Source organism: Lathamus discolor, chromosome 1 (assembly GCF_037157495.1).
Source record: "Lathamus discolor isolate bLatDis1 chromosome 1, bLatDis1.hap1, whole genome shotgun sequence".
NCBI classification, from domain to species: Eukaryota; Metazoa; Chordata; class Aves; order Psittaciformes; family Psittacidae; genus Lathamus; species Lathamus discolor.
In genome coordinates this window covers 28,507,638-28,780,558 of record NC_088884.1, presented here as the reverse complement: position 1 = coordinate 28,780,558, position 272,921 = coordinate 28,507,638, and the positions used below count along the sequence as shown (strand labels likewise).

Genomic DNA, 272,921 nt, shown 5'->3' with positions numbered 1-272,921 from the left:
TAAAAAATGAACATGAAGTCATTAGGAAATAGTAGCAAATAATAAGGTGATCAAAAGGATCTAGAAGACTGATGCAGATTTTAAGCTAACAAAAAAACCCACAATGACCACCAACAGCAACAAAAAGCCAAAGCTGAAAAAGGAAAGGAAGAGCCTGCCTTCTAGGTGAAGAGTTAGTGTTCCAGGGGAAGGGGATGTATGTGGAATAGCATCCTGAGATCATGAGTAGAGTCAGCAACATCACAATTCAGAAACTCAATGTTTCTGATTTCACAAAGACCTGCCTCTGTATAATGGACCTGTTCTGAGTCTGGTTTTGCGTTCTTCCTCCTCATCCCCAAGTAATTTTCTTTTCAAATTCTGGTAAGCGCATTGTTTTTACACAGATGGAGCTTTTGTCTTGGAACCTCTTGTCTTCAAACAGGCATATTTGTGCCTTTCCAATAGCCGTGCTCCTACCCAGTTCTCATCTGTACACTCTTTGCTGCTGAGCCTGTGGCATCCCATCACCTGAGAGGCTGAACCTTGCAGTTCCATTCAGGCAGACATACGCTGCAGGAAATGAATTTGCAAGGAGTGCAATTTACAGTCTCAATTCAGATTCTTCTGACTGTAGCCTTCCTGTGTTAATTCCATGATCAGTATTACTTTTCTTTCTTTTTGGTATCATCCAGTTCTCTTCTAAAATCCTAGTTACATGAATAAGAAGAAAGGTGTAGTTTTGTGGGATTTTTTCATAGCAAATAATATGTAATACACATCCAGTCCTGAAAATTGCCTTCAGTTTGTAAATCTCTGTTAGAATCATAGAATAGAATCATAGAATCATAGAGTAGTTAGGACTGGAAAGGACCTTAAGATCATCGAGTTCCAACCCCCGCTGCCATGGGCAGGGACACCTCACACTAAACCATCCCACACAAGGCTTCATCCAACCTGGCCTTGAACACTGCCAGGGGTGGAGCACTCACAACCTCCCTGGGCGATCCATTCCAGTGCCTCACCACCCTAACAGGAAAGAACTTCCTCCTTATATCCAATCTAAACTTCCCCTGTTTAAGTTTTAACCCGTTACCCCTTGTCCTGTCACTACAGTCCCTCACAAAGAGTCCCTCCCCAGCATCCCTATATGGTCCCGAGATGGGTTCCTGCAAATGTTTTTGCTATTATTCTTTGCCTTAATGATTAACCTAGAAGTCATCATACCTTCTGGAGTGATTTGTCTTTTCATTAATTTTAGAACCTAAGAAGATGTTATCACAACAGCTTTTCCAAGATAGTTTTTGAAACTACAATTCGTGCTACTCCTTTTTTATCAGGAGAGGATTCTAACTTAACCAGTCATTCAGTTTGAATGCCAGCTCAGTTTTCTGTATGTGCTTTAGTACACATCTAACTGAATTAAGCTACTTTTCTGTCTTCCAACATTAGTTCCATTTCCCCATGGCATTACCTGCTAGCAAAAAAATCTGAGAACCTTCCCACTCCGCACTGTGGAGTGAGTAACCATAAGACCACTTCCCTTGAAACACAAAGTCCTACCACTAGACATTAGCTTTCAACTTTTACTCACTCCAGTGCTGTGCTTACGAGCTTCTACAGAACTTCAGGACTCAGTTCAGGTAGCTGGCTGATTTGCTGCCGGATACTGCTCAGATCAAAGCATTTCAGCAGTTTACTCAGCCAGTTTTTACAGCACACTGGCAGGGGAAGCCTGCTCAGAGTTAGAAAACCTAGACTATGTTTCAGCAAGAAGCTCCTTTACAGTTTAGCGATGTTGGCTCCAACTTGCCTGAAGTCGACTATGCTAAGACACTTTGAAACCAAGGCCATTGAGAACATCCACACCTGAGTAGTTCATTGAAGAAGCATTGCTTGATGCAGTACCCTCTCAGTGTGTGCCCTCAGCACCTATTTGGTGTAAGCTGAAACACTGGCACTGATTTTGATTTCAAGAAGTCTCCAGGGTGAGGAGGACACATGCTTTGCTTCAGCCCTGCAAGACCTTTGCGAGGTTGTCCTCCACATGTACCATGGAAGAACTGCAATGTAGGCAGCAGCACACAGCACGCAGGATTAACTTTTTCAGCCCCAGCCCTATCCCTAACCCTCAACTACAGCAGCGCTGCCAAGGAGTTCATTCCCTCCAACCCCCCTTGTGCAAACTAGAAGCTGCACCCCAGCCACCTCCTGTCATTTCAGGTGTGACTCCAAGAGCACGAGGAGTCTGGAGCGCTTCTCCTTCCCGCTGGGGCAGCGGGGTGAGCCCAGGGACTGTTCGCAGAGCAGGTGTGGTTTATGAGGCACTTGTGTCTCTGCATGGAGCCGATTCCCAAAGCTCGGATCATGGGACGCAGCGGCAGGGCTTTGGAAACTGGAGGGAGGCTTCCGTGTGGGCCCAGCGCTGCGTGCGGCGGCTGCTCCGACCCCGTGCCCCCGGGCTCGTCAGAACACCGGTTGCCTTCGCAGGCCGCCGCCGTCGGGCACACGGTGGAGGGGGACGAGCCCGTCCGCCCGCCGCGGGGTCCGCGTGCGTGCGGGGTGCCCCGCTGCTCGCGCCGGGGGGCAATTCCCCCGACAACGACCCGCATCCCGCGCTGCCCCGGGCGGCGGCTTTGAAGTGCAGCCCCCGCCCCGAGGGGACGGGAGGGGACGGGGGGAAGGGCCCGGCGGCCCCCGCGGGGCAGGGAGGGTCTCTCCGGCGAGCGCCGGCCCGGGGCAGGGCTTGCGAGGGGCCGCCGGGGCTGGAAGGGGAGGGCGGACGGAGGCGTCGCCCGGTCCAGCCCGGAGCCGGGTCTCTGTGTTTCCCCGTAAATAAAGCGCCCGGCCGCGGCCGCCCTTATAAATGCCGCTGCGGCGGGTCCGGCTCGCCCTATCCCGCGCCGGAGAGCGGGCGCGGGCGCCGGTAGAGCCGTCGGTGGGCGCCGCCGGTTCAGGACGCGGACAGCGCTGCGCCGCGGGGTCGGGCCGCGCCCCGGCTGAGGGCCGGCGGGCGGCCGGGGGAGCCGGCGGCGCGGGCGGGCCGCCAGGGGGTGCCGGCGCGGGCGCCGCTCGCTGCCCTCCGCCTCAGGCGGGGCCATGGCAGCGGGCGAGCGGGCGGCGGAGCCGCTGGCGGAGCTCAGCCGGTACGTGGTGGCGCGGCCCATCTACAGCGAGGAGGGCTTCCGGGACGAGAACGAGCGGCGCCCGCCGCTGCCGCCGACGCTCCGCGAGCGGGCGCAGGCCGCCTGCAGGTGGGTCCGTCAGGCGAGGGGCTGGCGGCGGGGGGTGCGGGACGCGCGGTGAGGGGGCCAGTCCGCCGATAGACCCATCTCCGCTTCCCCTCAAGCCAAGGCGGACGCGGCTTCCTCCGGCAGACAGCGCTTCTGACCCCGACACTGCCCCATCCCTGCCTGGGAGACGGCACCGTGCCTGGCATCGCCGCTTTAAACGAGCATCGCCCCGGCTCGCAGTCAGCTTGGGGCTGTCGGGGGCTTCCCAGTGCAGCCCCGTGGGGTGTGTTCATCACTTGTTTCCTCGCAGATGTTCGAGAAAAAGGGCCTTTCAGATTACCAAGTCCTTCCTGCCCATCCTGGAGTGGCTGCCCAACTATCGGGTGAAGGAGTGGCTCATCAGCGACATCATCTCGGGGGTCAGCACCGGCCTCGTCGCCACCTTGCAAGGTAAAGCGCGGCACGTCGGGCCCCTGCGAGGGAGCTGGCTGAACACAGGGGTGTTATGCAGGTGGAATTACAAATCTGAGACTTGTTATTTAATACTAGATATTAGGTACTATTTTGCAATAAATAATTGATGGTTTTAATTTATTCCTGTTTTCTCTTTGCTTGGCTGGAAGATTTAAATTTCCTTTGATGTGGTCTCAAGACGTCCTTAACTTTTCTTCCAAGGCTTTTACTCAAAGACTATTCATTTTGATATTTAAATTTTTAATTACTTTGTGATAAATCAGATGGGTAATGTGGTGTTATTTCTCTTTCTTGGTTATCTCAGCCTATAGCTCTCCTTCAGCTGCCCACAGAAATCTACTTTTTGGCCCAGCCTTGATATCCACTCTCCTTTAAAATCTGGCCTATAAGGTTGCTCAGGTATCTGCAGAAAACAGCCCTCGAGGAGGTGGTATTCACACTAAAAAAATGTATAATCTTGATGGATAGTTACAGCACATGTCTTGTAATAATAAGTTTTCCTTATTTCCTTATTCCTTTTATTAGGAAAGAATTTGGTGGATGAACAAACAGAAAAGTGGCAGAAATAAAATAAGTTAGTTAAGGAAGACCTAAAAGGGCAGAACCATTTTGTCTGGGGCAGCTGCTAAGGTCCAATGTCAAAGACAAGACTAGCTATAACCCTGACGTGATCCAGCACATTCATTTCTTTCATCCCTGTAGTGTTCTTACACTATTTTCATCATTTCTCAGGACTGGGGGAGGTTAAGCTGGGTTGTCAACCCCACATTTTCCCTCAATGGAAATCAAGTGTTTGCACAAGGGCACAAAGCTTCATATGGGGAACAAGGAAAGGTTACTCATTCCCAATTGGCCACAAGTATTCCCTACTGTCTGTTCCCTTGGAGCATGCTAGGAAGGCACAGACTGGAAGAGTAAAAAACCTTTACAGACATCTGTTCCAGGCAGAGGGTGACCTGAGGGATAAGCAAGTGATTTGTTCAGACCTGTAGAGAGTCTGTGTCAGACATGGAATATCTCTGCTGAAGGCAGTGCCTCAGTTGCAGGAGTCCTGTGCATTTTTAAAGTGGTCTGGACTACACTGGCTTTTCATATGGCTTGTAACAGCTGTTATGCTCTTACTGTAGCCCCCTCATTTGTTTTTTTTTACACTGGGCCCGATTGTCTCACAATTAGATTCCACTTACAAAACTGATTGCTGAAATAAATGCACTGTTTGGTCTCCCACCTATGTATTAATAATAACTAAAAAAACAAATTAGTACAAATCTGAATCTAGTTGTATTACATAAAAATATCTGCAATTCCAAACGGTGCAATAAGGGGAAAATTGGTCAAAGTGTTTGCCAAAATAAGAGGCTTCTGGCATTTTGAGGTCCCTGAAGTCCCTAACTCCCAGCAACTGTGTGTTGCTTGTAGTCATCCCAACAGTCACAGTAGTATGACCAGGACTTAAATTGTTTTGAACTCTGATGGCTTTTGCAGTATATCTTTGGGACAGAACACTACTCTGCAGTGGGAGCTGACCAGGATATGATACTGAAAGCAACTTGTTTTTTCATTGTTTGTTGGATTTGACAGCTTGCACAGGTATACAAAGGAAGACTAAGATAATGATCAAAACTGTCAAATTTGTGTGATTTACTTTTGTTATTTAGGTTTATAAGCTGATACTGAGAAAAAAAGAGCAGCCTGATTTTCAGAAGGCCTGAACATGCTGAAGCATATTTGTAGTGCAATAATTCAGAGTCTGTGCTTGAAATTTCTGTTTATAACTAGGACACTTCACATATCCCTCTTTTCTCTCTAGGGGCTGATCATTCACTCTTGCTACACTTTCACCCACTTAAACTTCATACCTGAGCCTATGTTTTGAGCTACCTATACAGGAACGTCTTTCAGTAATTACTCATTCAACTATCAGTGTGGGATATGTAATCACGTACCGTCACATATTGATAATCACATATGTGCCTGCAACTGATTTACAGACAAAACACATTCTAAATTGTATCTGGACAAAAGGAGTAAACCTTTCTGAAAGTCTATTCTAGACAAGGTAGTAGTTTGTTGAGAGATTTTAAGTCTGACATTCTGATGGTCTGTCATTTCAGGTTTGGCATATGCTTTGCTGGTTGCAGTTCCTGTTGGATATGGCCTCTATTCTGCCTTTTTTCCCATCCTGACATACTTTTTCCTGGGAACATCAAGGCACATCTCAGTTGGTAACTGCATGTGTTCAAGTTACAGTGAATTATCTATTACAAAATGTTAATCCTGACTGTGAACATTCATATTTCATGCAAGTTAACTACTTTCTGAACTGAAGTGGCTGTGATGAATATTAATATTGGTGTGTTTGGGGTACTTAAGGCTTATTTCTTCTCTGTCCAGGCAATCATGCATAATAGCTAACTTCAGTTGTGCCCCTGCATGCTTTTTTGCTTGCATTTATGCTGAAGTTAAAATCTTGTCTTTGGCTATACTCTTTGCAAGAAATTACAAGATCAAGGCCTCAGTAGGCAGTGTGAACAGACATTTTGTCTATCAGCTAAAGCTCAAGATGGCTAAAACAGCTCCTTTAGTCTTCTCTACAAGCCTTCCTTGCTGCATCCTTTTTTGATCACTGTGGACAATGTCATCTTCCTGCCTGTCGCGAAGACCCAGAACCTGTGTGTCCACTCCAGCCTCGCTCTAGATCCTCACATCAAGGCTATGGGTAAACCTTGTTGATTCTTCCTGAATACTTTCTGTAAAAGATGGGGTTTGTTTCCTGTCAGTTCTCACATTTAAAATTCATGCTACAGCTTGATCACTGAAGTTTCTTTTTCTTCATTTTAGTAAAATAGAGTCTTTCCTTGTTCATATCCACTAAGAATAGATTGTTTTCCTCTCCCAAAGCTTTGGCATGATATTATGGTTTTCATCAACTTTCTTCTCTTCTGCATCAAATATTTCTGTATGCTTTCCCCACTTTCTTAGACTCTTCCTACCCTACCTATCAGCTCACATTTTCTATCCAGGTCTGAGCTGTCACATCCACTTATGTTGACATTACTACTTTCTAGATTATCAAATGCTCATCTATGCTTTTTTCAATACTCTTATTCATGAAGTGTCCCCTAAGGTATCTGTAACATTAATTTCTCCTTCTTTAAGACATCTCATGACATTTTCTGTGTAATGTTAGTAAATAACTAAAACAAATAAGATTACTTTTAGATTGCGTGTTGCCAACACAGTGATCACTTACTCTCTCTGTATCTTGCCCTAAGTATAGTTTCAGTCATCTTTAGCCAATGTAATACCACACTACTGCCAAAAGATGTGGTCCTACCCCTTGCTGCATGTTCCTGCCACCAACATGACCATGTAGCTGTGTGGCAACCTGGACCAGCTGAAAACTAACCATGATAAAAAAAAAAAAAACAACCCAAAGACAAAAAAAGAAAGAAAGAAAAATTAAGTAACTGTTGCTTGTAGCTGGATCACCGATCTGTTTTGTCTGGTTGTGGTGCTGATACAAGGGAGATGGTTGGAACATGTTGCCCCTTTTGGCCTTGGTACAGACCTAAGCTGGCTTAAACAAAGCATGAAACTGCACCTGTGTGAATAATGTAAGTTATTTAAGGAAGGAATTGCATCCTTCTGTCATGTTTGCAGTGCCTGTGGCTCCCTAATACTACTAATGTACCCCATTTAAAATATTATATGGATTTTCTGATTTAGAGTTTACTTGTCTAGTCTGATAAATGCTTCTTTTTATTGTATATTAAACTTCAGTGTGTTCTGTTTGTCATTACAGGTCCATTCCCTGTAGTCAGTTTGATGGTGGGATCTGTTGTATTAAGCATGGCCCCTGATGATAATTTTCTCATAGATAGCAGTAATGCTACAGGGACTAATGTTACTGGGACACTGATAGACACTGAATCCCGAGATGCACAGAGAGTGCTGATTGCTAGTACACTCACATTTCTGGTTGGAATTTTACAGGTAAAATAGTTGGCTTGAAGACACAAGGTTGATACAGCTTTAATTTTAATGGGATAACACAGCATGGAAATAAGTACTAGGGCAGTAAGACATTTTCCTGTAGTAAAACACACAAATGAAGAAAAGTAATCTCAAACTCTGAAGAGCTTTTGGGGGATTATTCTTCTTATCCTGGGCAGAGTCTGTGGCAGCAGATTGAAGACCAAGAGGCCTGAATGAAACTAAGTGCAAATGGTGCCTGTCCTGGAGCAGCCACTCACATGTTTCTCCAGGTCTCCTTTATTTCCTCAGATGACACAATATTAAGCTACACTAGGTGGCAATGGGGGAGTATGGTCCTAAGACTCTGTATCAACAAAAACAAAAGAACAAAACATAAGAAGTCACCAAATAAAAGTGTCCGCTTTTGTTGTTTAGCGAGCTGTTATTCTTCATGATTTTTCCAGGTAATATTTGGAGTCCTTCAGATTGGTTTCATTGTGAGGTACCTTGCAGATCCACTTGTTGGGGGATTCACAACTGCAGCTGCTTTTCAAGTGTTTGTGTCACAATTGAAAATAGTCCTAAATGTTTCAACAAAAAACTATAATGGTGTCCTTTCCATAATATATGTAAGTATGTCTTATTAATCTGTTTTTGTTTTGTGCCAGAATTTTTATGTGATTATCTTCTGCATCCATTTCATACAGGAATGGTCCATGTATATGGCAGTAAGTACAGGGCATTCCCTTAGTTCTGACTGTCATGAAGATCTGCTGCTGTTCATTGATAGCTGTGCAGGTCTAAGTAGCTGCTTCTGGTATTTCCCAGACAGAAAGTCAATTGTCATCTTGAAGTCTTTTTCAGACAGAGCAAGTTTTCACATAAAGTTTAAATGTAATTATCCAGCAAAACAGTTCTTCTTTGCTTCTGGAGACTACTTTCTGTCCCACCCCTCCTTTCTGCCTTATTGTGGAGGATATTCCATCATTTCTTAACCCTGTCAGGTCATCTCCCAAAGCTGATTGGTCCCAAGCCTCTTTACTCTTAAACCAGCAGGTCATTCTGGTAAAGGGCATCCTTTGCCATTCCACACTGTAGCCATACTTGTGAATACCTAAAGAAGGATGTGGATTCCCACCCTGAGGCCAGGTACCTACTGGTTAGTTAAGGTGAGGCTAAATGCTTTCACAACTCCATTTGTTGATCTTAGAGAAAACGATCAAATGGAGAAACGTCTTGGCTGGATTACAGAACTACTGAATTCCTGGAGGTCTCCTATTAGGGAATAGTTTCCTTCCCCAGAAAAATTAGAGAGTTTTGTCACTGACTTCAGCATGAAACTATCCAGGTTCACGGTATTTTAGATCTTCCATAGCACTTCATATCAGAATTACAGATTTCTGAAAGAGGTTGTTCTAGATGAAAAAATGTGTTTACAGATTTTACGTGCCCTTTCAGGCAACCAGACTGGCAAAAAATACATTAGACATCTAGATTAACAATAATAGAATGAATAGAACTGCAAACAGCAGAGCAAAGTTTAGGGAAAAATGGTTGATTATTTGGGTGGGGGGAAGTATTATGTTATTGGCCTTTTCAGAATTAATGAAAACCTTTTCCTTCAAAACAAGGAAAATAAAATGAGACAAAGTACTAACAGACTTTACAGCAGACCTGTCAGGGTGATGGACTTGTTAATCCAGCAGGTTTTTCTATCTCTATTTTTTATATTTATTGAAGGGTGATACATTTAGTAGAAAGTATTTTTGAAAAGGAATTACATGGTTCTTCCAGCTCCTGCAAGCCTGAGTGGAATGCTGACTTTTTAGGTTAAAGCTCAAAGCTTCTGAGTTCTTACAGGTAAGCCATCAATGTGTTTGCAGAAGTGTGTAGAGCAAAGAAATTGTGATTTCTGGTGTGCTCAACCAGTGACTTGCTGCACCAGCTTCAGCCAGTTTTGGACTTGCTTCAGAAGTGGTGTTTAACAAACTGCAACACTAAGCATCCAACAGTAGCAGAATCCACAACCCCAAGTGAGGAAATTACTGTTCCCCTGTGAACAGAAGCAGCGCAAATGATGGTCAGTGAGAATGGGATTCATGGTAAGCAGTACAACGGGCAAGAAGTGGCTTCAGTCACACGATGAAAGGCATCTGATTCAGTGTTTCAGGGAGGCTTCTTCTTTAGCTTAGAAAACATAGCTGATTAAGCACTTACTTAGATGTTTTATTCCAACACCAAAGAATGGTAGTAGTGGTACTGCTGCTGCAATCCTCCCCTTGCTTTTAAACTGACAGCTCAGTATTTGGGGAGCTAACCAGGATGCAAGAAATCTATTTCTAACCCATTTTCTGACAGATCGTTCTGTTAAAGCTGTTCCACTATGCATGGAATGATTACATTTTCTTGGAGATTGGGCAAGTGAGAATGACACTGATGCTTAGGAGAATGACAGAGGAGCATTTGTAGTTTTTCTGTAATGATCACTTCATGTTTTCTCTGTACACTTACTTGCAATAAACAATAGGACCAAGCAAGGGCATAGCAAGGGTACAGAAGGGAGCTGCCTATAGCAGCCCAGTTGTGGGAGTCAAGTCCTCCAGCATGGGACTGAACTCTGCTTATCCTCTAAGGTGAGGATTAGTGACTGCTTTTCTCAAGTGTGGGATTCTCCACAGCCTGGCAGGACCCACATATTCATGCTCATTCTCTGTATGTCAGCAGTGGAAATAGGAAACATGTAATCCACAGACCGTATGAACTAGGTATGCAGTGAACTAGAGTTTTGCCCATGCATCTGCTAGCTGTCTTTTGAATAGAGAAATAAAGATCTCCCTTGCTCCCTTGGACAAAGTGAAGAAGCTATAGATCTTCCCTTCCTTGCTCCAAGAAAGGGTAGAGGTAATAAATCACAGGCGGGACTTAACTCTTCTTACTTAGCATTGGTTTCCTAAGAATCAGAAAGCAGAAGCCCCCTGCGTGGATATTTCTTGCACTTGAGCTTTTTCAGTTAAATTCACCATTAAATCCATTCACTGATTCTGTAGCACCTTGACAGTATGTCAAGACAGGATACCTCAGCCTATCCTTCAGGAGAGAGTTACTCTCCTGAATGAACAAGTAACTCGGCCTCCTCCAAACCCCCATGCATCTTGGATCTTTTAATGAGTATTTTCACATCCTTAAAGGGGACATGGGCAAGTTTTATATTGTCATTTTTATCTTTCAGACTCTTATTGAAACATTTGAAAAAATCGGGACCACCAACATTGCAGATCTTGTTGCTGGACTCCTCACCATTGTTATCTGCATGGTAGTTAAAGAAATAAATGATCGGTTCAAACACAAGATACCTATACCTATACCAATAGAAGTTATTGTGGTAAGCAAAAGAGCGTAACAAAACCTGATAACAGGTAAAATAGATGGGGCTAGCTACAGGAACACAAGAACCCTTTTTAAGTTTCAAAACTGTTGTTTTATTTTATTACAGACAATAGTAGCCACTGGCATTTCATATGCTGCTGACTTCGAGAAAAAATACAATGCAGGCATTGTTAAGAGCATTCCAAGAGGGTAAGTGCCTTTGTTTTCTCGGAAATAGGTAATATTTTAATTGACTAAAAATGACAGTGGTAAGAGAAAAGATGTAAAAGAGAAATTGAGAGCTGCAACCTGAGTTTAGAACTCAGAGCTGGAGATTTCCTGAGTTTTGCTTCTGGCTCTGTCAAGTATGCCACCCAAATATGTTGCCTAGCTTTCCTTCATCTGTAAAATTGGCTTAGGAATGTCTACCAGATTCATGAAGTTCATCTGAGAATTAATTGCTTCATAAAGTGAATGTATGACTATGGGAAAGTGTAAAAAAAAAAAAAAACAAAACCAAGAAAAAGAAAAACCCAGGATTTTTACTAATGGAATTCTGCATAGATTTAGTTTCTGTAGACCCAAGTTATCCCTCCCACTGTGGTTCATATTCATGCTGCTAATATTATCCCAATCAATCTTGTTACTTCCGTAGTCATAAGAGCAAGGATGTTGAGGATTGCACTGGTAGAGACTTTCACTTGAAAGATTCAGAGCACTTCACAGTAGTAACCTTCACATTCCATTTGGTATTCAGGGCTTCATTAATTAAAATTTGAGGAAACACAGTAGGAGATAAAATGTTTTTGAGATCTTCTGAAGAAATATGTTAACAATAGTATGAAGTGTTATTAACATATTTATGTAATTCATCATACTATTCAATACATCCTTTATTCAATGCTTCAAAAAATGTACTTTTTCACTTTGCTATCATAAGGCCAAATCTCAGTCATGCTGAGAACAATGAGAGCTTTGTTGCTGATTAATAGCATCAGGATTTGGGAGAGCTAGATAAGCGTGTTCTGTATGTCAATGGGCTGTTTCCACCTTTTTATTAACTTGAAACATTACACTTCATATTATAAGCAACCTGTATGCCTCTGCCTCAAACTCCTTGACAATTCTAGTAAGAGCAGAATTTGATCAAAGATTATAACACTAATATATTTTCTAAATGCTAGATTTTTGCCTCCTGAACCTCCAGATGTCAGCCTGTTTTCCCAGATGATAGCAGCCTCCTTTTCTATAGCTATTGTTGCTTATGCTATTGCCGTATCTGTGGGGAAAGTATATGCAACCAAGTATGACTATGCTATTGATGGAAACCAGGTATGTATAACCAAAAGAGTTTATAGACATAGTGAATGTAAGTTCTGTTTCATGTAGCCAAATGAAAGAAACATCATCCACACACATTTCCCAGGCTAAAGCTGAACTGACAGAAGAAATTCTTTCAACTATTGAGAAAAATAAAAGCTGAAATGGCCATATATTACCTGACAAATTTACCACATAGAGATGAGCCAGATGTGCTCTATCTTAAGTATGTGCTTTTAATGAAATTAATTCCTTTTGTATTGCTTTAGTGACTCAAGTAGCTCTGAAAATGTAGCTAAAGCTAAGCACTGCATAGGGGATTTTCTGGTGATGTCAAGTTGACATGGCCAGCTTTAGCAACCTGCTTTCCATTTCCACTTGTAAGGCATATTTTGAGGTGTGCTCTGGGGATGAGGGACAATGTTAAGAAGTTCCTCTGGACAGCTTTATTTAGGCTTAGGCTCTGCGAAGGTTTTGTACCAGTTGAACTTTTCAGTTAGGGCATGATTTTATCCCAACAGAAAAAAGTTGTTGTGCTTCTCAGCATGACACGTTACATCAATATAAATGTACTTTACCTGTATACCTAAGTCCTGCAGCTTCACAGAAGTAAATGCTTACCGGCATATCAACATCCTTCAATAACTGTCTGCACCAAATGGCTGAATTGCTTTAATCATTGGTTTCTAAAGGCTAGAATGCCACTAGCTGTGCATTCATAAACTCTTAGAGCATTCCTGCAGTTGTTCAGTGTCTTCACCAGGGGTTATGTGACTTGCCCATGGGTGTGTGAGTGAAAATGTGAGAAAGCTTCCTTGTCCTGCATTTATGATAATTTTTATCATTTGAACAGATGAGAAAATGCACTCACTACAATAAGTAGATAAGCTGAGTACTTTGTTTAATGTGTCCTTTATTTTAGTACTAATGGATTACATAAAGATTGATTTTGGAAACACTTTTGCAGTATGTAACAAAACATACTTCTGAACACGATGGTCACTTTACAATACACGAAGCTTATATCTGGCAACACTTTGATTTATTGCCTCAAATCCATTGACTTTCAGTTTAATAAATCTGAAAGAGTAACACATGTTGCTGGAACTGCTGTTTACGCTGTTCTTTTGAGGAATATGCTGTTCTGCCAGCACTGATGTGCTTCGAAGATATTAATCAAATACTGTAGTAGTAGAATTACTGTCTATAAAAGCAAAGTGCCTTCCTTTCAATACTGTACTATTAATTTTACACTTAACAAAAGTTAAATGCAGACATGAATGATGGACAAATAGTTTACTTGAATAGGAGAAGTCAAAATAACATCATAGCAGCAGGTAGTGAAATAATTTTGAAGGACAGGTCAATACTATTGTCTGCCAGTGTTTATTTTGTCTTCATATATGCGTAGACCATTAAGGTCTAAGAATACTAAGAACAATACTTACAACATTTTCTTGCAGAGCACAGCTATTCACACAGGAATAGGTCCTTCTGTTAAAGAATATAACTTCAAAATCCTGCTCTTGTATTTGGAGCTTAATGAAAAGCTCACAGGAAATTTCATTTTGGAGAAAAGAAGGAAGAAAGCAAAAACCAAATCTTAAATTGTATGTTTAAAAATTTACAGTGAGTGAAAAGCTCTTGTGACTCTGTTGGCTTGGTGAAAACAATGTTTCTGTCAATTACATGGGGTTGCAGGCAGCTCCCAAATGCCTCATTTCCCAGCAGAAAAATGGCCCAGATCCCAGGACATAAAGGCCCCAGGGTCCTTGTCACTTGTGCAGAACAACCAGCATCAGTAGATGCCAGCATCTGTGACCCTGGGGCAAATCTATGAGAACACTGCCTGGGACTCAGCATGAGTTCATTGGGATGATCAGAGTGAAAAACTTCTGGCTCAATAACCTAGATGTTTTCAGTGAAACTGTTTTATTGCAAAGTTCCTGATTAGTTCTACTAATAATACAATACTTTGCATTAATGAAAGGCTTGTCTAAACTCAGACTTCTGCACTGATTAAAATTACTTGTTTAGCTGATGATGCTTGGGAGTTAAATTTATACAATTCCCATTTCTTGATGCAGTTATACCAGTGTAATTGTTAGAAATGTTAGGTTTGATGACATTGATGGAAATAAACTTTAAACATCTTTATATCACGATGAGTATGTGCATGCCAGGGAGGGTCTAACAATCAACTTCATTGTATTGGTTCCCAAACACAGGTGGTTACACTGGTACAAGAGGAATTTGTGTAAACATTTAACAGCTGTCACTAATCCATACTCTTCTCAATATTATTGTGCTACCTACTTTATAAACTACTGTAGAAAATACTGTCATTCTCCATTGCGGAATTGTCTTCAGGCATCTGTATTTACAGCATCATCCAATTATCTTTCAGGAATTTATTGCTTTTGGGATCAGCAACATTTTTTCAGGTGCCTTTTCTTGTTTTGTTGCAACTACTGCTCTTTCACGGACTGCAGTCCAGGAAAGCACAGGTGGAAAGACTCAGGTAATGACCTCTTCTTACTGGTACTGTGCACAGGTAGATTTAAACTTGTATAAGGCACAGCTTTCATATTGGGTTGAAAGTAGTCCTAAATTGATTGTATTTCTGGCACGGCGGAAGCCACAGGTATCTTAGCTAGCTGCTTGTGCTCTGGTAATGAATAATTTTTGTAGCCCTGCCGGAAGAGGGCAATCAAGTTTTACATGGCATGAATTTACATTAGGGGTCAGAAATGCTTCAAGCTTAATTCCCCAGAATTTCATTCCCAATTAAGGGACTGAATTGTCACAGTAGGAATTCAGGATGAGGGAAGAAGTCCTCTCACAGCTGCCTATGATGTATTTAAGCTCCCACGTGCTGGCCTGAGCAGCCCTACTATTTTGCCATTCATCATGTGCCCACGTGCTGTCTTTCTCATGTTGAGTAAGCTATGCTGGTTTACAGTACTACAGCTTTGCATTCTTTAACAGAGGAGAGCAACACCTTATCCAGCAGGCCCCTTTCTGGCTGACACACAGACTCTGCTCCTTTCATTTGTCTCTGCAGTGCAACCCTTCCAAGAGCTACTACCTTGCGTGCAGTTGTTTATTCTACCTGCTTAATTGAGTTCTGTGTTAGCTGAAGTGTATAATGATGGCCCACGTGTGCCTAAGCACAATGACAGTTTGGCAGGTCTCCTTGTTCCTAAAGAAATGTAACGTGAAACTACTTGTGCATTTTCCTGTGTAATCCTAGAAACAGAAGATAGAGTCTTAATAAGTTCATTTCCTATAAACACTCTGTTCCTCGCAGGTTGCTGGTATAATCTCAGCTGGGATTGTTCTGATTGCCATTGTTGCCCTGGGGAAATTGCTAGAGCCCTTACAAAAGGTACCGTAATTATCCTTTGCAGTACAGTCACCAGCACCAATCAGGCACCCAAATGCTCAACTTTGATGGGCAGGATTAATAGCTCTGTTTAAACTATGGTGACTGATACCAGACAAGGCTCTGGTTTACAGTGTTGAGCGCTATCTATCTTAATATGCATCTCTGCTTCTGAATAACACTTTTTCATCATTTTTTCCTCACAGTCTGTGTTGGCAGCTGTAGTCATAGCTAACTTGAAAGGAATGTTCATGCAGGTGTTTGACGTTCCTCGTCTGTGGAGACAGAATAAAGTGGATGCTGTAAGTAACCTATTTTTTTCTTTTTTCCTGAATTTTGTCTAGTTTTCTTTTTGCCTTTTAACACCATCCAAAATTCTCTTTACTACCACATGCACAGAATTTTTGTAGGGTTCACATCAATTAAAAATTCCCCAGTTTAGAGTTTTACCTAGTATTCTACTTATCTTTTTTATTCCATATACCTCACAGTAAGGGTTCCAATCAGGGTATTACTGTGCAGTGATGATTACTTCATAGCAATTACCATAGTTCACAGCACTCTTGTGTTGACATGGTTTGGAAATCACAATAAAGATGGCCTGTTGCCACCTTTACCATTCTGCTTTTATCTCTTGCACAGTTTAAATGGGTCAGAAAAGCTGACCTTTTCTTAATTCATGGACATATATTTATGTTGTTACCACACTAGCATCCCATTTCCCTGGATAATCTCAGCTAGTTCTCAGAAAATATGATTTCTTGTTGTAGCAAGACTAACCCAAGCTAGAATGTGGATTCATTTGGCATGCTAAGGGATATATAAACAGGCTTTTCTTACAATCCATTATACTTGCTCACATCCAACTGTTTTCTGTGGAATAGACTTTGAGTGTGGCTGTTACGGCAGGAAAAGATTGCATGGAAAGTAATTCCTCCATGCAGCCCTTACTCTGCTTAGTTTTACAGTCATTCAGCAGTACCTGTCTCAGGTATATTTGAACAGTTTTAGTCAATCATTTAGTAGTTTTCTCCATAGGCAAAAGATCCCACTGACTGCAGTGAGAAGTGCAGGCACTCGGCTTTCTGAAAGATTGGGTCCACTGGGTGTTCTGCCTGGGCAGTGACGCAGGAAGGAACTGAGGAGCCCACTTCAGCTGTTCTGCCTGAATATTCAGTAGAGACCTTAGAGAGTGCCGTCAACCTGTTAATATGAAATACCCCTTTTTGCAACAGTTCTGATTATCAGATACCATTGAGGAGCTCCCATCCCTCTCTATGTGTCTGCAGATGGGCACCTTACAGTATTTTACATTTTGGGAAAGTAAATTTTTTCCCATTTCTAATGAAAGATGAACAAAGACTGCCACCATTAAAAAAGGAAAATACATTGGTTACCTGCACCTCCTTTAATTTCACTGAAGTAACTGGGTCCTTGAGAACTGTTGGGAATTCTTTTGTATGGAAGTCAGCTAGTTGCCAGTGTGCTATGATCATCTCCATAGTTACATTTTTCTGCTACTCATATTGTCTGGTCTAGTGATTCTTCAGTGTGGCCAGGAGTTATAATTAAGAGACTTTACATTTGTCATTTCCTCTCCAGGTGATCTGGGTTTTCACATGTGTAGCATCCATCATTCTGGGACTTGATTTGGGATTACTTGCTGGCCTTTTATTTGGATTGCTGACAGTTGTGCTGAGAGTTCAGTTGTAAGTAACACAGGATCAGAAATAATCGTTGTTGTTATACCATGATAAAGGAAGACAATATACTAAAAAGCAAGATGATACGTGGCACAAAATCTGCTTGGGCTTACAGAAATTGTGAAATGGATAAAATCTGTTCTTTAGAATAAAACACTGTCTGTGTGCTGTCATTTAATTACACTGATAAAAGAGAAGCTACGTTATTTTACCATTATTTATTCTGTATCATGGTGGGTACTTTGGTGGTACTTAGCCATACGTTATTTATGCACCCACATAATTGAGTTCTAGAAAGGATAGGAATATTCCAGATCAAATATACAAAGATGTATGAAGGGCTTCTGTAATTAATTGATCATGATAGTAACTCTTAATATGTAATACTAGAACAGCATGTTGCATATACCAATAACTTTTTCACTTATTGCTTATACAATACTGAGTGTATGCCTGTGAAAGGAGGAGAAATCATGAGAATATGAGAAAAAATTGTTCTTGTGGCTGATGTGTTGCTGCTCAAAGAACACATGGTAGTGGAATGGTGAGAAAAGATGGCTTTGCAGAATCATGTTTGGCCATCATGTTACTTCTCATTGATCTTATCACTGAAAACGCAATATAACTCCTTTCCTTCAGTCCACAGAGTATGGTTACTGGCAATGCCAAAGGACAGTTGCACTGTCAGCAAATGCATAAAAATAAAGCCTTGAAAGTGTTGCCACATGATAGTAGATTATAAAAAATGGAATTTGAAGAGCCTCAAACCCCCCAAAATTCCCAAATTCAACACAGATATGTGAAACTAACATTAAAAGGAAGGTGAGGCTTTACAAACTTCAAAACAATTTGCTTCAGCTGTTAAAAATATGTACAGAGACTGCAAAATATTTTGATTTGTTATCGATAGAAGTAAAAATTAAAAGGGCTGGACAAAAAATTGTAAGTAATCTGAAAAGAATGTAAATGTATTGTTTCAGTTTATTTGAAAAAGAAAAAGGGATCATTTTTTTCAGAGCAAAAAAAAAAAAAGTCTTTTTCATTCAAACCAAACTAATCTGCTTTTAAAACATTTTTCTGGTTTGGGAAACAAATGGAACAAGTTCTTCATTCAGCTCTACATAAAAATGGTGCAGCAAGTAGGCTGAGACCACGGTACCTTGTCTTTGAAAAGGACCATTCACTACAAATCAGAAAAAGACACAGTGGCACAAAGCAGATACAACACTTTTGCAATGAGACTTAGTTTGACAGAAGGCAGCAGACTACAAGAGTCTAAGACGGTTTGTATGCAGCAATCCGTTCAATCCTGTGAATGCCTAAGCATGATGTTTACCTTCACCGTCTTTTCTTTTTGTTTCTGTTAGTCCTTCATGGGGTAGCTTTGGAAATATTCCTGGCACAGACATCTACAAGAAGGTCAAGGACTACAAAAATGTAAGTCATTGCTGAGTTGTTTCCATGCAGTCTACAAGCCACTGTAAGACAGAGTTGTGCATATTGTGGACAACTTGAATTTGGAAGTGGAGTGGTCAAAGAGAACAAGTTTCAGGACTGAATTCTGGATCCAGATGGTTGGTCCATATTGCATGCTGGGGCTGTAAGCTTCTGAAAACTACATTACCTCAATTATCAGCAAAGATATGCCATTATTTTGTGAACTAGATACGTAGCTGAATTTTTGAAACAGTTGAACTGCTTCTTATTAGCCAAACTATGGTTGTTGTTGCTTAACCTTATATTCTTCGGCATCAGGTTATAGAACCAGAAGGTGTGAAGATTCTCAAGTTCTCAAGTCCAATTTTTTATGCTAACATTGATGGACTGAAAAGCAGCCTTAAATCCACAGTAAGTGATAATGCGATGGATTTGGATGCTTCTTAAATGTCTTCAGAATTTTATCTAGGTAAAGTTAAATAATTCTGATACTTTTTCTGTAGGTGGGATTTGATGCAGTCAAGGTATATAATAAGAGACTCAAAGCACTGAGGAAGATACAAAAGCTAATCAAGAAGGGAAAATTAAAGGCTACTAAGGTAAGCTGGATTTTTTTAGTTTCTATTATTTCTCAAAGGATTACTGTTAGAGCTTATTACTTGAGCCTTAATTATGAGTTCCTCTGTACTCATCTCTAAAATAAAGATGGAAAAGTGTGACTTACTACTATGGTAGGAAGTCTAGGACTGCAGAAGACTTAGCAGAGCAGGACACCTATTGCCAAAGACCCCACAGATCCAGGCAGCTCTGACAGTCATAGTGTTAACAGGAGCGGAAGCAAGAGATTCCCTGATGTTACCTCTACCCCTCACCACCTCAGATTGTCTTTGTGCAGTAAAAATGCTGTCTTTTTCATGGGTACATGCTCCTGTTATCCAGCTTTTGATGCACATGTAAGCTGTATCAGTTGGCTGGTAGACATAGCTTTCCACATCCTCCTTAAAAGCAGCAGCCACTGCGGTATCACAGGTTTCACTCTCCAGCAGCAGTTCTTATCTGAATTCCCCACCTGGGACTTGAAACTGCTTTATTTTATAGAGAGTTCTCTGTGCACTGTTATGCTTCCCTGTTCTTTGATGGGGTCACCAACACCTGGTCTGCTGGGTGCTTGGGACCTTCAAGGCTGGAAAGAGAGTCCTTTCAGCATTGGTGGCCAGCAATCTTGAGGCTGGTAGGAAGCAAAAGGAGAAATCTGTTTGGTTTGTTTACTTGGTTCACAGGACCTTCATGGTCTGAAAATGAGGGGAAGGATGAATACGTGACTTGCTTAGTCACAGGGAATGGCTGCTTGCCTTATGAAGTGGTGATAGTTATGCTAACCACATTACCAGGGGTCGGAAGCAGGGGGTACTGGTCATAAATATCCATCTTGTTCATTCCTGAAATGGAAGGTATCCGAGGGAAGTTCTTCCTGTAAGTCCAAAACTTTTTCCATGGTTAAATACTATATTCCATATATTGTCTGTGCATTAGAATGGCATCATCAGTGAGCCTGGTGTTAATAATGAAGCTTTTGAGACTGATGAGGAACCCGAAGACAACCAAGATCTTCAAGTTCCCACCAAAGAAGTAGAGATCCAGGTGGACTGGAATTCAGAACTCCCAGTCAAAGTAAACATCCCCAAGGTGCCCATCCACAGTCTCATTCTTGATTTTGGAGCAGTAACCTTCTTGGATATCGTGGCTGTGAGATCAATAAAAACGGTAAGGGCAATATTTTTTCTGGGGTTCCATGAAAATGAAACTGGTCATTAGTATGTAAATCAAGAGCTGAAGTTAATTTCTGGGTTTTTAGAGGTCTGTTGTTGAAAAATACCTTCAAAACTCTACAGCAAGATGCAGAATATTGGTGTGTGCCTATTTTACATGGGAAAAAAATTAAAATGCATTACAAGAACAATATGAAGGTTGCATAGTCAAGTAATCTAAAATTAGAACTGCAACATGTGGTCCCCTTGTATGTATATGTTATGAAATACTTTAGTGATGTATTTTCTTTCCACATGCCTCCTGCTTTAAGCTGGGCACAGGATGATGCTCACTCGACACAGAGGTAGTAAAAATTTCATCCTACCATCACTTTTTAGTCTTTAACCACAAGATTTATTTATTCATTCAATATTATTTAAATTGTGAAGGAAGAATGATTCATTTCTTTATAGGGTTTTCTGTAGCTAATATCAGAGCACTTCATCAACATTCATTAATTCATCTTCAAGCATCACACTGTGTAAGAAGATAATGTTCTTAGTTTAGGGAAGGGTAAATGAAGTGAAGAGATCAAGGCCAAGTATTTCCAGTATTTTTTGGTGTCCTGTTGCAAGTATGTAGGACCAGATTGTTCAGTCTTTAGTCTTTTGTGATACTTTCTATGTTCAGATTGGATGCTTTCACTAACTTCATTTTGTAATTGGGACTGATTAACTTATCTATAGACCAGATCTTAGATTACCAAGACTCTAGTTTATCAATGAACAAAAGGGGATGGAATAAGCAATCAGCTCTGAAAACACTGTTCTAAGGACTGGCCTGGCACCAAGGAGCCAGGGGTAGAATCCAGTGTCCCACCTTTTAACTACCTGAAATACAAGAATGCTGTGTGCCTTGCTTCAGCTTTCTGCCTAGTCTTGGTTCAGTTCCAGCTTTTGAGTCAAACAAGATATGGGGTCCACAGACATGACTCTTTCCATACACATCTTTTTCATCCAAGAACAGGTCTATCTGGCGCATCGCACAAGGGAAAAATCTGTGTAGACAAATATGCATGTGCCAATGAAAGATTGTATCGTATCACACATACAGGGGGGAAATAAAGCTTGCTCAGGCCCACATGGTTCTTACATGATTATGCATATTATGAAAATAGAATGAGAACCTTAATAGGCAGTAATGTATGTATGTGTAAAATGGATAGTTCCACTTACACAGTTAAAAATAGGAAACTTCAGCAACGTAACTACTGATCTTTAAGCAAAGTATAGCAGTTCCTTATTTACCATGAATAGACAAAACATACAATTTGGAATGAAGACACTCAGAAACAAATGAAGTATGTATTTGTGTGCCTGTATAGTACTTATATAGATGCATATATATGTACGTATTTTCTCCTTACAGACTTTGCTGCAAACTTTTTCCTTTTTGTTTTTTTAGATAATTCGGGAGTTTGAGAGAATTGATGTGAGGGTGTACTTTGCTTCATATCAAGGTAAACATCCAAGTATTTCTACTACCATTCATGCAGAGAATAAAATATGGATGAGAAGGAGTGAGACAGGATCTTTACATGTGTCTGTGGGAGTATTTGTTTAATAAAAATGTGGATTATGACACTGATAAACATGTCAGGCTGTGGTGGCACACAAAGAATGGTAGGGTTTAAAGGAAATATGAAAAGTAAAAGTCAAGACAAAGCTATGATTGATTTATTTTGCTGTACTTTTGATTTCTGATAGCTGCAACCATGTATTTTGACATTTATTTCTTAAATTAGTTCAAACCGTATTAATCTGTTATGATTTTCTTTTATTCAGATAACCTTATATCTCAGCTGGAACGGAGTGCCTTCTTTGATGACACTGTCAAGAAAGACATATTCTTCTTGACTGTCCATGATGCTGTGCTCTATATAAGGAACCAAATGACATACAGTGAAAACCAGGATCCTATATTTGAAAAGGTATCCAGTAGTACATTTCCCTTCCTTCTGTCATTCATTCTTGCAATTTCCATTATAGCATGGCATGACTGAAAATTAGCCATAAAGCTGTAGTAAAAAACAAGTGGGAGTCTAGTAAACTGGACAGCTTCTGTAGTACATGAATATTTTGCTAGATCAAAGGAAGGGTCTATCGGTTGACAGGACCTTGTTAGTGGAAAGAACATGAGAAACAGGACATATGGAGAACACTTCATCCTAAGGCACATTTTCTAGTTTCTGAACACTGGCAGCTTAAGAACTGCCTTAGCTGGAGGTTTGAGCCATTATATTTAATTGACACAGATAGAGTTTTCATCAATGTGTCTGTCATACCCCTTCTGGAATCCCTTTACATGTTTTAGCTTGACACTATCCTGTAGAGATGGGTTCTGTAATTTTAAATGTGTTATATGACAAATATTTCCTGTTTGTTTTAAGCCTGTTGGATTTCTGGATTGTTAGCTGCAATGAATAATCATTCCCCGCTCTCTTTCCCACACTATTAATAATTTCATATACCTCTGATCTAAGCTGAAGAGTCCCATTCTGCTTGGTGTGTGTATGGAAGCTGTTCCACACTAGCGTTCATGCCTACTGCCCTTCTCTGTGCATTTCCTAGTTGCATTCTGTGTTTTAAGATACTTAACAGTAATAATCAGTTTCAATGATATAGGCAACACATAACTCATCATGTTTCTTAATTTCTTTCTGTCAAGATTTCACTCATGCAGGAGTCTAAACAGCCCATAGAATTCACAGAAACAAGCCGACCTGATGATGAACTTGATGTTCAGGAAGAGGTATGCACTTTAGAACTGAATGTGTCTATTACTGATATAATACTGCTGGCTTCATCCCTTTGTAGCACTGAGTCATGCTGTGAGACTATGACAGATGAACAGAGCCCTCAACAGTTTTTATCTCCATAAATATATAACCTCTCTGGGTACGTGAATGTCAGCACTTAGTGGAAGAAATCTTGAGATATAGTAGGTTATATGTACACAAGCATCTCCACTGTCATTTTAGGACTACTTCTGCCTTACCCAGGCTTACACATAGATAAGCATGAGTTAAGTGCCTAAAAGAAGACTTGCTAAGGCTTGAGGCTTCTGAGTCCAAAACTATGGTCAACTTCTCTCCTTCATTCCTCTTTTTAACACAATAGACACTTTCTCGCACAATCTGAACATTTTACAGGAAGCTGCAGCAAAGCAGTGTACTGAACACAACTACCATGCAACAACATGCAACAATACCATTAAAGCAATATTTTGTATTTACAGGTTGCTGCCAGAAAAGAAAGTAGCACTTACTGCTAAAATAACAGCCAATAAAATAGCACAAGCCACTTACTCAGAAAAGGGAGATTGAGCTAAATGCCCTTTTATAGCCTGAGGTGATGCATCAATACCTCAGAGCATTCCATGATTACTATCTGTCCCTCCTATACTGCTACTGTGATACTAGTCAGAACACCATTCTTAATTCCTGATCTAAAATGGGGTAGCACCCTGTGCTTGGCCTCTCTAATCCAGCAGCAGAAATGTTGTGATCCTTCTCTTGGTGATGCTCCATCAAAATGCTGCAGCAAGGTTGCTGTATGTGGGGGATGTAGAGGTTCCTGGAGGGAAGATGGTAAGAGGAGGTTGTGACTGAGTAGAGGTTCTCAGCATCACCCTGCATTGTAGTTTCTACTACAGCATGAAGTTCCATAGGAAATGTAGTCTTGGAAAGCAGATTGGTAAGAGGAGAAACAGACCCTAAGCAAAAGTCTTTCAAACTTCATCAGGGCTTGGTCACTTGATTGGGATACTTAGTATCCCTGATTCACCCCCTCCTCTTTTGTTTGGTATGAATATTGCAAGAGATGCAAATATTACTCTTTATCACTAACATCACTTGTGAGACGTCACCTGGAGTATTGTGTACAGTTCTGGTGTCCTCAACATAAAAAGGACATGGAACTGTTGGAACAAGTCCAGAGGAGGGCCATGAGGATGATCAGGGGACTGGAGCACCTCCCGTATGAAGACAGGCTGAGGAAGTTGGGCTGTTCAGCCTGCAGAAGAGAAAGCTGCGTGGAGACCTCAGAGCAGCCTTCCAGTGTCTGAAGGGGGCCTATAGGGGTGCTGGGGATGGACTCTTGATCAGGGACTGTAGTGACAGGACAAGGGGTAAAGGGTTCAAACTTAAAGAGGGGAAGTTTAGATTGGATATAAGAAGAAATTCTTTCCTGTTAGGGTGGTGAGGCACTGGAATAGGTTGCCCAGGGAGGTTGACTGCTCCATCCCTGGCAGTGTTCAAGGCTAGGTTGGATGAAGCCATGGGTGGGATGGTTTAGTGTAAGGTGTCCCTGCCCATGGCAGGGGGGTTGGAACTGAATGATCTTAAGGTCCTTTCCAACCCTAACTATTCTATGAACATAGGGAGAAGCACTTTCCACTCCTCTGTAAGTCACAGTACAGAAAAGAATGAAGGGCTAGAAAAACACCATGATTCTGAACAGAAGCATTTGAGAATGGAATGCCAAAGAGACTTCAATTCTGATTTCTATTAATGGGATTCATTACATGCTCATATTATTGTCATTAAATAAGAAACCAGGCAAAAAACTTCCAATCCAAGGCCAAAGAGTGTTTTGAGAGGTTTCTGTCCTCCACCTTTATAGCCACATTTTGAAGGTGAGAGGTAGTAACCTTCAGACCTGCAGCTCCCTGGCTGAGCTGTCCAGAACAGACACAAGTCAGAGAGCACCTGCCCCAGAATAGTTACTTTCTCTGAACTTTCTCTGAGGGCACATTGAACTTGGTAGTTTGTAGTTGACACATACATACACAAGCATTTCATTTTCCAAGTGGTGTGTACTCAGCACTAACCATAGCCTGTTTCTTTCCACCTTTTCAAAACCATTTCACTAGGCTATGCGGAGACTTGCTTCATGAAGATGGCCTGCTGGTATTGTCCTACCTGTGAACTCACAGCAGTATTTATCCAACGGTACTATATAAGCATTTTCTGCAATGAAACCAATCTTTGCACTTCAAGAAAAATCTGATTGTTTGTGTGAATGATACAGATCTCTAGAAAACTCTGAATTTTAGCTCATGTTATCCTGGAAATATTCTGGACCTTGATTCAGCAAGCACTTTCCCATATGATGTATTGACGAAAAAAATCATAAGACTTTTACAAAAGATGTACTCAGTTTTGGGACTAGTCAGACAGAAGGTGCATTACACTGTTTATCAGTGTGTACAGGATGAAAAACTGCTTTGTGGTCTGCCCAGGAGAACTGGAGAGACCAAAATCTTTGCATGGCAAGCCTTCTGTTCTGTATTTGTACCACACCTAATGAGAAGGCAGGAATTCTAGCTGGTCAAGGCTTTGGATTCTCGAACATTAGTGTGAGCATACCTGCTGACAAGTCTTGATGACCTTTTCCAAGCAATTCCTTAAGTTGCTGCAGGCTGTTTGATAACTGAAATGGGCGACAGGTGAAACAGTCCCAAAAACAGAAAACGACAATGAACTACTATAAAACTTTAAGTAGGATTAAGTAACCTTTGAATACAGGTTCACTAGTTCTATATTAGTCCCATTACAGTAAATTACGCACTACTATTAATGATCATCCCTAAAACAAAGTATACACAGAAGATTATTTTGGTTAGGTTATGTATTTTTCATCATGAGGCAGACCATGACATAAACTAAATTAAGGAAAACCTTAGTCCCCAAGTACTTAATGGAATCTGTAGAACAGGCTGCTACTGAGTGCAAGTGAGAAAGTCAGAACATGACCGAGTATAGAAGTTTGTGGGTTTATTTTTAAATGGAATTGAGGATTTTATTTAGTTAATAGTTTTATTTTTATATAGCATACTTTTAATCGTCTACATTAAACTGCTGCTGTTCTTTTACATTTCACAGTCCATAATGCACAAGTGCAATAATTTACAAAAGATAAACGATTTGACCTGCAAAACTTTAATCCTTACTTTAGGGCTACATAAAAAATACATGTAGGAAATCAATGTTCTTACTTTTAATAAAGAAATGTTTTTTGATGGAAAACAGACTGCTACCTTTAATTTCTTTAGCACTATATAATCTTCTAAATGCAGAAACCCTTGCATGGTGAGGGGACAGTAACAAAAGCACAAGAAACATCCAGGTATAAAATCCCTTTTAAGTTTCACAATGTGGGCTGACTGGTTTCAATATGTTCACATATTTAAATCTCCTTATGTGATTACATCAGCAAAATTTTCCTATATCCTGCTGCACAGAGAAGATTTTTGCTGCACGTAATGTTAGCAGAGACTCTGGGGTGAAAAGCTAAGCACTACATAAATGATTCCGTCCTAAGGACCTAAGTGAACTCCATCAAAATCAGTGAAAAAAAGAAAATCCAATAAACTGTCAGTTGGACAGCATCTTAGAGAGCAGGTAACAGCACCAGACTGACATCTGTACTCTTGAATTGAGGCAAAAATTTCAGCCTTCATGACAGACAGTGAAGTTTCTCATTTCAAATGCAATACAGGATTGAATTGAGGTGATACTGATGTTCCAGTCTAAGCCTGCAAGATGCAGGTCTGCATTCACAGACATGCCATCTGCATGTCTGCAGGCACCTCCACAAGGTAAGAATGTGGCAAACCAGGCTGACGTGCACCTCCTCAGATGGAAGCATTAATTTCTCTTTACACTAATGCTTAGGCTCAGCTGTTCTTATTTGACAGGTCACACTTTTAGCACTGCCTGTCCTCATTCTCTCCCTTTCCATTCGTCAGCCTAATGCAGAAGGTTGGCACTTCTGCCCACGTTAGTGACAAAACTTCCCTGACAGGCCATGGCCCCAGCTAAAATTAACCTGAACATAAGGTTCTGCTCCCAGTGCCCAAGGCCAGAAACAGCAGGACAAAGCCAGCCACGTTTGTCAGAGCCTGTATTGCTTTTCTAAAGTGGATGCACATTCCACGTAAAAAATAAAATATTCTGTCTGGGACTGATAGAGTGAGCTTTCAGCTCATTTTTGTGCAGAACACACACTGTGGAAAAGATGCAAGTGGAATTGTTTTCTCCTTAAGGGAATATCTGCACTGTGAAGTTCAAGTGTAGATCCTTACTTGACAGAGAATGTGGGCTTACACTATTTTTTGAACCTTCTCCAGTTCTTGTCCATATAGGTATTTATAAAAAGCAATTAAATATTCAACTGTCTTCCAGTTTCCTTTCCAAATGCAACACTTCAGCTGGAATTAATTATGATAAAATACTATCCAGTGCACTTATTCTTGGCCCCCATATTTCTTCCAGGCATGGTTGTATTTGTTGTCACAAAAACAGCATTTCACACAAAGCCTAGTTACACAGAATGGTACAAGGTGACATGCAGAAGGCATTAAAATGTCTTTCACAGTGCCTTGGCGGTATGTGCTTCTTGATTTTCTATGTATCGCTCAAAATGAAGGATACCAAAATAACGGATTTTGCAATGAAGCTAAAATTCTCCACAATGTTGTACTAACATCTGTGAGTAATGCAACTATATGTGCTCATCTTGTTCCAGCAGAATGAAGAAGTGATACTTTCGTATGCATTTTGAGTATTCCCTGCATGCCAGGTATTAAATTTGCACATGTATTTTAAGTTTTTTTACCAAAAAACCCTTTTAATAATAATTGTATCCATTAACTAGAAAATAAAGCTGTACATACTGAAAACACGCTCCATGCATCTGCATATTTGTTTTTTTAAGACTCTTCTCTTTGTGAATGCTTATTATGGAGAAATAAACCGTATTATTGGGGGGGGTGTGTGTGTGTGTGTGGAAGCGGGAATCAGTGTCAGCTTCCCTTGGGTCTGCCTTTTTAGGAACAGCAAAGACAAAAGAGAAAACCTGTTCTATCTGCCTTGAAGGGATAAGACAAACAATAGGCTTAAATGGCAGCTTTCAAATCTCAAGGCTATAAAGATAATGAGAGACTCCCTCTGTTAGGACACAAGGTCCCAGTCCTGGAGACCTTCAGTGAACCAGTCACCAAACCCTGTAACCTATGTTTTAATTGTATTTATATTTTTCTCCAGTGATAGACAGTATCCCGCTTAATTACACAGCATTTACAAACTGCCAAGTTTTCAGAAGTAACACAAAGTAGTCTCTTGAGATAATGAGCTCTACTGCTGCTGGCCAAGCTGGATAGGGCTTTGAGCAACCTGGTCTAGTGGAAGGCATCCCTACCCATGGCAGGGGGATGGCATTTGATAACCTTTAAGGTTCCTTCCAACCCACACCATCCCATTAGGATTCTGTGACGCTTCCAGGTGCCCTGGATGTTCACTGTTCCATCAAGTCAACGACGTTCCTACAGCCCCAGCTGTCGGGAACATGCCGTTTCCGTGGTAAAACTTTAGGCCGGCCAGCAGCAATTCAGCGAGCCCGTGTTCTTTTAGATCTGTCCCATGTCTTGGAATCCCGCACCACACAGCCGTCCCGCTGGGCCCGCGGGCAGCGCCGGTGCGGCTCCCCAGCAGAAAGACCACTCTTAATTCTGCCCTTCCCCAAGAAACACGGGGTCACGCTTCCTGTTTCTAACGAGCCTCTCCCTGCCGCGGCCCAAGGCCACCCAGCCGAATTCCACCGGGAGCCCGCTCCGGAGGGGCGGGAGCCCCCGGAGCCGAGGCAGGCCCCGATGACGACTCACAGCAGACCCGCCCGCGCCTGACCGGAGCGCGGATCCTGCCCGCCGCCAGGCAAAGCCCTTTTCCCCGCAGCTCCCCGCAGGGCGGCACCCGGCCCGGCCGCCATCTCCGCGGCCCGCCGGGCTCCCCTCGCAGCTCACAGAACTGTACCCCAGAGAAGCGGCCCGACCGCCTCCCTCCCGGCAGCCACCGCGGGGCAGCCGCGCACTCCTCCCCGGCCTCATCGCGGGGCCCGCTGCGCCGGTGGCCCAGTCAGCAGCGCTCCGCCATGCGCGCACCGTCCCGCGGCGGCACGGCCGCTCCGCAGACGCGCAACAACCACGTCCCCGCAAACGCTTCCCGACCGCGCACGTTTCCACGCTCCCCCACCCGTCTCCCAGCCGCTTCTGCTTCCGGCCGCGCCCTTCCGCTCCCACAGTGCCCCGCGCCGAGCCATGGACCACAATGGTGAGGAGGGGAGAGGCTGGGAGACCCGTTTATACCCGCTCGCACCTGCGCCCGTTCCGCGCTGCCGGGCGGGGAGAGGCCGCCCGCGGGGCTGCCGAGCGGGGGGCGGTGCCAGGGTGGCGGCGGGATGCGGCCTGGCGACCGGTAACGTCGGCGGGACCCGGGTTTGCCGCGGTTCCCCGCGGCCCGCGCGGCGCGGCCTAGTCCGTCCCCGCAGCGCTGGGCTCGCGTCCCTCGCTCCCCCTGGGGAGGCGCGGCCTCCCCGCCTCCGCCCCCCTCCGTCCCCCCCCCCCAGCTGACGGGCCGCCAGCGCCCGGAGTGGCCCTCACCCGCGCCGGGGTGCGCTGCGGAGTGCGGCGGCGGTGGGCGCGGCGTCCGGCGCGGTCGGTGGCGGCTGCGCGAAGCGGGGCGGTGTGTTTGCAGCGCCCGCGCCTGTGGCTGCTCGGGGGTGGCGGCGGGGCCGGTGTGTGACCGGTGTGTGACCGGTGTGTTTGCCGAGATCCGTGCTTGTGCTCTGGAGAGGAAACGGGCATAAATACTTAAATTTGGCTTTGTTGCTTTGCCGGTTGGTGTGCTGGCGTCATCCGACAGATAGATGAGTGGGCATGGGGCTTTTGATAGGGTGTTTTGTGCTTTTTCTTTGTTCTCCGCAGCAAAGATTGCGTTATAAATTTACGAAGTGTAGTATTTGAGCTATATTGGCGATTAAGAAATACCTGGAACACGCAGGTAAAAGTTAAGAAAGGTTGCTGAGCGTAGCTGTTCAGGAGGCTGTTTCACCTCTAATTAGAGCATCTCTGAGTAGTCTTAGCAATTTTGGGATGGTTTTATTTTGCTGGGTTTTGGTTTGGTTTTGTTTTATTTTTTTCCTGAACTTAGTTCTGGTAGTTCTGCTCGCACAGACTGGAATTTATTATCCTTTCATGAAACATGAATGACTAATAAACTTGCTAGTTTGGATTAGTTGATCTGCTAACTCATGTAAATACCCGTGGCTTGCAAAGGCATATGGAACAAAGGCATCAGAACTTAATTGTTTCCTATTGACAGTTTAATGGACTAAATAATACACAAGTTTGGTTGTTTTTTTGGTGTTTTTTTGTGTGTGTGTGGGGGGGGTGTTTTTTGGTTTTGGGGTGGTTTTTTTTTTTTTAGATTTGTTTTAGTTATTCCAACTTGCAAATGGATTAAGGCTCTGCAGAGACTTTTTCTGGTCTGTGGTGGTGTGGTTTTGTGTATTCTGGTAGAAACTAGCATTTCCTAACAAGTGGAAAATACACAGCTTTAGCATCATTAACTCTGACATTCTAGTCCAGCAACCTCTGTGGAAGGCTGGTGGGAGAGCTGTCTTGGCTGGGTCACCTCTTTACCCAGCAGGACAGACTAAGCCAAGGCAACAGATGAACAGAAGTAAAACCGGGCTTCATTGCTTTTACCTTTTTGCATGTTGCCTTTTAGCATGAAACGTGTAAACCACAGTGCTGAGAGGAATAAATACATTTGATCGTCAGGGGGAATTGAGGTCTCTTGATTTTATGGTAAAGTGACTGTCAGGTCACAGTTCCAGTTTGAAACCTTGTTGCAGTTCCTAGTTCCCCAGGGTAGCTACTTAAGGCAATCCCTTTTCCCCTTTTTCTTGTTTCTCCTCCTACTTGTATTGTGTGGGATGGTTATAGGCTTTGGGGGACAGTAGTTTGTGAGGCATTGTGCAGAGTTACACTAATGGGGCCCTAATTTTAGTGTCCAGATGTTACAGTACTGTAATCCCCTGGGGCCTTGATCATTCCAGTGCTGTGTCAAGTGGAGCGCAGGGCTCATGATGTTACAGCTTGTGGTACATCCGTTCAAGGCTGAGCTTTGAAACAGCTGCCAGAATGGCATTTTCCATTTAAGTAACAGTGAGCTGGGTAGATTTGTGAAGGACAACTTTGTTTTTGCGTGGATGAGATGCTATGCAGTGGTTGAAGGTGGACTCACTGGAAGCTGAGGGAGTTGTACTGCCTTCATTGGTATTGCTTATTGCAATACCCCCCTTTCGATTATCTCTCAGAGCATTGTATCTACTGATGCATGTGTCAGGCTACTTTTTGCTTCCTTTGCCTGGTATTCAGACTTAAGTCTGGTTAAAGAGAGTTCTGTGTATAGTGGAGAACAATAATGTTCAGTTTAGCAATGGTACTCATATGTATTCTTAAGTATTGATATTTTTGTGATGCTTTATGCTAAACTTGTAAGTGATATGTCAAGATGGTGAGTTAATAAAGAAACTAGTTTCCTTCCAGTTTTAATAAAGAATTTACATAAGTTGTAAAAATTACCTTTTCTCATAAGAAATTCTGTGTTGTCAAGGTTGTACAAAGAATTGACTCTTCAGTACTATTTATGCTGTGACAGAAGCTATACAATTAATGTTTGGGGTTATTTCATTTTGTGGAGGAATGACAGGCTTGCTAACTTTTTAAAATAGCTTTATTTTTATAACTAGATTTCCTAAAATCTAGTTTTCCCCAATGCAGGTTTTTTTGTCTTCTAGAAGAAATTGTGTGTGAAGATACTTATTTTGTAGTGGTTAAACTTTGATATGCTGTATGAGTCTTAAACAAGCTTTAAAAGTTATTTTTCTTAAAACCCTTCTGGAAACTATTAGATAACTAAAAAAATACATAACTTTTTTTTCCCCCTTTCATAGACAATGATTTGCAAGGAACAAATAGTTCAGGATCATTGGGTGGTCTTGATGTTCGTAGAAGAATCCCTATAAAGCTTATCTCAAAACAGACCAATAAAACCAAACCTGCACCTCGAACTCCAAGAAATATGAACAGGATGCCTTCGAAGACACAAGCTGGTGATGAAGGTAAATTGATATAAATACTAGCCCTGTAGGGGAGCATATTGTTCTGCAGCATTGTTCAAGACCGTATTCAGTCCTGAAGACTTGGAGTCCAAGGTTCTAAGTGCAAACAAATTTAAAATTCCTGGGTGCTGTTGTGCTATAAGGATTACATGGTGCACACTCCCAAAACAGTCTGTTGTAGTGTTTTGACTGTACCTTTCTGTAGAATGGGCCCTGCAGACTGGAAGTGCATTTCTTGATGGTTTCAGTATAGAATGATACATGCTTTTAGTAGCAGCTGGTGTCAGTTAGGAAAGCATGGCGGTTGGCTCGTGTCTTTCTTTTCTTTCTTCTTTTCACAGAAGAATTTGAATATAACAAAGAGGAGCGATACGAATGCAAAGGCGGTGAAATGTTTGGCAGTCAAAGGAGATTCCCTGGACCCATCTTTTGGGACTATAAGGTAAAGTCATGGGTGGGAAGTCATGAATCTTTGTGAATCATTCCAAGCTGTAGATAGTTCTGGTAGATACCTTCTTAAGTAAAAGTGCTTCCCTTATTTTTGACTGACTGATTAAAAATACGTACTCTGCTTTCTCACATTTCTTGCTTCCTTCTCAACTAATTCAGAAATAGTGAGTGTGTTGATGATAATTGAAATGAGAAACTTTGAGTGATGTTGGTTTTTTGTTTTCCCACTCCCTTCTCTATCCTATCAGATAAACTTGCTGGGGGAAAAGGATGATACACCTGTCCATTTTTGTGATAAGTGTGGATTGCCCATCAAAATGTATGGACGCATGGTGAGTGAAACTTATAAGTGCAAGATGCAGTCATGGCTTCCCTTTAGGTAAAATTAGTTTTTACTGTGTTTCTGTGAAGCCTTTAGAAGTTACTGTTTATTCAGACACCTGCTGAAATCAGCAGAATATCAGGATGGAAGCGGTGGCCTTCGTTGCTGACGTGTTTAGGTTTTTTTCCATTTGGCTGATATCACTTCACCCCCTGATGTAATAAAGTAAGATTGAAAATGTTAATCAAAAAAATCAGAACATCAACAAAAAACCCCTTCAAATTCATTGGGTTTTGACCTTACACCACTTAGCTTTAAAAGGAAGCTGTTTAAGAGTCACAGTGATGTTAGAAAACAGTTTGCTTATATGTCCCTTTTAAGTTAGTGTGTCAGAATCCCTGAGATTAAATTAGATTTCTAAGTGTGATGTAACAGGCTTCAGGATCTGGCTTAATGACAGTTAATGCTTTTAAAACTTTTCTTCCTTGCCAGCAAGAGAAATGTAATTAGATTTCATATGCAGCTTCTGTGAATGTTCTTGCTGGTATTATTGCAAAACCTAAATTTTTGCCTGTATTTTTTTGCCAACATTAAAAAACCCAAACAAACCTACCCCAAAAAAACCCGAACTCAACACAAACTGTTTTAGAGAGCTTCTATGCAAAGATGGTGTAAACTGCCAACTGTGTGTTCATGGGCTGCGCTTGTTCACCTTATAGGGAACTTAGTTACTTTTATTATTAGCTACCTTTATTGTTGTTATTATTATTTTGTACCATAGGAAGGAACTGTATTCTGCAGAATGACACAGATATTTATATACAGATAAAAAACAGGAAAAAAAAAACAGAGCTGTTTCTTTGTCTCTAGATACCTTGCAAGCATGTTTTCTGCTATGACTGTGCTATACTACATGAGAAAAAGGGAGACAAGATGTGTCCAGGGTAAGTTATCTCTAGACTTGTTATTAAAGGAAATGTAGGAAAGTAACTTAAATACCTTATTTTAGATACTGTGTTAGCAGTTATTTATGCAATTATTTGTGTAGTTTTTTAGCAGAGGCAGAAGAATACTCTCTACTACATCAGTTGATTATAGTTTCATATCTTATATTTTGAGATTTCAAGAGATCAGCATTTACTGTTTAAGTATCTGGGTAGATAACTTGTTATAACTCTAATTTGAAAAGGAATGAACAGCAGTTTAATTTACTTAGTGAGAGTGACTCTAGGTAAGTCTTAATGCACAGAGGGAATTTGAGAGAGTGAAGTTATCTATAAGTTTCCACCTCATGAAATTTTAATGGTCTTTCATAGTTGTGTTTGGAAGCTTAAAACCAAGATGAACTTCAAAATCAATGAAATGTTTCTTTCTTTGCTATGGTGGGGAAGAAGTTGTCTGTTCTGATTTGCATAATTAGGGTAAACTAGTTGACTTAACAAAAAAATACTGCAGATAGAGCTCTCTATGATGATTCTAAACGAATATTCTCTTACGATTTAGCTGTAATGAACCAGTGCAGCGAATCGAGCAGTGTGTACGAGGGTCTCTCTTCATGTGTAGCATTGTTCAAGGGTGCAAGAGAACTTACCTGTCACAGAGGGACTTACAAGCTCACATCAACCACCGCCATATGAGAGCTGGGAAGCCTGTTAGTCGGCCTCCAATTGAACCTGTACATCCTCCTATTGCCCCACCGCCTGCCGAAATTCCTGAGCGGTTCATAATGCCACCTGAGAAACATCATATGAGCCACATTCCGCCAAAGCAGCACATCATGATGCCACCACCTCCTTTACAGCATGTGCCACATGAGCATTACAACCAGCCACATGAAGACATTCGTGCACCTCCTGCAGAGATGGCAATGGCTCCACCACCACCTCGCCCAGTCAGTCAGGACACCTTCCGCATCTCCACGAGAAAACACAGCAACTTAATCACTGTCCCTATTCAGGATGATTCCAGTTCAGGTGCTCGAGAACCACCTCCACCAGCCCCTGCACCTGCTCATCATCATCCTGAGTACCAGGGTCAACCAGTGGTATCTCACCCTCATCATATTATGCCTCCACAGCAGCATTATGCACCACCCCCACCACCACCTCCACCAATAAGCCATCCACTGCAGCACCCTCCCCAGGCAGCAGGGACTCCTCACATGGTGTATAGCCAAGCTCCTCCACCACCAATGACCTCTGCTCCTCCTCCTATTACCCCACCACCTGGACATATAATTGCCCAGATGCCACCATATATGAATCATCCTCCTCCAGGACCTCCCCCTCCTCAGCATGGAGGCCCACCCGTAAATGTAAATGCACCCCCTCCCCATCACTATAATCCAAACTCTTTGCCGCAGTTCAGTGAAGATCAAGGAACTCTTAGTCCCCCTTTCACACAGCCTGGGGGAATGAGTCCAGGGATATGGCCAGCTCCAAGGGGGCCACCTCCACCTCCAAGGATGCAAGGGCCTCCTGCTCAGGCCCCGCTTCCTGGACCACACCACCCTGATCAAGCCAGATATAGACCCTATTACCAATGATACAAGCAACTATATGAATAGAGAGTGCTATGAAGAGGATAAAATTATATACAACAGCCTTTTAATTGTTTTGGGGTTATTTTGTTGTGTGTTTTTTTTAAATACTGTCATTTTGACTGTAGGACATTTTGGGGTTTGAATCTTAAACGAATTTTAAGCCTTGGCTGTAGGACTCTGACTTCAAATACTCTGTAGTACTAAAATAAGTGGCTTAGTAAACCACGGTTGCATTTTAACAGAACTTCTGTCTCTAGTGTGGCTAAATTGTCCTAAGATGAACACTTGTAATATTATTTCCTGGAGAAAATGAACATGTGTTGTACCATTCTGAATATTGTTTTTGTTAAATCCAGTGTTTAGTTTCACTTGTGATACATTTTTGTTAACCTGTGTACAATAATTAAATTGAAACATGATTGTAAAAGTGGTGGGTTTTTATATGAAATTAACACAGACATAGTTCTGGGCCACCATTTCAGCACTAATACTTTCCAAATGGGCAGTGTAATGAAATACTAAGGGAACTTAAATATTTCTCCTACTAACAGTTACCATTACTTGCAACAAATTTAGGCTATAACCAGGCATGCAGAATACCGCATTTCAGTTTTTTTCTTTCGTCTTTTTTTTTTTTTCTTTAAATTCATGCAGCAAGATAAGTTGTTCAGAGATACAACTTTGGGGATGACATAAAGCCATGTGGGGCTTATTGTGGGGTTTAGTGGGGATTTTTAATTTGGGTTTTGGCTTTATGGAGTTCTTGTTTTAAAGCTAGTTTCGATTTGAAAGGTTCTGTTTACATGTATGCTGTTCACTAGCGTTGAATTCAAACTTGTGTTTGCCTATGGCTATGTTTGTGCAGAAGTGGCTGTGAATTGGCTTGCCATGTCTGTGAGAAACAGATTATTTTAGGTAGGGAAGTGGTGTTTGCCTCTGTCACTTTATATAATATGTACAGCAGGAAAACTTCCCATTTGGATAACCTGGAAGAAGTGGTCTAAAAACCCATATGTAGATACAAAGAAATAAAAAGCTACACATCCTTCATCTGTTTCGATTTTGTGATAAAGATTTAACTGAACAGACAAGAGTTAGGTGTCTGGGTTTTCTTTTGTCAAAAAGTAGCAGTGTGAACAGGCCCTCGGGTCTCCTTTGGCCCAAAATTCATGTTTTATAGAGAGAAATGCAATAAATGACAATGCTCTTTTTTTTTTTTAGTGCAGCTGATAGGAGAACCAGCCTGTAAGATGCCAGCACAGTCTGTCATTTGGAGAGCTTATCTTTGCATTTTTAATCCATGTTAGTGCTGAACCTTTGTCTTTTCAAAACGCTGCATTTCTAGCAGTGGTGCTTTTAGGTGGAGAAATCTGTTGGGTTTCAGGGTGGGGTTTTTTTTTTTGCACAGGTTTGTAATTCCCTGCTGTTCTTGAGTAATCTGAACCATCTTAAAGCCTCAGTGTTACCATTTATTTTGTAAACGTCTTTCCCTGCCTTATAAGTGGTAAATTTATGAAGCTTGGCAGTGCAACACGCCAAATGTTGTGATTTTATGTATAAACTGCCTGGTTTTAGTTACCAGAGCAAGGGCTCTTCAAATTTGCTCTGTTGTTGATTGCCATGGATTTCCTTGTGACCAAGGGACAATCTTTTAGTCTACCTTTCAAATAAACACTTCTTTAGAGATGGGCAAATAAATTCTGGGATATACAAATAAATTCTGGGACATACAAATGGCTGGGAATTGTCACCTGATGAGAAGCCTGCTTAGCTGTAATACGCTTCTTCGAAGGAAGAGTTGTTTGGTTTGCTTTCTCTGAAAACTAAGTTATTTGTTTAAAAAATAAAGCACACTGGTAAAGAAAAAGGCTGGCTGTGGTAGTGTGCTGTGCTACTGGCTTGGCTGAAAATCTATTTCAGTATGTATGAAGGTGAAAAAGACTGTGGGTGTTATTTTGTTTCGGTAACTTAAGAATAAGCACATGAGGAACTTTAAAGGGGACCCCCTTCTGTCACTGTTAAATTGCTCGGCAGGACGTAGGCACGTTTATATTACACCATATAACTTCATGGGGGAAGAAATACACGTGTGAATAATATTCTTTGACTGCAAAGGCAGACTTAGGTCTGACATACCTGATTTAAGCAGCCTTACTGATGGTTCCAGGCTTTGTTGTGTTCAGGCTGAGAAGGTAACACATGGGGGTTTATGCGGGTACGATGTGGCAGGCTTTTGTGCAGGGAGTTACATCGACCTGCGCAGGGCACTCTGTGTTGGGATGTAAGACATTCTGCAGTGGGCTATTACCTGTTCAGTTGCAGGTGATGAGGAAATACTGTCATGCTTGTCTTTTAGAAATCAGATTGAACGCTTGTGTTACGTATCCAGTCAGTTGTGAAGGTTTCAAACAGAATTCTGGGTCCAAAGCTATTCTTGAAGTTCTTGATAAAGAGCTTATCTGAAAATGCTGAGGCAGTTGAATTAATTGAGGGAAAACAGCAGCTTTGCTCTTATCAAAAAGCACAGAACAAAATATATCACTGTAGAGAATGTACGAGAGTTTTTTTTCTCTTTATATTTGAGGCAAAGGTATGTTATACTGACTGTGATGTACTGTGCAAAAAATCAGTGGGATCCCTTGAATTGTTTAGTGATAACTTTGTGATAGAGGGCTTGGTGAAAAGTCATCTCAGGTAGTCAGGATTGGATCAAGTTTGTGTGTCCTGCTTTTGTAGGAAGACCTAAATCCTTTTTTTCTTTCATTTATTAAGTCTGAAGCATCCAGGGGTAATGAAGGGGACTGTTGATGCTTTCATAGTTCCGAAGTCAAAAAATGTTCATGTCGCTTGAAACCTTATGTTAACATTTAATTTATGGGGCTTGGGGTGTGTTTTGGTTTATGATTTGTCGTTGCTTTTGACTTGAAGGCTTTTTTACCTCAGTCAGTTAGTTGGGGTTTTTTTGCAAAATACCTGATTTTGGTGTGAAGTTCAGAAATTCATATATTGTATTTAACTGTGTGATTGACAGTCTTAGAAATGGAGAGATGTACTTGCAAGTTCTTTGGATTCCTACTTACATCTTCCTGTAAAGACAAACATTTGAATTGATTTCTGTTTATTGTAAATGAATACCCCTGTCTGTGGCAATGGTCTCCCTCCCAAGGCATAGCTGAGGAGATCTCAAGTTTTAAAGTTAACTCCTGACTGTATTTAGATATGTCAGCCACTGTAGGTTCCTCCAGTAATGTCACATAAAGGAATGAAAAGGAGTTTGATGTCCACCGTGTCATGAATGAAAGGGCACCGGGAGATAGCTTGAAAACATCTATGATTTAGATGCTTCTCTCATTATCTTCAATTCTGTCTGTAACGTTGCTTAAAGGATGGCCTGAAACCATGCGTGCTTTACCACAAGCAGGCTAATTGTGTGAACATGCATTTTATTTTTGTTCGGTTGGTTTTTAATGTGGTTGACATGAAGATTGGTGACACAGATGTGGTAAGTGATATTTTCTTGTGCCTCTTCACAAAGGAAAATGAAGGATGTGAATTATTTTTTCAAAATCTGATCCAAGGAATGAGACAGCCGTACTGCCTGGAGTTCCCACTCCTTTTCACCCACTGCTCTCAAAGGAGTGACAAATGCTGTTTCTTAAAAACTAAAGTGGGAGTAACTCGTATTCATTCCATGTCGGAGTCTGCACACACGGCAAGGGAGAAAAACTGCCTAACTACCTCCTGTCTTATGGGAGACAAATGTTCCTGAAAGCACACTTGTGGATATGCTTTCTCTGTAGGTGGACTCCGAACAGACCTCTCTGTTCTTAAACTGTTTTCTGCTCTGTAAAACTGGTGTCTGATTGCGAGTTATTTCTCTCTGCCTGCATTGATGTGTTGCTGACAGAAGGTGCTGCCAAGCTTGAGAACCTGGAGGAGCAGTGGATTGCAGCTGCAACCTAATACTGAATGTGAGGGAAGTAAGTTTGAACTTTTCCTGTTTGTATATATGACGCTACAGAGTGCAGTGCAGCAGAAAAATGCGCAAGGTTTATGTATTTTCACCCTGACTACATTTAAAAGAAATGTCAGTGTTGTAGAAGTTGTATTCCTTTTTTTATTTCATGTAGCAACTGTTAAATCATCTTTATGTAGTAATGCTGCCTTCCTAACTGTGAGGTTCTTCACTGTGTTCAGGTATGTTATATTTACACTGATGTTTTGTACTGACCAGTTTGTGAACTGAGCTAGCTGCCTTAGTTTGGACAATGTGAGTGGGAAGGATGAATATTAAAGTTCCTTTTGGTCCTGCCTTAGCCATAAGACAGGTTTTAGCAACTTTTCCTGCTCTGAATTGTATCCCCTTGTTCTCTTTCAATATGGTGCATCAATTTGTTCGTTTTTTTTAATTGTTTTCAGTTTTGACACAGTTCATGAGTACAAGAGTTTAAAAGATTTAAAAATCCAACATACATTGGGAAATTTGTGGATGGAATAGCAGCCGGAAGCTGGTAAATCTTGAACCTTTAGTAATTCATTTTGATAATACAATGCAAGTGATTCTGGAGTGCTGGTAGGAGCGGTTGTAATGCAATTCTGTTAATGGAAAGAGTGATAATACGTGCAAACAGGCAGGAGTGTTCTCATTTTTATGTAGTAATGTTTCACAAAAGAGCTTCATCTTAACTGCTTACAAACACAATGATGTCAAATAGCTGTGAGTGTGTGTCACTCGACACATGATGAGTTTTCTTCATTTTACTTGTGAAAGCCAATGCTGGAGTGTAGCTCCAAGATAATTTCTGGATCAGGTGAACTTTCAGGCATTTTCTTAGCAAGCAGAAGGGATCACAAGTGTAGAGTGAGAAAGAAAGCTGTCCACCCTCAGCACAGGAGTGAGGAGTAGAGAACTGTGAGCGACATTTCAGTGAAGTACTTAAAGATACATTTTCTTTAATAGAAGCTTAGTTTAAAATTGAAAAACCAGGTTTGCATGTCACAATCCTCACTCCATTGGGCCCAAGACCTTGAACAGCTGAATCGCTTCGAATTTATTTTTCTCTATCACACAGGCAATCTCTTCTGCACCGCCAAATGAAAGCCAGGTTTGAGAGTAGGCTTGACCATGGGCTTCTGTGTTGTCCATCCCTCTTGCTGGCTGTAAAATGCCTGTTACTTAGTTACCAAGCATCTGTGCAGTGCTGAGGAGAGATAGGCTCAGGATATGTGATGATGTATTAACACCATACCCATCTGCCCTCCAAAAAGAAAATGGGTATGAAATTTGCCTTTTAGCTTATTTTTGAGTAAAACATTTGAAAAGTGGTAATGGTATTGCTCTAACTAAGCAGCAACAGTGCCCAGTGAAGGACGAGTAAGTATCTAGGTTTCCAAATGTCCCTGTCTCAAGAGTAAGCTAGTAAATCTGCATCACCATGATATCCCACAGCAGAACAAGATGCATGTGCTACAATCTGTATCAGGGTGAAATGCCCAGAGGAACTTTAGTATTGAAGTAACAGAGAGTTGAATGAAGAAATAACCAGTACCCGGAGGGGCAAATTACATAAAGCATCAGAAATACAACACTGATGCTGTCAACACTGAAAAATAAGGAACGGGGTGATTTAAGAGGATGGTAAGTAGCCGGCAGGGACATGTGACATGGCTCTCTGGTTAAGGCTGTCCAGGTATCTTGTCCATTTAAGAAATGGTGAATATTTTTGGAAGGGGGATTTATGCTCTGGCCCACTGTGCTGTCAGAAGAGTCATTAGTATTGAAATTATTTGGTTTGAATGCAATTTAGAAAGAATATCTTTTCTTAACTTGGAGCTTGCCAGCAAATCCAATGTGGTTTTGAAATGCAGTATGTGTTGTTCCACCAGACTGACTTGCTTTTGCTAGGGATGTGTGTCTCAATCTGTATAGATGCACTTGAGTACAGGACTGGAAAGAACAGCCTTGAGTCAGAAAGTCCAGGTTTCACTGATGTGATGTGGTATCATGACTTTCATAAATACGTTAAGCCTCTTCTCAAAAGTAATTCAGGTTTTTTTGCTCCTCTAATTCTAACTGGAAGGAATGTTCCAGAATCTCACCATTGTAACAATTATAAAACATCTTCTAATATTGATATAGCTTATGTTTATGTTTGGCCATGTCGAGCTGCTTGTCAGCCAGCACCCCTGAGTCCTCCTCAGAGCTGCTCTCAATCCATTCTCCATCCAGCCTGTATTTGTGCTTGGGATTGCCCCTACCCAGGTGCAGGACCTTACGCTTGGCCTTGTTGAACTTCATAAGGTTCTTGTTAGCCCACCCTTCCAGCCTACCCGGGTGATCCTGTTCCTGGGGGACATGTGCCAGGTCTCATTGGTTATGAGCATCCTCGATGGTATATTGACAAACACAGCAAACAATGCAGAATTACCAAAATCCTTATTTAATAGTTCACTATAAATATATACTCTCTTGTGCACTTTATACCAGCCCAAACCAAATCAGTGAATCATGTTTGGATCTGAAAATGCTGTGTCTTTCCTGAACAATCCTCATGTTTGACGGGAGATACATTAGTCACTATGTACATTGTGCTCATGGCAGTGAGCTGAAAACAAGTTTAATATCTCAGTCTACTAGGTATCTTACAAACTATCAAGAAAAATATACAAGTTATATGCAAGCTGAAGATAAAATATTGTTCCCAACTATTAGTCTGTTATAAATTACAAGATTTCAAATATTCATATGTTCTCCAGTAACTGTACAGGTTGCCTACAAACTATCAGAATAATATATATACAAGTATATGAAAATAGGGTTAACATTACCTGCTTCTTCAACTCTGTGCTAAGCTGTCAACAAGGTATGGAATATCTGTGTGATTTTAGCCTCCATGTATGTACATAAATACATTTCTATATATACAGAGACACATAAAGACTAACAAGCACATTCCAAAACTTGGAACATAACCATATGTAGTAAATCCTTCTTAAGGTATTTAAAGGTATCCTTCTGTCTTCATGCTCATCACTGCATTTGCATTCAGCTTCTCTAAGTGATGTTGTGTTGCTGGAGGATATTATATTTAGAAAATCTAAAATTTTGTTTCTATTGGAATCTGTAGGAAATAAAAAGAAATAAATGTCACCCTCTGTAGGGAATAGCCCAGGTAGGTGCCTTCTGGCACTAAACTCTTCTGTAAGAGTTTATCCCTCTAAAGCGTTTGTGTGGAAAGACTGTGGTCTGACATTTTCTTCTTATGGGGTTGCTGTGTGCTGAATACTGCCCGTCTCTTCTAGTCATTATGAAAGGCTGTATGTGTCCCTTTTTTATCCCTGTCTGCAGACTCCCCTTCTGCCCAGAGCATTTACATAAATGGGACAAATGCTGGTGTTTCTGCCACTTGGACATTCTACCAATGAGCTCATCACAGGGGACCTGTGGTGGACAGGTGAGAAGACCAGGCGAGAGCCTGCTGATGTATCATTTGCCCACCTTTCCTCTGATGACTCTCAGTGCACAAGGCTTGTGAGCTGAGCCCTGTGCCTCTTACTCCTTTAAGGCTTTGCCTCAAGTCAAATCCCATCAATAAGCTGTTTGGCTGCTTTCTGCCCTGGCCTGACACAGGAGCTCAGGGATGAAGATGCTTTTGTTACCCGGCCTAGCAATTCCCATGTCAGCTTTTGGGGCTGTGTTTCTTGCGGTCGGAGTGCCACTAGTAGGGATGGGAATCTTACCATGCACTCCCGGCTGCGCAGTCCGTTGCTGGGGATGATGACATAGTTGTTGCTGTTACCCTTCCCCTGCAATGAACACAAATGGTGGGTTAGGAAATGGATTGCTGCTTTTTTTCCTTTTTCACATTCTTGCTTTTTTAATCTCTGGAACGAACTTGGAAAGTTGACCTGGAAGGAAGGAAGCTCTCACTTGTCAGCCCTTTACACCCCTACCAGGTCTTGTGTCAGTGTGGAAGAGCTGGGCCAGTTCAGCTAAGTGGGATTAGACAGTTTCCAGGTCAGTAGCATTCTGAGTTTGGTACTTTTAAACAGATTTAACATGTGGGATCCTTTCCTGCTCATGATGGAAGAACACTCCCAGAAAAGCCATCACCAAATTTGGATGTACTGATGTATGTGCACTCCTTTAGCACTCCTTTTGAAGGTAGACAGTTGTGGAAAGCCCACATGCAAGCAGCATGAAGTCTGCCTTGCTAGAGCCACTGCAGTGCATGCAGCAGTCCTTGTTGATAGATGACCACAGAGGATGGATGGGCTGGGATTTCATCCCACACTGTGCTCTTCCCAAGGAGGTGGCTTCAAGTGAAGTCAACAGCCAGGCCAGTCTTCAGTGGGAATTATTCACTCTTTTCACTACCGGTTTGCCAGGTATCTGGGCCAGGAGCCACTCTTACTCTCCAAACGTATTGGAGACCTGCTGAGTTGCAATCATTAGCCTTCTGGATATAGAGAAGGTGTAGGGCACATGGCTGGCTATGCAGGGCACTGCTGGATGCCTGTCAGGAATGTAAAGGCACTAACATAGCGAAAGGTGAAAGCTGTAGTGTTACCTCAGGGAGCTTTAATTCAGAGGAGCTGTCTATGTCCTTCTTCAGCAAAATGTGTAAAACTGCATCATGAATTGTGAGGAAAAACATGGATGGCTTGATCTCCTCATCAAAAAATGCACATCTCTCCAGTTTCTCCAAGAGGCCTTCTGCAGGGGAACAAAATCAAAACACAAAGTGGCCTGTGGGCCTTGAAAATGAAGAAGTGCATCCTGAGCTTGTCCACTGAGGAAGCATGGGAACTGCCAGTATACTGCACTGTTTTATTAAAGCAGATGGGTTCCTATTTAGTGACGGGGAGAGGATGGAACATAAATGACCAATCAATACCTTCTCTGCTCGATGCCAGGCAGAAGGAAATTTGAGCCCTATTCCTTATATAATGCCTAACGTGGGCTGCCCTATAGTGGGTCTCGCAGCCCAGAGCTGAACAACGCAGAGGTGGCTGTAGGTAAAACCAGCCTGCTGGAGACAGCACGGGAAGGATGAGATGTCCGCTCAGATGGATCTGTTTGCTGTCCAAGACTGGAAGGTAAAGTTGGGTCATCCTCTGCAGCCAAGCTCGTTGGTGGACAGGGAAGACAGTGGAACAAGGAATCTGTGGTGATGCTGATGGAAAGGCAAGTACTCACCATGTGCTGCTGCAATGTAAATGTCGATGTTGATCCGGACAAATTCTCTCAAAGTCTGTTAAACCAGAAAGAGGCACCATTTAGATACTGCTGGTTTTGCTGATAACAGCTATTATGGTGATTAGCCATTGCATTGTCCCACTCCTCAAGCCTATCTGTCAGGGTACCAACCCTTCCCTCCAGTATATCCCTCACGTAACTGCATTCATATGTTTTTCTTTCATATGATCACTGTTCATTTTGTGAATTACTGTTACCTTCTGGAGGACTCTCATGGCAGAAAAATCGAGGAAGGACACTGATGAGAAATCCAGAATGATGCTGTGGATGTCAACCCGAGGCACAGTTATGCTGGGAGGGAGATCAGCACCCCAGTTGATCTGAATGGGCAAGTCTGTCATGTTGGTGGGCTGGTCCAGCTCCTCTATCTTGTTGTTGTCTAATTCTTCGTCTGACTCATGTGTATGGTTTGCCATGCAAATCAAGCCTTTCTGTGTTCACAGAGAAAAGTATTATAACTAATACTTCTTTGTAAGACCCAGCCATGGTAGTAGTGCAGCTTACACAAGGGTGAGAGTGGTGACAATGCAAAGCTGAGGTACTCATGAGATGGAGCAGGACCCATCTGCACTTTACGCTAGGAAAAGTTCTGTCTCTGCCCTGGCTGAAGGAGTCTGGGTATGTTGGCTTTTCTCTCACCAATCATTTAATCAGAATTATAATAAGTTACTTATGGCTTTTTATTGCTCTCTGAAGTCAATTGTCATATTTTTTACTGTGGGGGTGGTGAGGCACTGAAACAGGCTGCCCAAGGAAGCTGTGGCAGTGTTCAAGGCCAGGTTGGATGGAGCCTTGAGCAACCTGGTCTAGCAGAAGGTGTTCCTACCTGTGGCAGGAGGATTGGAGCTAGATGACCTTGAGGTCCTTTCCAACCCAAACCGTTCTAGAATTCTATGATTCTACATGCTTTAATTCAATAATTTTGGAACAAATCAACAAAGAGCTTGCAGGATTTGGGGTGGGAGAAAACTGGCTTTATCCTACCACTAATGCACCATGGACATTGCCTCTGTGGGAGATGACCCTGCCATTTAATGCTAAACAAAACGCCAGTCAACACATACAAGTTCTGCCCATAGTAGAGCTGTAGGCTTCTAACTGTGAGAGGCATTTAAATCTTGTTTTTGAAATGTGTTTGTCATGAAGTGGCAGCCTGGGTATAGCAGATCTAAGCGGGACAGGGGACTGTAGGCACTTCTCTGCTGTGCCAAGCCAGGGAGCTGGGCGCTTATCCCCACCCCCTGTTAACCTCCCTCCCAGGTGCAGTTGCCTTACGTACAGGCGTCACTTGCAGCTCTCCTTTCTTCAGCATCTTTCTGACCTTCCTCAGAGCCTTATTGCGTTTCCTCAGGATTCTCTGTGGGTTGAAGCCAACCTGCAGAAACAGCACTTTGCATAATTAAAAAACCCAGTGATACCAGGGGGAGGACACAGCATCTCACATGGCTTTTCTTTACAGTCACAATGAGCATAATTTGGGCTTGATGTTGCCTAACATTTTTCATCAATTCAATTTTTCTTGGTTGGAAAGATGTGTACAGGCATGACTACAAACCAGGCAGGCCCAGGATTGCAGTCTCATAATGAAGAGGAGCAGAACATGCTCTGGGCTAGCCAGCACTGTACTAGCCTGAGATACCAACCAGTATCTGCTCTGTGCCCCGACTGCAGCATGGTTTGTATACACATTGTTTTGTTTTCTTGAAGAAGAAAATCCAACTTGAAAGTGCTGGCTGTGTATGTCTCTTGGACCTCTTAACCGGTTTTAGGAAAATTAGATGGCAAGAAAATTGGGCTAATAAGGGTTATAAAAATACCAAATTCCTACAAGTCTTTTGCCATCTATCAAGTGGTGGAGGAGAGAGATGTTAGAAGTACCCATATTTGTAAAGGGAGAGAGTGCTGTGAGCAACTGCACCCACAGAAAAAAAACCTTCAGGCTCTTCTGAGGTGAAAGCCAAGCACATGGAGACCCAAACATGCTGGATTCCCCAGTTCCTTTGCAGTTTCAGTCCCTCATGTGAAGAATGAGCTGCTCATTACCAGTGCTCAGGGTAGGCACTGCTTATCAACTCCCCCCTAAAAGCACATGAAGGGGAGGGTGTGGGTGCAAGGTTGGTCCAGTCTGGGGATGGTAGCCTCTCTGGCATGGTGAGGGCTCAGGGGTCCTGGCTCTCTGTGCTGGTTATGGAAAGAACAGCTGCCTTCACCCAGTTTGTCATGGGAAACATTAAGACCACTTTGATAGTGTGATTTCATTCAGCTGTTCTTCTGACTGGTGTGGTTACATACTTTGGGGGAAGTTGAGTAAACTAACATCTATTAGGTGTAAATAATATAATAAAATAAAGTAACGTCTACGCACTACTTTCCTCTAAAGGACTTAAAACACATACATACATTTTTATGGTATAAACTGTACATGAGGTGGGCTGCTTTTTCTCAGGGGTGTAGGATTACATTAGTGGCAACAATATTTGAATAAGTCATAGAATAGTTAGCGATAATCTTCTGAACTGTGGACTGACTGCATATATAGTAATGATTGGGAAATTGTATTCACCTTAATGCATCATGCAATTCATATGTTCAGAACAACAGCCCCAGGCACTTACAGCAGTGATGAGCTTCTCTCTGAAGAATTCAGTATTAGCAAAGAAGATAGGAGATGCGCATTTGAAAATCTTCACTCCCTCTGGTTCATAGATCTACAATGAAGCAAAGTGTCAGTAACAACATCTGCTACAGAGACACAAATGCTGCAGATAATAAAATAAACAAGACATTTCTTACGTCTTTGTAATCCTTCCTGTTTCTGTAGATGTTACTTCTTCCAACATTAGCCAGAACGGTGCAGCTTGGGCTGTGAACAAACACACACATGCAGTTATTTGTACCCTGTACCAAAACCTGGCAGAAGGAGTGATCAGAGAAAGCAACCTCAGCTGTGGTGGTAGGCTGGAGCGGGACCCCACATCCAAGGGTTTATGCCTGTGATTTGTTTTTCCATACCTGGTTGCAGGACTGAACAAAGCATTGGGCTATTGGCCTTCTCTGTGCAGGGAGAGTTAATTTATAACAGGAGATTCTAAGATATCATAGCATCCAACAAGTACTCACATCTGGGAGCGGATCACCACAGTCAGCAGCTGGAATGCCACAGCGGTTGCTAGTCCAATATCCAGACCAAGAAAAATGGCAGCCAAGAAAGTCACCACCCATATAACCTGTAAGGAGCAGGTTATGAGTGTGTCAAGAAGCTGGGTTGTGAGCTCAGGGTAAGAGCAGCAACAGATCTTAGATCTGGTCCAGGCTGTCCATCTGCCTTTGGTAAGGGGGTTTATATTTCCTAGGAGTTTTTTCTTGTAAAACGGGATCAGACTCATCAGCTAGCACTAGGGAGTGTTTCTAGGGATGATAATTTCTACAGAATAAAGGCTTAGAATAATGGAGTTGTGTATCTTTGGTAGGTGGTTCGCTAAATGCTCAATAAAAATCCAGCAGAAAGGCAAGGTTAAGCCCAAATTAGCATCCTGGTAAAGCTGAGAGTTGTAGGTGCTGCGAATGTACACAACTGGTAAGCACAAATTACAAGACGATAATGAGTATGTTTTAGCCACAGATCTCAAAGCATTTTCCTGTGGTAAATAACTGATCGGAACTGCCTGGAACTATCTGGCAAGACAAGGAGCTGGCCCATGAGAAGGGCAAAAGCCTAAATTTTCTGAGTGCTAGAGGTAAGCAGTCCTTCTCTCCAGCCATGAGCAAAAACGCTCATTTGGAGTAAACCCTTCAAGCCATGGCTGTCACTTGTTTTCTTACTGTGTAACTTCCATGTAACACGCTGCATGTGTGTGAGAAAGTGTCCCTGGATACATAGCCAATGCAGTAGGTACTTAGACATTTTCTGCAACTGCCTTTTGTATTTGACTTTATATAATGAACTGTGTTTAAAAAGATTTTGATTAAATGGATGAAAATGAAGTTAGGAGAGATAATCAACTCACAATGGGTGAAACAAAATGAAAGACACAAAGAAGGGGTACATGAGGAAAAAAGGCTTGCCATTACTGTACTTTCTGTTTAGAGAATTAAGGTGGGTATATATATACATACTTACATATATATGTAAAAAACAAAAGATAGCCTGTAAGTGAATTTGCATAATAGATTAGTTTTCCAGAGTGCTTCTTTCCTGAATGCCTGTGGGACTCAACTTACACAGTCATACTTGTCCTTTCTCCACAGGATGCCTACTTCTTTGAACTGCATGAGCATTCCTTTCAAGTTGCCAAGAGCCAGAGACGCAAGGACTGACTGTCAAAAAGACCAAAATACATGTTGAATTTTCAAGAAGCAAAGCAAATGTGGTACATTAAGACTTAAATTATTGTATAAATAGGGACAAAGTTCAGCTTAAAGGCCAGGAAGCATCTCCAGATGTATTGCTGCTGGAACCTCCCTAGCCATGGTGCAGTGCAGGTGTCTGACTTGAAGTTGCGAGTCCCACTTATTTTTGGGACCTAAAAGCTGGTGCTGTGGTGTTTGGGCACTTGTGCTCCCTTTGAGGGACCAGATGTAGTGGTCCTCTCTGTCATGATCTGAGAAGAAGAACCAAGCTTTGCAAAACCCTGTTTGGCTCCCACTGAAGCCTACAAACACTCCCAGTGACTCCTAGAGCAGCCTTGTCTTTGTCAAGCAGGAGGAGCTGCTTGGTGAAACCAGTGAATACCTTCTGTAATGGTGCCAGGAGAAACCCAATGGCCAAGATCACAATCAAGACGATGGCAGCTGAGATAATACCAGCAATCTGCATGAAAGAACAATTCCACCATGAATAAGCATCCACAGGCATTATGGTCAGCTACGAAAAAAAGAAAGCTTTCGAGCATTAAATACCATCATGATCTGTTGTTTTCTGTACCTGTGTTTTGCCTCCTGTGCTCTCCTGCACACCTGATCTCGACAGAGCAGTGCTGGAAGCAAATCCTTTGAATGATCCGCCAACTATGTTACCCAGCCCAAAAGCAATTAGTTCCTGAAATGAAATCAGAAAAGATTGTTCTTAAAAGCTAGTTCAGGACAGTTATTCACAAGGCAAAGTATTCTTAAAATTACTTATTTCCCATTGAGAAATGCACTGCCTTGATTTCTGTGTTATTTGCCTACCTGGTTGCTGTCTAATGAGTAGTCATACTTGATGGAATACACTTTAGCCACAGAGAAGGCTACAGCAAACCCAACAATTGCAATGGAAATGCTGTCACCAATGCATTTTTGGAGGATGCCTACATCAGGTGCAACAGGCACTTGAAATCTGAAAGACAAACAAATACTCATTGAGGATATGCCTCAGGAAACAAGTTGTCAAGCAAGTGAGCAAGGCAGTGATAAAGCTCATACTGAGAACTCTGGGGAGATGTGACACAGAACTGCAGGTCTGAACCCTATAACACTGTGGAGAATCCTTAACTGGGACAGCGACTCTGCTTATCTGCACTTGGCTCGGTTTGTGTCCCAGCAGATTCTCATTTACTTGGTCAGGACCAGCCACGGCTCATTTTGTCTGAGGTGCATGCAGAGTTCTGCCTTTTCGTTATGCATGGATGTAAGATGTGGTAAGGAGCTGAGGCCCTTGCACAGGCAATTTGTGCACAGCAGGATTTCATTTAACTATGACAAAAAGAAAAATCTCTGTGTGATTCATCCCTGTGTGAAGCACTTTAGTCAGCTAAATAAATATGTGTTCAGTCAGGTAATGCTGACTAGTCTCAGGCTATATATCTGCTGGGTGCTCTAGCTTTACCATTTCCTGCTCCTTTGATCAGGGTCTTTTGCACATTCTAGGGAGAATTCCTCTCTGGACTTCTATTTGTTTTTCTGTTTCTTTCTGTTTTTTTCAATGAACTGAAACCTGAAGAATGGAGACTCTTGAGCAGAAATAGCTGTTCCTCTGCAAACTTCATCCACTAAAACCCCCGGGCCTCCAAGAGGCAACCAAGAGCACCTGGGTGAGTAAATGGGTGCAGTCTGCTGTCCTAGTAGTGCTGTCCTGTCTTCCTCTTTTTAACTTAATGTGTGCCCGTTAATTCTTTATGCCAAAATTCTGGCATAGCTGGATGTACTGTATATATTCCACATGTGGATATACACTGTCTATATGAACATGTGCCTGGAGGAACAAATGTTGGGGCCTCTGGAGGATAATGGTCCCTGGGGAGATGCTGGCAACTGGTCACAGGACCAGCAGTGTCCTGGTGCTTTCCCAAAGCTGGTGGTGGCTGCCGAACCATGTGTGTGCTCAAAGGGAAACAGAGGGGTTCAGGAGTGAGTAGCTCAGTAAAAAGAACAAATATGAACCTTCTGCTCAACAGCTGTCTTAGAAAATGAGGCCTGTGATTATTTCACGTTCCCGTATATTCTTTGTCGAGTAGTACATGTGCTCTAGTGAGTAACTTTTACATATTAGAAGTGTGTCCTCCTATTGTCAAGAGCAAAATGTTTATGTACCTACTGAAAGATGATGAAGCAGATTAGTTTAATCAAACATAGCTGAACTGATTCAACACTGACAAACTAGAGAGAACATTTTGCTCCACCGGAGAAATTTAAGTAAATCACTTACCCTTCCTCTAGTTTTCCAACAACAGCTACATTGTATTTTTCTTCAAAGTTAATGAAATAGGAAATCAGTGCTGCTAAGACTGTCTGAAAGATAATAAACCCCACCTCCATTAGACACATTCAAGCAAGAGTGTAAAGAAACCATTAAGAATCATTATATTCCCTTTCCCACATGCCCTCCAGTCTTATCACTAGTGTCAGAATTATGCCATAGGTGTGCACATCCCTTTGCTGTTCAGATTCATTCTTGAACCGCAGTACAGGTATGCATTTATGTTCATAAATCACACAGAGCGTATATCAGAATGTCTCACTGACAGTGGAGAACATCCTACCCAATAAACCAGGTGTTTTCTAACAGGGTGCTGTACTAACTCTGAGGGAAAACAAGCACTACTTGTGTTTATAGCAACATCCTCCTGGACTGTAGGAGCTTGCTGCCTGTGTGAGGCTTTCTCCACTCCACTGCTGCTTGGGGTAGGCGAAAACCTCCACTGCTGGAGGGCCAAAGTACTTTGTGCTTGGCCACAGATGGCCAGGACTTCGGTGGCTGCTTGCAAGAGGAGTGCAGAGGGGCCCTAGCTGTGGGCCTGCAGCTGGTTGGTGTCAGAGCCAATTTCATCCAAGCAAAACAAATATAATTTATAGCATCTTACTTCCTACAGATATATTCAGTGAAGGACAGCTAAGTAGAGGTGAAACATCTAGGAGAGGTAAAACAACTCACAGTATCTCATGACTAAAATGATAACCCATCGTTTAATGCAGGACAAAAGAAGAAATAGTTTAAACTCTGCTCCCCATGTCACTATAGTGATGGAGCAATTGCAAAATCAGAGAGAAGTGACCCTTACCACAAGGAGTTCAATGGGGATGGGAGTTGGTAACTTTGCTTTGTATCGATCATTCATTTCTTTCACCACGAACACGATAAGCAAGACAATAAGGGATGTGACAAGGTCAGCAATGTTTGTGTCTGTGATCTGGCTAAAAACACTCTCCAGAGTCTGCAAAATCAAGAAGAAACAAGCAGTGCTTTGTCAATAATAGTGCTCTCGCACAGTAGCGCTATTCCTTCTGGAAGAGCCTGCATCTGAATTGCCGTAAGCAGGTGGGATTTATTCCCTGGGGCATGATGAGGATGGCAAGTTCCAATGAATATGCATGTACATCACCCAAATGATAAAAGTGTCCATGAAAGATCTGGCCCTTGAGCCTCTCCTTCTGGCTTCTCCCTGAGGGAGCATCCGAGCAACACGTACATATGTGATAGGAAATGTGAGCAATGGAATTACGGAGCCAGAGCATCTCTCTGCTCCTCCCTTCCTGTCCTTCTCCATCCTCCTTTCTCATCCAGCAGCCCTCACAGCCATATCCAAATTAAATATATATAATATCAATCCATTAAAAATGACTAATTACATGCTAGAGGCAAAGTTGAACACTTAATTCAAATATGCCAACACACAATATTATCTAATTAGCCCGGTGGGTGTAACTTGGTATTTGGTTATAAATTTGAAGATGGGCAATATGGTAATAACACATCTCTTATATTTTTCTCTTGTGCTTCCTGCTGCTTGGCTCTTGTTATGCTAAGTTCTGTCATTGCAGCTTTGTGACACACAGTCAGATACACATCACAGGTTTCAATAGCATTAGCTGATAATGAATACTTAGTACTTACATAGATGATGCCCAGTGGTTTATTATATCCAGGGACAGATAGCTGAAGCATGAATTTCAGCTGAGATACCACAACATGGACAGCGGCAGCCGTCGTGAAACCGCTGATTAATGATTGTGACAGATAAATAACAATGAACCCAAACTGGAGAATTCCCAGAAGCAGCTGGAATGCAAAATGACCATACGTCAGTGGGATTCATTTGTGCTTTTAAGCAATCTCTGCAACAAAGAGAACCATGTTTACTAGAAACAAAGATTTTCTCCTCATCCCATACATCCAGGGATTAAGGATTATACTGTCAGCAGACTTGCTATAAGAAAATGACACTTGGCAACAAGGGGCATAAAACATAAAGGAGCATAAGAGTAATTGCTAGAGCAGTTAAAACCTTTTCTTTTTATTTTATGGCTAAAATAGACCTCCTTAGTCTTAGGGTTTTCAGTACCTGTATTTTCACATGGTACCAGCGTTTCATGAAGCACAAACATATTATGATGTTAGGAAGGAAGGAACTGTTAAGAATTCTATATTAGGAAGTAAAGAGGAATTTTTGGGTTTCTTTCACAAGACAAATCCAAATATTTTATTATGAGACAGAGCTTTTATTTCTCTTGGTGTGTCTGTGTCATTCTCACAACTACTTTTTCCCTATCCAGCAGATTGGGTTTTGCTTTAGGTGGGGTGCAGCTGTGTGGGCTGTAAGCTCAGGTCTGGGCAAACCCAGGGTTTTCACAGCATGGATCAGTGCCTGGTCACTGGAAGGGCCCAGGTGTCTCCTAATCAATGAGACAAGGTCAGTTACGTGGGAAGGGGAAGAGAATTGCTTTGGTGACTACACCAGCAGAAACCAAAGAGGAAGGTCAGTTCACCATCCTTCTGTTCTCACACGTGCATATAGACACGTGTGGGCACACGCACATAAGTTTACCAACCTGAAAAACCCCAGAAAGGAAGGTTACAGATGCAGCCACCATCACCCTCTCTTCATTTATTGCTGAGATATTCGTGGAAGTGCCATTTCCAGTACTGTCATCAGGGACTAGCCTGACAACGGCTCCTCCCACCATCAGGCTCAGGACAGGGAAGGGACCTGAGCAGCACAAGGCATTTGTTAGTGACCCGCAGGGACAGCACATACTTCTTCACCACTGAGGAGGGTGGCTGGTGTGCCTCAACATACCCACTGAAATATGTCTGGATGTGCCGAAGATAAAATAGACCAGGACAGGGAAAAATGCCGCATAGAGTCCATAACCAGGGGGCACATTCACCAGCAAAGCAAAGGCAAGACCTGTAGGGACAGAGGCATAGAGAAGGTGATGTGTGTGTTACAGGCTGCAGACAGCAGTCCCTTTGTGCCTGATAAACAGGCTGTTCCCAGAGGTACCTTGCAGGACAGCCACAAGCCCCGTGTTAATGCCGGAGACGATGTCACTCAGGATCCATTCCCTGAAGCGGTACGCTGGCAGCCATGAGGCAACGGGAAACAAACCCAAGGCAACTTTTTTGACCCTTTGCGGGGAGCAGCTGTAAAAACACAAGAGGACAGAGCTCTGCTACTGAGCAGCTCGGCTGACTTGCAGCCTGTCTTTGGAGCAGAATTGAAGGGGAAGGATTCACGTTCAGGTTGCCAGAGGTCAAAATCTCACCCAGACACAGATCAACCTGCTCTGCCATCTATGCTTCAAGCAGCACCCAGTGGCCTCCAGGTCCTTTCCAATCAAAATACTCATGTCATCATAGAATCATTTGGGTTAGAAGGGACCTTTAAAGGTCACCTAGTCCAGCTCCTTGCAGTGAACAGGGCCATCTTCAACTAGATCAGGTTGCTCAGAGCCCTGTTCAACCTGATGTTGAATGTTTCCAGGAATGGGGCATTTGCAACCTCCCTGGAAAAAACTGTTCCAGTGTTTCACCACCCTTATAATGAAAACAATGTCTTCCTTATATCTAGTCTGAATCTCCCCTCTTTTAGTTTAAAACCATTACCCCTTGTCCTATCACAACAGGCCCTGATAAAAAGTCTGATCACATCTTTCTTATTAGCCCCCTTTAAGTATTGAAAGGCCACAATAAGGTCTACCCAGAGCCTCAGCTGCCAAGTATTGTGGAAAAAGAGAAGCTGTTTGGGGTAAAACTGTAGGAGGACTTTAATGGTAATAGCAGATAAAATTATTTAGAAAAATATAGCAGTGCATTTAGCGAATGAGTTTTCCTTTTCTTTCTTGGAATCTGAGATGGGAGTTGTCAGGATGGAGTTCATGTTGTCCAAGAGTGGCAGTTTGGGCTGTTTCTCAGATCCATAATTTTACAAAACCCAAGCAAATCTCCTTACCGAAAATATAGTTTCAGGTGATCCCCAAAGGTTTTATGGTATCTGTGCAATTTCTCATGCTCTTCATCGAATAAATGCTCTGAGTACACAGGTCTGGCTACAACATAGTGGTTGCCCAGAGGTTCAACCATTTCTCCTGAGATGTCAAGTGAGGATGGCGACTTGTGTGTGATTCTCTCTGGCCTTAGTCACTTAAAAACCTGAAATGGAGAACAGGGTTATGTACCGTGGGGCATGTGGGTGTAGTGCAGATGAGTGAACTCAAACTGAGCATTAACCACCTTTGAAGATCAAAAGAGAGATGGTTGAGACACCCACTTCACTTTGCCAAGATGATCTCTTGCGCTCCTCCTCCTCCCACTGCAGGGCAGTGTTTCACTGGAGCATGAAGTATTGCTTTCTAAAGATGCAGCCAAAAAGTGGACACGATGGCTTTTGAGTGCATTTATCTCTGAGTCAGCCATCTACAACCAAAACCTGCCTTCCTCAAGGGAGGCTAGCTTCTTAAAGAACAAACAAGTGGATCCCAAATGATTTCTCTGTGGCTCCACTGGGAGAGCTGGGAGCCCACTGAAACCCACCAACACATGATTGAAAGGCAGAGCCCAGGCAGGGCTCAGCCATCCTCTCTTGGACTCAGAGGCAGGGCTGCACCTTTGATGCTGGGTCTGTGTGACGAGGCTCAGTAGTAAAGCATGGTACTGCTGCTTGTCATGTTATTTGTGAGATTTATTTCCACAGGTTGTCTAGACTGCTTCTCTGTTTCTTGCTCACAAACAACTGTTGTAACATCTGACCTAAATGCTATTTTCTGCCTTGTCCCAACCCACATTTGCATGTTTGTGCTGAATAGAAAATGTCCTCGGTCATTCCAGAAATGACCCCTGAGGCCCACATTACACATGAGAAGGTTCAAGATTCATTTCAGTCAATACCACTAGGTATTTTACAGCAATTAACTGATGCTGTTAGTATGCTGCCCACTGTTATGTTACATTTCTTTCTATTCTTCATATTCTCCTACATTCAATTCACCAAAATAAATGTACTATCTAAAAACATTTCTCTCTGCTGCATCCATCATTAAAGATGTAATACAGTACTAGTCCTGGACAGGAGTCATGGAACTTGCTCTATGTATCCATAGCTGGACTAGATGAGCATTGTAGGACCCTTCCAACTGGATATTCTATCCTATACTATTTTCTTTGACTCAGAGATGGAAGAAGTTAGTAACAACTCCCTTGTGACGTTGATAGAATCATAGAATAGTTAGGGCTGGGAAGGACCTTAAGATCATCCAGTTCCAACCCCCGCTGCCATGGGCAGGGACACCTCACACTAAACCATCCCACACAAGGCTATGTCCAATCTGGCCTTGAACACCGCCAGGGATGGAGCATTCACAACTTCCCTGGGCAACTCATTCCAGTGCCTCACCACCCTAACAGGAAAGAACTTCTTCCTTATATCCAATCTAAACTTCCCCTATTTAAGTTTAAACCCGTTACCCCTTGTCCTGTCACTACAGTCCCTAATGAATAGTCCATCCCCAGCATCCCTATAGGCCCCCTTCAGATACTGGAAGGCTGCTATGAGGTCCCCACGCAGCCTTCTCTTCTGCAGGCTGAACAGCCCCAACTTCCTCAACCTATCTTCATGCGGGAGGTGCTCCAATCCCCTGATCATCCTCGTGGCCCTCCTCTGGACTTGTTCCAACAGTTCCACGTCCTTTTTATGTTGAGGACACCAGAACTGCACACAGTACTCCAGGTGAGGTCTCACAAGAGCAGAGTAGAGGGGCAGGATCACCTCCTTCGACCTGCTGGTCACACTCCTTTTGATGCAGCCCAGGATACGGTTGGCTTTCTGAGCTGGGAGCGCACACTGAAGCCGGCTCATGTTCGTTTTCTCATCGAGCAACACCCCCAAGTCCTTCTCTGCAGGGCCGCTCTGAATCTCTTCTCTGCCTAACCTGTAGCTGTTCTTGGGATTGCTTCAACCCAGGTGTAGGACCTTGCACTTATCATGGTTGAACTTCATGAGGCTGGCATCAGCCCACCTCACAAGCGTGTCAAGGTCCCTCTGGATGGCATCCCTTCCCTCCAGCATATCAACTGAACCACACAGCTTGGTGTCATCAGCAAACTTGCTGAGGGCGCACTCAATCCCACTGCCCATGTCACCAACAAAGATGTTGAACAAGACTCGTCCCAACACCGATCCCTGAGGGACACCACTTGTTACTGGTCTCCAGCTGGACATTGAGCCATTGACTACAACTCTCTGTGTGCGGCCATCCAGCCAGTTCTTTATCCACCGAGTGGTCCATCCATCAAATTGATGTCTCTCCAATTTAGAGAGAAGGATGTTGTGTGGGACAGTGTTGAACGCTTTGCACAAGTCCAGGTAGATGACATCAACTGCTCTGCCCCTGTCCATCAGTTCTGTGGCCCCATCATAAAAGGCCACCAGATTGGTCAGGCAGGATTTCCCCTTAGTGAAGCCATGCTGGCTGTCACCAAGCACCTTGTTGTTTTTCATGTGCCTTAGCATGCCTTCCAGGAGAGTCTGCTCCAAGATTTTGCCAGGCACAGAGGTGAGACTGACTGGTCTGTAATTCCCCAGGTCTTCCATTTTCCCCTTCTTGAAAATGGGGGTTACATTTCCCTTTTTCCAGTCGTTGGGAACTTCACCTGACTGCCATGATCTTTCAAATATGATGGGCAGTGGCTTAGCAACTTCATTTGCCAGCTCCTTCAGGACCCACAGATGGATTTCATCAGGTCCCATGGACCTATGTATGTTCAGGTTCTTAAGACGGTCTTGAACCAGATCCTCTCCTACAGTGGGCCTGGGGTCTTCATTCTCAGAGTCCCTGCATCTGCCTTCCAAGACTTGGGTGGTGCAGTCAGAGCCTTTGCCAGTGAAGACCGAGACAAAGAAGTCATTCAGAACCTCAGCCTTCTCCAAATCCTGCGTAGCCAGTTCCCCTGATAGCTTTTGGAGGGAGCCTACATTGTCCCCAGTCTGTCTTCTATTCGCTACATACCTATAGAATCCCTTCCTGTTATCTTTAACATCCCTAACCAAGTTTAATTCTAACTGGGCCTTAGCCTTCCTAACCTGGTCCCTGGCTTCCCAGACAACATCCCTGTACTCTACCCAGGCCGCCTGTCCTTGCTTCCATTTTTTATAAGCCTCTTTTTTCCTTTGAATTTTCCTCAGCAGCTCCTTATCCATCCAAGGAGGTCTCCTGGCCCTCCTGCTGCACTTCCTTGTAGTTGGGATGCAGCACTCCTGAGCTTGTAGCAGGTGATCCTTGGATATCAACCAACAGTCTTGGGCCCCCCTGCCCTCCAGGGCTATATCCCATGGAACCTTACTAAGCAGGCTCCTGAAGAGGTCAAAGTCTGCTCTTTTGAAGTCCAGGGCAGTGAACTTGCGGCACGCTCTTCTCACTGTCCTGGGGATCTCAAATTCGACCATCTCGTGATCACTGCATCCAAGGCTGCCCTGGAGTACCACAATCCTGGATTGCTTGTGCTGGGCTGTACCGTCCCTGCAATAGATGTCAGGGTGGTTGAAGTCCCCCATGAGAACAAGGGCCTGCGAGTGTGAGGCTGTTCCTATCTGTCTGTAGAGTGCTTCATCCACAGGTTCTCCTTGATCAGGCAGTCTGTAACAGATCCCCACAGTAATGTCTCCCACGGCTGTTTTCCCTTTAACCCTGACCCACAAACTCTCTGTAAACTGCTCAGCTGCCCCCAGACAGAGTTCCATACTCTCCAGCCTATCCCTAACATAAAGGGCAACTCCCCCTCCCCGCCTGCCAGGCCTGTCTTTTCTAAAGAGCCTGTAACCTTCCATTCCAACACTCCAGTCATAGGAGCCACCCTACCATGCTCCTCCTGGCTCCGCCTGCTGTGAGTCCCTGCTCTCATCAGCTGAGCTGCCGGCTCCTGGGCAGGTCCTGTTGAGGACTTGGGGCTCCCTCGGTGGCTGTTGCTGCTCTGAGTTGCGGCTCCTGGACGCTGATCTCTCCCCCGCTCCGGTGTTGAAGGCGTCCTCTCTCGAGCTGCTCACCTCAGCAATTCATAATAGAGCATTTCTCTTCATTTTCTTTCCCCTAGTGCAAATGTTCCTTGGCATGTGAGTAGTTGCTGATAGTCTTGTGAGAGATACCCAACCAGCACTAGTTCCCAACCCATGTCCGTTGCCTGCGTGCTTTTCTAACTCAGAAGTGTGTACTCAATACTTGGAGATATCACAGGACAGATTTTAAAGTGGCACAAAGCAGTTTGCATAGTTATGAACAGGTGGAAAGCTTTCTACCTGTGACAATTTGACATTAAAATGTGAATCCCATCCTGTTACTTTGCTGCAGCTCAGGTCCCAGTACTGACCCAAAGTTTCCTAATAGTTCATCCTAATTCAGTAATGGATGTGTAGAAGCCCAAATAACATCAGATGAACCTCTTAAACAGGCTGGTTTTGTTGATAAACTATTTTTCCACAAAGGATTCAATATTTTGGCAGTGGGTTAAATATTTTTACAATATGCTTTAACATAAAATACTAGATCTGTAATACTTTCCAAAAACTACTGGCTAATTATTCTAGCAGACTAATACCCAAAATCAAAGCTCATTCAGGACCCTGATCCAAAGCCAGTTAAAATAATATGCCAGTCCTGTAATTGTACACTATTGTCCCTCCCTCTGCTGGGATCAGATCTCTAAACCTGAGGCAGATGAGATTTCAGTGAATAAAATGGTTTATTTAGTTCTTTCTCTGATAAATTTCAATGTACTTAGAGTTTCAGGAAGAAGTTGTATCTACTAAAGATTTTAGAATTGCTCTGTTTCCTAGTCTGTATCTTTTATTCATGTTGCAGAGAGGAATGCTGATGGAATAATAGTTGAATAGTTTTGCTCATTACGTCGTAGGGCACAAGATGTACTATTTGTACCCTTTGAAATGGGTGCAGTGGGTTATTCTTTCAATACGGACTTTCCCAGCTGCACCTTTTGTGAATATTTTAGCTGTCACTCCTGCCTTTGCCCAGCCTTTGGTCTTCCCTCAGGCCATATTTAACTCCTCGATCTCTGGGAGTGTACAATACACCTCTTTACAACTCTCTGAATCTCCTTTTTATTAGTGCTGGTCTTGCTGAAGGTATATTTTACATGTGTGTTTTCCTCCTGATAGGAACCCCAGTTTACTGACTCCCTGGGTTAGCTTTGGGTTAATGGCTTTAGGGCTGAAGAAGGAGACCTGGAGCCTCGCCCTGAAGATCTCATTAAGCTGAACCATGTGAGGATGAGTTGGCTTTAAAGACACGTGGCATGACACAAGTTAAGTTTAACTAAGTTAACTGAGCACCTTGAAGTGCAGTGGAAGGTGCGTTCAACCTGTTTCCAGGCGGGTAAATGAGAACATATGGTGCAGCACCTCGCTGCAGCTAGATGTCCACTACTGCTAGTCACCCTCTAGCTGAGCTTTTCTTATCAACTTCCCTCTTCCATGTGTGCTGTCAGCAGCTATCAACTAGCATGACTTCAGCCAGTATTGCCTTCCTCTCAGTTTCATTTTCTTCCCATACATGTTTTGAAAGATAGGAGCCCTCTGCATTGGGAGGCTTTTTTGGCTGTCAGCACCATTACTTATTTTGGATGTTTTAAAGAAAATGGGGATACTGTGATGAGTACCAATGTGGTGGAAGCCAGCATCCTCAGAAAAGCCCCTGAAAGAGAGGTCTGTGCTCCAGTAACCCAAGCTGTCTTTCCGGAGTGCTCCCATTGGTAATCCCTGAACTTTCTGTGGGACAGGACCAATGAGCACAACTCTTCTGATGATTTCTGCAATATGTCCACCCACATGCAAGGAACAGGAGCCCAGACCAAGCTTACACTGCACAGCTATTGGGTGGTAGCAACTTTCACTCACTACTGACCAAGACTAGGTCTGAACTAAAACATCATGCTGAACTATAACATTCCATTTCAGTTTTATTCCACATAGCCTCTGATTCTGTTTTCATGGCCAGCAGTTAACAGCATTACTATCTCTTACACATAAAAGTCTCCAACTTCACTGCTAATCCCCCATATCTGTGAACCTTTAGTAATGCATATAATGATGTGTGTCATTTTGTTGAGGAAGACTTTTTCCCCTTTATTAATTTATTCTAAATATTGACCAAGAAGTAGACAAAAATCTGATGACTTTACCTGAATAATTAAATATTAACATGCTTCATCCCACCTGTCAATCCGTGTGTGCACACTCGCAAACCCTACTTCTCGTATATTTGAAAAATACAAACTCCACAAGGGAAACTTTTACATTTTGCAAGAAGTACAAAACACGATTAAAAGCATTTCATGTATAAACAACACGTTACTAAAAGCATTTCATTTGTAAACATCACTTTGCATATCTCACATCCAGACTGACAAGTCAGAACTGTACCTGAGATGCCTTCCAGGAAGTTCTTCAGGAGAAATCACACCGAGATTTTATGGAAAGAGATATCCTTGAAATCTTCAGAGGCAGTGCAGGTATCTTGTGCTGTTCTTCATTTCAGAACCTCCCTAAATACTGGCAGCACTTTAATAGCTAACTTCAGTTAACTTTTACAAGAAAAGGAAGATTTCACTGTGGCCTTGACCATTGAGCCTGTCCTCTGGAGGGATGATAAGAGTAATTTCTTAAAGTTCTCTGTGATATTGCTTAACTTTGGCAAACTGCTTCTGATTGGCCTGCAGAGACTAATATGGGAAAAGAGAGATGAATAAGAAGGACTGTCTGTTGCAATCCTGTGCTGTGCATCTGCCAGATTTCTGTTGAACATGGCGGAGAGTGGTGACCAGAGCTCAGCTATGGTACCCTTCATTCCTGAAGGAGCGTGAGCCAGTGGTAAGGATGATGGGGCCACGGGGCATGCCAGCTCGGAGCAAAGTGTGCCTCTATGAACCTTAGAGTCCTAGAATGGCTTGGGTTGGATCATCCTTTTCCAACCTCTTTGCCATGAGCAGGGACACTAAACCAGGTCACTCAAAGCCCTGTCCAGCCTGGTCTTGAACACTTTCAGGGATGGGGCAACCTTCATCTGAAGCACATTTAAGGGACCCTAAATTGTCTTTCCAGAAGCAAGTCCTGAATGCTCAGGTTGTTGCCAGAAATAGCCTTTGCAGGGATTTCCAAAGGCCAGCTGTGACTTGGTGGTGCTGACAGCTGTGTCATCCCATGACAGACAGTGGAGAGGTGCAGAACATTCGTGTGGCCAAGTGTTGGGGCACATATGTGGCGTTGGGCCGGTTGGACTGTCCTGCAGGGTCCTGCTCCCCTCCACTGCATATAGAGGAACCAGAAGAAATCATTTTCTGTAGGCCAAAGGAAACCTTTATAAGCATTTCCCTGGGACACCTGAAACTGCCTGATGAGATGGCTGAAATAGTATTTTGATGCCTCAGGCTGCAACTTCAGTTGCATGTGCACGTGTTCACGTGCCCTGCATTCAGGACAACAGCAAGTCTTCAGTGCTGAGCTGCTGAGGAAACCGTAGTTTCCGTAGAAACCATCAAAGTTCCCTGATGAAAAATGTCCTTACAACCTTTTCCTTAGGTCACGCTGCCATGAACACCTAGAATGCTTCAGCTGTTGGTACCCACAGTATCAGGAAGGCTGTGGGGTGCCAGGCTTCTTAGGACACTCCTCCAGGCTGGAAGCCAGATCTTGCCTTAGTCTTTGGAGGTGAAATCACAGATCCTGTCCCTCAACAGAGTTTTCTTCATCTGGTGAAAGGGCAGGGTTTGAGGGAGAGCACCCTGTGTGCTCTGGAGGGACAGTCACACACATGGGTCTAGGAGAAGAAGAGGCAGAAGGAGCCTGAGGTTCTGCTCTCAGGTGTTTTGCCCATGTTTCAGTCAATGATTAGACCAAGAAATAATGAAGCAAGCAGAGCTCCAATATCCGTCCCCACGAGGTGAGAGCTCTATGAAACCATTCAATCAGGATTTCTTTACTGTGCTTTAGCCCATGGCTCCAAGTTCCCTGAGAGTCTTTATGGAGCTCAGGAGCTTTTGGAATTTGGAGCTACAGTTCTAACCAAGACCATAAGATTCCCTAGAAGATCCCAGTGAAGATCCTAGGTCAGCTCCTAAATTGTCCAAAGTACTTTCTCCGTGACAGCAAACCCCTATTAAGTAACCCCTAACTGCTGTTAGGCTTAAGGGATTTGCTGTAGTTTGTAAAACTGACACAGAAATTACTTTTACCATTAAAATAACAAACATTTAAAAAGATGTAGAACACCTCAAACCAGAAAGCAATTAAACAGAGCTTTGAAGTTCCCTCCTCAAAGTGCAGGCATGAAGTGCTTCAAACCCCTTTGAAGTGTCGAACGTACTCCTAGTTTTTTGTGTTGGGGATACACCATGAGAAGCTGCAATGTAGAAGAGCAGGACAGCTTCTTTAGGACTAGGTTTAAACGCAGGATCTCTAAATGAAGCTCTAATGAAATGTTTTATCTTCATCCACCTGTAAGTGCTTTACTCTTGGATTATTTCCACTAATTCACTGAAGCATTAAGGTGCTACATGGAGTGTTAAAGGGAGTAAAACACTTTGGCCTTTCTGTTTGCAGTGGTAATGTTAAGAACATGATTTTCTCCTGGTAGTGCAGAAGAGGTTTCATGCACAAGGGTCATACAGGAGGCAGGCTGTCTTTATCTCACACTGCAGAACTTCAGCTGTGCAAAGCCCTCATCTCTTTACACCAGGTGCTTAGACACCAGCTAAACAGCATTAGCCAGCTGGGAAAGTGTGGCATTTTCTGCAGAGGCAGGGCGAAGAGGAAGGAATGAGAATTTCTTATTGCTCTCTCTCAGAAAGCCTCTTTCTTTCAGTGCTGTAAAGCAGTCACAGCCTGATCCTTTGCCAAGTCTGAAGTACCCTCAGCTTCCTCTTGCTTTCAAGGGAGCTGAAAACCACCACAGCTCTTGAAAGCCGCTTGGCGAGTTTTGCTCTGAAGGGCTTTATGTGTGCTGCCTCCAGCCCTGGCCAAGATGCAGAGGGAAGAACAAATGACTGGAGGGAGATAAAGCAGTAATAAATTGTCTGAGTGGCTTACAGCTGCAGAAAGAAGCTATTTTTCACAGAGAAAGAAGAAAACAGTTCTGCCAGAGATGCATTTTACTTGTTTTGTGAAGAGCTCCACATCTTTTTTTAGTGTTAAATAAACACCAGTATTGATACTGGGAGATTAGCTGGCTGAGAATGTGGATGACATCATCAGCCTGTGCAGATTTCTAGTGTTTCCCAATGTTTTCCTTCACCACGTGCTGTATAAAGCTTCTGTTGTCATGTAGCTTTCTGGCCATGACCTGTCTTCTGCTGCCCAGCTGGTCACCCTGCTGCCAGGTTCTGCCCAAAACCTTCAAGGAAAATACCATTCACAACACTATCTGCTGTGATGTTTCTAGAGCAAAACACCCCAAACCCAAGTTCTTTCAGCCCTTTCAAACATGACACTCTGCTCTACTTGGGCAGCTCAGTGGGTAAAAGAAGTAAGTTTTGCTCAGCAGCGTGGTAGTTAGTTTGGGCATGCACCACTGGTGGATCTCAGTTCCTTGCTCCCATCTTGGAGACCACAGCCTGTGGATGACATCCTGAGGAAGCCCCTACTGGGGACTTCCAAGAAATAAAAGGAAAACTGGTTGGCCCTGAGAGGTGAAAAAGCAGAGGTGTCCCTTGTGCTCACGGACTTAGGACACTGATGCCTAAGTCTGCATAATGCCTAACATTATGCTAAGAAACATAATGTTGTTTCACTTCCAGCTTCTCATACTCTCTAGTACCTTGGATTTTTTACAGCAAGTTTCTCTTTCTAATACCCTGAATCACAAACCAAATCAGCCATGCTACTAGGTCACATTCAGTGGTGACGCATGAAGTGTGAGTGAGGATGAGTGAGTTTAGTTAAGCAAGTGTGAAGCAGTTAACGTAAGACTGGCGAGGGCAGTGAGGTTGGGCAGGAAGGGAAGGTCAGTGCTATCAACAATCATATTTCTGGATTGCTCATTTTTTTTTGCAGAAAAAGAGGGTCTGAATTTTGCTTAGTGACTCAGGAAGAGAAAACACCCTGCTAGGGTGTGGGTCATTGAAGGTTATCACTCCTTTGTAGAGAGCACACAATAAGCTGGCACACCCAATGCTCTTACAGCACTGTATTGTGCAGAGGAGCTGAAAATTTTGAGTAAAAGGGTTATTGTGCCATGTTCACATCCTTCTCACTTTTTATTCACACTGATTTCATTTCTTCATTTTAATTCCATTTAATTATGGACTTCAGGGTTCTTGTGCCCTGAAAGCCAGCAATTTTGGCCTGGATGATGGGCATTTACATGATGTGCATTATTACACCGTAAAGAGCACAAACACTAAATCCTGCTCATTGCCTTTCAGATGAGGGAGAGTTCTGTCATCCTCCTCTTCCAACATTAAAATCTGGGCTTTGTGCTTCACTGGATAAGAAGTCCAACATTAATGTCATTTTCACTCTTACAAACTTTCCATATTTTGCTGAAGACAGAAGTAGTTCCTTTGTTTTTATTTAAAGCTGCCTGTCTCGTAATGTCATGAAGCAAATGAATTTCTTAAGAGATGTCTCACATTAGAGACAACCGACCAGATTAGACTTGTGGATTCAGCATTTAACTGTATGCTTACACTGTGGCTGAATATAGCAACACACTAATTGAGGCTCAGCCAGGCTAGTAATCACAGTGATGGATGATGCACAATCACAGAGCTTCTCCTGTGGTGATGAGTGAGTCAGGGAATCTCCAGTGTCACAGTCCGATGTGTTCTGTTCTTCAGTACACATACATGTGCACGGAGGTACGTTTAACACAGAGAGTAGTGAATGTTCAGATATCTGAAAACAAAGCAGACGCATAGATAGCCTTGCTTGTGCTGTGCTGGAATGGGACAGCCTTGCCTCTCCACCCTGAACTTCCGGATGGCTCCAAGAACACCTGCCTCAGTTGATACTTGTGGGACACCCATTTGCAAACAGTTTTCAACCATGTGAGGGTGTAAAAGCATCCTACATCCCACCAAGGTTAAAGGAAAGGCGTTGCAGGGCGTCCTGTCCACCTCAGACTTGCATGCAGCAGCTATGTATAACCCTATTCTAGGTATATCGTGTCTCTAGGATGCCATGGTGCCGGCTGCCTGTGGCTTTATACTGCAGCCCTGTCCTGCTGAGATTGTGCAGGTCTGTTGTGTGAATATCATGGAAATGTGATGCTGGCCCCAGGGAAAGCTGTGGTGTCTCCATTGGGTTTCCCTAGAGGGCTTCTGGCAAGTTGGATGGCAGAGGGAGCCATAGTTTATTCCTCTCTTGGAGGGAGCTGGTCAACTGAAGCCCAGGTGCTGTTTCATGTGTTGGATGGGGCCTGATACTAGTGTCTGCATCCAGCTCTTCTGGGCCAGAAAAAGCCCATATTCCCACCCCTCAGCACTGTGGGCCTATTTGCCCATGACTCCATCTCTAGGCCATTACTTTGATCCAGTTTGTACCTCCCCAGAAGTCAGTCAAGATAATGAACCTTGAAGACCACCTGAATTACTAATTACTGAATTACTAAGCCCAACGTATTTCTGTTAATTAGAAACAAGGTCAAACTGGCATGAAAGTGAAATCAAAACCAAACAGTAATTATAAATGGCCAAAGTGCTGCATGGCAGAATACAACAAGCAGCTTCTATGAACAGGTGCTGGTACTGCATTACCTAGTCAAGCCCGGGCCACTGTTCCCAATTTCCTCTTTATCCAGCTGAGCACACTTTGTTTTATCCGTTTTGAAACACCTTTAAGGGTACTGTTAAAAATAACATATATAAATAAATATGCAGCAGATATTTCTATGTAGCTGATGAAACATTTGAATATATTCAAACATTAAAGTCGTAGCCAGCTCCTTGTAATCATTTATGTTTGTGCTCTAGGTCTCGCTGTGTGGTGTACCTTTGCAGATAGCAGTGCAATAAAATACTCCATTATCTCCAGATACTTTAGACTGTGCCATTCCTTAAACTGTGTGAATTATGCCTGGAGTTTCCCTCAGGTTACACTGAAAAATGTATTTCCCAATATTCCAGCCGGTTTCTTGTCAGTTCTTGTGCTCCTATCAGCTTCAGCTTCATTTTGCAAGAATGTGCAAAATTAAATGACATGGGATTTTGCCCATGGAGCCACATTGCTGGGTTCATCTAGCAGAGGGGTTGCCCTAGCTGCAGTTTCTACGGTCCAGCAGATCTGGGATCTATGATCCCCCACATTGTTTCCAAGTGTTCCAGAGCTATTCAAGTGTGTACAACCCTCCTCTTTAGAACCCTTTGAAATCACATCTGGATTTGGGAATTTTAATCTAAACTCACTTTTATTACCAGCCTGCTCTTCTGCTAGATTTTCACAGACCAGCTGGTGCTGGGATATGAAGCATTTTGTCTTTTGTTCTTATATCATGACAGTTTCAGATTATTTAAGAAGCTTCACTTTCTTGAATAGTTTGGTAATTGTTAAGAGAGGGACTCCCAGTTCCTGCAGTGCCATGGATTGTCACTGAAATACTTGGATTTCTTTTTCATTTATCTTTCAATTTACTGCTAACATACTTAACTTTTTCCATTTGTGGGCTCACAAACATTCCCATACAAGTCTCTCAAGTGTACATTTCAATCTAACACAGAAAAGCCTGCTCTTCTTACTTCTAGCAGTAAAGCAGAAGGTTCAAAGACTGCATGCTGAAGATCAGTAGATTACATTAATTTTTGAGATAAACTTTCACTTCTTTAAAGTTTACCTCATACTAAAAAAAAATTAAAGTAACAATAAACAAAATATTGAATATACTTTAAATTTACTGTTATCATAAATATGAGCAGGGCAAATTAAAGGGAAAATTCAAGAGCTGAGTTCAGTTGTAAGCAGAAATTAATTTGTTCTTCCCTCCCGTTCTCATCCACAAATGCTGCCAAAAAGCCCCACAGTACCCTGCGTTGCATTCATACCACTGAATACCTTTCCTATCTGCTTCTTTGTAGACTGACACAGGGAAACCATGACATTTCTTAATGCGGATGAGCCGGTGGCCTGACCTGGCATGCTGTCTGCTCAGGCGAAGGCAGAAGCAGAAAACAGGTAATTGAGGACTATGAGACAACCCCAGCTGTAGCACTCCATACCTGCACTGCTTACTTGATGAGGTTTACAAGAAATGCATCTGAGAAATCCAGCAAAAAAAAAAAAAAAACAACCACAAACGGAGTATTTGAATGAATTTTCGGTTATCACTTGGTGACACAAAGAGCAGGGAACAGTGTCTGTGTTTCTGTGCTCACAGTCCCAGACCCACTAGCTCCAGGACTCCTGTGCTCATCCACGGCATCTCTCAATCAGCCAAGCCCTGACTTCTATTTTTGTTCCTTCCCCAGGCATGATGGTTGTAGCTGATACTTTGGCCTCTGCTTGTACAACAGGAAGCCTTGCAGTTCATGTGGCTTAGCTCAGACTTGCAAACAGCCTGTGGTTTCAGCCTTTTTGGTTTTTATATCTGCTTCAGTAAAAATGAGGGTAATTCGCCCCCTGTGCCAAGCCTGAATAGCTTGGCCACCCAGGGCTGTAATCAGGCCCAGAGTTGATTTTGGATCCCAAAGTGGCCACTATTGTGGCTCCTATCTGCAACATTATTGATAAAAAGAACTGTACTTCCTCCAGCTGGGATAAAAATATGCAAAGCCACAAATCCCAAAGCCACTCGTGCAAGCCCTTTTGCAGCCAGCAGGCATTAACAGCAATGGGAAAACCCTCCAATCTGGGGGTGAAGGGACCTTCTTCTGCAGCAGCTTCTGGGTAACAGACCCTGGCCACAGTACCCGCTGCTGGAACTGGTGCTCTACATCACTCCTTCACAGATTGCTTCAGGTTGTAGTTGTGCCAGATCAAACAAGCTAAATATATTGTGTCTAATCAGTTTAGAATAAAGGCCATCTTGGAAAGATAGTTGCTCCAGGAAACGAGCTTCTTTCTCAATAGCTGGCATCACTTCCACTGAGTCACAGAGGGGGCTTGGGGTGCTGGGCAGAGTCATCAAATGAAAAAGGTCTTTGGGTGAAACTAAAAATGGAATCTCCCCCACATTGAGCTTCATGCAAAAACCACCTAAAAATAAAAGTCAGTAAGGAACTGGTCAGCCTTGAAGGGGCAGCATTGGGATTGGGAAAAACAACTGTAGTCCTTGACACAAGTCCTTTGAGAACAAGCATTTGGGGGATTGGTGAATGCCAGGGGAAAGGGAAGCTGCTCATTTTTACCATCCCGTTATCAAAGTCAAGAAGAAGGTAATTTAGAGCAAACAGAAGGAGGATAAAATAAGAGCAAGATTTCCAGAAGGGCTTTCACTAAAGGGCAAGGAGGCAAATGCTCCTTGGGATGGGGCCAACAGCACCTGGAAGCTCCACAAACACAACCATCTCATTTCCCAGGATGTTTGCAAGAAAAGAAATGGTCACTTAGACAATGTGCTTGGAGTGAGCATATTTGGGTGATCCAGTCTTGTTATCAATTGAAATTAAACGCTTGCTCTTCATAATGCCATAAACCCTTGTATTCCTGGGGCTTAAAGCTCAAACCTGAAACTGTATTACAAAGTGCTGCAGAGTTTGAGGAAATTCTTCACTTGTGTTATATCCCTTGCAAAGACATTAACTATAACCAACTTTTAAGGATTCATCGTTATAAATATAGTAGTACCTTTTCATATCTAGTGTCTTTCATGAAAAATGCATTCAGGTATCTGTATTCTCTTTATTAGCTACCTTTATGATAAAAAATTAATTACTGTTTACGTACTGGCTGCACTTGCATGATGCAATATTTTCCAAGGTCTGTTGGAAAGACTTCATTTGTGACTCAGCACGGGCCTAAAATAAAAACCCCGGAAATGAGCTTCTAAATGAGCTTCATGTTTCTAAGTACATCTGATAAATGTGAGTCAGTTGCAGTCTGATGTCACTATCAGTACAAGCCCTGGTTAAATTTTGTCTGTCCTGTGACATGCCCATGGAAAAACAGCCACACAAACATGTACTACTTCATTTCATTAAACCACTCTGCTTTTCTAGCCTATCCATCCCTTTATATACTGAACTATGTACTCAAAGCCTGGTTTAAGCAGCACTGGGAAGTCAGTTGCAGCTTGGTTTGGATTGGCAGGATTCACCATCAGGCTCCTTCATAGGGCTCAGAAATCAGCCCCTCCAAGGAGGAGGAGCAGGGAGATGTCCTAACCACCCTGCTCCCAGCCCTTCCCCTCCTCCTGTCCACCCATAGGGAAGCAGAAACAGCTGAGCACTCCTTGCAGGCTGAAAACAGACAATTCTGAGCTTGATTTAGCCACATGAGGTAAAAAAGGAATTTATTAAGGACAGCAGATCGTACCTACTTTTGCCAACTCTTGCCTACAGATCATATCTTCTCTTGCCTGCATGTTGGAAAACAAAACATTATTTTGTATACGTAAAGCCATTGAAATCTAAGATTTTTCCAAACTGATGCAACCCAGTTGCAGAATATCATACTCAGCCTTGCCTGCCTGGTGCACTGCAGACTATTTTGTTAATATTTAAACTCTGTCTTTTGACTCCTATCCAAGAAGCCATTGCAAGGCTTCGTGATTTAAACAGGGTTGCATAAGCAAGACAGCATGGGCAGGTCTGAGCTGCTGAATGGCAGAGCTAGCATTCACTCCTGCAGACCAGGAGCTTGATGGTGCATGAACTGGACATCACATTGTATGATCCAGGCTTGCTGCAGGCAGTACTGCTGGTGAAGCTATCACACATGAGAGCTGACCTGCCAGGCGTCCTGGGAGAGTGACTTGAATTGTGCCAGGAAGGAGTCCTGGTGTGCAAACAGGAAACCTATTTGCCTTTGTCCCCGTGATTAGGGAGCAGTGGCAGTAGCAGGGGGAGCCAAAGACCTGGCTGGGGGTTGCAGGTGAAAGCAACTTTGATGGAGTGCTAGGATTATAAATGGTTGTGGAAGACCACCCACAGCTGTCCGATGACCTCATGTGCCCTGTGCTCACAGAAGGCAAGAAAAATATGGGCAGTTTAAATGTGCTGAAGGCAGGATGGAAAAGATGAAAGAGGATTATGTCTGTGGCAGAGGTACGAGGTGCCAGCAAAATGTGTAGAAGGAATAAATGATGTGCAGAGTAGTGGCTCTCTCCTTACGGCATTGACAAATTAGTGTCTAAATCTCAAGCAAGAAAGACTGAGGATGAATATCCCAGGCACCTGCTCCTGGTTAATGCAGATGGAACATCTGTTTTTCTTAAGAATCAATATGTGAAGTTCTCTTCTCACTTCCTAGACATCTACCTGTCTATGCCTGACTGTAGTAGATTCCTTATGTACATTTACGAGCACATGAATACCAATGATTCCACCACAACCATTAATCAATATTAACAACAATGAAACCACAACCATTAGATTGGCTTGATCATACACAAAAATGAGTTCGGGCTCCTGCAGCTACTGTAAACAATTCTTTGTGTATATATTTATATTTTACTATAGTGATCTTGATATTGATATATATATAAAATATTATGCCTTGAAAGTCTAAAAATACAGCATATAAAACACCATTGAACACTTGTATTCATGGTTTGCATTTGAAAACTAATCCAAAATATAATTCTTACTCAAGTATCATTTGTTAACATAAATCTATGTCGATAACGTTTACACTCTCTCTGAAGATAAAGTGTTTGTAAATATACTTCTTATTTAATCACTCCAATTTTTTGGAAGATAACGGTTCAATTAAAGGACCAGAATCTTGATTAGAGGAACAATTAATGCTGGTTTAAGTGTAATTTTTATTACTACTGCCTCATTCTACAGTTAAACATTACCCAGAGTATCTCATTATTAATGCATTAATGATAAAATAGCACTTGCAATTTTTTAGGGCCTTCCACTCAAGATTCTTGAATTGCTTTATAACTGTTAGTGTGACTTTATAACAGCCTTCCATAGTAGATAAACAGATGACATTTGCTTTACTTAAAAGAAAGTCAGGCATGTAGAAATCATTCAGTTCTGTATCAAAGGATTTTTTGTTGCTAGATATTTTGGAGACTTCGTTTGCAAGGGAGCCTTCTCCTGTGAGTGCCCAGGCAGCCCAGTGCAGCCCTTGTTAGAGGCAGAGATTAGCTCATAGCAATTGATATTATTCTTTGTTCTGGAATTAAAATAACTTTGGGAGAAGCCTTCTGAGAGCCTGACCAGGCTTTCAATTGTTTCAAGAGGAAAAACACCACCCTTGTGTTCTCTCATGCTTCGAGTCAGTAGCAGGTCCTTGAGAATATTCTAGATCTTAACATCCCTGGACTGAAAAACTCCGCACTAGAAATCTGCTCCCTCCTGCACAGGGGAGCAGGCTGTGACAAGCAGGATGGAGATCGTGCTGGCAGAGCTGTTGCTCTTGTGTTGCAATCATTGACATGGTTTTCCACCGCCCTTGCTATCAACCAGCTCAGAATCATGACTATGTCCCTCAGGAGTCCGCACTGATTTGCTCCAAGACTGACTAGCTCATACAGGGCAGACAGCCATGTCCTTGTGTGGGTTGCTGTGTCTCAGCTATGTGACCTGGCTGTTCAGGTGCTATTGTTCATGTGCTGCCATCCACAAGGATGTCTTGTCAGGTGTCTTCCTTAATTGTTTCCCAACAATATCTCTTTAATCCATTTTATTGATTAGGCCTCTGGCAAGCATTCTGGAATTGCACTAACTGTGGTTGAGGTTGTTTGGGAGGTCTGGAGGCATTGCAGGTATTTCTTATTAGTCTGTTAGACATTAATATGACTGTACTCAGCAAATACATTAAAAAGGCACATGTACTTCTGTGCAAAGGACACTGAGTGGGAGTTTCTGATCTTCCAAGCCGTCAATATTAGAACAAAAAAGTGTAAATGAAACTAGAGAGAGCCAAATTGAAAGCCCATAAAGGAAAACCTTTTTTTCCAAGTGCCCAATTCATGGTGAAATTCCTGCTATATGATGTCACTGAGGCCAGTAGTCCAAAAGGAATTTTGCAAGCGAACACCGACTGCCCCACTTTGCAGCTGCACTGCTCCGTGTTAAGCTGCAGGTCTTTGCAATAAGCTCCTGTGCATAGAATCTGCTTCAGAATGAATTCTGTGATGGTTTTAGGTTTAGGTATTCCTAAGAATACAACTTAGGAAGAATTCATTCTTTTTCTGTCAGCTTTTATCTTGTGAAATGTTTGCCTCTGCTCATTGACACTCCAACATGCTCCAGGCAGTGGTCCTCAAGGCTACAGATGTGCTGAGAAAGGACAAAACAAAGCCAGGTATCTCGTGGTTTATTGTTATCATTTTTTTTAAAGAGCCTAGAAACAAGCACATTTGTACTGGTGTCCAGTTCAGGATTTGGCAAAGTGGCTGCATTCAAGTGCATGAAGTGCTTTCTAGGACACAAATTAAAGACACAGCACGTGCCTCGTTGGGCTGGAGTGGGGCAAACAAAACCGCCAGAAGGGCACACAGCCCTGCTGCAGGCAGGCAAGTGCGGTACTCCAAAGTGCATTCCTAGGGCCTTCCCCTGCTGTTAGCCCCACTCAGCCACTTGCTTGCTCCTCCATCCAGTGGGATGGAGAAGAGAATCAGAAGGGTAAAAATATGAAAACTTGTGGGTTGGGACAAACAGTTTAATAGATAAATCTAAAGCTGTGCACACAAGCTAAACAAAATGAGGAATTAATTCACTACTTCCCATTGCCAGGCAGGTGTTCAGCTATTCCCAGGAATACAGGGCTTCACCACGTGTCATAGTTACTTGGGAAAACAAGCTCCATCACTCTAAATGTCCCTTTTTTCTCCTTTTTCCCCAGCTTTTATTGCTGATCACAACATCGTATGGTACGGAATATCCCTTTGGTCAGTTGGGGTCAGCTGTCCTGGCTGTGTCCCCTTCCCAGCATCTTGTGCACCCCCAGCCCACTCATTAACAGGGCAGTGTGAAGAGCAGAAAAAGCCTTGGCACTGTTTTCAGAGACCTGGAGAAGGACGGGATGTTGGAGTCTTGCTGAGTGCAAAAGAATTCTCTGTATTTTCAACTGAAGGAGAAAGGAAAGCCAAGGGAACCTAAGACTACCTCAACATTTTTATGTAAATTTTAGTACCCTGAAGGTAATAAAGAGATAAGCAATGATGAACAGACACTTTTCAAGGACAAACTTTATAAAAGTCATAAAATATTCTCTTTGATTCAGTAACCAGACCAGGGTAGATCTAAAGTAGATGTGAAACTTTCTAATGTTAACAATACTAGAGATGAGGAACAGATAGCTATCAGCATTGTAAAATCTTCTTGGAGCTCCTAAAGAGCAGGTTAGATAGCCTTAGGGATAGCTGGGCAGGTGAACAGCACCTGTGATCCAATTTGTGCCCATTGCCTTATCACCTTATTTTTTTGCATTGGGGAGCCAAAATTGGGCACAGATCTTTAGATGTAGTCCCACAAGCATTGAATAAAGGGAAACAATCCCTTCTCCCCACCTGCTGGATATACCTTTGGTCATGCAGCCCAAAAGGCTGTTGGGCTTCATTGCTGCTAGGGCAGTTTGCTGGCTCATGGTTAACTTGGTCCCCACCAGTCCTTCCAGATCCTTTTTTCCCAAGCTGCTTTCCCAACAGCTGGAACAGCATATGCTATAGGGTGGGGTTAGTGCCTCCCAGGTGCACGACCTTGTTGTCATGTACTATATTAAGACACAAGCACACAATATCACAAGCAAACACTTACGTTAATACAACTAATCTATATCAATTAGAGTTCCTCAAGGGCAAACTGCAGATTAGCACCGTGCGCGCACCTTCATTTTCATGTTGTCAGTTGATTCCCTCTGCTAGGTCAGGACATTCTCTCATCCAGATACCATACAGTGCTTACTATGTTAACACTGCAGCAATCTTCAGTATCAGAAATATGGTCTGTTTATCACCCTGCTATCACTGAGAAAGCTCAAAGATGCACAACAACACTATGCTTCAGGGAGAACTTTGACTTTCATGAAGCCAAGATGATCTAATAATGGGAATTTATTGCTTGGAAGATTTTCTGTCTAAATGCAGAAAATGTCCCTGACTCCTGGTACAAAACTTCCTGTTAACCACAAACTCCCCTTGCTCAGGGGATCTGAAGGCCAGATTCTAGATAGGAGAGCAGAGCATGAGAAAACCTATCCCTTGAGTAGAAATGTGCCACTTGCTTGAAGAATACATATCTTCTGAAGGCATCTGTGAGTTAATTGCCTTCTAAATTAGGTTCCATTTTTATTTTAATTACCATGTTTGCCAGAGCTTTTGGAATGGAAGAAAATTAAATACTGAGCAGTGACTGCATTCGTAATGGCCTTGTTTGAGGGAAAAATGTGACATTTTACTTAACAGGACAACTTGTGTGGGAACTTTGCACCTCAGTTTAGAATTACATTTTTTCCAACAATAGAACCAATGGATTTTGTAAGTGTTGAAGAAATATAAAATATTCCTAGTTTGGGGTTTGTTCTTTATTAAGACCTTGAATATTTGACTGGCAGCTTAAAACAAATGAAAGTGCTTATTTTTAATGTGAAAATTAACTGGCACTTCATGATGAGCTCTGGTAGGAATTATTAAGAAGTTTAAATGGGCAATGACAAATTGAGCACAGGAAAAGGAAAACATCAGTAATACATAATCCCATCCTAATTCTCATTGCAAAGACTTTGAATTAGGGACACTGCACAATTTTATCCTGCATTGAATACATTTTTTCTTTCGTGTTACCTACTAGAAATAATGCAGACTTTTTACCCATGTTCAAACCAGGCTTTCTTAGGCCTCATCTGTAATCTCCACTCCAGCTAAGAGGTCACAGATTTTCAGAGCTGACTAATGTTCAGGGAACAGAATTTTACAAGGTACACTGAGTTACTGATATGCAAAACCACTCAGTGCTATTGAGAAATGTTTAATACCCAGGAGGAAGTCAGATGGAAGGAAACTGCAGGGAAGGATGTAAAGCTTCCACTTTCTTTAGGCAGCACAGACTTGATAAAGTGAAGCAAACTGATGACTAGAGGGAGATTCATCTTTGCCTCCTTTGAGGGGCAGTAGTACAGCTGTGTCCCTGGGATACCCAAGGCAGTACCCAGTGGAAATGCCCAGCTAGCACCCAAGTTCTGCATGTCCACAGAGGCACTCCTTCGTCAATGAGGTGTGAGCTTTTTCCCCACTGGCTTTGACTATCTCGAAGTTAGATGTTTAACACAGGTCACAAACAGACAACAATGGTACAGTCAGCCATTGGAGAGCAATCCTTAACGCTTACCTTGGGACTGGATGAATAACCCTCTCAATTTGCCAGCCTTTCTGCATCTCTCATAGGAGCCCTGAAGACAAGCTTTCTATTAGACCTGCTAAACCACGTCAGACCACGACAACTGCAGTGAGGTAGGACAAGTCCTGCCTTAATTGCTCACTTTCTCCATGCAATAAAAGCAAAGGCAGGAATCCCTAAAAGCCCCAAAGAAGGTGTTGCTGGCCTTGTTGCATGCATATATGGTAGGCAGACAAGATCTCCTGGGTGCTTACTTGCAAAGGCACCTGCTGACTATCCAGGGAATTTAAGAACTTGCTTTAGGAGGACGGCTTCACTAGGTTCCTAACATGTAGATGCAAACAAGAGCACTCCCCCAGGTGAGGCAGTTGGATTGCACCTCGCTCACAAGCCACTGCCTGGGGCAGGGTGCAGGGTGTTTAACCCTGATGTATGACAAGGTGTTTGGTATGACATAGCTCAGCTTGGACTATTGCTCTTTTCTCTGATTGCCACATGGTGTGAGAGAACCCAAATGGGTCCTGCCACCAGACCCAGCCGAGGTGTAGGGGCTGAGACTTGTTTCTAACTCCCTTTGGCTTGAAAATGCAGTGCTTCAGACTCCCGTATGTCCTGCTTGCCTACGTGTGCTCCAACACACGTAGAGCTCCAACAAGCAGAGGAATGTCCTGACCACTTAACTTTCCTGCAAGCATTTTGGAGCCACAGATCTTTGTAAAATACTTCCAGAACAGAGAACATACCAGGATTCCTGATATGCTTTTGAAGCACTCGTCCTGCCTCTTCAATGAATCCGAAGTATGCTGCTATTTTGCATCTGGTGCTATCTCACTTGTCTTTCTCCTTCCTCTTTATACCATATTGCCTACATACTGGTACAGAAACTCAAACAGAGGTCATGGACTTGCTGTAGCTTTCTCTCCACTTCTCATCTTGCTTTACTGCTTGAGAGACAGGAAGCTTTTCTAAGCAGAACAGTAAGCTGAGCAGTCTGCATAACAGTATAGTACCCCGCCTTGGCCAAGGATGCAAAGCAAAGTGCCACCCCTGTCTCTTTCTAGAGATACCTTACCCTGCTATGTTGCTCACTCTCACCAAAGAAAGGAGTTTATTAAAGGGTTTACCAAAGATAGGAGGAATAATCTGAAAATGTGTTTTGTTGAATATGGCTTTGCAAAGTACAAGACACTGATGGCCACCATCCAGTCCTTGGATGGAGTGTGGTAGAGTTTTAAGTTCTGTTTCCCCAAATCAGAGCCAGTGTAATAGTCTGTCCAGATTTATAATCTTGATCTGTACAAATAAACGTGTGCATAGGCATATGTGTAAAAATGAAATTTGTAATACAAGAAAATGTTCAGGACTTCGAAGAATTATAATGCTCTACTTCTCTTTGAAACATCCTTGCGGATCTGTTGGGCTGTGCAGTTGTTTTGCCCTCTGTCGACTTCTGTATGTACCTGCAGCTTTCCTCCAGCTCGAAGTCAGAGCTGACTCTTGTTCTCAGGGCAGGTACCAAGGCTTCGTGATGCGGTTTACTTTCCTGACACAGAATCACAGATAATTGAGGTTGGAAGGACCTGCAGGGGTCACCTGGTCCAACCCCTGCTCAAGCGGGGTCACCTAGGGCCAGTTGCCCAGGACAATGTCTGGATGACTTTTGAGTCTCTGCGAGGATGGAGACTTCACAACTTCCGTGAGCACCCTCTGCAAGTGCTTGGTCAGCCTGACAGTGAAAAAGTGTTTACTGACATTCAGAGAGAGCCTCCAGTGTTTCAGTGTGTGCCCATTGCTTCTGGTCCTGTCACTGGGCACCACTGAAAAGGGCCCGGCTCCGTACTCTCTGCACACGCCCTTCACGTATTTCTATGTTTGGTTGATTGACTGACGGCTTGGCTGAGATCCCCCTGAGTCTTCTCTTCTCCAGCCTGAACAGTCCCCACTCTCTCAGCCTTCACTCACAGGAGAGCTGCTCCAGTCGATCGTCTCAGTGGCCATTTGCTGGGTGCTCTCCAATATGTCCACATCTTTCAAGTACTGGGAACACAGAACTGGACCCAGCACTCCAGTGTGTCTCCCCAATGCTGCTCAGAGGGGAAGGATCACCTCCCTCCATTTGCTGGCAACACTCCTCCTCATGTAGCCCCGGATCCTAGGGGCCTGCTTTTCTGCAAGGGGACATTTAAGGTATACTAATGAATTCAATAAAAAGCAGGAGTGTACCCAGGTACCATAACCTCCGTGTTCATGAAAGGGGTGCTGCAACCAAAGAAAGGTGAAATTGAGTCATGCCAGGAGCAACAGAACGAAACAGCACTCAGGCGATCGTGGTTTACAACTATCACAGCCCTGAAGGCAATCCACTAAGGATCTGATCTTCATTGTCTTTATTACTCAGAGATGTAAAACTTCAAGAAAGTATTTTAACAGCCTCCAAATTCCAGCAAAGTCCCCAGGAAGGTTCAGAAAGGTTCAGTCCCAGCCACCATGACCCCAAGTGTAAGGCAGTTAATAGCCAAGGCTGTTCAGAGGTGACTGCCAGGCCTGTGGCAAGTGGAATAGAGAGGTTGCCGCATTCCCCCCATGGCCCTTTGCCTTTCAACTGCCCCCATCCACCAAGACATGCTTTGATGCTTTTTGCAATCCCCCAGGTTCTCTACACCCTGGGTTCTGAAGCAGTCACCGCACAATCCACCTTCCCTTCGGTGGCAGCAATAATCACCAGCGTCTTCTCTAATTTGAGAAAACTAAACATGAACCCATGGCAGAGCACTCTGGCCGGGATACCAGGAGTGCAAAGAGATTTCCCCACGGGGTTTTCCCGCAGCTCCACCGGGGCCTCAGATTCCCTCTTGGAGGGATGCAGTGATGGGCAACCCTGTCCTGCTTCTGCACTTGCTACCCAGACATTGCTCTCTTAGCCAGACATGACATTCCCAAAGTGTGTCCTTCAGAGCCTCGAGTCAATTCTTATTGTCTTGTTCAGTGCTAGCAATAAAACATGCTCATGGCATTCAGATCTATGTCTGAAAAAGATTCAGTTTCCTAGAAATACTCATGTGCTGCTGAGTGCTGCCTGTGCAGAGGGGAGGGCTCTGGTACCCGGCTGTGTACCGGTGGATGGGGAACAGGCCATGGAGAATTAAAACCTGTTGGCTGGGTACTTTCAGTTAGCTACAGCTGGAGGAGTTTTGCTTTTTATTCTCTTTGGTTGGACCATTAGTGAGGATGGGAAGAAATGATGGCGCCATGATAGTTTTCACTGTAAGCCTATTGGACTATCTGATGTTTTCTCATTAGCTAGCCTAAGAGTTAGGGATTTAAATATAAAAATACCAGGCACATCCAGTCTCCAGTGTTGCTCGAGGTGCAATCAGAGAGATCCTTATGTAGAATGAAAGAAGAAGAATTCTGGTCACTGAACATGGCCTTTCATATTGAACCCAGGTGCTTTCAGTGTTAATAAGTACTGGCACGTTCATTAGCTAATGTACTTTCAACAGATCTGACGATATTTTATTAATGGGTGAACTTCTTCTCCCAGGTGGTTCTTCTAAATAATTAAAGCCTGCTTTAACAAAAAAGCCTGACATTATGAATATTATGCATCTCTTCTAATGGGTGTCCAAAATTTGTGCTCACATGATGGAAATCTTGATTGTATGCAAGAAATTAGAAAGTAGGCCTAGAAAACCTGAAAACTCTTTTTCACAGAAAATATTTTCACTTCCCAGCAAGATGAGTGGCCAATATCACGAGCTATGTTGTGTATTACTTAAAGCCACACTGAGCTTTTTTTTAGCATAAATGGAATAGATTATTGCACATGTTCTAAACCAGGTGGAATTCAGGATAGAAGGAAAATGGCCTTGGCCCTTTGCTGTTTCCCCTCAGGCAAAGAAAAATTAAGGTTTTCAAATACTGATGTGCTGAAGTACAAATAACAGAGGACTGCAGGGCATTCACCCTTTCTTCTACAGAACAAACAGACTGGAAGAACATAAATAGCATGAAATTTAACAAAAATGTCTCAGTATTCCAGTTAATCTTTTATCCCGACTAAATAAATTGAAAGAAATTATTCCGAGTCACTTAACATTCTTTCCAAAATGAAATACCTTAGATTTTGTGTTTTTAAATGTTTTAATATTGAATTTATATACATTGAGATGAAAGCGGTTTCATTCTGAAAAGTGAAATATTTTTACTTCCTCTGTCTGTTCCCACGGTTCATTTTTATCCATTTCATGTGTGTTTGGGAGCTGCTGCGATTGACCCAAACCCCCAGTTCAGCGCTCACCGCGCAGTCCCTCCCTAGCAGCGCGCTGCTGCTTTCAGAGGCTTATTTGCATGGCCCCGCCCCTCCGCTCAGGCCCCGCCCCCGAGCGCCGCTGTCCGTGCCGCCCGCCTGCGCTAGGCGGCGCCGCTCTCTCGCTCCCCCAGGCCACTGCGCGTGCGCGAGTCCGCGGAGTCCTTGGAGCGGCGGCGGGTGCAGGCCGGGGTGCGGACATGCAGCGTTGGGGACGCGTATCCTGTGCGCTCGCCCGGGTACGGCGCCCCTGGGGGGCGGCTCTGCCGCGGGGCTGGAGGGCGGCCCGGCGGCTGGCTGAGGCACGGCGCGCTACGCCACGCTTGGGAGCTCTGGCCTCGGCTTTCCTTAGGCCCCCCCACCCCTCGCCGGGAGCGGGCGTGAAGGCGGGCAGAGCCGGAGCGGGCGCTCTGCGGCGGGCGCGGGGCTTGGCTGCGCTTCTGCCCCTTCTCTGCTTTCGCCTCCCTCGCTGGGAAGGGGAGCCGCTGCTCGCCCAGCGCGGCCTCCTCTCTGCTGAGGTGACCCGGCGCCCGCGGCGCCGCTGGGCCCTGGCCCGCGGGAGGCCGCAGCCTCGGGGAGCGGCCGGGCGGAGGTGAGGGCGGTACTGTGGCTCTGCGGGAGCCGCGGGCTGTCCGAGCGCCGCTTCCCGTCTCCTGCGCGGCACCGTGGGCTTCAGGATACCTTAAGGAGCATCCTGCGGTTACAGTGATCAGCCTGAGACATGCGTACAGCCGCTGTGCTGTCCCGTTGCCACCTCTGAGGTGTTCCTACGCACAGGAGGTGGCTGAAGGGAGTGGAACAAGACTTCTAGTGTGACCTCCTGTGGGTGTCTAATTAATGTCGTTAAGTGGTTTGAGAGCTACGTCAAGGATTGAAGGTTTGTGTAGAGGCAGCCTTGGGCGAGGCTGAGGTGAGAGCAGGTGAAGCGATCGGCTCAGGCTGCGCAGCAGGCAGATGGCAGAGTGACTTGTACCTGCCGTACCAGTCAGTGCCCTCTGTGTCTGCCTCAGTCATGTGCTGTTTTAGTTAGCTTGTGGCTGTAACTGGTTTCTGTGTGGCCGAGTGCTTACTTGTCTTCAAAGGTAGACTTCAACTTTTAAAACTGAAGTTTGTTCCCTTTCTAGAGAAGCCATTTTGATCGAATTCATCATGGTCTCCAGCGAGTTGGTGCAGTGTCACAAAGGTCCTATGCTGATCAAGGTAATTAACTGGGAAGAATTTCTTCAGACAAAAAACCCCAACCTAAACCCTCCCAAGTAAACCCCTACAGAAACCAAAACAGTGCTTCCAACTTGGAAATAAGTCTTCAAGGTGACAGTGGAATCAGTGTCAGTGTGGAGATTTAGATGAATAGTGTCTTATTTGCCTTATTTGATAGCAGGCTAAAGCTACAAATAGAAGTTGAGCTTTACATAATGTAGGAATAGTGATGGTAATTAATATTTGAAAGGTAGTTGTGGCTTGAGATATGAACTACATACGAAGTTCATAGTTTCTGCTGCATTCATAATTAGTAGAGGTTCCATAAATAGCTATTTCAGCCATGTTTTCTCCTTTATAAACTACAGATTTTATGGCATTCAGTAAGCATTTATCTTTTGCACTAAATGTCAGTAGAATCTGTGTTAGAAAAATGTTACAATAAACTATCCAGACATCTTGGGTTAAGTTCTTAAAGGACTTTTAGCAAGGGGATGGGTCAGACAGAATTCAGTTCCTTCATTTCTTTTTACATTGTTTTTCCCTGTAAAGTTTGAGACTGGCTATTTTTATTGGATCATATAGGAGCAGTTCGGAAGGGACCTCAAGAATCATGTGGTCCAACCTTCCTTGGCAAACCATGGCTTAGACTATATGTTCCAGCACCCTGTCCTGCCAAATCTTTAGTGTCCAGTACTGGGGAATCTACAGCTTCCCTGGGGAGATTATTCCAATGGCTGATTGTTCTCTTGGGAAAATTTTTCCTCTAGTGTCCAAAGAGAATCTTCCCAGGCGTGAATTCCTCAACACAACCTTTGTGCAGAAGGTTACTTTCAGATGCGAGATGTAATTACCTAACCCAAGTTTATTATTGCATCATTTTAAATAGCTATTTTTCTTTTATCAAAAAATACCTTTTCAAACATGAATTATTTCAGAACTTATAAGCTGATATTCCTGCAGTAAGGTATTAACTGCTGAAACAAAAATAACTCAAATGTTCTCTGTTTCAGTTGATGCTGATGTCACAGTTATTGGCTCTGGTCCTGGAGGGTATGTTGCTGCTATCAAAGCAGCTCAGCTTGGGTTTAAGGTAAGATGAGATCTCACTCAGCAGAATATTCCTTCACATGAACTTGAAAGGTATTTTTGTAATACTGAAAACCTGAAATTCTTCTGTCGCATCATGAGATCAGATGCTGTTTATGTGGCAGTAATCTTTCTTTACCTTGCTTACCCAAATTATACAGAACTTGAAATGGAGATGTGAAGGTAGTATTGTCTGCAGCCCTGCTACTGACATATGTGCTCAGGACAGCTCACTTTTGATTGGAAGTTGTAATTGAGGTGGGCTTTTATTCTTGTGGAAGGTGGGAAAAGAAAGACAGTGACAAAAAGGGCACTAAAAAACTATCCTCAAGAACAGACTGAGGGAACTCAAGAAAGGAAGACCACTATTCAACTGATGTGCTTTTTGAATGTGGGTAGAGGAATTCCATTGACATGTGAGAATTTGAGGTGAAAATTTGTGTGTGGAAATACTGTGTATCTCATTTACACTTATTTATGTTCATTTCTGTTCTGTCGTCTTTGAGTACCTTTTGAGAGAGGCAACTTTATCTGATGTGTACTAATTATATGCATGACTAATTATTAATTGAGTATTGTGAGAGTTACAGGTGCATAATGCATTTCAGATTTTTTAAAGGTGCTCAGTGGTACAGGTTTTGAGATTGAGGTCTTCTGCCATGTAAGTTCATGCTTGTTTATTCTAAAGCTATCTTTTGTGGCTATCTGCCTGCTTTCCGTGGAGCAATGCTGTCCTTTGGTCCTTCATCTGTGATTAACAAAGGGATACCATATACAAGGAGGTTAAGAAGTGCCCCGGATTCTGTTTTCATTGTAGCAATAGTTTCCTTATGCTGCTTCACAGCTAGTCAGTGTGGGCAAATTACATTCATGCTGTCCTTGAATGTAAGGAGATGTTTTTGTAAGACTGTCAAAAAGATGGATTCTATAACTACACCATCCATGGAAGAACCCAAGTATGCTCTACTGGGTTACTGAACTTCAACCTTCAGTTTTAGTGCTGCATCTGCCAGTACAAGCTTTAAGCCTTTATAGTGCTACCACAGCATCCCATGTTATTGCCAGCAATATTTTCTGGCTTTTTAACTGTGCTTGGCCTTTTGGTGTGAAGCAGATAAGGCAGAACCTCCTTATGAGGTAAAGGTAGGAGCAGTTTGGTGTTATTTGATCCGTAGTGCAGCTTTTAAAGCACTTTGATCGTTTTTTTCTTGCATTTGTGTGCTAAGCAAACAGGAGGAAGGGTAGAGGCAGATCAGTGAGTTTCTAGGATTTGTTGTGGGAAATTCTGCTCTTCATGTTGCCATCACCTGTGCTTCAGCACAAAAGCAGCAACTTCAAGAAGTGATGAAAAGCTTTTAACCTGGGCAGTTACTTCTCAGAAATTGGAGTTCTTAAGAGTATAAACCAAGGAACTATTATTTTGAACATATGTGCCTTGCAAAAAAGGAGATGCCAATTCTTTTGCTTCTATAGAAAAGTTTTATGATACTCTTCCCCACCCCCCCCCCGCCCCCCCGAAATCTAGTTTTGTCAGTTGGTTTTGTGTTGGTGTTTTGTTTGGGCTTTTTTCCTTTGCACACTTTGATGTTGACAGGTTGATGAGAAGGAGATGAAATATTTTTCATCCCTATTGTTATTGACCTTATTTTTGCTTGGCTTTGCCTTATTTGATTTCTACTTTTTTCTTCCTAGGTACTGGCAAACTTTGTAGTTATATAAATACATAGTTATAATGGGTCTTGCAGGATAGCATGTTTAGAGGGAAAATTTTGAGGTTTGGGGGTTTTGTTCTGTTTTCTTTAAAGAAAAGGTTACTTCATGCAATTACAATGAGTGCTGGTCCATTTACTTGTTGTTTGCTTGCAATTAGTTGTTTTTAGGAATCTTTCGTGTGATTTACAGTTTTTGATTTATGCAGATGTGGTTTTTTCCTAATTGTCACGGGAACATCTTGCACAGACCGAGTGTTGTATTTAATTGAGGCAATGTATATTTTTGAAGTAGAACACCACCGTTTCAACTTGTATGAAAGTATAAACGGTGCAGTGGAGAATATGGCTCTTTTCTATTAGAGAATTTTGTTGCAAAGAGCCATTTTGTGGTTTTTAAGTTAGGAAAAAAAAATAAGGAAGGGGAAATCTGAGCCTGGAAATCAATCTAGGAATGAAATTAATGAGACACTTGTAAAGGAAGAGTTACCAGCTAAATGCCTGGTCTTTGTCACAAACTCTTAATATGTGATACATCCATTAAGGAAATGGTAGCATGGGATTGCTGAAATAATCTTCCCCCCCTTCTTTTTCCTCAGACTGTCTGTGTAGAGAAAAATGAAACATTAGGTGGAACCTGTTTGAATGTTGGGTGTATTCCATCCAAGGTAAGTGCATGTAGTTTGTTATAATTTTATTCAGAACAACAGGTATTGTATGCATCACTTGGAAAAAGATTAAGAAGGAGTTTCTGAAGTTCGAGGTGCTTTCTGTGAACATTGAAATTGTAATCCAGGTGAGCTGAGGATGCAAATAAATATAAGTAGGATTAAAATTTTACTTGCTTAATAGAAATGTTTTGTTTGCAGACTGCTTTATGGCCAAAATAGATAAATTTTCTCACTTTGAGCTGTTGAGTCTGTGGTGTGACCTGTAATGAGAACTGTTTCAGATGTTTCAGGCTAAAATTTTAACAGGGATTTCAGTACAGGTTTTTCTTATCCAGTTTTTGTGTATCCTCTTTTTGTTGACAGTTTCTTGTCTGAGGTGATAAGGAAATTCTCCTGTGAGTCAGTCAGAACCATCTTTCTTTCCTCTACTTGAAGTCTGTCCCTGTGGGATTCTTTTGGGGAGGGTGGTGTTTAATCCCCGTAGAGTCATTACCAGTTTCTCTGCTGAAATGAGCAAAAGGATAAGTGTGGATTTAGCTATTTTCTATTTTTGTTAAATATGTAACTTTTATAAAACACTGCGTAAGAGCTATACAATTTCTGTGTTTGAAATGCATCTTTAAATACATGGTGGACTTTCATAATACTGAGAGTATTTTGCAAATAACATGAGAATTTTTTTTTCCTGATGATATAATCAATGAAATTATAAATGCATGTCCCAGGTCACATTTTTCTGTGTGTGTTTTAGGCCTTGCTGAACAACTCGCATCTGTATCACTTGGCCCATGGAAAAGATTTTGCTAACAGAGGAATTGAACGTGAGTGTGAAGAGTAACTGGTCAGTGCCCGTTGACATAAGTGGCTTCCACCAGAAAGTAAATTTTATCACTCAAATGTGACTACTATAGTTTTCTGGTCAGGAAACTTTCTAGATTTACAAATAATGCCCTTTATCTGTCAGTTGGAGGGTTAGGGACATGTGTCTGCTCCTTGAATGGATAGATAAGCCAGCAGTATTATGCTTTATTTTTATTTTATTATGCTTTTCAGATATAACGTAGCAGTTGTTGAATGTAACCTTTAGCATTCGTGGGGCCATTCAACAGATTGTACTGTGGCAGAGCTATTACTTGTGTTTAGGTTAGCTCCTTTAAAAACACCACAATGCTTGATTAGAGTTGTTGGGGTTTTTTACTTTAGTTGCAGGAGTCCGTTTGAATCTGGAGAAGATGATGGAACAGAAGAGTGGTGCAGTGAAGGCCTTAACAGGTGGAATTGCTCATTTATTTAAACAAAACAAGGTTAGTTTGGATTATATACTGAGGTATATCCGTGGATTTTTCTCTCATCTGAATTTCTTTTTGCATTTGCGTGGTTTTGCATTGTAATTTGAGTGGATGGACTTGGTATGGGCAGAATTTGAATGCTTCTCTTCTAGGAGATGTTTAAAAGAACAGTTCCTTCATTCTTAAACTACATAAAAGTATAGTTTAAACTTACTTTGTGGTTTGTAGCAGATGGTGATGCGAAGGTATGTGTTAGCAGCTCTTTTAAAACGTTGATGAGATTCAGATTAAATGTATCATAACTTATGTAAGTTATTTGAATTTACTGTGTTCTCATTACTGAAGGTTATACATGTATCTGGGTTTGGAAAAATAACTGGCAAAAACCAAGTCACTGCAACCAAAGAAGATGGCAGCACACAGGTCGTCAATACAAAGAATATTCTGATAGCCACAGGCTCAGAAGTTGCTCCCTTCCCTGGAATTACTGTACGTATTTGAAATCTAAATGATACTATTTTTTAATGTGTTCTATCTACGTAATCCAATGTGTAACAGTTTTTTTGCATCTCCCTGCACTTCACCTTTTGTGTGTTTTATATATAATGTATAAAAGAGATCATAAACCTCCCTTTGTGGATTTGTCATTAGATTGATGAAGATAATATCGTGTCATCCACTGGTGCGCTGTCACTGAAAAAAGTTCCAGAAAAGATGGTTGTCATTGGTGCAGGAGTCATTGGTGTGGAACTGGTGAGAGGAAATTTAAACCACTTGGGTTTTAATTTATAATGGAACAGAGTGTTGCACTTGATTGTGTGGCTGTGATTTAACAGATGTTTGGCTGAGTGAGTTGTAATGAAACTGTTCAGGCGTTATAGCCTGCTGGCTCTTTTTTCTACCAGAAAAGCTGGGATAAGTGTGTGTAGGATCTGTGCTTTTTCAGCTGGTTAGGTACGCAGAGAATTGAGAGTGCAACTTACAGGTGTTGGGGTTTTTGCGGGGGTAAAGGAGGGTAGTGTCTTTCACTGAGGTTTGTACCTGCTTATATATACAGGACTTCCTGTTCTAAGGGAAGTCCATTTTAAGCCAGGACAAAAGCGGTTAATCCCAAGAAATGTTAATGTAATGTGATTGTACACATTCTATCTAACAACTAAAGGAGTGGAGACTTTGTAGTTCGTCTTGGTCTGAGTTCTTACGTCTCACACCTACGTGGCCCAAAAAGAATGTGTATTTGCTGCTCTTGCAACTGCTTGAAAACTTCTACTTAGTAGTTGCTTAGCCTGCTGACTGTTAAGCAGGGGAAGAGTAAGCAATGTGAAATACTGTGTTGGATGGATGTGGGTAACTGCAGGTAAATCGGGTGTGAAGCTGATTGTAGTGGTTATGGTTAAAAATACATGTGCAACCGGCAGTGGCTCCATTTTATTGCATAGTTTCCTTAATGTAGTATTAGAACACCCCAAGCAATTCCCTTTGGGTTTTCTGAGATACATTCGGATTCTTCGATTTGAATTTTTTTCTATACCTATAACCTAAACCGTACCTAATCTGTATTGAATTATTTTGTTAGCTCTAAAGGCTTATTTCTGTGAATTCAGTATTGAAGTTTTGGGTATGCAAACAAGCAGCAATAAATCCATTTTTGTGGGGAAGGCTGGAGAAGGTTGGATTTGTTCTATTCTCCACCGTAACATTTGTAAAAATTGATCAGTTTGCTGTTATGAATTACCCTTCTTTTCAAAAGTTTCTGGTCTGTGGTAAGTATTAAATCTGAAGTTTGCCTATCAAAACCTTTGTCCCTGTGTTGCTGTGACTGCAGGGTTCAGTTTGGCAGCGCCTCGGTGCAGATGTGACAGCTGTTGAGTTCATGGGCCATGTTGGTGGAATGGGAATTGACATGGAGATCTCTAAAAACTTCCAACGGATTCTTCAGAAACAGGGTTTTAAATTTAAACTGAACACCAAAGTCACTGGTGCAACCAAGAAACCAGATGGAAAAATCGATGTGGCGTAAGTGTTTAACAGAAAACTAGCCCAGGGAGGTTGTGAGTGCTCCGTCCCTGGCAGTGTTCAAGGCCAGGTTGGATGAAGCCTTGGGCGGGATGGTTTAGTGTGAGGTGTCCCTGCCCATGACAGGGGGGTTGGAACTAGATGATCTTGAGGTCCTTTCCAACCCTAACTATTCTGTGATTCTATGATTCTATATATATATTTTTCCTCTCAATCCATCAAACAGTCTGACATTAGTTTTTAAATAGGAAAAAGAAAAGTTTTGAATTAAACTTAAATCTTTAATGATTTTTTTTTTTTATCCTGTATTTACAGAGCTCATAATTTTGGGTTTGTTGAGTCCCACATTGCTTACCCAGGAGAGGTTCTATTGACTTGACTTGTACTTTGTGCTAGTACAAAACCAGTGTTGGTGTACTGAGATCAGTAATAAAAATTGTAAATCATGCTTTTCATAGAACATGACTGTAAGAGCAATCATGATATTTATTTTCAAGCCATTAATTCTTGGCTACTTACTGTAGGGGTTATTCTGTCCATACCTCTTCTTGTTTCACAATAAGCGTGGCAGAGATTTGATTGTGTTTGACTAGAAATAGATGAAACTACTCTGGAGTGTCTTTTAATGGCGACACTTGAGCCCATTGAAGACTTGGAGATGAACAGCTAATACAGAAACTTAACAGCAAATCTGTTTTGTGAAAGTCCATATGTATACGCTATTATTGTTCTTTCTCGTTAATGTATTCTCTATGCAGAAACTGAGTTTTAAGGAAATGCTTAATGTTACTTAACAAAAGCAAGTTTAAATGTTTTCTTTTTTACTGCAGTCTTAATATGGTGACTTGTATTTGCTGTATTGCCATAGCTCGGGATAGTCTGTCCTCCACTGAAAAGGTGCTAGATTTGGTCTTCTTTACCATGCTGATGATGGTTGGAGTTTCTTTCTGTTTCAGGAGTATTCTGTTGAAACACACTTCATGCTTATTCTCACTCTGTGCGCTTTGGTTCTTGTGCTCTCAGAGCATGTGAAATAAACTTGTTCCAGGTGCAATTAAGTCCAAAGATGCACTTGAGGAGTGCACCTGCTGCAGGGCAGCTGCTAGCAAATGTTTGGTTCTGTGTGCCAGAAGAAAGCTGGCTGTGATTAAATGGCCCACCGCCAAAATATATATAGTTTGGATGCTGCACCAAGTATTTTGCTGTACGGATTTGATCCTGTCAGGCCATGCCACTTGCTAGTGGAAATATACCCTGAATTTCTGTATTGAAGAGTTGTTAACAAGTGTAGCAAGAGTTACAGTCCCTTCTGCCCCTTGTATTCCTCAACTCTTGCAAGGAAGAAGCGTGGGGCAGGCCGAAGCAAAGTGTTTTGATGACTGATTCAGCCCATAGATCACTGTCTGGATTATCTTACTTAGTAGTGGGGGAAACGCAATGCTGAAAGTTTACAGCTTAACATTTTTGCTACTTGTTTTTTTTTATAGTCTTGAAGCTGCTGCTGGTGGCAAGGCAGAAGTAATAACCTGTGATGTGCTCCTAGTCTGCATCGGGAGACGTCCGTTTACCAAAAATCTAGGGCTTGAGGATCTCGGAATTGAACTTGATAAGAGGGGGAGAATCCCAGTCAATAACAGATTCCAAACCAAAATTCCAAAGTAAGTAAGACTAAGTATTTTCTATTATTTTTAAAAGCTTAACCTACTAAAGCAATTTTTTGCTTGGTTTTAATTGCAGAATGTATCTTTATTTTCTGAAAGGAAACCTCAAGACTTCTGTGTATTTCAGGAATGAAAGACTTTAGTCAACCTCTGAAGCTTTGTAATTTCAAAGTGACTACTTGTATTTCGTGTCTCTGGTACTTGAAGTGTGGTCATTCTGTGGAAACTGCTTTTTTTAATACTTTGTATTTCTCTTGGAATTCAGTATTTTAATCTATTCTGATCAAAGTTTTCAGTAAAATGTTTGAAACTGACTGTTATATAAGGTAGCCTAGGTGTGCTAGGATGTTTTTAAACAGTGTCTTATTCTGTTTCATTGGTCTGATAGCATCTATGCTATTGGTGATGTAGTTGCTGGACCTATGCTGGCCCACAAAGCTGAGGATGAAGGCATTCTTTGTGTAGAAGGGATGGCTGGAGGAGCAGTTCACATTGACTACAACTGCGTACCCTCTGTGATATACACTCACCCTGAGGTGGCCTGGGTTGGTAAATCAGAAGAACAGCTGAAAGAAGAGGTACTGTTTGTTTTCTTCTCAGGCAAAACCTTTTCCACCCTTGGGCATGGGTTCGTTGTCTGGTGGTCTGTCTGGCTACTTTTTCCAGGAGAATTTCTGCATCTCAATTTATTGCTTAGGGTCTGTGACTGAATGATTCCCTCTGATGTGCCGCTGTCCCAGGGATCACCGTTCTCTTTAATGACTTCTATTCTGTGAAGTTAATATTGTTTATTTGCTAATTTTTTTAATAGTCCCTTAACCCTTTGGTGGTTGTTCTTATGGATTGCTCTGTGTGTCATCTTACAGAATCACAGAATGGTTCGGGTTGGAAGGGACCTTAAAGATCATCCAGATCCAATTTCTCCCTACCTTACACTAGACCAGGTTGCTCAGAGCCCCATTCAGCTTGGCCTTGATCACTGCCAGGGATGGGACATTTCACAGATTTTCTGGGCAACCTGTTCAAGTGCCTCATAGCGAAGAATTTCTTCCTGATATATGTCTCTTACTTTTCTGTTGCTTCTGTTGTTGTACTTCCGGAATTGCGTTTATGATTCCATTGTTTTTTAGGGTGTAGAATACAAAGTTGGGAAATTTCCATTTGCGGCAAACAGCAGAGCAAAGACAAACGCTGACACAGATGGAATGGTGAAGATCCTTAGTCACAAATCAACAGACAGGATGCTGGGTGCTCACATTTTAGGCTCAGTAAGTATCATAAGCTGTTCTGCTGTCTTGGCCTTGTAAGGGTCTGCTGTTCAGTGTTACACAGTTGCAGGGTAGTTGTCAACTGAGAAGTGGTGCTTGCAGAAAGAAGGACCATAGTCAGTTTTATTTTCTCTTCTCTTCTGCAGCCCTGCTGCTTTCCCACTTTTCTGTTACTGTGGTGCGAGACCCAGCACTTATTTTTACCCCTAGAACTGGCAGGGTGAATTGGTTTCTCTGACCAGTTTTGGGTCGTATTTTTTTTCTCGGTGGTGGGGTGTTTTTAGTGGGATGTTTGAGTGTGTCGTAAGAATAGTGCCAAATACCTGAGAGAACAGCAGAAGTTGCTGACTCAAGTCCTGGAAGTTGAGGATGCTGAACAGACACGATTGGCTTTTTTATTGGTTTCTTTCCGTGCTCTGAAGTTCAGACTTCGGCAGAGCTGGTAACTTTCTGCTGCAGTCACCAAATGCGGGGTCAGTACCTTAGGGAACTTTGGTTAAAAGTCCTTTGTAAAAATGAGAAATCGGATAATTCTATTTGGGAAAATCATCAGTTTTTGCTGTCCCACACATTCCAAAGTTGGACCCTAATCTGTCTCTAGTTTGCTTATTATACAACTTTCCTTTTGTTTTTTTAGCCAAAGATGCTTATTTACAAGCTGTTACTCATTCAGGAGAACCCAGACAACTGCATAGAGATTTGTGCTAATTCCAAATACTATTAAATTCTAGGGTGCTGGAGAAATGGTTAATGAAGCTGCCCTTGCTATGGAATATGGAGCATCATGTGAAGATGTAGCCAGAGTTTGCCATGCACATCCAGTAAGTTTTTTCCTAAAACGGGCTGTTAGACAGATGTGCTATAGCTATTAATGACTATTAATGACCTATTAATGACTATTAATGACCTATTAATGACTTACACCTTTTTGTGTTTGCTTTCTACAGACAGTGTCAGAAGCCTTCAGGGAAGCAAACCTAGCAGCATCTTTTGGCAAAGCTATCAACTTCTAAAATGAAAGAGCAGATCTTTATATGTGTATAGTGCATCTCTGGACATGGACGGTGGGCCCTTATGCAAGCCTGAGTCGGAGGATTTTAGGACTGAATTAAGTTTAATCTCTTCATTCAAATATTTAAACAAGTAGAGTTTGGAACAAGTGGAATTATCCAGTCTCTGTAAATTAAATACTTAAAATTACACATTTATTTACATGATGAATGTTACAGAAAACAGCCTGACAGAACTCTTCTCTCTTTCAAAACCAAACATTGCGCTGCTGCATGGGATTATCAGGTGTGCTGGCCAAAACTTTGGATGAGTATCCAGCATGCCTGGTGTTTTCTTATTTGAAGTAGTGTATTTGAAGTAGTGATAGGCTAAACCAGTTGAATGCTGGCACTTAAAATGCCACTGTCACTCTCGCACAAAAATGTGTTTCCTTCTGAAAGGATTAACTTTAACCTACTTCTTAAAACAAGTTTTGGTACTTGTATGTGACCTAGTAGTGTTAGGATGCTGGGAGAAGAGGGGCTCGTATACATCAATTAAAACTATGTTGACTTTTGAAACTATGTTGACGTTGCTCTGTGTGCGATTCTCCACACATCATGTTTTCATATTGAAAACTCATCGAGGTAAAAATGAAGTGCTAATGGAGAAATGAAAGATTGAAGAATTGATCTTACTGCACTTTTTTTTGGTTTTAAAGCTTCTTTGTCCGGCTCTTAAACTTGAGACATTAAAACTGGGTAGTGAAGTAGCACTTGCAGTTAAGTGTTATGAAATGGGGGTTATTCTGCACCTTCCACACATGAGGCCTTCAGTGTCAGCTCTCCACAGAATTAAGACGTGCTTTCTTCTTTTGTTTTCTATTTTGTGCTCTCTTTCTGTCTCTTCTGTAATGAGAGAGCTCAATAAATATTTAACGTGGCTGGAGGGTGGTCTTGGGTTTTGTTTGCTCATCAGCCCCATTACTCCTTTTAGTGTTGAATACATGAAGAAACTTGTGAACAAATGGCATCTTTGGAAGATCCCCAACATCTATGTGGAATGTGCCCAATTCCAGTAGCTGATAGGAAGTTCTGTTTCAAAGGGTGCCTTTTACTTTGATTGATAGGCTTATCTGCCTTGAAGAAGACCTTAATACGTGCTGGGATTGTGCATGTCCTTTCTCATTATGCCAATGGAAAAAGAAAAGTACATGCAGAAAATGGTGCAAAAGGTACTTGGTTCTGTGTAGTCAAGGTTATATCCTGCCTTTAGAGCTTCTTACTCAATCTGTTATCAATCCATTATCTGAACTGAGTCATGGAAATACATGTCAATGTACCATTTTATTAAGATAGCAGTTAATCAGCAAGCATCAGTGATGCTGTTCTTCATTTGGGTTTCTTTTAACTCCTGTTTTAAATGGAGATGGGGTTAGACCATGACAGCCTGTCACCAGGATAAGAGATAACCTGATTCACAGTTCTGTTGGGTTAAGTGATGTGGATCTGTTTTCAGGCATTAGGTGGAAGCTGCTGAAGGGAAAAAGCAAAGGTGAGGCAATAGGGAAGAAAAACTTGATTATTCCAATAGATCCTGGCATTTCATAATTAATTCTAGCTGCTGCAGGTAAATGCTAGGAAGTGTTGATCTTGTGTTCTTCCTGGAAGCCCTGAAACAGTTGTGTCCACTCCCTCTGCCTCCCTCAATACTTGGGGCAATCTTATTGCAGCTCATGCTTGGGCTTCATCAAGTTACAAGTTCTCTTATTTTGTTCATGTTAAATGGAGTTGGGGAAGTCAGGGAGGCTAAAATTATACTGGGGGTTATAATTTCCCTGATACTTGAAAATAAAATTCAAGGCCTCAGAACTGTTAACTGCAGTTACTTTTCTTGCTGTCATTCCTGTTCTAGAGAATGTACAAAGAGTGTGTGTAAAGGTAAGATGTGTTACTGAGCCACCTGTCAGTGATGGGATGGCAGTAAAATCTGAATGCTGCAAGTTTGCAAACTCTGTTTTTTAACAGCTGGTACCTATAGTGGCAGTGAAATGGTGTCTGATGCTGGTACAGCGGTAACCAATTCCTGTGTAACCTATGGAGCTTGGGGATGACTACTTGAACATACTGCTCTTCACTTCGCTTAGGTAGTGATACATTGTGCCATAGTTGTCCTGACTGACTTTCACAGACATCAGTCAAGGTTAAGTAAGGTCAGAGTACATACACACATGTATTCCTCAGCTCAGAGTTAGCACTCAGGATATGTAAATGCACACTGCAGTTTTGGATGCTAATTTGTGTAGCTGATTAATCTGTACAACTGTCTGCAGGTGCACTGCTCTATACCTAGCTGAGATGAAGTATGATGAACTGCATGTTGCACTTTGACAAAAGTCTTGTGCTTTGTTAAGTGCAGCCGGTCTTAAGGAGCTCTGTGTGCAGCTCCTTCTCTGTTTCACATCAGCACCCTGTGAACTTCTGTAGTCCCTTTTACAGATGATAGGCTTGGTTTGCCAAGCTTGGTTTATGACATAAATTTGGTGCTTCCAGTGTAAATGACATTCACATCTTCAGTGCTGCCCTTTGTCCACGTAGCAAGTGTTTCATAATCAGTGACATGAAACTAATGTCAAACCTAAATGGGTATCCTGCAGAAGGTAAATAATCCTTTTTGAGTTACCATGACATAAATGCCAGCTAACCACACAAGGATGGTGTTTCTTCATTCCCTTGTAATTTTAGTGAGTGACCATCCACGTTTCATAGTAACTGGAACCCTTATGTAGAAGTACATAGTTGGAGCCAAGATTTTATTAATTAGATCTCTAAGCAGCTTAAAAACAAGACTTGCTAAAGGATTAACCGAGGTACCATTGCAGCTACTGAAAATACGAAGGAACTTAATGATTCATACTAGGTACATACAGTGATACAAAAGTGTTGTTTATTTTCAACATCAAAAAGTTACTTGTCTTTGGTTCTGTGACTTCAAAGTCAATATAAAACCTGTTCACTTTATCAGGTCTCAATCTCATGTCAAAAAGAACAAGTGTAATACTTGTAGACTCCATCCTGAACACAAGCACTTCCTGCTCCCATTTACAAGCAAGTGCTGTAAACGGCCACCTTCTGGCTGATTGTCTGTAAGAGGGAGCGGACTGTCTCCTCCAGCTCCACCAACTGCTTGGCTTTGTCTTCCAGAACTCTTTGATTGTTTTCATATGTATGTTCCAAGTCTGTCAGAAAAGGAAGGGGAAAACCAGCTTAATCAGCAGTGGTTTAATACAGTGAAATGCAAATCATTATGGTTAAGGATAAGTTACTATTCGTTTTTATTGCAGAAGAGAATCTGATTAGGAATTTTAAGAAAAGCAAAGGCTGGAATTTTTTCCTTAACGTTGGAATATAAAGCGACAAGGAAGTAATTGCCCATTAAGTAGAAATCCAAAAGTATACTTTGGTTCATGTTGAAAAGAACTGTCATTCTCTGGCCTGTGGTGGCTTTTACAAACAGTGAAATGTTATGGTTAATTCTATTCAGTGTGCAGGAGCAAATAAATGGAAGAACTGAGTTCCTGGCCTGGCAAAACCAAGGAAAACATAGCCCGTTCCCTGGCAGCTATGGGCAGATTGCTCCCTCCTGGCTTAATCAACTTTAACCAACAATAATGAATGTTAAATTAAGCTGTAACCTGGAACTAATGTATTCTGATCGCCTTTTGTTATAACAGCTTTCCGGGGTGGGGTGGGGAGCACTGTTTGAAGATGGGCATCTTACTTGAATGGGTTAGTCCTTGTCCTAAGCATTGTAGTTATGTTCCTTCCCTGCAGTGGTTCTTGAAGCAGTGATTGGTGTTCATACCAGAAGTTTGTGCCTCACTGGCTAGCTTTCAATTTTTTTAGTCTTTCGAATCAATAATTTCTATGTCCGTAAGAATAAGGAAAGCAGATCAAAGCTCAGTAACAAAGAATTAACTTCCACTCCCTCCCCTGCTGATGAATAGCTGGTATAACAACATTAAGCTGCTTCATATTCTAAGCTGACCACTTGCCCCTCAGACCAGCCTCACCTTTGAGCAGCTGGAGCTTGCTGTTTGCTTGAGCCAACAAGGCTTTAGCTTCATCTTGCAACATGGTGGCTTTCCTCCTAGCGTCAGCCGACTCTTCTGTCTTCTTGGCAATGAGATCTTCCACCGTTTTATACTTGTCGTTCAGCTCGGTGTCGAGGACCTGTTGTTCCAGATTGAAGCACAAGATGGAGCTCGTTCAAAAGACAATACAGCTGGGGTTTGCATTTCCTCTATCCCTGCTAGTGCCAAGTGAGGACAGACTGCAAAATTAGCTCACTTAAAAGCAGAAACAATGCTGGGATAGCTCGTACGGAGTCTCCTACACTGGAGATATTCAAGGCCCGCCTGGACAAGTTCCTGTGTGATGTACTGTAGGTTACCCTGCTCTTGCAGGGGGGTTGGACTAGATGATCTTTTTAGGTCCCTTCCAACCCTTGGGATTCTGTGATTCTGTGATTCTGTACGTAATATTCAAGACTTTAAGAGTTGGGGTGAAGATTTCAGCAGCTGAGCTGCCCTTTTGCAGATATGTGGTTGTTTTATGGCTTTAATACTGACAGTTGGCAAGGATTTACAGGATTCAGTTAGTTCTGTAACTAATAGAAGACATGGCCCCAGTACATCTGGAAAGCTGCACCTGATGAAGTACTGGCACTGCTTCTGGTGGAATGCTTGCACTTGGGGAGAAATAAATACCCTTGTTACCCTTTCAGTAGTGAGAACAGCTGCCTGGATTGTATAGGTGAAGTTGCTGGAGAAGTCATGAAGCTGGTTTCTCAGCTGTGCTTTGTGAGGTTAAGATTAAGAAGTCCTATGACTTCTATAACCGAATTCAACAAAGAAGCGAGCTAAGCTGCAGCAGTGCTGGGAATCTCTTGTGTTTACTGGACAGCCACCTGAAATACTACTTAGTGTTTGCAAATAATTGATTTGATGGGTAATACATCTCTCCTGGCAGAAGATGCCTCTCTGGAGACTGGTGGGCTAACCAGAGACAACAGATGGGAGTGATGAAACTTCCTGTGGCAGATCTGTCAACTGTTTTGTTAATGGGCATTCTTTTGCTATTACAAAGGTACGTAGCTGACATTGTGAGCAGTGCCGTGTGCTCACAGAGCAAACTGTGCATCTCTGGTGGTTAGAAATTACTTTGGGCTTATATTGAGCTAATGTTTTTTCTTTGTTGCTTGATTCTGTATATGCCCAATTCCAGACTGTCCTGAATCTGTCATTGTCATAGAACCATAAATACTCTATACCAGGGGAAGAAGATGAGCAGTTGTCCTGTGGCAGATAGTGAAACTGAGAACAGAAACGAATCTGTGAATGGCTGACAGCATGGCAGCGTGACAGGTTTCCTACAGCTATCTGAGCACCTCAAAACTTTGAGTGCTTTTTTTTTCTCTGTATCTGGTACCAAAGTATAAAGCAGTTATCTTTGGCAAGTGGGTTAAGTGCCTCCTCCACCCTGCCATGTACTTGAACAATAAATGAAATGGATCCTATGTATTCACTCATGTTCCTTTCTCCAAACTGGGGTGAGAGTTTTGTTGGCTTTCCTTTAGCATCTTTCCTGAGCCTCTCACCTGTTTAACTTCTTCAGCATTTTGTTTTGCAGTAACAATTTTTTCTTCTATGTTGTCCACATTCTTTGAATTTGTAACAGCCTTTTGCTTAAGGTCCTCAACACTCCTCTCCAGCTCAAACAGACGTAAGGTAGCATTGTTCAGTGTTTCTTCAGATGCTGCATTTTCAGATGCAATCTAATAGAAAGAGGGATGAGAGTTACATTTCCAAAAGACGCTGAACATTCACTTAACTTTCTAGACAAGCCCTGATCAAATAGTTTGTGTCCATAGGCCCGATACAAAAACCAGCATTTCAGTTTTGCTGCAAATGGCCAAGTGCAGTTAGGGTGAAAGAGCCCACAGTTTGAAGAGAGGGTACACATGGGACTGCATTACATCTGCAAGCGTTGCCTAATCCAGTCAAAACTTCAGACTTCCATCTGAAGTTCCACTTTCCATCATGTAATAATGGACTTGTGAAGCTGTGTATCTTCCAAGCTGGCCAAGCTTCACGGGTGTAGGCACTATAGCCTCATGAGGGCTTTGAGATGAAGTCTGAAAATACAGTATCTGACAAGAATACAGCAATTACTACTTGAATCCAGCATTCATTTTTGTCTCGTGCTGCAGTGGTAGGGGACACTGACGAGTGGCTACATCAATACACTACCAGTGTGGCTGACAGGTAGGGCTTGCCAGGGGTCCTGGCCCACCTGCGTTAGAGGGCTACAGTCCTGCTTGTTTAAAGTCACTAGTGCAGAAAAGCCTTTTTGTTTGGTTTTGGTTTGCTTTTGTTTTTCTTAAGAGCAAAAGGTCCCCTGGCATCTGTCACACTACCTCAAAAAGCTCACCTGAAGGCAGGAATGGTTTACATTCATTTTAAGTGCAGTCTTTGATTTGCAGTGCCTGGGAGCCTTCCCTAGACAGGCTTCCATCACTTTCTAAGTAGCAGAGTTGATATTGTTTCTACATCTTAAATACTCATAAAGAACATACCGAGGTCAGCAGGTCTTGAGTTCCTTTAATATCTTCATCAGCTTGTTTGATGGCTTTTTCAGCTGCATTTTGAGCTTTTTCTGCTTCTTCCAGTGCTGCTTTCACCATGTCCGCAGTGACTTTAACATCTGTTGCACCATTGCTGTGGAGCAAAACCTGTGTTAATGCTAAAAATGCTTTAACTTTGGAACCGGATAAAGAACTAGGCATACACTGCAAAAGGCCATTGTTGCCCCTTAGTGAAGGAATGAGAATCTGCATCAGGGAAAGTTAAACTCTGTGTTTTCTGATACAATGAAATGGAAGTCTGGTTCAAGCTCTTGGGGAGCAGGGTTGCATACCTCGCTTTTTTAGCTTCCTCCAGCAGCATTTCTGCTCTGGCAATGTCTCCAGCACTCTGCTGCAGAATGACCTCAACATCAGAAAGGCTTTCTACACGCTCACGAATATCTTCTGTCAGGGCTCGCAGCTGCTGGGGAGTGCTTGGCATCTCCATGTTCAGCACTTCATTAGCCACTGCCTCGATGCTATCCAGGTCAGCGCTGTCTTCTAGTGGAGGGACACAAAGGACAAAGATGTAAAAGCTTCCCTCTGTCAGGTCTCAGCATCCAAATTCTTGTCCAGCTGCTCCTTTAAGAAGGAAAACTGTAGGAAAACTTGTTCCCCCAGACTTATGGAAAACCAAGGTATGAAAACTGCTTCCTTAGGGTGAAACTTCCCTCTCAGGAGAGGCCCAGCTGGCATAAGCTCTCTTGGAAGCCATTTCAAGATCTCAGTGATTAGCTGCACCATGCTGGGGCTGGGGGGAGGCGTGAGCCCTCAGGAAAGGAAGCCAACAGCTGCACATAAATGTATTTGTGCTTAACAGTATACTCAGCCTTGTGTAAACAGGGAAGGAATGGGTCTGCCATGCTGCCGCTTGCAAGCGAACAAGGCCCTCATTTAACCTTTACCTGCCTTCTTACGGGGAGATAAACTCACAGTTCCTGACTTTCCTCCCCTTTAATAGTACTTTATCTTTCAAGCCAGAACTTACGAACACACTTGGCAAACTGCAGCAGTACAACAGCCTCAGCTGAACCGAGCACAAGAACATGTCACAGTTTGCTCTCACTTTCCTATTGTCTTGGTTTTCTCTCGTTTCCAGATTTCATCATACACGCTAAGGCTGGCTGAAGTGCAAGAGGAGACACAACTATTGCATTACCCCTTAGAGGATGATTCAGAGCTAAAGATAGTTCTTATAAACCCAGAATTAATTTAAATATAAGGTTTTTACGCATAAGGAAGTCTCTAATCTGTTTAATAAGATTTCTCAGATCTTCATTGCTTCTGTCCACTTGCTCTTTTGTAGCATTGGTTTTGAGCAAAACTGCTTGTGCATTCTGCTTTGCTTCGTCAGCTCTCTGTTTTGCTTCAGAAACCTAAAAAGAGAAAAATAGGACTGCATACTTGCTTAAGCTTTAACGCGCGTTTTAAAACAAAACATCAGCTGGAGGCAGAGGTACTAGTAATTAATGAGAAATGCTTTTTCTCATAAAACTCCCAGAACACTTTTAAAAGCTGGCCAAGAGCCATACCACCAATGCTAGTTTAAACAACTCAGGCTAATGCTTAGAGTTATCCATGGGGCTTCACTTGAGCAAGCTCCCTTTCTGAGGATCTTTACAAGCAAGATGAAGTTATGCAACTGAAAAGCAGGATTTTGAGGTAAGCCAGGCACATACTTTGTCAATTAGTGTCGAAACTTGTGTTATGAGTGGTTTTTTTCAATATCTAACAATTGGTTTGGCATGTTACCATTCTGGAGAGTTGCTCAACTTCTGCTAATGCACTGAGGATGTCTCTGTCAAAGTCCATGGCTTTCTGCCAGGCGTTGTGAGCTACAGTCACCAGCCCATCGCAGCCAGGTCCTCCACACTTCTTCTTGCCTTCAGCTGTCCGACAGCTTAAACCACCACACTCGGACTCAGCACAAGAGGCTCCCAGGGGAGTGCCACACGTCTGCAGGGACAAACAAGGGAAATGGTCACTGCTTTATTTCCATAGCTGAGCTGTGAGGGGGAAGAAGCAGGACAGTGCCTTACTGTGACAGAAACATGATGCTGATTCTGCCCCTTGCAGCAGTATCCCAAGTACCACAGGGAAAGAAGCTGAGGTAGAGCTGCAAGCTGGAGGTGGCTCCTGCAGCAGGTTGGTAGGCACCATGGTGGTAGGCACCATGGCTTGAATCTTTCTTCTGTGCCCCCCCCCCCCCCGCACCTTCCTACTTTAACCCAAATAGGTAGCTCTCTGATGCTGAAGCAGCTGGAGGTTTATGAGGGAAGCCTTGCTCTGCCTTTATCATCTACTTGTCCTGTACATCTTATTTCACTGGAGAGTTTTACCTTTAAGCTTTGGTTTCAAGGTGGAAGCTACTACTGTGTGCATGCCTTCTTTTGTTTGCAATCAGTCTTCATGACTGTTCGAAGAAAAACTGGCCATCCCAAGAAGCTATTTTTTAAGGAACAAAGTATTTGGTGCAAAGAAGTGTATTTTCCTTTGCTCTAATGCCCTAGAAGCAAAATAGAAGCTAAAATGCTCCAAGCTGAACAGAAAACTTTTTTCCATCTCCCTTAAAGTGCTGTCCCATTCCTGTCCACCAAATGTTTCCTCTGATTCCATCTTTCCAGAACACCTTCCAATTTGTGAATTACTGTCAAGGACGTGTTCCCATAGAAAATTTTAGGGTAGACCTTTTTTGTTTAAATAAAAAAGCAAAACTATTTCAGTCAGCAATATTGTACTGAGAATTATCCACTCTTGGGTCAATTGCTTGGCAATGAAATCACTCAGGAGTTGGTTTAGCCAAAGACAAAATTGGAAGGTTTCTCATTCTTGTGAGGTTCTCCCCTCCTCATCCCCCTTTGCCAAATGATAGTCACATATTTTGCTGCCAAAAAACCTCTCTGGGAAAACCTAGAGGCTGTGCCAAGCGAGCTGCAGCTGTCTCCCTTGAAGTGTAAATGAGTCCCTCTTACCTGCTTGGCATGCAACCCAGCAGGAACTAGAAAGCAAAACCCATTTCTTTTTTTTTTTTGTGTCCTGGGATTACACCTCGGAGCAACTCCGTGTTTATGGCCCTGATAAACATCTACCCAAGATTTTCAGTCCTCCAGAACAGTCGGGCAGGAATGTAGGGGCAGGGAAGCTAAACAAAAAGATGTCTTTTTTAAACCCTCCAGAGAAGAGGAGAGCTGGGGGAGTCAGGGGGATGACAGTAGTAATAAAGGACATGGGACAATTCAGCATGTGCAGAACTCATCCTCTGACACAGGCCTGGCAGGCCAAGGGGAGTTAATGAGCAGTCCCCTGCTGCCTGCCTTCACCAGGGATTGTTCTCTCAATGCAGCTGGATGACTTCAAAGTAAAGCTGAGGGAACACCCAGCCTCTCCCAAGAAATAGCCACCCTTGATTATGTTTACAGATGAGCAGGCAGCTTCAACAGAGAAAATGCCCTTTTGACTCCAGCTCCCTCTAAGTTCTGCTTTGTCCCAAGCACAAGGATGGGACCATGGCAATGCTGAGGAGGGCAGCCTGTTGGCGCAAGCAGCTGCACTGCCTGAGTGCTGCACAGGCATAATGTGTACCCTGTGGAACTGCAAGAAGGGAGAGAGGAGCCTAGAGGAAGCAAGCACGTGGACTGAGGACAGGCTTGAAGAGATGGCTCTCAGTCCAGCAGACTCACTGTTGTAAAGATGGGTGCTCTGTTGGGGCAGAAGCGTAGGAGAAGACCAGCATGAAGAGCTGAAAGCCAGTAGGTCTCGGAGCCCACCAATTAAACACCCCTGTTCTAGCCCACAAAATACCCCGTCACCCAAGAAACATGCATTTCTCATTAACAGACTGTGCATCTCACCCTCTTGAGCCATAAACACTTCCTTCCTGCCCATCGCTTCTTCACAAACCCAACTTTAGTTTTGCTAGAGGTTTTATAACAGCAATTCTCAGCCATGTACCTTCTCAGCCACTTCAGAGAGATCCAGGCTCTGCAGCTTGCCTGCGAGCTCATCCAGCAGGCGCGACTGCTCCTCTTGTTTAGCCTTGAACTGGGCCTCCTTCTCATTGATTAAGTCTTCCACTTCCTGCCGCGTCCGCGCTGACAGCTCTACGGCACTGTTGGGGTGAACAGTAGAGGCATTGACCCTCTCCTCTGCCTCCAGGGACATCTGGAAATACTTTGTGATACTGTCCAAGGCTCCTGCAGAAATCAAATGGAACTGCTCAGAAATCTTTTAAGTAACCCGAAGTAACTCGCATTATGGTGGTTGGCAGATGACATCAGGGTTAGTGATATGAGTATCAATGTAACTGATATGCCAGCCTCTGTGGCTGCACTCAGTGCTACTGCAAGGATGACAGCATCTGCCCTACTGTGGGGAAAAAAAAGGGAGTTAATTTTCTTTCTTGGTTGGCAGCGTTTGCTGGATTTTGAGGTTAAGCCTTTCTCTGACTCTAGTGACTGAATTCTGCTTACCCTGAGGGCAAAAGGAGATCCAGCCTCTGAGGTTTATAGGGCAACAGTCTGTGTTCTAAGGATTCAGTTATCCCATGAGTTGTTATTGCTTGCCCTGGGATGTCTGGCTTATGGAGTCACTGCTTGGAAGCTGGTCAGAGCTCTCCCAAAAAACAACCGCTTGATGAAAGATGCTGATTTATGGATCTGTTAGTTTTGGATAACTCTTGGAGAGGCCTTGAGTAGGTGTGAGGGATCTCATGGGAGTGGCCACACTCTACACCTTGGGCAGCTTTCCTCTGCAGAGTGCCACAAGCAGGGACTCCCCTGTTCTACATCCTACTTGCCTCTCTCTGTTTCCAGTGAACACGGAATTTAACAATCTCAGACTTCCTGCAAAGCAGGAAATGAAAGAAAAAATAATCCTTCGTGTCAAGCTGGAGTGAAGTCAGCTTTCAAAATTCCAAGGAATTTGGTGACATTCCTCCTTCTCCAGCAAATTTTGATTCTTGGCACATTTCAGTGTGCCAATGGGCACATGAGGCTTGGGTGGCTCCGAAGAGGCCCTTATGGTGTGCTCTTAGCCATAAAGACCCAGGTTTGCTGGTTTCAACCAGAAACAGAATTTAACAGAGGACAGAGAGCAAGGGAGATGTTCAGGTGTATCTTGCAATCTGTTGCACTCTGCTGTTGTGTCTCATCTAAAATATATTAATGAAGAGGCTTTAAGACAATTCTGTACCCCAATAACTTGAGCCCATTTGCAAGGTGCAGAGGGAGAGGGGGTGAGGGGGCAAAATAAAATTCCTGCTGCATCAGCAACTCTGCTAATGCACAGAAAGAAGCCGCGCTCCTAGGAACTGTGCTTTATTACAAGCTAGAAGATTAACCTCGTATTTAAAACCATGCACTAACTACATCTTTAGCAACCCCACTGCTTTCTCCCCCTCCCTGTGACACTTACCCCGAACATCAGAGATCTTGATGAACTCTAGCTGTTCTGCAAGTTCTTTCACAACATGGTCTAGGTTTTTGGCATCTGTTTCCAGTGTGCTCAGGTCAGTGTCTGTGCTGTTGCTCTTCACTGCTAAGGCTGACAGGTTTTCTTCTATGTCAGCTATCTTAACTGTAACATCTGCTGTCAGCTTTCTGTAAAACAGAGGCACAGGACTCAACAGTGGGAGATGGAAGGGTTGTAAGCCTCAGTGTTTCACGTCACTGAAGAGCAGTGGTTAGAGCCATGTGGAGCTTCTCCCACAGCGGGACCTGTCCTGCCTTGGTGGAGCTGTGATTTGTAACAGCACGCCTACCTAGAATACTGTTTTGTTTCCTTTATCATACAAAACTACTTTTTAATTTACAGCAGTTTATAAACTCCAAGCACCAAACTGCTCAGAAAACAGATGCTTTGTGTAAGATTAACTGAAGGCAGATTCCAGAGGGCTGCTGTAATGCTCTCGTATCGTGGCAACTGCATAGGTCAGGGTTGCCTACTATGATCCATACATAATTTTCTTCCCATCCCACACAGCAACAAATGCAGTTTTGATTACTACGAGCTCATGGGACAGATTGGAACTTCAGCAAGCCGGAGGGGGGAAGCCTTAGTTTTAATACAATGGATTCTTTTAACTCATCTATAAAGATCCCTCCTCTTCAGCCGTTTCTCTAGGGCTATGAAGGGAAACCTCCCGCCTTCAGCATTCAGCATGGCCTCAGTGAGCTACAGAGCAGTCTTAGCTAGTGGGATAACCCTAAAAGGAAAAGCAAGTGTATGTTACACATCAGTGCTGCTGCAGAGCACAAGTGGATATAGGAAGCTACTCCCATCCATGGTGATCCCACCAAACCCACTGTCTCCTCATTCTGAAAGAATCAGGCAGTTTTTAAGCTCTGAGATCAATTTACAGCTCTCTTAAAAGCCCAAAATCCTGCTGTTTTCCGAGAGTCCTCTAAAGGCCAGTACTACTTCTATACAGCTAGAGAGGAGCAAGACAGGTACATATATATATGTACATTAAGGAAAAGCAGCTTTTCAGCTGTTCTGACCTCCCTCAGCACACAGAGCCCAAATGCAGCAGCAATCCCCAGCTCTCCAGCTGGAGAGAGGGAGCTGCAGGGCACAAGCTATTCCTAATTGAGACATTTGTGCTTTAATCCTCACCCCTTTGCTTTGTGCAGTCCCCTTTACAATGCACAAGCAAGTTCGAGTGGTTGCACACAGGACTAGAAAGCAACTGTAATCCTGCTTGATGTTAAACTGCCCTATCTCCAAAAGCACAAACTGCCATCTTTTGTATGTCTTGCCCTAAAACAAAATACAAGGCTCCTATCCTGAGAAAAATGGAAACAATTCTTGTTATAAAGCTGGTACTTCCCACACACACACGCTCAGAGTGCAAAAGGAGACCAAGTTTCCAACTCATCAGCTACACTCGGAAATCCAGGAATTTAATCTCTCCCCTCTTCATTCTCTCACATAATAGCAGTGTTTGTCCTTTGCCCCAGGGGAGTGCAAGGCAAGCATGAGTGCCTCAGTGGTAATTAGCTGCCTGGTGCACAGCGGAGCAGGACAACCCCTGCTCAGAGCATGGCAGCCGCACCGCTCCTACCTTCCTGGCCAGGTTTTTGCTCGTAGGACGGGTGCTCACTGCTGGCACAGAGCATGGCAAGGTGCTCCACCAGCACTAGGAGCCACAGCTGGAGGAGCAGAGCTGGGTGTCCTCAGCCCAGCATGGGGCCACCAGTCACTCAAGTAAAACCCAGCTCACTGGCACTCACTCCCACTCTTCCCACACCAGACTTATCCATGTAATTGTGACTGTACTCACTCTGCTTCCTCAAAGAGATTCCCAATGTTTTTCAGGGGCTCAGCAGCTGGATTTTGAGCAATGATGGTTTTAATTTCACTGAGCTTCTCCTCTAGGGTGCTGAGCGTCTGCTGGTATGGGCCAGTGACTCCAGTGATTTTGAGGGCATTAGCCCTGTCCAGGAACTGCTGGGTCCTATTAGACAGCTCGCTGATGATCATGTCCCAGAGGGCGAAGCACTGGTGGCACGGCACGCAGTCAGGGAAGAAGCCCGAGTAGCCCCGGGAGCACTTGTCACAGCGTGGCCCTTCCACCCCTTCATTGCAGATGCACTGCCCAGTGGCACGGTCGCATTGCGGGGTCTGGATGCCACGAGGGTTGCAATCACACGCTGGGAGGAGAAAAAGGCACATGTGAAGGCTGTGGTGAGGGAAAGGACAGGGACAGGGACAGTGGCAGGGAGAAAATAAACTTCATTACAATGAAGTGGTGAAATGAGTATAGAAGGGGTCTGTATTTGGATTATAAAAAGCTAATTATGGATGTGCCTGCTTGGGTATAGGGAAGCAGGACTGAGTGTGAAAGGGGAGACAGATAGGGAAAGAACTCTAGGGGAGACGAGGATTTGCACGTCTCAGAAACAAGCACAGTATGGAGCAAGGATGAACACTTCTTGCAATGTTTGGATATCAACTGGACAGCAACTGAAGACAATATCAATTTCACACCTACAGAGAAGAGTAAGTAGAGCAAGGCTTTCCAGACAGGAAAAGAAATGATAGGCAGACACATAGAACAGGGTTTAAAGAGTAAAACATGAACGAAATGGGAAAAGTGAACATGGAACAACCATTAACAGTCTCCTCCAGCACAGGAGTAGGGGTGAACTGAAGAATACAGCAGATCAAAACCCAACCACCTTCTCAGGCACCTCCACAAACAGCTCAATAAAAGGACATAGTTGATTATGTGGCACTTAGTTAAGAGGCAGAGCTCCCTACTACAAGACACTGTGAGTGCTAAAAGTTGAGGTTGCTTCAAAGAATGTGAAAAGAAGAACACGAGAAATTTATGGCGTAACGGCCCATAAGAGATCTTCTGTGCAGAGGTACAGGGCCTGGCTCAGGATGTGCATCGAGGAGCCTGGCGCTGGGCTGATGTTTTGGGTATGCAGAAAACAAGAACAAAAAAATCAGGCAGTGAAAGGTAGAATAGAACAAAGAATGTGGCCATAGGCAGCCCTGTCTGAGGGAGAAGATGCTAATGACCAAGAGTCCACACACTGTCACCCTCAAGTGGGAATGAAGACAATGAAACAGGTATTTTTATCTGCTTCGCACTTTGAGCACCATCTCAGGAGTTACTATTCACACCTTCCTGAAATGGACGTTCATTCTTACCTTATTTCTGTAACTGTGAGCACCTACCTATCTTTATATATGCTAGTCAGGTAAGACCTTGGGGCTCCAGGTGGTTGCCAAATTGGAGTGATAGGGTTTGGGCACCACCCTTTTTTAACACACTTCTAGGATAAAGATGCACTTCTTTGGCACTAACCCACCAGGAAGGTAAGTTAATTAATTTACTGATGCACAGTCATTTCTAAAAGGACAGACAAAATTTGTACACAACAACGCTATCAGAAGTGTTTCCAAGCAGTGGTGCTATACTTCACCTCTCCTCCGCCTTAATTCCGCAGGCATCAGCGCCGGAGGAAACTACCAACCTGCAAAGCTTTTAATAAAGGAATGGCAGCAAGGAACAAAAAGAGAGGCCTTGAAAATATACAGGTTATCTACCTACAGTCATGGCAGAGTACACCCCAAGCATGCCACGCACACATTCCTTCAACAGGGAGAGGACTGTGATACCTGGTAAAAGCTTTTACTTACACATCCATTTACCAGGCATCCCTGAAGGAGGTTAATGGCTCAAAAAGGCCCATAAATCAATTCACACACCCCAAGCACATGCCCCCTTGAAAAAAGGGCAAAACACAAAGCCGTTTTCAAGATCATGCATTGTTTGCTTCAATGCCAAAACACAGTGGTGGTCTTCAGTTCAAAAATCACACAAAGAGCCTCAGCAGAACAAATCGCTCCTCAACAAAATGACTTTCTTGTACAATGTGAATATGATAGGCAAGAGACAAAAATAACTTCTGCTGCCTGCACAATTGAGCAAAATGGTCCTTTGTTCTTTGAATTATACCCTGACACAAGAGAGTGTTTTTACTTTACATCGAAAGTGCTTAAGTAGTCAACTCACCATGGAATATGTTCCCTGCAGGCAAACTGTTGAATTCCTGTTTGAAGGTCAGTTAACCCTTCTGTCAACTAATAAGGCCCTCAGTATAATGATGAATTGTCCAAATTCCTCTGCACAGAAAGAGGCTAAATGGCATGTGGTTTTTCTCAAAGATTCAGAGATCTGATCAAGTTACATGAATTCTTGCTGCTGGCAAATCAGATCGCTATATTTACTTGAGGATTTACAAAGCTTAAAGGGAAAAAACCCCACCCCAGCATGTTGGTAATTCTACTCCTGAATACCTGCATGTTCAGGAAAGGCAGATGACATGGCTTTAGTAGCATTTACATCGTAATGTGGATTCCAAAATCTCTGAAGCCAGAAAATACTGGGGAAGGGGAGAGGAGAATTTAAGTACTAACTCATGCGCAAAGTGAAAACCCAAACTCCACAGCTGCCTGCTGCGAGATGATAAAGAGCAAAAAAGCCATTTATTCTAAGCACAGCACAACAGTTGGAAGAATCATCAAATTTCTAGAATTCTACAAACCCTACAAATAAGCTTTGTGAGGCCCAAGAGAAAATTATACAAGGCAGCTAGAATGTGCGTTATTTCTCCATTTTAGAATTCTCTGATAAGCCCAGAAGCAGGCAATGCTGGCCCTGCATTACCTCAGTAGTGTGAACCCAACATGTAAAATAGCCTTCAAAAGTGCTGGTTTCACACTTGCTTTTTTCCCCTCATGCTCTTCCCAAGTCATTAACCATGCACAGAGCCACACCAGCTTTCAAACTAAAAACTAGAACAAGACAACTTTATCTTTAAGTAAAATCACATAATTTAAAGGAAAACAATAAACAGCCTCCCTCAGTACTGGGATAAGAAGATTCCAGTCGACTTTATTTTCTTCCCATTTCACAAATTTTGGAGGCATTTCCCTAGGTTGGTGGTATGGTCGCTCTAGCTACAGCTCTTGGACAATTCCTTGTTGTGGCACTTACTGAAACATTTTTTAACTCTCACAAAAGCATCACTGCCCCTCTTACATTTCACATACTGTGAGCAAACCTTTCATCTCACAAGTGACACACACATGCCAGTGTTTGGTTATATGGGATCTTTTCTGAAGTTTAGATGACTGTAGCCAAGCACTTCCACCAGAGATGACTGAAACCATCTCTGTTCCTTGCTAGAGTCAGTCTCTAAGTACTTCTACCAGAAGCTGATACCAAATTTCTGGACACTGCATTAATGACGAAATTAAGCCAGAAACCCACAGAAAATGCCCTTCAAGGTAGCGTGGAATAGGACTTCCAACATCTGCCACACCTCTAGTGGTCAAGTCCCATTTCCTGGGCCCCGGACACCACCACCTCCAGGCTACTTTACATCCCAGCAAGGAGCATGTCCAAGGTCATTGCAGAGACCATCTTCCCTTTATAGCATAGTGGGGATCAAACCTTCCACTGACTTGAGTTGCAGCCAGTTCTCAAGAGGAAGTAAGCAAGCCCAGGCCAAGACCATATAAGGCCTTCTAGGTAGTGAGGAGCTCCTTGAACACTGTAGGCCACTAGGCAAATAGCTCAGTACACAGGCTTCACCTCTCTGCCACCTACAACACTAAGCCAGCCTCAGTCTCTGTGAGATTTCAGTGCGCAACTTTGTCCTGAACTGACAAAACCAGCAACTTTGTCCAAAAGGGACAAAAGCACAGTGACAGTGGCAGGATCCATATGAAAGGAAAGGAGGACCTCCTAGCTGGCACAGGCTGGATAAGGCGAGCACAGGACTGGCAAATAGCTCATGGAAGAGTAACACATCCATCCACCATTCATGTGACATTGGATAGTGGGATGTGAAAATGGGAGATGCCTTGAATCTTATCACCTGGTAGAAAAAAAGTGAACACCATGCCAGCATGACCAGCAAGTCATGCCCAGCACTTGTTTTGGCCAGAGTATCTCAGCACCACTTCTAGCCACAATGGAGTTCTTGCTCCTCTAACACCTTCTCTGCTGACGTCCAACTATTCCTATGGTCACCATGTACGTCAGCTCCTACACAGTCCAGTGCTAATGATGCTGTTATGACTGTTTTGCTCCTGATGTACTCAAACAGGCTAACCCAAACAGAATCTTAAATTATCAGTTGGCTTTGGAGATTCTGGCTCCAACCAGTACACTCCTAAGTCTGATACAGCTACTCAGGTGTTGTATCACAGCTAATTCTAGCATATACCTGGTTAATCCAAATTTTTTCAAGAAACACAGAGAGAGGCGTATCTAAGGATGCAGAAGTGTTTCAGATATTACTCAGTAGCTAGCCAGGACATTATATTCCACTTAACACAGTAAATGTGGTATAGGGAAAGACAAAGTCCTGCATGCCCCTTTTAAATGCCTTGCCTACGCTTACAACACTAGAAACTGGGAAAAGTGGCTCATTTTGCCCTGCAAAATCACAGAGATATTGAGTTCACTGCAAGAGGTTTAGATGCCTTAACCAGTTTGGATTGGAAATGGCCTTCAAGACAAACGGTTGATTCCCTTCATACAGAAGGGTGGAGCAAGGCTGAGGTGAAGGTCTATAAGTTAACCCAGACAGGCTGCTTACTCTGAAGATCAGTGTTAGACAGGGGCCAGATCTGTCGTGGGCAAGCAAAGCAGGACACTGCAGTTCCTCCCATGGAAAATACAGTGAAGGAAAAAAGTATTTTGAAATGGTTGGCTAAAGATTTGAGGGCTTTCAAGGGACCATTTACTAAATTAAACAATAGTTGTCTGGTTTGAAATGTCATTTTGGAACTGGATGCGTTGCTTTCTTTAACCAAGTGTTTAACTCAATCAGACATTCTCCTGCGGCATACTTCGACTTAAGTGAAATAAATCTCTTTTTTGACAGGAAAATTAGCCAAATTCAGTCAGGCTCTGCTGATTATCAGTTTATGAGTATAAAAGATTGTAGCTGCATCTGTTCGTAAATGCATATGCAGTATGTGCGTATACACACAGAGTACCCATGGGTAACTTTTATACCACCTTGATCAATGCGTTTCTCTTTTAGTAATTTTTCCTGATCTTTAAGATACAAGTAACACTCATACGTGTTATTGAATGTAGTCTTAGAGAGACCTAAGGGGGGAAATTCTAAAGTAAATTACTAGCTCATATGGTTTGCTTTAAGCTCATGACTGTCTATGAACCACTTTATCTTTCACTTACTCTGACAGCTCTGTTACCTTTCCCTCTGATTTTAAGTATTTAGAACTGACTTCCATTTAAACGACTGTGATTTAATATGTAGCATATTTGCATATCTCTTCATTTAAACTAAGGTGTGCCCAAGTAGCTGATATGACAGCTGAGATGATAAAATGGATACTGAAAGGGCTGGTTGAAGATCAGTGTCAGTGTTTAATGCCTTATTGCAGGATGCTAGGAACAAGCAAGTGTCCTCCTAGAACAGGAGTCATTTTTGCAGAAATATTTTCTTTACAGCTTGAGATTGGAGATGGAAAGCATCAAATGTTTAACTCCTACGCAGAAAAGAAAACAAAGGGTTTGTTCAGACATGATTTTCTGGCACCGTTTCCCAGTGGTAGCGAGGCACTATGATGAGAAAACCATCCAGCAATTTGTAAGGTGGGAAGTTTTGCAGAGCTAGCAAATTTCTTCAGAATAACCAGCTATTGATTCAGATTACCCCATAAGCATATTGCTGACTCCTCAGTGTTACGATTTGCAGCAGGAGTGTTAAGACCCCAGCCTAGAATTACTAAAGTTGTGCCGCACTGTAACATGTTAGCAGACCTTGCCAAAAGGGCAATGTTGGGGGAACTATCAGTGTAGATTACAGTATTTTAAGACCACAGGTCAATTGAAATACTGAAACGCAAAGTGAAAATCATATTTTCTTTAGTGTAGAATTTGTCCAACTTCCTTTAGACACTTATGACAGAAGGAAAAAAAAATCTGCTAATCCTTCTCTCCAAACCATAAACATCTATAAAAGCAGCCTACATGACTAGCTTAAGACCCAGGTGTTAAATTAAGACTACAAAGCCTATTCTTAAATGGCAATGGGGTAATTTTCACAAAACAGATGTTCTGGCACCAGGTACATCACAAAGACGAAAAACTGAGAAAATCAACTTTCTGCAATGTCTGCAATGAGTATTGGATAAAAACATGACTTTTTTCATTTTAGTTCAGTTAAATTCTGTTTTTTTTTACAACAGGGCTTGATACTCAAGTTCAACACAGAAAAACAGTGATACAGGTATGTTTCTTGAAAAGGGGATATAGCAATACAACCTAACTTTCAATCTCACACCGTACCTTTCACTAACTGTGCTCTGTTCTGTTTGTTCAATTCATTAAAACAGTAATGACAGTAAAACTGCCACCTCCTTTATATTATATGAAACACATATATTGCAGATATCTACTGTACAAGATAGGGTAGATATTCTACTGTCTGAGCTGCATGTAGAACCACACTGTACCTCTGAGGCTTCCTGGGAGCCTGGAGCCTCCTGCCAGAAATGTGCTTTGTGGGCTGAAGCTGGCACAGAGCTGAGCATGCAGAGTCCTGCACTCTGGTTGCCAGGCTTTGGAAAAGCTCCAGCAGAACGCCTGGGAGACTAGAGTTTCACGAAATTTGAAATCCAATTACTACCTTAGCAAGGCTTCTTATACACACACACATGTTCATGTACAGGCTTGTGCAGAGCTGCATATAGCTCGTAACTGAAGCAACAGCCAGAAGGGGCCGGCACTGCTCCCCTGAGCAGGTGATTCTCGCAACATAGCTCCTCTGACTGTAATCCTCCTAGGGACCTGGATGAGGCCAAGAGAGACACGCTTTCCCCTGTCCTCTATGCTTGTTTCACACTTTATGTTAAATTAACTGAGTAAGCCTTGTGCTTTTTTAAAGCACAGGACAAGCAGTCTCTGAAGACCCAGTCCTACAGACTGTGGTGTGTAATTCCCAGTGAACATCTGTGGGTGGTGGGGGCATACCTAGTCCTGTGGGGTTGAGATGCTCCCCAAAGGTAGGCACCCACCTTACCTTGCCCCAACAGTGCGGTCTCAGTGACTCACACAGAGAAGAGTGTGGTGACACTTTCTCTCCACCACAGGGAGCACAGACTGCAAATCAAAGTACCCAGACCAGACACAAAAACCTGCCTCCCCAGGGTTCCGCTTCACCATCTCTGATCTTACGATTTCTAGAACACAAGTCACAGGCAGCAGCAAGCAATAGTCACTGCCACCAACGAGGATGGGATGGCAGGGAAGCATGCCCTGGAGCCTGGTTTCCAGCACAGTGCACTGGGACCCCTGCACCACATCCACAGCTCAGTGTTGCTGGAAGCACCTGGAAACCCAGGGGGCTCCCTAGATGGGCCATTTAGAACATCTCCATACAGCTGTTATTTGCAGGCACTTGTGTTCACATGACCTCATCTTTTCTTTTGTAATTAAAAAATCTGTTAAGGCTGTCACAGCAACATGGGCAGTACAGTCCCCAATTCTCAGCAGAAGCTCATGTCTCTTAGTGCCAACAGCCTGAAGACCTCTTGTGAGGGGATCATCCATTACTGCCTCTTGAGTGATTCACCCTGCAATTTCCAACTCTGAGCAGAAACCATGGGCTCTGGCCAGGGGAAAATCCCACCCTGGAGTCATTGGGACTGACATCCACACCGCCTTATCAGCCTGGTGCTCACAGTGAAGACTCTCCATACTAACCCAGTTCAAAGCTCTTCTACTTCTGACCCAGATCAGTTCGTATTCTCTCCCTGAGCACAGCACAAAACATGGCCGTACTGGCTGCTTGGGCCAGCACAAGCATGCTGCCAAGGGCAGGTAGCAAATGCCATGGCCAGGAGTCCATCTGTCCCCCTGCAACTGGAGCCAACTTCTTTGTGATGAATCTCCATCTCAGTTCTAGCTTCACCTTGGCCACGGGCCACATTTAACCTATATTCCATGGGTATTGCTCTGTAACTCCTTAAATGGAAGTTTTCCAGTTCACCTGCAAACTGCTTACCACTCAGAGTGGCTGCCTGCCCATGCGGTAGCGGCACATCTGCCAACTTGAACATCACCCCTCCGCTCACTGGGACTAAATGAGGGCTGAGAAGTCAGTTGCTTCTCTCCCTGATGAGGAAGGATGAGAGACAAGGCAGGAGGCACTGACTCCACGACACAGCACCATGGGGCTGGATATGTGCCACAAGCAAAAGCATACTTGAAGCCCATCCGAAGCATTGTGCCACAGGGTGCAATGGATCAGCACCAGCTCGGCACAAGCTCTCTCCACCTGCCTCAGATGCAATCCTGAAGGAAAATCTGCACTTCCATCCGAGTGAGTCTCCTGGCAGAAGAAGCGGCAGGTTGGAAGGAAAGTGTAGAGCTTGCATAGTAAAAAACAGGCTCAGAAAAATATACCCTGTCTTTCAGAAACATTAAAAAAGGTTTTCACATGCTCAAAAGCCAGCAGAAATTCCATGAGAGACCAGAAATGCTGGTATGCTGCAGAATCCTGATGATTAGGTATGCAGATGGTCTCCATCAATAAACCCTGATGGAGACAGCTGATACCAAGAGACAATTGCTGCTGCAGAGCCAGCAGGGTCAGCGCCCCTCACCATGCCAGAATACACACAGCCTCCCCGAAAGGCTGCCTCACCCAAAGAAACCCAATATGTACTCAGAAACTGGGACAATTCCCCACTCCTTTCATCTGCTGCATTAACCAAGTAGCTGTGACCTGCCTATCTGGTTAGATAATGGCCTCTAAGGTATCTCTATTGTAAGCGATTTATTAAAGACCACAGCAAGCACATTCCTCCCTGCAGGAAAAAATACCTTAATCTATTGCAAACCCTCCTGGCAAAGGTTCCTATTTGAACAGATCAGAGCTACAAGTTTGCTCTGGTCTGGACAGTGTTTGAAGTTTCTTTTCCAGCTAATAAGCAGACTTGTTTATAATGAAAGGACAGAGAGCATCCAGTTTTCTAAACAAGCGACCTCATGGTGCTCTGCTTTGTGGCACGTAGCTATGGCTAACCCACTGCATGGTCTCTGCTAGCTCCTTTATTTTCTTCTGGAATATAAGGGACACTGGTTTTGGCTGGGGCAGAGTTAATTTTCTTCATAGTAGCTTCATAGCATAGTACGGGGCTATGGTTTGGATTTATGCTGGAAACAGTGCTGATAACCCAGGGGTGTTTTAGCTAATGCCGAACAGTGCTTACACAGAGCCAAGGCCCTTTCTGCTCCTCAAAGCACCCCACCAGCGAGCAGGCTGGGGGTGCACAGGGAGCTGGAGAGTGACACAGCTGGGACAGCTGAGCCCAACTGGCCCCAGGGATATCCCACACCATGTGGAGTCATGCTCAGCGTGTAAAGGTGGGGAAGAAAGAAGGGGGGACATTTCTAGTGATGGTGTTTGTCTGCCCAAGTAACTGTTACATGTGATGGAGCCCTGCTGTCCTGGAGATGGCTGAACACCTGCCTGCCCATGGGAAGTGGTGAATGAATGCCTGGTTTTGCTTTGCTTGTGCAGCTCTTGCTTTACCCGTTAAACTGCCGTTATCTCAGCCCATGAGTTTTCTCACTTTTACCCTTCTGATTCTCTTCCCTATCCCACTGTGGGGAGCAAACAAGAGGCTGTGTGGGGCTGAGTTGCTGGTTGGGGTTAAACCACAATGTAAGGAAAGCCTACTAAACCAAAAACCTTACTTCTTCAGACCCAGTCTCCCTGACAGGATACAAGAGGAGACAGTGGTCTTCCACTACGTACAAACAAAAGGCAAAGGAAACTGGTTTCCAGATCAATTCTCCAACCCGAGCACTCGCAATATGGTTTTCTTACCACAGTGGCTTACCTGACAGGATTGCTACATAACAGTTAAAGAAGAGCTAGTTTCTAAACAGGGGTGTTTGTTTCTACATAATCAGAATAGAATCATAGAACAGTTTGGGTTGGAAGGGACCTTCAAAGGTCATCTAGTCCAATCCCCCACAATGAGCAGGGACATCCTCAACTAGATCGGGTTGCATCAGGATCATGGTGCATCTACCATGTCTCTGGACAACCTGTGCCAATATTTTACCACCCTCGTTGTAAAGAATTTTCTCCTCACATCCAGCCTGAATCTCCCCTCTTTAAGTTTAAAACCATCACCTCTCATCCTCTCACAAGCAGCCCAGCTAAGAAGTCTCTCCTCAGATAAGAGTCCTACAAGAAATAATGTAAACCAGGCAAGCGCTAGGCCAGGCTCCTGCTGATTCCATCCCCAGAGACACCAAAACTGCAGGGACAGACCCCGGCATGCCCTCTCCATCATTCCCAAGGCTTGTGTGGGCACTGGCGGGGGTCACTGGAGGGGCTGCTCCCAGAAGCGTCCCAGCACACAGAGGGTGACCACAGCCCACTGGATCATCTCCAAGGGGAGCAGGCACTGGGGTTGGACTCACCTCGGCACTCCACGCCTGGGTCACCCCAGAAAAGCTCCTGGCACTCGCGGCAGGTCCGACCTCCAAAGCCTGGCATGCACTGGCACTGCCCCGAGAACTGCCAAAGACAATGAAACAGGAGACGTGACCCCTCAGCAGTTCGGCCCGGCACCAGAGCAAAGGCCAAGTGGTCAGCGTGCTCCACGCTCCCCTCACCTCATTGCAGGCAGGCCCGAGGGAGCGCGCAGGGTCGCAGTCGCACTGCTCGCAGCCGGTGCCGCTGGCCAGCCTCCATGTGTGTGGGGCACAGCGGTCGCAGGTCTGCCCCACCACGTTGGGGAGGCACCGGCACTGCCCTGTGGCTGCCTCGCACCGGCAGCTCTCTGAGCCCTCGCAGTCCTCCCGCACGGTGCCCAGGTAGTTGCAGACGCACTCTGTGAGGGAAGAACATGGCAGCTGATGCCGCTGCCTGTCAGTACCAGAATACTCCCGATGTCTCAGGCTGGCCATCTCTATAGCTTCTGCCCAAGCACAAAGCAGGCGAAGAGCCTCTTGTTCAAGCAGCCCAGCCTTTCCCCTCTTCTTTCCTTCTTTGGTATTCAACCAAAGCCTAAGCCTGACCAGATCCCATCAGATCCCATCAGCTGCCTACAGTGGTGGATCCGGTTGGAGCGGCCAACGGCACACCAAGCAGAGCAGGGCTCTGCTCATCCACGCAGCAACCCATCTGCCCTGCCAGGCTGTGTCTGGTGCCAAGGGAGAGGAGGGTCTGCCTCACCACTGCCTGGTTTTGGCTCACACTGTCCAGCCAGATCTGCAGGGATACTGGTGTAGACAAAAGCCAAGCCCTCACCCTGTCAACCCCATCTCTGGAGAAGAGGCAAACAAGAAGGCAAGAAACCCCCCTCTAGCAAAAGCACATGTAAATGCTGTCGCTGCTCTCCCTGTCAAATGTAAAGGACTCCCCTCCCAGCCAGGAGCCCTATTCCAGGGCAGTGGCACACAATGCCACCTGGAGGTAATGAGGTTTCCTCTCCACCCGAAATGTCCCCCAACAGAAGAGTTGAGGCAGCCGCTGAACTGTTCATGGCTGGTGGAGGGGTTGTGGCCGCTGCCTCCCCACTCACTTCTGCAGTCCTGCTGCAGGGCACTCCCGTAATAGCCCTGTCTGCAGAGGTGGCAGTTTTCACCCTCTGTGTGATACAGGCACTTCATGCACATTCCCGTCTTCTTGTCGCAGGCCTCCGGGTCAGTAGTGTCGATGTTGTTGTTGCACTGGCACGGCTGGCAGGCGCCGCCAACCTCGTCGGGGCTCCCAAAGAAGCCAGACGCACATTCATCACATCGACTGCCTGTTTGAACAAACAGGCACAGTGAGAATTACCATCACGGCTCGCTAGCGGCCAGCCCCATAAATGGCAAGACTGAGGCAAGACAAAGGCCATTAATGGGGGGTGGGTGTTAATTGGCTTATGCTCAAAGCAACAGAGGCAGCACTGTCAGCACACACGTCCCCTTGGTTCCACTGCTGTCCTGTCCACCTTTGCCAGCCACCATGGTGACGAGGATGAGGTTCATGCAACCTGCTCTGCCCTGGCACCTTCCAAGTGCTGCCAGCCTCCAGCAGCAACACAGTGATGCTGGATCCCTTCTCATGGGGAGGTTCAACCCAACCAGCCCCCCTTCATGCACCCGCCCAGTACCTATGTATCCCACGCTACAGACACACACGACTTGCAGCGTGACTGGATCCTGGTAACAGCCGCTGGCAAACTGGCGTCCACTCTCAGGGCCATCAGGACAAAGGCAGGGGCGGCAGTGGTCGCCTGATCCCAGGACAGGGTCTCCATAGTAGCCAGCCTGGCACCTGCACAGTGGGGTTCATGGCATGCAAGGGACTGCAGGCAAACAGACTGCAGCCTTGCCTTCACTATGCTCAGATTTTCAATCACTGTGAAGAACCAAAGGGCAGAAACATCCTTATGGTTCCCCCCTGACGCTCACACTCCAAGTAGCTGTGCCCACAAAGGCAAATTTGTCTGGCTGCTGTCAGTGTAAGAGGAGATCCAAGGCAGGCTTGCAATGGAGAAAACCTCTCTGAAGCACTGGGGTTCTGCAACATTCGCTGCTGGGAGGTGCAGGGCCGCAGTCAGGGAGAGGGTGTCCCCGTTCCCATCCTCCAAGACCACCAGCACTGCTCTGGCTTCTGGATCCAGGGACTTCCCCCTGTGGCTTTACACCCGCCTGAGCACCAGTACTGGAGGGGAACAGCTCCTGCACCCATTCTGCTGTGGGGAAGGAGTGGGGCTGGGGAGGGGCAATTGTACCTCTCACAGTTGTGTCCCGCCGTGTGGTCCCGGCAGCTCAGGCACTCCCCGGTGTAGGGGTTACAGTCATCAGCATGGCCATTGCAGTGGCAGGGCTGGCAGCTAGGGAAGCCCCAGAAGCCAGGCAGGCAGCGGTCGCACTGCCGCCCATACACCCCGGGAAAGCAGTGACACTGGCCCGTCTCCGTGTCACAGAAGGCATTGTAAGAGCCTCGGACATGGCACTCGCATGCTGCAAGGAGAGAAAGAGAGGAGCTGCATTTCCACAGCAAGCCCTAAACGCAGGGCCCTGACCAGAGCAGAGCCCAGAGCCAAGGGCTTAACGTACGTCGGCATCCACTTGGCCCAAACCCGAAGGTGCCAGGGGCACATCTGTCGCACTGTCTTCCGACAACGTTGGGACGACACTGGCACTGTCCTCCGCTGGGGTCACATACCGAACTCAGGGAGCCCTGGGGATCACACTGGCATGCTGAGTGGAGAAAAGCATTGTGGGGAGTGAGTACCATGGCACAGGACATGACTCACCTGCCACAGCCCATTCACACGCCTTCACCATGCAAACCACTCTGCCTGCAAGCTCCATCCAGCTTCCAGTCACAGTTTGCCCTCCAACTTCATGGTTACGTACATAGTGCGGTCTCGTGTAATAGTGCAGAAATGCTGAATATGATGTTCTTGCAGACATCTGTCATGGGGGTTTTCACAACACTCCTGCTGTTTTCCAGACACCGGTATCTTTGGAAAGTTTCCCAAGCACTGTTTGTGACCACATCTTCGCCTGAGCCTCCCACTGTGAATATGTCCAGTGATTTGCAGTATGGCATGAGAACAAGCTACAAAACAATTTTACAATGACAAAGTGTCACCATTATAAATGGCCTCCACCAAAACTGTGCAATTTCAGTATTATCCTGCTTTCTATCATCCTTTTTCATCCACAAAGCAAATAGCCAAATAGAATTTGGAAGGGAAGTGATGATATTTCTCTAGTTTTTGGTGGAACAGTTCTGGTATCTACCAAATTCTCACCAAATCTGTATTTTATCCATTCAAAAGAAAAAAGATTGACGTTGACATTCATGATATGCATGGCACACATTAATCCCCTCAGAGAAACTATAGGTCTGGGGAACTAGTTGCAGTCCTGTAAAATACAGCAAAAGCCTCTTAGCAGAACAACCCACATACTTTGAGACTGAAGAAGCCTATGCTGTTTTATATTGTTCAGTTACAGTCTGGCTTCAGCCATAAGCAACAATGCTGTAAAATATTATTTTGGATTTTTGGATGCAAACTTTCTGGCTTTTAAATACACTTTTACCCCAGAGCACCCCTGAAATTATTTCTGCTCACAGAGTCAATCAGTGTGTACGGGCTCTCTGTCTCTGTATCCACCGAGGAGTACTGGGACAGCTCCAGACGGATGGTGTAATTCAGTCCCTTCTCAAAGCAGACAGGCCGTGGAAGAACAACGTATCTGGATTAGGAACAGGAAACAATTCTTACTTCAAACGTCCAGGACCATAAAGCATTTCAGGTGGCCCTATAAAGCAATCGAGATAACGGAAAGCAGCCAAGACCAGGCAGAACAAAAGCTATGATGTGAGAAAGGCAGTCTGAAGCCTTGTGCAAGTCAGAACAGGAAAAGCTTATCGGCAAGGTAAAGGGTCATACCCATGTTCACTCACAGGCTGTGCAAACACTCCCCACTCTTTACACTGAACAAAATACATCAGAAAATGAGAATAAACCTTGAAGTTTTAAGGCTACAGATACAATGCTGAATATGCTTCTATAACCCACTGGAAATGACATTTCATCCATGCTCATGGAGGCCACGGCAAGCTGAAAACGTGATATTGCTGTTTCAATATTTAAAATGTTTTTTTATTCCTTTCAGCCCATCCAGCTTTACTGACCTGGAGCCGGGTGACAGCGAGACAACTTGATTATCATCGTCAGGAACAGTATTGCCACAGCGGCTACCTGTGGGAATCCTGCCCGGGCGCGAGACGCTGATCACAGCTTTTTCCCACTGATCCGGCAACTGGGGGACGAGAAGGCTGATCAGCATCAAGGAATGGCTATCAGCTCCTGGGAGCATCCAGAGCTCAGGCCAGGAAAAACATGCACACAGACAGGGTGGTTGGTGTGCTTCAAGGAGGATGGGGCTGCAGCTCCAGCACCAATGGGGCATCCACAAGCTGAAGGGTTGGCTTAAGACAAGGCAAGCGCCCTTGGCCATCCTCCAACTCGACAGCCTCTCTCCCTCCCTCCCTTTGTTTCCTAGGTGTCGGCCAGCAGCAGTCCCATTGGGCATGGCATCAGCAGGGCTTTAATGACCCCCTCTCCCCCACCTCTGGATACTGCATCTTTCATTGCAGTCAATTGCTGTCAAGCTCTAGGTAAGGAGCTGGGGTTTTTTTCCTCTTTCCCTTCACCCTACAAATTATCCTTAGGCAAAACCAAAACCAAACTGCTTGCAAACTCTTGGCTGCCAGCATTCAACATCTAAGACACACAGTTTGTCTCCTAAGGTACATAACTTAGTTTTTTACCTATTAGAAGGCTGCCTGGCCTGAATGCTAAATTTCTATTCTAACCTGTCCCAATAGGACTTGTCATTTTTTAATTTGCTCATTAAACAGGTGCTGAAACAACATAGTAATAAATGAAATCGTGAAGCAAACAGTATCGGTAATAGTCAACGTCTCCTTGGATTTTCACTCATTTCAGATATTTAACTGAGCATCTACCCTTGCCTTTGAGCCCTGATGACTCCTGGAAGCTCCAGACTCATGTCAGTCATGCACTGGAACAGCCAGCACTTGCTGGGATGCAGTAATGCCCATACTCACAGACCTACCTGCGGCTCATAGCGGACCAGGATATCGTACTCCATGGAGTAGGGGATGTTGTCGACATAGAATTCCAGGTATGCCCCCTCAGGGACTCTTACAAATCCTATGCCTGTCCACGATGGTGTGCGGTCCGGTGTGTACTGACGCTCTATTATGTTTACTCCCTACAGAAACAGGGAAAGGAGATTTAATACAGATACATTAAATTTGTGAGTCCCACAGGAGTATATAAGTGATGAGTTCTGCTGATGGATCACTTCTGGATCGCAGCATCCATTGTTTGCATCCCAGAGAACATGAACTCTCTTTTAAACCCATATATGCGCACACCATTGCCCTTCCACTTAATATACAAAAAGCAAGAAAGATAAAATAAAAGAACACTGCAGTGTTCATCCATTCCTGTTATGGTGGAGAATCAAGTTTAAAAACTTGCTGTGAGTAATACACCAGCTACAACATCTTGTTCACCATAAGACCTTTCATATCATACTTGCAGCAGCAGGATTTACTGCAGTGGCACGTAACTGCTCTGTTAACTGCCCAAGTTGAGTGCCAATTACTTCCTGATTGCAGCAGGCTGCTCCAAACCAAACCACTGCTCAGGATTACATTTGGAAAGCAGATCATGGCCATCACGAGTAGGATGTCACTAAATAACAAGAGATCCTAATCATTGTTAGATATTTAATAGTCAAATCAATACGTGGTCGCTCCTTTCAGTCTGAAGTGCCAGGTTTTTGTGTGCTACAGAAAGTTGTGCAGTGCTTTAACTTTCCATCTAAATGTATCTGCATCCATGCATAGTTCTCTCCATAGAACAACATCCTGTGCATTCCTAAGGAAGTTGCTTCAGTAGAGAGGGATAAAATATAAGGAAATGACTATATATATACACATACATCACCTCAGGATATCCCCTCATGTATTCTCACACTCTTTGAAGAGAGCTTGGCTATAAATTGTTACTCTTTGGCTTTGCACAAAGGGCTTGAGCTCCCTAGATATGGTGGCAGGTGAGATGTGAGTGATGGTATGCAGCTATGGGGAGCATGGAGTCTTGGCACCACCTGAAAATCCCTGCAACTCTGTGCCACTTAATTTTGTCTTGTGCTGAGCCCCTGCCTGGGGATTCAGTTTTCAGTCTGCCACCAGATTTGTGAGGAGGGTCTTCAGTACTGGCATTTAAAATTGTTTGTTCTGAAGCTTTCAGAATGCGAACTAGCCACACATCCCCTCACTTTGCTTGGCAAGGCTGGCTTTCATGCCGGATCCTCCATCCCTGAGCCATGGCAAGGTACTGGGTACCACCTCTCCAGTCAGGGAGGCACAAATGCACCAAATTCCCTGTGCCAGCTCGCATGTCCTCTGCTGCAGCCCAACTTGTGCTCTGCACTGTCTTCACTCTCTGCAGTTACTGAAGAGCAAAAATCTGCCTTGTCTGAAACTGCAAAGTGGCTGCATTTTGCCTTAAAGAAATGAATTAGGACCAGGTGCCCCAGATGCAGGCAGACAGACAGACATCTGCTGCTTTAGAGGAACCATTATCTCATCTCCCTGACTCTTTGCTGGAGGCAGAAATAATTGATGTAATCACCTAGCTGCTATTAATGAATTAAAAGCAAGGCTGTGCAGTGGTGAATAGAAAGAGATGGAGACCCTGATGAACCATGCTGGTGGAAAAACAAGCCAGAGGCAATCTCACCTACCAGTTTTTTGCACAATGCAGTATGGTTTTAGCCATTAATAAAAGAAATGTTACTGATGTACAGAAACTCTAAAAGCTGTGGCAATGTGCTTATGTGTGCTTTGTTCCCTTCCAGTTTCAGTGCCTCCAAAAGGAAGGGCCAGTGTTGGTCTCCCACCGCTCTAGAGATAAGAGGGGAAGGAGAAGTGGGTGTGGTGAGCGCACACGTAGCAGGGGACAAAGAGGGATGCTGACAGGAAACTGACTGCATGGTCATGATCAAAGAAATGGGTTTCGAAAGAAAAATGGCAGTTTCCCCCCTTAAATTACCACACTATCGATACTAAGATTGAAGAGCTACAGCTTGATGGTTTTCTGATACAATTCAGTATTGTTTTCCACACTTTAATTGCAAAACACTCAGGGTATGAAACAGATGCTTCCAACACCCAAATGGTGAAAGAACTGTCCCACAGCTGCTGTCCAGAAACACCAGCCCATTAAAACTGCTACTCACGGGACCCAAGCTGGCTTCCTCTGCCTCATAGATGTAATGATCGAGTGAAATGAAGTAATAGCCAGGCTCCACCTGGTTGCACTGACGTCCAAACATGTGGGGCCGGCATTCACATTGGCCAGATTGACTCGAGCAGCTAAAATGGAAGAGCAATGAATTTACAACACATCTTGGCTGTGCTAAGACAGTGCTAGAGCTATCTTCCGCTTTAACATTTTAGGACAGGAGAAGCCCTTCTGGACACAGCTGTGTCTAGACACAGGATGTTCTCAGGCTTGCAGTTGGATCATCTGCACTGCTAAAATGGTTCAACCGAACTATTATTCTCCCAAACAACTCCTAGGCTCAGGCTGGGAATAAGCATACACAAGGGACCATTTCCAATAGGCAGCTTTCATGTGGTTTCCTCTATTTGAATGAAGAGAGGATTTCATGCTATGGATACAGGCAGTTCCCTGGGGTCAGACAGCAGTCTTAGGAGAGCTTCACTTGTTACCATAGACATAGTCAAGAGGCATGTCTGTCCTGCAAGCCAAGGGCAGCCTTCAGCTCCAGGCTTGCAGGCCAGGCAAGCAGCATATCTCTTTGTCTGGGCTCATGCAAAGCAAGAACATGCATGACCCTGCATGTCCTGGGACGTTGTATGCTCTTGTATGCTGCAAAGCGCATCTTCAGAGGTCACCCACCAGCAGCTATACACAGGGGAAAACCACACCTGACTGCTTTAAAGCAGGGCAAACACAGTCAAAGACTTGGGACAGACAGAGCCATCCCTGGGGCACACAGAACATCTGTCCAGGGTGACATACAGCAGCTCCACTTCTGAGCCATTTCCTTTTCTCAATACAGCTCTACCTCCAAACTGCCTTTTGGTGGTTTTATTGTCCCCAGGGAGTCTGCCCCACATTGTAAAGAACCCTTGGGCACATTGTTTTCATACAAAGGTTTTTTGGTCCACCAAAACATGCCCTTTTCTTTAAATCTGAGTGCAATTTAGGATCACTTTCCAAAGTCAAACCCCTCTCGTGTCTATGGAAAATCTCCAGGCTTCTTAAGCCCCCATGCTAAGAGTAATTTTTAACTAAAACCATTTCTGAAATTACAGAGATTCACTTTCAGATTCCAGAAGTGCCCCAGGTGCCCCAGAAGGGGAGCTGGGGAGCCTCCCCTCTGGGGATGAGGATGGTTACAGCACAGAGAGAGGATGAATCTTGGGCGAGGTGCAGCTGTGCCAAGTGCTGCATCCCACACCCTGAACCAGAGCCAGGAGGCAGCAATTCAGCTGCTGAGAGGAGCCCCGGGTAGTGCAAAGCTCCCCCTTCACAGAATCACAGAATCACAGAATCCCAAGGGTTGGAAGGGACCTAAAAAGATCATCTAGTCCAACCCCCCTGCAAGAGCAGGGTAACCTACAGTACATCACACAGGAACTTGTCCAGGCGGGCCTTGAATATCTCCAGTGTAGGAGACTCCACAACCCCCCTGGGCAACCTGTTCCAGTGCTCTGTCACTCTTACAGTAAAGAAGTTCTTCCTGATGTTAACGTGGAACTTCCTATGCTCCAGTTTACACCCATTGCCCCTTGTCCTATCACTGGATATCACTGAAAAAAGCCTAGCTCCATCATCCTGACACCTACCCTTTACATATTTGTAAACATTGATGAGGTCACCCCTCAGTCTCCTCTTCTCCAAGCTAAAGAGACCCAGCTCCCTCAGCCTCTCCTCATAAGGGAGATGTTCCACTCCCTTAATCATCTTTGTGGCTCTGCGCTGGACTCCTTCAAGCAATTCCCTGTCCTTCTTGAATTGAGGGGCCCAGAACTGGACACAATATTCCAGATGCGGCCTCACCAAGGCTGAGTAGAGGGGGAGGAGAACCTCTCTTGACCTACTAACCACTCCCTTTCTAATGCACCCTAAGATGCCATTTGCCTTCTTGGCCACAAGAGCACATTGCTGGCTCATGGTCATCCTCCTATCCACCAGGACCCCCAGGTCCCTTTCCCCTTCACTACTTTCCAGCAGGTCAACCCCCAACCTGTACTGGTACATGGGGTTGTTCTTCCCCAGATGCAAGACTCTACACTTGCCCTTGTTAAATTTCATCAAGTTTCTCCCCGCCCAACTCTCCAGCCTGTCCAGGTCTCCCATTTAGGTTAGAGAGTGAAGCTGGAGCTGAGCTTCGAGGCTCTCCTGCAGCTGGAGGAAAGCACAGCTGGCCCCTGCCCACGCCAGGACATTGCATGTCCCCATCCCCACGAGGTTTTGCAATCACTGGGCTCAGTGCATGGGAAAGATGCTGCAAAGTCTTGCTGAGCCATGCCCCAAACCTCTGGAGGTGACTGTGCTGGGGCAGCTGTGCAGAGTATGTGGGCAGGGAGCAAGCACGGAGGAGTAACTAATCACCAATAGCCAAGCCACCCCCAAGGAAGGGGTCATAATTCACTGAGGAGCAAGGGGAGAGACAGCCTGCAGGGTGTTCCCACGGCACTCCCTGCTGCAGAAGGGGTGTCCGCAGGAGTTATACTGGGACCAGTCCCAAATTGCCCCGGTGTGGTCTGGTGGGTTTCAGTGGGAAACAGTTCATCTACCCCCTTGGGAAACTTCTGTAGCTTTGGACAAAAGCAGGATGTTTCAAAGGACTTATGAAAGGAATGGCAGGGGGAAAGAGAGTGAAGAAGCACGCTGCTGCTCCTGAAAAACCTGGGGTCAGACATGCACTTAATGCATGCACAGAAAACTGCTGTGGTCAGAGGAGCTGGCTGCCCAGCACCCCTCTGACAAGGCATTTAAGCCAGCACTTTCCATGCTCTTACTGATGGATGCACTTTGAAAACTACACACTTCTCTGAAAAATCTCCACCTTCCCAATGGGCATTTCCCACCCTACACTGCAACCCTAGGGCAATGCAGCAGTACAGTGCTGCCAGTGTGCGGCCCTCAGCACTGCTAGACAAACAGACAGACTTGCCAAAGGGCCAGTTTGAGAGCAAACCAAGAACCAGGCCTATGTCACTGCCTGATTCCTGCTTTGATCCTGAGGGCAAAGCTTTGACATGGACCATACCCTAGCTTATGGCCAAGGCAAAGCTCCACCCATGGCTAGCTCCCTCCCTGACTGACCAAAGGCAAAGCTACATTAAAAAGTTTCACATGTCCATCTGTACTGGTGGCACAAATGGAGGCTGCTCAGCATGGAGAAGAATCAGATGCCTCTGTCACTCCTTGCTGCAATCAAGACCTGCCACTTTCTGGAGCAAAAAGATGGTCCCCGACATCCTCCTCCAGAGCACGTTGAGCCCTGGATGTTGTGGTTGCAAATGAAGTGGAACTCACTGGGGTGAATGATTACATAGAGAGTAACCAGGCTGAGACTCACTTGTTGTTCAGCGCTCCTCCCTGGTCGCAGTCACATGGCCGACATCCATCCATGTCATTGCTCAGGCCCCAGTGCTCAGGCTGCCAGAGGAAACATCACCAGCACTGTAATTGGTGCCAATTTAACCCCATCTACCCCAAAGGCGCATTTTAAAATACTCAGCATAAGCTACGCAAGACTGTCCCCAACCCATGAACCCTGCTCCTATGGTTGTGGTCTACCCCCATAGCCACCAACACAGCTTCCCCACTAGCTCCTCTTCACCTTGTCAACCATCTCAAGGGCTTGAGAAGAAAACCCACATCTTTCCACCTAGCTTTAAAAGCAAGACTCAGGAGGACCCAAGTTCAGAGACCTCACTCCTACTGCATCATTTACACCACTTTGGCCCCTGACCCATGAAGGGCTTGGATAATCACAGCCCAGCACATCACGCCACAGCAAAGACCCGTATGTGGGGCAGTGGGACTTTGTGTAGGCTAATGCCCCTGCAGGGCTGCTACTCTGCAACTTGCTTGTTGGACAGGCAGCCTTGCTCAGCTTTTCCATGTAGTTCACTGTTAGATAAGACAGCCTGCCAGTGTTTATACAAACATTCAATTATCTGACAGTGTGTTTCTACAACACTCCAGCACACATAAACACTAAATGGAAACGTATGCGCATGAAATAACCCCTGCCTCAAATAACGGCCTGTATAGAAAGCGATTTGGTTTTGCTAACACTGCTTCTCTGACCATTTCATCTTTCGCCCCAGAGACGGCTCCGGCAGATCTGCCCCAGATCCTTTGTTTTCACAGAGCAAGCACTACAGGAATTCTAATGTCTCCCTCCTTACAGACCCAGGAATTAATACGGATGCTTTTGTATGCCTTGATGTGCCTCCCAGCTCCCCGTAACACTGCATGTGTCATGGCTCCTGACACTTCAAGGTGCCCGCTCCAGCCTGACTGCCAGATGCCCGCTGACAGGCAGGCAGAGACAGCAGCCAGCACCTTACTCCATGCTTTCCACACGCCAGCCTCCCTCACACCAGCATCTCCTCATCTATTTGATTATAAGCTACTTACCAGGCAGTCACTGCACTGCTTTCCTGTCACCAGGCGCTTACAATAGCAGTTTCCCGTCTCAGAATCACAAGGATTCCCCCCGGGGTGGGTACCCAGAGGATTACATGCACAAGCTAAATTGGGAAATGCAAAGAAGCAGGTCAAAACAGAGGTTTTGAATCACATTTTAGACAGTACCCAACTTAAATATTTACATTAAGGCTTCCCCTGAGTTCCCCAGGACAGAGATTAATTGCACACTTTGCTCACCACCACTAAAACTTCCCTGGCTTAGAGACTTATAACTGAAAACAAATTAGGAGGATTCTCCTATTTCCATCAAATACATTGGAAGGGAACTGAGTTTTAAGGGTGGGTGGAACTCCAAGCTATGGCAAACCTACAGGAATGTTTTCCCCTTAGCAAGAACACGAAACAAAGGAATAAAGAAACCCACCCCACAAACCAGCTTCTCCCAGCTCTAACAGCTCCTTCAAAGAGCTTTTGATCACACATAAAGGAACATATGTTTTTACTTACACTGACAGCCCGCTGGGTCATCAGCACTCAGGCCATAGAAACCTTCTTTGCAGAGGTCACAACGCTCCCCTTCGACAAATAATTTACAGCGGCATTGTCCAGCGATGAGGCCGGTGGAGAAATCAGTGTAGCGGTCGCAGATGCCACCATTCTGGGAGCCAGCTGGGTCACAGTCGCAAGCTAAGAAGGAAGAATCACATGTGTTTTATTAACTGCTTCAAAAGGAAAGGCCAGGTCTCACACCAACTTATTTGAACTCAGCTGTGGTGTAGAGAGTGTATCATTCCTGCAAGTATTAGACATGGCAGGGGTTGAATAAGTAATGATCACATAAACTTCCAGATTCTTGAATAGAAGATAAAACTCAGCCAGGCTTGCTCAAGACCTTCAAGACAACCTTCCCTTAAGGATCTTCGTTCAGCAGCTGAAAGAAGGCCAGCAAATCCTGCATTCTCCAGGGAAAGCCCTGGTGTGGGGGCATGGTCAGGATTCCACGCCATTCCCACTCAAGGAGTGTGACTGCACTTACGCTCACAGACATCGGGGTCCCTCAGATCTCTCTCTGGGTGCTGGAAGTAGAAGGGCTTGCACTGCTCACAGTTGCGTCCTATGGTGTTGTGCTGGCAGTCATCACACACTCCCCCGCTGGTGTTCCCCGTTGTCATGTACACAGCCATGTCAAAGTGGCACTGGCTGGAGTGGCCATTGCAGTTACACTCTGTGACAAAGACAGAAAACAAAGTAAGAGTCTGGTCCTAGGGGAGATGCAAGTCAGCAGAAAAGACACGCCAGTGTCAACCGAAGAACAGGCAGGACTCCATGTATCGTCACCAGTTCCCAAGTAACAGCGTGTAATGCTCACACCAGATCCAGCTCTGCACTTTACTCAAACTCACTTTTGCATGCGTTACTATTGCGGCCTTCCGCGGGTCGCCAGGGTAAGTCATGGTAGAAATCCAAGCACTGTTCACAGTTTAACCCTTTGGTATTGTGTCTGCACATGCAGTGCCCATGGACCTGTCATTGAAACAACAAAAAAAGAATATAAAAAAGTTATAAAACAAGCAGGGAAAAAACCCAACATGCTCCGAGTAATGCAAAATATAGCTAGTACATAAAGGATATACTTTTGGAGACTTTAAGACCTGTCATTGCATGTAGGGAGACATAAAGGTCCACAGAAGTGTCCTTTACCTGCTGAGGTAAGAACGTCCTCATACAAATTTGTCCTTTCCTTACCAGAACTAATGCCTGAATAAATGCTTTCAGACACAAGGAGAGCACAGTTCCACCCCAATAATCACAAAAGCCTCTTGGAACTAAAAGTTAGCTGTTTATTAGCGTTAATTAGCTATTAACATGCATCTAGTTAGCGGTCACTAGCCCAGCACCTTCTTTCCAGCCCTACTTTGGTTCTCAAAGCAAACATAACAGACAGTTTGGATGTATTTTATCCACCAGCCCCAGATTCTGCCTTTGACATGTACAGAACAAGCACTAAGCAGACCAACAGTGATTTTGGACAGCTGCTGCCATAGACAAGAGGGACTACCAACACTGGAGCCATGATTTTAAGGGCAAAGCCAGTTTTGCTGCTGCTCGGGTGGAAGCACCAAAAATGCAGGGCAATTGAGTATACCTGCTCATCGGCATCCTGCAGCCCCTGGGACAGCCCACACAACCTCCCTGTATGCCTCCACATTTTCATCCAGTTAATAACTCACTCATTAACAGGGGTGCTACTACTGCTTGTCAGGCAAAAAACCATAGGGAAAACCAGAACCAGAAGGGATGTGGCACTTGGGCAGCAGTGTACAACTCGGGCAGCAGGATTTTCCTTCAGATCCTGCTGTTAATTAGTGCTACAGCCTCCACTTCTCAGCTGATAACCAACACAAATGCAGGTCGTATGATTCACAAAGGTGTTTTATTCTTTGATGCCTCTAGTCCCTTCAATTTTAGGGTAACCAATTCAACCCACACACTCATCTGGCCCCATACACTCCCTTTCTGCATTCCTGTCTTTTAATTTCATCACGCCTTTAATATAATTAGAAAAGGAATGTTAAAACAATTTTCACCTACTCTGAGCTCTCTGTGCTTGATTAACACCAATAATGACAGAACCTTTGCTGAGGAGGAATAGTTTCAATGTTGGGGAGTGAGGAGAAAGTATAATCTTTAAATTTGGGTTTAAATCAAAAGAGGCACAGACAAGCATAGCTTTCTGCAGAAAAATGTGAGTATTTACCATTCCTTCCACTTCTTCATTAAAGCCATCCACTGGCGCACACTCACTGGCATGTCCATAGCAGAAGCAGTTCCCACGAACCACCATGTCGTAGATGGCATAATAGTACTTCTCTCTGATCTCCATCCTAGAGTCCAAGAGATTATCTCCCAGCGTGTGCAGTTTGGTGAATTTGACTCTCAGATTTGTGATCTTTAATAGATCTGCAGGGGACACACAAAAAAATACAACAAACACGATTTAGAATCATTTACCAGGTACTGCATTGAATGGGAGGAAGTGAGGAGTGACTTCCGAAGCACACTTCCTATGAGATTAGATCAGATGTAATCTCAATACTCACATGCTACACATCACACTCCCAAATTAAAAAAAAACACCAAAAACCACTCAAACATTATTTTACTACAGGTTAATCACTGTATGAGTTGGAGCTTAACTAAATGCTACTCTATTTTATTATACGTAACAGACACAAACATAAATATCAAAGGTACACACACCAAAAACACACTGGTTCTTTGGGGCTTTATATAATGCAAGATGGGCAAAGACCTGATACTAAAGAACTGCTGACAAGTGGACCAGGAGCTTTAAGAATTACAAGCCTTTTGGAAAAAAAAAAATCTTAGTTTGAAACAAGACAGAAATAATTCTTTCTTCTAAGCCCAACTTTCCTAGCAAACATAATTAGTTACATTTTGTTGAAAGAAGCAACACCCCATCACTGGCCAAATACAAAGTAGTTCTCAAGGGATAATCCATAGGAAGACAGTATCATAGTAATTAATTCAGGCTACATGTTCACTTTGATATTATGAATCCTAATTTCTTACAGCCTTGAAACTAGGCTTAAAAAGCACTTCAAGCCCATGAAAGCAGAGTTTCTCCCTTAAAATGTTGGTTAAAAAAACCCCAAACATTCAACTGATACAGCAACTAGCAGACACTATTCTATGGCAGATATTTTCTTCTGCTCCAGTTAGTTTTATGCTGAAGGACATGAACTGAAACTGAGAACACATATTAAATCAGAGGTCGAGTTTAAGGCAAATCACTGCAGTTCTCAAGCCAAATGCCTCAAAGAGGTTTTTTCTCTGAGCAACAGATCCCTCTACCTTTGAACTGGTCCAGCCACACAGTGCTGTGTACTGTAAAATTATGGAATCACGTTCCAAGGTTTCTCTCAGCAACTGCGTATATTTTGGGGAGAAGGTGTCTTTAATGAAAATAAATCCCTGATCAATTAAGAAAAAGACCAACTACAATGATGCATGTAAGAGCAATCACTTGAAATGGCAACACATCATTATTTCACAGCACGTCACCATCGGACGTGAAAGAAGCCACACCACAAATATATTCACATGATTTCAAAATTGTTACCGAGGCTAATACGTGGCTTTATTTGTGGTTTAAGTACAAAAATGCTTTCAAATGAGTCTGGAAGGCAACTGCATACATACTTTGAATCCTTGGACTGTATGGATCTTCAATTCGAAAAGCAGGATCTAAAACACGATATATTACCTGGAGGAAAAATGGTGAAATGAAAGATTCAGCTTTAAAAATAAGGGAATCTAAATTTGTATGGGAAAAGTCTACATAACAATTGTAATAGGGAAAAAACAACCCCAACCCTCTGACCTCTCCCTCTGTTGAAGGTTCAATGTCAGAGTATCGGGAATCACAAATGATATCATCCACTTTCTTCATGGGTCCAGTTGAAATCCCAGGAAATGAGCTCTCACAGTCATATGCAAAATACCTATATACTTGCCACGTTTTTCCAAAATCAGATGATCTTTCTATCAACATTGCAGCAGGACGGAATGTCTAACAGAAAGAAAACCAGAAGAGATTTTATTCAATTAATTATTACTTGCATTTACATGTGTTTCTAAGCATGAGCAAAAGCCACATGCTTGGATTTTAATCTCTCTCCCTGCACTGACTATTTCCAGTTTTTGGAAACACTGGAAATGGTTTTCTGCTAATATCCCACTTTCTGCTCAGAGGCAGATCTTTGAAATAACACATATCAAATCACAGACTACTCATCTTTAAAAAGTTGGCACTCAGTGGCCAAACACTTAAACATGCTTACAATAAGTAAGCAAACTTGTAAGCTTTTTGATTCCAAATCCTTCTCAAAACCTGGGCCTTAGGGATTCAAAAGGACTTTTTCCACTGCTTTTGGAAAGCAACATAGCCTTCTTCCTTGCCTGATCTGCAAAGGACCTAATGGGCCTCCTCTTCTGCCCTGGGGACCAGGAAGCCACTTTCAGTGCTTCCCCCTCCAGCTGACACCCAGAAGCTCTTGCTGAGCAGTTATCTCTGCTGCTCAGAGAAGCCTTCAGGTTGCTCACCTCTCTTTGTCTGACCACACTACCTTTTGCACCCATCTCTGTCATCCATGCCAGACGTCCTCTGTGCTGCATTAGGAAAACCTTCTTCTTTAAAGAATATTGAGAGGTTCAGCTTCATCCACTCTGCTGCATTTGACTCCCCCAATCCCCAGAGACCCTCCTCCAGAGCCCAGCTGGCTGCATTCGATTCACACAGACCACTGTCCTTCTTACCTACATGTATTCAATGGCTGAACAAGGAGCTAATGAGATTTAAAAATTATTCTTAATCTCTCTGACCTAAAAATCTCATGTTTCAACTTCTGCACTGCCTTTCACAGAGCAGATATTAATGTAACACCTGGCTTCCTCTTACCAAGAAATGCAAACAATCTCTTTATTAGTTTTATGTATTCAGAGGAGGCCCTCCGAGAGCCAAGCACAAAAGCATTTCAGTTCACAGCTGGGAAGAAGTTTCTTTCTGCTTCCTGACTGAAAATATCACTCAACTTACAAACGGGCATCTCACCCAACAGATAATGTAGCAACTGAGAGAGAGGTAAAGCAGCTCAAGTGTCTACCACACAGTCAACAAACCCTCATTACAACGACCTTTTTCCTGCAGTCTTCCTCCCGACAGCTGACCAAGCCCAGTGGCACAATGGCCACAGCACCTGCATCAGGTCAGGGGTCTCTCAGGGGCCCTTTGCTGCTGAGGTCCACCAGAAAGGACCCCCTTCCACCTCAGGCACCACCCTGAGGCAAGGGCAGAAACTCAAGTCGATGCCAAAGGAAAGAACCAGCTCTCATAGAAAGCTAATAGGTAAGAATTAAGAGATTAATTTGTCTACATGTGAAGAGCAGGGATTTAGCCCTGCAGTAAGTGCAACCTCTGAAACCTCAGCTGAAGGTTGCCACTAGTACTTGCCTTTGTGAGATTTAGGATATACAGGACATAATCTGCCATTCCAAGACATCTGTTTGTAAAGAAACAAAGACACTTTGTGTACAGATGTTTCTTCTTCCTGAAGACCTTTCCATTTGCCAAATGAAAAATGATACCATGGCCAATTTTTATGTTTTGCTTTTCTTTTTTTAAGAAGAAAAAAATCCTCACTACTATATGATTTAGCTAATGATCTTCTAGAACACAACCCTCAGAGAGAGACACCAACACAAAGCTCAGCTTCAGTATAACTCCTTCTGCATCTCATTGGGGTTCAAACACAACGCAAGCCACAAGTCACAACTCAGTCTTCCTGAGCAACGTCAGCAGGAGCTAATGGTTGGGAGCTCTAAAAATATTAGGCAAACCAGCTCAAAGGCAAAATCCCAATATCAAATAGATGTGAAGGACTATAAGACCTCTCATTTCCTTGTGTCTTAGGGTTCAGGGTAAGCTGCGGCTGCCTTACCTTGAAGGTCATAATGAGATGAGTGAAGTGAAACTCGGCCTCCAGGTTCAGTTGGATTGTCACATTTTCCAGACCTGCAGGGGCAGAGAAAAGAAGCCGTGCAGCATACAAGGACACCCGCCAGCCTCCACCTCTAGATTCTGCCAAAGCTCTTTGCTCCACTGGCTCAGAGACTCTTTATTTTGCCACTTGGGTCTGTTGTCAAAAAGGGTGAGTACGTTACTGAGGTATGAGTGGGGATACCAAGGACCTGCTGAAGAGTATTGCACATGGGATCCTTATGCATCATCTGCTACACTCAAAGCGTGAGCCTGCAATGCTGTTATTTCAGGCTGCATAACACGGCTAACATCACTAGATGGAGGGTAAGGATGGGGACTGTTGTGGGCTAGATCCAGCCACCAAAGCACCCAGCGGCTGTTTCAGCTGGGGATGCCAAGCACGGACCTGTGTGGTGACCCCAGACTATCCTCATACCCTGCAGTCCACCTGGCACCAGCAGAGGCTTGAGCTTCTACAGCCCTAACACTCTAAATATCACTGACAGCTGCTGGGGGCTGTTTTCCCCCTTTCTTCACTTGCTCTGGCCTCTCCTGACCATCCAGATGCAGGAACAGCTCCTTTACAACCTGGTTTGGAAATACTCCTAAAGCAAGTATCACAGCCCTACTTTGCAATCATGAGAGCTAGGAAACTGGTGAGAAGCAAAAGGCTTTCCAGCCTCTGCTGTGTGACTACCTACAGTCAAGGACTCTATGCAGAAAGGAAGAAAAGGTTACAAACATTATTTTGTCATGTGAAAAGGCCTCTCACAACAGCTGGATGCTCATTATGCTGTAGTTAGAAATTCAAAAAGATAAATCAAGATACACAGAGAGAAGAAAGGGTAAGAAATGAAAATAATAAACCCACAAAGCACTTCAATTTTTGACCAGCTGCAACATTATGCGGAGCGTGCAGCAATGCTTCCTTGTGCTCTATGGCTGAATAGAAGAAAACATGAACTGGACAGAAAAGAATCATTTGGTTTTTATTGTTGAAGGACATTTTCATGACCTTATGAGCTAAGAACTTTTCTGTGTGGATGCTGCCAAGCCTGTTGTAAAAAACATGAATTATCTGGAATGCTACAAGAGAGCTGCTGGAAACAAGAGGCTTCTAGGCTCATCCAGCAATGGTCAAGAATGAGTTAGTGAAAACCTTTCTTTACTGGCCTGCAGAGATGTTACAAATATTGCCATTTCTTTTCATATACAGCAAGACAGCTTCTGCCAATGCATTTGCAGAAATCCCATCCCATCCAGCTGGCTTTAAGGCTTCAGGGTAGGACTGCTGTTTGAGAAACCTCAGTGCCTTGTTTTGTGTATGAAGGCATGCCAAAGCATAACCATAAAAGTAAAAAGGGCAGAGGAAGGATTTAAAACAAAGCCACCAAACGAACACGCAATATGTTGGGTTTTGTTCTAACTAGGCTGGCTTGTTTCTGGCGTTCATTTTACTGTCTGGCATATGGACGCAGACATGCAGGGAGCCAGGAGAGAGGCCGTTTGCTGGGTGAGAGATACCCCCGGCTTTGCTCTGCCAGGGTAGGAGGGGAAAAGGGAGGTCCGCAGTCCCAAACCTCCTCCTTCCCTCCACACCCTTGTCCAGCCCAGCGCCGGGGAAGCCCTGTGGTGCTCCCTTGGCAGCGCCGCCACGGGATATTTCTCCTGGAAGGCTGCTCCGCTCCCACTGCCCAAACACGAGGGAGATCTGGAGCCAGTGCGGGAAACTGTTCTCTTTAGGAATTCCTGCGCAGTGGGCTCATTCCAACACTCCCAGAGGGATGAGGGGACTGCGGAGGGGGCTTCATTATGGATTAAGGACTGCTCCAGGGCACACAAAAGCAGCCAGTTTTACTCAGTCCTCCTCGAACAGCATGATCTTTCCCAGGGCAATAATCAGCAGGCCAGAGATAACAGCAAACCTGCAGGTACCCTTAAACAAAAGGAAGGGAAGCAGCTTCCAGCCCTGGAAATGGCTCCCGCATGGACAACCCCCCTCCATACCATTTTCTGACTGCCACCAGAGCTTCAGGCGATTGGGAGCGAATGTGGTGACAACGTTTTCAATTCGATGACTGTCAGGATTGAGAGTGTCATGGAAGGGATCCTCAGAGTCACATATGAAACATTTTTTGTCCTCCTGAAACAACAAAATAACCAGCATTACTGATTTTATCCGTGGGGCAATAGTTGTTTCCTGCAGATAAGAGTGTTTTCCGTCCGTATCACTTTCCACTCATTTTGCCTGCAGGAGTCATCAAAGGGGATTTTTGTTGAAACGGTAAGTGTATTTACCTTTATGAATTAATGCAAATTGCCAAATGGAAAATATGCCCACAATTCCACAAAGTTCATTTTTAGGAGAAGTCTTTTTCTATCAAAATTGCAGTTTCAGGAAATCTCTCTAGCTCAAGAGATTCTCCAGCAGAAAGGCAGAACCAAATGCAACATCTACAGAAAATTGTTGAGTTGCTTCTGCACAAACACACACGTGCAAAACTGCATCTTCAACAACTTGTCGGCTTTTGGGAGCTAGCTTGGAAATGTAAGCTCTCGGCATTAGGGATACCCCCAGTGAGCCTCAGTGATTTAGTGACTGAGCCTTTCCAGCACAGTGTTGATTTTACCCTGAATCCTGCTTGTCAAGATCCTACCTAAACCTTGTATCCCCACCTGCCATTGCAACACTCGTAGCTATGCACACAAACTCAGTTTGCACGTATTACCAGGTGTGCCCATAAAAAAACAGCTGGGTGCAAATCTGGCATGTGCTGCTTGGGAAAGCTGGATGCTCCTTCACCAGGAGGACAAAACCCTGTCATGACTATTACTACGAACAATGCTGGCTTAGCATTGTACTGGTGCCTAAACCCACCAGTTTCCAATTTTGCAGGGCAAGATGCAAACGGAACCAAAGGGAGGGTTCCTGCCCAAACCACCTCATGGTTTGGCAGAGGAGCACATCACATTGCAGTGAGGGAGCCCCCACACACCAGCAACTCATCACTGTCAGAAGCTACACAGGCATCATTCCTCCAGCGGGTTTATGGAGACAAATGCAGCGCTTTATCAGCCAAGAATGCGAGGGCTGGCAGGTCTGCACCACACAGGACTCCCACTTCATCAATTCCACCTCCTCCCAAGCCCCACGCTTCACCCCCCATTAGCTCCTAAAGACTCCTCCAGCAGAGAGCATGACAAGAGCAGGGTCCTGGAAAAGATATCCCCTTCTCCCCCACTCCAGGCCCCTCTCTGCCAGCACCACAGCCCCTGCCTCATGCCACGACTTGCTGCTTCTCCCACTAAAACGCAATCCTAGAAAGCCCAACCCTGCAAAGCACTCATCCCGCCCAAGCCCAAGAGGATACTTGGCACCTTCCTGCGATTTCAATACCACCTTACTATGCATAAGTAACCAAGGACATCCCAAATGCTAAACTGGGGCTGTGAGGTCAGGAGTGAAGTTCTGAAGTGATGCTTTTTACTACAGCACTTTGGCAGTTCAGAAAACAGAACAAAGCACCTTTGTTATTTTGTTCTACCAGAGATGCTCATGTTGTTAGAGTTAGTCCTGACAGAGCCCGAAAATGTCCCAGAGAAACTTCAGTCAAACCAAGCACTAACTCTGCTAGACAGAGCAGCACAGTAAAACTGAAGGGGAAGGAGGAGTGGGGGTGGAATTTGGTAACTTCAGGGTACAAACGGGCCAAGTGCTACAGCCCCTCTGGCAGCACTCCTCCTGCTTCCCGTGGTTTTCCTTCCAAGTGCCAGAATCCGGCCCTATTGTCTCCACAGTAAATTCGGCCGGAGATTATCCCTTGCTTTCAGTTCAACAGAGTTCCACTTATAACTGATACTTTATTCTTTCCAGAATCCCTTCTGTCTCTGAAATTAAGTCTGGTGAGCTGCTTCTGGCTCAAAGAGTAACGAGTTTTGTGTTTTCTACCAGATGTGCAAGGCAAGCTTATTTGCATCCCTTCGCTTGGAAACCTTAGAAATGTAATTACATTACGGTAACAGTGGCCAAACATTACCCGGGTCCTACCGACCCCTCTCAATCAGGAAGCCGTCTAGACGGCTCCGAGCAACTCTGGAAATAAACTAATTGAACTTCCCGCGGCACATTCCTCCTCTCTAACCTCGATAAGGGACGGGGGCAGAAGCAGAAACCTGCGAGGGGTTCCCTGGACCCGGGCTGCTTTGGCGGGGCACGGCGCTCGCCCCGCTCCAGCCCCGCAGCCGAGCGCAGCGCCCCGGAGCGCGGTCCCGCCCGGGCTCACCTGGAGGTGGCTGACGATGCAGTAGGGCTCGGGCTGGCGGAGGCCGCAGGTGGAGGAGGCGGACAGGCGGGCGGCGCGGCCGATGAGCAGGTCGCCGGTGGCGGGGTAGCAGCTGCCCTCGGCGCACCCGTAGCTGTACTCGGGCTCCTGCGCGGCCGCGGACCACAGCGCTGCGCGCCCGCGGAGAGAAGAGAGGAGTGAGAAAGAGAAGCGGGAGCGCGGTCAGGCAGGGAGCCCGAGCCGCCCCGGCGGGGGCTGCAGGGGTCGCCCAGCCCACCATGCCCCGACGGCGGCGGGAGCGGAGCGGGTCGGGTCGGGAGTTACCGAGGCAGCAGCAGAGGTACGGGAGGAGGCGGCCCATGGCGAGGCGGCAGGCACCGACGGGACGGGACGCGGCGGGACGGGGCTTCCCCTCCACGCTGCCGCCGAACGCTGTGGCTCCTGCACGCAGGCGCTGCAGCTCCCCACGGCTCCCGGGGAGCGGCTTCGCACCGCCGGCGCCCCCCGGCCCTCCTCCTCCTCCGCCCCCCACGGCCCCGCCCGCCCCGGCCCCCCGCCCCGCCGCAGCGCCGGGCCCGCCGAGGGGAGCGGGTGAGCGGCTGCCGTCGAGGAAGCGTAACCGAGCCGCTGGGGCAGGCTGCGGGAGAGGGCCGCCCGCCCTGCTGCACTGGGGAGCTCCGAGGGGAGAGCAGGGGAACTGCGCACCACCACTGTTACAGATTGTGCCCTCCTCCCTGCTTCCCGGGTTTGGGAGCGGGCTCTGGGCAGGGTACAGCAATCGGCGGGGTGGAGGGATATCACCGGAGGGGCGACCCGTCTCTGCTTCTGTCTGTGGGGAGCTACGGAAATGGGGGGTTTGACCCAATCCTGACTTCTGCTGGTGGGGCTGGGCATCTGGGAGGGAAAGAGGGATGGATGGGTGGGTGGGTGGATGGATGCATGGATGGATGGATGGAGTGAGCATACCCATGTGGCAAGGCCCAGAACCCAGCAAAGGGCCAAAGGGTTGGCAGCTGTTGTTTGTGATGATCAGTGGCCCTGAATCTCCTGGTGATGTGGTGCCAACAGAGGTGGCTCCTAGTGCCATTCCCAGGCATGGCTGGGTCTGTCCCTGGCAGGGCCGTTGAGCTAGGGTCAGCTTCTTCCAGGCTGTTTCTCATTGTCTTGGAGCATGCAGTGCTACTCCCTTCCCAGGGGTGGCTGCAAGGGGTCAATGGCTGTGCTGGAGCTGCTGGAGCTGAACCCACTTCAGTTCCCTGGGCTATGCCAGAGACACAATGCTTCATCGGCTGGTGGCAGTGTCTTTGGCACCAGGGGAAAGGTTTACTGGTAAATAAACATCAAGGAGCGGATAAGAAGGATGGATGTGTTGGAAGATCGTGGCTGCAGCTGGATGCAGGCTGGGACACATCCCTGGGTTTATACACTGGAGTTTTGTCTGTGCACGTGCAACACTTAAACTCGTGTAAATCTTTACCAGGTACCAGTGTCCCTCAAGAACACTTTGCCCTTGCTATTTGCAGTGCAGTGGAAACACACCGCCGCCTGTCCATCCAGCAAACCCTGCCGAGGTAGGTAAATATGTTAGTTCTCATTTTACAGATGGATAAGCAGAAACAGAGAGATACCGAGTGACTTGCCCTAAAGGTTAAACACCAGTTCTGAAACATAACCCAGGACTCTCAATTGAAGAACTAGTGGGGCTGTTTCATTAAAGTTATCCAGGAAATTAAACCATTTCAAGTTGACATGGCAGGTATTGTAATTCTAAACCTCTTCTGCAATGTCGTCTTCTAAATTCACAAAACGAATTCAGCTTCACAATCCTGTCGTGTAAATCACAGCACAGTTTTGTTTTTAAGCTTCAGCACAACAAACTTTTTCATCCCACTGACAGAAACTGTTTGCAGTGGTTAGGAACTCCTCCAGGCCATGGCAGACAGGCAGTGGCATCGCTCCATGTGTGACTGTACAAGGACAGTGTTCCATTGCCATTGGATTTTTTTCTGTCCCATATTTTTTCAATTTTTATCAGTTTTCTGATCTTTTTTCTGCTTCATAGCTGTATAGAAGTCCCATCCTCCCCTAAACCTGAAGTGGGCTAATGTTGCCCTCTGGAGCTCCTTGCCCTGTGACTAGCCTCCTTTTGTGCCTTGCTGCAGATGGAACGCACTGCATTCCAGCCTAGGGATGACCCTGCTGTGTGGCATCAGGGATCGACTTGGAATTGCAGCCATAGACTGGGGTGGCCACTGTCACCCATAACTGAGGTCACCTTTCAGAGGCAGCTGAAACTACCAGCTTTCACTGTGTGGGTCATTAGATGCAGTGAACTTGTTTGTCCCTCTCTGCAGTGCTCATGAGCAATAGTGATCAGTGGGATGGCTTTAAGCTGACAGAGGGGAGATTTAGACATTAGGAAGAAATTCTTCCCTGTGAGGGTGCTGAGGCGCTGGCACAGGTTGCCCAGAGAAGCCGTGGTTGCCCCATCCCTGGCAGTGTTCAAGGCCAGCTTGGACGGGGCTTGGAGCAACCTGCTGTAGTGGAAGGTGTCCTTGCCCATGGCAGGGCGTTGGAACTGGATGAGTTTTAAGGTCCCTTCCAACCCAAACCAGTCCATGCTTCTAATTCGATTTTTCAAATGATAAAAATTCAGTTTTGTGTTATGTCCTATTCTTGTGGTTGGTGAAGCAACTTTAGAGTCCTGGGTGTCTTTGTGCTGCATTTGGAGTCTTCTCAAAGAGCCAAATTTCAGAATTTAACCTCAGTGAGACCCACTTGATCATCTCTTTTTTTGTAACAGTGCAGAGGTTGAATGCCTAACAAAGAGAGCTAATGAAGTAACTTTTGATTAAATTTATCTTGGATTATACGTAAATTTGATTGTTGTTTGCATATTGATTAATGTCACTGAAGTCAAAATGCTCTACAGCAAGATACTGAATTCAGTATTTTTTTGTCAAGAAAGTTTTCTGAAACCACTTCTGCCCACAAGAAGGAGGGTCAGGGGTAACTAAAAATAGGTATTTTCGATCCAGATGCAGCATTTTCCCACAAATTAGCTTTGCAAAACCACTTTAAAAGCTTTTGTGTCACTTTCAGTGGGGAATGCTACACAGCTGTAAGTGTCGGAAGCTGTCACAGGATGGATTTGGTGTTCTGTAGCTTCTGGTCTGCTCACTTTGTGTGTCTGAGCATGCTTGGAAGAAGGCAGGGGAGCTTAGACTCCATGCTGGCTTTCTTCTTCCTGTTTCCGTTTTTATCCAGCAATCTCTGTTTTCCCACATGGATACATCTCCCCTCCAGGCCTCTTTAACTGTTTACAGACTTTGCATCCTTGCAGCTTGTCAAAAGCCATATGGCAACTCTCACAGCCAACAGCGATTTTAGGAGGACATTCTCTTTCAACTTTCTGCTTGAGAATTCAGATTGTTAAAGCCGTGAATGCTATTGGGAATTTATCTAAACACTTCAGGTTGCCTGTTTCAGGTGCAGTGCATTGAAACCTTCATTACCTAGAGACCCATTTGTGAGCAGCTTGGTGAGTTGTGTGCTCTGAGTAAAACAGAAATGCTCAGTTTCATTATGGCAGTCAATCTAAATACACTCATCTGATTACAGCCTAGGGATTTATAAAGAAGCCGCACACCTCACAGGTGAGTTTCTAAAGTGCTAAAAATCAGATAAAAAATCAAATGCAAATGATGTGCATGCTGCATTCAGGTATCTTTGTTGGATTATATCGAATTACAATTTGATTCCATCATTTTCACAATAGAAGCTATTAGATGGGTAACGCGTGTTGCACACTGCCCTGGAGCACAGCTGGTTTGAGTTAAAGGAGTATCTCTGAAATCTTACTCATGCCAGCAATTCCCGTGCAAGTCCCCACTGCGTACAAATGCTACTTTAGCTCTTCTAAACACAGATTGATAACTGTGGATGATTTATCTCCCTTGGATCAATAAGGATTGTTTTATGGATGCTGCTGGCAGGAGGATGGGTAAATTATAAGAGCCCTGTATTCCTGCAGAGCATTCCTCGTTTTACAGATGTGCTCTGGGCTGCACCCAAGCTCTGAAGCAATGCTGGGCTGCTCCTGCGATGCTTGCTGTGGGACAATCCAGCCAGGAATGACACAACTGGTTTTAACTGAGGAAGAGACATTGTCAGTCTGTTCAGCATCCTACAGAAGTGTGTATACCAAGGGTGCGATTTTAGAACCAAGGCATAGCTCCCTTCGGCCTTTTTAAAACTCTAGCACTTCTGTAGCAATTGCTTAGCCCCATTCTCCTTCTTTATATATATATATATATATATATATATATATATATATATATAAAGGAATTATAAATGAAAATTTAGGACAATTTCTATGTTCTTAATGGCTGTAAGTGAACTCTGAATTCTGTGAGATGCTGCATGTGGGAGAAGAGCTGGAGAAACTGCTTTTCAACATTTGTGGGGCCTTTAGACTCACTGCTTAAACCAAAGAGATGGAGTCATTTTACAACTGTTAGTTGCATTAACTAAAAATGACTTAGAAGCATAATAAAAATAGGTACGGAGGGGCATTCACAAAGAATGATTTTGAAGTTTTCAGCATTAAACATCAGTGCGCTGCCATCCAGTGGGCAGTGCGGAATTGTCTCCCTGTTGTCCACCTCTGATGGTTCAGTATGCATGGAGGTATGTGTGCATTTTCAGCGAACATAGGGGGACCCCCACATGGTCAGGGATTCCTAGTGCTCCCCCTGCTCTGTCTCGGTGAAGAGATGGGGTTAGGGAGGAGTGACAGTACCCTGAGGACACTGATAGTTGTCAGCGATGGCTATCAAAGCCTGCAGCCCTTCATCTGCATTACCACATCCCGGTCTGTGCAGACTCATGCAGGGCTGTGGCACAGCCACAGGTTATTGTGTGGAGTCTGTCTTTGAGGCAGTTACTCTCTGAGCAATCCTTCTCTTGCATTTCCAACCCCCTACAACAAGAAGCTCTAGGCTGTGCACGGGGGTGTATTACAAAGCTCCCTTAAATACTACATCCTGATTACTTAATCAGCTGGTTTATTAAAAAGTATTTCTTATTTTCATATAAACTCAGCTGGACAAAAAATACCCAAGAGAAAATTACATTATTCACTGCCAAAATACTGTAGGCACCTTCAGATTTATTTAGGGAGGACAGCCCCCTGTGCCAGGAAGCTTAGGAGGTGGTAAGCACGGAGACCAGTTGCATTTTACCTGATGGTCTGTTCAGACCCTAACTTTTGCATGTTGCATACTTGCTTTCCTGCTCCATGATTTCATTTTTAATGGCTATCACTTGTTCCTCTAGTTGTCTCAATTGCTCTGCCTTGTCTTGTTTGGTTTGATTCAGATCCTGAAGCTTCTTCTCCAGATCTGGAAGAGACATGCAATGATCCTTACATTTATTGTGTAAGTAAAATCCATGGATTAACAGCATTTCTTTTCCCAGGAGTTTAAGAGGCAATATGCCCATTTCAAATAGGGAATGTTATATATGCAACTGGAAGGAAAAGTCTGGCTTCTGCATAGCAAGAGAAATGTTGACAGCCTTAAATAAATTAATTTCTCAGCATGTGCTTTTGTCTGTCAGCTAGGATAGGGTAGGACATGGAGTTCTTAAAGGAGTTAGTTTAAGTGGAAACACTTAGAGGAACAGTGTGCCCATTGATGTGTGTAAAGCCTGAACAATTTGGGCATAATGAGGTTAGGTCTTCCTCATTTACAGGAATGTTTTCTGCTGGTCCCTGTGAAGCTACACCAGTGTAAACATACTGGTAGTGAGTCAAAACCACATTATTCACTGCCTGTTTCCAACACACTTATCATCTGGGCCTTTGGAGTGACTCGGATGCTCTTAATGCTTTTCGTCAAGGTATATGCTCAAAATATTTCAGATCCTGTCCTGAAGAATTTGCTCTTGGGATGGAGAAAATGCTTCAGTTTTGGTGATGTTACATAGTATTTTTGGACATTGAGCCTGGCAGGATCCTAAGCCAAATGATTCCCAGTGGGAATGCCCAGACCTTCACTGCAAGCAGTTCCTTGTGTGCAATTAAATGAGATGTGTTCTTCATTTTTGGTGACCCTCTAAACCCACCCAAGAGGCTGTGTGAGAATCGGTGCCAGTATGATGACAGCAGCCACAGTCTCCACTGCCCGTGACCCCTCTCAGCCACAGCCCTGCAGCCCCAGGGCATGTCAGCTTCAGTCTCCACAAGCCAGTATTTGTATCTGGTTAGCTCTGCCGTTGCTCAGAGAACTGACGGAAGTATGGACTGATGGAAAACAGCTATCCTGCAGCTCCATGACACAAGACATCACTTGGGTAAGAAAAAAATAGAATGCAGAGGAAAGATTTGAGGTCCAAATGCCCAAAGCAAATGCATAAATCAAGGCTTTCAGCTAAATCTGGAGCAAAGTTTTAGTAGATTTTGCACTTGTCCTGCTTTTAAACTGACTGAATCTAATCACTGCAAGTCCCTGTGTGTATAGCTAGCAATTTATGTCAGAAAAAGTACATAAGCCAAATCAATTCAACTACTTTTAAACTGATCGAGTAGCTTCAAGCAGAGATTCTCACTAGTTAAACTGTTTTAAACCCTATTTCAGGTGATCCTGGTCTGTCACTGTCTGTGGGCAAGGGCTTCAGCTGAATTCATGGCTGTCACAATTTTCCCCTTTTGCTATTGAAGCAATAACACCACCTGTTATTCTTTTAATTTTCTTCTCAGTCTCCTCAGCCAGTTTCTCTGCTTCTTCTTTCAGCTGCTTCACTTTTTCTAGTGTTGCTTTTGGAGGTCCTTGGGCTTTCAGCTTTTCTTGAAGAATGCTGTACTTTCTTTTAATGTCAGCAAACTCCTGTAACAAAATGATGTTACTTGATTTATGAGCATCTCACAATTAATCTGGAGTACTGAAGGGCACATACTTTCTTTGTATGTCCTCTTTGAACCAAACTTGAAATCCCTCATTCTCTTAAATAAAACATGCATAATGAATGTACATGGAACAATGCTTTACAAAACCTCATAGAAATCAATTAAAACAAATAGCCAGTGGAGCAATCTAAAGGGGAGGGGAGGATGTAAAGTAAATATTGTTTAAACTTTTTAAAGGGTATGCTATTTTTACTTCTTTCAATAGGGCTTTTCTGTAAATTTAATTTTGCCAGGAGGCAAATTATCTGTAGCAACACTGTAGGAATATTTACTGGATAATCCATTCTCTGCTGATTTAGGTGCTGTTGAGACTGCAGTTTAGATTTTGACTAAGTTTTTTTTGACCTGGAAGCTTGGTCATGCTCCAGGCTTGCACTGTGGGTACCTGGTTCTTGCAATTTTAGCACATCCTCAAAAATTGGAGCTATTAAAGAGCACCCAGCCTACCAAAAACTCCAGGTAACTCCCAGAACAATTTCCTCTGAAGGAGAATGGCATGGGATGAATGGCCAGTCTGCTTACATCACTAGCATGTTTTAATATCTGGTTTTGTGATTTGTTCTGTTGTGTTTACTGGTGCCCATGGTGACTAAGTCTTGTACACAGTGCAAGGAAGAATATCACAGAGTAGCCAGAGAAATATGTATGTTTTCATTCAAACAAACAGAAGTGTTATATGCTAGAAACCTTAAAATAAATATAACTCTTACCTATGACATTTTACACTGCATGGCATAAGGAAAACATAACAGTTTTGAGGAGAGGGGGGTAACACAATGGTACTTCTGAAGCAAAAGTACTGTTAAACATTAAAGGAATCTTTTTTTCCCTTAACACATGACAGAAAGGCTTACATTATCAATGTTCTGGGCTCGCTTGTGTGCTGCTTCTGCCCCTGCTTTTGCCTTTGTAGCTTGATTCTTGTTCATCAGCATTTTTGCCTGCAGTGTTGCAATTTCATCTTCCATCTCAGACTGTTTTGCTGACAAATCATTTAGTTTGTCGTTTGTCTTATTCACTTGGTTCTCAGCCTAAAACAGAGCAATTGTAGTTTCTTATGCAACATCCAGCCAGCTTGGAGAGTGTGGTAATGGGGGAGATTAATGTCAACTGATTAAGAAGGAGACCTTTAAGCATTATGGAATCTGTGTCAGATTTGCACCACATTCTGGTTTTATTTAAGTTTACATTAAGGAAAATTTGAAATTAAGTATCTTTTTCTATAATATATGTAGTAAATAAAAGTTTTACGGAAGATACCTGTGAGATCTGTGTTCTGATGCCTTGTATCTCTTCATTTAACTTTATGATGGTATTTTTGGAGTGTCCTTGGGACTTCACAACATTTTTAAGTTTATTATTAATTTCATTCACAGGTGGAAGAGCTGTAGCTGCTTTGCTGAAATAGAAAGATAGAAGCATGTGTAGAATTGTGGCATGGAGAGCAAAGCAAGAACATGTTTCAGATGCACCCATGCTTGCATGCAGAAATGTTCCCTCAAGTTCAACAACAGCCATTAAAATTGTGGTTCTTAAGTTGGCAAAGAAAAACCTTGTTAGGGGACTTTGTGTGGTAGCATGTGAGCTGCTGTTTTAAAGGTGAGTCTGGATACTGCAGGCTGCCTGGTGGTGAGCTGCTTTGCTAGAAAAGAAGACTCAAAGGTAAACATGTTTTCTCCCTCCTCAGTTCTTTTTAGTTCTTTCTCACCCATATTTAAACCTCCCACTGAACCAGATGTAATGCTTCACTAGGTCCAATGTGGAAGTAAGTAGCTGCTTTGGGCTCTTTGATTCAGCAGGAAGAGGAGTCAGGAGCTGGCGGGAGCTGCCTCCTTGCAGCATGTTGACTCCCGCAGCCCAGTGGTCAGTGCCTTGTTCCTGCTGGAAGTGGCAAGCTGAAATCCTCTGTCATCTGAACTTTCCCTCCAGTGTTACTGGGATGCTGCCTGGGGTATGGAGCAGTCCTACAGGCACAGTGCCACCCCGCTGGAGTTGGCACATCAGTATGAGAATACCCTACTCACTCAGCTTCTTGTGCCTCCATCAGCAGCATCCGAGCTTCCTCCCATTTTCTGTTTCTCTTATGTGCATCCAGCTTGTACTTCTCACAGTGGTCCATAATGCCAAGCATGCCCGTGAGCTCTTGTGGAGTCAGGGGAAGGTTTATTTGCAGAACGTAATTTGCCACCTTCTCAATGTCTTCTGGAGGCACACTCTCATCTGCAATAGAAATGGAGCTGAGGGTATCCTGAAGCAGCTCTTTTCTCCCAGTGGAATGTAAATGATCATTATGGCTGCCTACCCTTTTAGTTATGTGGGAGAATAAACTGACAGGCACAGCGAGGGGGGAAGAGAATTATTTCCAATGTTTTGTGATTTAATATTATGCTTCCAGGTACTGCTGTTAATGTTGTCAGAACTGGCTAAAATGAGGATTTGAACCCACTTTGAACTGAGTTATTAAATTTTTGATGTAGAACTGAGCCTGTAGAAGGTTTTAAATCAGTGCACAGCACAGCTAGATGTGTCAGAGCCCATTTTTCCCTTGGCCCTCAGATCAAAGAGGAGCTGGAGAGACTGGGGTGTGAATGGAGCTTTCCAAGCTGGCCAGTGGGTGTAATCCCTTCCCTGGAGTCACCACAATATTGAGAAAGTGGTTCCTTCCGTGGTTAATGAGAAGGGCTAAAGTACAGAGGGAACTTGGGTCAGACATGGATAGGATGGGAATTTACAGTAGAAAAAAATGTATTTTGACAGCTCCCCTTATAAAGAGCTTTTCCTAGTTCTTTACAAGGAGGCACAGGCGCATGCAGTTAGTCAATGCTTTGTGACATCTCATCACCGCATCTGTTTTTTGCTCATTTCACTTTATAGACAAGACCTTCTTCAGTGATTAAACAGTTGAAACATATTAAATGTTTGTGCTAATGTTCCAAAGTAACTCACCAAGAATTAAAGGCATTTACTGTGCAATCAGTAGTGCATTCCTGAGAGCTATTTTCTGTAGAAATATATTAAAATTACCATTCATGTCAATGTAGAACTCAGCAGATTTAATGTCACTGCACTTGTCTCAGCTGCTACTGTTCTTAAAACTTCAATTTACAAAACAAGAATTCATTTTAAAAAATGCTTTATAATTGTCCATAAATTCTGTATGTCTGCTGAGAAACAAAGAAGAGCCAAAGGTAGAATTTTCAATCGCTGTCAAATAAAAATCTGAGAATCTTAAGGATTTAAATGGAGTTTTTCTTCCAATTCAACAAAATAACTTAAAATTCCTAAATAAAGTCCTGTATCCTCTGCCCTTGCTCTCATATGGAGATAGAGGTATGAATGCCAAAGGACTGCCAACATGGAATCCTTAGAAATTTATGAGATGATTCTTTTAAGAGATTAAAAGAATCCCACCACATTTGAACTCTTTTGATGTGCATCTGGTAAAAAAATCTAAGGGTCTGTTTCTTACAGCAGTTTTCTGCAGTCATGAGGGTGGAAAAAGTTTTAGTGTATGTATGGTTGTTTGGTTATTTTTTATGAAAGCTATGAAGTTCTACCAGAATCCTTTGGTTCCTCGAGCTACAGCTTTACGGAGACGATGGAGTGGTATGTGTCCTAATTCCCACGCTCCCTATGGAGAGCCTCTATTTATGGGCCTGGAAGAAGGGGGTGGAATAACAATTTGAGGATGTATTGGACATTCCTGGTCTTGATATATTGTATGAAATTATCTAAGTAGTCCTTTATTCAGACAAACCAAGAGCTGAGGGAATTACTTGATGTTTCAAATGAAGTGCATTAACAAAAGATGACAATCAGAATGTAACAGATCTATTCGGAAATGATAACAGTGTACTGTCACCTGGTAGAAAAAAGCACTAGAAAAAAAAGGGATTGAAGAAGATTGCACAGATCAGGAGGTAGACAAGAAATCTTTTGTATATGCAGTTAGATAATTTTCTGGCCATCTATTACGTTATATTATATTAGAATATATATTAAAAATGAGTCAGAAAGAACTCTGTATATTTACCTAACAAGAAGTCTTTCACTTTTCGGATGAACTCCTTAGTGATCTCTCCACCCACTTCAATTTGATTCTTAGTCCTCTCCAGTTGCACATTAAATTGTGAGCCTTTCAACTTGCTGTCTTCTGCCATTTTTCTAATGCTTTCAACCTGGAAATGTTATTAGAAATAGCAGAGCCATTTTCTGCAGGTTATCTATCATTGCTTGGCATGTTGAGCTCTGGCAGAAAGGTTATTTTGATCTAGGCCTTAGCTGGAATCACTTGATGTGGCTTTGAAAAATAGTAGGAGTCCCCTTTGGAGGACCCCAGAAGTTGCTACAACATGGCCTTCATCTGGTCTCAGGAAAAGCCTAAATCAAACATTATTTTCTCTTCATTATTTTCTGCTAAACCACAGCTCCTTCTGTTTCTAAAAGAAGGAGCTAACTGTTATCTGTTGTAGTACTGCAGTATGTTAGTGATCAGATTCAGCACAGAAAAGGCATGCAATTCCATTTGCCTTTTCACATTGGACTTGCTGTTAAAAATACACTTAAAAGGACACAAATAAGGAAGGTAGAGTTTAAGGCTTGTCTTTAAAAGTTACATTTTACTATTACATTAGTATTCTTAATAACTTAAATGACAGCTTTAGATTAACCATTGAATTCCATCATTTTGCTTTGCTGGGGACTATGCTTTGCCTTAAGGAAATGCACAGGCATTGCCTCTCTGCAGTCTGTGGAGGGAAGAGGTTCGCTGTTTCCCCATGCAACATGAAAAATGGTGATGTTTTTAATTCCAAAACATCTCAAAATATTTCACCGATATTATCACAAAGCTGCCTGAGGCTGGCGAGCACCAAGGACAATGTCTTCGCAGCCTGGTGCTCACTGCCTCAGCAGATGCCTTTTGCTGCTGCCCCTTTGTGTCCTGGGGTCCCAGGCATGTGTCCTGACGTTTCCAAACCGGTTAGTTGTGATGCAAAATGGGTACATTTTAAGAAGAGGAAATGGATGGCCAGGCACCCTCCAGGGACAGGACAAAGCCACAGCAGAATAACATTTCTGTTGGGAAATGTGTGTGTCTGTAACTTCGACAGGTATCAGCTCTGATAGTTAATAAAAACAAACTGTCTTTACTGGTGTTTTGGGATTTGTCTATTTTGTTTCCTTGGCACATGTTGCATCGGCCACACTTTGCTTGAGTTATTTTTCACTACTACTGTGCAGTAGAGCTGACTACTTGATCCCCTTCTAAATATCACCAGGGGCAGAAAAGCTTTGTCTTGAAATTATTTGCAAAAATTATTTAATGGTAAACCTAAGAGTAATATGAAGCTGTATAAATAGAGCTTAACGCTATGCACAGCAGTAACCCCATTGCAATAAGCATGGGCCATACTGAGGCTACTGACAAATGGTGCCAGTTGAATCTTTCCCTATAAAAATATAGACAATACTAGCCTGATGCCACCACATTCCATAGACACAGGGCACCGTGAACCATAAGATCTTGGAAGCTCTGAGGAAGAGGAAGTCATAGCTAAAGCTAGTCTCTTGGTGGGACTGGCGCTTAATACTACCAGCACTGAACCGTGATAGGTCTGTGATGGTGGGACAGGGTGAGGTTTTGTAGATTTGTGACCTCCCAAATCTCATCCTCCATCCATTTCACTGAACAAATGTAGGTTAGATATACAGCACCTGATTCTCAGGTTCCCGTAGCTGAGTAGTCAAGTTATGTAGCAACACAGCAGTCTCCTCAGCTTTTCTGAAGGCTTCAGTGGAGAGAGGAAGAGCCCCACTGCAGTTTGGGCCACCGCACTGCCTGAGTCCATGACTGTCCCGGCACAAAGCTCCCCCACAGGCTGCTGTGACACAGGGCTTGTCTCCTGGCACACCACAGACCTGAAATAAGAAAGGAAGATGCTTATGTCAGGTCTCTTCTGAGGGCCTGAGATATGCTCCTGGGGTAAGGAAAATGCTTGACATCATATGAACACTGAACATAGGAAGGGATTTTTCCAAAGAGACAGTGGTCTGGTCTCTGCAAAGATGGTGCCACTGCCAGTTAGAGGTCCCCCTCATTTGACTTGAAGAATACAATGGCAGCCCATAGCTTGCTGGAGCCATTTGTTGGGCTCCATATGTTGCGCTAAGACCCTTGCTTTGCTCCTCTACGGCAAAAGCATTGAAACTCTTCCTTTGGCCACATCCAGCCTATGTGTCAATGGCCTGTTCTAAAGCACACCACCTCTCACACACCATAGTACTATGTCTAGCCTTCTATATAGTTTGACACAGATTTTAAGACTAAAGACCTAGATGGATAATATCTTCCAGATCTGTCAGGGCTGGCTGAAGGTGCTATCAGGTACTCATTGCTGCCCCGCAGAACACAAATCCCTTCCTGTTCCATGGTGATGCAAAGGATATGTGAGCACTCTAGGGCATCCGCTCCAAGGCAAAGTTGCCCTGCTTAATTTAAGCCTCCTTACTGAAGAAGGAGGCTGGGGTTAATCTTTCTGAATTTACATTGATGTCCTCTTGAGACTAGAGAGTTCTTAAAGAGTTCCTTGTGCTGGGTCTGTCTTAGGAGCAATGGCTTCCAGAAGGCTGGTAGTAACTGCAGCTGAGAAGTGCAGCTGTTTCTGATGTGACTGCATGTCATGCCAGGGAAGTGTCATTTCCCAGATTTAAAAAGGCATGTAAGCACACTTTTAAAATAAAACCTACCAACAGCATCAAAAAAGAGAGTTTTCTTTGGTCTCCTATCAAAATTTACAACACCCACCTTTTCATTCAAGTTTCGGACATCATGGCTCTTGATCATCTTGAGTTGTTCCAGCACATTGCTTGCTTTCAAGGCCTGACGGCCCAGCATAGTAAGCGCACGGTTCCTGGTATACTCTGAGTATCTTACAGTAGGGGCTGTCTCACTGGTCTTCTCTTCTGCCAGCAATGATACTTCAAAGTATTTCTTAATGTTGCTGATGGCCTCTGTAGCAATAGAAATAGGTTGCATTTAATGAATGTATTTTCTTGAATTCTGGACAAATGGTGAGTGACTGATGGTTAAGTTTGTTGCCACTGGTGCTTGGTTTGGGACAGCAAGGAGGAACAGTCAAGCTTTTTAGTGCTTAGCCAGTTGCTAAACAGGAATAGTTATTGATACTCATAAAACCCTAAAATAGATGCAAATACAGTGGATCCCAAGGGTCCACTGTGCGTGAGAATGAAAGATACAAAGATAAAAAAGTATAAAGGGGATCCCATTAATAACATAAACTGCTACTGCATTAATAACATAATCTGCATTCATCCATTGGTGCTTGTTGTTGATTTGATAAAGTTCCTGTCATTTATGCTGTTTTGAAGTTTAGGCAGGTGAACTGTTTCTGCCAGTTGTAAAACCTATGAAATTATCAGCTCTCTGATTATGAGTCAGAAAAGCATTTGTCCGGCCTGTTCAGCATAGCACCCAAGAGTTAAATGGTCTACTAAACTGAGGCCAAAATTTATAATACAAATAGGAATTTATGAGTTTTCTTTGGCTCTGGAAAATCCAATTTCAAGGTTGATGCATTAAAAAAAAGCATTTCCATGATAAGCTTGTAGGCCAGACAAAAAATGCTTTCCAGTGAGAGTCTTGTTTGCTTAGTATAAGCTTTCCCTTAAACAGACTCAGAAGGGTTGGAGAATATTATATTTTTGCAGATTAATGGCCTAAGGAAAGCACTCAGACCTTTTGCAAAACACATAATTTAAAGTTACTGCTGTTGAGGCTTCACAGATCTCCAGAGAACCCAAAGCTGTCCCCAGATACCCGGGCAGAAGTATGTGCAATGAGCCAGAACTGATGTGTGGGCAGTGAAAAAGCGTTAGAAGTTATTGATTAACGTCCTTCTTTGTGTCGGTAACTGAATCAGTTACTAGTTGAAGTCAATAACAAGGCACTCATCAAGTCCTGCATGCTCTGAATCAGACTCTAAAGTCCTTGGCCTTGTTTAGTTGAAGCTGAACAATGTTTAGTTATATGGAACTAGGGCTATTTATTTTATCTTGTGACTCTTGGAAACAAGGTACAGTTTAAAGTTAGCTTCTAATCCAAAATACCCGGCGAGAGGCTGCTGTAACTCCGTATCTAAGCCAGAGACTGTCTTCTGTGCAACAATTCCATCACAGGAATAGTTTACAGTAGTTCAGCTCTCCATTAAGTATCCCAAATGCATTTTTCACGCCTGGATTGTTATGGAGCTGTAGAGTTCTCAAGTTCTTTTACATTAAACACTGCTTCGTAGCACAGGCTTGATTTACAGCGTAGGAAGTTGTACTCAGTGCATTACCATACCACCATGGCTTCAAAGTCAGGGGCCAAGGCTGGGAAGCCATAATTTCATGAGCTTTCATAAACTGCAAGCATTCGTTTAAGGACACTTGTGTCTTGTTTTTTCCAGTGATTTTAATCCATCATTAGCTATTGACATTTCCAGGTCAGTCAGCTGAATGTATGCCTAAAGGGAAGACTCTGAGTCCTGATTCTCTGCAAACAGAAGTAGGTAGGAGCCCGTTCCCTGCATGTATCTAGAGCGCAAGTGCCAAATGTGCCCCAGGTGGTGTATGTGGCCATATCCTGCTCTACCGCAGCAGAAAAGAGAGAGGAAAGCACCATGCTAAGGATGTGCTGCTGGTCCTGAAATGGAGATAGGGTGAGGGAGCCAGGCTTTCTCCTGGATATCAGAGAAGCTGGTTTTCTTGAGGGAAATGTTATTTCTGTGCTGTTAAATGCTTGGTAGCAGGACCAATGAATATTTATGGGCCTCAACAGAAATTCAGCTTAAATCCAAGGTCTTCCCCTCCCCACACTCCCATGTGCTTTTTATAGGGCTGTTTATCCATCTCCTGAGGCCGAAAGATGAAGCGGGTTTGGAACATGACCAGAGAGCACCACAGATGCTTCAGCTGTGTATCCACTGACCTCCCTGGGATTTACTGTTTCTTTGCCTTCCTGCCTTTCTCAGAATCTGCACAAGATTCAGTTGAATTGGGAAGTGGAGCCTGGGAGAGCTGTGCTGACTGTGCAAAGAGCTGGCCCTGGGAGCACTGCTAAGTACAACAGAGCAGGGGAGCCCCAAATTTTAATTAGTCCCTCTTTTCCCCTCTTCCTTTCCCTCAGATTTGTATTCTGTTGACTTTTCCTTCTTTTAATCTTGTCCAGGCCAATTTTTTTCTTGCCTGAATGAAACACAGAAGAACTGTAAATGGGAGACACAAGCCTGTAGCTTGTGTCTTGTGCAGTGCACACTTTATCTTCTAGGGGTTCATATCTCAGCAACCATTTCTCTAGAGAGTATGCAACTGACAGTCTCCTGCCATTGTGGATGATCTGGCATCTGTTTGATATCGCCAACTGATATATCCCCATCTTTCTTCAGAAACCAGTCTGTGACATTGTCATTACTGCTATTAGCAGCTGATGGAGACTGTACTTAGCTCCAGCATAGACACTGTAATTCTTTCAAAAATGCCAAGGAACTCATCTCTGACTTCACATTTTTTGATGATGGAGAGCTAGTTCGTTACCACGTAAAGCCATGTATTTTCCCATGGGAACACTAAGAATTTGTGCTATGACTCTCTAATTAAACAAACCATTGCTGTACAACATTCTTTAAGTATTGCTAAGACCAAGAGGAGTCAGGAGTGGGGAAAAAATCCTTTGCTGTTCGTAGTGTGTGATCTGTGAGTCTATACTGTGAAACTCAGTCGCTTTTCAATCCTGGTATAAACACTGGGATTCATGAGACTTCTGACCAATGTGACCTTAGCATATACATTTGAATGCTAGATGCCGTCTATCATGGCATTTTAAGATAAAAGGGAGTTAGGAAAGCCAGTGGAAAATGTTAGTATTTCCATTTTTGCACTACTGTAAGAAGCTAAAATCTAGGGATCTTTGGAATGTTGTATGGTTTTATGGTGAGAAAAACATTCCGAAATTTCATGGAAAATGTCCCCCTACATCAATTAATTGCTGGCTGCCTTACCTTTGAGGCTCAAGTAATGAAAACTTCGGTGCAGATGTATTTTCTGTTGTAAAAGTTCATACACTAGGTCAGCTTCTTCCCCAATGTCTTCTATGCTCTTATTAAGATCAGGAAACTCATACTGTCTACCATGAAGGGGATACATTTCTGCAACTTTATGTCTGAAAGAGAAATAGCAGTTATGCGGAAGTCAGGCTGGATTGTTCTTAAACTAGAACCGAGATGCACAATATTTTAGAGGACAAGAGACAGATAAATTTCTAAATGAGCAGAAACATTTACTTGTAATGGCTTATCTATAAAACCCTTAGGAGGAACTGGAAAATTCCAGCATTTAAGTATCTGCTGTGGAGGACAGATAATATGTATAAGGATTATTTTGTTCATAGATATATTGAAAACAGTGAATTAAAAGTCCAGCATCTGTGTGCTGATAAGAAGTGAAGTGAGACTTGATGTGTAGGGATGGCTGGTGGAGCCCGGGGGAAGACTGCTTTCTGAGCCAAAGGAATTTTTTCAGGAGCAGTCAAGCTCTTACTGAACATAGCCCTGGAAATCCTTGATGTCTGAGATGGCCTCCAGTGAAAGAACAGGATGTTTTAAAATTCTTTCCGTTTCAGAAATGGCATCTTCAAAGGCTTTGAAGCGCATGTCACAGCTGGGCATTTGTCCCCCTTTCTCTTCGAGGTTTGCAGCAAACCTCATTAAACCCTGAACAGTCTGAGCGAGGGCAGTAATTTCAGTGTCCCACTGATCAAAACAAAGATGACACTGGCGGCAAGAGGGGAAGTCTTTCTCAAAGCCACGGCCGCACTGGTTGCAGAACCGGCCCGTGACGCCAGCACGGCAGTTACACACACCAGTGGCTTTGTCACACGTGGGATGGCTGGTTCCCTCCAGGTTACACTCGCATGCTGTAAGAAAGGGATAGCAAGTTACATCCAGTCGTTCCTTTTCTGTGGGATTAACACATGCGAAAGGTACAACTGTGCATTTCAAGACATAAAAGCAAACCAGTATTCTAGTTAGAGCAAAGTGGTCTGCCTGGTTAATGGCTCTTCTTCATTTCTAACTTCCATGGTCCCATCATAACCATAGAAGGAACAATACAGATAAATAATATAAACACTTTTATCCATTTCATACGCATAAATGTATGAAAGCCTCCTTTTTTACATGTATGTTCTGTCTTCCCTATGAATATAAAAGACAAACATTTCTTTTGAGGCAGTTTCTAATCCGGTTGTCCCCACTCAGTAATACTTACAAATGCAATGCGCCTGGGGATTGCCAAAGTAGTTTTCCTCACATTCATCACAACATCTTCCACTGTAACCTAGCTTACATGGACACTGGCCTGTAAACTGTAAAGACAGTTAGGATTAAATAGCTTCCTGCTGAATCATATGGCTGGATATACATTATTTACTGGGGTTCTTTTTCTCCCTGTGACTTATGCCATATAGATGTATGGGGACTGCAGTGACACTGCTCGCACATGGTCTTTGAACACCATGGTTTATAAAGTATTGGCCCACCTTTCCCATATTGCTCCTCAAGGATGTGAAAACAAAATGGACTTTGAGAAGTGGCTTTACTTTACTAAGATAAAAGTTTTTGTGTGTTCCAGTCTACAGATGCTCTTTGAGAACTCATCCTCTGACTATGACTTAAGAGAGAAGATTCTTTTCCTTAGCAAAACAGATTAATTTCTTATTCTTGCTGGGATAAAGTACTCAACATTTCAACATTTAACTACATGATATATTAACTGTACCTGAAAACCTCAAGGGTACATTATGCACATTGCCCTAGAAAATTTATTTTGGAATTCAGCTATTAAATTAAACTTCAGGGAATTACAGCTCTGGTAGTTGGTATAGCTCAGAAAAGCAGTAGTAGTTCTTTGAGGTTAAGAGCTACATTTGCTAGGAAAAATAATAAATCTACTAATTAAACTGGAACAAACAGAAAGCATATTGAAAGGAAAATGTGAAAGCACATCAGCAAGAGCTTGGGATAAGTGCTCTGAAATCAATAGAGAAATTGCTGTTGACTCCTTGGAACTGCAATTTTACCTCTCTATTCTAAAACTGTTTTATTTATGCCATGTTCTAGCCCTAAAAATTGCACAGGAATTGAAGATGAGAAAAATATTCTAGCAGTCTGATAGATGAGGCACAATTAATTTAATGGCCACAGCTGCTACTGTATTAAAGTGTTTACTTTAAAAAATACTCATAAGACTCTTGGGTCCAAGCCTGGACTTCCCTCTTCCCTATACATATACTTGCAAGGCAGTGTTTTCCTATGAAGTTTTCCTACTAAGTATTTCTAAGATTCACTTGACAAAGAAACACACAGGCAAAGGGAAATTGCTTACAAGCAGAGCCATGTTACAAGAAGAGCACATTTGACCTAATGACTCTAAGGGTGGTTGCACCAGCTGCAAACTTCTAAAGACTACTTGTTTTGAGGCAGCATGACATAAAACTATCCTCATTTATAAGAAGCACGCCCCCACTGTGCCACTCCGAAACACCACCACCCAGGTTCCCAGAAAGCAGAGTAATTTTCTCGCCTGGTTGCACTGGTTGCTTTGGGAGTTTTTTGGATCACAATCACAGATCTGACATCCTTTTCCACTAGCCAGGTCCCAGTAGCCAGAGGCACACTGGTTGCATGTCATGCCCACTACGTTGGGCAGGCAAGGGCAAGCTCCTGTGGCTGGGTCACACAGGCAGGCTGCATCCCCCCCGGGGCACATGGAAGGGTTAACACCTGACAGATTGCATGTACACCCTGCAAAAAGAACAATATAGACAGTTGATGGACAATCAGAGCTGTACATAAAGTCCATGCTGTAAGCTTACTTCTAGTAATCTTGAACACATTTTTAATCTCATGCAGTTTACCTATCTTTCTATAATAGCTTCTACATTGCTTCAAGCAAACTTACTGGGAGTGTTCAGTGCTTTTGATACAGGCACAAAAAAGGAAGGCATAGTGAATTTTGAATCTTATTAGAATGAAATGTTAAATATGCTGTGTAAGGAGAAGCTGATTTACAGTAGGCACTATCCAGCGTGGGAAATGCCAGTAAGATAAGCAAGATAAGCAAGATAAGAAGCCCTCCTTGTGAGGAGCCAGTTCTTGCTCAACCATTTCTAATGGACATCTTCCAAGAATGAACGAGGAATGGGCTTAACTGTGTTTTAGAGACTCTCAACAAGAGTTTTTTGAAAATATATGTCACTGTCTGGCCTGAAGAAATTAGAGCCTCAGTCAGGTACATTTGTGGAAACAGTCCTTGAGAAACACTGGGAAGAAATATATGCCTTGCTTTTTCATACACTTCTGCCTTTCTGTTAAAAATGAGGAGTTACTGACAGTGTCATGGAGCCTATTAAATTGCTTTAACAGTCTCACTCTAGTAGCCACTTAATGGAAACAACTGGTAAGGCAGGAAGCTCAGCAAGGCACCATCTGGCTAACTGAGCATTGCTTAGCTGGCATTAGCCAGCAACATGGATAAACAATCATCTTTGATTCCTTTAGTTTTGATTCCTTCCTGAATGGGCTGAATGCACATTTATCTTTCTAACAGAGAGTAACAATTTAATTTTACAAGTAAGTGTTTCCTAGGAGTGATATTCAGTACGAGATTTAATGAGACCTGGATGACAAAGATGCCATATTAACAGTTACTTGTATCACTGATTTATATATTTTGTATATATAGAAATATATTTGGTATTCTTGTGTTTTGCTCCATTGATTTGCTTTAGTTTTACTGTCCCTCCAAGGGCAAACCCCTTCCTGTAGCCTAATTTCTTTACTTTTTTGGGGGGGTAGCAATACACAGTTGTAGTGTTGTTGCTTACTTACTTTGACAGTTTTGATCAAGGGCTGAGCCAAAATATCCTGGTTTGCAGAACTGGCAGTTTGTTCCATGGGTGTTGTGTAAACACTTGGTGCATTCCCCAGTGATCCTGTTACAGGACTCTGGGTCTGTCAAATCAATGTTATTATTGCAGGGACATGGTGCACAGTCAAGACCAGGGCTGCCTAGGTTTTTGTAGAACCCACTAGGACACTCGTCACACCGACTGCCTGCCGGAGAGGAAGGTAAAAATATTTGCTGGCTGATGGGAACTCAAGTGAAACATGTAATTTGCAGTAATACTGTTAAAAGATTCAACCTGATTGTTCAAATGCACATTTCCAGTAGAAAATATCCACCTGCTTGAGACTGTTGCCCTTTAATCCTATGATCCATCTAAATTACATCTCTTACAATAAAATCTGATGGAAACGCTCTCTTCATCCCGAATTGTTTTTATCAAGGAAGTTCTTTCAGTAATAGTAAGTAGGTAACCCCTCACACAACACCTCTAAACATTTTTTTCCAGCAAAGTCCTTTCCATGGCAGCAGTCAGGGTTGGCCATATTGCATGATTTTTCCTGGGGCCTTCACCCTGACATGCAGCATGGGAAGGTGGAAGGTGCCCTTTTCTGGAGTAACCCAGCATCTGGCAGACCTGCCCTCCTTTCTGCAACACAGTGGAGGATCCCCAGGAGGTCATATGAATTCTGGCATGCTCTCTCCTTGTTTGTGGGCATTGAAATTACTCCTGCACACCACCCCAGTGTCTGCCCTGAGTGGGGTGCTACCTCTCTGCATCTCAGAAACCTTTCTGGGCAGGCTGGTGTTGCTAAGACCTCATCCACTGGTTCATCCTCAACCAAGGACTTTGCTCCTTCACCATGCTACACAGGGCCAGACCATGATCTTTGAGGAAGTGAACACAGTGCCACAGAAGTGATGACTAATGAGCCTTGCTGGGAAAGAGCAGGAGGAAGAAAATGCAGAACTGAGGACTGTGGTGGCTTGTAAGGACAGAAGTCCCCTGGGTGAGAACCAACAAGGATCAATTTGGCCCTACAGCAATTATTCAAACAAAACTGCTCTTGACTTATAAAGGAACTTGTCCTAAGTAAAGATGACAGGATTGGTTCAGGTTTTGGCAGTGCTCGCTGTTAGGGTTTGCTTCTGTCACTGGAGATCTTTCTATAGTGACCATTTAAACAGTGAAGCAGTTACTTTTGGGCAAGATGTCTCTATATGAACAAAGACTTTCTCTGGTTAGAAAATCTTTCCAGATCTTTTTTATGCCCTGTTCTTTCTGATTTGGGCTTGCAGGGCCTGTTTTTCAGAGGTAACAAGCAACTGCAGTTCTCCCCCTCTCCATCATGCTAATATAGTGCTCCTGGAAAGGTTTCCACAGAGTGCCATCAGATAAATTAGTGGCTTCACTGTATTCATGTAAGTGAATCTCTTTTTCAAACACTAGTTGCACAATTCCAGCTATTCTCGGTCAGGACTTCCCCACCTAATTTCAGTAAATCTGAGTGTTAACTTTTCTTATCTATTTTCTTATCATAACTTCACTTGTCATTTCTGAGCAGAGGACGGGTGGAGGATGGTAAGTTTTCTCTCTTACATTAATTTTAATAGAATCAAACTCAGACCTTATTTTGCTTTGTACCTGAATATCCCTCGAGGCAACTGCAGACTAGTTGTGCAGACTGGGAATCCTGGTAACAGGAATGTGCAAAATACCTATTGCTTGTAGGTTCCTCTGGGCACATGCATGGGTGGCAGGGTTCTCTGTCCAGAGGGTTTCCATAATAGCCATCCATGCACCTGTCAAAGCAGTCAACACAAAGCAGCAGAAATTGCCAAGTGCTCCATTCAGTCTCTGGAAGTGAATTAATTTATATGTATGTATAGTTAATTTAACATTCCAGGTCATTGTAATGCTATCTCATTAATTGGTACAGGTATAGCAAGCTTCAAAGGTGTTCTAAAATGGAAAATCAGAGCTGCATTCCCAAAATCTGGAGAAAAAAACCCAAAAAACACAAAACACCACATTTTGTTTTCAAGGAATATTTCTGAAGACTTTTACCTGCTCTGGAACCATTTTAATCCAAATTATAATATATATATATATATATGAAATATCACACATGCTTTGCACAGCTAAAAGCTGTCATGTAAAAGATTCTGTATATTCCCTTGTCACCATATATATTCATTTATTTCTACACACACACATAGGAAGAGTGGCTGGCATGACATTAGAAAGTCCTGGCACGGGCAAAAGAGCAATGATTCATTCAGACCATTCAGAGAATATTGCATATTTTAGATGCAGCATATGTACTGAAACTAGCCATGTTCTGCCTGACATGTTCTGCAAAGCCAGAGTGATGGCTGTTTTGAGGTGGTGGCTGTGCTGTCACCCAGACAAGCAAGGGTGATTCTGAAGGCTCCCTGGGGGCTCAGCCACCCCTGCTACCCTGCCTGCCACCACAGCCTCTAAGTCGTGGATCCCCATGGCCCCACAGCTGTGGCAACGCAGCAGCTTCTGAAGCACCCTCAGTCTTTGATCTGCTTTACTATGGTAAATGGGAAGACAATTCTCTGTATGTATACAAGCCAGGCTAAAAGTCTTGGCTATTCAACTATCCTCATCCTGGGGTCTGGAGCTCCTGCAGAGGCACAGGGGAACAAGTATTTCAGTCTCACACTTTCTGTCTATTTGCCACCTACAAGCACAATAGCCAAAGGCTGTATTGTCCAAAGCACCGCAAGAAAAGCTCAATAGGTTCCCTGGGGAAATCACTTTAAAAGTAAATGACAAGGTACAATCCAGCCAAACTAAACTAAATAGCTAATGAATTTAACTCTGATGTCTGTGTTGAACTCTGATACTGCTGCCAGCATATAGAATGAAAAAGGGGAACACAGTTTTGAATGGAGCTGGAACACATGGGAAAAGTCACAGAATCACAGAATCCCAAGGGTTGGAAGGGACCTCAAAAGATCATCTAGTCCAACCCCCCTGCAAGAGCAGGGTAACCTACAGTACATCACACAGGAACTTGTCCAGGCGGGCCTTGAATATCTCCAATGTAGGAGACTCCACAACCCCCCTGGGCAACCTGTTCCAGTGCTCTGTCACTCTTACAGTAAAGAAGTTCTTCCTGATGTTAACGTGGAACTTCCTATGCTCCAGTTTACACCCATTGCCCCTTGTCCTATCACTGGATATCACTGAAAAAAGCCTAGCTCCATCATCCTGACACCCACCCTTTACATATTTGTAAACACTGATGAGGTCACCCCTCAGTCTCCTCTTCTCCAAGCTAAAGAGACCCAGCTCCCTCAGCCTCTCCTCATAAGGGAGATGTTCCACTCCCTTAATCATCTTTGTGGCTCTGCGCTGGACTCCTTCAAGCAATTCCCTGTCCTTCTTGAACAGAGGGGCCCAGAACTGGACGCAATATTCCAGATGCGGCTTCACCAAGGCTGAGTAGAGGGGGAGGAGAACCTCTCTTGACCTACTAACCACACCCTTTCTAATGCACCCTAAGATGCCATTTGCCTTCTTGGCCGCAAGAGCACATTGCTGGCTCATGGTCATCCTCCTATCCACCAGGACCCCCAGGTCCCTTTCCCGTTCACTACTTTCCAGCAGGTCAACCCCCAACCTGTACTGGTACATGGGGTTGTTCTTCCCCAGATGCAAGACTCTACACTTGCCCTTGTTGAATTTCATCAAGTTTCTCCCCGCCCAACTCTCCAGCCTGAAAAAGTCATTTGCTGGTCATATGGAACTAATATGAACCAGCAAAATGGTATGTTTATTTAAGCTCCTCAGAGATAACTGCAGGTGTTAAAATGAGTATTCAGCATGAGGTTAGCCCCTTGGCAATTTAAAAGCTGGCAGAGGTCAGTGTATGTCACATGCAGTGACATGGTGCCACGGCACCCATGTCTCAAATGCCTTGTTGCAAGGAGCTTGTTGCAATGCTTCATGCATGCTGTGCCTGCAGTCCCCCCATAAGCATTACATGCACACACATTTCCACGTGCATTTGCCAGACCAATAGGTACCTGCCATTCAGCAGCTAGGCCTAGTTTAATCCTAGGTTTAGGTATGTGTTTTCAGTTAAGGTTATCAATGAATTCACAGGGGTGCAGATGGGCCCCAGGTACACATACGTTTCGGGGAGCACTAGCGTTTGAGTGAGCTCTGAAGCCCTGCCCATCAACTTACCTTTCACAGTGGCTTCCAGCTGTAAAACCCCGGCAGTTCAGGCACACACCAGTCACTGGGTCACAAAGCTCTGCAAAGCCATTACACACACAAGGACGACAGTGGGGAAACCCAAAGTACCCAGCCAGGCATCGGTTGCAGCGCTGGCCATCCACCTCCCGGCGGCAGGAGCACTGTCCCGTCACCTGGTCACACAGCGTGCTCAGCGAGCCTTGCGGGTGGCACTCACATGCTGGAAAACACCAACAGCAAAGCTGTGTCCTGAACATATTCCCACCAGCTCTGCTCATTGCAGACACTGCTCAATGGCAGTGTGAGCAGCGGGGATTGAAAATTCAGTATTTGTGGAAATATTTTTTATATTGCTTCACACATAATCATGGATTCAAAGCCCCAAAAACCTGGGGTATGCATGAGCAGCCAGGTCCTGGTTCTGGTTTCGGTGATGGCTGTCAAGTACTCACCGTAGCAGCCGTGGAAGCCGAAGCCATAGCTGCCTGCAGAGCAGATGTCACAGCAGCGTCCCACGACGTTGGCTTTACACTGACACTGGCCCCCCAGTTTACTGCAGCTGGCATTCAGTGACCCTTGGGGATTGCACTTACAGGCTGCCAAGTGGAAAGAAAATCAAAAGAGGTTTGCTTATAAAGGAGAATGACTGCAGTCATAAACTTGCAGGTTTTACACTGAAAAGTAGTAAGGAAAGAGCTTGATTGTTCTCATTAGGGGTTCATTAACCACTGATGGCCATGCACTGGATTATTTGATGCTGTAGCATTGATGGTGATGGTATATTGGTGTTGGAGCTGCTACATTCAGGGCACTGCCTTCAGCACATATTTGGGATAGGACAGAAAAGGGCATACCAAATGCAGATCCAAAATGAGGATATCCTGAAGTCTAGAAGGGTTTGACATAAATCAATGTCTGGCTGCAGCACTGGACATAACCTGTAAGCAGAGCTTAGACAGCCTTTATATGTGTAGTTTGTTGCTTTCTGGACACCTTGGACTAACTTGTTGAGCGTAGCTGGTCTGCTAACTCACAGAGGGTGTTTGCCTGGGACGCTCAGATGCTAGCACTAGAAAGCCAAATTGCCGTGTTTCACTGGGAGAATCCCATCACTATGGGAATCAGGCTGATGAGGAGTCAGCATCGGCACAACTCAAACTTACATGAGGGGGGTCTGTGGATGCATAGCCATGACCACATCACATGATGTGTGAATGAGGCATTGGTCCTTCTAAAAATAGCCCAAACCAAGCAGATGCTATCAGGTCCATTGGAAGCAAGGCTCCCTTAAAGGAGCTGGCCACTGAAGTTGCCCAGAAAGGCTCCTCCTGTTACTGGAGGTGCAGAGGAGCTCAATTTCTCTGGGTCCAACACCAGAGAAGTCTCCTGAGCCACTGATCCTATCTGCCCTTTCTGCAGTGGGTCCAGAAGAATGCCTGGGGCTTCAAACCTCACCTGCCACTACTCTCTTGCTGGGAGAAAACTAAGGTTTTCTTGGTGAATCTCTTCCAGCATGTCAGTCAGCTTGTGTGCCATCATGCCTGGGGTCCTACCAGGCATTCAGCTAGCCTGCAGCATTCAGGGACAGGGCTTAAAAACTCCTTTGTCATTTTATAGCAGCTGGAAAAGTAGGAAAGTTACTGCTCTGGCCATCTGGTGAAGCTGCATCTGATTAAAATGCTCTTCAGAAAACATGCAAGCACTGCTATGCTCCTTGTCATGCTGCTCCATGAAGCTCATCAGGTGTGATGGACTCTGAAAGCCATGACAACAAAAGGTGCTTGCAGCACACTCAGGGTTCAGTGGGATTTGTCTTGCATATCCATACCTACCACATTTACCTACAACACCAGGGGCTGAGAGCTTTCCAGTCAACATATCCTACAAACTCAAGGGAAAACCAGCAACTGTCCAAAAGAGCTGCCTGTGCAGGTTACTCCTTACCCACAGCGCCGTTGTGGATGCGGGCTGACATGCTCACTATGAGCCGTGCACACGCTTCGGGCAGGACATGAGGTCCAACTTCTGATGCAATTTCAATACAGTGATACTTCTGGTACTCATCTAAATCCTTTTCACTGCATAAATTTTCCATGGAGCTGATTCTGGGAATAAGTCCAAGCTTTGGCATTAAGGGGGAAAAGAAAATATTTTTGCTTAGATATACTGAATTTCCCACATTCTCTTACTGTGCTCTGCATTGCAAGGACACAGGCCTGGGGTACTGTTTCCAAATCTGCTGTTGTGCTCCTCAGTCATCTGAATTCACATGTATTCTGAAAGTCTAGACATTCCCTGAGTTCTTCAAATAAAAGAGACTGCATATAAAAAAGTCAGATTATAATAAGACCTCGGAACTGGTTTTGCTTCCAAGAGGTGCCATGTTGATGACTCCAAAAGGAGTATCTGGCCCAAATTTTCACTTGTATTACCGAGATAGAGAAAACTCAGCTGAAGGTTCTGTATCCAAGTATGGCCAGGCCTTGTCAGGTCCACTTCTACAGAAATAATTAGAGGAGTAGACTTAAAAATATTTTTTTCAAGAAGGACTCAAAACGAACACCCAGTTCCTGACTTGGTGGAAACTTGGGAACTGGCTGGACCTGATTCCCAGGAAACTACAGAACTAATTTTAATTTTCCAGTGTAATCCTTAAATATATCCATGATTTAACTAGATTCAGATAAATTACTGAGATGCTTTTAAAAAGCTAAGTGATGAAGAACTGCCTGAATTTATATCCCTAGCCACAGCATCTTGTCAGCGTATGTTGAGTGTGCTCATAATAAATGAGCAACAGACAGAGATACATACTCTGACCATTAACACATGCAACAAGTATGATTTGATGAGCTATTTTGGTACTGCTCCATGAAAATCAAAACAGATGCAATTCTGTCTTGCCATACAAAACCATGCAAACACAGTGCCAATGGAGGTAAGCAGAAGCACACTTCCCTGATTTCTATTAGCACACACTATAGAATTATAGAACCATAGAACAGTTTGGGTTGGAAGGGACCTTAAGATCATCCAGTTCCAACCCCCTGCCACAGGCAGAGACACCTTGCACTAGACCAGATTGCTCAAAACCCTGTCCAACCTGGCCTTGAACACTGCCAGGGATGGGGCAGCTCTAAGTGTTTTTAAAATATCTTGAGTAACTGTAAAAAAAAAATCACACTGGTATAAATACAGCCTCAAGGGCATTGTGACAGAACTACTCACAGAGTCAATCAAGATGAATGATCTGGCCTTTGGGTCAGAGGCAGAGGACTGAGAAAAATACACATCCACAAAATACTCTGTTCCTGGCTCCAGGCAGACTGGAGTTTGCAGAAGTGCAACCCTGTTTAGCAGAAATAAAGCACAGTTATAGCCAGGAGTTGGGACAAAGCAAGTTTACAGGGTGCTGTGAGCTCTCCTCTGTGCCTGCATCTTAAGGCCTGCACCCCCAAGCAATCCCTGCTGCTGTGGGGAGCACACCCAGCCCCACTGCTTGCAGGCTTTAGGAAAACTTCATGACTTCTGCCTGGATGATTAACCAAGAGCAATTCAAACCTGCTGAGATTAAATAGAGAATGGCAGGGTTTCCTACTACAAGGAAAGGAGTTTGCAACTCACTGTTCATATTTGTCCTTTCCTGGCCCTGTTTGATCAAGACTTTGGTCACATCCTCTTGGTTCCTCTCTATTCTTTACATAGGTCCAAGATGAAAAGCTGGTTTTGAAAACAGGCCAGGACAGTGACTTTAAGTCAATATTTCCTTTCTACACTGAAATAGCTGCAGTTGGATCTTTGTCAAAGCGACCGCTAACCCCAGTAGGATGTCAGGCCACCTTCCTGGCTTGGACAAAGCTTTGCCAGGCTGAGGACTGGAGCATCACTCTTCCTTAGAGCCTACATGGTGTTGTTGTGTGACAGCAACAAGAAAGGCCACGCATATGTTTCTAATATTCCCAGTTTCCCACATATTTATTATTCAGTGTAATAAATACTGTGCTTCAGTAAAGGATTTGTACTAGAAAATCTACAGGCAAAAGGACAGGAATAATCAGACCTCTTTGTGGCTGGGAGAGGCAATGTATGGGGCTCCCGTGAAAGGCCCTTGTTTTTGCAGCGTTGATTTGACAAAGTACCAGTGGGCTGGATGGCAACACTTGCTAGCCAGTCTTCCAAGGACTATAAACAAAGGACAAACATTATGGTCATTTTTCACATCTGAAAAACTTTCTCTTTGCCAGGGTTAATGAAAGCCATCTGAATGATTGCACACTGCAGTGACAAAACAGATTCTCTTTGTTCTTTACGGGACTAAAAAAAAAAGTTATTTGTGGAAAATGCATTGTATTTGCAATAGCTATTGAAGAGTAGAGACGGAAATGGGACCTCAGCTGGTCCAAATGGAAACAGCTCTGTTAAAGTCATTGGAGTTGTTTCCTTTCTCAGTGCAGTGTTATCCAGGAGATATCCTTCATTATTTGCCTCCTGTCACATCTAATATGGAATAATAAACATAAAAGACGTTGTAATAAGTCTTTAAAATTCAAATGTTTAATTCTTAGAAGGAAAAAACTCATCAGCAGCAGCCAGCCCACTGCAAAATTGCTCTCATGTTTCAAGACACTGGGAGTTTTGTTTGACTTGGAATGACAGTAAGAGAACAGAATACAATACACAGAAGGAGGATCTTGAGTGATGGGACTGTCCCATGGAGCTGAAAGCAAAGCATGTACAAACACTGGCACTAATAAAACACTTGCCTGTGTTTTTAAGGACATGAGTGCGGTCTTGGGTTTAACCAGATTTGGGTTAACAGGCTTCCCTAGACATGTCTTCATCACTGAGAAACTTTTTCCAGGCAAAAAAAAAAAAAAATGACATTTTGGTTATTTTTCTACAATTTTCACACATCTCAGAGCCCATCTGGAGCAATCACGAAGCTGGATGTCTGCAAAAGCTCTGGAGTAATATCTACTCAAATCACTCTGGCCTGTGCACATTTTCCTGCCCAGAAAATCCCAGCTAGAAATACAGCTGCCCATCTACAGGAAGATGCATTTTGTTTGGACCAGACTTTTGTTTACAAATCAACACATGCAAAGGTACTAAAAGACGAACTCCAGAAGCTGAGATCTTTACTGATGCTTAGAAAACACTTGTAGTGCTGATTTTTCAGATTTGACTGGAGAGGGTTAAAGAGGCTCAATGGAGGCCATGTCACTTGGTTGATAAGGACAAAAAGACAAACAGTTTTAATTTTAAATATAAAGAGTGGGACAAGTTGCTGCATCCTATAACTGACAAAATAGACCGTGCATCTAGCACAACATCATAGGACACACAAGACATCACAAGTACCTCAGGCTCATAACGGATTGCGATATCAAAATCCATAGCAAAGGGAATGTTGTTGATGGTAAATCTCAGCCCAGCTCTGCTGGGAACGCGGGCAAAGCCAGGTCCTGTCCATGTAACAGACCGACCAGCACTGGGATGCCTGAAAACCACCACCACAGCCGAGTCCTGTCCAAACTGCATCGCACCCTGCAAAGACATACTGGCATTTTCAACAACTCACAGAGTCAAATGACAAAAAAAAACAAACTCAGAGAAAAAGAAAGGAACTATTTTGGCCATGTTATTTACTTATTTTGGACATCAGTCAGCCCCATTTTCCAAACAAGCTTGAGATCAGCAGTCTAAGAACACTCTCAAATGTAGGATGCTTAGGGTAACAAACAAAGAAAAGCCTCCTATAGCTTTGCAACAACAAAGGGATTAGAATAGTCCATCCATCTCTGTATATATGGCATCTCCAAGCATTCACATTGCAAACCTTAAACAGATGAAGCTTGATTTCATACATGCTGGACTTTTCATTATAAGCTGAAAAAAATAAATGTCAATACTTAAGAGTGACAAAGCTGACAGCATTTAAATGCATTAGATATCATGTCAGTGTCTTGGCAAACTTGTTAGAAAATGGAAAACATTGGAAATGTCTTACAACCAAAACAAACAAACAAAAATTGTCTTTCATTGGTGCTCTTCCGAACAATTCATTAAACCTGAGTCTAAAATGGCACTGGACATGGCAAAGCAAACCTGTCTGTATGAATTATAAATTGTCTGCACAACTGTGTCAGGATTGTAACATCCAGGACTGTGAATCCCACATGCTTAGAGATTTCCTTGCCCTCTGTTGCAATAAAATTCTAGTATTTGGGGTAATCTTAAGTAACTGCTCAAGAACCAATTTACCTGTTCCAGTCCAGATTTTCTTACGCTTCGTATCTTGCTCCTGTTTAACACAATCTTTCCATTTTCAATCATGAACTCATAGCCTTGCTTCTGGAAGTAGATGTCACACTTTGGAAGAGTGTTTGGTTTAACCTATGAAGTAATGAGAGAGGGGCAGTATGGTCTCAACAGTTCTGAAGGGTAGGTAGGCTGTTACATGAAAATCCACATTCTTAAACCAAGCTCTATTCTATGTTGGATGAAATTCTGCTAGAAACCCTTTTCGCTCACTCCCTTAAAAATAATTTGCACTTCCTTTCACAAGCTGTCTCAGACATCTGCTTTCCATTTCATTTTTGGACTGTAGGCTGATTACTGATTGTGATTATAGCTAAATATTTACGGATGTGACCTGCAAATAAACATATTTTTTATTATTCCTTCTCTATAACTTCTGGACAACACTTCGAAGAGGAAATGTTAGTAAAAACATAGGCATCAGAAGGGATGCATTCCAGACTTGTACTCTGCATAGGGAACAACTACCTCCATGTTGAGGGCCAAAAAAATAAATAAAAATTATTTTTTCTAAAAACATTCCAGATGGATGCCAAATTCTTGAGGAAATTGGGCTGCAATCAGTGCCATTATATAAGGCAGCAGGAAGGAGTCCAATGGAACAGAGAAGAATTTGATTCTTCCTCTGCTGGAGATTCCCAGAAATATCACAGTTCGTGATAGCTGTTGGCAACTCAAACACTTTCCTGTAATTTAGATAACTAACTTGTTTTCTCTAATTCATTCTAGACCAGCCAGCACTTGAGAAGCAGCAAGGACAGCTTTGTAGGTCACGCCTGTTACCTGTGACTGTCCTTTGGTAAAAGCTACGGTTACAGAATAGTCATACCCATGAAGAACAAGGATGAACTGAGGATGGTCAAAAGACCTTCCTGCTAAAACGCTGCTCCGTCTGTTCCATGAGCAAGGGCTCCTCTCCTCAGCCTTGGCTCCTGCGCCACCATCACATGCATCCCCTCTCAGTACAATGCCTAAAAAGCCAACTACTTACCAAGGGTGCTGAGCCAGAGAGGGGCTTTGCGTGCTCAGCTTCATAAATATAATAATCCAGGGGCAAAAAGAAGTAGCCCGGTGCTGGCTCATTACACTGGCGGCTCACGATGTTGGGAAGACACTTGCACTGACCATCCTTTGGTGAGCACCTGGGGTGAGAGTTGGTAAAGGGAGGACATCAGAGTGCAGCATAGCTGGCGCCTAACTAACAGCATGACAGCAGCTCAGCTCTACCCTTGCTTCAGCTTTGCTTTGTTTCTTCCATTGTTGGATCGCCTGTCCTGTTAAACGTCTTCCTACCACTCAGCCTCTGATTTCCGATGCTGGATTTATTCAGTGATACTTTTTTATTGCTTGTGAGACATGACATACTTTGTCTTTCTCTGTCCATTCCACAACTGAAGCACAGATTCTTTTGTTTCCTGAGCATCCATTACTATCTATCCCTGTATCCATTTCTTGTATCTGTTTCTGTATCTATCACTATCCTTAATCATCTATCACCTGCAATTTTGGAGGTAGGACATGAGATCAGAAGGCCCTTTGATTTGATGTGATATGGTAGTTTTCATATACACTCTTATTTAACACACCAGATGATTACTAGCTCTGATTTGCCTGGTCACAAGGAGCTGCTGTACAGCACTGGACTATGTGCTCCTGCGCCTAAAGACCCTGCCCAACAGACTTTTGGAGGAGCCCAACTGAAACCAAGCTTGCTTCTAAAATTACATATTTTGAATAGGAGCCTATATGTAAAAAAAAATATAGATATTTCTAGCCTTCAAAGTAGATGTAGGAACCTAAGTTAAAAATGTCACCTCTAACTTCTATTAATATTAGGGCCTCTAGTTCTCTCAAGTCACGCAGTTTATATTTTATATTAAACAAACCCTGGCTTAAGCTGATTCAAAGTTGACTTCAAAGGAAGAAGATAAACCCCTTTATCACAAGAAATTTACAAGGTCCTAAACTGATTTTATACTGATTATATATGATAAAATTATGTCTACAGTCTATTTTCCCATTTGTACTGAGACTGTATTAACCTAACCAGAAAATTTAGCCTATGAGTTTGTAAAAATCAAAACCAAGAAAGAACTTCAAGAACATTAACTTACAAATTATTCTGGGATCCACCAATATCACAGTCACATGGAGAACAGCCATGCAAACTGCTGCCAAGACCCCAGTATCCTACCTGGGATAAAAAGAAAGACTTTTTACAGCAAATATTTAACTATGTGAAGTACAGCAGAACTTGTTCCCCTGGATGAACTCTTTTCTTGAGCACTACTGTCCTCTGCCTGTGCTTAGCCATGCGAGATCGCTTCTCTTCCCAGATTGTACTGGGTGCTCAGCCACCGCAAGAAGAGCTAGATATTTACCGATTTGTACAAGCGAGCTGCTCTCTAAACAGCAAAAAGATGGCTCGAGGACATGATTTTGCATTTCCTTTCCTTCCTGGAAGTTCTCCTCCTAGTGCAGTTTGATTGCACAAATGTTTGCAAGAGTTCAAAAGATTCAGATGTGCTCTTTTGCAAAATGAGAACATGGAGATGCAAAATTCTTTTGAATTTTGACTAACTTTTTACTCTGCTGGCAATGAAAAAGTGGGAGATGTCAAAGGAGACTTCTGAACACGCATACAGAGCTAGTAACAAAAGCTGAGTACGTACGAGGCATTTCTCACAGCGCCGTCCTGTGGTGAACCGCTGACAGAGGCACGCTCCTGTGGCAGGGTCACAGATGGAGAAAGGCAAACTGCCGGAAGGACTACAGTTGCAGGCTACAGGGAGGGAAATACACGGTTACTTCTGCTGGCCCCAGTCACGGCAGCAGGACTGGCTTTTGCTTTAGATGTGGCATCAACATGACAGTCTTCATCCTCCAGACAGATGCTCTACAGATGGACCTGCCCTGTCACCCTGCAGCTCTCAGACTGCCCTTGGGGAATGGTCTGTTTCCTCAGTGGATACACTCTCTCGGGGGAGCAGGGGCATTGGCAGAAGTCCAGTCTGGTGGTTTGCCATGTGCTGTGTGCTAATCCACACTACACAGTCCTTGCATGTTGCTTAGTGCTGAGTACCATGCTGAGTACCTAACACGCTCACAAACCGGCAGTGAGCCTGAGTAGAGGTGGGGTATGTTTGTCAGTGCATCTCTCTCAGAGGAACGGCTGGCTGAAAGCTCCCCTGGCAAGGCAGCAGCTCCTACCACCTAGACACTGCACTGTGCAGTGCACAGTCCAACTATCCTAACAGCCCAACTGTGGCTTTTCATTCAGCCTTATGCTGATTTTGATGGTAACATAATTTTCATGTGTTTAAATCTCCCTTTTCAACTAAATTGCATATTTAACAATCCTTCTACTGACAAAAGTCCGATTTGTTATAGTATACTATGTTTTCTGCAAGTGATTTTGTATCTTTTCAGTCTTAGATGCTGAACAAGGAACATTAAATGACACAAACAATAAATTATAGCAGGCACCTGGGTATTTGTGAAGCAGGTAGTGCATTACTGTGTGCATCCAACTACCTCCACCTCTTAAAAATATTTTGGAAAAAAGAATAAAAGGTGGTTTACATACGCTGGCAGCCCAGAGGGTCACTGCCGCTCAGCCCATAGTAGTTGGCCCTGCACTGGTCACAGTGGACACCCTCCACATTCTCCTTGCAAGGGCACCGGCCTGCGACCGTTCCTAGGGCAGGGTCAGTGTGGCTCTCGCACATGCCGTTGTACAATGTACCTTCTGGGTTGCAGTTGCAGGCTGCAGGCATGGCCAAGGAGACATAAAAAAGCACATTAAGATATAAGCATGAAAAAGCAATGACAGAGCTGCTGGTAGACAAAAATTCAGGGTTCTTGTAGAGATGTTCATCTGTGCTTGCTGTTGGATGCTTTACAATTAATGCACAGCAGCTGTTAAGAAATATTATGATAATGTTTCCAAGATCTGCTTTTTCTCTGGAGAAGAGTTACAGTCTTCCCTTTGGTAGAAATATACCCTTTGTTTGGGTAGAAATAGGCATCACACACCCACTCCCTACCCTCTTCAGAATACTCAGGGAGGAGTGGGCCCCATACTTTTGGGGATGCTCTCATGAAAGCTGTAGGATTGCAGCTGTACCACACCTCCTCACAGCTGGTCTGAGTTGGCTATGGATGAATTATTTACTGGAAGCAATGGATTCAGCATGGAACACTGCCTTCCTGATGCATCCCATTTTTCCCTAAGGCACTACCCATTTCTCACAGCAGAGCTGACCACACCACTCCCCTGGGTAATCAGCCCTTGGCTCCTTAAGGACTTTGATGCCAATTAGTTACTACAGTGAAATTATACTCAGAGGATTTTTCCCATCCTATGTTAATACCGAAGTTAGCTCATCTTCCAGAGAAGGACTTTTATGCCTGAATGACTCTTTTTCTTGCATATGGCAGGTTATCTAACAACAGTTATTGCTCCTCCCATCATTTCACACCTCTTCTGTAATCTGTGACTACCACAGAAGCAACAGCACTACTGCTATTCATATTTATATTGATGTTGTTCAAGAAAGGCGCTAGCCCTGCTGGGTTTCTAAGCTCAGTTTAGCAATGAGTTGGAACATGCAGCCCTTTTTACAATGCAGGTTCAAGGACACTGTCACGCAGTTACTTTATAAGGCAATTTGGATGTTACAGGTTTGATAACACTTTCACAACCATATGAACATTTAAGCTTGGGGATGTCATAGGGTTCAGAGCACAGAACCACCCTGTTTTGAGTCATTCTTACAGAAGGTAAAGAAGGGAAGCTTACGGAGGCATGCCTGAGGGTCTGAGATGACTTTGAGTGGATCCTGGTAAAAGAAAGGTTTGCACTGGTCACAGTGTTGCCCCGTAGTGTTATCCTGGCAGTCCTCACAAACACCACCACTGACCCCGCCACTGGCCTGGTATATGGCCAGGTCGAAGTGGCATCTGCCAGAGTGGCCGTTGCAGTTACACCCTGAAACCAAAACAAACAGTGGGGTATTTTGCACCACGACTCCCATTACTGTGGTCTTGCCACTATTGCTGCTCACCTTTATCAGAGGGTTGTTACTTCCATGATCTCAGTGCCCAGCAAGATCATAGCTTCCCAGGCCTAGTGCTTTACAGCTGGGGGAAAACACTGGAGACTTGCAACACAGCTGGGCCCTCTACTTGTAAGTACCCATGTGGGTGAGTGTGCTGGATATTTAGGGGAAAACACTGCTCTAAAGATCTAGCTGAATATTCGTTACAGACCCTAATATTCTTGTATATCCAACATTACCCATTATCATGGAAATAAATAATTTAGTCTTGTCTAAATTTTTCTTTTATTCACAAGAAAGACCCTATGTAAACCAATGGATGATCTGTTTTTGCATTAGTTTCTTTTTCCTCTCTTTATTGTTTGTTGGGTTTTTTCCCTCTTATCTAAACAAAAAACCATGAAGCTCTCCTTCTTGTAGGACAACACAGCACTAATGGCTACAGGAATCCATCTGTATTTAGAAGAGGCATGGAAAAGTCTCCCTCCCAGCAATCCAGCCATCCCATTATGCACTGGGCTGGGGCTGTCCTGCACCCTCAGCTATAAAAACGGAAAAGAATATGTTTGAGTTACGTTTGCAAGCATTATCCTGTGTCCCTTCAGCTGGCCTCCAGGGAGCATCACTGTAGAAATCTTTACATCTTTCACAAGACAAACCTTCAGTGTTATGGTGGCAGAGACATCTCCCGTGGACCTGCAATGCGGTGAGAACAGAGAGGAGGTAGGGTGAGACGACTGAAGAGGGGAGGAGAGATCTGCTTCAGGTAAACCAGCAGGATCAGGAAAATCCAAAGCTCTTTGGCTCCCTCAGCTGACATAATTCTCAGTTATGTGAGTAAAAGGTCTGAAGAATACCTACAAATTTTAACCAAATTTTTTCAAAGCCATTGAGCAACATTTTGGAAAAACAAACAAACAAACTTCTAAACATGCCAAAAGAGACTTCAACCTTTTAAATTCTCTCTCTTCCCCTACATTTCTCTAAATTGAGATACATATTTTCCAGGAGGAAAAATAAACCTTCTTGTTCTCAGAGTGAAAGTATTCACAATCATGTTCCTCAATTTTTTAAGAATCCATTTTTCATGGGTTAGCTTTGCATTATCAGCCATTCTTTATGCCTATGGTTCCTCTCCTGCTGCAAAGCCCCTGAGCCCAGCTGGAGTGTGGAATGCACCCAAGGACTGCCCATTCAGGTCTGCACACACCACAGGCTGCATTACATTTGCACCATTACAGCTCTGGTATTTTTCTGCTATTATCAACATGTCTTGTCCCAGCTGCTTTTGAAACACCAACTACTGCCAACAAAGCGCTAGAAACCTGAGCAGTCCAGCCCAGGGTTTTAAAGGAAGAAGATTCATTGAAACATTTTACAACTTAGAGTTGCAAATGGTCAATCCAAAGATCATCAGAGATTTTTCCTCCTCTCCCTCCCCCCACCTCCTTTTTTCCCCAAGATACGAGGTAGGGACTGCCCTTGTTGGAGACAGAATTAATGACGCACCATCCCAGGCTGATAGAAGACATCTCCCCGCAGATTCTGCACGGGATCACACTGGCTGGCATGGCCATTGCAAAAGCAGCTGCCCCGCACAACCATCTCATAAACAGCGTAGTAGTACTTCTCGAGGGGATCACTGTGCCTTCTTCCAAGCAGAGCATCCCCAAGGGTGTGGAGTTTAGTAAAATTAATCCTTAGGTTTGTCAATGTAATGAGCTCTGGAATGAAAGAAATAAAATTAAGAGGCCAAGTTCACTTGAAAATGAACAGTATTAAATATTCAGCTTGGATCAGTCATCCAAGAATTCCCTCATATTGAAGAAATAGTGAAAATTATCTGATCTTGGCTGAGAGCAGTAACCTGGACAGTGCCAAGGCATGGACCTAGTCCTGGCACACAGCGGCATAAGCATAAGCACCCTCCTTGGTGTGGCTCTGGCCAGAACCAATCTATTTTCCCAGGCTTTGTGGGTTCATGGACACCTCAGGGACTGTTCCCAAAAAGCAGTGTGGGTTGGGCCACCTGATCCCAGAAAGACAGTTTAGCTGCATGGATGAGCTCTGCAGAGCTGTGCGGTTTGATATCAGGGCTAAAGAACAAGACTGGCCCATTCTACTTATTAACACAGATATCTCCTAAGATCTTTAGCTACTTTTTTCTACATCATTAACTTTCACCAACTGAGTTGTTGACCTATTCAGTGGACAAAAATGCAACATCAGCAAAGTATCACTGGAGAAAAGCTGTACTGTCCCTACCTTGGATATAAGGCACATATGGATCTTCGATTTCAAAGCTGGGGTCCAGAGCTTTTAAAACAACCTGCAAAACAAATTAATGCAGCTCTATAGATCACTGAAGCTATTCTGTTTGGATATAAAGTCTGTCACCTGAGACCCATTAGGTACTGATGAGCACCTAGAAGAAAAGAAGGCCGCTGTGGCTCTGATTCAGCAAGTGCTCTCATCCTTTCAGCCTGGCCTTGGCTAAGTGAGGCAAAGAGACCTTTTGGTGGACTGATGTGTCAGAAGAAAGTAAAAACAGTGCCCTAAAGTGATGTAGAGATGGAATGAGCTCCCACCAAGTGTATCAAAGCCTTTAGCAGTAGAGGCAGATGGGGACTCAAGGTCTCTTGTGAGGGGCACTTCAGTGTGAATTTGGAAACCAGGAAAAAGCACTATAAGGTTCTGTACAAGTTGTTTTATGAATTCATTTGGGTGTGAAACTGAGGGTAAAATATGGTGCTAATAAAATAAACACCTACTTCAGTAAAGTTAATAATACCTCATGTCTCAGAACGTGTGTAAGTGGATTTGATGGATGAGAGACATTCAGCTCCAGAAACCCAGCCACATATGATCTGAACTTATACAAACACAGACACTTGGCAATACCTCGCCTTCAGTGGAGGGCTCAATGTCTGAGTATCTTGAATCACAAATGACATCTCCCACATTTTTTGCTGGACCAGGAGAGATGTTGGGGAAAGAAGCTGCACAGTCCTGTGCAAAGTATCTGAACACTTTCCAGGTGTGACCAAAGTCAGTGGAGCGCTCAACCAGCATCGCTGCAGGGCGAAATGTCTGCAAGAAACAGAATTTCAAGAACCCTTTAACCAGGCACTGATAAGACATCTCAGGAGTTGTTGTTCTGACATTCCTGTTTGTGTGATGCCAACAGCTTCCAACTAAAATTCTGTGTTTGGGAGATTGTAGGCCCACTACAGTGCTACTGTGCTGGTTACATGCCTCTCTGAAAAAGCCAGATTCTTCATGTGAACCACACTCTAGCAAAAGGGAAGGGCAACCTTCCACATAGAGAGAAGATCACCGTCTAAGTAAGGAAGTTTACTATAACAGTGTGTTTTATAAAAAAAATTTGTAACCATCTGGACCATAATGGGTACGCATGAGAAGGCTGAACTAATTTGAAAGAACAACAGTTCAGAGATGTCCTACATTTTTAGGGCTTCATTTTGCATTTTTTTTTTCAGCATTAGTTCTCAGATTATAGAAAACAGAACCTGAAGGCATATGAATAGAAAGCTATTCGGTTTATCCTCCTCCCCTAAGGCAGGATCAACTATAAGTTAACCACACTTGACAGGTGTTTATCTAACCTGTTCTTACAAACCTCTCTAATGATGAAACTTTCACTGCCTCTGTAAGCAATTTATTCCTGCGGTTAAGTAACTGGTGTATAACATTACATAAAAGCTCTGGTAAAAGACGTACCTTAAAAGTCAGGATAAGATGGCTGAACTGGAATAAGGTTTCTAGGTCCAATCTAATGCTGACGTGGTCTACGCCTGAAAAGAGAATAAAAATGAAGAGCACAGTGCACACTTTGGAGGGGTTGCTGAGACAGCTTTCCCCTGGGGAATTTAAAGACACCTTTTCCAGAACAGCAGCTTGACTCTTTAGGGCATCCCCTGTGCACAAACCCAGCATGCGGCTGGATTGCTCTCTCAGGTCAATGCAGTGTGTAGCCTTTCCAGCAGCAGCACTGGTGATGCTGCACATCACTGAGAATGCAGGCAATGGTTAAAGGTCCTGTTCAGACCATTTGGACTGTAAGTAATGCTGATGGCAAAGTTCTAGATTTATGGCTTCCTCTATCCAGTTAGAATTTTTTGAACTCCAGGCAAATTGCTTATTTCTAAGAATAAAATGAAACTCAATAAAAATATGGGGTTTTCTTCATGCTCAACAGATCTGTTAAACTCTTCTATATAGCCAGGCCTGAAACCTGTCATGAGCAGAGCTATCACACCAGGCATTGTCCAGAACTGTAACAAGTATAGAAAAAATCCCCACAATTCACACATTCTCTGTAGAGAGTTGAGGGAGCTCAGTTGATATCCCCATCATTTACATCTCCATGCAGCTTCCTAGGCCTCCTGCTCAGCACGCACTCAGCTCAGTGCATGAGACTCCATCCCAGAATAAAGGTGGTGAGAACAAGAAAAGATCCTCTCACAGCTGGCCTACAGCCTTATTGGCAGTGATACCCAAAGCTGGTGACAGTTCCTTGCTACACTCCATGAAAAAACAAGGCTTATAAATTCTTAGTTGGATACTCAAAATAGAAGTAACATATCTTATTTTTTCTATGCCTTCATAGAAATCAGTCAAATATTTTTTTACATGTTCACTATATGTCAGATAAGATAAATGCTATTCCTCCTAGCATGCCTTTGCAGAGAAGCTCTATGGATAATATCTTCATCTGTGACATAGAATCAACTAGCTTGGAAAAGACCTCTGAGATCATCAAGTTCAGCGTTTACCCAGTGGGACTGAGTGCACCCTCAGCAAGTTTGCAGATGACACAAAACTGTATGGTGTGGTTGACACACCTGAAGGACTGGTACTGTACTTAAAAAGGGGTTATAAGAAAGATGGGGACAAACTTTTTAGTAGGGCCTGTTACAATAGGACAAGGGGGTAATGGTTTTAAACTGAAAGAGGAGAGATTCAGACAGGATATATGGAAGAAATTTTACGATGAGGGTGGTGAGGCACTGGAAGAGGTTGCCCAGAGACATTATAAATGTCCCATCCCTGGAAACATTCAAGGTCAGTTTGGACTGGGCTCTGAGCAACCTGCTCTAGTTGAAGGTGTCCCCACTCATTGCACAGGGGTTGGACTAGACCTTTAGAGTCCCTTCTAACCAAAACTATTCTATTGTTCTATGACATCAGTGAAGAACTATTAGAGAGAAGCCTGTGACAAAATTAAATGAGGCAATACGGGTGATCATAGAAAGGCTTTATTTATTCGCTAAATTATTATATCTTTACATGGCAAGCACTGTCTTTTTTAATGGAAATTTGTGTTTTACACACTCTTTCATTACCCATCTGTAGGCAAATGTACCTTTTGCTCCAAATCACATTTCCCCGAAAGGCAGACACCCCATTATACATGGCCACCATGTATAACACAGCACTGTCACAGGTCCTCTGTCCAGCTCTTGGAGATGTTGTGCTTAAAATTGGTATGTGGAAAACCAGAATTTCTAAACTCCTGTACTGCTACACACAAATAGGTTTAAGTCACTCAGTATTACCCAATCAAAGAATAGATGCAATTTTGTTTCATTTCTTCATGAAGGCAACACGGTGAATGCCAATGACATAAATAACTCTCACAGTAACATTTGCAGTAATATATTCTCAAAGAAACTTACCATTTTCTGACTGCCACCACTTCTTTTTTCTATCATGCTCAAAAGTTGTGATAACATTTTCAACCATGTGACTATTGTGCTGAGTGTAGGGATTATATGGGTACCTGGAATCACAGAGAAAGCACTTCTGTTCAGCCTAAAAAACAAAATGAGAAGAAAGATGGACTTGGTCTCTTCTCTAAAGATCAGATAAATCTGCAAGTATTTATGCCATTGCAAGACTGTAACCTGTCATGTTGCTTCGGATGTCTGTACTTTCAGTCACTCAGACTTTCATATACAAGGGACAAGCCCAAGAAAATAACCATATGCACAAAGCATGCATATAATAAAGGTCAGCCTCAGTTTGCCCCAGGTGCACTCTATTAAAAGTGCACTTTTTCAGTGGAGAAGGGATCTCAGGAAGAGCAAAGAAAAAAGCTTGTCAAGGTGTTGATTCTTCCAGAGGGTTTGTTTTGCAAGAGTTTCTCAGGAGAATTTTATTTTTTAAAAGTTGATCTTTTATTCATGTCTCAAAAAGGCTGTAGAAACTTTCAGCCAGACAGCAGCAAGGAGGCAGAGGGGATACAAGAGAGAACTGGATCTTTCAAGATCTGAAGAAGCCTTGAAGAGGAACATTCACTAAATCATTTATACATTTTTCTTCTTTCCCTTTTGCTTATTTTCTAGCAGCTTGGAGACCCAGCCAGAGGCAGGAGGCAGATGCCATTGTACAAATGGAAGGAAAGGATGGATCCAGGTAGTGTATAAATAGGTGGTCTGCGCTGACACCACCAGTTTTGTAGGCACAGGGAAACTGAAAAAGTTTAAAAGCAATGCAAAGGAAGAAAATCATGATGTCAATAGGATGAAAGACTCTTGTTTGAAAATGTAACAAGCAGAAGATGAAGGTGGCAGTGATTAGCCAATATCTCAATGCTGAATGAGAGGTTTACACCTGTAAAAGAGCTTTGAAAGTGAGGACAAGGAACTCCTGAGGTGCTAGATGGGGATTGAGTGGGAGATGTAAGGAGAGGTGACAAGGCAAACATGTTGGGCTGGGAGATGACCCATGCAGCATACGATCACAGCTGGCAGGGCCACAGGGCAGCATATGGCAGGGTGAGCAATGGCAGCTGCACTGCATAGATGTACTTTACAAGTGAGCAATGGCGGCTGCACTGCATAGATGTACTTTACAAGATTTGGACAGAGACTGAGTATGAGAGCTCAGGAGTAAGCCAAAGCTGAAAGGCTGATACGGATGCTGCTGAAATCAGAAAGTAGAAGGCAGTGGCAGAAGCTGGGCTGGAAACAACCCAGAATGGGATTGATGGAGCGGCACCCTGCCCTCTGTAGATGCTCAGGATCTACAGAGAAGCATTAGGAATGATTTGCATGTCTTTATATTGTGAAATCACCTGGGAGCTATTCACATTTAAATAAATGAAGAGATACAGATTTACAGGTATAAGCCATGTGTTTTAAACATTATAATAAATACAGAATATATTCAGTCATTCTATACCACACATGACAAGTGTACAAATGCACAATCTAGAAGATGGGACAGAAATACAAAAGATAGTCTCATGCCATCTCATTTCACAAAGCTCTGGTAAGGTGAGCTCAGGTGATCTAAGCATTTGGCAGGACTGCACACATCCACTCTCTGGTTTTTATAGAGGCATACAATATAATACTCAGTCAACTTATGGTTAAGGTTGCTACATAAACATCCTTCTGTGCCCCAAAGGACAAACTCATACATGTTCACATAAGGCAAATCTGTCAGATTCCATTTGCCTCTGAAGTATGCATCTTTATACTCTGCTCAATACTGAGCGTTCTTGTTTTCTTTTTAAAACATGTGTAAGTAGTGAATCCAATCATAGAGCTAAAACCCACTTAACATACATTTGGAAACAGTAAGACACATTAAAGACTGAAAATGATTTGCAGTGCTGCTTTTCAAACACAAAGCAGTTGAACTCTTAATTTTTTTTTTCAGTCTAATTTCCAATAGGACATCGCAGCTGAGCCCTGGCTCTTGACATGTTGACAAGCACAGACTTCCACAAGAAAGGTCTGCTCTCTTCACGATGCCTGACACAAGTCACCAGGAGGGGAACTGGAGGAGGAAGAACTTTGCTTTGCAAGACGCAAAGCGTCCTGGCCTGCCTCCAGCAAAGCCTTTGAAATGTGCTAGTGAGAAGGAGAATTAGGTTCAGTGGGACTCTGATGTACTGAAGTGGACACACACATTTAAGGTGAGCTGATAGAGCAGGACACATTGCCAGAGCATAAGCCTCTATCTTTGAGCTCTGCAAAGCAGCAGAATTTGTAGCTCTCATTCTCTTCAGGAGACAGTCACCAGGGGTCAAGATACATTGAAGCGGCATTAAATCACAAGGATTACTGTGGAACAGCTGCTCCTTTTCATGAATCTGTACTTACACAATTCAAAGCATAAGTACAGGCAAGTGAAAATCTTAATTTTTTTATTGCTCTTTGATCTCAAAAAGCAAAAATAAAAGGCAATCATCTGGCTTAGGGCTAGAAAGATGATGTCTCTGAGATGACTCTTTATGCCCATCTCCCAAGCGGTGCCAAAACTCAGGCTCTTTCAGAAGAGTAAAGAAACATTCACATTTTGCAGAAATCCATAGCTGCAATATGTGACTTGGAGCAGTGCTTGGTGCCATCTCAGTATGGCACAGCTTTACTCTGCAGATGTGTCACCCCATTTTGCCAGGAGGTCATAAACTGTAATTATTTCAATTGCTTATAAATTAAGCTGTATTTTATTAACCTCCTCTTCAGCCTAAGCTGGTATTTAGTGAAAATATTTCTATTTGTGATAATTTATTAGCTCAGCCAGGCCAAGTCCTCCAAGATGTGTCTCATTTCTGCCTGATGCATCTCCCACACATCTGCTGCTCCCCCACAGCCCCCATCACTGTAGCCAGGGAGCAAGAGGGATCCTTCTGATCATCCACGGTTTGGCTCTGCCTACCCACCAAAGACTGGACTATATCGTTAGGTTTTCCCTCTGCCAGACATGGTTTTCTGCTTTTATCAATACTGTTCTTATTTCAGATCAAAAGATATGAGAGGACATGGTCTGAATCTCTTAAGAGGATGCCTGAGGTCTTAATACTGCATGGGACATGTACGTCAGTGAAAGTCCATCAGGGCAGTGTCCACAGCCCGCAGGATCACAGTCCTCCTGCACTCACACACATGCAAACTGTGCTCTTTACCTCTGAGGTATGAGTGCGAAAAGGACTTGCAGAGCAAAGCTCCTTCAGAAATCCCTGTGCTCATTTGCATCTCATGGATGCTTCTTCCTCTTGAGAAGCTATACATCACTGCGGAGGCTCTTTGCTGCCAAACCCTCCATAGGTGCTGCAGTAAGGCAGAGCTTCCACCAGATTTATGTCACACTGTCTAATGATTATTCAGACATCTCCAACAGAAACTTCTTAGTCTGAGCAAATTCCCTTTACAGATGAGAATATTGTTAGTAAGCAGACTTCAGTTTATTAAAAAAAAAAGAGCTAACCAACCTCTAGGTAGCCTATAATGCAGTACTTCTGAGGGCTATTCATGCCACAGGTTGATGAAGCTGTTAACTGCTTGCTGCGACCCAGGAGAAGGTCCCCAACAGCTGGGTGGCAGGATCCAGCATCACAGTCATCCTGAGCATGCTGGAGTCTTATCAGCACTGAGAGCAAAAGAAGATCAAAGACTGATTAAATGGCTTAGTGTACCCATCAGGATTCTCCAGACAAAATCAGTTAAATCCCGACATCAGCAGAAAACTCAATTATTCTTTGCTGTACTCCTTCTACCCTTAATAATATAATTTGGTAGAACCTCAAAGAGCTTTGATAATGAACAGTCCTGCGATAAAATCATTGTAAGAAATACAGCTGGCATATTGCAAATCTATGCTAAAACTGAAATTACCAGCACATTATTGCACAGTAAACAAGCCAATCTGCTATGTGCAATAATTTCTTATGATTCCTACCCTGGCATACCCACAGCCAGCACTCCTGCAGCAGAATCACCAGCATTTCGATTGACTCTGTGAGCAAACACAGATTTGGGTTAATTCTATTGATTTCTGTTGATTTCAAAGTGCTAACGGTGGAAATGAAACTGGGATTGATTTACTGATGTCAGGGGTCCCTCAGATTTTCTGATGATTTACAATGAACCCCAATGTCTGGTCCCAGAACCCTCTGTTCAGCCCCCATGGAATTACACATTAATTAATATTTTTAATTTAATTTTAAATAATTTCTTTATAATTAGTTTATTAATAATTAATAGCTACATATCAATTATATAATTATTTACATATTAATTAATAATCACACAGAATAATTAATAGAATAATTAATAGAATAATAATAAATATAAATAAATATAAATATATATAAATAAATAAATATAAAATAAATAAATAAATAAATATAAAATAAATAAGAATAAATAATAGAATAATTAATAGAATAATTAAATAAATAGAATAAATAGAATTAATAGGGTTGGAAAGGACCTTAAGATCATCTAGTTCCAACCCCCCTGCCATGGGCAGGGACACCTCACACTAAACCATCCCACCCAAGGCTTCATCCAACCTGGCCTTGAACACTGCCAGGGATGGAGCATTCACAAATTCCCTGGGCAACCCATTCCAGTGTCTCACCACCCTTACAGTAAAGAACTTCCTCCTTATATCCCATCTAAACTTCCTGTTTAAGTTTGAACCCGTTACCCCTTGTCCTGTCACTACAGTCCCTGACGAAAAGTCCCTCCCCAGCATCCCTATAGGCCCCCTTCAGATACTGGAAGGCTGCTACGAGGTCTCCATGCAGCCTTCTCTTCTCCAGGCTGAACAGCCCCAACTTTCTCAACCTATCTTCATACGGGAGGTGCTCCAGTCCCCTGATCATCCTCGTGGCCCTCCTCTGCACTTGTTCCAACAGTTCCATGTCATTTTTATGTTGAGGACACCAGAACTGCACACAATACTCCAGGTGAGGTCTCACAAGAGCAGAGTAGAGGGGCAGGATCACCTCCTTCGCCCTGCTGGTCACACTCCTTTTGATGCAGCCCAGGATACGGTTGGCTTTCTGGGCTGCGAGCGCACACTGAAGCCCAGAGCACACTGATATTCATTTTCTCATCGACCAACACCCCCAAGTCCTTCTCCTCAGGGCCGCTCTGAATCTCTTCTCTGCCCAGTCTGTAGCTGTGCCTGGGATTGCTCTAACCCGCTGTAGGACCTTGCACTTGGCATGGTTAAACTTCATAAGGTTGGCATCAGCCCACCTCACAAGCGTGTCAAGGTCCCTCTGGATGGCATCCCTTCCCTCTAGTGTTTCAACCGAACCACACAGCTTGGTGTCATCGGCAAACTTGCTGAGGGTGCACTCAATCCCACTGTCCCTCTCATCAACAAAGATGTTGAACAAGACCAGTCCCAAAACTGAACCCTGAGGGACACCACCATTACTGGTCTCCAGCCAGACATTGAGCCATTGACCACAACTCTTTGTGTGCAGCCATCCAGCCAGTTCTTTATCCACTGAGTGGTCCATTCATCAAATTGATGTCTCTCCAATTTAGAGACAATGATGTCGTGTGAGACAGTGTCGAATGCTTTGCACAAGTCCAGGTAGATGACATCAACTGCTCTACCCCTGTCCATCGGTTCTGTAGCCCCATCATAGAAGGCCACCAAATTGGTCAGGCAGGATTTCCCCTTAGTGAAGCCATGCTGGCTGTCACCAAGCACCTTGTTGTTTTTCATGTGCCTTAGCATGCTGTCCAGGAGAATGTGCCAGGCACAGAGGTGAGACTGACTGGTCTGTAATTCCCTGGGTCATCCATTTTTCTCTTCTTGAAAATGGGAGTTACATTTCCCTTTTTTCAGTCATTGGGAACTTCACCTGACTGCCATGATTTTTCAAATGTGATGGACAGTGGCTTAGCAACTTCATTTGCCAGCTTCTTCAGGACCCGTGGATGGATTTCATCAGGTCCCACGGACTTGTGTACATTCAGGTTCTTAAGATGGCCTCGAACCAGATCCTCTCCTGCAGTGGGCCCAAGGTCTTCATTCTCACAGTAATTCTGAATTCTTTAAATAATTGCAGGATTTTTTTTTTTTGTGTGTATTTTGCCTGAAACAACTTTAAATATTTTCCCCATTATGTTAAGACTTCCCTTACAGGGCTTGTTCTTTTAAACAAGTTCTGTCCTGAAACCCTGAACAGGAATGGGCACCTTGGAGGCTTTATCTGTTCAATTTTACCTGGCTGAACTTGTTATAAAAAGTGTAGTTAAAGAAACCTCCAACAATTGATACATGAAGATCCCAGAGAACACTAGAAACAGTCATGCAATTTTAGCAGTAAAAATGCAGTATTTTACAGCCAGATTTCAGTTTATGGCTTAGGCTATACTTCAGATGATGAGTGACACTTGACTCTTAGGCATAAAACAACACATAAGTTTGGTTAGCCAGCTCTTCTTTATTTATGCAGACCCATGCTTATTATTTGTTAGCAGATATTGATTGCCCCTTTCAGGGCCTGATTCAGACTCAGTTACAGCATGTATCTTTCCTTTATACTTGAAGGATTCGTATCACTCATAGCTCCTAGGCAGAATAGTGGGAAATAAGTACCCACTGTCACATGTGTCTTAATGTACTTAAAAAAAGCACTTTAATAAAATCTTGCAGAGATGTGTAAATCACATGATAACATTTCAACACCGGCCTGAGTAACTGTAACATCTGTACTTACTGAGGTACAACAGGATGGCCAGCCCCAGCTTCATGCCTCCCATGAAACTCAAACTGGTACTGCTGCAAGAGAAGAACTGATGGGTCACTTGGTGCTCTGCCTCACCAAGGTAAGTCTACACACCCTTGTGCGTAGGCTTACCCCGAGCTAGCCTTTAGTAAAGTGACAGTCATAAGAAAAAATATAAAAACCAAAATGAAGCCCTGGCTTTGATTTCGTTGTAGCAAAAATTTCTCATCACAGAAATCTCTGAACTGAAACCAGGATGAAAGCAGAGGGACATGTCACAAAGGCTGTCGGAGAACACTGAAAACACATTCACACTTAGTGTAAAATAAAAACATAATGCTATCAGCAAAAACATTATAGTATTCAAATACCAGCTATTGAATCTTAACTAGATTCAGCAGGGCTGTTTGGAGAAGTCTAACTCCTTCTCTAGAGGCTTTTATTTCTTTTCATTAACTTAAAACAAAGACTACAGTCCTAATGAAGATGCCACTGAGAAATGCCTGATGTCAGGTGCTATGAATTTTGGCAGAAACAAGATCACAAACACATCTTATAGTGAAGAAAAAAATGTTGTATCAATGAAAAAACTCATACAGGGGAACCAGAGCATGAACCCAATGGAGGTTTTACTGTGGCATTTACTTCACACCCATTCTCTTTCCGCTTACCAGGAGGAAAGCAAGACTTGCCACCACAAAATCTCTGATGGAAAAAGAGAAGGCAGACACGGATATAAAAGACAATACAGCATCATGCCACCAAGCAGAGCTCTGAAACAACAGCCTGTTCCCCATCTTTGCACCTTCCAACTCTTTTCTCCATCTGTAGGCACCAAGGAGGTCAGCACACTGATGCAGCTCGAGTTGCTGGGGAATCCCTGTGTGAGCATGCCCAGAGTGCCACTTTCTGGCTCCATTCTTGTTCCTCACCTTCATACAGCCATCTCTGTGCTAAATGTGCTAAGATGAAACACCCTGAATACGGGCAACATAAGTAAAGGCATTGAAAGGATTCCAGTAGGCTGCATGTAAGTTTGGTTCACACAGCTTTATACAACCCATGACACGACAGCCATACCTACATGGCTATTTCAGCAACCACAGGTAGGGAAAGCTACCAAGGGCCACCAGCCTTTCATGCTGCTTCAGGTCCTCTCACCTGTCACAACCACAGCGAGCCTGGGGTGTGACAGGGAGACAATGTCAGTGAGCATGGAGCAGCTGAGCCTGGCTCCCAGCTACAGAGAGATGGTGGTGGAACCAGTGTCTGGGCAAAACCAAGCAAACAATTTCCTGTTGCATTGTACTTTAAATTTTACACTCTGTCATAATAATGGACAGACTCAGAGATGACTTAAGCTGCAACCACTGCGATAGCACTGCAGTGAGTATAGATATCCACAGTAAAAATAACCTCAGTCCCTATGCTAAGACCGTGATGTTCAATACCAATGATACGCTTTAAACATGACTCCCTTTAACAGAGAAACAAGGACTGGCCAAACCCCAACATACTTTAGTTTCATGCTTAGTAGAAAAATTAAATATTGAAGAGGTCTTACCTGGGTTTCAGACATCCAAGTGTTTTAGCTGGAAATGAGCACAACTGACTGAGGAAAGCAAGCAAAGGCATACCTGTGTGCTTCAGCTAGAGAAGACAGCATGTCCCCTGAGGCACCAAGGTGGAGGTGAGAATGAGACCCAGCCTGCAACCTGCCAAACACTTGATTTGTGAAGTCTTTCTGACGGAGCTTCTGGCATCAGCAAATATGTGCAGTGAAAGAAAATTGTGACAGGTTAAGTTCACAGCAGAAAAGTTCATGCAACTGAAAAGGCTAGGATTCTTAAAGTGCTGGCAACAACTCTTTGATTGTTTAATTAATCAATTGCTGGTCCAGTTTGCAATCAAACATCAAAGTCGTGGCACTGACTTATCTGAACATTAGCTAGAATGGACAAGTCCTCCCAGCAGGGGTACAAATGGTGTCGAAGTGCTGATTTGGGGTTTTGCATCCGGTACAAAAGCAGAAACGCTGATTTGGGGTTTTGTGCCATCCACACAGGTGCAATCAGATGAGGATCACACCTGAAAGATGCGATCACACCTGTGTGGACATATGGAGCCAGCTTCAGATTAGCTCAAGCTCTGGATCCCCACCAGGAGCACTAGGTTTTTTTCAATTTAAGGCTAAAGACAACAAGGCAACTTGAGTCACAGTCGCCACATTTCAGCATAAGCTTTGCCTGTAACTGCCTCCAGCAGCAAGCATGGGGAAGGGTGGTGTGCAGAGCACAGTGTGGTCATGGGAAACATGGTGATGGAGCAACTTTAAAATGGCATTCACCAGCTCGTGCACAGAACTGGCCACTGGGTTTTGGTGCCTCTGTTGAAACCTGTGGCACTTCGATTCCAGTCTTTAGAATGGCAGGTTGTGTTGGGTACACATTCTTAGTTGTGATATATTTGTTACCAGTTCTCCTGTGACAGCTTGTAAGGCTTAATTCATGATTGCCTGTAAAGTACCATCACACCCTCAAACAAAAGGTTTTCCGTATGTGCAAAATATGTTTTATAGACTAATCATCACTTTTCTTTTGGTAGCTCCTATTCTTTCAGGAAAAAATAAATATACATGTTCTTTAATCCTATTGCAATGCTCAGTATGAAGTGTCCTCTGCCATTACTGATTGTTCACTCCAGCAGGAATAATTCATATACTTTTATTTTCTGAAGTCATTTTCCTCAAGTGCATATGGAACTCACTTGTGGGAGACTTTTTTCAAGCTAATTTAATCTATATTTGTTTTGTATTCGTTCATGATTAGTTATTGTACAGATGGTTTATATTTAGTGTATTTCAATATTAAGAAATAAAAGACTAAATAATGTATTAAGATAATAATATTACTTTTTATGTGTAAGCACTATGTCAAGTGCTCTCTGAAAGTAACATATAACTGAAGTAGGTGTTATCATTGTGATGCTACTAAATTATACCAGGGTTGACATTTTATTAGCATATTTGGTAGGGGATTCAGATTTTGTTACAGAGAAGTTATGTGAGACGTAAATATCAAGGAAGATTTATTTGCAGAATATAGCCAGTCCTGTGTTTTGATTTATGTAGGACCCCAAGCAAGAGGGAAGTTTTAAACCGCTTGAGGCAGGGATTAAGAAACCTCTTACTTGCTTTAATCTCTCCACTGGTAGAGGATCTGGATTTATAATGCATCACTTGTCCCATGCCGGCTGGAGGGCAGATAGCATTGGTGTGTGAGTTTTCAAGTCATCACAGGTCCTATGGTTGTAATTTCTTAAGCCCAAGGCATATCCGTAACACACACAAAGGGCAGGAATTGTTAGCACTTCAGAGACACCAGCCAGCAGTAAGGGAAGAGAGCAGGGGTAGAGGAACCAGCCTGCTTCAGAGCCTGGCCCCAGGATACTAGATGATGGGCAGCTGGCACAAGCACCTACAGGTACACATTTTCCTCCAATGGACATTCGGAATGAGAATGTCTCCTTGGATATATGGATTTATTCCCCTGTAATAAAAATGTGAAAAACATCAGAAAAAATAAAAAATAATTGCAGCTTTCCTTACTGTTTCAATAAGAAATAAAATCACTTGAGCATGGGATTATCCTAGTGCCATGGTGCATGGGATCAGAGGCACATCAGTTCTGATGCCAGGTAGGTGGACAAAGGCTGATGCCAGACCACTAGCAGTGGAGAACTGTTAGATCAGCACAGCCATATGGTGAATCAGAACTTGTAGGTGCTCTGAATGTCCTCCCAAAGGGGCCTGTTCCCCTACCACAGTCCTTGTGAATAGTCTTTCCCTCCTTGCGCCAGTAACCAGGGTTCCTCAGGGCTTGGATATAGCCCTGCTTTTTGCTTTATACAATGTCAGGATAGCTATGGTGAACTTTCAGATATATTTTTCAAGTGATGATTTATTATATCTGAAAAATAAACTGAAAAAAAACCCCATGGAACTGGCACCTCCTTGATGAAAACTACCTTCCAGATGGGAACACAAAGCAACATCCAGCCTGGGGAGGCACAGATAACCCTCCTCCCTTGGGATGACCTGCTCTTTTCTTGTACAGAGCAACATTTCCACAGCTGTTTGGAGAAGCTCTGTTGGCTCCTCTATGGATTTCAAGACATCAACAAATACCCAGACTGAAGAAGTGCTTCACCCTGGTGTGTTTGCTCCTATGGGTTGTCACCCACAGCTGTCTGGGTCTTTCTGCTGTGTCCCTATGGACCTTCCACAGACAAATGAAGGAAAAGTACACCAAAGAAGGCAGATTTCCCCTTTGAAGCACACTCTCTGGGTTCCTGCCTTTATTTGGCCCCATTAAGTCCACATACAAGTTTCCTCTGTGATTATCAAGAGAATACTGCATTTTGAGGCTTTAATGGAAGTGCTGTAGGCTACATATATATGTTTCACAACTGTAGAAATTAACCATACACTGTTTCTCTTCTAAAACAGGGTCTCCACTAAAAAGGGAGAGTTGTATCAAACTTGCAGGAGTTAAGAGAAGCTATATTTATACTGATGACTTTATTAGGAATAATCTAAAGTCTCTGCAAATAAGACTACTGGAAAAGATTTTTAAAAGCCAGTGTCTGCTTCACCCATTTCACGTTTTAGCTACATGGAAAGTTTTGCTTGTCAGTGCACTGTTGCTCATTTCAAGCTGCTCAAGCTAAGGTGCTTCGTATCAGTCAGACAGAATGGCTAATTTAAAGACAATTTGACCAAAGACTCTTCTGGAAAGACATTTCTTCAATTGCCTTCTTCAAGAAAACAAAACCCACAAAGTACACACAACACAGGCCAGAAAGTATGGTTCTTCCAGTTCTGCCAGCAAATCGACTTGAGCAGCATGAAGAACAGTTGTTGAATTTGATCTACCTATATGCTTTTAAAGAGTCAATCATACTTTGTTTTAAAATAACAAGCTGTATTTTGGCAAATAAATAAAAGATCAAAGAAACCCCTTAATAAGCCACGGATTAAAATTCTATTATAGGTTTGTAGAATTTAAGTACAATTTGCATGAGGAGCTAGGATAACAGCAGTAGTTTTCCACAATAGCCACTACTCTGCAATATAAAAGCATGAAGCTTCTCACTGAAAAGCTTTTCTCACAACAGTCTCTGTTAATAGGGCATAACAGTGCTTTTATTCTGCTATAATGGTCTCTGTTCTGCTGAAAGTGCTAAGAAAAGACTGTGCTATTTTTATTCACCCAAATTTCTGTGGCAATGTTCTGTTTAAAAGTCCTATTATTAGATTTCCCATACCTGTCAGCCTAAATTATCCTATATATTTTTCTCTAGGTTAAAGTAAGTTATTCTGCAAAGGTTAAATGGATGCTTAGAAATTATCCTGAGTGCAGAGAATCTCTCTGGCCCCTGACGAACCTCTGTGGCCTACTGGCTGAGAAACATTTTGCTACCAATGCAGAAACCTTTCACACCTTCCATAGTGTGGTCTCTTTGGGAACTAAGATCTATATTTGGGTTGTTTTGTTTGGGGATAAACAAAAATTAGGAGACCACAACTAAAAAGTAACCACCAAAAAACAACAAAGAGTTAACTCCACAAGCTCCCAAAAAAACCCTAGGATATTTGGACCACCAGGAGGAGAACCTGACAGACAGAGGATGACAGCTTCTGTTTGAGGAGAGAAAAAGAGTGGAGGGAAAAATGTGCCCGCTGTAAGACAATGGAGATGGCAGCAGCTGCAAAAGCATCCACTGCAGAGCCACCAAAGCCTGGTGGTTAGAGAGCTCCCATGGGAGCCACCGCCTCCAGTCCAGTTGGAAACACAAAGTGAAAAAAACAGCTCTTCCACTGTCCTGGGGAGTGTCCAAACTACTGGTCTCAAAAATGAAAGCCTGCCTTCAGAGTTTCTCCTTTATTTTTACAATAACTACAAACTTAAGTATAACTGGAATAAAATAATTTTGGTGTGTTTAGTTCATTTGGGTTAGTAAAAGTGAGACGGACTTTTCTTTCTCATTATTTTGTTGGCCGGAAGAAATAGTTTCTCACATAATTGGGAAACAAAAGTAGCACAAAATCACTAGAAATCTAAGGAAGGACATTTAGACCTGTAGAAATGAATAAGCTTCAGGAAGCTGCAGAAACAAAGATGGGTACACTAAAATAACTGGGAAATCTGACATTTTCCATCTGGAGTCACCCACATGTTCTACACGTGGTGTCTGGCTGCGCAGCACAACAGCACTCTCTCCTGTGGTCACCCACGATGTCCCCGGCTGCAGAAGACAGCAAGCACAGACAACAGGAGACAGGCATTAGACGAACTCAAACTCAGTCAAAAGCTTCAACAGTTATACACACCTTTTGCCTAACCTGGCAGTATAAACAGCTAAACTGACATTTTGGAGATTGTCCATTTTCAGTTGCAAATGAAACTTAATATGAAGGCTTCTGGGGAGTATTTAAATCTATCAACATATACATGTTAATTACCTAAAAGTATGACAGAATGATGGCTGGCTGACTATCAGCCATTTAATTTTATCTGTGCCTATCCTGTAACATCTGGAATCTGTACAAACACAGGAAGCATCACACATAAGTCACACATAAAATAAGTGAGGGGAATGATTAGATTTTGTCATGGATTCTAACAATATAAACAGTAGCACAGCAATAACTGTGTGCTACTGGTGCACTGATTTATATAATTTGCCCAGGACCAAGTACATGTAACCTCTGCTTTATCTTTCCCTGAAGTACTTAATTATACCAGATGGGAGAAAGCCAGAAAAATTAATGTCACTCTTCATTTTCCTAACATCCCCTTATCATGTGGAAAGGAAGAGTTGTCACCACCAGGACAGCTAGGTAAGATGGAAACTTAGCCAAGCATAGAAAATGCCAGCAGCAAACCTGAAGAAGGGAACAGGAAGCAGTCTTCCACTTGCTAACCATCCATGTGGAGCATATTTCAACAGCAACTGGCTTGCTCATATGTTGCCAATACTTCCCCGACAGATAGTGCGTGACTGTAATCCGAACTCCCAGCAATGGAATCAAGGGAGTAGGTGTCAATGAACACCAAGCTAGGTTGCACTTCAGAGTCTCTCCTATATCTTGAAGGGTAAAGCAACCTGCAGCAGAAAACAGGGTAGAACAGAATCAGAGCTTCAGGGAAGCCAGGGTCAATTTGACACTGGGGATTGAGAGGGTGGGAGAGAGAAGAAAAGCAGCTCATTAAGGTACCCTGGCAGAGAAAAGACTTTTGAGAAGGTCCACAGTTAATCCTAGGGACACAGGCTGGGCAAGGAAGATGTGAGAGAGCTGGGCAGGGGATTGCAGAGATGTTGAAAGTTGCAGCTAGAATTTGTGGCTTAGTCGGATGAACATGAAAGAAGTGCCATGTTGTTGTGGTTTAAACCGAGCCACACAGCTCCTTCACTCACTTCCCCCCCCCCCCTTTTCTCCCTTTGGGGAGGAGAATCGAGAGAATGTAACTCCCGCGGGCTGAGATAAGAACAGCCCAGTAACTAAGGTATAACACAAATCACTGCTGCTACCACCAATGATAATAATGATAAGGGAAATAACAAGGGAATACAATACCACTGCCGAACGAGTTCGACGCCCCCAAAGAGAGCCCGCGGCCTTCCGGGTAATTCCCAGTTACTTCCCTGGGCATGACGTGCTGTGGTATGGAGTACCCCTTTGGCTAGTTTGGGTCAGGTGTCCTGTCTCTGCTTCCTCCCGGCCTCCCCCGTCCCCTGCAGAGCATGAGACTCACAAAGTCCTTAGTCAGGGTAAACATTACTTAGCAACAACTAAAAACATTGGTGTTATCAGCTGTGTTCCCAGGCTGAAAGTCAAAACACAGTGCTGCACCAGCTACTAAGAAGGAGAAAAACTGACTGCTACTTCTAAACCCAGGACATACGTGCTAGTAGTTTGGGGAAAAAAAGTATGGCCATGCAGGAATAGAGGCTGAAGCAAACCAGAGCCATCCACAGGTGTGGCCACAGGGTCTCCATGCACTGTGTGTGCAGGTCTGTGCAGAACACAACATCTGTTTAAAGAGTTGGCATGCACTGGACCTACCCAGCATGTTGAGGTGCTCATGTAAGAGTATCTCGACCCCCTCAAATCAGCTTGCAGAAGTGTCCTGAAAATTAATTGAAACCCTGGTGACTGCCACATTACATTTACAATAGATGCAGCTTAATTAACAGTTGGTATTTTTGCCAGGTTCAGCTCTCACCAATCATATTCAGATTGTTACAGAAAGCAACAGGTATGATAAAAATAAATAATAATTAAAACCAAACAAAAATTACCACCACTAAAACATGGAGTTCATGTTCTTTATTATTAAAATCACAACAATATTCTTACAAAGTAAAACTTTTCTAGCCATTTGCAAGATTTTCTTAGAGCCTGTTTGGCCTGGCAGAACATCAAGAGAATAATTTTCAAGAAAACTCTAAAGATTTATTTCTTGTAGAGCCCAAACAATTAAATGTACATACTTCCTTGCACAGATTTCACAGTAAGTTCTGGGACCCTTAATGTGCTGATTAAGCATCAACTTACCTGCACGCTACCAGTATATTTGTAAAACCACAAGGGTCACCACAGCTTGAACATTTTAGATAGAATGTTAGTAAGACTATGTCAAGCTTGTCACTATTTAGGAATATCCTAGTATTGACATCATTTCACATAAAGCTTACCCAGACCTCTCCCCAACCCTGAAAAAGACTTTAGTGACTTTCATGCAATTAACAAATAGCAATGTCTCTTCCTCTATCAAAGGCTAATCATTCATATCCCTCCATTATGCCACGTAACAATGTTCTGCAGGTAGCCCTGCAGAAGCCTAAATCCTTCCCACTATCCAGGTTTTTAAGACCAATGATACTTTTCAAGACTAAGCTTTACGCTGGGACACAGCACACTTGTAGCAAAGGAGTAAAGAAATAGGATTATTTGTGAATACAACTTCAAAGAAGCTTTGAGAGACCTGTTTATTAATGGTCATGTGTTTTCTTCAGAAAAACGATGCTCCAAAGAATGGAAAACGGAACATCAAAATCACAGAAATACTGATGCTCACAATGCACACTACTGCGCCTTTGTCTCCTCATAGTTACTGGCCTTCTGCTGAGTGTTCAGAAAATTCAAGAAACCCTTATGTGGAAGGATTAGTGGCTTTATGTAACTTGATAAATCATAAAAAATTTCTATTTTGTAATCAGGATCTAATTACTAAAAATAGCCAAGAAGTGACAGATTAGGATTTATTACTAACCTGACATTTGTAATCTAGAGAGGAATTCAGCTCTGTGACTGATGTACCCTTCCTCCACACACACACACCATACAATCCATCAACAACATATAGGAAATCTCTGCTGAATGAAAGGCATGACTTCAAACTGGTTATCTATCGACACAAAACAATTTAAATGCTTGGGAAAAGGAAAAAAGAAAAAACCCCAAACCAAAACCCCAACGAGATTACACTGCCATGTTTTAACCCCCATTTCCACAGTACTTTGCTGAGTACAGTACTTATCCCACCTCCCCTGGAAGAGAAGTACATGCTTCATGGAGCAGCTGTATAAGTCACATTTTAAATGTTAGTTCACAGAAATATTCAGAAGAAAAATTAGAACTAACTTATATTTAAAAAGATTTTGTGATAAATTATTTTGGGGTATGGATTAAAACACTGGTGATTACACAGAATGAAGCTATCCCACTTACATGATGAATTAATGGCAAATAGGAATGTTTCAGGTAGCTGAAGTGGCTCTAACATATTTTTCCTTTCAGTAAGCAGGATTGCTGCTTTCTGAGACCCTATGAATAGAAATTTTAATGGAAATAGTTTAAGAAAGGGTCTCTCAAAAGACCAGAAGTGGGACAGAAAAACAATGCAGAATAGAGACCAAGGCCTTCCTTCCATCACCACGTTTTTATTTAAACCAGCTACACAGACACCAAGAAAATGGAAGACCATAAATAAGCACCACCACGATAGCCACTTACACCACTGCACTGCAATTGCAGCTCCTCCTCATGGAGGCACGGTAACTCCATCCAGGTTTTGGGTAAGGAAATGGCACCACTGGAACCACTGCCACAGTGATGGGGGCAAGAGCTCGCCTGCCCTGTGCCTCCACCGGGCTCGCTGGCACAGGGTTACCTCACAGGCGAAGACAGAGCCGTAGGGCAACCTGGGACGATATAAACCGCTTTTAAGCGTTAGCCAACGTAGGGGACGCACAAACGCCGGAATCCTCGTCTGACCAGCCAACCTCGCCGCCTGAGGGGCAGGTGCCAGGCACAGCCACCCCGAGCTAGAAGTCGGGAACAGCGGCTCCGCAGCGAGCGGCAGGGCAGACGCCGCCGCTATGGCAGAGCCTGGGGTTCACCCAGCGCCACCCCAAGCTGGACCGCGGCACAGGGCGAACGCCGGCGAGAAACAGCACGGCTCCGGGGCAGGTGACGGCAGCGATCGGCTCCCGCCACCCGGCGAGGCGAGGGGAGGCAAGGCGCGCACAGAGCGGACCCTCCCGTGAGCGTGGTGCCTTCTGATTGGCAGAGGGCACCTCCGCCTCCATCGCCACCCGGCGTCTGCCCTGGAGCCCGCTACCCCTCATGGCCGCGCCTCAGCGCCCTCACCGCCGTTGCGGCTGCCCCTCACCATCCTCCTTGTCCCAGCAGAGAATCCCTACACCCCCTACTTCTCCCAGCTCCCATCACTCACCCCTAGGGCTGATTTTCTTTCCCTCCACCCACTTTCCAGCCACTCCCACCCCCTCATCTCCATATTTGCTCTCCTGCACCTGTATTTCCTTCTCCTTCCTAAATGCCACCCCGATGCCTCCATGTTCCGGTAAAGCGGCTGCTCGCTCCCCATACTCCTGCCTCGCCTGACCCCTCCCGCGCTGCTTCAGCCCCTGCGCGCCGCCTGGGCTCTCCCGGCCGCTCCCGTTGCCCGTTCCGTTCCGCTCGCCGTTTCTCACTAACGGTTTCAAAGTGCCTTTCAGCCGTAGTGAAACACCTGAGCAGGCGACTGCAGCCGCAGCAAACGATAGGGTTTGGGTTTCGTCTTGGAATGCTTTAGCCAGGCTTTCAGTTTTGTGTGTCCTGCATGTTAACCGTGAAGTGTGCTGAAGTGCAGGAGGGGTATCTGTGAACGTTTACATTTCCTCCTCTTTGGTCTACCATCTCTTTTACCATCTTTGAGATCAATGTGCTTCATAGCCTAATATTTCTGGAATTTATTCTTTTATGTCCTGCCTCAGTTGTGGTTTGACATATGAGACACCTTATGTGGTTTCTTTGCACACATCAAGGGACTTCATAAATTTGTAACAGTTAAGAAGTGCTGTGTTTGGGGGGCAAGGCAGCTGTACTTTTACACAGATGACTGCACTCAAGTCTTGGGGTGCTTTGGGATCTTGTTAAATACCGATGTGAAACGAGGTGTGTATGTGAGGGGCAGCCCCTTGCCTCCCCTACGTGGCGTGCAGTCGACAGCTGGGTTTCTCCCTCCTCCCCTGATCCCTTCAGGCTTCTGGCAGGCGCTTGTAGGCTGCCATTGAGTCTGATCAGGAGGGCAGAAAACACACAAAGGGATACGGTAAGGAGCACAGTTTGAATTAGGATACTCTGGCACTTGATGGATGCAATATGATCACTGTTAATATTTTTTTTTGTTTGCACAGTGCAGGCAAATACATAGTGTGTGTACAATGCAGTGTTCTCACTATATAGTTTTCTCTATTTTTCTTAAATTCTGAAAAATGCTTACTGTGTTTTCCTGCTGCAAGCAGTTTTGTCCCAGGCCACAAGATGTAAGGGGCATCTCAATGCAGAATTGAGTACCAAAGCTGGTTTTTATCTGTGAGCCAATTTGGTTGCTTTAGTTCGTAGCCTGTAAGAACATCTGTTGAGCATCTCGGATGCACAGCTAATAACCAGATCTATCAGTTGCTCTTTCCAGGCCTCAGTGCTGACAGCATTTCAAGGGAAAATAGGGCTTAGCCAGCAAAATCCCTGGCTGCTGAATTATACCCTATGAGCACTGGGATATCAATATAAGAGCTTTAAGTGCTGTAGCTAAAGCTTCCTGCTGTTTCTAAGATGAGGAAACAAATATACAGATAAATATATTTTTGGCCTAGTTATTTCTCGCTTTTAGTATCATTCTCTCTCTCCCCCCTCTTTTTCTTTCTGACTCTCTGATCCAGCTGTTACTATAGTTGCCAAAATTATCACAACAGACTGATCTGTTCCTGTATGTTCCTTGAAACCCACTATCCCTAAAAAGCAAAAATTACTCTTTAAATCTGTACTGTTTTCTCTTTTGCAGGTTCCTTTTGTTCCCTAATGCTGTAGATATCCAGACAATGGGTTTTCTTATCCAAATTGTATATACTTTTGCATGCTGCTTGCAACTCTTATCATGGATCTACTTTTCCCTCTAAACCACTACAAAGAGCAAATCTGTATGAATGCTGTGAAACTCATCACTTTCTGTGGTGCTGGGGTGTGGGTTTGATTTACTTGCCTCATCAAAAATACAACTGGAGTCTTCAGTGTCTCTCTTTTCTGGTGTATGAATAGAAATGTTTGGTGTATATATATCTTTAAATCTTACATGAAGCACTTTTCCTTGAAGAACTTTGATGTCACTACCATGTTCATATTTCCCAGAAGACATTGGAGAGCTCTCTTTTTGGCTGTAGTGCCTGGTGGCAGCAACATAAACGTAGCCCCACCGTAATGAGTTTGCAAGTCTGGTTTGGTAGCAGCACAACTGTAAAGCCACAGAGGGGTCGCTGGCAGAGAAAATGAATTGCTGCAATTGTAAGGAAAAATCCGGAGATAAACTAATGTTGCTTGTTACTAAGGGGTGAGGTTTGTGGTAAGAGGCAGCTCCACCAACACAAGGGAACAAACAGAGATCTTAAGCACAAGATCTTTTTTTCACTTCAGGTCTGAAAACTGGCTTGTGAGCTTAAAATCTGCCTTTCCCCACTACTATAGCCCACTGCCTTAGATCCTTTTCTGCTGTAGAAAAGCTATGAAAAGATACTACCTCTTCCCAAACATTGCCTGCTTTTATATCCATAGCGTCTTAAACAAGCATTACTGCTGCAAGCTCAGCTTACAGTGCTTTTGAAGGTACTTGATGTGCATCACTTCAAACGATCACTCGGTAACCTGCAGCTTCACGGATTCGTTTTGACACCCATTTTGCCCTCTTCGGAGCAGTACGTTCTTCCCGTTGGCGTTCCTGTGCTGGCGGCGTTGGGCCCAGCGCCGCAGCTTCCAAACCTCAGTCGCATGAGGCATCCGCCACGGCTCAGCACCGAAGGGGCCATGGCACCGCACTCGCGTTATGGCAGCCTCCGCGCCGCACGGGCTGCGAACGGCATCTGTTGCACCTACGGACACGCGTTTCCCCCTTACCCGCGCCGCCGGCCCGCTGCTCCCGGAGGCAGTACCCGCTGCCGCCGGGGGCGGTGCATGCCCGTGGGGCGGCGAGCATGCGCGCGGGCGGGGCGGCGCCGCCGCTCCCGTCGGCCTGTGCCTCCCGCCGGGTGTCGGAGTGAGCCCGTCCGGGGCCACGAGCGCTGCCATGCTTAGCGTGGCGGGCGCCGAGCAGGGCGTTGCGGTTCCCTTCCCCTCTCCGGCCTCCCCCGCGGCGCTGGGTAACGGCGAGAGAAGCGAGAGGTAGGGGAGGGCGGCAGCGAGGCGGTCGGTGCGGCCTGTCCCGTCTGTCCCGTGCCTTGGCCGCCCGGTGCGGCCTGTCCCGTCCCGTGGCTACCCGGTGCCTGGCGGCGGCCGGGAGTCCCCGCAGCCCGCACAGATATGTGGGTTCCGAGCTGACGGCCGCCTCCTCAGGCCTCCCTCGGCGCGGGCAGCCGGCGGGGGTCAGCCGGCCCGGGAGGGGAGTCAGGCGAGGGGCCGCTCCGCGGGTGTGAGTGCGGGGTGCGGGTGTTCGCTCGGGCGCGACCCGGCTCCGGTCACGGCTTTGCTTCCAAGTTGTCCGAGTCAGTGCGAGCTGGCCGAGCCCCTCAGGTGGGTCTGGGCTATGGATGCTATGGTTTTGGGTGGCGTTTGCGCTATGCTTTATTTTTTTTTTAAATCTTATTTTTTATACTTATACACACATGTAATTGGATATTGGATAAATAATATGTTACCTGGGTAGCAATAGAGATTCCAAATTTTATACCTGGTGTTTTTGAGGTGTGTGTGGTAAGATGGGCCGGGGGGAGTTATCAGATGTCTGTTGTGGTTTGTAACAGAAAGTGAGTCTGTGGGATTAAAGAAATGAATGAACAAAGTGGATATTTCTAGCTAGATTACACAAATATGTACACTTACTGATGCAGGAGGATTTAGAAAGTTTCTTAGTAAAGTGCTCTCAAATTTTCTAGTTTTGTTTTATGGAGGTGCTCCTTCCATATCACATGATGTGCTCCTACACATGTGATAGCAGAGAAGACATAGGGAAAATGAAGTGATGCTAAACTCACTTTGGTGTCGGACAGCAGGCAATCCCATCCTGTGTTCCCTCCTTGCTAGCAAGTGGTATAGCTCCAGTGTCCAGGCAGCTGCTTTGCCATATCTGTGCGCCAGTTTTCCATCTTTTTCTTGAGCTACTCTGAATGGAATTGAGATAATTCTTAAAACACAATCATGTAGTGTAGTAAGGACAGCACCTTGTTTCCCTGTTTTGTTTTGGTTTTGTTTGGTTTTTTTTTTATTATTTGATGCTATATAACCAAAATTCTGGTTCAGCACCCGTCTTCTCTGCCCACATTAACTGTGGCTTCTTTGAATCTTCAGCAACACGTGCAGGATTGTTTTGTTGGTCTCTGCAAGCTAACTTGACTGATGCTCTGACCAAGTGCAGTCTGTATCTTCTCACTGGGTCTGAAGTGAATTTGTATAGTGAGGAGATTGCAGGCATGGATCATGATACTTCACCTGTGAACTGCCATTTCCCGTAAAGCCTATTGCTTTGCTGTTGTACAGTATGGAGCCTGATTAGCACCAGGGAGGGGCAGAGCAGGGAATAACTCTTGCGCAATTTCACTAGGACATGCTGGAGACTTGATGTGCTCTTGAAAGGGGAGATAAGGTAACAGATTTGTCTACAAGACACTGAGGACCCTCTCGCATGTTGGCAGTGCAGGTTAGCATGCCTCCTTGTTGTCTTTAAATAGGAACAATAATATGATGTGTTCTCAGAATATAGTAAATGCACGATGGTTTTCATAGCTTCAGAAATTCTGGGCAAAGTGCAGCATTTCTTCAGAAGGAGAACAGCAGTGCCAACCTGTTAAAACATGCGGTGTATTGCTGGGACCGGGTTATGAGCATATTTGCATGATTTGGAAACAGTTTAAGAAAGTATTTCCTGGGGAGGCTGCTTCTCTCAGCATCCTGATGCTTGATGTATCAACAGCTCCAAACGGAGCAGAGATCATGCGTGGTTAAAAAGGAGTCTGAAGGATGGAGCTAGTATTTGAGACTTAATTTGCTTTGGGGGGCATTTTTATAGGGGAAAAAACCCCATGGATTTTATTATGGCCATAAAATTCTACAGCTGTAAAAAATGCAAAATGAACCTTTATTTTTCCTTTTTTTGTTATTCTTTAGCAAACATTAGCTGAATATAGGAACCCAGAGCAGTTTAACATCCTCCTGAGTTTATGTGGTCTATTTCATATTCCCTGCTAAGTCAGTGGCTTCCATGTACTCTCAGGTCTGGTCAGCAAGCTTACTTCAGGACTGGGTTGGTTGGTTTGTTTAATTCTTATTGGTATGGGATATATTGAATTTTAATCACCATAATTAAATGGTGGTGGATGCCCCTGGAATTTAAGTATCAGTGTCCAGGCCAATTTAAAAAGTTTTCTTGAAGCAAGAGTGATAATCCACTTGCCTAGCATGTGTTTCTTGGAAACGTATTTCTTAGGTTTTAATTACCTCATTATTGCTTTATAATTATAGATAGTTTGAGCAGTATCACTTTTGTCTTGTAATCACAACGATTTATTCTCAAATCAGAGGGAATATATGAAGGAGGTGGAGGAGTCTGCTGAAGATGAGGCGACTGAATCGGAAGAAGACCTTGAATTTGGTGAAAGAATTGGATGCCTTTCCAAAGGTTCCTGAAAGCTATGTGGAGACTTCAGCGAGTGGAGGCACAGGTAGGCCTTACTGGGATGCGGCCATGATTAATGTTGGCTGTTAGCTCAGTCCAGCATGCTCTGGGAGTAGAGAGTTGAACAGGAGGAAGACAGGCATCTCTCTCTGTTCGCTTGAAAATAGCCAAAATTGGTTTCTTGATTTCTTTTGTGGATTGACAGAGCTCATCTTCCAAGTAGACACAGTCTCTTGTCCAAGTAGATGCATCCATCACTCATCTGAAGGGAGATTTTTGTGTGAAACTGGTGGGTGAGACTTCAACCAATGTAAAGGTTCACGCTAAAAACTTGTAACCAGTTATGATTGGAAGAGCACTGTGCCAAGGCTGGAATAAAGCTTTCTCACTTCTTGTCTCGCTAAGCCCTTATTTCTGGGTGAGACTGTGTCAGCGTGAGTTGAAACACAGGTTGGGTTCAACTCTGTGCTTTCATAAAAGAGGAAAAACATTCTCTAGAGGTGTTTAAGAGCTATGTTAAGCATCAGGATGAAAAGTAGCTTTCTAAAGCATTCTGTCCTGAAGGTGTAGTTGATTTTTAAGAATCAAGAAAGCCCTTTGAAGAACTAAAAACTTTACTGCAGGGCATGTGCTTGTACAGTCCTTATTAGACATTTGAACTTCTCTCAAAAAGGTGTAGCTGTAAGAAGTACCTTTTCTATATGTATCTGAGCAGAAGATTGTGCTTTTAACTTGGGTTGAGTTAGAGGTAGCCTGATCTGCAAATAATGACTTCATCTGTTGGCCTATTGGAACTGTTTGCAGTTAGATAGGAAACTGCTAGCAGTTAGTTTGAAATGGAGGATTAAATACCTCATGTGCGATTACGTCTGAAACTCAGTTGGATAAAACATACAAGAAGCAGTTGCAATCTACAGATAAGCTTTTGAAGTCATTATGCCACTTGTAGAAGTAAATATCACAAGGATCTGTATTACTTCGCTATGTTTCCTGAATTGTGCTTGTTAATAATTAAAGGATTATTGTATATAAAATAATATCTAATAGCTGATGAAGTAACTCTTTGTTAATGTTAGTCCCAGCTCGTGAAAAAGCAAGTAAGTTGTTTTTATGTTACAATTCACAGAAAAGCAATTATTGTTTAAAAATTCCTTTTTTTTTGTAGTGTAGCACCATCCTTCAGAGAGAACCTCGCTTTGGTGAAGGGTGCCTTAAGTATTTCTCAGCACCAGAAGTTGCTTTAGCATTGTTTGGTTTATCCCAGTAAAATTAAAAATTGGTTTATCCCAGTAAAATTAAAAATTACAATATAGTATTGTCTTATTTTGTGCCATTATAAAAGCTGTATATAATATTCCTGTTTCATTCAGGATTAAAGTGTCAAGGTTACTTTCTGATGTGATAGTGATGCAAAACATACCAAGAGTATTCTCAGACTTTTCAATGCCTTCAAACCCATTGCAGAAGAAGTACTGGTCTCTCAAACAGGCTGAAACTCCAGCTCGTGGGCTGGGAGAGCCTTCAGAAAAGAGGATCTGTCTTTGGAAACTCTGTAAAACTTTATCTTCCTGTTCAGATCCACTGATACCTTTGCTCAGAATTACCCAGAAAGCAGCTACAGCTCTAATTGCTTCTTTGTGGCTTTGTATGGACAGTATGGCTGCAGCTTTTCTGTTGCATAGCTGGGGTGAGTCTAGCCTACTGGGTTCTGAAAGGAAATTGGTAGCCAGAATAGTTCACTGTTTCTTGCATCTGCTTTCACAGTATGCATTGACATGAAGCTTTTCACATATATGATCGTTATACAGCTTCAGCTGAAAGCTGGAGATTGAAATGTTGCTGATCAATGCAACAGTCAATGGTTTCCGTAGGACAGCATGTTTATTCCCCTGTCTGGCCTGAAGACCACTGTGTAGTGAGTTGAAGCCTATGAACAATAGGGTTGTTTTTTCTCAAGTTGGTCTTCACAGACTCCATAGAAATACTCCACATAATGGAAAACAAATATCCTGCAAATGGAAAACATATCCTATCAATAAGCTGTACAAATCACTACTATGCTGCGTAACTGAATGTTTTTTCCAATTTAAAGCTGTTATTTAATACGAGGGGTATAGCAGGCACTTCTGAGCATCTCTTTCTGTGTTTCTGAGTGTGGGTGGCAGGATGATCTTCCCTTTGCAAGTGTGATGAATAGGCTGCTTTGGAGATAAGTGGTGCATATATACCATTCAAACTTACCAAGTAGTTTTTTCTTAAAAACAATTTCAGATCAGTTCTTCACGAACTTAGCTGTTGGTAGAAAGAATAGCCATGAGTTGCTTATGGCCAGAGGGAGAATTGTTTACAATACTGGGGTGGGAGTCCTCCTGACTGTGCAGCTGTACACCAGTAACACAATCAGGGCAGCTTTTTCTAACTGGACAGTACATACACTTTTCTTGTCTGCTAGCTTCTTGGCTCTAAAACTAGATATGAAAAATTTGTCACAAAAGCTTAGGTTGTAGACAAGTGGAGGCTTGAAGTGACTTCAAGCTGCACCTTCTCCTTCTTCCGTGCTCGAATTCAGTATTGTGTTTGCCTAGACTACCTCTGACATCTGTGGGCATTTTCTTTTATATATGGAGGAGGATCTAGTTCTTAAACCTTCCACAGAGGGATTTCTCAACCTCCCCATCATTCTAGTATTTGCCTGTACTTAATATAAAAAGTTCTTCCTTGATGCAAAGGTAGGACTTGTTCTTTTCCCCTCCCACGTAAAATCAAATACTATTTCAAAAGTAGCTTATGAATTCATAGATCAAACGTACCAGTATTGTACTGGTAATGCTCAGATTCTGCAACTTCAGAATTTTGTTCTGCTTATGTTTCTGTATAGTATTTCTCACAATCTAAACTTTTGGTTTTTGCTTTTGGCCACTCAGTTTCTCTGATAGCATTTACGACGATAGCTTTCTTGACTGTAATGGAGTTCATGGTGTATCGGGACACATGGATGAAATACGAATATGAAGTAGACAAGGATTTTACGAGGTAATTTCTATTTATTATAATTCCTTTTAAAATTCAGGTTGTCTGCATGTCAGGAAAGAGCAGGGTTAAAATGTTTGTGTTACCAGCAAACAATTTATGATTGAAATTAAAAATGAAGTACTAAAGGGACTTGATTTTTCTTCCTTGACTAATTTTGGGTTTTTTCTTTTCTGGAATGTATGAAGAAGACAAGTTGAGATTTCTGCAACAAAGAACTCAAAATAGTGTAGGTTTGTTGGTGAAGGAGTGAGTCTTTTGAGGAATTACTTGCTCACAATTCAGAGGACATTGTAATACATAACTCCACCTCAGATTGGTAAACCCGCCACATTTGCATGATGCTTACTCTAGTTTATACAGTTGTTATTACCATTATACTTTGTGCTGATGGAGGTGAACCTCTAGCACTCAGAACTTTGACTGCGTTATCTAGAGGTTTCTACTGATCTTGCCTCCAGTTCCAGCCCCTGAGATCAGCTGAAGATACCAGCTGCTGGTTTCATATGCTTGTCTGGTCTGTGTTCAGCTTTCTTCTTAGGTGGTCAGGCAGCCATGAGCCCATGGGGATTTTATGCACTGACCACCTTTAAATATTATGCATCTAGAACAAAAATGAATTTAAAAGCTGTTTGATTAGTTGCTGTGGAAACAAGCTAAAGATACGTGTGTTAATTGGGTGTCTTGAACATCAGAAATACCAAAGGTTTCTATAATGGAAAAATAAAAACTATGAGAAATTTAAGGGAGATGCATCAAAAACTCAAATTAGAGTAAATCCAGATGGGAATTTCGCATTTTGAAAATGTCTTTTTTGAAAGCATCTTTGCTGAAGTAGGTTATTTCCCTAGTGGAGCTATCATTTGGGAAGGATAGTCTAGCAGTTTAGAGACTATTATGGGACTTGGAAGATGTCCTGCTGCAGGTTTTCTGGTTGGATTGTGGGCTAATCACTCCGCCTGGAGTTAAAACAATGGATATTGATATCACTTTAACTGCTTTTCTTCTGTCTGCTGATCATCTCTCATCCCAAGTTGAGCCAGTGTTGAATCCCTTGGTTATGTGATTAGTTGGTGGTCAGCTCAGTTCCCAGAAGCTCCCAGGTGGTGATAGAGCCATGTGATTATAGTGAGGGGATTCATTAATTATAGTTTAAATTGCTTTCGTGAAACTAACATGAAAACCAATAGGAAATGCCCAGAATATTAGGGAATGTGACAGAATCAGGCTTCTGATATGATGGATTTTTGTTGGGTGTTAGGAAGAATTATGTTTTACCTTCCCTTGTTAATGGAAATATTCTGGATAATGGTCTTAACATACAAGGCACCTTGCTATTATGGGAATGGTTTTGAGAAAACAGGTCTTTCCAGGAGCAGTAGTAGCAGAACCATCAATCTTTATGATATGGCAGCATTTTCTTGGAACTGGCTTTAGCAATTTCTCAGCCTTTTCTTTCATGTCCTTAGGAATTCTGATTAGGATTGGAAATAGAGTGGCCTAAGGACAGACAGGAGAAAGATGCTCAAGTATTTACTCGGATTTAGATTTGTGACTCCTGAATTGTCCTGATCTACTGCATTCTGTGGAATTTATTGCACTGTTGTAATGAGGGGGGGAAAAAAAGTGTAAAATATTGAAAACTGTATATTCCTAATAAGAGTCTGACAAGCTCTTGGGCCAGTAATATTTCCAGAAAATCTGTTAGGAGTTTCAGAGTAAAACTCAACAGGGAAATCTGATGCTTTTATCTCTTAAGTAATGAGTGGCCATAAGAACTTTTAATAATCAAAAGCCCATCTTGGTTCACCCAAATTTTAAACAGCTTAAGTATATATTGATGTAAATTTTATTATTTGACTCTGTTTCTACAAGTAATCTGAAAATTTTAGTAATACATCTTTTGGTACTTGTGCTCAGTGTTACTTATCGGCTTTTTGCCCTTTTTTTTTTTTTTCCTTTCCAGTAAGTTAAGAATCAATATTGATATTACAGTTGCCATGCGGTGTCAATGTAAGTATTCCGTCAGTGCATTTGAAAGTTTTGAAGTTTTGAAACACTTTAAAGGCTCTTCAGAGTATGCATTTACTTGCAATATAGTTGGATGTTGTTCAGAATACTCTTCAACTGTGGGATTTCTTATGATCTTGATGGTGCATGACTCACAGAAAGAATTGGTAGGAGATGTGAAGAAAAATATTTCTGCCATCTCATTCGCATCTCACAGAACTTTGCTTTGTCTGTCAGCAAGAAAAGCATCTGTTGTTCCAGGCAGTCTCTAGCTGGAATATTCTTAAAAGCTCATTGTGAGACACGACAGCAGCAGGAATTTATCACAACTTTTATTTATTTATGAACCTGGTGAATATTAACCTGGTCTACTGTTTAACAATACTGGAACTGTTGGGTAATTTCATCCTCCTCATGAACATATGGAGGCGTTCCTATTTAAAGGCAATGCTTACTATTATTTTGATACCATTTAAGTATGGTACATCAGTGTATATTAAAATTTCTGTTGGTCTTTGTTTTTAATTTGAAAAACATAAAATTTTATCTTGTGTTTTGAACAGTCTTTGTATTCAGTGCTTATGAAACAGGAAAAATATTTACACATAACAGATCCTAGAAAGCTTGTATATGTGGTTCATATAACAGTTCTCTGTAGGTGTTACATCACTGAGAAAATACTGCAAATTTGAAGAGTTTGTTTCTGGTCACTGTGCATCAGTTGATGTTGAAGGTTAGATAGGTTGAAGAAACAGTAACTTATACTGGAAGTTCACTGTACTGTGAAACTTTGTTTCAACTTGAAATGTTTTTTGTTTGTTTCTGATCGTATGCATGACTTCATCTTTTTCTCCCTGTTTAACATAGATGTAGGGGCTGATGTTCTGGATTTAGCAGAAACAATGGTGGCCTCTGCAGATGGGCTGATCTATGAACCGGTAAGCTGATTTTTACCTTTTTACTTAAAAAGGAAATTGCTATTTACTTTGCACAAACCGCTGCTGGCCTGGTTTGCTTGCTTGTGTTTTTTTTTTTTTTTTGTCACCCCAGTTGGACTGCACAGAACCTCTCCCCAAGTATTGTCTCATCCTTAAGTAAGGTCTGTAGTGCTGAGCCCAGGAACCTGCTAGGGAAATAGGCAAGCACTGGGATTTCTACTAAGAAAGTTACAAGAGCTTCGGGAAAAGATGGCAAAGTTACAAATGCAAACAAGTGAATAATTCAGGGGACACACACAGAAATTTCCATATTTGACCACTAAATGTATTATTTAAAGCGCAAAGTCATTTCATAAACTCCAGTAAGTGGTACCAGTTGTGAAGTTGATTATAACTCCCCACTTCTTCCCACACCCCATTTCTCTTCTGGGTTTCATGGATGGGACTTCAATTCTTCTTGCATATTTTAGATGTGTTATTTTTGTTTCAGGTAGTATTTGATCTCACCCCACAACAAAAAGAATGGCAAAGGTAAAGTGTGGAGATGCCTGTCTATAGTTTGTATTATTTGAACTGGAAGTGACTTTGAGGTACACCACAGTCACGTGACAGAAGTGTATCTTGGGTCTAGCAGCTCCTGCTTGTAATTCAAGAGCGCAAACCTGGGAAAAGATACTAATTTTCTTTGCTTTTCTCACGATTTGAGATCTTTGTCGTGGAAAAAGTTGGCTTTGGTCTTATTTGTGGAATTGGGTCGTGCAGTTGCAAGCCAAGATGAACGAACTCACTCAACTTACGTTTCCAAATGAATATTTGGCAGCCAAGTTTTAATTGTGGCTTCAGATGCGTAACACAGCTTGGTGCTTAAATGTGTCAAAGCTGAACCATAGTAAGAAATTGGCAAATTCTTGCAAAAGCAAATGAGTTTCAGTCTTTCATATAAGCGAATTGATACACTGTTTATGATTTAAACTAGAATAGCTTGGTTATGTGTGTGCTTACCATACTGATAGTCATGTAACAGAACCTGAATCTGGTTAAGTTTAAGTATTCACACACTGCTGTGAATACCAGAGCTGTAAGCTCTGTATAAAATACCATTCTCAAAGTTTAATGTAACAGTTTAATACCAGCATGAACCGTGCTAACTTCTTGATTTATATCCTGCAACCGAAGCTGATAATTGTGAAGTTATTTTTTGCTTTCCTGTTGCATGCTTTCACACTTTGTCTGTGTAATCTTTAGGATGCTGCAGCTAATTCAGAGTAGGCTGCAGGAAGAACACTCTCTTCAAGATGTGATATTCAAAAGTGCTTTTAAAAGTGCTTCTACAGCACTGCCACCACGGTAAGAAATATTGGAATTTTGTGTCGTCATTCTCCCCTCCCCCTGCCGTATTTAATTAGCCTTCACGTTTTAGTGTGATGATGATTTCCCTCCCCCCAGAATATAAGGTAAGAAGAGAAGGCTTTACTGCCTTTTATTGCATTTTAAAATAGCATACTTGATACTTGCTTTGGAGAGTTGTTGTTTTATGAAAGCCTCTGGGGTTTCCAACCTGGAGAATGTCTTCAGCTTTTGTGTTTGTATTTATAAGTATGTGCATATGTATAATGCATACACCCCTTTTTAGTCCATTTTATCTGATGCTTCGTCCTTAATGTGAATTAGTAATGCCAAAGCAATACTAAGCTCTTCTTTTATTAAAAATGAAAGAATATCTTTCTGTCCAGCAACTTTTAAGAGTCCTACTATTAGCTGTGACTAAACAAGCAAACCATAAATAAAACAAGCAAAATAAATCAAGCACAATAAAATCCAAACAAGCAAGCCATAAATAAAACAAAGCAAACACTAAAAAAAGGCTGTATGCACTTCACATGTTTTAATTTCCCTGCCTGAGGACCAAATACATCCTTTCTTCCTAAGGCAAGGCTGAAGAGGGCTCAAAATATGTGGATATTTTTTCCCCCTCAATTAAGTGGTGTCTTCAGATTAATTTAAGTCCCTTCTGTGCCTCTGATTCTTGTTAGTGCAGTATTTGAGACTGTATTTATGCTTGAGATGTAGTTAAAAAAATATTTTTTCATCTCACTGTAAGGAGCAGATCTGGAAATACGCTCTGAGGTGTAGAGATCCCAACAAGGGTGGGAAGAGGAGGGTTTCATAAAAAATAAATGTTTAAAGCTCTTCTTGCCACAGTGTTGTTAACGTGTCTGATGTGTTCTGTTCATTGTAGCGTTAAAACTTCCCCAGTGAGCCATTTTTGCTAGAAGTAATTGGGGAAAAAAAAATACCCAGGGCAGCAGGATACACTGACAGTCTTGTTTTCTGTTCACATGTTCAGGTATCATAAGTCAGCTTCGTAGGCCAGCTCTCTGAATACAAGTACGAGCTAAAGCTTACAGGTTTCATCAGGCTGACCTTTATTAGTTTCCCTCCCTTCAATCATCTCTGCTGTAATTTCAGAAGAATACAATGAGGAGAGGTAGATGATAATGTTATATAGTGATAATGCTAGGAAAAAGAAATCTAACTATACTGGTGTTTGTTTCTGATAGTGAATGTTCTTAAGTACTCTTTATGTTGTTTTTGTTTAAACAGGGAAGATAATTCATTACAGTCTCCAGATGCATGTAGAATTCATGGCCATCTCTACGTCAATAAAGTGGCGGGGAACTTTCATATAACTGTGGGCAAGTATGTTCTGTTGAATTCCTGGAAATAAAAGAATTAACTTTACATTCTGTGTAGTGCATGCATGTGTGTGTGTATGCTTTTACACTTTTGAGTTACCGACTCTTTTTCATTAACCTTCCCATACGCACTTAGTATCATTTTCCCTCTGATGCCTGTTCTTGAGTGTTTAAAACCAAATTTCTTTGACAGTGCAGTGCATTGTTGCAATGTGATGGTTACAAACCAGTGTCTTACAGGATGAAGACTCTTGAAAATAGATCCTCTGTAAGCGTATGATGTAGAGTGGATTGCTTGTACTTCCCTCCGTTCTTTGGGCCTGTCTAAACTTCTCTTTTCTGTTAGTATGCAGTTCACTAACTAACATGGTTGAAGTGTAGACATGTGACATTTCATTGCTGAGATAACATAGTTATAGAACCATAGCTAGGGAGCTGCATGCCAGTTCACCCTGATTTGTGGAGAGACTTTCTGATACGTTTCAGCAATGGCATCAGCTTCTATACGCTATATACAAACTTCTGTTAACTCTTCTCAGTGCTCTCCAGTTCTACTGTCCTCACTTGTCTTCCTGCCATCTCTGTCACCAGAGATCCTGGCACGCAATGCGTACTCTCTAATTTTATCCAAATGTAATTTCAGCTGCTGTTTTGTCTGAATATTTTTCCAGATGTCACTTTTCTGGTCTTGTACCACCTTTCTGATTTGCCCCTAGATGTCCAACTTCTTAAGCCCTTGTCAAAGCTGATCATTTCAGCCTTACTGCCATCACACCTCTCTTCCTGTCTCTAGTTCTGCAACACTTAATAATCTCTTGCTTTCCTTTGCTTCCTATTGCCCATCATTACATTTGTACTTCTACCAAGTTGCTCTTTGTCTTGTAGTTTGGTTTGAGGTTTATTTTTATGTCTTTATTCACTGGCCACTTTTTGTATCTTATTGCCTGTTTACTTACTGTCATCCTGTCTTGACTGATCTCATGGTCTTTCTCTGCCTTTTATTTGTCCAAAACTTTCATGCATTTGGTAGCGATTTAACTTGAGCCTAAGTAGGGAAAGTTTCTTGCATTGTTGGCTGTACTGGTAGGAATGAAGTGTGGCTGAGAGACTGTTTTACAGGCTGTTTCTTCCAGACAGACTTACACTTTTTCCTTCCCTCTTTGCACTGTTATCAGTTTCTGCATTGTACTTTATTTGCAGATCTACAAGTAAGTGTCCGGATCTGAAGTTAATTTGCTTAGTCAGGGAGCAAATATAGAGCATAGTTAACTTGCTTAGTAGCAGAACAAGTATGGTAAAGTTCTCATCAGTCATTTGAACAGTTCCGCAGCCTTGGTGGCTGTTCTAGTAGCCTCATGGCTTGATGTGGTTTTGACACTAATTCTGTGTAAGAGGGTTTGCATGAGTCTGCTGTTCGTGTACCTTGTTATTCAGGCTCTGTGGGCTTGGCAGTAATACAAATGTCATTTTTGTTTTTTATATAGATACACATATTTTACATGTTACGTGTTTTAGAAACTTTTATGTATCCCATATATTTGAACATGTTATGTTATACATATATAAAATACGAATATATGCACATAATTTCTATATACATATATAAAAAGCATTTATTGAAGTAGGGAGAGGTAATTTTTCTACATAGTTCTGTTTAGTAAAATTGTATCTTTTGTGTGGATTCATGAAACAGATTTTTCCTAAAACATATCTTGCTTTCTTTAGGGCAATACCACACCCTCGAGGCCATGCACACTTGGCAGCCCTTGTAAGCCATGAGTGTAAGTTTTTTTTCTATCATCTCCATATGAACAAGTATCATTTTGTCCGGACTGCTGTCTCCTAATTTACATGTTAATATAGGTTTCTGTTGTAAAGATGTTCTAGCTGGGCAATTGCATTGTAGAAGAAAGTAAAGAATATTCATTGAAACGTTCTGACACAGCAGTGACTTACTTTCATACATTTAATGCTATTAGTATTATCTTTAGGTACTTTGGACTGAAAAACAGGAATTTCATAATGTATCTGTGTAAAACAAAGTACCTCTGAGATTTTTTTGTTATCATTACTGTAGATGCAACCTATTTCCTGCAAAATCTGTTTTTAGGTTAAAAATTTCTGACCTTTGTCCTTAAGAACTTCATTTTTGGGTTATGAGTCTAGAAACTATGTGTGTGTTGCTGCCATACTTAATGCAAGGTGAGGGTGATTCATGTGTTGGTTAAACCTCCAGATGTCTGCGCATGAATCTGTTAACACAAGTGTATAATATTATAGATCTTAAATACTTTTGCAAAATCATGCAAGGGTAGTAACTTGGAAGTTGCTTCATGTTTCCTCTGTACATTTAATTTATGAAATTTTAGACTTATTAATATCATTACATACAAGAACTGTAGAATTAAGTATTTGGACAACTAGAGATTTCCTGTCATAAAATTTTAACTGTCGTCAGCTTCAGGGTTTCAGATAGAGTTAGAACTTGTTTCATAAGTTCTCTCTAGAGAAACTGTATTTCTTTGTTAAGTATTTTTTATTTGAGTTTTGCTTGAAACGTGTGTACGTGATACAGTCAGAGGCACAAATCCAATAAAATGCACACCAGTGTTTGAAATGCTCTTAACTAATATTTTCCAGTGTGAAAAATGGGTGCATCTTTTTCTCTGAGTACAGAATCCCATAGTTTAATAATGTTTAATTTCTTTGTATTGTCTTTCAGCCTATAACTTCTCTCATAGAATAGATCATTTGTCATTTGGAGAGCTTATTCCAGGGATTATTAATCCTTTGGATGGAACAGAAAAAATAGCATCAGATTGTAAGTATTGTGTGTTTAAAAAAAAAGCCCCTTCTTTTCTGTATTTTTCCAATAATTACATTTAAAATATTTCATGGTTCATGTTCCTCATGTATAAATAAAGGAGTATAGCAACTTACTTCACAGAGCTACTTACGCCTCATCCTGTAACTTGCCATCTCCAGAATCTTCTAATACTTCCATTGTCTCAAAAGTCAGTTGGTCCATTGGCTGTTTCAGCCGGAATCGCTTATGGTAATTCAGTGTTCTCTTAAGGAACTGCATGAAGACATAATGCAGTCCTAAACACATAAGCATGCTGATTGCTCTAGAAGAATTCTCTTTGAAATCTGTCCGATCAAGAGAAAAACTAATCAGTTTACAAAGGCTTCCAGCATTGTATAGGCAATTCAGTGGCTAAAATCTATTCAAACCACCATTGAGATGTATGCAGAATGTGACTGTAAGAAACTTGTTCACTTCTAGTACCCTGGAAAACAGTATCTGTGTGTTTCATTTGAAGCTTTGTGTGGCCTGACCTTAATGAGTTGTTTCATTACATGGGTAAAAGTAAATTTCTTCTAGTACAAATGTGATGCAGGCCTTGCCCGCAGAAACTGTTCATGCAGATGGTGCTGAAGTAGTCTTGGCAGTGCTGGGACTACTTGAGGAGCATCCCTAGTGTGAATGGCTTAGCTCATTAACTATTGTTTGTTTGATTTACTTGTCTCAGATGGTCTATGACTCTGTACTTAATTCAACAGTGAGAATTGTTTTCTTCTAGACAACCAGATGTTCCAATATTTTATCACAGTTGTGCCAACCAAACTCCACACGCATAAAATTTCAGCAGAAACGCATCAATTTTCAGTGACAGAAAGGGTAAGTAGAACAGAAAACCACGCAGAGAAAAATCTAACGGTGATGTTAAAACAGAGGCTTAGTTGTGCTGTGGTTTTTCCCTTTAGTGTGAAGAGACTCTTTGGAATCTGGTGTTAGAATTAATGGTGGATACCCAGTCATTTCCACTTCACTGGATGTTGGGGACCATACTGTTAGGTTTAGCTCTGTAGCCTTGTGTATAGCTTTATGAACATTTAATCCACCTTTAGCTTTTTATCTGTGTGGGAAGCAAAGAAAAAAATGAAGTTCACTTGAATGTCATGACCTTGTTTGTAGTGTTAGAAATAGAAACAAAGCTAGTTTGTATGAAAAACTAATCACACAGAAAGCATCTCTGTCTCAGCTGTCTTGTTTAACCTTTGTTGAACCACCAGCTTCAATTATTCTTCAGGCTAGAGAGCTTCTACTTTTGGGCTTGGAGAGGCTTTTAATTCTGAATCCATAAAGAAATTACCTATTGCAGCATAGTACATGGGCAGATCATAAGGTACTAATTTTAAAGGCTGCTGTAAATAAGAAAAAGACTTTACCTTATGTGTCTCATTTCCAGAAATCAAACTCTCTTTTGATCTTTTATTTGAAAGTCAAAAGAAATAAAAAATGCTTGCAAAAATTTTATCTAAAAGTGGGAGGTAAGAAGCAAACCTTGGGTTTGAAGGAAAGTTGGAGGTTAGGAGTTCACTGTAATACAGTTTGTGGTGTTCTCCAAGGGAGAAGTCTTTGTATTTTCTCACAACTCAGTGCTGTGCTTCTGAAAAATACGCAGCTAGGGGAAGTAAGATGGAAGTGGTATCTTGGTGTTCAGCTTGGGACGTGCAGACTGCCAGAGGGAGAGTTTTGCTCTAAAACTCATGAAAACTGGAATAAACAGGAATTCCATAATGCATTATATTCCCACCTCTTGCTGGTCTAACAGTCTGCTTCATGTTTTCTCTGCACAATCTCTATAAGTAAAGCACTCCTTAATCTTCTGGATGTCAGTCTACCGTTTATCTAAATCCTTACTGCATTTTTTCATCTTGTATTTATTTTTTTCTCTCCTGCTATAAAGATGGTTTCTGTCAATTGACTGTGCAGTCTTAGCTCTGCAATTTTTTTGTGGGGATATATTTTTTTAGGAAAGTTGCAACAGTCACAGATAGCTTAGGAGAAAGCTTGCGAATAGTGGAGGTAAAGTGGCATAACATACTTGATCGCTCAGTTTCAGGAGGTAGCCCTGTTGCCTGTAAAACTTCTTTGTGTTTATCTTTGAAAGCCAAATACCTCCAGCAGATGAGCTGGAAAAGGCTACTGGTAACAGTTATTGACTGAACAACTTAGTGCATTTGTTTGAAAAGAGCAGGCACATAAGCAGATTTGGAAAAAGGTGGTCAGCTATCCATGGCTAAAAATGTGAATACAGTGGGGATGAATGGCCAGTGGTGAACAGAGTGGGAATCAGAGTTTGAAAGGTGCTCAGAACCCTCTCCACTATTGTTGCTGTTTGATATACTGTAACCCTCTCCACTATTGTTGCTGTTTGATATACTGTGTTCATCTAAGTTAAACATTTCATTCTAGCGAGGCTTCACTGAGATACCTAATTCAGGATTAGTTATTTTCAGCATGTTTTAGCGATCAGAGCTTAAATCTGCAGCAGCAGAAGGTAGAAGCAGACCAAAATCATCTGTGGAAAAAGAGTTATGTATCTTTTGAGGGTGGAGTTTTGGGTGTTCTATTTAACTTCATATTCTTTTTTCACCATTTGATCTCAAAAGACCAGTAAGGCTTAGAGAAACAACAGAGGAAGAATAAACAAAAAGCTTTTTGTCCCTTGCCAATGGCAAGGTTCTGTTTAACTACCTTCAGTCTTCTCTTCGTTCCTGGTATACCTGATCGTCCATCTTCTAATGCTGACTGTTGTCATACTCTTGCAGTAGAGAAAGCGTTGGAGAGTTTCTGTGACCTGGTATCATAACTGATACATTTTTTGGGACACATTTTACTTTGGTAGCAAAAGAAACAGTATGGTTTATATCAATGGTAGCTGACTGGAGAAGTTGCCTAGTCTGTATTTTCCAGAGCAGAATTCTGCTTTTTATGTTGTACTTTATTCTGCATGGGTTTTGAGCACAGACTGTTAAATCTGCAGATGGATGGAGCTGCGATACATTGCTTTTCTGCTCAGTGTTATTTGTCTGTCTACTCTTATTAGCTTAGACATAGCTGAGTTTGTCTTCAGTCAGTTACGTTCTTTTCTGCTACCCTTGTACATTTTCAGCCAGCCTTACCTGGCAGTGCATTTATCAACACCTTTTGCTAACAACAAAATTACAGCAAACTTTTGAAAGAAACTTAAAATTGTGCTGAGTTTTTTTTCTCATGAAACCTTTTATAAAAGCAGAGATCTATAGTAGCCACATTCTCCCCATCCTCCTCTTTGGTGTCTTTTGGTTTAAGATTTTGGGCAAGCAAGAAGAAACTACGGAAGGTCCTGGATTAGGACTGAGACATTTGATCTGTTTAGAGTAGTCAGGGCAAGCTAGTTAGTATTTATATTGAGGTGGATTTCTTGCTGTGTGACTGTTTAAAATGACCTGACTGACAAAAATTTTGAGAAGAGGTGTCTAAGTTATCTTTTCTTCCATTTTACCTGTTAGAGGAGAGAGGTGCAGCCAGAAATAGACATGCCATGCAAGTAAGCTTCTGGCTTTGTGGCTGGTACAGGTGTGAAGGTTTTTGTACCAGATAGTACCAGAGCAGGATAGTGAACATCAATATGCAGCACAGAAGACCAGTGACTGGGAAAGTAAGGTGTCATATAGCGATGTTTGACTCTTAGAAGGTACTGGCCAAAGATATCTCCATGTTCCCTGATCTTCTGTTGGTTGTTAACTCTGATTAAGTAGTTTTTTGTCATCATATCTGTTAAGTTTGTTTTCCTTGGGACTAATAAGAAGTGACTAACTTGTGTTTCTCTTCTTTCAGGAAAGAGTAATTAACCACGCAGCTGGCAGCCATGGGGTGTCAGGAATATTCATGAAATACGATATCAGTTCACTGATGGTGACGGTGACAGAAGAACACATGCCCTTCTGGCAGTTCTTAGTGAGGCTCTGTGGCATTATTGGGGGAATTTTTTCAACTACAGGTAACTGTCAGTGCTTTTCCTCATAAGTTCTATCAGAATGGTTTTTTGGTCATAGTGATTATGTTACAAGGAAATTTCGGGGGACTCCTGAACCTGTAGCAGTTTGAAGTGCCCATTGTGTGCACTGAAATGTGCAAGGAAAGCGATTCATTTTGGTGTCTCAGTATGCTCTTTCTGTTGTTCTGAGAGGTTGTTTCCCTTTTGGTAACTGTAGCATAATTTATTTACCTCTAGAAGAGCAAGTATATGTATATGTGTGTGTGTCTGTGTGTGTGTGTGTATAGACACTTGGAAATCTATCTTTATTTATACACATATACACACATGCTTACCAACTTACGATATTCTGCATATTTCCTGTAGTTGGGATCCAATACTAAATCAGTGCCAGAAGTTGAGATAAAATTTCTGTCTAACTGGGAGGATTTTCCTTGTGTAGCTTGTCAATGTACTGCAGGATTTGCTCCTTCAAAGAAAATAAACTAAGTTGAAAAGGTGCAATTCACTTATTAGTCAAGACATAAATAGGATATCTTGATTACAAGTTAGTTCTTTCCTTAGCTTTCAGTTGAAGAGAGTGCTTGAAGTAAGCTGCCTTTTGAAAGTAGATGTTTCTGTTCCACAGAACGTACTTTCACCCCTGAAGTTCGGGGAGAGATTATATGTGCTTGGATAGCTTTTGGTTTAGCTTTCATTGATGCATTTCAGAATGTTAGAATTTCCCCTCCCCTAGATGTTTTCTTTTTTCTGATGTTAATTTCTCAGAGCTTTACATACAGGTTTGTTGCACTGTATCCTATTTAAGTATCACGTTGAGTTTTCTTGTAGTATTTCTGTGAGAACTACAGTTTTACTGCTTGTGACAACGTGTATCTTGTTTGGCATTGCAGGAATTTTACATGGTTTTGGAAGATTTGTAGTAGAAGTTATTTTTTGCCGTTTCAGACTGGGCTCTTACAAATCCACATCGGTAAGAAAACCTTTCTCGAAGTATTAAATAAGTGGTGCAGCTACCTGAGGATGGATGGTTAAGGACAACTTTGGGACTCAGTCCTAGCAGAATTTAAGATGCTTGCAACGAACCCTCCCCTTGACATGCATGTGAGCAGAGATTTAACAGCTTTTAAAAACAGTTGGAAAACCTGACACGTAAGGAAGCAAGGGGTTTTCTGAGAAGCAAACTTGATGAAACTGAGTCTCTCAGAAGTTTCTCTGCTACATTCCCTCCATCATCCCCATTACATTCTTTTTATTTTCATATTGCTGCAAAAATAAAATGTTTTCCTAGGCCTCATCAAGATCTCTTATGTATTCTTCTTCTGCTTGGCCTGCTCACCAAACAAGAAGCACTGTATGCTGCCTGGAATCAGCATACACTGTATGCTGCCTGATTAGCCTGCAGGCTGTTGCCAAGCGATGTGAAACTGCAGTCTTCACCTTTCCTCCCACTGGGATTGCTCCTCTAGCAACTACTTGCTTTAATTTTACTTTTTTTCCCATTTAAGCTTGTAGATAGGCTTTAAGATTTCTGCCTTCCTCTCTCCAATTTGAAGTTTGCCAGCTGGCAAGGCTATGTGAGTGGGGGAGAGGAGCGAAGACAAGCAGATTTGTGTAGCTTTTATTTGAGAGACCAGGCAAAAGGCATACAAGAAATGCCCAAGAATTAAGAAGTGTGTGTTTTGGGGGAGGGAGGGGAGATTCTGTTTCTGGACAAGCCGTTGATAATGCTTTGTTTCTGTTTGACTAGGTCCCACTTCCTGATGGCCACACAAGCAACCACTTACCTCTAATTACGGACAATAGTATGCATTAGCCTCCTGAGGAAACTTTCTTTCTTCCTGCCTGATACAGAAGACAGTTTTTTATAATAAAGAAAACATTGTGCAATATGCTGAGACAGTGCTGGCGGGCAGCAAACAGTGAAGCCTTTACACAAAAAAAAGAAAATCTGAACAAAAAAAACCCCAACAAAACAATTTCTGTAATTTTCTGTCTTTCTGAGTGCACATGGAGTCATAGCAAATTGTGAGACCAGTGAGGTGGACCATCTTCTGGAGATTAAAGGAGCACTGCTGCCAAAACAGTATTCATGGTTGAGCTGAACGTCTTTGCGATGATTACCATTGACACTGAAGCCTCTCAGTGATCTTGGTTCTGTGCCCGAGAAGACTGTCAGACTCCAAGGAGAAAAGAGTGCAAGTGGGATGCGTGGAAGGGCCAGGAAGCAGGCAAAGAGGGACAGGAGAAGAGCTGGGGTTTCTCCTGGGTGTACAGCCTGGGGGTTGGGTTTTCTTGTTCTTTTGTAATGATGGGGCTGGGGGCCGAGAAGTTGTTGTTACTGGTAGGGAGTTATCCTGGAAAATCCTGAAGAAGAGGGAGGTAAGAGAACTCGGGGAGTAAGGTGGAGCCCAAGCTGTGATGCTGGTCATAGCCACTGCCTTTCTGTAGTCCCACCATTCCTTAGTGGAAGAAGCAATGTGGAGCAGAGGAGTTCCTCTGTGTTTTCACACAGCTGCTTTGCCAACAGTGAGAATGTCACTTCTGATGTTGATAATGGGAGCTGCCCAAGGGCTCTGAGGAGGGGTTCCAGTGTGTACTTTTCTTGAGTTGGAATAAGAAGCCTTTTAAATCGGGCATTTTGACACTAGTTTTGGTAAAAGGCAAGACTCATCAGGAAATCTTTGTACACCTTTTTCTTGGTGAAGAAATTGCTTTTATGGAGCCTTTGTTTTACCCCTGTTGCTAGTATGTAAGTTATGGTATGTAAATCCTGGAAATAGGGAGGAAAAAAGAGCAAGAAACTGGCTTGCTTTGGTTCAGCTGAACACTGCAGAAACATGGGATTTGTGGCAGTTCCCAGGCAGGGAGTGGTGGAGTTGGTAGTAGGTGGCTTCAGGGAACCTGAATCATTTTACTACAGACAGATGATGGGAAGGGATCTGCAGAATTAATACTGTTCATGAAGGGTTTTGTAAAATAAATGAGAGCAATATCAGTTTTATATTGTAAATATGCTACAGAGAATGAATGCTATTAATGCAGATGGTGCTCTGAGAAACTAAATATCCCCTTACTGCTGAACTGCTGGCCTGCACCTGTGGTCACAGTTACTCCAGCAGCGTAAAAACATCATAATGTGATTCCTTCTCAGCAAAACTGATCTAATAGTACATTAGGAGATGATGCTGACCCTGGCCTTACTCACCATGGAATGAATATTACAATTGAGAGGACTATCATGGAAAAATAAAAACCTCTGTGGTGTCAGATTTTGCTGACTTGTGTTGATGTACTCCACAGGACGCTTGGATCTTGGTGATGAGCACAGTGTAAATAATGCCGCTGATTTGCTATGCAAAGCAAAGGGCTTTCTAAACTGAGAAGTTATGTGAAGCAGTAAATCAAACGTGGGAAATGAGAAAGGATCTTTATTTGGTTCAGCTGTTGAGAATGACAAAAGTTCACGGAAGCCGTATCCTTGTGGTTGGCAGCCAGGTTTGGGATTTTCTCTTCTCTGCCTTTGTTGAACACCTCCTCTGCAGCAGCTTCAGAAGCTTGCCCTCGATGAGCAAGAAAATCAAAAGCTGTGCATTTTCTGTTCCCATTTCTCTTTGGCATTTCCCTCTGAGGTTTCTTCCCTACTTCTGCTTGGACTGTTTCTGCTTTGGGCTTTGTCCTGACACCTGTTTCTTACCTGCCTGGAGCAGACTGTGCCAGTGGGAGATACTGACCTCGGTTGACATTTCTGTACCAGAACTGAAATGTTATTTTCTATTCTCACATAAAAGAGCCAAGCAGCTTGGTATGTCTTAAATCCTTGTGTGGCGTATTCGTGGTGTTCTGTCAGGAGCAAAGCTTGTGTGGCAGCTGGTTGCTAAAGGAAGAGAATTGGGGATCCACTTCCAGATGTGAGATGCTGCATTGCTGAGTAAATTCAGGATCAGTTGAACCCGTGTTGCTGTGCTCTTTGCTTTCTCTCCACAGAGGGTGGTTCTTGCACTAGAACGACTTATGCTTGTTCCACACATTGTTATTACCTTAACCAGTATGTGCAAGGGTGTTCCAGAGAAAATAGTAGTTTATAGCAGTGACTTCTCTTGATCATGCTTATTTACATTGTGTAGAAGTGAGTGTAGTATAGAAAAATGAAAGGAATGGGTGTCCTAAGGGAAATGGAAGCCTGGTGTTGATGCGTATCTCCTGAAAGGGAGGATAGATGAAAAAATACTATTTTCTGGGTCAGGAAACATGTTCAAAATTACATGTTTTATCTTTGGCTCTTACACAGTGTTGAGGAGTGAGAACATGGGAAGGAATTTTGACTCCTCATACGATGTGTTCCTGACATGCTGTGTGCAATTACTCTGTCCCCTTCAGCTGTCTTTCTGGGCAAAAAGCCTTCCCTGCTTCCAGCTGGGTGGTTTGGGCTGTGCTCCGCTCTGCCACGCTCTTGGGTTGCAAGTTAGGTTAGCAGGAGCAGGGTCGCCTTGCCTGCCTCCAAGACTGGGAGTGCTGTGTCCCCACACCCCTTGAGCTGCAGCTCAAGTGTCTGGTATCACAGAAACCCAGCGCCAGCCCGAGAGGTCAGAGGGGATGGGATCAGGTAGATCTCTCCTATGGCTCAAGAGGAAGCACTGAGCTGGGCTTTTAACAGTACAGGCCACCCTTGGCCCTGTCACCGTGAGCCAGAATCACACAGTGTTGACGAGAAGTTGCTGTAAAGCTTTTTGAGTTAGGATGACACACTTCACTGTGCTCCTGGGTATGTGACAAAAGGTTTCTAATCAGAGAAAGAAAAAAGTGAGGACATAGCCAGCACTGGCACCTGCAGGAGTTCAGTAAGGGAGCTTGCTTAATGCTCCATCACTGGCAGTGTCCAGGGCCAGGCTGGACTCTGAGCAACCTGCTGTAGTGGAAGGAAGGTGTCCCTGCTCATGGCAGGGGGTTGGAACTGGGTGATCTTTGGAAGGTCCCTCCCAACCCAAACCATTCTGTGATTTATGGCACAGCAGAAGATGGGACAATGTGTTTCCACGGGCAGGGGAGGCTGTGCAGGGCAGGTGCCTGTTCTGTGGAGGAAGCAGCAAAAGCAAAAGAGCAGAGTAAAAACTGAAGATGTGATCAAACAGCACAGCTGTGAGAGAATTTTAGGCAGAGGGGACTGATAGTGACAAGGAGCAAATGAATGTAATTTATGATATCGCTGTCTTCTAGATGAGTGATGTGCTGTGCTCCTGAGTCAGGTGAGGTGTGTGGTGCTGGGAGTGTGTTAACAGCGTGATGGGGCGGCTGTGGGAGTCAGACTATGATGGATCCTCCTGTACATTGTGGCTACTGTCTTCGTGCTGCCTGTTGCTCCATGTTTCTTGCCACCTCTGTGGGTACTGGTGCCTGTTGTGGGACAGGTGACAAGCAGAGTGAAATGGGTGCATGACTGGAAATTTCCCTGCTTCAGGCTCTTTTCATTCTTCCCCTCCTGACTTTTCTAGCAGATGTCTTGGGGCTGCTGCTTGCAGCAAGGTGAGGAAGAAATGCCCGTGTGTCCGCAGCACGAGGGGGTTGGGATCAGTGGTGTAGCAGGCTTCCTTTAAAAAAGCAAACCCAAGCTGCTCTCCACTGCCCTGAAATCCTCATTCTAGAAACAGGGGAGTTATTGGAGAGAGAATTCATCTCTTTCCATCTCAGAAGCTCCCAGTGGGCCCTGCACTGTTGGTGCAGTCCCCGGCCTGGCTCTGCCGCTGCAGCTTTGCCCTGGGATGGACTCTGCATGGAACTGGGCAAGGGTTCTCCCTCCTCCACCTGGCCCTGGCCCAGATCCTCATGAGCTTTTCAGGGACAGATCTGACGAAGTTAGCCCTTATCCTCGGCGCAGTTGCTTAGGAACGGCCAGAGGCACAAATGCAGCTGCGATTCACTGTACCAACGAAGCAAGGTCAGGGAGGCAGCTGTTGCCTTGTCCTTTTTTTACCTCGTTCTTTGTGAGAAGATCCAGTGCTAGGGATGTGCTGTGTAACTTGCCACTGGTGTAACAGGAGGGATGTGTCACCTTGATTACCCCTCTGGTGGCATTAGTGATACTGGAACTCCCTGCTCCCTGTTTCTTCAGAGGTATCCAAGTGCCACAGCTTGTTTTTTCTGGGAAGATGGGAAATGAGAACAGCTGGCTTGGGGATACGTGTGAGGATCTCTGTCTGGTTTTAGAAGGCACTCCAGGGGTGTGGGAGAATAAATCTCCTGCATGGATTGCTTACACGGATTGGTGCTTCAGTAGCAAAGTTACTTCTTGTAAAGACACTTTATTCTAACACTCCGTTAATGCGAATCGCATCTAGTGTCTGGACTTGGCGGGGGTTTGTGGCTTAGAGAAAATGTTTTTGCCTGAGTGTATCGTTCATGTATAGTAGTTAATGCTTCAAGAGGCCTTAAAGGCCCCTGCCTGCTGCCTCCAGTGTCCTGGCAAAGGTTTGGTGTTGCATGTCTGTCCAGCTCTAGAGTGCTGGTGTGCATTTCGGCTGGTTTTACTCAAAGTGACATGAAATGCTTCATCTTTCCCTTCTGCCATGGCTTAAGTGTCCTTTCCAAAGCGTTTCTGGTTACTGCTGAAGCCAGGACACTGGTATTTCCATCTTTCAGCCACCATAGGGCAACTGAGTAGCAGCAGCAGTTTTGTGCTTTGTTCTCCTGATGTGCTGGAGACGTGCCTGTGTGGAAGGAGACTGGTGCTGGTCAAACCTGGCACGGTCAAAGCCCAAAGGGTTTTTAAACCGAAGAGCGAAAAAGCAAAGATTGTCCAGAGAGCAAAGGCTTTGACTGAAGAAAAACGGCTGGGTGAGGGGGGCAAAACAAGAGCCCCTTGCCTGTGCCCCTCGTCTCCAGGCCTGTATCCAGGCAAGCTGGAGGCTTTCTGACCATCCCTGCTCCTTAATGGGGCCACCGGCATCCTCTCAGCAGGAGCCTCGCCTGAGCCTCTGCCTCATGTTCCCTGTGATGCGAGTGATGTGTCAGAGCCGCGTGGCCTGGGCACCCCATGCTGGGGCCCTGCAGGATCCAGTCCTGTGTGCATCTGGCACTGGTTTTGTTGTAGCTGTAGACGCTGAATGTTGACCCCACAGCTCCAGCCATGGGGATTTCTGACTCTTCCTGCAGGACCAATATTTGGCACCAGCTACTTGCAAGCCCCTGCAGAGATCAGGTGTCTGTGTCCCTTCCTGGGGGCTGTTTTCAGGTGTAATCGCTGTAAAAACAGGGAATGGAATAGTTTGGTTTTTTTTCCCCGCAAACTCTCCTGTAATTACAAGGTGGGAGCATGTCTGGTTTTTCAGTTGCAGCATGCTCAGCACATGCTATTATTCTGGAGAAGAAAAAGGGGGGCAGGTCAGTTCTGATGCAGGGATAATGCTCGAAAATGATTGTTTATGGAGGTTTAATTACCTGCCTGGTGGCTGGTTGTTAACTGAGTACGAACAACCGAGGCATTCAAACTGGGCACAGCACACGGGCCACTGGCTCCCCACCCGTAGGGGCTGCTGTTGCTCTGCCTCGGCTGGGAGCGTGGGCTCTGGTGGGAGCTGTGCTTTAGAAACTCCTCAAGTTGAGAAATTCACTCTTCAGATTCTGAACTTTTTTGGAGGAACAGAAACTCATTAAACCTGTATTTGATTTACCAGCACCCTTTGCGCCTTGCATGTGCCTGACAGTGTTGCGGTAATGTGAGGCGTGTGGAGAGAGGAAGCATCTTCCTTTATGCAGCTGATACCACTGCTTGGGTATCAGACGGGCTTTTTGTCCTGCATCAGCAGCACCCAGAGTGGTAGAAGGGGTTAGCCCCATTGCATGGATGCTTCCCCTGCAGAAGGGAGCTCCAGTGGCTTGTCCCAGTAGCTGAGGTGGCCTCCCTTGGACCCGGATAATTAGCCATGGGTGCAGATGGAGCACCCTGGGGTCAGCACCCCCTTACTTGAGCCCTGGGGCATCAGCCTGGCTGTTTACTTTGCCCACCTGTGGGCATAGCTCAGCAGAGACCCAAGTCTGGGCAGAGGGCTTCAACATGGCAAAATGGCGGTGGGTTTGACGTGGGCATTCATCAGGAGACACTTACAGTAAGGCAGGGACGCTGCTGGTGTGCGGGGCTGGCTTCCCCATGCGTTTGTGTGAGGTCTCCCCAAACCCAGCGGGCTCAGTGATGGTTTCCTGCCTGGTGTGTGCAGAGCTGACACAGGATGGGCCCTATCCCAGCCTGGGGCACCCTCGGGGGACGGATGCTGTCTGGAGCAGCAGGTTTTGGCTGCCCTGTGTCTTGCCAGCCCCTGGAAACACGACTGCGCTGGGGCAGGCATCTGGGCTTGGTGTCCCCGTGCCCTGCACAGCCCTTCAGCTGCGAACCGAGCAGGTATTCCCCCTCCACATCCTCTTTTTGGGCTGCTGCGGGTTTGTGCACAGCCGCAGGTCAGCGACAGCAGCTATGGAGGGCATGGCCACGGGGGAGCTGCTGCGTGTCCGCTGCAGCTGCACCACAAAGCAGCCCACCCTCTGCCTGCCGAGCCGCAAACGCTGCTGCTGCGCAAGGGCGCGGAGCTCTGCCCTGGTTCTGCAGCTTTTCAACCGTATTTATTGTGACCTCTGACGATGCAAGGGGAACATCTCTGAGCCTCAGCCTTGGCTCGGTTGGCTTAAAGTCCAAATGTCAGAGCCCAGGGGCCTGGTGGGTGATGGTGGGGGTGGAAGTCTCTTGCTGCTCCATAGAGAACAGATGTGATCAAGGCAACTGCAGAGATGTCAAGGCAAGAACAAGCAGAACTGAGCATTGAGGAGCTAATGTTAATGTATCTGCAGTGCAAAGAGCCAGGTTTCCATTGCTGCTGTGCGAACTGCCTTCTGCAATGCAAAGGCTTGTCCTGCCAGGCCGTGTCCTTGCACAGGGTGGCCCTGCACAGGCCAGGCTCTGCAGGGGCAGGGGAGGAGGCTGTGGAGGTGCCGGAGGTGTGTGCCCCTGCGGGCTGAGTCACCGCGCTCCTGTCACCGCAGCCGGCTGACCCAGGCCGTGCGGAAACCAAGGCTTCTCCTTGCCCTTTGTGGCTGGTTCATCCTTCCCCCGGGAAAGGGGAGCGCCTGTGAAATGCTTTTCCCCTTTCGCAGCCTGGCCTTGGGCTGCTCCTTAATGGGAGCTGTGATGGTCAGGCTGGGGCCCTCACCGGGCAGGAGCAGCCTGAGCCGCGCATCACCACCGCGATGGTGCTGTGAGGGCCAGGCAGCGCTGGGGCAGCCCCGCACCTCCCCTCTAGGGCTCTGTCAGGGAGGAAGAGCTGAGGCCCCGGCCGGGGGCTGCATGCTCCTGGGGGCTGCCCTGCAGGCGTGGGGCTACTGGGGGTCAATGGCAGCACCCAAGCGGGGTACCTGGCCCAGCAGCGCTGGACTGTGCCGCTGAGCACTGTCACCCTGCAAGGTTCTCTTTCTCTTCCTGTTTTCTTTTCCCTCCTCTCTCCCTTTCCTCCTCCTTCCTGCTCTTTTCTCCCTACCTGCAAAAGGGTTTCTGTGCTGCTTGGCTGGACAGGAGTGGGACTGAAGCCCACCACAGCCAAAAGCCATGTCCCTCTCCAGCAGAGCTGCCCCATCTGGAGGCAGCGGCAAGAGGTGGCACGGGAAAAGCCGAGGAACAAACCCGGCGCACGGAAGGCAGCGCCCTGGAATCGCCACGGAAGATGATTTCGATTTCTTTCCACTGCAGCTTTTCCGGTCACTGCCGCCGCTGCTGCGCTGTGGTGCAGGTGAAGTAAATAACCAGATACGCCGGAGACATGGCACTGATTTTCAAGTACCTCCTCACCAATTAGTGCCAGGCATGTAGGGATGGAACCCTGAGCTTAACAAACCTGAGAGCATCACCTGCCGCTTCATCAGGCAGCAAGAAAAGCAAAGCAGAAGAAAAGGTGGGGAAAAAAGGCCTTGGCTTGAGTTTATCTTTGTTTGGGTTTAACCAGAATTGTACTGGGGTGGTTTTAAAATGACCGGTTTCCTGTAACAGATTACTGTCATTTTTAATCACTTTCTAAAGCAATTGCAGTTCACTGCTCAGCCCAAATAAACCACGGTAGGTACCAGTCAGCATCAGGTCATTGCAGGGAAAAGGGCTGTTTCACAATTCAGTCCTCCCCGCGATTCCATTACTAAACTGAACAGGAGCCAGTGTAAGCACTGAGGAGTCCTGCCGAGGAGTCTGCAGCTACAGGCACTGCTGGCTCCGTGCAGCACCTGCACAGCTCATAAACACAGCGAGTGCCTTCTTGAGGCTGCACTCTGGAAATCTCACTTGCTTCTAGGTTGCTGCTAGCTGAGGCTGCGCTTTGCTCCTGCACTAACACTTCTTGTGGGTTGTGCCTCCCCCCCCCTTAAAATCATTTACAAATACAGATGTGCAGGAAGCGTGATTCTCAGCTCTCCTGCGCTTGCGTCACTGTATTTATAAGGTAACGATATTGTTACAGATACAAGAACATGTAATTGGGAAAGTTAACAAAATGGTGCCCTGGCCCACCAAGAAACGTGGTTTTCATTCATCCATGTTTAAAGGCCACGGATAAGGTTTTATACAAGAGAATGTGCAGGGCCCTACAGCCCTGGGATGAGTTCATAGTATGGGTGAAGCACTAATTGAGACAGTAAAACCAGAACAACTGCTTGTTCTGATCAGAAAATCTGGGAGCTATTTAAACAAACGACTTAAAGGTCAGAACACGTGTGAGAAGAGGGATTGCTCATTTCCACTTGAAAAACTGATGGGAAAATATAAGTGTCATTGCCTTTTCCTCATTCTTTGCCTTTATTACTTTCTCATGTCCCTGGTAGCTGAAGAGTTCCTCATGTGTCTCGCTCACTCCAGGTAGATGCATACAGTTAGTAAGTGGCAGTAATGACATATGTTCATGGTTAATAATGTTCATGTTCATAATAATAACTCCCTTATTCTCTCTCCTCCCCCCCCAAAGTGGTGCATGAAGGAGTAACAGGGTAATAATGAGGGATGCAAGAGGCAGTATGACATTTCAGAGTAAGAGGAATGCCAGGCTGTAACACAGGAAGTACCTGAAACCAGGCTGTGCAGCTTGTTCTCAGTGGGATTAACCAGGAAACAAGGTTAAAAAGAAATAAGGTTAAAATTAATGTACAGGTGACTCTGTCAGAGCAAGAAACTAATACAGGAATGAGCCTCACTGATGGCATTAACACAGGAGGGGAAAGAGCATTCAGCTCACTCCGCACCGTTTGTCTCCTTGCCCAAACCCCAGTATCCCTTAGCTGCGTTGTGCTGAGGAACATGGGGTTAATTCCATGTCCCAGCTCAGGTGCCAAATCACAGCCAAACCCTGCTGCTTGTTTCCCTTCAGCAAACAGGCTTGTATTTGAGGTAAGGGTTATCTTTCTGGTTTGAGGCACTGGACGCTCTCCTAAGCATACAGGAAGCATTGCATCTGACAGAGCTTGTACTCATGTGTTCACACGCTACTGGTTTCCAAACAGCCCCACTAAAAACAGGGGGAACCCAAAGTCATGGACCTTTTTTTCTTTCCTGATACTTTCTCAGTAGGGGTGTCTCTGGGAACAGGTCTCCTTAAGCTCGGGTTTACACGGTTGCCACACAGAAGTGCTGTTCTTCCCCTCAGTGGTGTCCCCCAGCTGGGAAGGGGAGGCCAGTCCCCAAGTGCTTCTAAATTGGAACTGCACACTTACTGCCTGCCAGCTCCTGGCCAAATGGTGCTGCAGCCGCCTCCTTCCAAAGCCTTCCCATACTCGGGAAAGGGATGCTGAGGGCTTCCACGTAATTTGACATGATGCGCCTGTCACTGTTCTTTCCAAGAAGTGCCATACTCTTGAGCCAGAGATGCACTTCTATACTGCGCCAAATGGTAGAGGGATAAGAAGCACCAATGCCAAATCTTCTCTTGTTCTTTTCTTCCACTACTAAAAAGTGTTTTGGGAGGATGCAGGTGGATCTATGTGCTCTATATGAGCTTTATATGCTGGACTGCTAAATAGTCACAGCAGGCTACCACTGTTACAGAATTTTACCATGTTACTACTGATAATTTAAGAGTGGCCTATTTAGTCAGCTCATAACAACCTCCTGTCTTCCATTTGGTTGCTGTTGTTCCTTTTGTTCTTTGCTATCCCTACAACAGAATCATAGAATAGTTAGGGTTGGAAAGGACCTTAAGATCATCCAGTTCCAACCCCCTGCCATGTGCAGGGACACCTCACACTAAACCATCCCACCCAAGGCTTCATCCAACCTGGCCTTGAACACTGCCAGGGATGGAGCATTCACAACCTCCCCGGGCAACCCATTCCAGTGCCTCACCCAACACATGGGCCCAATCCAGTTTATGGATCATTCTTTTCCAGAGAATCTCAGAAGAGGCAACCGCAAGGCCAGTACTGCTTACAGGTCATCTCCCATCTCTGGGAAAGGCTGCAAGGAACACCAAGTAGGAGACAGATAAACTGGGGAATGGAAAGAGGCTTAAGATAAGCATTATGAGACAGAGAAGAAGAACTGGTATTTGATTCAGGGGATTAAGTGCCACAAAAACTAAACCCAAAAGCTCTTTGGAAATTCAGCAGTTAGGCAGTAGACTATGTTATTAATAAAGCACAGGTTTAATAAAAAGATTTAAGGCTTACATTTCAAAATGACTTATAAATAATAATCACGATACATACATTCTATTTTTTAAAAAAGTATTCCTGATAATATATATTTTCTCAGTTATAAAATCCCATATAAATAGCAAATTATTCTCAGTATGCAGATTATACAAATACATAAAACCTGGGGTGCATGTCTAAAAGGAATCCTGAGTACACAACGCATGGCAGGAAATAGAACACTGATAGAGTGGGACACAAAACACGCTGTTGTCCTAGTACATCATTTCTTCAGAACTGTAGAAATGGAACTGAGAACTTTTGGGTTGCTCAACCTTGTTCAGCTCCATAGACTCAGGAATGGCTCTGGATACTCCACTCCTTCAGAGCTGAGGAAGACCCTATTCATTCTTTTGGCATCCCGAAACAAAAATGACATCTGTCCTCTGATGGCCAGAAATAAGGCACTTACTTACTTAGAGCAGGTCAGTGCAGGCTGTAAGAAGCATCTTGGACTTATAGCTAAGAGCAGCAAAAGGTGTCTCTTGAATGAAGATGTGTGGCAACAAATTCTGGTCATTATATGCAAGAGGTAGCCAACTGTTACACTCCTCAAGGTTCCCCTGCTTATCCCCCAAAGAACTATACACATTAATACAAGAATAACTGGAAACTTCGCACATTAGAAATATCAAAGTTCCCTCTGTTTTTTAGATTGAGATAAGCTAAGCAGCAGCCTGACCACAGCAGCCTGGCCACAGCAGCCTGCTGCTTTCTTTGTGGTGCAAACTGTAGCAGTGTTTGGATCAGAGCTTTCACCCTGGATTTTCAAAGTGAGCTGTACAACAGATCTATGTGAATGGTAATGTTCATCACACTGTGACTACACTTCTAAGAACAAGGCAGACTGCAGTACTGCAAGAGGACACCAACTTGCAGAAGCCTGTCGGTGTATTTAAATTCTGAATTCTGAGCTATTTTATTATTGTAGCACAATGATTTTTTTCTGATTGTAACAAAAATAAGTAAGTCATTTATTCATGGAAGAGCTAAAGAGTATTCTGCCTGTTGTTTTCAGGGAGTCATGTGTAGTCATATGTTCTTTCAAGCACTCCTATTACATAAAATAAAATGTTTCCTTCCATATAATCAGGGTCATGAGCTCTGACATTACTAAAGCATGAATCATCAGAGCACACTCATACATGCACACTGCAATAAACAGGCTTAAATTTTGCTTCTTACTACAGTGTCAACTCAGTAGAGATAATGAAGTAAGAGCCATTTATAGTCTCCTGGCTTATTCCCAACTTACCTGGGATCAAAAACCGGAAGAACAATGCTATACTGAAGTGGAGCCATAGTTGCTGAGAGCAGAACTTCACAAGTAAACCACAGATGCATGGTAACAGTTTAGACTCAGAAATTCTTCATGTATTTCTGTCCTTTCAAATGTTACAAATAACTTACTTATCCTTCTTTTGCCTTGGTATCCTGTGAATACCAACTGCCTCTCTCATGGCACTTTTCTTCCCGGTTTTCAGTTGAACCCCCAGCAAGTACAAGCTGTAAATATTGCACGGTACATTAGGATGGAAGACTAGAAAAGGCACTGGCACCTGCAGGGTGATTCTTCAGTCCAAAGAAAAGCTCTTCATTTTTTCTGCTAATTCCTGTCTCATTTCTATATGCTTTTTCAGGTTGTGCACTTCATGGGGCAGGTTAATGTCCCACACTGACACGCAGGACTGTAATTCTGGAAAACAAATACAATGGAAAACTGTCACAGAAACAACTTATTGCATAATTAGAATTGGTTTTGCTTGTGTGTTTATGTTTTAATTGCTTGTAAACTGCCTCAATGAAGCTTCATGCTTAGCACCTGGAAGACAATTTATATGACACTTAATGTGTGAGGTAATGCAGTTATGGGCTACAAGCTGTTTGTACTTGCACAATGATTTGGATTCTAGTTCCTCAACTTAAGAGTATATCATTTAAAAGCACTTGAAAAACTATTTTTTGTGCCTGCAGGCAATAAGGTACTGATCTACAGCTAATCATAGAATAGAATAGCTAGGGTTGGAAAGGACCTTAAGATCATTCAGTTCCACACCCCCTGCCATGGGCAGGGACACCTCACACTAAACCATCCCACACAAGGCTCTGTCCAGTCTGGCCTTGAACACTGCCAGGGATGGAGCACTCACAACTTCCCTGGGCAACCCATTCCAGTGCCTCACCACCCTCACAGTAAACAACTTCTTCCTTATATCCCATCTAAACTTCCCCTGTTTAAGTTTTAACCTGTTACCCCTTGTCCTATCACTACAGTCCCTAATGAAGAGTCCCTCCCCAGCATCCCTATAGGCCCCCTTCAGGTACTGGAAGGCTGCTCTGAGGTCTCCAGGCAGCCTTCTCTTCTCCAGGCTGAACAGCCCCAACTTCCTCAGCCTGTCTTCATACGGGAGGTGCTCCAGTCCCCTGAGCATCCTCATGGCCCTCCTCTGGACTTGTTCCAACAGTTCCATGTCCTTTTTATGTTGAGGACACCAGAACTGCACAAGATACTCCAGGTGAGGTCTCACGAGAGCAGAGGAGAGGGGCAGGACCACCTACTGCTAGTACTGAAGTGCCTGCATAAAATTTCTTCTCTGTTTTCCTGAGCAGATACACCCTAAATGCTTACAAGACTCAAAACACATTCATTGTAAACTAAAAATGAAAACTGATTTCATAAGGTAGTGAGTATCTTGGGAGAAGGTCGCTTCTTCAATTTCCCTTCATGCAAATGGCTCTTTATTCACGGAGAATTCACATTGCTTTTAGTGGAATAATTTAGTGGATAATTGAGAATACTTGCATGAGTTAGTGCTCACAAACCAAGCCCCCAAGGCTTCTGTGAGTCTCTATTTCTTCTCTGTATAATTAATGGCACTCTCAAATACAATCAAAAGACTAAAAAGTCAATAGGCATTCTTATGGTAATAATCAGGAATATCAGAATATAAAAAACACTGCTGTAAGTTTGATTCATATTTTACTCCAAACTGTCAGCTCATCTACACTTGCCACCCTTAACTTTATACTGTCATTGCCATATTTTTAGGAGCCACAGGGATAAGATCAAGGTGAAGAACGGCATTGATCAGAACAACAACTGTAACTATTCTTAGGAAACCCCAAAAGACAGAGATTTTCTATCTATCTTCCATTTCCAGCAGTTTGCTACCCTAACTGTCAGGAAGCTTTTGCTGATATCAGACTTAAATCTCCCTTGTTGCAATAGAAACTGGTTAGACCTTATCCTACCCACAGGGGATTTGTAGAAGTCTTTATTCCCTTCCTTTTTATTTACATATTTGAAGCCTACTATTATGTCCTCTCTAAGATTTATTTATATTAAACAGCTTAACCTCCTGCAACATTTTCTTGCAGGTTGCATTTCTCTTCCCTGGACTATTGCTAATAATCTGGATCATCCAGCAATGATCCAAATGGATATGCTCCTCAAGCAGAGGCCACAGCAGCATTCACCAGGGTGTAACGATTGGCTCATGTCTTACAGACACCACATTTTTTGGGTGTCTGCCTCTTCTGCTGCAGCATGGTTGACTCATGTTCAGCCTGTGATCAATTATAACCCTTTTTTCTGCAGCACTGCTGTTTAAGCTGATCATTTCCTCATGTTGGTACAATGGATCATTCCTAATTAAGTAAAAGGTCTTGCATTTGTCCTCACTGAATAGTATCCTATTTCCTTCCAGACCACTTGTTCTATTTGTCAAGATTATTTTGAACTCTAATCCTGCCCTCCAGTGTGATTGCGGCTTTGTCTTAGCTGAGAATTGTCTGCAAACCTGAAAAGCACATTCACTGTGTCTTCATCCGCATCAGTCATGAAAACACTGAGGATTCCTGACCTAGCAGAGGCCCCTCTAGAAATCCACTTGATGCATTCTCTGATTAGACAATGACATTTACTTTCCAGGTACAGTTTTCCAGCAAATTATATTATATACTTCAACTAGAGGGTGGCTTCCTCTGCTCCATTTTTGAAAGCTACTGTTAGTTTGTACGGAGCCCAGAAATGCAAAAGACAACAAAACCTAGTAACAGTGTTTCAATAAAATTACATCAAATGATGATCATCAACTCTTCACTCCCAGTGGGCAGTCAAGCATAATAGCATCTACTCCTCTAATACTACAAATGAATAAAACACAGCTCAGGTACCTTTGTGGTATTTGTTGTCTTCGGTATCATGTTTATAGCAATATCCCAAAACAAGGACTGCATTCTTGAGACTCCCTTTTTCAAAGAAATAAAACATCAAATTTTCATTTAAATGGGAACTTTGTAATTTAAGGACAGAAAGAGTAGACAACATCATGCCACTAAGAGGATGGAAAGCAGAGTTCAGTCAACTGGACCCTTTATTCAAAATCATTAACCATGAAAGCCCCAGACATGAAAACAATATAGTTCATGTCTCCATTTAATGTAGGGGTTTATCAGGGTTCAAAGGCATAAGCACTGGATCAGCCGAGCAGCCTGTTGAACAAGCCTGAGAACAAAGCACCCTATTATATACCACAAGCAGAGGTAGTAGAGAAACAGGAAACAGATGTCACAGCAAAGGGAGAGGCTGCAAACGAAGTCCCAGTGCACAGCAGAGACAGAAAGTGCCAGTAATCAGTTTGGTTATGAAAAAAAGAACAACGGAATATGATACAAAGTAATTAAAAGTGTTCTGACCTAACTAGGCATGTAGGTGGGAAGGGAGAGTTAGCATGGCAGCAGAAATAAGGGACGGATTGTAGGAAGGTGTCTACTGAATAATGCAAAAAAGACTAGGAAGACAGGAGTGGCTGGATCACAGAGGGCTAAGTGGAATGTGCCAGTGTTTCAGTATCAACTTCCCACTTATTCCCAACAAGACTTGTTTATAAATGTCTTGCAAGATAGATGGAAGCTGTTACAAGTTCTCCTGCCACAGCAGCTCCCTGTCCTATTGGCAGCATGAGGAGAGCAGTCAGCCTTTGGCTTTACGCTAGTAGAGGAATGTAAGACCCAGCCTACATACCTGGGTCATGTATCAGGCCAGGGAAAGAACAGGCTCCTGTCCGTGCCCCACACCTCTTTGTACATGAAGTCTGACATACTTCCCCAGAGGAAAGATGAGGAGGGTTTCTGGGGTATAAACAGACTGGAGTATGGCTTATTGGGAAAGCCACAGCCTTGGAAGTTTTGTGTGACTACACTGCAGTGTGACCCTCATAATGTGTTCCTTCTGGATCAGCAGATGTTTTAAATGGGTCCCCCAGGACCTCTGCAAGGTAGAGAGAGATTTTCCCTGCCCTGTGGAGATCTGCGGTATATTCTCCTTCAATATAGATTTAATTCTGCTTATGGTAGATGTGGGCTGTTGGGAACCACATATGTCTTCCATGCTCAGATTTTTCATAACTTACTGAAATTTTTCCTGCAACCAATCCTTATCCATACTCCTTATAAAAGTGATTGGAACTGAAGTATAATGTATCCTATTCAGATTAGGGTCCTTTCTTACTATATATATCATTCTTTATGGTAAGGCTGATGTCTATTATAAGCTAATGTGTAGGTGAGAGAATAAGAAAAAGACATTAGATTTTCAACACTCGTATATGAACTAAGATAAAATTGATGTCTCAAAGTCTGGCAATCTCTTTTCCCTGAAATATTTACATCTGATTGACATTCTGTATTTTAACCTTAAATGAAACTATTTAATAGAAAAGTATTTCCCTCTATTTTCTCTCATTTTCCACAAATAAAGTGTTATTATCAAGAATTGCTCAGCAGCCTCAGTGCCATTTTCACTGATTCTGTGAAAAATCACTGCAGGAACGAAGTCCTTGAATTCAGGGAAAAAACCCAACCCTTGCAAAATAATTGCTGGGAAAAGATGATCAAAAGAAAAAACCCCCATCAAACTGCATGTATCAGTCTTACCTGACGTTGTTGAGATTTGTGCAACTGCAGCTGAACTCCTTCTCCTGAAGTATTAACTTCGCTACACATAAGATCTTGATTAAAAATGTTGAGGTGACTAGAAACAAAGGCTGTGAGACTCAAGGCTTTTTAAATCACACGGTATTATTCTATAGGACTCACTTTCCCTACCAGTGACAGTAACAAGTGAGGCAGAAACTTTCGTTGTAACTATTCTTTACAAAATGCTAAAAATAAAATGTCTCTTTATAGCACTGATACTGGAGCTATCAGGACTAGAAGGACTGAAAATGCTGTGCTAGTGTATATCTGGACTCTGAAGCTCGCTCTCTTAACAGCTGAGGACTCAACAGACTCTACAAACTTGCTGTCACAGGCAAAGGCAAGTCACAGGAAGATAAGTTTTTTTGTCTTGTACCAGTGTCAGCACTATGAGCTAACTGTAGTCTATGGATATTTTTGGTGCCAGAAATTAAGTTCATTAAGTTCATTATGGAATGAGAAAACAGCCTGCAACTGTGAAGTTTGCTAGCAGGATCACAACATGTTTCTGAGACCACAATAGCAGCTTTGGAGTCTTTTTTGACACTAAATCATACAGGCAAGTGAAGTCCAGAGCTTTTTTCAAAACACAGTGGAAGGCAACGGGAATCCACATGTGCCATAGAATACTTTCTTAAGTAATATGTTTTGAGTGTACCCACCACTGCAGTACAATAAACTCTTGACTTGGTATGACCTTTATTACTTTTGGGAGAGATGCAGGAAAGTGTACAAGTGAAGCAAGTTACAACAGCCAAAAATGCCCCATACTGAACCATGCTCCTCTGGCTGTTTGTAATCACCACTGAAAACCCACAACTCCCCTCTGCCTACAGTAGCTCAAAACAACTGGTGACAGGGACAGCAAATACATACAAGTCTGCACCCTGAGCCCAAGTGTGTAGCACTTTCCCAGCTTTGCTGTGATCTGCTGTGACCCAAACCTAAAAGAACCATTCCAGAATAAGGATGGGAGAAGAAAACTGGGTAAGAAGCAGTTAAGGGAAAATTATTAAAGCCTAACAAGCTCCATAGAGAGAAAAGCCAGAAGCATAAAACTTAAGATGGAGGAAGAACACAGGCAGACACAGATGGAGACAGAGACTATCAGACAGAACATAGTGACAGCTGTGCTGAAGCATGGCACAAGAACACAGTGAAGGTGAGATGTGTTCATGTGCTGACCAGTGACAAGCCAGGGAAGAGCTGATACCTGGGCACAGGCATGACAGCCCGCTGGTACTTACCGAACACTGTAGTGTCTGACAGTGACTGAAGATGACAGCGGTAGAATAGAACGAATGAAGACAACATGCAAAATGCTAATCTGTTCCAGAATACCATGTCAAAAAGGACACAGCAATCCTGAACTTGGCACTATTTTTTAAAGTACACATAATTTGATGGTTTTACTCACCTAGCTGAGCTGTTATCATGACTCTAACAGAATCACAAAAGTTGTCTATAACTCGCACAGGACGACGTGTTGATATATCAAGCAGCAAGATATGTCCTCCTCCTGTCCCTATCCACAGTGCAGTATTTTTCTGCAGGCAAATTGTCTTCACTCTCCCAGAGTAAGCCAATTTATGTTTTGATTCTGTGGTTAGTTTTTCCATTTTGTCTCTATGAGTATGGAAAGAATTTGTATTAAAATCTGGTGGCACACTATTCCACAACTGCTAAAATGACTCAGTACCAGCCTGTTAAACAATCATTCATCAATGCTAATCAGTTGATTGACTTGAAACTAACTGGGATGAAAACTAGTGGACTTATAAGAGCTAGCTGATCTGCTTCAAAAGGCCTTTAAATAGCAGGCAGGTATGCTCTGCTCTCTCCCAGTCTGCAGGAGGGTCACTGCAAAGTGGGAGGAGCACACCTAGAGCTGGTCCTGATCTCATCATAAGAATCAAATGCACGTGGCACATTAAGGGAGAGGAACAATTTAAATGCAAATGAAAATCACCAACACTGTTAATTAAACTCTGATGTCCTACTGAATCTGTGCACCGGAGAAAGAAGACATATTCAAGGGATGCAGGCAGTAACTGGATGCAAAAGCATTAGTACCTGAAGGACAGCAAAAGACTTTCTTCTTTCTTGAGCAGAGTTACATGAATCTTCTTGATATCATAGAAAAATTGTGAAATATAATAAGGGTCTTAAGAAATTAAGGTTCTGCATCAAATATTTTGAAGTTCTCAGCCAAAAGAGAGGAAAACAATTCCACATTTACCAAAACAAGGGGGAAAATTCCTTACCTCCAGCAGGTTAAGGTAATATGCTAGAGAAGGCAATGTGATACTCAGCTTTCTTTGCATCTGTCTGTACTGGGATGGTGTTATTTTTTTCTTAGTAGCTGGTACATCAATCTGAGATGAAATACTTACTTAAGAAAATGTGCACAGTCAATTAGTTCAGAAAGTTTTTCTGTCTTCTTATCCCAGATTTCCACAAAATGGCTGTTTTTCTTCGCCAGGTAGATGGATTTGTCTATTGCTATCGAAATAATGTTTGCATCGCTGTAAGCATTATGACAGAACCTAGAAGAAAGAACTCCTAGTTAGATACAGAGAAAATATCTAATTGACTACTATGAGTGGGGTTAGCTTCCCTCTAACTGTTACAGAATACTCAGCATTGGAACCAAACAGGACTTGGATACAACTGAAAGTGTTTGCTATAGTCTTCCTATAGTTTGACACAGACTCTCACAGTAATGGAGGTTTTGCCCATGTGAGAATCGTATCAAACTCTCCAAACACTTGAGTCTCTAATTTCTAAATAATGAGAAGTCAGCAATCATGTATGATTTAACTACATAGGGCAAACATATGCACGCATATCATGCTGACAAACATGTAAAGACAAATGCTATTCTCAGTATGTGTGTATGATTCTAAATAATGTAGACTGGACCTGGACAAATGCAATTGCAGGAGAAAAACTGATCAGTGGCATTTATACATTTTCTGAATAGATAATGACTTCATAAATCCTTTATATAGTAAAAATGCATATCGCTTGTTTAAAAGCAGCAATGAACACTTTAAACACTACTCACTGATCTTATTTTAATGCACATTGTATTCCATCTGTATTATGGAAGGGAAAGAACAGAAACAAGAGAACTCAAAGAACAAGCTACAGAACAAGACATTACATCAAAAATACTGCCAGAAATCTTCAATAAAACAACAAGAGCCAAGTAACATCACTTATAATTAAACTTACAGTTGACTTGTCTTTGTTTCAATGAGCTTTTGAACAGAGAAATCACTAGATAAGGCAATGATCTTTGTTCCACAGCCTCCCCAGATTATGTTTTTTTCCGATAAGCACGAGGATTCGTTCAAGCACATCAGTGGTGTGCTAACATTTCCTATAGTTAGTATCTTCAGAGGTGTAGCACCCTTACACTGCAAGGAAAAATACACTCTCCATTAGAAACAAGGAGTATATGGGCACTCAAGAACTGTTCAAACAAGGCCACACAGCCTGCTGAAGTAAATTTAAACAGCCAGATTTTCTGAATCATTATGGTATCTTTCCAGAGTGTTGGAGATTGAAAAGCACCATCATGTCATTATAGATGTCCCATAGAAAACAGACTGTGTGCGTGGAAACAGGACAACTTGGATTGATACTTTCTGCAACCCCTGACACAGTCCAAGAACTGGATGGCAAGTCACATCTGTACCCTGCAGACATCCTACACTGAACCATATTCTAGTTCTGCAGTGCATTGCAACTCCATAACTGCTCTAAAGTGCATATGGTCAGGAGCTAACCCACAGGAATCAGCTGATACAAATAGCTCCCAGCATTTATCTGTTCTGTGCACAGAGCTCTGACCTACAAAATATCTAAACAACATTGCCTTTTTGAAGATATCCTACAAAAATTTAGTGTAAAGAAAAAGGGTCTGTAACAGCAATAAATAAAGGAGATTAAAACCATTAGGATATTCTTAGTAACAACCATTAATGACGCTCTCAACTCAGTTTACCAGGCCTTTCAAAGTCTTATAATGAGAAACAATTTCGCCTCTGAACTCTACTGTTAAAACAGATACTGTAAAATGTGCAGTTTGTCTAAGAATGAAGTAGAAAATTAGTTTTAGTTTTAGAGAAGCAATTAAAAATAAGCTAAATGAAATAAAGCTACTATTGTTGACTGCTTTACATTTCACTTATAGTATTTTGTAGAACAGACAGCTAAGAACAAGTCTACCTTTACTGCTCTGTCTTCAAAAACTGCCAGTCTGCCATCAGCTGTGCCTACCAAGAAGAAATTCTTCTGTTTGCTGAAATAAAACAAAGAACGAATTATAGAAATGCCTTTATCATGTAAGAAAATAATAAATGAGCGGCCTCCAGTATTTCAGGAGTTTCACTAAACAACTAAACACAAAAAGCAAATACAACTACTTCTGGTCAGAAATATAGTCTCCAGATACACTAGGTGCAAAATTAAGTGGAAATACAGGAAAAATAAGCAATTGTCTGAGCAAAACTGCGCAAGTGCACCGGCGTCATTTTCTGAGCATCTCTGTTTAGTCATATTTTCAAAATGTGACCCAAAATATTTAAAATTCATTTATACCTTTGCTTTGACAGAGAATTACAGTATAAACAAGTGATGGAATCTGACATTTTCTGCAGACGATGCCTTCTTGTTTCATCTTCTGTGTTAACTGCCCACAGAGAGCCAGACTGGGTTCCTGCTACAATCCAGTTTTCTTTCTCAGTAGGAAGGGTCACTAGGGCCAAACTTAAAATTTTACTATCTGCCATATCCTGAGTCAGAAAAGAAAAACAACCTGGTTATGATTTCAGTAAGGGTAAATGATAATAAATTGCTCATAATGAAAATAAACTTCTTGGACCGTGAACGGTTAGGCCTTGGACCCTTGAACCCAAGGCCTATCCTCCCCATTCAGAAATCTAATTCTCTACTAGCAGAATACATCAGCTGTGCCATCTATCTCCAAAGTGCTGGGAAGGACCCCTCAAACACTACACAGGAAAATCTAAGCTGAATGCTGAAAAAAAATGTTCTATCTATTCTAGTGAAGGTCTCAAAGCCATTAGAGAATTAAGCAAATGGAAATGCACTGCAATATATGCTCAGTTTAATTGCTAACAATAAAAGTACTGGTCTCATATTTATTTTTCTCATATTAGTTTTAGCAAAATACGCCGTGTAATTTATACCAAAGCTACCAATTAAAATGTATCATGGTCAACAGATGGAAGTACAACTTCAATAACTTTGATGATGAGTCATATTCAGTTCTGGCACACACGTTCATCACAGCACATCGAGCTTGGTTAAAACCTTTTCCCTTTTCTGAAGGCACAGGACTGAGATGTACGAAAATCAAAAGAGCTGAAGGATATCACCCAAAGTGGCACTAGGAGATGGCATCCATGGGAACACAGGAATCTTTAAGAGAGACAGGAATCTTTAAGAGACTATCTGGATTGTTATGGGAGGTAGAGATATGAAGGGCTGTGTAACTACTACTCCTTGTTCTAGCCTTCATGCTAGAAATAGCTTTCATCTGAGTGAAAGAAAGGAAGCCAGGAAGACAGCATTATGAGAAAGTTCCATCTGGATGACAGGAAAAGAAGAAAAAGTGGCTGCGTTTTTGCTTCATTTCATGGGTACAGTGATGACTCACTTACGAGCAGTCTTTCTTCTCACAAAGCTTAGAAGTAATATCCTGCTGTTAAAATGCAGTTAGTTCTTCTGAAATACATCTGAGTGCCAAAAATTCAGAGTAAATGGCAACTTTCCTACGTACCTCACAAGTATGTCCATCTGTATTTAGGTTAACAAATGAAAGTTGTGCTTTTTCTGTGTTCCCATTGCCTATCCAGACTCCTGCCTTCTTGCAGCTTTGATTGGCAGCAACCATGCACTCTGCTGTAGCCGTGCTAGGTATTAAAACATACCTCATCAAACATATAAGCTCTGCAGAATTCAGGATCTCATAAACCTACAAAGAAAGCCACAGAATGCACATGGTAATAACAATGACTTGTACAGTGATAAATAACAAGCAATGGAGAACAATGTTTTATGAAACATGAACACAGTCTCAGCAGTCTGTATCACTACTGTTAATGAGCAGTCTTTGTGCACTGAGAAACTTGACATTGACTCTCATTTTTCTGTTAGAATTTCAGGAAGTCAGTGGGGTTAAGGCACATGTGAAAATTTCACTCATTTCAAAGAGCAATGTGATGTGTGATAACAGACACACCAAAGTAGGTTTCACATCCACGCTTGCTGTTCCTCCTTTCATATGCATGAGCCCCACAGGCTAACTGCACTGATACTGTAACAAAGTCTTTTTTTTGCACAGCCCTAGCAAAGACCATAAAGTAATCCAAATCCTGTTTCCCTGCAATCACTATACAGCAACATAGGGAAAAAAACACTAGGCTAGAATAAATTGTTGCTAGATTTGAATAGAACTTTTTATGCTGGATGGCAAGAGCAGGCAGTATTTCATGGCTGCTTCAGTTCCAGGAAAGAAGAACAGAAAATACCCTGTGTCTCTTACTAACTTAAATGTTCAATTCCTTTTTAGAAAGCATAACACCTTTGTGGTATCATGTACTATATGTACATACATGTATATACAAATACAAATACATATACAAAGTAATACCTGGGAAGATGTTGGTCGTTCCTGAGGGTTTTCCTTCAAACACTTTTTAATTAAATTCTCAACTTTAGGCCAGGGAGCACAGCCGTATTCTTTTACAGGATCTAAAATGTGAAATTAGATAACTGCTTAACCGGCCTTTACCACAGTTCAGAAATGAGAGTTCTGAATAAATTTCTTCTTATTTTGAGATATCATCTAAGTTCTCACAGAGCTGCTCCTAGAAATATCATACTCTAAAAATGTAAAGCTAAAATGTCAGTATCAACAGCCTGGAATTTCTCATCCACCATTAAATGTTAGAGCATGAAATGCTAGGGCTAGAGTCCTTTTCATTAAGAGCAGTTAAAGCAAATGGATTTTGCTTTAACTTTTTCTTTGCTCTTCCTATACCTGGGACTGAGTCACAGATGTGTGTGAGTTGTGTTTTGAATAAGGCTGACCATTCAAAGGCTTGTCATTTCAGTCTGTAGTCTTTTCAGTTCCTGTGGAATTGAATATGGATATGGAATACAGATGAGCTTCCAATAAAATATATAGCAATTTAGATAAACAACTCCATATAGTATTTATGCGATATGGGAGTTTAAAAACCACTCAGGCTTTGAATATGCACCTTATGACTATAGTGATGACCTCTCTAAGAACAAAACAAGAAATCTGAAAAGAGCCTTTTACAAGCACATGTAGTGATAGCACAAAGGGGATGGATTTAAACTCACAGAGGGGAGATTTAGATTAGATATTAGGTTATCATATTGGTTCATGATAACTGACAGCAGATATTCCAGTCCTACATTAGGCAGAGGTAACATTAATGATAAAATACCTGCAAACAAACATATTCAGTTCAGCACATGACAGACACTGTTTACTTGTGAGCTCAGCCAGGACCCTTTTTGGTGGAAATACATAGATGACGAGCATGTGCACAGATGGAATTCTATCTCCAGAAACTAATATTTCATAGGGCTTATAATACAGAAAACAGCCAAATGGACAGCTGCATTCAAGAGATACTGAGCCAACGGTTCTGGGGATGGCCTCTTCAGGAAGAGGGTTTAAACTGTCTGAGCCATGAATTGGATAATTCTCCTTAACGAGTAGAAAATGTATGAACTCTCTGTCTCTCCTAATGGAGAAGCCATGCCAGATTGAGTGGCAGAGTTGCTGCCCTTTTCTAGATGGAGTTTTCAGTCTTTAAGAATCTTTCACAGTATATCCATTATTGCAGGGCAGTAAGTAAGAACATCACATATAAAGATTGTAGTGCTATAAAATTTCAACAGCTCTTTACACAGAAATTGTCAAATTCTGAGTCATATTGTCCAGCTTGCCTATATCACATCCAGCCTGATAGCTTCTTCAACCTTCCTTCCAGCAGCCAACAAATACATATTATAAAGCAGATGAAATTATGAAGAATGTTATGTAGCTGGGCATGCACTTCACACTCTTGATAAGTTAAAAGGGAATTCCTATTTAAATAGGAATTCTGTCGCTTTTTTAAGCGGCACCATTTTTTAATTATTTTTTTAATTTACTTTAAGTAAGATTTCAAGAGGTTTTTAAAAGATTTCAAGATTTTCAGCTTCTCTGTAATGGCTCTTTTAATGTAATATATCATGATTGAAGAACAGAAGTGGAGCTGTGTTTATCTTAGTGTATGATTTGCATTACCACAGTAATATGTGTGAAGTCCAGACATGGTATTAGAAGGCACCTTCAGCAACATCTGTTTTATCTAGATCTGGATAAAGTCCCACACACACAAACCTTCTCTTTCTTTCCAAAGTGAAGCAGATAGATCCCTTGAAATGGCAATAAAATTTTGACCAACATGACGTTCGATAGATGCCTATTTTCTCCTTATTTCAAGACCATATGAAACTAGGAGAAGCTTTAAAAAATTACTATTATTTATCCTCCTCTGATCACTGTTAGATACAACATAAAACATGAGAGGTGTTATTTTTGGAGGAAGCAGCACAAATGGTCCACTTTCATTTTAAAATTGTAAGAAAGAAGGCATACCTGGTAACTTTCCTTGTATGGCTATTTCGTCAAATTCATTTGGAAACTTCAAGCCTTCCATTATTCTACCTCCTCCTGTTAAAATGTCATAAAGCAGCAAGCCAAATGAATAAATATCAGCTTGCTGATTGTAAATAACATTTCCTCTGGCAACCTCCGGTGCTCGAAATCCTGCAAATAAATCATTCATTAATAGTTATGATTCATACCCAGATGAAGCCATCTTTATCCTTTTAAGAGCAAATGCTTATTGATGAAAATGTCACAGGAAGTAAACCAAAAATGGCTCACTATTTCTGGGCTGGCAATAGCTTGCATGTGGCAGACCTCCAAAAAAATCAGCAATCAGTATAAAGGAAGGGGACAGTACATCAGTTATAGAGGTCCTGTACCATTATATAGGAAATAATTCATTTATCAATGAATACTGAAAATGAAGGGCAAGTCTGCAGTCTCTACTCAAGGCCTAACATTTAATACTTGGAAGTCACACCTTCATGCTCAATTTCCAAGACCTAAATGCACTTTTCAAAGTCGTTGAATTGTTCAGTGCTTTAAAATGGATGTTAATATGTCTTCTCTAAAGTCAGGAACAGTGCAGATATTTATTGCCTTGAAATACCCATGTATTACTGAAAAATATAACACCAAACAAGTTTAGCAGTATAATTTCAATATCGCAGTAACTATCCTAAAACAAAACAGTAAAAATTATAATGAGTGCATGTAATGTAATGTAATCTGCTCTCTTTCAAACCTTTAGTATACTCCTTGATTCTTCTAAAAGGGGTTAAAATATGAATAGAAGTAGGGTTGAGAAGAAGCACAAATCTGGCATCACAACTTGTGGTATGATTAGGATTTCATTTTGTGATTGACTTCTTACAGACTACATAAAAATCATATTAGCTATTTTTGGACATAATGCACTGTAAACCAAAGCATTTTTCCATACCTGGTGTACCTTCAGAAGTTTTTATTCCCATTCGGCAACAATACTGGGCAATGCCGTAATCAGCTATTTTTGCAATAACAGCTGAATTGGGATACAGAGTAAAGAGCAACACGTTGTGAGGCTTTAAATCACGGTAGATGATCATTGCTGAATGTAGGTACCTGTTAACCAAAAAAAGTATTTATTGAAAGCATTCATAATTCAGGGATGCATCTATACAAGCACACTGAGTGGATTATTCCCAAAACAGTAAATCATGCTTTCAAATGTTAAATATTGTCTTTAAAAATGTCGAATGTCATCAACATGACACCACCATACTGGATATTGACTTCAGAATTGTTTGAATTACTATTTACATAAACACTGCAGCATTTTAGTACCAAGTCTTATCTGAAGTGTCACTGGCAGTTTGAAAACTGAATCTTAGAAGTTTAAGCTTCATTGGTCCCTAAGCTCCTTTTGCAGGTTTTGTCATTTTACAGTCACACTTCAATAGCTCCTGAGGACATTCACGGCCTTTCAGAACCTTAACAATACACTGAATTAACTTCTTTGACATTTTAATAAGAAATCAATGGCCACAGAGAAATTTCACCCAGAGCTCTTGCTATTTCTCTACTTACATGAGAGCCACTTGTTAGCAGATAATCACAGGTAGCAAAAGTTTGTGTTATCTATCAGCTAATCAATCATAAAAATGAAAGCATTTGCCTGGCCCAGGGAACATTTTGCTTGAGATGAGATATAAGAAAAGAGAAGATTTTCATTTGCACTATATCCTACTTGCAACTGTATCCTGTCTTTAGAGCAAAGCAGATATCATATTTACCTTAAGCCATCAGCTACATGTAGGGCTACCCTGTGCTGAAGTGTTCTAGTTAAACTTGCATTGTCTTGCTGAAGCAAACGATCGAGAGATCCTTTAAGGGCTAATTCCATCACCAGCATCCGGGGACGGATTGCAGCCGCCAGCAGAGACACTAAACTGGGGTGATGGAGGTGACAAAGCACTGCAAGCTCCTGTAAATTGTAAAATCGGATGAAATACTGTAAATGGCATAACCTCTGTAGTTCCAAAGTAAACTCAGAAATGTTTTGGAGTGAAGTCTTGAGCTTTTTAAATTCTTCACTAGGGTTGCTATTCTAAGAGTGGCACTACAGCACAAAAAAGGCAGTATTTCTTACTTGTCTTAGAAGCCTGAGGGAAGTATGTTTATTGAAAATCTTTACAGCAACCTCTTCTCCACCATAAGATGCACGGTATACAGATCCGAACCCACCATCACCTTTCCAAAGATAAAATTGAAAAGAATATTAAAAACGAAGGGATACCAACCATTTATAAAAAAAATAGCTGAAAAGTCCAATTTTAAAATGGGTGGATCATCTACTGTGTTAAGGTTCATGATCAGTAACCCAAACACATAAAACCCAGTGTCCCAGCATACAAGTTAATGGAAAATCAAAACTTAATAACCCAAAATTCAAAATACTTTAGAAAATACATTTCTATAGAAAACAATTCTCTAATTTTTTCTTCCATATGTTGCAGAACTGACTTCAACAGATTTGTTCACATCAGCTCTGTAAAAAAGACCCTACAAAATAATGCCTACCCAAGAGAAATTCAGGAGCTTCATCAAATTCCAGGTCATCGTTGTTCAACATAATATTTCTAGGCAAATCAGCCAGTATCAGATCAGGAGCAATCTGAGCTATTGGAATGGTATGTCTTGGTTCATCTGGATTTACCAAAAGGTCACCTAAGAGAAACAAAGAAGACAAAAAAAAGAAGAAAAAGGATAGTCATCATTCAAAAGGCATTGAAAGGTACATGTATCTCTGTGAGTGCACATGTTCAATGTACCTAAACAGAAATCCTTATGTGTGTGTATATATATGTATGCACACACACTCAAACATACATACATGCATACGCAATTAAGTTTGCCATTCAACTTAATGTATCTCACATGTTTAAGTATTTTCAAGGTTCTGTATATGTACAAATCAAATGTGATAGCAATTGTGGCTATGTAACAACACCAAACTAACCAAGAGATTATTTTTCTGTTTATAAAAAGAAACAATTCTGTTAGTTTATAGAATGTAGAATGAATATAGCTTTTAAAATTTCTGTTGTATATGGCCCTACCAAAAGATCTAGTATCAGCTTTACTATGTGCTGGATTGAGTTCTGTGAATGAAGCTGCATTATCGGTATCATGATAAACGATTACTACCATTTATACAGAACTATACAAAGTAGCTGCAATCTGTCCCATATTATATACATATACAGACAGCTCTTACATAAAAAAAAGAATGAGTTGCTTTTAACTTTTACTCTTGGTTATTTTTTACACAAATGAAACATTTTAAAATAACATGAATTACCCAGATGTTATAAAAAGCTGATGTCGTATAATATTTATCTACATACAGATGTACCTCTTATATGCCTAAATGGCATAAATATATACCTTCTTCAGCCTTTTTAAGTAAGTCATCAAGAAGGATTTTTTGGTGTTCTTCACCATCCTGAAAGCTGTACAGGGCCCATTTCTTCAACAGTGTTTCCCCTTCGCCACATACATCTATATCCAGCAAGCCTGGAAACCATTCTTCCATAAGAGAATCTATGTGATCCACCACTTGTCCCAGAAGAATGCATCCTTGAAGAAACCAGAAGAGGGAAATTACAATCGCAATCTGCCATACTTGCAATCGTAAAGCTAAACTCAACATTACAAAGCCAAAAGCACAACAAACCAAATGCCAAGCTGCACTCAAACTGGAGCAAAAATCAGGCTCAGGAATAATTAACCTTTTCTGCAAGAAGGTGCTGTAATCTTCAAAAAACTGTCTGGGTTGTTGTCAAATATTGCTGATTCCACCAGGCAATAGGCTTCAGGAGACCAGTTCAAGTAAATACCTTGTCTCCAATACATTCTGTTAGGACGAAGAGCTCGCTCTAGAAAATACAAATTTAGATTAAAAATCTGATCTCCAATATGAATGGAATGTTTTTAAATGTATGGAAAATTTATGGTACTTTGAGTATTTAATTATAATAAATATGAATATTTATTGGGTAGGTTTATGCCTACCCAACTAAAGAACAAAATAAAGGCTACAACTTTGCAGTGAGAATAGCCCTACAAAAGCAGAATACAATCTTCGCCTTTTGCACACCACAGTAAAGATCAGGCATTATCTGTTCCTGGGTATTTTTAAGTAACAAAAATGACCACTGCATTTTCTCGTGTTTGTGAAGTGGCCATAAATTAGACGAAGTAAACCAACATAACTTTAATATGCAGGTGTTGGCATTTGTGATCAATGAATTCGTGCTCACTATTGCTTTTGAAGATAAAGATTTGTACCTCTTCCTGACAGCATATAAGGTGATACTTCGAGCAACCTGTTGATCAGCCTGGACCAAAATCCCATAGGAAAGTATGGCATCTCATAAAGCCTGATGATAATTTCTGAATTTTCACAGTGGGGAAGCTCTATAACAGGTCTATGATCAGACAAACTGAAAAAATAAAAAAATCAGACATTATTTAATGCTGCTCTTTATCGAAACTGACTGATGACATACAGTATTTATTACATAAAACATTATTTATTAATGAATGATTCAAATGATGAGGGAACAACAGGTAGTGTGTTTGCTTATTCTGCTTGCTTCGGGTAAAGTGAAGTTCTGCTGTAATTTAATCCCAACAGAACCTCAATCATTAGATATTGAATGTACATGTGAGAAAAAACTGAGACATATATAAGGCAGGTAAAATGTTCAGGTAAAATCTTCCTCTGCCAGGACTTCAAAGAACATAGAAACTCTGATGAGTGCAACCATGCAACACGCTCCATTAGGCAGCATAAGCATTCTTAAACATATTAAGAAATCTGTAATGAGGCAGAGGAACTGTGTTACCTGCTTCAGATAAGGCAAAAGGACCTCATTCAAATTCATGACACTTCTTTGTCACCACAGTTAATGACTAGACTGTCTGGAGGAGATACTGCCTCTGAGTAACTTGACTGTGGTTCTCACTCCAAGCACGTAGGCTATAGAAATTCATGGTTAGTTTTTATATTGCAATAAGTATCTGTAATACTGGCACACTGTGATGTAAAGGTAAATCATAATCCTCCTGCTGCATGGTAAAAGAAATATTATCCTTACAACCTAATTCATTTTATCATTTACAGATTCCATTTACCCACCATGCTAATAGGATGTAAGCTTTATCTGGTACAAGATCAGCTTAAAATGCCTCTGAAAGCGTTTACTAAAATTTAGTGTATGAAGTACATTATCATGCTTTCATATACCAAATTGCTTTAGTGACCAGTTAAACTAGTTAACCTGATGGGAATGTTTCATTTTGATTGATCTTTATGGCTGCCATTTGTGGGTTTAGCTCTTTGCTTACCTGCTTGGGATTAGTAGTTGATCCTCTCCTAACGGCAAAGCAATCTGGAACTTTTCCAGAAGCTTAAAGTACTGTGACATGTAGATCTTAGGAAACTTGCTCTTCTTTAAAAGGAATTTTTCCACATCTGAACGCTTTACAATTCCTTTAGGGTATTTAGAAAAGCCTTCCACTTTCACTGTCAAAATCTTTCGAAAAAGTAAAACAATTTCAGCTGTTCAGTCATCATTAGATTGCATATTCCTGACGAGCTCTGCCCCCTGAAATATTTAGTAGGCTAATACTTAGGTGGGAAAATGGACTCCTTTTCACGGTGAAAATGAACATTTCCATAATGCTAGCCAGCAAGAAGACAGCAGTGAAAAATATTAAAGCTGTCCAAACCACTTGTGTGCTACCATTCTTCAGTAGCTTTCACTGTGTGTTGTGACTTTCTAGGTCTTTTCTCACTCTTAATTGCACCAGTTTTAAAGGCTCAAACTTGCATTTTGTCATCCCATTTCCTGCACTGAATGAAAGGTAAAGTTTCAGAGGTTAGGAAAGCTGAATAGACATAACTGGTGTTTCTAGATCAACATTTCACTGATGATTCCTCTTAAGCAGTCAGTCTGCTACTCTCCCATCCCAAGATGCGAATCCACCACTCCCTTTTGCCATCAGTAAGCACTCAATGACCCTTTTCCCCCCATTCTTACTGCTTTAACCCAAAGCTCCAGCTTTCATTGCAATTTATCACAACATATTACAGCATTACTTTGCATCCATGGGGTTTTTCTATTCTACATCTATTCTTGTGTCCAGTGCAGTTTAAATGATACTGGACATTACAGCATAGGAACATAGAACTGCTGACACAGGCAGTTGTCTTGAAAGCAAAGGAAACAGAAAGAGCCAGGTAAACCAACCTGGGTCCTGAGAAAATTCTAGGGAAAATAAGAAAGAAATGGTGAAGAAGAATCACGGGTAAGTTACAGTGGTTTCAGACAGGAGAAAAGGTTCTACAAATGTAGATGAAAAAAGCAATCAGGATCTAACCTGTGCCATGATTTTACACAGCCACTTGGGATCTACAAAATACAAATCTCTCAGCTGTAGTGCTGGGTCTTGAAAATGGAGGAGTACACCTGCACAAAGAATGTTGTATTTAGCAATACATTTCTCAAGCTCCATATTAAGCACAGTAAATACCCCACTCTGGGCTGTTTTTCTTACTTGACACAAGCAGTTTGAATAACAGATACAGCTACTGAATTTATGTCAATATTTCAGGGCAGTAGAACACAATCATGGTTTGTTCAGCTTTACTTGACGTCCTGTTAGATTTGTGATCTGACTTGTTTTTCTTTCCAAGTAACTTGGTTTTTGGTTTATTATTGAATCTTACGCAGTCTGTAAAGCACTGAGATAAACTGGAACATATATTCATCCAATCACTATTCTATTCAAGCTATTACAGCAACTGCAACTTTCTTTAGAAACTGTGCTGTCTAAAGAGCAGGCATAATGTTTTCAAGGAGGGGTAAGAGATATAAATTGTTACAGTAGTAATCCTTTGTATCTTGGAATTCCTTTGAGACACAGTAACCTGGATTGTCAAACTGAAGTTACCCAAGCTGAAGCATTTCAGCTTAACACCATGGCAAACTTTTCTGAGATTTCAAAATACATACAGGTTGGTCTGCTGCAGATTTGCAATAAGGTGCTAACAAACATACCTGAAGAGAATATTTTACCTGATTCATTCAGAAAGTGAATTGCATGAGGGAGTTCATTTTCATCCAGTTGTAACTGGCTTTCTTGTACCAGTACCAGTAAGCGTTTCTGATCAATCACAGGAAATTCACCCGGGACATTTTTACGTTCCAGCAAAATTCTCTTCTCCAGCTCCAGGTAGCTGTCAGGAATAAGCTGACCAACCACTGGTTGATCTCTGATCTGCATAATTAGGAATAATAATCTTAAATGTATTCATTTATTCATGTGGAATTTATTGAATAAGATGGCTTCTGAGAGGTAGATGTAACCAATTTTTCTCCCAGAATTTTAACATGAACATTCTTCTAAAAATGAATACTCAAAGAAGAAAACATTCCTGCATTTCCATAAAAAATGTCTTCTTAGAAGACACAATTTCAAAGAGAAAGCTTTCATTTGAAGTAAAAGGAAAATATTTTCTGTATGAACAGATGATGTCATACACCTCAGGTGAGCACAAGAACAGAGGTAAATGAATAAAGTCTATATCTCTTGTAATCTGCAATCTTTCTAGACATGTCTTCAGATAAACTGGAGGGAAAGGGTAGTAGCTTAACTACAAGTCTCCATTCCTGATAGTCAGTGGACAAGAGGAGAGGAAGAAATAAATTTAGCCAGGTTAGTGACACATAGAGGAAACAGCCGCATGCCTTCCCCTGTTTCCTGAGCCTGCCTTCCTTCCTGAAGACATTGTTTCACCTTTGTTATTAGGTAGCACCCAAAAACGTTCTTCCTTCTCCGTGGGTGCTGAGCTAGTTTGTTGGGGTTTTTTTTTGAGGAAACGGGAAATAATTTTCCCAACATTTCCAAATTGGCTTCTTAGTTTGCAATCTTCCTTTAAAGGAAGTTAAACACCAATGCACTGTGGCATTTGTATGTGTCAAAAATATAATTAGTACCTTGTGTAATTTCAAAGACTCAGAGCACTTTCTAACAATGTTGAATACTCAACTCACTTTGTCTAACTTCAAAGCAGGCACCTTGGAGCACTCCTTTCACAAACTGCCTACATTAATTCCGGAAAATACCTCCCTTTTTCAGGCTACCTGACATTTGTGTGAAGTTTAAATGTGAGTTTAAGTCATAGTCACAAGAGATGTGGATGTTACAGGAACAACTTCTCGGCACCTCAGAGGGAAATGTTTTCAAAAAGCAGACTTTCTGCTGGGTGCTGACAAAGTGTGGTCCTACAGGGCTACATAAACATCTACAAACATCCGCTCTAGTCATGCCTACTACATGTATGAGAAGTCAAATTAATCCATTCCAGCTGAATAGTCCACCTCATTGCCACTTAGCACTGGTTAGCTATTCCTTGAACTGTGGAACGAAGTTAGGCAGATTATGGATGCACCTAAGTTCCTGAAAGAGAAACATGAGGTGTGCATGCTCTTCTTTCCTTTGAACCACCATCAGTGTGAGGTTGGTCATAAATACAGCATTAGCTCTATAAAACCTTCCAAGCAGTAATTCTGAAGAAATTTGGGCTCTGCTATGATTTATGAAGTTCTGCCACTGACTTCAGTAGTACAGGACACCACCTTTTCTCTTTAACATGTTAAACACTGTACATGATTGATATTGTGTAACTGAAAAAATATAAATATGTATATTCTTTTTAACAGATTGGATCCTGTCTTTCTGTAAGATCCATGCCTGGGCTAGTCTCTTCATACTTATTATTCACACTTACTGCTTCATGCTGTGGCTTAGGAGATAAGCAGAGAATTCCCCTTTCTAGGAAGAGTTTCATACTATGTAAAATAAAATCAGTAAATGGAGAATTAGTTGGCTTTCAGAAATCACAAAACCTTACTTCCTGGTCGCCTAAAATCTTGCACTACACATATTATAATTATATGATGCCATTCAACAAAAAGCAGGTTTTCATCAGGTTTTCTCATGAGAAAAAGATGGCCTATTTTTAATTAAATATTCTATTTATGGCCCTAGTGCTTGAAAACAGAACTTAGCTGAGATTTTTACTAAGTTGATTTTTCCGGTAGAAAACGAAATTATAACAAAGCTGGTGGTTTTCCTTCATTATTTTGCTGTGTGTAACATTTTCTATAAGGCAAGATGAGTTTGCTATCACACTAAAAATGTATTTAATTATGTGTTAATTCATGCTAAATCCTGAACTAATGCTAGGATGTTTTCAACATTATCAACAGTATGTAGCTCACCTTGAAGTGAAGACTCTCCTTTATGATGATTTTCCGAAGTCTGATAATGGAATCAGATTCTTCAGTAGCATTCACAAAGTGATAATCTTGGATTGCTGGGAAGCCTCGCTTATTCAACAGCTCTCTAGTAATTTTACTCATGCAGGCCTTACGTTGCATTTCATCGGAAACATCTAAATGAGTGCCAACAAGAATGACGGGGGATGTTGAAGCTCGAGCCTGTTAGTAAGATCCAGACAGTTGATGTTATTATTTCATATCCACACAAAATGTGAGCAATTTAGTCAAAACATTGAATACGATGAAAAAAGCAACTGTTTATCCCCTTCTAAATATAACTCTTTTAAATAAGTTTGAAATCTGAAATACTATTTCCTGTCTTTATTCAGAGTAAGTTTAAACTGCAATCCCATAAAATAGCCTTGACTTGATAAGGCAGTAAAAATGCATTAGCCTATAAATACAAAACACAACTTTTAACATACAGAGATGACTATTTTAAAACAGAAATATCCAATAATCCGCTTTTTCTAAAAAGAAGCAGTGTAGATCTGTATTTCATACTTTGCAAATTAATAACATTGCCAGTAAATTTGAGGGACAACTGCATTTTTCATTAAAAATGACCAACAAAATGGAAAGCAAAGTGTAATCTGCTGGTTGTCATTAGAACAGTGCAGCAATGACACATTTGCAAGCACTGCATATCAAAGGAGAACACATCAGAAATGGGCTTCATCAACACTAAACAGACTATAACCCTCTGTCCTGTATCACTGCTCAAGGTGGAACAACAGGAAGCTAAGCATACACTTAACAGCATGATTTCAAACCTGCATCTACTCAGTTTTAAATTAGTAAAATTCTGATTTCCACAAAATTTACAATTGCATAAAAGAAAAAGCGGGTTTAACTACTCATCCCTTTAACACTATCCCTTTCTTCTTTTTATCAGTCAATTTCGCATACTGCCAGAATATGTAAACTATTCTTTTGCACATCACTCTCCACCACTGGAAGTACAAACCGGTGCTGATCATATTTTAAATATGTATTTCAGCTCTTGTTTCATCTTACTGTTTTTATTTACTGAAGAGCTTCTTTCCTCTTTCCCTGTCTAAAAATATTTGTGGTTTAGTTGCTGCTCACCGGCAGCTCCCTAAAATGTGAAATTCCATTCTGTACCTATCTATGGCTTACCTTGATGTTAAAAAGCCATGGCTTCATAGCATCTATCGCTGCATGTCCTTTGCTGAGATCATAAACAGCAAGATATAAAGCTCTTTGGGTCATAAAATGCGGATGGGTACTGTAGAACTCTTCTTGTCCTAATGATAAAAAATTTCCACTGTTCAGTACTTCCCTCATTGAACATCTTCAAGTCACAAAAAGGCAGCAGAACACTTATTCTCAGAGAACTAATCCACAAACAAAATTAACGCTTACAGAAAATCATCTAAATTGAGAGGAAACCTATAATAACTATGAATTTTAGGTAGGTACTGTGTGGTAGCTTAATGACTGACGTGTAGTGCTCAAACATGTAAGCTAGTTTTAAGTCAAGAAGTGTAAGATTTAACAACTGGATAAACATGTTTGCTACAAGCACAACTTGAAAGCTCACAATTCTTTTAAAATTTCAATATTGAATTTCTCCTTTACTCCTTCCTACCCCTCCTTCTTCCCTTCCTTGCTCTTATCCTTTCAGCAACTTTAAAATAAGACTCCCAAGTTCACATCATTAAGCACTTCAAATCCCAGTTGAAGCTGGACATTCAGCTTGACTGATACTCTTCAGTGCTTAACCATTGTGACATAGACTGTATTTAAATGATCACAGACCCATGTTTAGAAGTAACTCTTCTATAGGCTAAAGTGCCCCTGAATTTTACAAGTGCTTCTGGAGTTGCTCAAATTTAGAAAGATCTTGAAAACCCCAAAGTTCAAAGTCTTTGTTTACTGGGACATTACAAAACAGTGATGCTGTAGAGCCTAGACAGAGCCAGAATACAGAAGGGAGAAACAGAGTTGAAAGATGATTCTTCTGGTGATTACAGTTTCTTGCTATTCTGAAGTAACAGTTCTAAAGTGCTATGGTTGAAACGAGTGGTCAGCCCACATCTGATGATGAGAAATTTCTGAGGCTTTACATTAAATTTGAGGGACTGGTTGCCGGTTTATAGAATTCAGTAATTTATAAGTAGTCACTTGACTTTTGGTGTAAGCTTGCATGATTCTACTATCCACAACTCAAAATTCCACAGGCCTACTCCAAGAATAAGTAATGCATTAATGTGTTAGAAAAGACAACAGGAAATTACAATAAGCTCTTCAGATACCTCCAAAATCCCACACATTTAATATAAGATCTTTCTTCAATTTGCCTTTCCCTTGAATGATCCAGTCTTCTACATCAATGCCTACTGTAGCTTTTGAAGAGCCCAATTCTGTTCGTTTGCATTTCATTAATTGTTGCAGCAGGGTAGTTTTCCCACTGCCGGTGTTTCCAACAATCATGAGCTTCATTCTGTTATAAGGTACAGCCTTCTTCAGTCGTTGTTGAAGAAATCTGGCATAAAAAAGTTTGCAGACCTTACAGCAGTGTGTAATAAAGAAAAATACCAACAGCACTCAAGACCAAGGAAAAAATCTAAACCCACACCATTTGCTTTATATTTTCAACATCTTTTTGATATTACTGGGATTTTAACAGTCTATTCTAATTTCTGATTTGAAAGTTAAAGCTTAATTCAGAATATGCCTTTTTTTGTTTTGTAATTACCCAGAAAATGTGCTCTGTGCACCTGGGAACACAAGAAATAATTGGTAAGCACCATTTATTGAATGGCTTATAGAAGCACAAAATTCAAGAATATAGAAATCACTAGAATGTGTTTTATGTGTGTGAGTTCATATGATATAATACCTTCCATAAAGTAGCATACTGGATTTCGTTAAGACAAACCAGCATGTCTTTTTAAAAGGGTAACTTGTTTTCTTGATGCTTACTGCATATCCCAAGAAAGCAACATGAGGATATTCAAGAACAATAAGGCCACAAACCTGATAATGTCTCTGGCTTTGTATCCCACATGTTTGAAATCTAAATTCAGATGGAGTCCTTCCAAAGGAAGATCCCAGATTTTGGACAGTTTTCCCATTTCATCAGGAAAGAATCTCAAATCGGGATTATGACTTACATCCAGAGAAGTTAAATTCTCTAGGAAGCCAATCTGAGGAGGAATCTAAATAAAAGAACATTTAACAGGTAATTAAACATTACAAAAACCAGTATGAGCATGAACATTAAATATTTAACCACTGTATTTTTAGCTCTTTTTTTTTTTATAAATGGGCCTGATTTCACATACTAATAGACAAAGGACCTCAAAATGAATTCGTCATACGAACTGATTATATGATGACACATTCCAGACAGAAAAGCTTAATAAAATATGGCAATTTTCATTCAAAGGAAATAGTATTTGCACTTACATACATTTTACTAAGGATTTATAGTGGTATGAGAGGTGACATAAAAATCAAAGAAACATCGAAAAACTATTTAATTTTCTTTAGATTGAGTCTTACACTTTACCTCTTTTAACTTGTTGTGGGATAGGTGTAGCTTTTCTAGCCTAGACCATGCACATGCCTTTTCACTCAAGTCCAAGATGTCGATTTGGTTATGATTAAATAACAGCTCCCTTAAGTTTAATGATTTCCAGTGCATTGGTCCAGGCAGGCTTATGATCTTGTTTTGGCTTAAATCTACTGATCGCAAACTGAAAATATGAAAAATAAAAAAAAGAGAAGTTAGGAAATGGAGAAAATAAAACTGAGATTTGTATTGGAACTGTATTACTATTTAATAAACAAACAAATGGATTAGATATCAGAACAGACAGTTTTCTGGCAGGAATGCAGATAGAAGAAAGAGAATTGTTACTACAAGCAAAAGTAATTAACGTGTTATTTTAAGTAGGTCCTCATTAAATCGGAAAATACATAGGACTGATTTAGTGTAATATTCTTTCAGTGTATTTGTCTGTGGATAGAATTGCCTTGTCATGAAAAGAAACATCCACACTGTACTGTGTGTATATGTTGTAGACAGTAAACGGAAGAGTCACTTTAAACAAGTGTACATATTGTGGTAATAGTCCACTTCCTTATTCTCTCTACAATTAGAAGATGTGCACAACTGTTCAGATTAGTAGAAGACACAGATAAATATGGTTCACACTCTTTTAATTCAACTGTAGACAGTACAGTTAATATACATTTACACAGGTAACAGAGAATGGAGCTTAGCTCATGACTTCAGTTACAGGTCAGGGCAGGACCTGTTACGTGCAATGTCTAATTTGCTAGAACAAATATATTTAAAAAGGTAACTGCAATTTAGCGTAACACTAACATGCACTTTCATGGGCTTTTTTATAAATAAAAAAAAAAAAAGAAGAAAAAAGCAATGGGAACTTGCTGGCATTACCAACTGTCTAGAACTCAAGTTTCCACTTAAACTGTGGAGCCTTACTAGGTGATCTGAGCTGCTCTCTTTCCTGTTCCTAACTTAGGAGACTAATGTCAGATGGTACAGATATCTCACACTTTTATCAGAATGCTTCTAAGAATGTTTGTAAATACATACATGTTCACTAATTATATAGTTCAACTACACATATATTTAAGAACTATATAAAGAAGAACATATAATTTCTGTAAGTCATCTGTTGGACAAGCATACTGTTTATGCTGCTGTTAGAACATGAAGCATGCAACTCACTGATTTGTCTGGGCTGGGAGATGTAGAACCTGTAAGGCGCACCATTTTTAGCACATCCATTAAATTGACTGCTGTGAATATAAATGTTAGCATGCTGAAACAGTGTAATATCATTTTAATAGATGTGCTCTATGTAAATTTGATCAATGTAAGTTCACAAGTTTGTGCATCTGCCTTCCCAGAGTGACATCAGCACTCACATGTACCCACATCTATCAGGTAACTGATCTGATTAACCTTTGCAAGCTCTCCTTCCACAATCTGATTCTAGTGACCTGTTAAGGTCAGTAAGTTCTATAAAAAAAAGCAGAAACTTGATTTTCACAAGAGAAATGCATTGAAGGTACACCAAAATAACTGTCACATGCATCTTTATCAGAAGTCCATCTAGAGGAAGTGTCATTCTTTGAGAATAAATATCTTGTGATGTTTGGGAAGTGAAAAACTAATTTCAGTAGCCTTGTGCAAATGTCTGCAGAACTTCTTGAAATGGAAAAATTGCCACTGTCTTTTCACTGCTGGTTTCATGAAAATACGAAATTCATTCTGGATTTCTCAGCAAGATCTGCCAGCTTCATTCAGCTCAAGCAATATACACTCAGTAACAATGATCTGAATTTGAGGAACAGAATTTCTCAATGAAGAAAATGGGACTGGTTTGCCTTCAGTTAAAAGCTACTAATTTTTGAATTTAATGTGTTCAGAGAATTTTTTCTGAAACTCAGTAAAACATGCATGATTTCTTGCTTAACCAAGGTCTTGCTATGAGACTTTCATCAAGAACTTACAGTAACATGAATAAATACAATAACTTACTGCGGTAGAAGAAGAATTGCTTCTGGAACTTTAGTAAACCGATTTTGAGATAATTTTAAGCTTGTTATGCTGGATGACAAGTCAGGTATTGTTTCTAGAGCAGAAAAAGAAGTTAATCCTACTACTTTTCAGAAATGCTTATTTTTAACACTCGAATATTCTAAAATCAAAGACTAAAAAGGTCAGTCCAACACAGGTCTTTGTACAAGCTACTGAAGGCAGACTTTGAAACTTTTTTTCTAAGCTGATTTAAAACTAAACTCCCAAAACTAAAGAAGTTTCAAACAGACTTAATGTACCGGCTTTTATCGGGTTACATCATCCTATACTTCATCTCACATTGGCATTAAATAATGAAATAATCTTATTTATACTTTGCTGTATTGCCAGTATACATACATTCTCATAATTCACCCAGTGAGTGTTGCGTCTTATGCATATCAAAATGACTCCAACGATTCAGCTGTGTTTAATGCAAGCCTAAGAGCTACCTTCTGAAATACTGTTACAGTAGTTTAAAAATAGAAGATTCTACCTTGAAGACAGAAATAAATTCTGAGAGCAATTATGAACTCCTGCAGTATTATTAAAATCTTATTTATGTAATTTGTATTTTTCATAGATAAATTAATTTTGACACCATTGCACAAAATATGCTAAGCCACTGCAACACACTTGGGACAAGCATATGTGTATTCTCTTTTTCTCCCAAGACTCTGAATGCTGGTGGCTGAGGAATTTTGTGGCTGGGAATGGTTCCTAGAAGGTGGATCCTACTTTCACACTTACCAAGAGCATTCATCCTGGCATTGAACTGCTCCAGTTTTGTACAGCCCATGAAGACATTCTCAGCAAGGGATGAAATATTGTTCTTACTAATGTTTAAAATTTTCAGTTCTTTCAAGCATACGGGTGAACATAAGCATGAAATTTTGTTTCTGAGAGAATAATAAGAAAAAAATAATCCATGTTTTGTTCAGAAACTATTAGCTAATAAATTAAAGAGTATTGATCTGACAATGCTATCGTTACACTGGTAAACCAAAAATAAGACTTTTGCTTGTATAGAGACCAATCAGTCAGTAAAAAGTCTGGTGGAGTGGCACATGCAATTACGTGACTGCTATTAAGATTGTTGTAATTCATTTGGAGAGCAAACGTAAGCGTGTACTACAAGGTGTCATTTCCTGATTACATACTGCGGCTCAGTCCCACACAAAGAGGATGGCTGCATTTGTAAGTAGTTCTGTTTACTAAAGATATGTGTTTGTAGGGTTACAGTCACAGATTGAGTACCAATCTAGAAAAAAAAAATAAATAAAATGGAATTCTGTATAGGGGATACAATGGAGGATGAGTATCAATGCTACAAACAAACAATGTATTCTGAGAAGAACACCACCAGAGAGGGACAAAGATCCTGAAAATACAGAGACAGAAGAACCACGCAGCACTGTTTTGCAAAGGCAGTATTGCTAATAAAGTTCAAAATAAAGCTAATGAAGAGAAGAAATGCAACAAGATTTTGAATGTAAAAATATTGCTTTTATATATTTGACTCACATATTTAATACTGCTTCCCTTAGTTACTTACATTGCTATCTTTATTCTTTGTGAACTTGTATGTAAAAAAACCATCACCATCTTATTTAAAATAAATTACCGGAGAAGAATGAGACAGGGTCTGCAGTTTACAGAGCTATCAAGAATAGTATTCTTAAGAATAAGATAATAGATATGAATTATCTCACTCACGAACAAATTCAATAAAAAGTGCTGCTAAACGAAACATTACGTATTTTCTCTGCTTCTGCCGTTTCATACATATCCATAACCAACAAAAGCAATTCCATGAGCCACAATAAAAAAAAACCTCTAGTGAATACAAAATAGAATGAAAACTGTGTTCTGTATACCAAAACCCTAGTTGAGGGTACAGAGATAGAGACAGAACTGCGTCTGGAGAGGACTATGTCTGGAACAGTATGGAGACATACTGCTGAACCCAGGACACAGGAGAAAAATGCTGAACTACAACATTTTTAGTATGTCACTGAAACTGCAATGCCCATCAAGGCCCAATACAGATATTCTCATGTACTTTGTAATGCAACATTGAAAGTTGCAGCAGTTTACACACTAGGAAGATAATGCCAGTTTCACTGCTGAATAAACAATCCTTTCGGTGCTGTAACAGTCATCGCTGTCACCTGGATGACAAATGCATTATTTGCTACTGTGTTTGTTATGCTACATTCCATTTACTAATGCTACTCACCCTTCTAGCAACAGCTGTTCCAGATTTTCAGCAACATTTGTAAGAAATTCAGGAGTGCACACAAGCTGATTGTATGAAAGATTAAGTTGCTTTAGAGTTGGACATCTGAGGTATGGATCCAAAGCAAAGGAAGGTCCAATGTCATTTCGAGAGATATCAAGATTTGCAATACAATTCATTTTTAGTAAATAAGTGGGAAAAGAAGTAAATCGGTTACTGTGCAAATCCAAGTAAGTCAAGCACTTCAAGTTCTGAAAGAAAAGGATAATTTGTTTTTAAAAAGTGAAAATACGAATTTATAGCTTTTAAATTGATTTATATTTTATACAACGTATTAATTTACTTACATTTCTCTAACTAGGAAAACCAGCAGAAAATAGCAATCATACCAATGTAAACCATAACATTTCTATTACAGAATAAAACATAAAGCATTCTTCAATATTTATTAGCTCAGATTCATAAAATTTAACAGCTATAAATTGCCTGCATTTCTCATTTCCATTTCCATTATGTTACTCAATATAACATGTCCTAGAGCACTTCTCTGCAGTAAATGACTTAAAACAGTTCCATGAAAATCATAGAATCATAGAATCATAGAATAGTTAGGGTTGGAAAGGACCTTAAGATCATCTAGTTCCAACCCCCCTGCCATGGACAGGGACACCTCACACTAAACCATCCCACACAAGGCTTCATGCAACCTGGCCTTGAACATACTTTTATTTCTAGCTGAATGTAAATCTTCTGAACGGAAACTGAGTGAACGTATGAAGCATACAAAAATATACTCCCATATTCATGGGTAGTACTGTTATGGGTTGCTGTTAGAGACAAACAACTTATTGTAACTAATTTCAACTTGTATTACATAAAATTAGGCAGAATTACTTCACACAGTTGTTCTGGAATGTTTGTGAGAGCATTTTGGTGGAGCTCCAGTTTCTCAAGGTGTTCCAGATGACTAGTCAAGCAGCTATTCTGACTAATAGCATCAATGTTCTCCAGTTCATTCGATGAAAGATCTAGTGATTTAATATATTCCTTTTCTGAGATCAATGAAGAAAGACTGTCTGATGGTCTTAGATGTGGTGAAATTTTTGAGATGCTTTCTATTCAAACAAAAACATGGGAAAAACAGCATTATTTCATTTATCACATTATTAAAATTAAGATCAATCAAACTTGGAATATAAAAATGCAGAAGACAGTGAATGTTTGGATATTGGTAAGATCCAAATCCATGAAAACTTCTATTAAGAGACAGAATTTTGTAAGACAATAGAGAAGAGATGAACACTTACGCACTGCACAACAGAAGTAACTTTTGAAAGCTAGTAAGGGCACTCATGAAATATCATTGTTTAATTCTACATAAATTGTTTGTGAAGCTCAGGAAAGAAATATCCCTATATATGCGTTATATGTACTCCACTCTAGTATTTACAAAATGTATCTTCTTCTTTGTAAAGAAATACATAATCTGACTAAAATCTTTGCAAGCTATGCTCGTGAAAGAATTAAGGATGCAAAATCTGTTATATATGTTAAATTGTATAGTTTTCTTACTGGAGGATTCATCTGAAGGCAAGAATTTTCTTCTTTGTTTCATTAATGGCTCATAATCAGAGCCAGGTCCCTGGAAAATTACAGAAGAGAAAAAACAGTTATGGACACATACGAATAATGGTCACTTTTAACCAGAACTTCCAGGGGGAGCCCAAAGAAACTGTACATTTCAACTAAAAACAACAATAGGTCACATCTTTATAAAACTTACTGATCCATTCAATATGAAAGAACAGTAGATCTGAAGTGTAATGGAAGTAGTGCATTTTTTGGCAACCTAAAATAACATTCACTAGGGAGGGGTGATAGGATAGAGCAGGATATTACAAAAAAGCCCTTCACTGGGGAAGCAAGTGTCTGCAGTTTCCTTTTATAGTCAATGGAAAGAGACAAGCTCCTTTCAAAGAAGCCTGACTTTGATTCCACTGATTTGTCCTCTTATGTCTCCTTATAAAATCGGCCTCCATTCATCACAGTAGCACTCTGAATAATAGTTCCACTAAGGTAGTTGAGTCTTTGTGAATTGGCTGACAGTTTTTGTATCTCCAGTTGAACACCAGACCAGAAATTTGAGCAGTTCCCAGGAACTGGGACTTTTTATTGATCATAAATTTTTGATGAAATAAACTCTCATCTATACAGTGATTTGGAGCACAGTAATTGCACAACAATAAAAAGAAATACTAAATGGCAACAGCAGGTCAAGAGCCCATATGGTTACACGGCCTTTCCTAACACTTGATTATCAGCAATTTTGCAGTAGGCAACCCAGATAGACTTAAAAGAAGCCTGGAAGGATTAAGGATCTGACTTACCACAGAGTAGGAATGTCGTGGCATAGTAGGAGAACCTCTTTGAAATGCCATTTCCCTACAATATAAGTCAGCAACTGCAATGGAATTGGACTTCTTCTTTGTAATAAGTGAACCTTCACTTCCTAGTACAAAAAAAAAAACCAAAAAAAACCAAAAAAAACCACAGGAGGACAAATAAGTAAGAAAAAGTATTTAGAATCATAGAACTGTTTAGGTAGAAAAAAACCTTTAAGATCATCGAATCCAACCATAAACCTAGCACTGCCAAGTCCATCACTAAACCGTCTCCCTAAGCAGCACATTTACACATCATTTAAATACCTCCAGGGAGAGCAACTCAATCACTTCCTGGGCAGCTTGTTCTAGTACTTGACAACCCTTTCAGCGAAGAAATTATTCCTAATATCCAATCTAAACTGCCCCTGGTGCAGCTTGAGGCCATTAACTCTTGTCCTATTGCTTTTTACTTGGGAGAACAGATTGACCCCCACCTCACTACAACCTCCTTTCAAGTAGTTGTAGAGCTAAAAGGTCTTCCCTGAGGCTCCTTTTCTCCAGGCTAAACAACTCCAGTTCCCTCATAAGTCTTGTTCTCTAGACCCTTCACTAGCTTCACTGCTCTTCTCTGCACACACTCCAGCACTTCCACATTATTCTTCTCATGAGGGACCCAAAGATGTTTCATAACACATCTTTGTACTACCACAGTGCAAATAACATTTTCAAATAGAAAAAAATTGCATTGAAATAGCTAAATTTGCACTCCTACGTTTATTGAGAATGAAATATCAAATGCCACTTTGAATTTCATGATTTGGGGTTATCTCAACCCAGTTAGCATTCCTCTTCTTAAAGCTAGTTTTAAAACTCCTGTTGGCAAAGCTTGCATTTTTCCCTATAATTTACCTATGACTTAACAGCTTTTCTGTGTGGGACAACAAGTAGTACCTATCAGTATGATATGTGTGTGCCACAGTCCTACAGAAATTAAAACCAGTGCTGAATGATGTAAAGGAAAGAACAAAACCGAACCAAAACAATTCCTTAGGATTTTCCGATTCCAAAATTCAAATTCTTCATCTGTTATTATTTTGAGTACCCAACAGTTCAAAACCAACAGTGACACCTGAACAAACGAAAGTCATATTGGAAATCAAGGCCACTTACTCTTGCTGTTGATACCAATATTATGTCAGAAATGCTGTGGGTTTTATAATTAAAGGCAGTCAGATTTCCTGACACACTTACCAAGAATGATGTTGGACTGAACAGACTTGCATTTACACTTTCTGATCAATTAGACATCTTTGGGATAGGGCTTGTTTCACTTAATTTACTTGCTAACAATGTAGTTTTTTTTATATCAGACTTACTGTGCACGCTTTATTTCCAGACAAGCTAGCAAATAGGGACTTCTAGATCACAATACACCTGACTTCATGATAAGACAAACTGTGCTCTTGAAGCACTTGCTTTTTGCTGTAGACTGAAAAGGCAGCATGCTAGAATAGCTCAGAAACAGACATCAAAATAAGTCAGTATCTAAATTTGGTTGGATGGAGTCCAGCCTTTCGCTCCGCAAGAAACTGAATGCATGAAGTACTAATTTTAAATATGTAACTGAATAAAATGCTTTAAGTCCTACTTTTTTTTTTTTTTTTCCAAGGGAAGTACTTTATCTCAAGTACAAATAACAACTGATTTATGGCTATGGTCTAGCCATGGTACACTAGGTTTGGATTATAAAAAGAAGAAAGAAAACCAATTACCTTCACTATCAATGTCATCACTCAAAGGAAAAAGACTGTCCACTAATGGGTCAGAAATGAAATTCCAATCATAGTTTTTATCCACTCCATCTTCAGAGAAGTTTAAATCAGAGGAAGTTCTTGATCTATCCTCTGAAATATTCTTCATCTGGAATTTAAGCACCATTCTTGCTAGTGCAGAACCGGCATCTGTATGTATAAAGAAACCAAAAAGATAGCATATTCTCCAAGAAACATAAATAGCTTAAAAAAAAAATAGGAGAAATAAATTGATTTATTGTCAAGGTTTGGTGGTCTTTTTATAACTGGCTGAATGCTATGAAGAGATCTTCAACTGAATATCTTGATCTAAAACACTCACATATGACCATCAAGAAATAATAACACATTTTGTATAACAAAATCTATATATACTTACTTTGTTTTCTTAATGGAGTAAGTTTATCTGGGAACAAAGGAATGAGCCATGAAGGTTCTAGTCTCCCAATACCAAATCCTCCAAGACATATACTGCTGTTGGTGACATCAAGGCTAAGCTTCTTTAAGAGCAAGCTGATGATTTGACTATCTCCTCTCTTTATGCTGATAGTTAAAGCACTCCGAATATCCTGCTCTCGAGCACCACTGGCTAATAGCAATTCCACTAATTTAGGATTATTTCCTTTCTCACAGACCTAATAGAGAAAAGCAACCAAAAACATTTATGTGAAGCACTCAAACAACAGCTCAGCCTGCATTAAGAGACTTGTCTCAAATTCAGATTCATTGTATTTTTATGATCATGCCTTTCTTTTCAATTCCCTACCCCACAGAGCATATGCCTGCCTAAGGCATCCGTGTACCAATTCGAATTTTCCCGAAGTCTTTGCCCAAAATATAACAAATGTCTGAGTTCTGTAATTTCTGCCATGACTGCAAACAATTTCCAGGCAAAAATGAATGATAATTTATATAGTCTGGTTATCGCATGTAGTCTACAGCAACTCCATTTATTTATCTGCAGTGGAGAAAAGACACTTGGGGATATTTTGCCACATCAGCTTCATGTCAGATGAACAAGCAACAATGGTGAGACTCATCAAGCCTTGCCTAGTTCTAGGGAGCTCAGGTCCACTGACTTTACTCCTTCCAACCCCCCACCCTGCAGCTACACACAGCAGTGTTGATTGTGAATATTACAAATCTTTTCAGAAATACTTCCAAGTTACTTCAGTATTTCCACTGTGGTTTGCTAACAGTGATGTGACTGCCTCAGACTCCATGGATTGACGGTTGGTTCTAAACCCAGCTGAGCTTATCAAACCCAGCCAGCTCTGCCAGAAGTGAACACCTCCTAATTCACTTCAGACAGGACTGGTGGGGTTCTCTTGGATCCTTTAAAACCCTTACACTGAAGCAAAATTAAGAAGTGCTCATACACTCCATTTCTCACAAAAAATTTTAAAGGCAGTCATGTTTAGCAAGTAGCACTTATAAGCAGGTGGGAACAGCCTCTCTCTTGGAATGGCTGAATCCAGATGGGATACTTGCCTTTGGCCTTATTTAGGACACCAACATATTTAAAATAGTTGATGTTCTGGATGTGGCAACTGTCTGGACAGACCATGGAACTGCAGCTAGTGTGACTGCAGGCATTCCAAGACGTTATATTACCATAGCTGTGTTGATAAATATTCAGAAATCTAACTAGAACAGTTAAATCAGCACAAAATCTGACTATATTAATATTTAGGTACAACACAAAGTAAAAGAAAACCAAATCCACCATTCCAGACTAAGCCATTTTGGGTGAAGTCTTCTTTGGAGGACTAGGACAGAGTGGGACTAAGCACACTGAAACCTATCCTTGCACAGTGCTGCCTGCTGGCCTATCTCTACTTAGCTTCACAGAGCTTGGAAAGAGATGAATTTGAAGTATCAGCTCATGGACTGGGCTCTAATGGGCTTGATGCTACATATGCCTGATTAGTTCAGAAAAAAATGACTGGGACTTTGCAAAGCTGGAGCTCTAGTCTTCTGCCTCAAAATTAAGCCAAAGCTAATGTTAAATGAGTACTTAATTGAATCCAGGTTTGCACATGAACAGGGTAAACAATCAGAAAGCACGGACTTTAAAGTGAACTTGTATCAGAACTGAACTGGCCGTGTGGGCATATTCTAGGTGTGAGTGAACCTATGAGTTTCAATAAAGTGAAGGGTGTTTCAATGAACAACAGGTTGAGTCTGTAGTCACTGAGAGTAGCAATGGTTAATACCAATCCAGTCACAGTTAGACTACACTGGGTACTGGTGCAATGTTCTGCCAAATATATGTTTAGATGAAAAGAGGAAGGAACACAAAAGCATAAATTTTGCAATAAAACTATATATTCCCATATATTACCTGATAGATCAAAGAATTTGTCTTTGTCTTCTTAT

The 272,921-nt window shown here is 42.7% G+C and overlaps 8 protein-coding genes across 11 annotated transcripts in view; 4 read left to right on the top strand and 4 right to left on the bottom strand.

Annotated features, from left to right (window-relative positions):
• Nucleotides 1-3,024: 3,024 nt before the first annotated feature.
• Nucleotides 3,025-26,712, top strand: SLC26A4 (solute carrier family 26 member 4). The gene is made up of 20 exons (XM_065665884.1): nt 3,025-3,233; nt 3,523-3,662; nt 5,801-5,911; nt 7,492-7,682; nt 8,129-8,293; nt 10,894-11,046; nt 11,158-11,240; nt 12,215-12,362; nt 14,758-14,871; nt 15,661-15,738; nt 15,942-16,037; nt 17,338-17,444; nt 18,806-18,875; nt 19,194-19,286; nt 19,379-19,474; nt 20,409-20,639; nt 22,089-22,143; nt 22,469-22,614; nt 23,352-23,435; nt 25,557-26,712. Exons 1-20 carry the CDS (start codon nt 3,079-3,081, stop codon nt 25,578-25,580), a joined length of 2,340 nt encoding a protein of 779 aa, XP_065521956.1. The 5' UTR covers nt 3,025-3,078; the 3' UTR covers nt 25,581-26,712.
• A 2,871-nt stretch (nt 26,713-29,583) lies between these two features.
• On the top strand, nt 29,584-37,012 carry CBLL1 (Cbl proto-oncogene like 1). 2 transcript variants are annotated; one of them, XM_065665894.1, is made up of 6 exons: nt 29,584-29,793; nt 32,483-32,650; nt 32,992-33,092; nt 33,349-33,432; nt 34,293-34,366; nt 34,926-37,012. In XM_065665894.1, exons 1-6 carry the CDS (start codon nt 29,781-29,783, stop codon nt 35,965-35,967), a joined length of 1,482 nt encoding a protein of 493 aa, XP_065521966.1. In that variant the 5' UTR covers nt 29,584-29,780; the 3' UTR covers nt 35,968-37,012. The 2 variants fall into 2 exon arrangements, with proteins under 2 accessions (XP_065521966.1, XP_065521976.1); XM_065665904.1 differs by having other exon boundaries at nt 29,585-29,793; nt 32,995-33,092.
• A 5,376-nt stretch (nt 37,013-42,388) lies between these two features.
• SLC26A3 (solute carrier family 26 member 3) lies at nt 42,389-62,549 on the bottom strand. The gene is made up of 21 exons (XM_065665868.1): nt 62,347-62,549; nt 55,873-56,072; nt 54,925-55,064; nt 54,718-54,828; nt 54,470-54,627; nt 53,535-53,699; nt 52,702-52,854; nt 51,849-51,931; nt 50,393-50,540; nt 50,148-50,261; nt 49,956-50,033; nt 49,445-49,540; nt 48,344-48,450; nt 48,017-48,086; nt 47,839-47,931; nt 46,503-46,598; nt 45,421-45,654; nt 45,164-45,218; nt 44,535-44,680; nt 43,705-43,770; nt 42,389-43,085 (listed from the first exon to the last, which is right to left on the bottom strand). Exons 2-21 carry the CDS (start codon nt 56,001-56,003, stop codon nt 43,062-43,064), a joined length of 2,268 nt encoding a protein of 755 aa, XP_065521940.1. The 5' UTR covers nt 56,004-56,072; nt 62,347-62,549; the 3' UTR covers nt 42,389-43,061.
• A 19,253-nt stretch (nt 62,550-81,802) lies between these two features.
• On the top strand, nt 81,803-94,149 carry DLD (dihydrolipoamide dehydrogenase). Its single transcript, XM_065665857.1, has 14 exons — nt 81,803-81,911; nt 82,797-82,872; nt 83,886-83,965; nt 86,270-86,338; nt 87,093-87,162; nt 87,545-87,645; nt 87,976-88,119; nt 88,282-88,383; nt 89,456-89,646; nt 91,134-91,304; nt 91,696-91,885; nt 92,438-92,575; nt 93,307-93,396; nt 93,523-94,149. The coding sequence occupies exons 1-14, from the start codon at nt 81,873-81,875 to the stop codon at nt 93,586-93,588; spliced, it is 1,527 nt and encodes a 508-aa protein (XP_065521929.1). The 5' UTR covers nt 81,803-81,872; the 3' UTR covers nt 93,589-94,149.
• Nucleotides 94,150-96,360: 2,211 nt separating this feature from the next.
• LAMB1 (laminin subunit beta 1) lies at nt 96,361-141,403 on the bottom strand. Its single transcript, XM_065665844.1, has 33 exons — nt 141,254-141,403; nt 140,930-141,099; nt 138,654-138,789; nt 136,606-136,679; nt 134,490-134,678; nt 134,309-134,372; nt 132,843-133,045; nt 131,488-131,608; nt 131,121-131,309; nt 130,592-130,771; nt 130,073-130,185; nt 129,003-129,082; nt 125,622-125,757; nt 123,423-123,581; nt 122,476-122,603; nt 121,910-122,033; nt 121,185-121,389; nt 120,882-121,025; nt 120,554-120,785; nt 119,930-120,093; nt 119,354-119,578; nt 118,443-118,660; nt 118,248-118,344; nt 107,529-107,898; nt 105,662-105,846; nt 104,201-104,442; nt 102,002-102,205; nt 101,481-101,625; nt 100,543-100,750; nt 100,202-100,343; nt 99,224-99,400; nt 97,638-97,797; nt 96,361-96,803 (listed from the first exon to the last, which is right to left on the bottom strand). The coding sequence occupies exons 1-33, from the start codon at nt 141,288-141,290 to the stop codon at nt 96,667-96,669; spliced, it is 5,358 nt and encodes a 1,785-aa protein (XP_065521916.1). The 5' UTR covers nt 141,291-141,403; the 3' UTR covers nt 96,361-96,666.
• Nucleotides 141,404-146,092: 4,689 nt separating this feature from the next.
• Nucleotides 146,093-200,756, bottom strand: LAMB4 (laminin subunit beta 4). The gene is given in 37 exon segments (XM_065663801.1): nt 146,093-146,331; nt 147,663-147,816; nt 148,751-148,927; nt 149,157-149,295; nt 149,921-150,116; nt 151,930-152,074; nt 153,612-153,815; nt 154,702-154,907; nt 157,955-158,115; nt 158,493-158,868; nt 159,222-159,318; nt 160,536-160,756; nt 161,843-162,067; nt 163,504-163,661; nt 166,084-166,315; nt 166,548-166,691; nt 168,040-168,217; nt 169,324-169,444; nt 170,156-170,277; nt 171,457-171,642; nt 173,408-173,558; nt 174,531-174,610; nt 175,089-175,198; nt 176,003-176,182; nt 177,218-177,406; nt 178,052-178,172; nt 178,986-179,200; nt 179,742-179,805; nt 180,378-180,566; nt 181,218-181,291; nt 183,176-183,311; nt 186,724-186,864; nt 194,740-196,296; nt 196,937-197,157; nt 198,119-198,182; nt 200,072-200,259; nt 200,708-200,756. Coding segments are annotated over 33 exon segments (5,283 nt in total). The 5' UTR covers nt 194,791-196,296; nt 196,937-197,157; nt 198,119-198,182; nt 200,072-200,259; nt 200,708-200,756; the 3' UTR covers nt 146,093-146,191.
• Nucleotides 200,757-203,591: 2,835 nt separating this feature from the next.
• ERGIC2 (ERGIC and golgi 2) lies at nt 203,592-225,537 on the top strand. 3 transcript variants are annotated; one of them, XM_065665811.1, is made up of 14 exons: nt 203,592-203,770; nt 206,120-206,262; nt 209,141-209,249; nt 211,213-211,259; nt 212,124-212,194; nt 212,685-212,725; nt 213,440-213,541; nt 214,799-214,894; nt 216,616-216,671; nt 217,613-217,711; nt 218,475-218,572; nt 221,561-221,723; nt 222,614-222,693; nt 223,471-225,537. In XM_065665811.1, exons 2-14 carry the CDS (start codon nt 206,157-206,159, stop codon nt 223,534-223,536), a joined length of 1,134 nt encoding a protein of 377 aa, XP_065521883.1. In that variant the 5' UTR covers nt 203,592-203,770; nt 206,120-206,156; the 3' UTR covers nt 223,537-225,537. The 3 variants fall into 3 exon arrangements, with proteins under 3 accessions (XP_065521883.1, XP_065521902.1, XP_065521892.1); XM_065665830.1 differs by lacking the exon at nt 203,592-203,770 and adding an exon at nt 203,891-204,118; XM_065665820.1 differs by lacking the exon at nt 203,592-203,770 and adding an exon at nt 205,170-205,241.
• Nucleotides 225,538-234,351: 8,814 nt separating this feature from the next.
• Nucleotides 234,352-272,921, bottom strand: part of LRRK2 (leucine rich repeat kinase 2) — a 69,418-nt gene continuing 30,848 nt past the window's right edge. The window contains exons 18-51 of the mRNA XM_065665787.1: nt 272,887-272,921; nt 270,922-271,177; nt 270,504-270,692; nt 268,735-268,856; nt 267,920-267,989; nt 267,242-267,462; nt 266,348-266,598; nt 264,859-265,007; nt 264,070-264,163; nt 262,063-262,249; nt 261,528-261,709; nt 260,804-261,033; nt 259,665-259,792; nt 258,465-258,683; nt 256,257-256,458; nt 255,559-255,647; nt 254,524-254,711; nt 253,462-253,616; nt 252,903-253,049; nt 252,559-252,750; nt 251,692-251,838; nt 251,261-251,361; nt 250,905-251,095; nt 250,073-250,233; nt 249,118-249,288; nt 247,087-247,187; nt 246,214-246,408; nt 245,010-245,203; nt 244,638-244,710; nt 243,639-243,823; nt 242,795-242,947; nt 241,819-242,027; nt 238,599-238,673; nt 234,352-236,118 (exon numbers count right to left, since the gene is read on the bottom strand). The exon at nt 272,887-272,921 is cut by the window's right edge and continues 136 nt beyond it. Of these exons, the coding sequence (XP_065521859.1) occupies nt 235,997-236,118; nt 238,599-238,673; nt 241,819-242,027; nt 242,795-242,947; nt 243,639-243,823; nt 244,638-244,710; nt 245,010-245,203; nt 246,214-246,408; nt 247,087-247,187; nt 249,118-249,288; nt 250,073-250,233; nt 250,905-251,095; nt 251,261-251,361; nt 251,692-251,838; nt 252,559-252,750; nt 252,903-253,049; nt 253,462-253,616; nt 254,524-254,711; nt 255,559-255,647; nt 256,257-256,458; nt 258,465-258,683; nt 259,665-259,792; nt 260,804-261,033; nt 261,528-261,709; nt 262,063-262,249; nt 264,070-264,163; nt 264,859-265,007; nt 266,348-266,598; nt 267,242-267,462; nt 267,920-267,989; nt 268,735-268,856; nt 270,504-270,692; nt 270,922-271,177; nt 272,887-272,921 (5,384 nt within the window). The 3' untranslated portion in view covers nt 234,352-235,996. The remainder of the gene's footprint in view (nt 236,119-238,598; nt 238,674-241,818; nt 242,028-242,794; nt 242,948-243,638; nt 243,824-244,637; nt 244,711-245,009; nt 245,204-246,213; nt 246,409-247,086; nt 247,188-249,117; nt 249,289-250,072; nt 250,234-250,904; nt 251,096-251,260; nt 251,362-251,691; nt 251,839-252,558; nt 252,751-252,902; nt 253,050-253,461; nt 253,617-254,523; nt 254,712-255,558; nt 255,648-256,256; nt 256,459-258,464; nt 258,684-259,664; nt 259,793-260,803; nt 261,034-261,527; nt 261,710-262,062; nt 262,250-264,069; nt 264,164-264,858; nt 265,008-266,347; nt 266,599-267,241; nt 267,463-267,919; nt 267,990-268,734; nt 268,857-270,503; nt 270,693-270,921; nt 271,178-272,886) is intronic.

What these genes read in the sequence shown, in the direction of transcription:
- CBLL1 (XM_065665894.1), top strand. An exon ending in CCATCTTTTGGGACTATAAG is followed by an intron (nt 33,093 to 33,348) that starts GTAAAGTCATGG and finishes CTATCCTATCAG; the next exon opens with ATAAACTTGCTGGGGGAAAA. An exon ending in GGAGACAAGATGTGTCCAGG is followed by an intron (nt 34,367 to 34,925) that starts GTAAGTTATCTC and finishes CTTACGATTTAG; the next exon opens with CTGTAATGAACCAGTGCAGC.
- SLC26A3 (XM_065665868.1), bottom strand. Translation starts at nt 56,003, where the DNA reads ATGGTTGAACCTCTGGGCAACCACTATGTTGTAGCCAGACCTGTGTAC. An exon ending in ATCCAGACATATTTCAGTGG is followed by an intron (nt 54,628 to 54,717) that starts GTATGTTGAGGC and finishes TGTGCTGCTCAG; the next exon opens with GTCCCTTCCCTGTCCTGAGC. An exon ending in GTGGTGATCCGCTCCCAGAT is followed by an intron (nt 48,087 to 48,343) that starts GTGAGTACTTGT and finishes GTTTGTTCACAG; the next exon opens with CCCAAGCTGCACCGTTCTGG.
- LAMB1 (XM_065665844.1), bottom strand. Translation starts at nt 141,290, where the DNA reads ATGGGCCGCCTCCTCCCGTACCTCTGCTGCTGCCTCG. An exon ending in TGACCCAGCGGGCTGTCAGT is followed by an intron (nt 130,186 to 130,591) that starts GTAAGTAAAAAC and finishes TTCCCAATTTAG; the next exon opens with CTTGTGCATGTAATCCTCTG. An exon ending in CGTACACACTGATTGACTCT is followed by an intron (nt 121,390 to 121,909) that starts GTGAGCAGAAAT and finishes ATTGTTTTGTAG; the next exon opens with CTTGTTCTCATGCCATACTG.
- DLD (XM_065665857.1), top strand. Translation starts at nt 81,873, where the DNA reads ATGCAGCGTTGGGGACGCGTATCCTGTGCGCTCGCCCGG. An exon ending in TTCCAAACCAAAATTCCAAA is followed by an intron (nt 91,305 to 91,695) that starts GTAAGTAAGACT and finishes TTGGTCTGATAG; the next exon opens with CATCTATGCTATTGGTGATG. An exon ending in GTGCTCACATTTTAGGCTCA is followed by an intron (nt 92,576 to 93,306) that starts GTAAGTATCATA and finishes ATTAAATTCTAG; the next exon opens with GGTGCTGGAGAAATGGTTAA.
- ERGIC2 (XM_065665811.1), top strand. Translation starts at nt 206,157, where the DNA reads ATGAGGCGACTGAATCGGAAGAAGACCTTGAATTTGGTGAAAGAATTG. An exon ending in AGTTGCCATGCGGTGTCAAT is followed by an intron (nt 211,260 to 212,123) that starts GTAAGTATTCCG and finishes TGTTTAACATAG; the next exon opens with ATGTAGGGGCTGATGTTCTG. An exon ending in GGGAATTTTTTCAACTACAG is followed by an intron (nt 221,724 to 222,613) that starts GTAACTGTCAGT and finishes TTGGCATTGCAG; the next exon opens with GAATTTTACATGGTTTTGGA.
- SLC26A4 (XM_065665884.1), top strand. Translation starts at nt 3,079, where the DNA reads ATGGCAGCGGGCGAGCGGGCGGCGGAGCCGCTGGCGGAGCTCAGCCGG. An exon ending in TTCTGGTTGGAATTTTACAG is followed by an intron (nt 7,683 to 8,128) that starts GTAAAATAGTTG and finishes TGATTTTTCCAG; the next exon opens with GTAATATTTGGAGTCCTTCA. An exon ending in GTGTCCTTTCCATAATATAT is followed by an intron (nt 8,294 to 10,893) that starts GTAAGTATGTCT and finishes TTTATCTTTCAG; the next exon opens with ACTCTTATTGAAACATTTGA.